The sequence below is a fragment of the Falco cherrug genome, unplaced genomic scaffold (genome assembly GCF_023634085.1).
Source record: "Falco cherrug isolate bFalChe1 unplaced genomic scaffold, bFalChe1.pri scaffold_41, whole genome shotgun sequence".
Classification (NCBI taxonomy): Eukaryota; Metazoa; Chordata; class Aves; order Falconiformes; family Falconidae; genus Falco; species Falco cherrug.
The window spans coordinates 852,693-1,132,163 of NW_026599482.1; the positions used below are offsets into that span (position 1 = coordinate 852,693).

General features: G+C 51.3%; 8 protein-coding genes, 1 long non-coding RNA gene and 1 pseudogene across 10 annotated transcripts in view; 3 read left to right on the forward strand and 7 right to left on the reverse strand.

Annotated features, from left to right (window-relative positions):
- Positions 1-12,898: 12,898 nt before the first annotated feature.
- On the forward strand, positions 12,899-27,404 carry LOC129735141 (heat shock factor protein 5-like). Its single transcript, XM_055700499.1, has 6 exons — positions 12,899-12,935; positions 14,580-14,733; positions 15,049-15,704; positions 18,548-18,922; positions 22,165-22,262; positions 27,237-27,404. Exons 1-6 carry the CDS (start codon positions 12,899-12,901, stop codon positions 27,402-27,404), a joined length of 1,488 nt encoding a protein of 495 aa, XP_055556474.1.
- Positions 27,405-34,007: 6,603 nt separating this feature from the next.
- Positions 34,008-42,214, forward strand: LOC129735158 (ribosome-binding protein 1-like). 2 transcript variants are annotated; one of them, XM_055700517.1, is made up of 9 exons: positions 34,008-34,096; positions 37,104-37,511; positions 38,057-38,205; positions 38,430-38,552; positions 39,565-39,717; positions 40,054-40,172; positions 40,967-41,120; positions 41,545-41,681; positions 41,965-42,214. In XM_055700517.1, exons 2-8 carry the CDS (start codon positions 37,124-37,126, stop codon positions 41,614-41,616), a joined length of 1,158 nt encoding a protein of 385 aa, XP_055556492.1. In that variant the 5' UTR covers positions 34,008-34,096; positions 37,104-37,123; the 3' UTR covers positions 41,617-41,681; positions 41,965-42,214. The 2 variants fall into 2 exon arrangements, with proteins under 2 accessions (XP_055556492.1, XP_055556493.1); XM_055700518.1 differs by lacking the exons at positions 41,545-41,681; positions 41,965-42,214 and having other exon boundaries at positions 40,967-41,509.
- An 11,752-nt stretch (positions 42,215-53,966) lies between these two features.
- On the reverse strand, positions 53,967-62,278 carry LOC129735161 (ribosome-binding protein 1-like). The gene is made up of 9 exons (XM_055700521.1): positions 62,192-62,278; positions 58,774-59,181; positions 58,080-58,228; positions 57,733-57,855; positions 56,570-56,722; positions 56,115-56,233; positions 55,166-55,319; positions 54,607-54,741; positions 53,967-54,323 (listed from the first exon to the last, which is right to left on the reverse strand). The coding sequence occupies exons 2-9, from the start codon at positions 59,159-59,161 to the stop codon at positions 54,285-54,287; spliced, it is 1,260 nt and encodes a 419-aa protein (XP_055556496.1). The 5' UTR covers positions 59,162-59,181; positions 62,192-62,278; the 3' UTR covers positions 53,967-54,284.
- A 6,624-nt stretch (positions 62,279-68,902) lies between these two features.
- Positions 68,903-90,447, reverse strand: LOC129735142 (heat shock factor protein 5-like). The gene is made up of 5 exons (XM_055700500.1): positions 90,359-90,447; positions 80,583-81,100; positions 77,372-77,746; positions 74,027-74,124; positions 68,903-69,049 (listed from the first exon to the last, which is right to left on the reverse strand). The coding sequence occupies exons 1-5, from the start codon at positions 90,445-90,447 to the stop codon at positions 68,903-68,905; spliced, it is 1,227 nt and encodes a 408-aa protein (XP_055556475.1).
- On the forward strand, positions 87,840-199,449 carry LOC106630800 (hydrocephalus-inducing protein homolog; annotated as a pseudogene).
- Positions 199,450-217,452: 18,003 nt separating this feature from the next.
- LOC129735143 (ankyrin repeat domain-containing protein 26-like) lies at positions 217,453-224,378 on the reverse strand. Its single transcript, XM_055700501.1, has 5 exons — positions 224,252-224,378; positions 222,092-222,305; positions 219,734-219,917; positions 217,892-217,981; positions 217,453-217,632 (listed from the first exon to the last, which is right to left on the reverse strand). The coding sequence occupies exons 1-5, from the start codon at positions 224,376-224,378 to the stop codon at positions 217,453-217,455; spliced, it is 795 nt and encodes a 264-aa protein (XP_055556476.1).
- Positions 224,379-244,446: 20,068 nt separating this feature from the next.
- On the reverse strand, positions 244,447-245,526 carry LOC129735156 (uncharacterized). The gene is made up of 4 exons (XR_008730601.1): positions 245,479-245,526; positions 245,098-245,200; positions 244,722-244,781; positions 244,447-244,634 (listed from the first exon to the last, which is right to left on the reverse strand). It is a non-coding gene; the product is annotated as an uncharacterized LOC129735156 (long non-coding RNA).
- A 186-nt stretch (positions 245,527-245,712) lies between these two features.
- LOC129735144 (maestro heat-like repeat family member 5) lies at positions 245,713-251,777 on the reverse strand. The gene is made up of 14 exons (XM_055700502.1): positions 251,544-251,777; positions 250,974-251,053; positions 250,672-250,797; positions 250,448-250,527; positions 250,211-250,331; positions 249,786-249,878; positions 249,307-249,411; positions 248,701-248,869; positions 248,036-248,133; positions 247,475-247,624; positions 247,124-247,278; positions 246,642-246,786; positions 246,389-246,526; positions 245,713-246,183 (listed from the first exon to the last, which is right to left on the reverse strand). The coding sequence occupies exons 1-14, from the start codon at positions 251,659-251,661 to the stop codon at positions 245,713-245,715; spliced, it is 2,049 nt and encodes a 682-aa protein (XP_055556477.1). The 5' UTR covers positions 251,662-251,777.
- Positions 251,778-266,202: 14,425 nt separating this feature from the next.
- On the reverse strand, positions 266,203-270,172 carry LOC129735145 (heat shock factor protein 5-like). The gene is made up of 3 exons (XM_055700504.1): positions 269,848-270,172; positions 266,599-266,973; positions 266,203-266,207 (listed from the first exon to the last, which is right to left on the reverse strand). The coding sequence occupies exons 1-3, from the start codon at positions 270,170-270,172 to the stop codon at positions 266,203-266,205; spliced, it is 705 nt and encodes a 234-aa protein (XP_055556479.1).
- Positions 270,173-278,353: 8,181 nt separating this feature from the next.
- The window catches only part of LOC129735164 (epoxide hydrolase 1-like), a 5,149-nt gene continuing 4,031 nt past the window's right edge, over positions 278,354-279,471 (reverse strand). The window contains exons 5-6 of the mRNA XM_055700524.1: positions 278,994-279,224; positions 278,354-278,617 (exon numbers count right to left, since the gene is read on the reverse strand). Coding sequence (XP_055556499.1) covers positions 278,484-278,617; positions 278,994-279,224 — 365 coding nt within the window. The 3' untranslated portion in view covers positions 278,354-278,483. The remainder of the gene's footprint in view (positions 278,618-278,993; positions 279,225-279,471) is intronic.

Below are 279,471 nucleotides of genomic sequence, written 5' to 3' on the forward strand. Positions count from 1 at the left end.
GGAGAAAAAGGGCAGTTTGACGGAAAGGCACAGCTCTGTCCATACAGATCCTGCAGCTGTCACCATGCCATGTGCCAGTGCTCCTGTTTCGAAGGACCCCACGTCACTCGTGCTGCAGCACCAGCACCAGCCTCTGAGCCGGTCTGACACCAGCCGATTGCTCTCCAGGCAGAGGCTGGGGATGGACCCGCACACTGCGCTGCAACACACTACACCCAGCTTTTCTGGTAGGAGCACAGACTGGTGGCTCAGTCTTGCTTTGGCATACACAATAAATCCTCTTCTTGCTTCCGCAAAGATAAACCATCTCTCTCTGGAGCAACTGCTTAATTTGCTTTTCTATTACACTTTGCTGGAAGAGCAAGACAAGGAGATCCGTTAAAAGTGAGAATCAGGATGCTATTGAACAATTTTGTTCAGTTAGACCATCTTGCCCTGTTCAGGCTTCAGTAGCATCATCACATCTCTTGCTTAGAAATCACCTGCTTACCTATAATTACCATATCAACAGCATCTCAAGGAAGCCAGGAAAGGAGAAGCAGATTTTCCAAGACTACTCTTTTGCCCCTCCAGCCCGCTGCTAAGTGGTTGAGTGCTTTCTAAATCAAGCCTTGCTACGCAGGAAGCCTCACCTGTCACCTTTATATTCCAGTCCACCTCTAATTTATCACTTTGATTCTGCCATCCTGCAATTTATTACAAAAGCTCTACCATAGCCGAGATAATTAATAGGAGCCTCATGTTATACCTTCCTGTTAATTTCTTTCAATAAACTTCAGCTGCCAGCTGACAGTGACAGCAACCAAGCTCACTTCCAAGGGTCTGCTTGGAGATTCCCTAGCCTCACGTACCATCATTTACAGTAACTCTGGTTCCTGCCTAAGTATTTACAGTACTATTGTCCCTTTCCAGGCTGCCTCACCCAGCATTTGATCTCGGCTACCCTAGCTTTGCAGATTTGCAACTCCCTCTTTATTTACTCTTTTCCTGGCACCTGGATCGCATTTCATAGAATCATTTAGGTTGGAAAAGACCCTTCGGATTGAGCCCAACTATAAACCTAACATTGCCAAGTCCACCACTAAACCATGTCCCTAAGCACCACGTCTATGTGCCTTTTCAATACTTCCAGGAACAGTGACTCAACCGCTTCCCTGGGCAGCATGAAAAAGCATAAGACCAGTAATCTCCATTCTGATGATCTGCAAGAATTTGTTAATCCACCCTTTAAGTGCACACCAAGATGGAACAAGGGACACTGCCAGCAGCCCTAAACACCACTCACTCCCCTTGTTTCTGCACCATCTCTTAGTTTCTGCACCATCAACTCGCAGCGCACAGCACAGGCTGCACGGTGTTCACGTACCCACCAGCTGCCTTCACCTGCCAGGACCCTGAGAGCTCGGGCATCAGCCCAGTTGTCCAAAATGCTCCTACGAGCCTTAATCCAACCCAAAGTGTTAGAACCTCAGTCTTCAAAACTTCCTCAGTGAAAAGTTACGTATATTCATGCCCAGTTGTCACACAGGAGTTTCTACCTCTGGCAGAGCATAAACATTAACTCAGTTTGAAGACACCAGAGTGGAGGCAGGGAAACAACCAAAAGCAGAAACACAACCCCCCAAGCCGGCCTGGGCTGGATCCAGCCTTCTGCCTGCTTCTCCAGCACACACACACACATTACTGGCTGCCAGAAGAGTAAATATTCTGCATTTTCTGGATTGCTGCTGTAATACTACAGCACTGGCTGCAACCCCAAGGTGTTACAGAGGAAGCTTTGGCTTCACCACCAAGTTACTGCTCATCCTTCAGTGAAGGGGTGAGGCTGGACAGCCTGTTAAGAATCATCTGCTCCCTCCTGGAGCACTCTAGCCTCTGCATTTTCTCTAGATGTATACACAAATTGCTTTTTCTCAGAAAGTCACCTATGGATTTAAAATGCAAGGAAAGCAGTGAGCTTTGCAGTCACTTCTACCTGGGCCATCTGTCCGATTTTTCATCGCGAGCCTTCACAGCATTTTGTAGACAGAGCAAGAACAACTCATCTCACCCCTCATTTACAGACGGGGCAACACAGGGAGAAAGCAAGATGAGGAGGGCGAGAGCAGCAGCAGCTAAGCAGGCAGCTTCCACCCCCTCCACGGTTAACCCAGTCCGGATGCAGGCACACCGACACCCCGTGGGAATGGGAAGCAAGGAAGAACCGAGTTTTCTTTCGGGGAGCAAAGCTCGCTCCCTGTCCGGCTCGGGAGGGGAGGAGAAGGGGCTCCAACTGCCGGTGCCTGACAAGGGATGTCTGCAGCCTCCAGGTGCCTCAGGAGCCCCCCCCTCCCTCCACAGGCAGCCACATCCCCCAAACCCTCCCCCCCACAAGCAGCTTCCTTGCAGGGACACAGACCCCGCCGGAAGATGGGCACAACGTCCTGCCGGGAGGCGTTTGGCAGGAGCCGTGTCACCCCGGCCCAGGCACAGCCCTGCCTCTGTGTCCCCGCTCCGAGCTGCCCCCAGCCCCGCTCCCAAGCCCTCCCACCCGCAGGTGGCCCCGGCACAGAAAGCCACCCGCCACCTCACCGGCGGGGCCGCAGGGACACCCGCGCACTCCGCGCACTCCCGGTCGGCGCTGACAGCCAGCCCCTTGTCCTGGCTGCCACTTCAACGGGGACAGTGGCTAATGCAGGGGCAGTGGCTGATGCCACCGTGGCAACGGCAGGGACAGTGGCCGATGCCACCTTGGCAACGGCAGGGACAGTGGCCGATGCCACCGTGGCAACGGCAGGGGCAGTGGCCGATGCCACCGTGGCAACGGCAGGGGCAGTGGCCGATGCCACCGTGGCAACGGCAGGGGCAGTGGCCGATGCCACCGTGGCAACGGCAGGGACGCGGAGAGGCACAGCAGAGGGCTGCAGGGATGCTCAGCACCCAGCCGGCTCCCACCCAGCCTCTGCCAGCCCAGGGGGACCCACAAACAGGAGCCCAGCTGTGCCCAGCTACCACACCAGCTCACGGCTTCAGCAGGGAGCTCCCACTTACCCCTGCCCCAGGGCAACTGGAACCAGCCGCGCTTCCCTGCGCTTGCTGGGCACAGGCACTGCAGGTGCCTGGCTAGCACAGCCTGCTCTCCAAGCACCAACAGCAGCTCAGGGAACGCGTGCAACGCCCACAGCAAGCATGCAGCCACACTGCCTCCAACACACCCTCCCAGCTTCAGCACAGCCACAGCCCTGCCCGTCTCAGCACAAAACACGGCCGCAGCCCTTAGAGAAATTCATGGCAGGACCCACAGGGTTTCCCCCGGGGCTAAGAAAGCAAGCCAGCACTCCAGACTCATCATCCAAGAGCCACACGCCATCTGGAAACACCCACTATGACAACAGATCCTAAAAATCAAGCCACACAACCCACAGAGGTGCCAGCACTGCCCTCAGAAGGGACCAGCTGCTCTTCTGGCCTGCTCACTTTGGGATAACTTGGAGCCCAGCTCAAGCAGCTCACCTGCTGCGCTGCCACCGCGCCCCTCGCAGCCTGCCTGCGGCGGGGCTCTCGGCGCAGGCTCACACCCGGGCACAAACCAGCACAACTGACCTGTCCTCGGGGAAGCACCGCAGCCAGCAAACCCTGCTAAGCACAGCATCACACACAGCTCTCAACTCTTGACAGAGCCCACAGGTGCCCTTACGCCCTCGCTGAGGAGCTCGGGCACCAGGCACACCGGTGGTCCATTCAGACAGATGCACTTCACCTGGGCGCCTCTGCCCTGCCCTTGTGCAGGGTCTGACACAGGGCTCGAGGGAGGTCACTGCTTGCTGAGTGTTGTTTGAATCCCTCACGTTCCTTTCAAGGACACAGAGGCTCCTCCAGCTAGGAGGACAGAACTGCTTCTTTGGCTGGTGAGACCACAGGGGAAACATGGAGCTGCGTAAGATGGCAAACGAGAGCACTTCCAAATCAGACAGCTGGAGACTTATTCCCACTTCAGAGTGAGCATCGCTGGTATTTCATCAAGAAGCCAAGCAGGACACCTCAAAGCCTGAGCCTTGGGCATATGCCATGGGATCGCAGAGTGTGAAATAATCATCCAAAAAGAATTTGTGTTGTATATTAGTCTTCCCCATACTTCCTTCTCAAAAAGGCTTCTGCCCAAGTAACTGGACCTCAGAAGGCCCACAGCCATTATCGCACTGCACCTGGGAACACGAGCATTGCAATCCTGGGTAACTGCAGCCCTTCAGGCAAGGCTCAGCCTGGTACAGGAAAGGGACACGGGGCCACGTCTGATCCTCAGCACAGTCTTTTCCAAGGACTGAGCAACAAAACACGAAGGCATGCAATAAAAAGGCACCCCGATGTGCAGCACATCACCCTCCGGTGCCTTGCACAGCCAGGGCTCACCCTCCTCCCTCCGGACTTTGATCTCAGAGTTACACGCTACCGGTGGGCCACTTCACTTTTAGCCTGTGCTCCCTGCACTGCCACCGAGATGAGCCAGTCATTACTTGGCAGAGGCAAACGCAGGGCAGGGAAGCAGGGAAGGCAGGACCCACCATTCTTCCCAGCCAGCGCCTTCCTTCGTCAGCCTCCGATCACAGGTCAGCTTGCTCACCCCCATTTTACCACGTGGACATTGCAATAGGGTTAGTTCACTCTGTTTTCTCGTATAGGTTAGGACCCATCGGGATCTTAGAGTTTCCTGCACAAAGTTTAGCCAGTTTATTTTTTTTTCTTAGACAGGTTCAACCTAAAGTAAAGCAGAGTTCACAGTACAAGAGAAGCCTGGGACAGGGGAGTTCAAGCGTGCTGGACAGAGAGAAACATGCTCAGTTTTGGGGGGCTTTTTTTTTGTTTGTTTGTTTTTTTAATGCATACACCTTGACTTCAAAGCCTTTTTCTCCTTTGCTCCTCTTCCCACATCCCAACTCTCACATGTAATGGAGGCAAATCTATCTGCTGTTGCCAGACCCTGGGCTGGACATACCCACGCCCATCAACTGGAGGGTAACTACACCAGCGCACCCACAGCAGCACAGCTTGTCGCTGTGGAAATCCCAGCTTACAGCACTGAAGAGGTCATCGCTCGGCAAGAGCACGCCAAGATGGTCTGCAGGAGCTACTTCCAGCCACCCAGGCTAGAGAAGCACAGCACCCAGAGGGCCCCAGCTCAGACAGGCTCTTCAGCCTCCCTGCAGTGCCTGTCACTGGAGGGAGAGCGTGGGTCCCCCTTGCACAACCCGCTCCCAGCCCCACGGGAGGCAAACTCCCTTTGCCAGGGCCTTTAAACACCCAGACAAAAACCCTGGCAGGCAGCAGGGAAGAGATGATGCAGCCCCGTGCAAGGGGAGCTGCAGAGACCCTGGTGATCCAGCAGAAGGGGACCCACGCTCTCTGCAAAAGGCAGCTTGATTTGATTCGCTCGTGTTTTGCACGCAAAGCCCTTGGGGTGCTCCAGCATTTTGCAAAACACGCACGTTCTGCCAAAGCTGCTTCATTTCTGAGGGCAGGGAAGGTGAACAGTGCAGACTATTCTTTTTTTCTAGCTCACGGGGACTTTGAGGGATAGGAATACACTGCATTCCCAGAGAGCAGGCTGGGGAGATGGCACGGCTGGTGTGTGCTGTCAGCCAGCCTGCTGGCAGACGACAAGAGGGAGGCCACAGCCAGCTGGTCTTGCAGCTTTTTCACCAGAGCCACGGCTCCTGATGGCTACAGACACCAGACAGCCCTGCCAAGCTGCCATTTTCGAGCAGCCACGGACCTGAAGTTACAGTCGGTATGGGTGCCCACACTTGGCAAGCCTACACACATGGTTCAGGATGCCCTGCAGGATGTAGAGGACTGCAGCCACCGCTTTCTGACCCAGTTCTGGGCTTCGCCATGCTTGGAGATGGAAATGTAAGGCAGACCACCCCTGTCACAGAGCTGGACGCCCAGACACACAGGCGGAGCTGAGACAGGGAAGGGGAAGGACAACCAAGTCTCTTCCAGGCTTCTTCCCCGGGACAGGGCTTAGCCACCTCCCCTGGGGGAGACGCACACTTTCAGAAAGAGCCCAGAGGCTGAAAATCACAGCACCATCCAAGCTCACGACCATGGACTTGGGGGTACAGGGTTTATATCACTGCCCCCTCTCCGTTCTGTTCCTGGGGTCCTACACAGCCAGCTCTGCTCCCGCAGGGACCAAGCCCCTCCTCCCCTGCCAACACCCCCCCTGCCCCAGCAGCTCACCTCTGCTCTCCTTCACAGCATCCAGCTGCCACCATCCAGTTCAGCTGGGAGCCATCCCTCCCGGTTCACACTTGGCTCCCAGCTGGCTGCCTGCGCTCCTGACAGACACATGCCCAGCAGCACAGGCTGCAGCTAGTCCCAAGGAAGCAGACAGGGGATCACACTCGTGCACAGCGCAGCGCACAAGCGAGCCACCCTGCTCCATCCTAGCGCGGTCTGACCAAACCAGGCTGGTGGCCCTGCTCTCTTTTAGAGGCACAGAGAACTTGGTTCATGCAGGGAGCTGCTCCACCCAGGCTGAAAATCCTTCCCCCCAGCCCCGGGGAAACACTGTTTACACAGCTCTTCTCCTCCTGCAGAAACAAAGGAGCCTACAGCCGCGGGCAAGAGCAGGCACCTTGCATTATTAACCTCTCCTTTGCTGCAGCGTTAGAAGGACACAGAGCACCGTCAGCCAGCGCCCCCCAGAAGCCCTGCTGCGGGCTCCGAGGTCAACCCTGACAGCACAGGCACTCTCCAGCTTCTGAACACCAAAACCCCTGCACAGGGTCTGAAACAGGCACATCAGAAGCACCTTTCCTGTCATCATTGCTGCACCCACGCCATCAAACCCACAGAATAACTGGACACGGCTGCTGTCTTGCAGAGGACACAGAGCTGCAGCAAAGGCAAAGAGCTGCAGTGAGGATCCAGGGAGGGGGGGGAAGTGCTGCCACAGGCAGCTTATACGAGGGGGTGCAGAAGGAGCCTTCACTACCCCCATTTTAACCCATGGAGGAAGAACTCCAGCGCTCGGTTCAAGAAAGGACTGACTGCAACACTCAATCATTTTAGATGCTACCAAAACATCCTCTAACAAATAACTGCAGTCAGATCACTTACCCACTGACACCTGATGAAGTCCCAAATAGGCAGCTCAGTCTTCTTGAGCCAGAACAGGCTTCGTATTTGTTTCCCGATGAGAAAGAAGGAAAATCAAGGTGGCTCCTTTTGTCTGTGTTTCCCCTGCCGCGTTCTGAGCAATGCAGTCCCACACTGTAGGGGAGAACAACGATTTCATTTTGGTTTTGGTAGCACAGACCTGAACGCACAACCCTGGCTTTGCTGTCCCCCTTTTTATACCCATGCTGGGAACCCATTTCGTTTTCTCACTTTGTTTAGTTTACATCTCACTTCCAAACTCTGAACTGCTTCTCTACTTCTTCTCTGAAGCAAGACAGCATTTCAAATGCCTGCATTTTTGAGACATTAACTGTGCAGTTACTTGCAGAGTAAGTTGTTCTCCTCCCATTGCTTTTTTAAAACAAAGCAAAATCTTTGGCCCTAACAAGTGTGATGCCTCCTAGCTTTTCTTTTTCCTTAATACTATGACACCCTTTAATTCAGACAGCTGTCTCTGTGTACATGCAGAAGAAAATTTACAAGCCTCAAGAAGTTAATCACAGTTCAAGGGGAATCTCTGACATGGAAGTCAACAAGGCAGTATCCAAGGCTGCGACTGCCAGAAGACAGTGCCACAGAAGGATGGATAGATTCCGGACAGAGGTTCAGACCTGACTCTGCAAGGTATCGGCACAACATCTCAACCTAGACAAGAAAGGGTACAGCTGTCAAGGACACCCATATCTATGCAGTTACAGGATCGGTCAAGTAGTTGTTCCTGGGGCTGACGCTGCCTTAACCCCAGCCCTCTTGGCCTCCTGTTTCCTCTGGCAGCTAAGAGCCATCTAAGCCCCCACGACACCGAGGACAGAACCATGCTGCAGTACCACCACGCTGTAGGAGCGGGGCTTAGTGGCCTGTCACAGATGCAGAGCAGGAGCAGTCCCTCCTCCCTCACACCCAGCTCTTCTCCTCAGCTAGCAGGGTCCTGCCAGGGCATCTCCCATCCCGCCCCATACTGCGGGGCACCACAGGCTGGGGACTACCAGCCCCTCCTCTCCTCCACCCGACATACCCGACCTCCCTCAGAGCCTAAGCACATGGCAGCTCTCTACTGCTTGGCATCACGTGCATTTAAAACCATGGCAGTACCCAAGCACCCACGGCCCAGCAAGATCCTCCCACGGTCGGCTCCAGAGACCACGTTAAACGCCACAGACGGTCCTTCCTCCAACTTCTCCAGGCCAAGAAAAAACCCACACGGCCTTAACCCAGTCCACAACAGCTGGGTTGGCATTTGCAGCTTCTGGCACTGCAGGAGCGGGCTGGAAACTAGGACCACGCGTGGCAATCAGTTAGCTGAGGGGAATGTGCTCGAGCTTGTCTAGACAACAATTAACATGATGAGGCATGTTTACAGAGCACAGGGGAGTGGGGGACAGATGGTGCCAAGGAAAGGCAACACCTTGCTGTTAAGTGCCGGTAGTTAACCACCAATCAGGGATTGCCTAGTATGCAATGCTTAGCTTCAAGAACCAATTAGTTTAAAACGCGCAGCTTCTGAAAGTGTATAAAAACGCGTGCTTCTGTACAATAAATTGACATTTGCTTGCATCAAGCTGCGTCCCGTCTCTTCATTCGCCGCAAATTGGTGACTCCGACGCGATGCGTTTAAGGATCTAACGTGAAGGGCTCTCGAATCACCTATCTGAGCGACATGCAGCGAATCCCACAGAACTCTGAATGATCTGCTGAAAGGAAGCAGGAGCCGGCCTGAAATCCCTCCGGAGCTGAGAGGTGAGCTGTGGGAAATCCGTAATGGGGAATCAGGCTTCGTCCCCAGAAGGAGACGTTTATGGACTCATAAAGGGTCTTCTAGTCAGATCAGGGAGTCCGTGCCTCAATCTCCTCAAATGGTGACCCCTATGGTGGTGTTCCGAAGCCTTGGAAGAATAAGGACGGAAAAAAGACAGCTCGTGGAAGAGGGCTGCGTTCCGGAGGAGACGGCTTGGCTGAACGATCGTCTTGCTGTCTGGACCAGGCGGACAACCTAAACCCCGAGGATAACGCCTGTATTTATCGAGACAGGTGAGCAGCCAAGAAACTTTAGAGACTTTGAAAGAATGAAAGTGTGTACATACAGCAGACAATTGTATGATGCTGCCGCGGAGGGGAACTCTGTGTCGGGAATGCATTTAGCATCTTGGTGGCAAATTCTGACTACTCTTTGCCAAGTGTGGACTAATTCTACTAACGGTGCTAAACCAGAGGAAGCTGTAAATTCCACCGACAGCGCGACTCTTCTCAAGACACCATCAGTGATGGCGATTCTGTCCACACCTCCTCTGCCCCCAAAGCTTCTGTCACTGGTTGCAGCGACCCTCACAACACAGGACCGAGCACGGGAACAGGACAACTCGGACAATGATTCCATTGACACTGATAAACCTTTTGATCCAGGTCCTATAGATCTGGAAAAGGAGCTAGACCTTTTCCCCACCCCCTCGTCTCTCCTGATGCATTGATTGTATTTTGGGGGAGGGTGAAAGGGGGTCTGAGGGATTGGTGGCAGGAATGCAAGTGGGAAACACTTAAGTGATGGGTTTTGGGAGTCGCTAGGGCATGTTCAGTATTTTGTCAGACAAATCAACCTGCAGAGTGGCAGCCTGTGCAATACAAGGCTGTTACAGAGTTAAGCAAAGCAGTGCGGGAAGGGAGGATTCATAATACATTTGCTATGTCCCTTCTTGAAGTGATGGCAGAGCCTTATAGGCTCACACTGCATGATTGGAAGTCATTGCTTTGTATGGTACTAACTGATACAGTATATGATGTGGTTATCTGATTTTTGTGAGCTATGTGTAGTGGCCTTGACTGAAAACCTTAATCGGGGAATTGCTGTTAACTATGAGCAGTTAGCTGGAGCAATTAACTGTGCCGATTCTGTGACTCAGGCAAGGTATCCCAGGGACAGCTGTTTGCAAATGAATGAGATGGCTATTAAGGCAGTCAGGATGCGGGAGTCTTGCCACAGTCTTGCAGGGTCCTAGAGAGTCACTAACTTTAATACTAACTTGATTGATTGGCTTCAGAATATTTTGCAACAAGTCGAACATCAGGAAGCTCAAGGGTTGCTTTTAAAACAACTGGCTGTGATAATGGCAATGAAAATTGTAAACGGGCAACTTTCACAATCGCAACCCCAACATGTGTCAAATGATTGTCACGCAGAACTCACAGCAGACTGTAATTCTCAGGCTGAGTTCTGGAATGCAGCATAACACATTTTTGCTTCTCTAATCTCTTCTGTAAGAATAGTACACGCTCTTAACTTGCTTAGTAAATTAGGCTGCTAGCTTGCTACACAAAGTAATACTACAAATACTGTTCTTTTTTTTCTGGCTCATTAACAGATGTTGATTCTGTCCATCATATGTTGCTACAGAACCGAGTTGCTATTGATTTTTATTATTAGCACAGGGACACAAGTGTGAAGACTTTGATAGGATGTGTTACGTGAATCTGAGTGACCACTGTGAATTAATTTACAAAAGTATATAAAACTCAAAAGCCTTAAAACAAAGATCTGCAACAGAGCCAGGGGCGGGATGCCTTTGGTCTCTTCTCACAGCTGGGAAACTTTGGGCCATGACTGAAAAGTATTACAGGATTTATTATAATTATCTTTAACCACCTTATTGATGTTTGCCTTATGTCTCCCATACCTTTTTTTCCTATATTCAGTGTTTAGTTGATTGTAACATAAATCAGGTCATGGTCACCCAGCTACACACAACCTTTGCCTCGTCGCAATTAACAAGCAAAAAAGAGGAGGACAGAGAATGTCTGAAGAGAGATATAGGAGAGGAAGCTGGAGAATATTTGACCTAACAAGAGATGAGAAAACAACTAGGTATTGTGAAGGAGACTAGGAAAGATAAACATGGTTATCTAGTGTTTAATAGGTGTCTGCACGCTTGTAGAGATATATAGCTATGTAACTGCATGAATGATTCCTGCCCTGAGCCTGGTGGCGCATACAGCTGCGGTTTGTGTCCTGGCTCAGAGATGTAAATAGGGGCTTCTCTGTTTTGGTGAAAGTGTTTCTCTTTGCATAAAAAAAGAGGGAATGAAGGGAGTGACCCCAGAGGTATGTTCAGAGAAGGCATGCTATGTTTCGAACTTTTTGACTGAACCAGTTCTTGTTTGGTGTGCCCTTCCACCTATGTATAATGTTAATCCAAAAGAAGATGATATTGTTTACACTTTGAATGTCGATCATTGTCTTTCTGTTGATGCTAATGTAGTAGGAGGCTATGATTGGGAACGTATTGCAGCGGTTCTTCTCTTATCCGGAGTAACAGCAGGGAAAGCATTAAAGAGTTAAATCACCTTGTTTGGTAGGCGGTTAAGCATGTGAGTCAAAATTGCCGCTGCTTTTTGTTGTTGGTTCAAGGACATGGCTGTGAGGATTTTGATGGTATGCGCTGCGTGGATTTTAGGCACCCCATTGCAGCAACATGTTATCAAAATCTGAGAAAATGTCAGCCTTTTTGGCATCCATTCACTCAATTGGGAGTATTGTTTGTTTGCTATTACCTTGGTTGCTGTCATGTTTGCAAGGGCCCTGCAGAACATGGCAAACCTGGTACTAGCTGTTCAAAAACAAAAAGGGGAAATCGTAAAATTGTACGGAACAGAGACAGTGGGTTATTTTGCCATTGATAATGTGTCTTAGTTGCTTTTTTATTTGTTCTATTACTTATACCTTGTTTTTACTCGTTCGGTTTCAAAGGTTCTTTTTGTGCAACAGGAAGGGGGAGATGCAGGAGCGGAGCGGGCTGGAAACTAGGACCATGCGTGGCAATCCGTTAGCTGAGGGGAATGTGCTCGAGCTTGTCTAGACAACGATTAACATGATGAGGCATGTTTACAGAGCACAGGGGAGTGGGGGACAGATGGCGCCAAGGATGGCGCCAAGGAAAGGTAACACCTTGTTGTTAATTGACGGCAGTTAACCACCAATCGGGGATTGCCTAGTATGCAAGGCTTAGCTTCAAGAACCAATCTGTTTCAAACGCGCAGCTTCTGAAAGTGTATAAAAACGCGTGCTTCTGTACAATAAATTGACATTTGCTTGCATCAAGCTGTGTCCCGTCTCTTCATTCGCCGCAGGGGCGTGTGGGCTAACAGCAATTTGAGTTCACATGGGTGAAAAAGAAGGAAAGCACTGAGTCCATAACACAAATTAGTAATAAGCTATTTCTTCTTGCAGCTCCCATCACCTTTGGCTAATAACAATCTTTGACAGCAAAGTAACGATTAAAGTCCTCAGGACCAAATTTAACCCACTGACCATGAAGTGGCAAATGAATCCGCTCTTGTGGCTGAAGTCAAGAATGGCCAGTGGTACCAAAGGGACCGCTGTTTCTGTGTGTTAGTTCTAGGGAATCATGCTCTGCATTTCAGTTATGGACTACGTATTGCTGGCTCTGCCCTGAGTTACGGATGATACACTAAAAACCTCACCTGTCCCACCATCAGGTAGTCATGGTCTTCTGGCACTCTCGCTGCACAGGGGGAGAGAAACCCAGATTCATTTCACTGAAGTAATGCAAAAGACAACCTCAGGAATGCCGAGAAGAATTTTTTGTGAAGTGGACATTTTTCTGGATTTTTCAGATTTGCATTCAGTATGCTTTACTTAAGTTTTAGCTGTTTACACTGAGCAACATAATTCTTAATAAATTATTACCGAGGGGAAAAAAAATGCAAAGCCTCTTGGGAAGACGACAGCATGAGGTTACTAGAATCGCAGGCCATTAATTCCTTGGGTAAAGCAACATCCTTCTGTGGTGCTGGATTTAGCTTTGATGACAACATTGACAAAATTTCTGCTTCTGGTTTAATTTGAAGTGTGAAACTCTGTTAGCCACCCCGCCCAAACACCATTTTCCTCACTTCAGCTATGCGGAAGAGCAGAGGGGTATTACTTTCAGTTTAAAAATAGGAACGGTTTCCCATCAGTTTATTCAATTTTGCCCCCTTTCTGGAACTTACTGCGCTTTTACTTGCCTTGGTGGTTAGGGGCTGTGCTGTAAACCAAAGCAATAAGGACGACTTTAGGTAAAGAAGAGGTTTGGTTTGGTACCTTCTTGCTAAGAAATTTTACGACAACTCCAAGATAATGTATTTGAGGTCACGAAACACACAGGTGCTCAGTCTTCTCGCTACTGTCTTGCTTTGAGGGCAGCCAAGAGAGAGGAATGTCATTTTCTTCCGCCACTGCTGGTGACCTGTGGGCAAGATGCAAGCAGAGAGAGAGATCACCGCACTCTTCCTTCCCCGGCTCCCTGCTCTTCTTTGCCTGTTGGTTCGTAGCAGATTCCTGTTCTGCAGCGGTAAGGATGGTTCTGCTGGTTCCTGCAGTCTGCCTGCAGTCACAGCTGGCAGCACAAGGCTGAGGAGAGGGCAGATCTGCACCAGTGCAGCTCAGGCACCGCCTCAGAGCTGTGCCAGCGCTCAGTGCAAGCACTCGCAGTGACAAAGGTGCCGCTTAAGAGTTCTGGCCTTTGTGAATATAGCTAATCTTGTTCTTTTTCTTTTTTCCTCTCTTTTTTCTTCACACACACGCACACCCCCACACCCTCCCTTAGCCAAGTAACATTGTGGTACCCAAAACATCCTGTGGCAATTAGTTCCCCGGTTTCCCTGTGATTAAGTACCTGATTTGATTTCTCCTATTTGAAAACCTCCAGTAGTCGTGCTTGCCTCCTTTACGCTAACTACAACTTTACTACCTATGTTTTTATACAATAACCGCCCCTCTGAAGATTCCTTCTTCAGTATTTCCTTCCGCTGAAGCTAGCTCTTACCCTCGCTGCTGATTTTCTCTGCCCCATTTTAACCCCACCTGATCTGTTCTGGCGTGGGGATCAGAGCTGCACAGGTCTGGGGGGGTTTAGGGCAAACGTGACACAATTCCCGATTTGTTCCGCGTTCCTCTGCGCTCCGCATAAATTTGCTTTTCCTTTTGTGAACTGCCAGTGGTTTTTAAGCCGACACTTTGCAACACCTGCTCTGCCGGCAGCATTCCTCCCGGCGGGGTAAGCACCAGCCCGGTGCACCCCCGGCACATGGAGCAGCTCCCCAGCCCCCCGCTGCCCGCGTCCCCCTCTGTCCCCCCCGTCCCCTCCGTCCCCGCCGCCCGCGCCCCCGTCCGTCCCCTCCGTCCCCGCCGCCCGCGCCCCCGTCCGTCCCCTCCGTCCCCGCCGCCCGCACCCCGCGACAGCGCAGCGGCCCGGGCAGGTCCGGCTGCTCAGCAGAACCCGCCCCCGCCCCGCCCCTCCCTGGGATGCGAGGTGTCACGTGGCCCTGCGGCCCCGCCCCCTTTCCCGCGCGCGGTCCCGGTGCGGCGGGCAGCCGTGGCGGGGCGCGGGGCTGCGGAACGCGTGCTCCCCGCTCTGCCCCGCCTGCAGCCGCTTTCCACGGCCCGGCGCCCGCCCGCGCCGTGGTTCGAGGACCTCCAGGCTGCCGCCGGGACGGCTCCGGGCTGGCGGCGGGGCCGCCCCGAGCGGCAACTTTCGGCCCCGGGCCTCAGCCGCCCGGTCGCTCACGGAAGCTACGGGAGATGCTGGTGGCAGCGGAGCTGAGGGGCCGGCGGGGTGAGGGGACCGGCGGGGCGGAGGGGGTGGCCGAGGGGACCGGCGGGGCGGAGGGGGATGGCTGAGGGACATGGCCCGGCTGAGGGGACTTGGGGAGCTGAATGGACGGCGGGAGCTGAGGGGGATGGCGGGGCTGAGGGGGGCGGCGGGGCTGAGGGCACCGGCGAGCTGAGGGGGGGCCGGGCTGCGGCCGTGCCGTGCCGAGGGACCGGGGCGCTGCGCGGACCAGCGCCGCGGCGGGGCTGAGGGCCGGGGGCCGCGCGCGGCGGGCGGCGCCTCGCAGGCGGGGCACGTGCCGTTCGGCGCGTGGCGGGGGAAGCGGAGGAGCGGGGCGGCGGTTGAGCGCGGCGTTGGCGCCACCTACCGACACGGACGCGTCGCAGCAGCCCGGCCCCGTCAGTGCCGACACCTTCCCCGCCAGGCTGCGGCGGCTGGTCAACAGCCCGCGCTGCCGCTCCGTTCGCTGGGGCGCCTCCGGCCGGGGGCTGGTCATCAACCGGCCGCGCTGTGAGTGCGAGCTGCTGGGCGCCGGGCCGGCCGTCGCCGCGCAGCCGGGTGGCCGTGGGGCAGCGGCAGCCGCCGGTTTCTTCAAGACCACGAACTTCAGCAGCTTCATGCGACAGCTCAGTCTCTATGGCTTCCGCAAGGTGGGGGTGTTGCCGGGGAGCGGTGTGCTGGGGCCGGGCCCAGAGGGTGGACAAGGCAACGGTGGCAACGGCACCGGGCCCCTGCATCGCTTCCGCAGCCCCCACTTTCGCCGCGACCGCCACGACCTCCTCGTCCACCTGAAGCGCCTGACGAAAGGCAACAAGGCGAAGATGGCAGCGGGCCTGGATGTGACCAGCCGCCCACCCAACCGCTTCCAGCGCTTGCTTGGCACGCCACTGGCCGGGCAACCGCTGCCTCCGCCCTCGACGCTCAGCAATGCCAACAGGCCTGGTGAGTCGGAGTGGGCCGTGTGGGGCCTTGGTGGGTTTTTGAGAAGCGCTGGGTGGCATGGGATTTGGAAATCAGCACTCCCCTGAGGGAGAAGGGTTACCTGTCCTTGCCGGTGGCATCTCAGTTCAGCTGGTGTAGGGAAGCTGTCGTTGTTTATGCAGGTAGATCTGCTGCCAGTAAGCATGAGTAGCATGGTTCACATGTATTTCAGGCTGCCTGTAGACTATAGTACAGTCTCCATTGCGTACTACACTAAGAACACCCTTGCCCGATCTCTGTGGAGCTGGCACAGCTCTACCAGATGAACGTTACCGCTTCTTGCCCGTCGGTAAGGATGCCCATCAGTAGGGGTGCTTAATAAGCTGTCATTAATTGTGTGCGAAACAGTGAGTCTTGTGAAGTGATAATTAGAGCATCGTGTTAGTTTTGTGCAAAGGAGGCAAGACCTGGTAGTAAGATTTTTGTCGGTTGTCTCCTGAAAAAGAATTCACAAGCTATGCAGTTTTTAAAACGGATTGCATGAGTAGGTGAGAGCTAATTAGAAAATAATACTGCTGAAAAGCCCTAGAACGTGTTTTCTTTCTTTCTAACGCTCTTTGAGAGGATCTGAGTTTTCCCAAGACAAGTCTGAGCCCTCAGGATTATTCCACACGTTTTGTATCGGCCCGAAAGCCTTGTAGCTGGCGCTGTGTAAGGCAGATGTGAATATCTTGCTTTGCAGTGCTCTTGGGCTGCTCTAACTGTGGGCTGCTGCCAGAAGAGCACTCCTGCTTCCCATTCCTTTGGTGGCGTGTTAACTGTCATCTTCCTTGCAGCTGATACAGCAACATGTTGGTTCAGCGCAACGATCGGAGAAGACTTCAACAGCCTTTTTGTGGCTGGCTCCTGGACCCGGGTGATGCACCCCGTGGGTGCAGAGCTGTAAGGCGCGGTGTAGGAGGAGCGGCAGGACTGTGCGACCAGGGGAAGGGGAGAAGCAGTTGACGGTACTGCTCTCTGCAGCACCGGCTGGCATTTAGAGCAGAGTAGGGTATCACCATGCTCGTGGTTACTGTGTCAGGGTAGGAACTGTCATCTAATTCAAGTGGTGTTTTCCGTGATGTGTGTGGAACTGCACGTGCAATACCAAGAAAACAAAATGAAGCATTGGAGAAGGGATGGAACTTATTTCAGTAGGGAGGCTAGGAAGCATTTAAATTAATGATTTGATGTGAACGTTGTTAAGGCTAAGATGAGTCATTGCAGACTTCAATGACATGTGGTTTGTCTGATGTAATGCAGACCACTGGTAAAGGAAATTATTAGAAAGAGATGACCTGTTCATTTTTTGTCCTCTGTTTTGATGGCTGCAGTTTCAGAGTTTTTGCTCTAGGAGTCTCATTTTCTAGAAAGACAGAACAAGGAAAACATTGGGGTTTCTATGCAGTCAAGTTCTGACAGGCTGACAATGCACTGTTGCGCTCTGTACTGACTATTCAGCGGCATGACTTTGCTGTAAATGTGAGGTAATTTGATAGATAAGAGATACTTGTGTTTGCAAAGCGTCAGTCTGTTCCCAGTGTCTTGCAGCGTGTAACGCTGTGTTAAACATTCAGGAACAATTCCTGGACAGCAACGGGAGGTGGGTAACTTGGCATCCTGTGGTGTCTTGTGTATGTGTTAGAACTAGATAATCTTCATGTCCCTATCCAAAGGTAAAATATAAACAAAAGGATTTTCATACCCCTGTTCCTTCTCTGTTTATAAATGGTGAAAGTACTGAACAGGAAATAAACGGTCCTATACGTTAAGTCTTAGCAAATCTTCAGGGTCAGCTGGTATTTATTTAGTGATTCTTAATGGTTAAATGTGAACTTGCAGAATAATGACTGTATGTTACTGATTTCTTGAATTAGCTTCCGTCAGAGGAGTGCCAGAGGTAAATGTGAGGCTATTTTTAAAAAAAAATCCTTTTGAGTGAGAATTGGAAACTACAGGTCTGAGAAAGCCTGGCTTCTAGATCAACCCTATTGATGTGAACCATCCTGAAACTTGTAATTCTCATGGCTAAATGCAATCCTGCAGGGGAGTCACAAATGCAGTAGTTCTTAGAGAAATCAATGAGCGCAGGCGTTCGGGGTGTTACTGTCAGTGTTTCAAGAAAGCCACCAAAACAGAAATTGGGCTGTCATGGTATAAAAGCAAATACCATTTCATGAAACAGTAACTGTCTGAGAGAGGAAACTATAAAATAATAAAGAAGAATAAAAGGACTGTCTAGGAAATAACAAAATGGCAAAGACTGGGATATTTTAGTCTGCACTGAACTAGTTGAGCTGACTGAGAAAAAATTGGCTTTGAAATTTTTTTCTTGACCAAATAAATGACTTGTCATAAAGTACTTGCAAAGTCCTTTTGGGGGATTTTGACATTGCCCTTCCCTTAGCTGTTTGTGAGCTGTCAGTAGTGGAGTTTGGTCAAATCTTGCTTTATGATGTCCCTTTTTTAAAATGTATTGTCTGATTTAACACACAGTACTTTCAAAATTGCTTTTGTTTGGTTTAGTAAGTTACTACACTTTCCGATGTATGGCCCATTTCTAAATATGGGTAACTCGTTACTGCCAGTTTAAGGAGGTTGAATGCTACGCAGACACCTGTGTTGGCGCTTCACTCGTGTGCCGCACAGCAGTTACTGCATGCTCGGGTCTAAGAGTACAGTCTCCTTTCTGGGTTAAGTATGCTGGAGCAAAGGCAGTCTTCCCAAATCATGTTGTAGAGCCTTGGCTCCTCATATTGCCTTTCTTTGCCTGTGAAAACTCCTTTCCTTAACACTTGTTTCGCTTTATTTTGTACCCACTGCAGGACTGCTGACTGTAGGACAGTTTCATCAACTTTACGGTCAAGGTGTTTTCCCTCCTTACTCCTACACGGCAACCTCGTGCCGAGCCCCCAGCACTTCACCAGCACAAAGATTAGGTCCGACTCCAGTCCCTTCCACTTGGATCCAGCAGGGACCACTTGGGTTGCTGCCAGGGCAAGGGGCTTCCCCAGCTTTTCCAGATAAAGGGGCTGCCTTTCCGGTACTCCAGACGCTTCCAACGGGAGCCACGTACACACTCCAGCCTGTGGCTTCTCTTCTGCCACTTCAGCAAGGGACTCAAAGCGTTGCCGCATCCATTGCAAATTGTAGCAGCTCTGCATCTTCAGTGCCGTACTCACAAACCTGCTATCCAACAGGTATGGAAAAAAATTTCTGCATTTGCTTTTCGAAAATAGATTTTAAAGTGAGACTTTCAAATATTTTTCTATAATACTCTGCCATGTGTATATCTCAAGTGAGAATTAGAAAGTGTCAAGTCTAAAAGGAAGATGGACCTTTAAAGCAAAAGGAGTTTCTGTTTGCTATTCGTGTCCTTCCTCCAGATTTTGCGTGTCCCCTGGTGATTTTCTGGATAGCCTTTCTGTTGAGGTGAAAGGGCGAGGAGAAAGACATTTGTCCAAAACTAGTCGGTGTGAGGCTAACTTTCATTTTTGTTTTTTCAATTAAGCAAAACTTGGACAATGATATTAAAGCACTGAGACCTTGTTAAGAAGTAGTATCCTAGGCCTTGGTCTCATGTTTTTCCAGGTTAAGGTTTTAAACCTTAAAGATCAGTCAAACGTATTGTGTAGAACAGGGGTCCTCAAACTTTCTAAACAGGGGGCCGGCGCGCGGATTAGGTGGCCGGAAGTCATCTGCGGCTGCTTGGTTTCCCCCTCCCACCCCCGGCAGGGTGGTGGTGGTGTGGGGGTTCTGTAAATACGGGGGGGCGGATTGAGGACCCTGGGGGGCCATATCTGGCCCACGGGTCGTAGTTTGAGGACTCCTGGTGTAGAATATTTCATTCTGCTCGTACTGTTTTTGTATCTAAATTTTTTTTTCTTGCTTAGCTTCTTTATGTTGTATTTTTTTATGCACTGAAGACTAGAAAGTACAAAAGTCTTGGCTCCTTTCTTTTTTCGAAATTATTTCTGCCACAATTGTCAGTCTCACTTAATCACTTGATTACAAAGTAAATCAGTCTCACTTCAGTGTTTTTATTCTTCAGAAGAGGAGTTGAAGCAAATTACTGTTCTTTTCCTTGCCCTTACCTTGAATTGGAAAAATCACATGATAGGTTATTTTCTGGGGAGTGGTGGTCTGTTTGTTGTTGTTTTGTGGTGTGTTTGTTTAATTTCCCTAAAACTTCTGAAATTCAGAACAGTGACCCTTTCCTTGAACAAACTAAAGCTCAGTTATTATTCTTTCCTTCTGCCTGCTCCTCCTTTGGCAGCCGCACCTTCACAAAGACAGCTATCTGTCCCTGTTTAGAAATCCTACACAGTGAAATCATTACATCTTTTGTGCATCTCTTCTGAGACCTCTGCTGAGAACATTTCAGGCAATAATCGCTAGTTTCCATAACGTCATTTTTGTCAAGGAAGGGTTCTGAGGAGCTGGGCATTTCTTGTAGACACACTTAAATGTTTAAGAGACAGGCAACTTCTGCCACGTGCTCCTTGCCTTGTGCCCCTTATGCAGAGATTACTGTGGTGGCCAGAGTGTGGAGCCTGCCTTACCAGCTGCTAACTATTAAGTCTTCTCCCAGGAGCAGGTGTCCTGAGAATCACAGAATGGTTTGGGTTGGAAGGGACCTTAAAGATCAGCAAGTTCCCACCCCCCTGCCGTGGGCAGGGACACCTTCTATTAGTTCAGGTTGCTCCAAGCCTCATCCAGAATACTTGCTTCATTAGGGTGGGAGGTGGTCCCCGCTTTGCGTTTCTATGGTTACAGAGCATAGGCTGAAACTCATCATGATGAATTGTAGTTGTCTCTGTCTCAGCTAAGGCCCCAGCCCTCTTCCGTAGTCAAGGGAAGGAAAGGGGCGTCTCGGGCGCGGTTCACGTTGCTCGGTTTAGAGTTTGTCTTGGGGTAGGATTACTGGTGTCCTGGAAGTGCCTGTTTTGAAGTACTGCCTGTAGGGGAGCTGAGGGAGACCAGCGTAGATTTAGACATGAATATGGAGATCTCTCTCGCTGGGTGACGCTCGTTGCTTTAAGTTTAAAGGATAACTTGGCTATGTTGCTCAGGTAGAATCTTCTGGGGTGGGAGGTGGGTGTGAGAATGCGGTGAAAACATACCAAATTTTGCAAGGTGTAATCAAAACTAAAATGCAGAAACTTAGGGAATCTGAGGCGTTTGAAACCCCCAGTGAATTAATTAGCGTTTCTGAGAGTGTAAGTGACATTTCACTGGAGTATGATAAATCTTTTAATTTTCACTGTCACTCTAGGACTGTCTCAGCGGTTTTACTTCTGTGCCTGTGTATCTCTTAATCTCTCCGCTATCCTTTCTTCTGTATATTATAACATACAGCATGCTGAAAGCGTGTTTCTTCATATGTCCACATGAAAAAGTCTGGTTTCCTTCATCATGAGAGCACAGCAGCAAGATTAGTTTGTTTGGAAAGTGATAGTTAACCTTAAGATACGTATTTAATAAGTGAGAGAACTGAAGAATGTATGTTCAATCTTATTCTTGACTCTCCATTTCACTTTTGAAGTCCCATTAAATGAAATCAAAGTAGAACTTTCTGAAAAGATTTCTTTTTATGTGTATTCAAACTTGTTTGTTAACTTCCGTGACAAAAAAATTCCTTGGTTTTTCATTATGATTCTTATTGAAAAGTCAGTAAAATAAAATATGCTCGTCTAAGTCTCTTTTTCCCCACTAGCCTTAGACCATAATTATTGTAAGGATTTAGTTCTGTTTACTTTCGGCTATCTGCAAAACCTTTGACAGTAGTAGAATCGGGTGAAAGAAATGCGTTGAAGCTTCATTATCTGAGAGTGTCTAATAATGAAAAATCAGTCATGGAGACCATGTGAGACATGTTAGTTATTGGTGCCACCTGACAGTGCAAGTCCAATCGCGCCTTTGGCATACATCTGTGCCTGTAGGGTTCATTTACATATGAAAACCTTTCTGGTGAGTGGTAGTTCAGGAGTAGTCATGATATTCTTCGGAATGACACACTCTGGGTTAAGATAATTCATTTTCTTTGTAAGTCTTAAAATTCACATGGTCACAAGTGTGTATGTGTGTATGAACACCTAGGCTCAGCTATGTGAATGCACTTTGTGGTGTATTGTGACAAGAAACTCAAGCAGCCAAATCAGGGAGGTGATATTAAGACAGAAAAGACTGATGATGAAGTTTCTGCATGTATGTGTGTGTTTTATCAATTTTACAATATATATTTTTAATATATCTATACATATCTTAAAATAAGTATTTTTAAGATTAAGAAATTGGTCTTAAAATGACTTGGGAGGTAACAATAAATTTCTGGAATTTCGCTTACTGTGTGATTATTGAAATGTTTAATCGAAGTAAGCAATAGAACTGCACACCAGACACAAGTTCCGGCAGTCTGATAGCTGTGTTTGAATTCTTGCAGCCACACCACAGAGCTGTTCAGCAGCAGCCCACACAGATCCTCTGGCTGGCTGTGCTGGTCCTACTGCTTCAGCGTGCACCCACGACAGCTTTCTCCAGGTGAGCGTAGCCTACTGAAAGGAGGTGAAAGCGAAGGAGACTGTATGAATGAGCTGCAGGTTTATACACTTGTGAAATTAAGGATATAAATTTGAAAATTGATCTGCTTGATAAAGTGAAAGTGATGTGGTTTACAAATACCTATTTCAAAGAACCACTGAATGTTAAACGGGTAGTTTTGTAATTCAGGTTAGGTTTCAGGGTAGCAGCATAGTGGGTGTCCTCATCAGCGGAGTGTTTTTTTGCTTGACTTCACCAGAATCACTTTTAGTTAATGAGCCTGCATTTGTATTGGAAGAATGTTCTTGCCTGGACAAAAAGAGATTCTTTAATATTATGAAAATACTGAGAAGCAGCTCCACTTCTTTGTCCCGGACAGCTTCCTGCAGTCCTGAGTTTCATTTGTTGAACGAGAAAAACTAAGGTGACTTTTTGGAATGGGCCCCGCCTCAGAGATCTCTTATTAAAGATAACTCCAGTACTTCCTGTAAATGCGTTATGTAATTCTACTGGAAACTGCACCTTATTTGGGGGCCTGGCTTATCAGATATCAGAAGATCTTTAGTAAGAATGCAAGGGCTTCCTTTTCTATTACAGCGTAACACATATACTTTTTTCCCCCCTCACAGAGGACAAGCGAAGCAAGTTATGCTTATGTGTGTTGAAAAAGGGTTGACCTACCCAAGCTTGATCATCCAGTTTCCTGTCTTGCAAATATCAACCTTTGTCTTTTATTCATGAGTTTTTTTAAAAAATAAGCTTATCCAAGATGGGCAGGTTATGGCCTGGATAACACGTTAGTGTAAGGCTATAAATAGCCAACAGCCAGTCATGCCGTCGATATTGTAGTATTTATTTTTCGCGCAGTGCATCTTTGTCCTCTCACTTTGATCGTGAGCTGCTTTTTTCATCCAGGACGCGAGGATCCGTCTGAGCGATGGGAAGTCACAATTAAATAGCTTATCTCAGAAGGCCGAGATCAATGGGATAGTAAATCATTCCAAAGGAGTTGTCAAAGGTGGTGTTGTGGCTAGATTGAAGGGTAATATACGGTGTCCAAAGGGTCTAGTAAAACTCAGTTGTTTGGAGAAGCAAGTCCGTGGGCAGTGTGTGGAGTCAGAAGAGCTTTAGGCCACTTGCTAGTGGTTGCTTTGTTTCCTGGAAACCCCCAGCAAAAAGCTGCCGAGCATCTGGGCAGAGACTGCGGGAAGGCGATCCTCTGCGTGAGAAGGCCAAAGGCGAGCAGTGCCCTGTATCAGTTCCACCAGGTCAGTAACCGGCTGTCTCTGAGCAGGGTAACACAGCTATCGTACCGCGTGGATCAACGGGACTTCTAGAGATTTCTGAGTCTTAGCATAGCCTAGGTCATTTCTCCTGGAACGTGGTGACAGGCTGTGCAGGTGGTACAGAAGACAGCAGTTTGCCTGCGGTTCTTGCTGAGCTGTGGGGAATAATCAGTTTGCCTTTTGTGTGTTCTGGGGCATATACTTCCCCAAACTTCTGCTGGGGGATGTGGCAAGCTGCAGTATTGAGCATCCTGCCCGGCTGGCGTATTGATCATCCATCAGTAACCACTTGCACAAATCCTCAAAAGCGGTAAAATTCATCAGCCCTGGCTGACTAAGCATTTTTATTGTTCCTCACAAAAAATAGAACTATTGCATGGTATATTTCCTATCGTTCCACTCAATACCTTCCACCAGTTGCAGGAATTCAGTGCGATGCTGTTGAAGCGTGGTTTGCGGGGCGTTTTAGGCTGTTTGGTCCCGCTGTGCGCTGCTAGATAGGAGTGGCAGAGCCTATACGAAACTGCCGGGCCAGTCCCGAAGACAGCGAACCGTATCGGCGCACTAGCAGTCAGCAAGCTGGTTACCAGCCCCGTTTCTGTTGGATCCAGACGGTGCTTTGTGGTCTCAGAAGGAAAAGCTGGCACTCTCGGACAAGGAAGCTTAAACCTTGTGCTGTTCCTTACTGGGTCTTGCAGAGAGCATCACTTTTTAAGTTTAGGAGAGATTAAGACAGGTGGAGTTTCTGGGTCTTGGAGGCCAGCTGCTGGGCTTGTACAGTACGCACCTGAGCTGCTGAAAGTGTTAGGTGACCCTGCCTGGAACACGGGCAGACCAGGCCGGTAACTAACTGGTTGGTTGGCTGCAGTTTGCTCTCCAGGAAAAGCTGCAGAGAATTACTGCGTGGAATGGCAAGGGGGCAGAGGTGGTTATACCCAGACATGGTGGCTGATGATGGTGTATCTCACCAGGTTTCTGAAATCGGGGTTTCAGAGGTTTGTATTACACTCTCATCACGGTTGGTTACAAAACAGGGAGCTCGGGTACAACTTCTTACCCATTTTCCATTAGGGTTCTCTTAAGCGGGGTTTGGATTAGTGTGATGAATCGGTATCCTTGGGTAGGAATGAGTCTTTTGAGAGACCTCCTGCTATCTTCTGCAGCAGCAGTGCTGGCAGCTCACAACCATTAGCTCAATACTTCCCCGCTGCTTTATCATAGATGTGAACTCAGGCTACATGTTGGATTTCAGCGATTATTTTTTTTTTCCTGCCCTCACCTCATTTTTATTTTTTTTTTTTTAATAGCAGCCCTGCTGTTTGATTATTGCTATTACCATGGTTATTAAGCTGTCAGTATTTCCTTGTGGAACTGAAGCAAGAGGTAACAGGAAATGGAAGAAATAAACGTGCAAGAAAAAAGAAGAAAAACTTTCTATTTGTAGTAAGGAATGATAATCAGCCATGTTATTTCAAAAAGAAATCAAGTCTGAATTCTGATTGCCCAAGCACTCAAGCCAGATTTGTGTAGTGCTAGCAGTCCCTGAAAAGGTGTGGTTGTGCTTTAATTCCTGCTCACGCTATGCTAATCTTATAAGTGAAATGCCCATCTTCTCTTTCACCACTTTTGCTAAGTCAGACCATTTTTCCTCTTGAGCTTGCATGACCAGCAAGCTATTAGTCTTTCAAGCCCTGACTTCTCAATCTTTTATTGGTTTTCCTTGTTTCATTGCTGCCCCCCCCCATCCTCGTCTGTCATATCTTTTCCAGGTGAACTAAAAGGATTTAAATTGTACCTTTGTGTGGCTCCTTTCTCCTGTTGGAAATACATACGAGATCCTGTAGTGCATCCAAGAGGACAATATGTGCTATAACAGCTTCAAGCTGAGGTCCCCTAAGAAGAGGCAGAAAAAGATTCAGTATGGGTGGGTTGGTTGGTCGGTTTTTGGCAGGGATGATCTTATTCCTGGACGGTTTGGTAACCCAGATCTTAATTAAAATCCTGACTACTTACGACAGTAAACAAGCAATGCAACAGAAATGAAACACCTTGTTAACATTTTAAAAAAATAGAACTGAAAAAAAAATCAAATGAGAGGAATAATGTTTGAACCTATCTCATAAAAACATAAAGGTGGCTTAGCCTTTAATGAAAAGATTTTGCTTAACTTAACCTAAATTTCTCAAATTCCAGGTTTTATTTCCCTCTCCGTTTCCCCCCACCCTCCACAGTTTGTGGCTATCTGCAAACTGGCACATCTACACGAATCCACACTAGGACTTGACTTCACACACCCAGGAGACGGGATCTCATCTCTTTGTGGTATCTCCTTCAGGGAGAGACCAAGTCCTTCACTGGCATTTGATCTGATACGGCTTTTCTAGTAGGTGATCCTGTAGCTTCCTGTTTCTAATTTACTCGTCTCTGGAAGTAGCTTTTCATTAACCATGACCTCAGCTAGAAGGTCTAAGGATAGTCAGGCACTAAGGACTAATCCTTCATGCTGGATCTCTTCCAAAAGAAGGCTGTATTTTAAATAGACCTGAGTTTCTGTTCAACATCGTTGTATGACTTGTATTTGTCAGAAGAAATGACCCTTCTAGTGTCCTTTGAGTCACCTCCAGAAGAAGTAGCAGTACAGACACTGGCTGTTAAAATGTCATCTATTATTTCACTTGGGTAGGACTTGATGCTTTGGAAAAACTCTGTCATTGTCTTCGTTCTGTTTTAAAGGTTATTCGATATATATGAATTCTACTAAAAAAATCATCACTGGATTGCTGATTGTGTCCTGTCGTCCTGTGATGTCATTACAGTGAAAAATTTTAGTAGTGTTCAGACCTGATCTGTGATGGCAAAGGCAGTCTCTGTAGGTTCTACAAGAAGGGTTTCTGACCTGAAATTCTGTCGGGTTTTTACGCAGATTGATGCAGACTTCGAGTTGTGCCTCTGTGGGACCCTGTCATGACAGGAGAGTCCAGATGTGAGGCTGTGACAGGCAGGGCAGTTTTACAGTATTTGCTGTCATCGGTATTTGAACTCCCACTCCTCCTGGGACTGGGGCATCCCTGGGGGGCACCCCTTGTGTAGATGTGCCTATGGACAGTCGCTTGAGGAGGAAAATGATATTATTGGTTAAGAAGCGGTGAGTTCCTCAAGTTGTGTTGTCCATATGCACATTTACAGCATATGGACCTTTTTCTTTTGCTTAAAAATGTTGTGGTTTATACTGGGTTTATACACAACAGGAATGCTTGAGTTTTAGAAGGAACTGAAGGCGGGTGGATTTTCTCTCTCATTTTCTATTACATATGTGGCACGTGAAGAGGGTGGTTCTAGTGTACCCCCACAGGTCCTACTAAGACCAGAAGTCTCTGATTTGAATGCTTGGGTATATTTAACACCTGCGGTGCAAAGGGTGTGCAGACAGTGCATCTGCAGGCATACACCAGCTCCTCTCCAGGATAGACCATGAATAGAAGAAAGGAAGTGTGCCAAGAGTAAGGTGGTTAATGAAAACCAAGACAAAGCAGTAGCTTTTTTTTTTTTCTTCTGGTTAAACTTGCTATTTTAACTGAGAATAACAGACAATCTTTCAAGCTTTTGGATAAATGGATAAACAGAATCAATACACATCCTGTCATGGTAATTTTTTATACAAAAGTTCACTGTATTTTGTTTTTTCCAGAATCCTCCAATGCAGTCATCTTATGAAGCTGAACTGATGCCATCTGACTGGCTATGTAATATATCTGAAGAAAACAAGAAGGCAGAAGTCGGTCTTGAAGCCATGTTTCAGGTTGCCGCTGAGGTGCATTCATCATGCAAAGCTGAAAAGTGGAAGTGGCACCTGTAGAGAGCCTGAGTTCAATCCTGGAGCTTAATGGAAATCAGGCACTGCCTGTTAATAGTTACACACCTTCTTCAACTGAGGAAAGCCAGCTGGAACGTCTCACTCCTGTAACTTCAGACACGTCATTTCTGGTGGCAGCAGATCGAACACTGAATTTGTCTCCATTACAGCCTTCTGACATTCTTTGTGCTGCCGATCCCACTCTGTCTATAGAAACTGCTGCTGCTGCTAAAATACTACAAGAACTTCTGACCACACAGGAAGCAGATGAAGAACGGAGCAAAGAACCAGATGACCGCCCAGCTGAGTTCTCCCTCATGATTTTTCAGGAAGAATTGTTCAGTCCAGAGCAGGTAAGGGGTAAAGGGAGGTAAACCAACATCTTTCTTGAGCTAACTATATTTGATAGTAATACTAGGGTCTGGACCGATAGCTTTTTCAATATTCTTGCCTGCTCAAGAACCGAAGGCTTCTTTAATTAAGCTGTTAATGGACAGTGAAGGGTTTGCTTGGTAAAGCAAGATATAAAAAGAAGACGGAATGAAAAAGTATCCCATGTTAATGAGTATGACATGTGTCAGCCTGTTGGCCAAGTTAGGGTGTTCATTTGCATGGGAAACATGTGTAGTGCAGGTGTATTCGTGGTGATGAAGTGGATGCTTTTTTAGGTTGTAACATACCGTCTTTTAATCTCCAACAAAGAAGAGTATTTTGAGAATTGCCACTGGAGGCAGATTTTTGCTTAAATTTAGATAAACGGTTAGATTGTTTCTGATAAATAGTTATTAAGTTCTGTTTTCAGTGGAAAGTATAGTCTTTTGACATTTGAATGGTATAAAGCATCTTCATTGGTTTAGACTTTGTGGTGTACAACAAGTTGTAATTGTACTTCAGTCTACCTGGAGCTGGTCTTCCCTGTATGTAAAATTGTAAGTCTCATGAGGGGTGAGGGGCATTCTAGATGTCACTCTGTTAAGGCAGCAAATGCATGCTCTGCGCTTTTTTTGGTTTGTTTTGAAAACAAAGTAAACTCAGGAGATTGACTGCATCTGTTTCTCCTGCATGAGACCTACCTTGCATGTAGGCACTCAAAATCTCATTTTTGTGTATGCATTGAAGCTACTGTTTTATTGTTCTGTCGGTAGCTTGACGCCTTCACTGAAGTTTCTAGATCGGAAATCATCAGCTGGTGCAAACCTCCCATTGTTGCTTTCAGCCAGCGTTATAAAGATTAGTCATCTTCCTCTTGGGTATCTTTCTAGAAAGGGCTGTGTATTCTGATCAAGCCTCTGCATAGCTCAAGCCTAGACTAGACTGTTCTGCTCCGTACTGTGTAGGGAAGAGCACATCCCTGTGCTAGTGCATAGAGTCGGCAGCACTCCTTAATTGGTGCCCACTCAATATATTAAGCGTTGACCGCACTTTAAATGTTGTCAGTTTCGAGAATTTTTGGACTGCGTTTTTAGAATGATAGGTTGTCCCTTGTTGAAGGCCTTTGGAGTCCATGACCTGAAATTCCTTGTCAAGAACTGGGGGAATTAAGCGCATGAACCACGTAGTTGTTTGGGAGGGAGGTTTTGTATATTTGTGAGAATCCTGATGTTGGTCCTGGACCGTAACTGGTTAAATAACTGGCCTCATTTTTTGAGCAATTGAAGAGCAATTCAGGGACTGTTGAGCGTTTTGTTTGACAGATTCCCTCTTTCTGTTAGAACTACTCTTTAACTAGTCTCCTCCTCCCAAACTCAGGAGAGGGAAGGTTAACTTAACACCCTGCTTGTCCAGAGCCTGCGGTCATGGCAGGTGCCGAACTCTCCAGAGGAGGCTTCTGTGCCTGTACTCCTCACATCAGGCTCCAGCACAGTTTTCTTCCTCATCCCTGAGTCTGGAAGCACTCAGGCTTTCAGCGGCTGTTGGCACCATGTGTTTTAGAGCAAGCTTGTGACAGAATAGTGGGCGTGCACAGAAGACCGCTCTGTTCCTCTCTATACGAGCAGAGGGGGAGCAAATTCCTCCACTGTTCGTACAAGAGCATCAGAACAGCTCTGCTGGGTCAGATCAAAGGTTTGTCTTGCCCAGTGTCAAGTCTCAAAACAACAGCTGTAATCTGATGTGTAGGGAAGAGCAAGAACAAGGCCCGCAAACAGAGCAGGGCATTCCTGCTTATACTTTCCAGCTACTTTCAGCCCGAGGACTTGCGATGATGCTGTGTACTTCATCTTGGGTTTCTGCTCTGTGGACTGAAGTCAGCCCTTGAAACTGTCGGTTTTAGCCTACGGGACCTTTTGACCAAGCTGGTACTTTGCTCACGGGCTATTCCTGCACGAAGAGCTTCCTTTTGTGCGTGGCTGTTAGTAGTTTCATGTGATGCTTCCCCATTTCCGTCTCAGAAGGGACATTCAGCTGTCATCCCTGGCTGCTTACTGCATGTCACTTGTGACTTTCCGCATCGCTTATCACAGCCGCCTCAGTAGTCGCCTTTCCTGACTGTACAGCCCTGCTGTAGCTTCCTCTGCGTGGCAGCTGCTCTGCACCTCTGGTTAGCATTGGAATTGTTCTCAACTTGTTCTAGTACATCCTCTTCTGAAATGAAGAGAACATTTTTACAGTGACACAAAGATGTTTGCTGTTTTGTTTTCTGTTTCGCTCAGGTATTTCCCAGCATTTAATTACTCTTGTGACCAGCACTGAGCCTTGAACTGTCTTCCTCATAGAAGTAACAGTTTAGTAGAAACCTGCTTTATTCTGCTTTCCCGATTTCCTAAAAGACAGCAAATTAAAGAGCAGTTCTTTACATGAAAAGAGTTAGTACATTCAACAGTTCAGATCCAGTGTTGCCCTCTCAGCCTCAGTGAATTTCTGTCCTAGACTTTTACAGGCTTTGGCCTTTAATGGGCATATTTTATTCCACTCCTACTCCTAAGAAATGTTTTGTTTGCTTCTTAAAGTGGAAATAGAACATGTCTGTAATGCTTGATCAAGAGGAATTTGCCTCTATTTTGTTCAGTCTCCTTGGCCGCATACCTATGTGAAGGCTGAAACGCTTGCTTTCTTTGGGGAAGGTGAATCCAGCAAACCCCGTTCATGCGAGTTGCTAGTTTTAGTACCTCAGCTTCCCATCATGGCTCCAGCTGGGTATAGGTATAGTCCAGTCAGTGTCTCGTAAGTCGTGTAAGTAGTGAGTGAGATGAAGCAGTTTTGGCGTTTTTCAGTAACTGAGGTGAAAAGGCAAAACTTTCACGTCTGTCAGCTTTGGTAGCTTTGATTCTCCGCCAAACAATGTTTCGGACTCTGAAGCTGCAGAAGTATCAGACCTGAGTGGAGGGCCTGTCCACAAGTGCGGTGAATCCATGGTCAGAAACATGTTCGCTTAAAAGACCAAACAATAAAAAAAAGGGATAGCTTGGGAACCAGACTTGTGTGGGCTAGGCTGATGCTGTTAGGATGAAAATGGTATTATTACCTATTATATTAGATTACTGAAGAGTTGGTGTGTAAGATTCTACGAACACAGTGATAAAAAGGAATCTGAAAGGGGTGCTGTGCAGTGTGACTGCTCTTCAGTTTCCACACACGCAGCTGTAAGGGTTAAAATTGGACACAGCATTGGAAGTACAGGTTCACCAGTGAGGGGGAATGAAATTTCCCCAGTTTGCTGGCCACGCTCGTCCTGGTGTAGCCCAAGGTGTCATTAGCCTTACTGGGCACTGCAGCACCCCCAGGTCCTTTGCAGAACTGCTAGTTAGAGTGTCAAGACTTCTTTCACCACGTCGGCTAGTAACAGTTTCTTGATAATGGTTATCCCAATATGCATGTTACTTGTTTTTTCTTTATCAAACACTGCAATTTGGTTTTTACATCCCCCGCCTGGTATTGCTCTTCATTATTCTCTTCTTTCTGCAAATCTCATTATTTAAAATTGTTTCTAGAGCAGTTGTTCGCTGGAATATCCAGTTTAGAACGCTTACTTGAGAAATCTTCCCTTCTCTCACTGCTTGATTAAGGCTGCTCACTAATTTTCCTGGAAATTTATTATTATGTAAATGTCACCAGGAATAAAGAGGTCATCATCACTCGTGAGACTTGGATTCTAGCTGGTGTAGGTAGTGACCTACAGCCTGCCTGCCGCCTTTGTTTTTGTGCCTGGGAAGGAGTTGTGGTTCAGACATCAGACAAAAGGCACTGCTAGCCACGTGTTTTTCACGTGGCCTTGTTAATAGTACTGAAGCAGTACATCCAGACAGCGCATTTCAAAGATGGAAAAAAGAGTCAAGTGGGTGTCCAGCAAGTGCAGGAGGTGTGTTGGAGGGAGCTAGTTCTCCCTGGAGTACTCCATTACTGTATTTGCACAGGTCTTTTTGAATGATATTATACAACTTTGTCAAGGAATGTACGTGTGTTTCTATTGATATGTATACACATAGCAGGTTATATACTCAGCACTGAGTAATGACAGACTCAAGGTGGCGAGCGTGATTTTTGGAAAGACTGTCTTATTACCAAGTGTGACCTCTTGTCTTCTGTAAACTCACACATAATGGTTTTCAAAAGCTTTTTTCCTCTTAACAGAAGGAAACATTGCAGACTCTGAGCAGTCATTCATCTTTAGGTCATTGATGGATAAGATATTTGCAGAGGAGATGAATATTCTAGAACAGGTGATACTGAGAAAATTTTTCTGTCTAAAGCTAAATTCCAGGTGCTTAACTTTGGGCCTGTACTGCCTCAGTGAAATAGAAACAGAACTTGGTTGTTTGGCCCTTTTCTCTCTCTCTCTTTTTTTTTTTTTTTTTTTTAAGCTACAGATTTTTGCCACATGATCATGGAAATGTACCAGTCTGCCCAATGGCTGCCTGCAAAACACATGCAGAGCAGCAGCAGAGGGCTCTAAAAAGCAAGCAACACATTATAACTTAAGGTCTTAATGACTGGATGGGGTGGGGTGAGATTCCCAACCAGAAACGTGTGGTTTCCATGTGGTTCTGCATCACACAGCTCTGCGAAGTTGTTTGAGCTAGATCTGTCGTCATTATTACACGTGCTGGTAACAAGGAGCGCGCCTGTATTTCTTCTAGCTTATTTCTTCTAGCTAGTTTAATAACTGAGGGCAAAGCTCAGACTGTGGGGACATGTACCCTAACTTTGTGTATTCTAGTTTTCTGATCTCATATTTTGCTTAATATGATATTTTGCAAGAGGTTGTTTCAATTTAGCAACCTTAATTCTGAGTTAAAAACGCTTACTATGTCAACTGTCTAGGCAGTGTTCAACACCTGTTGGATGCCCTTTTGGAGTGGAGAAGAATAGCTTTTATTTTGTTTTATTGGTTTTATATTAGTTTTATTACAAGATAACATTGAGTGATCTTTGGGTTTATTTCTTTTGTTGTTGTGTTGTGTTGTGTGTTTTTTTAAGGAGAATACTAGTGTTAAAAGTGAATCCAGGACAGCGGAGACAGAAGAGAGACAATTCACTTCAGGAGCTGAGCCTGTGAATGAATCTGTAGGACAGACAGATTCATCTGTAAAATCTTTCTCCAGGAAAAGACGCGGTTCAGACACAGGCAACTCTCTCGGTAAGAAAGATTCTATATTTTCTCAGAGATTACGGCGACAGCTACTCTGAAACTAACTATTACAGAAAGGGGAGAGTAGAAGAATTTAGTTGTTGTCTGCCGTGTAAGTACCTCATTGTTCCTTCAGTTAAAATATTAAACTTGTACAACCTCTAGCGAGAGCGGCTCCCACCAGGGCAGCGTGCCCCCTGGGCTTTGCCGGGGATGTGCAAGAAGAGTTCATTGCATGTGACAAAATGACAGGGGGCAGGAGGCGATGAAGAGGTCCACCAGGCAGCTCGCTTTCCAAATGCAGACGTTCATCTCCCCCCCGAGCTCTCCCCATGGCCAACCCCATGGATCCCACACAATTCAGCCACCCGCCCCATCTCCCTGAGGGGAGCAGGTTTGCAGGCGCTTGCCTGACCTGCAGCTGCTCCATCTGCCTCTCCAAGGCCGCCACTTTCATCTCCCAGCTCTTCCTCAGCTGCTCCTCTTGCCGCAGCACCTCTGACTTCTCAGACAGCTCGTTCATCAGCTTGCCGCACCACTCCTGTAACCTGGCCACCTCAGCGTTTTGCCTGCACCAACAGAAGCAGCGTTATTCCAGCCCGCAGGCCAGTCAAGCATCCCTGGCGTTACCCAGGGGGAACACATCCTCCTGGTGGGCCTGGTAACAGGGCTTGAAACATCTCAACGGTTGTGTTGGCCTGTTTCTCGGACACGCCTGGTCCTTCAGGGATGGGGTGGAAGGAGCTGACACATCAATTTCAAAAGCTCCGTTTCCATCCATACTAATGAAGGTATTCCAGCATGCTAGTAATCAATCAAATGTACTTGGTAGTAACATTAGAAGAGGCAATCGGGTCACCAAGCAGGTAAGCCCTGCCTTAGCTTAGGCATTTGGATGGTTTTCTCTGACGTGTGTCAGAGCAGACATCTGGCTACATGCCAAATAGCAATGCAGAAATACCGGGGAGAACGTTTTCACTCCATCCGTGCTCAGACTGTTCCCCTTTTCGCTGCAGGCTCTCTCAGGAGCGCACCTCTCCTTTCTAGGGCTACCCTGGGTATGGCGGGTGAGGAAGCTACACGCAGGCAGGCTCCAATGGCTGACTCGGCTCCCGCTGGCTCTGGAGAGGTGGGTGAAAGAATCAGAGTGAGCATCTGGGCTGTAGAGACCAGAAAGGCTTTGCTGCTCCAAGGAATCAACAATGGATTCTTTTTTTGGAGATCAGGGAGCCCAACCCAAGCCGTCTGATGTGGAGAAAAGCTGAATTTCTTCAGGATTTCTTTCTTTCTTTTTTTTTTTTTTTTAACTTCCACCTGTGCAGCACAGCCTCCCTGGCTAGTTGCAGTCCACTGGCCAGCTGTCGTGTGAAGGCTGGCACTGCTGCACAACGATCCTGTCTGTCTTGCAGGCTGCAAGATTTTGGCCCAGTGCAGCAGGAGGAACTGAAGGGGGTCGGCGCTCTCTGGCTACAAGCCAGGCCGACTGAGCATGAAATCTCTGAATGCTGCAGCAAGATGTTTACTCCTTGGTTAACGGTGTCTGACAGGCTGAACAGAACTTTGCTTCTCCACGTGGAGATGCAATGCCTTTTGAAATGAGTAATGACAACCACATCTCTAGATCAAGCGCATTGTTAATTCCTACTGTTGCACAGGGTGTTTGAGATCGTGTCTTTCAACAGACACAGGCTTGAACGTCCTCTGCCACAGCAGCAGCTCTAGAAGGAAGCTAATGGTTTCTAGCCTGTATGGTGCAGATGTGCTGCTCTGCATGGCACAGCTGTGGTGTCACAGACACTGCAAAACCTGCTCTTGTCCTGCGCACAGTTCTAGTGCCTCTAAAATTCAGTCAGACGGTGTAAGTTTTAGCCAGAGCTCACTTGAGCTGCATCACAGGGCATTTCACTTGTGAAGTTCTCATCTCTCACTAGTATCTCAAAAAACCCAGCCATCCACAACCAAAAACCAATCCAGCATCCAGCTGCTCTGGGAGGTGGCGGGAGCAGCTGACGGGGCTGGAGAGCATTTGCCAGCAGTCAGTGATGCCCTTGCCCTAAGCTGGAGTGGCGAATTTTGATCTAAGTCTGACGCGGTGGCACTGTGAGGTCAGCAGCTCTGTTGGTACCAGCGCATTGTTGGGGTTGCCAGGTGAGGAATGCAGGGCGCTCAGCTCCGCCCCGGTCAGCTCCGGGGCACATTGGTCTGGCCCTAAAGCCAGCAGAAGGACGTGGGTACATGTTCTCTGGACCCTCGTTTCTGTTTCCTGCCAGGAAGAGGAAATCCATCCCTTTTCACCCTGCAGGTTAGGAGTAATCCCTCTGTCCCGATGGGGACCATCCCAAAGTGATGCTGCGTTGTCAGGAGGGAGGGGGCTGGCACCAGCTGTGCTGGGATGGAGCCGGCTGAGGCCGCTGAAATCCCAGACGACTGGGACGGGCCGGGATAGCGATGCCTGTAGTATCAGCTGGGATCTCGCGCGGTGCCCTGGTGTAGAAAGTTGGTCCTGCCGGGGGGAGGCTGGTTCCAGCTGGCGTTGGCAGCCTGCCCGCCTGCCGGCTCTCTGCTGCTTTGTCTGGGATGCTTGGCGAGGCGGGCAGGGAGAGCTGGGCTGCTGGTTGAAACAGCCCTCAACAACCCCCCTGGGGGTTGGAGGCGACGTTTTCATTGCCCTGTCACCCCCTCGCTGCACCAGTGCGGATTCGGCTGGGAGTGAGTTCGCCGCTGTCGGCTGTGAGAAAGGCTCTGAGGTCTCTCCCTGTGAGCACTGAGGTTTTGAAAAGATGCTGATCTCCTTAGTTTTATTCTTATTTTTGCCTCCTCCCTTTCCAGCCACTCCCTCCGTCCCCAGCCCACAACCTCTTAAAGAGGAAATTCAATGATGTTGACAGTTAAGGGCGGGGATGGGAACTTCTGATAGCTGAGGGCTTGATGCGCTGATCACGAGAAAGCGCAGCCTGGCACCTCCTGGGGAGTGCCCCTGCGCAGATGAACTGCCTGGCTGCAGCATCGGGGGGGTTGTGAGCCACGTGGAGGTGGTGCCCATGGGGGAAACGCACGAGTGGGACAGCGGGGAAGAGCCTGGCTTCCAGACTCGGGACGGGGTTCGGTTAGCGATTAAGAAGAGTGGAGGCAGCAGCATCTTCCTCCGCGCGGGGCTGCACCCTGCCTGCCAGGTCTCAGACCAGGCAGTACAGTCTCCCTTGCGGCTCCGTGTGTTATGGGTGGAGAACCTGAGCGTGGAGAGGAGGGTGGGAACGGATGCCCGCCAGTTAACAGCAGAGGTGGAAAGAGAAGCACCACATCCAGTGCTCCCTTTGCAAGTTTCGTTTCTTCCTGTGGGCATCTGCTGGGGAGATGAGATGGTTAATGACCATGCTTTTGCTTTTTTTTGGCTTGAACTTGGGCCTTTTCCTGGTGTTTGCGTTGCAAGGAGATGGTAGCGTCTTGGTTCTCTGTGTGGCGTCTGTAGCATCATTGCTGGGGTGGTTCTCGTCACTGGAGGCTGGGAGCAGCGACCCAGTGGGATGTGGTCACTGCGTGTCCTCCCTGCCAGGCTGGGCAGAGGCCAGCAGTGCCGCAGGGTGCGGCTGGCAAAGGGAGGCGGCCAGGGCTGCTGCAAAGCTGGGGAAAGCTCTCCCGTGCATGCTTTCCCCTTCCAGGGGGGTGTTCTATTCCAGAGCTGAGACCCTGGATGCACTTCCACCTGCGCCTGGGCGCAGAGATAAGGCCAGGTGGCCCAGGGAGAGCCCAGGTCTTGGCCAAACTGCACCAGGCAGTCTGGAAACGGGCTCTCTTACTGCCGCAGGGCTGCAGGGATTGCCCAGGGTCGTGCAAAAGCGTCCCATTGGACAAGGCATGGGCACTTTGCTCGTGGCTGTCTCTGATTGCATCCCTGGTTTTTTCTTCCCCCTCTTTGGTTCTTCTGGAGCTTGCTGCAGCCAGCGCAAGCAGCCCCTGCGGTGTGGCTGGAGCACCGTGCGCAGGCAGCGCAGCGGAGGAGCGCAAACCTGGGAGGGGGCGGGGGGTGTCAGCAGGTTGCCCACACAACACAGATGGACATGGGAAACTCGCTGCTCACAGAGAGGCTGTTGCGCCTCTTTGTTTTCCCCACTAACTGTTGTTGTGGTGTCTTGCAGGCACAGAAGAATAAGGCAGGATGGATGTCTATGACCCTCAGATGCTGAATGTCGTGCTCTTTGGAGGTCTGATGGTGGTATCAGCCATCGGGATCTTCCTGGTGTTCACCTTCATGGAGAAGGTCCTCCGTCCTTCTGAGGAAGCCTTGGCCAAGCAAGGCAAAGGGCTTAAGAAGTCTCAGCAGAAGGAAAAAGAGAAAAAGAAGAAAGAGGAAGCTGTTGAGAAAAAAGGAAAAGGAAAGAAAAATCAAGAGAAACCTAATGGACAGGTCCCAGAGGCGCACCAAAGTGCTCCAGTGGTCAGCTCTGTCACCATAAAGAAAAGCAATGTTCTTCCAGCCCATGAGGAGCAGAAGCATAATGGACCTGTCAAGAAGGTGGCTGCATCCAAGAAGAAGAGCGAGCCAGGTAAGGCCAAGTTCCTCTGCATATATCCCCGTCGGGTAAGCCGGCAGAGGGATCGGAGAAGGGCTGGAGTCATCTCGTTCCCTTAGCAAAGAGCTGGAACGAACCTGCCTGGTGAAAGGCAGGAGACGACCTTGCTGCTCTGCATCACTGGCACCGCTGCGTGGAGCGACAGTCCCCCAGCGAGGCTGTGTCACAATGGAGTCCAGCTTCTGATGCCCACCACGTCTCTGCTCCCTGGCTTTAGCAAAGCGTGCCCAGCTCCGTCTGGAATCGATCAGTGTGATGGAGGGCGGTGGCAGGGCGGCAGGAGCAGTAGCAGAGCCAGGCAGAGGTGGCAGCTGGCTCAGGGAACGCTTGTCTGTGGTGAGCGCCGTCCCCAGCGCTCGTCACATTGCTTTCAGTTAGAGAGGTATCAAACTTGGCTGTGGACATCTGGGCGGTTGCTGGCGTGAAATGGCAGTTATGGGGTTGAAGTCAACTGAGGCGATGCTACTCAGCCCTGCCGTTGGCTCGAGCGCTCCCAACCCCTCCTCTCTCCTCCCCAGCACCTGCGGACTCGGATGGGCCCCTCTACCTGCCCTACAAGACGCTCGTGTCCACGGTCAGCAGCACGGTGTTCGGCGAGGGGGAGGCCCAGCGGCTCATCGAGATCCTGACGGAGAAAGCGGGCATCATCCAGGACTCCTGGCACGCGGTAGGGCTGCCAGCAGCGTCGCATCCACCAGGGCTGGGCCAAGCCTCCGGGGGTGCGGAGGGGTGAAGGCAGCCCGTTTTCGGGCAGGCTGTCCCCCGAGGGGCAGCCTTAGAGACAGGAGCTGAATTTTCCCTGGGGCAGAGGGCAGGACCCTGTGCGTGTGGGGTGGAGGGGTTGGATGCGGAGGTGGTGGTCCCCGCTGATGTGCCACCCTGCGCCGGCAGGCCAAGCAGAAGGGTGACCCTGTCACTGTCCTGAAACGCCAGCTGGAGGAGAAGGAGAAGCAGCTCGCCACCAAGCAGGAGGCTGCAGCCGCTGCCAGAAACAAGGTGGAGGAGCTGAGCCAGGTAAGTGCCGCGCAGCCCTCCCGGCACCCCTGGCACGGGCTCTGCGCCTCACGGCTCGCCGTGTGCCTCCCTCTCCCCGCGTCTTACCCGCCCTTGGAGGTGAAGCCCAGGGGTTCTCTGGGCCCTTCATCCATTTGCTGTTTTCTCCCCAAAAAGGGGAGGAGATGCCCACCTGAGCTCCTCTCCTGGGCCTGATCCAGCCCGGGGAGGCACGTGCCCTGTTGGGCAGCCGCAGCTGGAGGGGGCTAAAGCCGTGCCCGTAAGAGACTGCAGCTTTCTGCTGCTTTCCGGAGGACAGTAAAGCCCTTCTCATCTCTTGGCAGAGCCCCTGAGCTGAGAAGGTGTTGATCAGTCCCTTTTTAAGGAGCCTGGTGCTCTTTACAGCCCCCTTGCCTGGCTCAGCCCCTTGCCTCCACCTCTCGTTGGGTGTTGAAGTCAGAAGGGACCCCCGGCGCGTCGTGCTCAGCACCTCCTGCCCCGCAGCCGCCAGGACCCTGCTGCAGCAGGTCCATCTGCCTGCAGGCAGGAGAGGAGAGGGCGAAGCCACCCTGTGCACTGAGTGCTGTGCTAAGCCCCGGCCTGTGCAGGCAGCCCAGGGCAGCGGCACGGCATCACCCAGCCGGCCAAGAGAGCACCCCTGCCTTGGCAGGGGGCGGAGGGGGGGTGTGTTTGGTTTGTGGGGGTGTTTTCTTTTTTTTGTTTTCCTGCTTTGCCCCAAACTTGATGTGATGATATTGATCCTGGGGCCGGGGAGGGGAATAAAATTCCAGGCTGTCACTCCTGTCTCTTAGCTGGCCCAGTGTGGAACAACAGTGGCATCCAGTGGCCACTGAGCCCAAAGCTTAATGCAGGAGGAAATGTAAGTGCGGAAGGGTGTAGCTGGGCCTGGGGGCAGCGCCGAAAGGGTTACACTTCTTAAAGTCTTCTGAGCCAGGAGGCCACTTGTTTCGAGTCCCCTTAAAGCAGGGGAGTTCCTGCGCTGAAACTGACCGGGTGGCTTCTCTCCTCGAAGGAGCTGGCGGCCGAGCGGGCCAAGGCGACGGCCGTGGAGGGCAAGCTGAAGGAGCAGCTGCTGGCCCGCGAGCAGGAGATGGCAGCGGTGCAGGCACGCGTGCAGGCCAGCTACCAGGACCATGTCAGCGAAACGCAGCAGCTGCAGGGCAAGGTGAGCCCCACGCGGTGCTCTGCAGCTTCCTCCGCTGGCTGCCGGCTGGCCCTCGGTGGCAGCTGCCTGGTCTTTTGGAGAAGACCGAGGTGGGCGAGGGGGCCAGAGCCTCGGGGAGGGGCGAGAGCCCCGCAGTGCTCCTGAGCCGTGGTGCTCACGCTAGAAGAGGGATGTGGGAGCATCCTCACGGGATGCAGCAGCCGCAGGGGCTGTCAGCAGCAGCAGACACCTCGCTGTGGCTTCCTTGCCAGTCCCTCTTGCCCATGGAGTGGGCTCCTCAGGGGAGAGCCGAGGGGCTGGCAGCAGCGGCATCAACCCCTGTTGGTCTCTCCCTAGATCCGCACCCTGCAGGAGCAGCTGGAGAATGGCCCCGACACGCAGCTGGCTCGCCTGCAGCAGGAGAACTCCATCCTGAGCGATGCCTTCTGCCAGATCAGAAGTCAGATGGAGAGCAAGTAAGACTAGGGGTGGGGGTGGGGGCAGAGCCTGGGGCCGCCCTCTGGCAAGCCCTGGGGGGGGCTGTCCATCATGATTGGCCACCCCCTTTCTGGAGGGTGCTTCTACAGACGCCCCAGCTAGCTGGAGGTAGAGGAGGGAGTGAGGAAGAGATTGCCAAATGGCTTCTGTGGGCCTGGCAGGGGAAACAAGGATGCTTTTCCCAAGTGGAAGGGCAGGGGAAGCCCTCTCTGCTTTGGAGTCACCTGTGCTGATGCTAGCGGAGGGGGCAGAGGGGACCAGAAGGCACTGCAGCATTTCTCCACACTTCGGAGAGCTTGTGCTCACCAACTTCAGAAGAAATGTCGCTGGCTCTTTGATGGGAGCGGTGCTGCAGAGAAGCGAGACCTGCCTGGTGCATACAGAACAACCAGGAGCTAGGGAGAAGAATTTGGCGCTCCTTTTTGTAGAAAGTCTGAAATGGCTGGTGATTAACAGTGGTCAGTTAATTACAGAGCAGACGCCAGCTGCTTAGAGTGCTTTCTCCTGTGTCTGGGAACACAGATCCTTGCGTCTTCTACTTCATGAGAAAGAAATGTCTCCTGTGATGGAAACGGAGCTTTTGAAATTGATGTGTCAGCTCCTTCCACCCCATCCCTGAAGGACCAGGCGTGTCCGAGAAACAGGCCAACACAACCGTTGAGATGTTTCAAGCCCTGTTATCAGGCCCACAGGAGGATGTGTTCCCCCTGGGTAACGCCAGGGATGCTTGACTGGCCTGCGGGCTGGAATAACGCTGCTTCTGTTGGTGCAGGCAAAACGCTGAGGTGGCCAGGTTACAGGAGTGGTGCGGCAAGCTGATGAACGAGCTGTCTGAGAAGTCAGAGGTGCTGCGGCAAGAGGAGCAGCTGAGGAAGAGCTGGAAGATGAAAGTGGCGGCCTTGGAGAGGCAGATGGAGCAGCTGCAGGTCAGGCAAGCGCCTGCAAACCTGCTCCCGCCGGGTGTGAGGGTGGGGGGGGAAGCCTAGGTGGTGCACCGTGCTGGGTGGTAGCCTCAGGTGAGAGAGGAAACCCAGTGGCCCCTGCCAGCGGGTGCTCACGAGGACGTGGGTGCTCCCTCTCGACTCTGAAGCCCTTGGTGCAGGAGGTAGAGCTTGTGGCTTTGTTATTGTCACCGGGGTGTGGCTGGATTTGGGGGTTTAGGGGTGTTTAAAGGACACCTCCCAGGTAGAGCCTCTGAGCACGCCGCTGGAGCAGTGGCGCATCGCTGGCTTGTGGCCGCCGAGGCAGCTCAGTGGAGACCTGAGGTGACCCGAGATGTTTTGGAGGGGGGAGTGTCGCCAGACGGCCAAGGGAGACTCAGGCAGACGCCTTCTTTTGACTCCCATGTAGGAAAAACTAGGAAAAAAAAAAAAAAAAGAAAGAACCGGGGCCAGGCAGCAAGCGAACTACAGGAGCGACTGAAGGTTACCCAGGACCAACTGGCCAAAGGGAGACTGAAGAAGTGTAAAGAACAGCTTCAGGAAACGGTACTTGTGGTGGCCGCAGCCATCCCTCCCCTTGGTGCTGGTGGAGGGCAGGGGGAAGCGCGTGTCAGGCAGTGGTTGAAAACCGGAGACAAGGTGGCACTTGCTGCCAGAAACCATCTGGGTGGCTTTTGGGAAGCTCTGGGAGCACAGGAGATGGTGGCCATGGTTCTCCCTTCTCAAAAGGCAGGACCTGGCCCATCTGTGAAACGCTTTGATGCTTGAGCTGCCACGAGGATAAGGTTGAGAGCCAGTTGAGTAACCCACCTCTCTTTTCCTTCTCCAGGGGGAAGAGGACAGTTTGAAGGAAGGGACTTCAGTCTGACGAGTCTGTGACCTAGACCTTACCGTCACCTTACCAAAATGCCTTACACATTCCTAAAACGAAAACTAAAAATATATGCCTGATTTACTGTAGAAAAAAGTTGCAAGCCATTCGTGACCTAAAACCTAGTTTTGAAACTTAAAAAAAACCCCAAACACAAAAACCCAACCAGTAAACACTGCAGGCATATGTTTGTAAGAAAATCTTCATACTGCTTTGTACAACTACCGTTTGTTCCCAAGGGCACCGCACCGACCACATCGGGGCAGGCAGAACCCACAAATCTGTGAAAAGGGAAGACTCTGTTTGTACATCAACTGGTGATTTTTTTTTTCCTTTCTTTTTTACTTTTTTTGTTTTGGTTTGGGTTTTTTTGTTTGTTGGAGTGGAAGAAGTGTGAAAGTGAGACCCAGCATGGAAGGAAGCCTCTCTTTGATGGGTGGCTCTTGGCGCGTATCCTTTTGTGTATTTCTGGGTGTCGATGCATTTACAATGATGTAGTGAAAAGAGCTTATTCTTGCTTCATTTTCCGGGTTATTATTTACTAATTTTTTATTAAGTTTGCAAGCCAGCCAGGTGTTTGGGGTCACTGAAGAAGGACCCTGCTGTGGCCGGGAGCAGATCCTTTACTCCCCCGCCTTGCTTGCTGTGCTGCAAACAGCCATCCCCTCTGTTTTTTCTCCAAGATACGCAAAGGAGAGAAGCCTTCCCTTCCAGCCACGAGTGTTCTCACACTGGCGGTGCACCCCGAGGTCCCCTGCCACAGGGTCAGGCTGAGCGTGGGGACAGGGCAGAGCAGCGTGAGCGTGGGGACAGGGCGCAGCAGCACAGCCTCGCCAGCCCAGCGCAGGCTGCTCCTGCTCTCTTAAGCCTCAGCGCACCCCAGAAATTCCGTCCCTGCGGGTGCTGCGTGGTGGTGGTCCTTGGGCACTGCCAGGCTCTTCAGCCTTCTCTCTCCCCTTCTTGTGGCTTTCCTGTTGAAACTCCACACAAACCCACCCTTTTTCCCCCGAGTTTTCTTCTTTTTAAATAATTTTTCTTTTTTTATTTCAAGTTGGTTTATTGGGAAATGGCAGAGACCACGTCACAGCTTGGTGCCTGCCTCCTCACAATAAAGCTGCTGAGCCCGGCGCTGACATCAGTGGGATTTGAGGAGCTGGTGGGGGGAAAAGGCCCCCAGAGTACTTGGTACCTCTGGGGGGTGTGAAGAACCAAGGCCAGGAAGGGGGATGAAGGCCAGACCCGCCTCCCTTTTGTTCCCAGAGAAGTCTGCGTGTGCTCAGCCTCTATATTAGACACACCAGAGATTCCACGCAGGCAGGACTGGGTAGACACGTGTCCTGTCCCCCCAGCACTGCAGCTTTGGGGGTCACGATGGAGAAGGGATGTGCAAATCACACTTGGGCTCTGGGGTATGTGCGTGACCTGTCTCTGATCAGGCAAGAAAAAGGGGTCCTGCTGAATTCTGGCTGAGGGAACGGCAAGCTGAGAGCCCACCCCCCACCCCCACCCCCACTGCCTGGTGATTAACAGTGGTCAATTAATTACAGAGCAGACGCCAGCTGCTTAGAGTGCTTTCTCCTGTGTCTGGGAACACAGATCCTTGCGTCTTCTACTTCATGAGAAAGGAATGCCTCCTGTTGTTGTGTTGTGTGTTTTTTTTAAGGAGAATACTAGTGTTCTAATGAACTAATAAAGCACGAAGTCCAAGCAAATGGGCCAGAGGACCTGCCCCGAGCTTGCACTGCTGAGAAGCCAGGAGGCTCCCTGGTCGTAGCTCTTGAAGCAAGTCCCGTGTAGATGTCATGCAGTGCCACAACTCTACAGGCATTCCATGTTTTAATAGATCAGTTATGTAAAGCAACCATTCTAGGCAAGGGTTTCACTAACTGCAGGGAAGCTGTTGGTAGAATAAAGCACATTTTGGAGATGTAGCTCGTATGTACAAATGACCCTCAGCAAATCAAATCTAAGGATTTCTCTTGGTTTATTAATATTTGCATTGGTTGTCCAGCAGCCCAATACTGTCCCCAATGGATTAACGCTAAAGGTCTCCAAAAATGTTGGTCCAACGCTGCAAAGTGTCAATGTGTCATGGGATGAAAGGGGGGTGGGGGTGGGGTGGGGGTGTGAGAACAAACTGGTTCCTGTTCTTAATTTTCCGAGTTGTAAAAAGCAAAATTCAGTCAGTCTTTTTGAGGCTGCTGGTCAAATGGCCAAACTCAGAAACAGTTTCCCCTGTAACCACTTTATACAGAACTGAAAACCTGTAGTGAAAGTCAGGCTAAAACAACCTGTTGGCACAAAAACTGGGTTACATTCTTAGTGCTAGCAGTTGCAGAGCAGTACTAATAAAGGCCAATCCTGAAGTGAAACAGACATAAAATAGACACATTTTTCTGGAGAAATAGTCCTAATCCACTCTTGTAAACTCACGGTGCAGTAATAATATTTAAAGGTTCACTTGTTCTAGAGGTTCAGTGTTCTTGTTATGAAGTGCCTTGAGTTCTCCTTCAGCCTGAGGGATTCCATCAACTACTTTTCTGTTGACATAGTTTAATTTAGAACTACCTTCGTTTCTCTAATACACACTTACTAGCGGGTCAGATGCTTCTGAGGCGTCTACAAATGCCGATACTTCTATCAGAGTGCTCCAGTTCTATGGGTAGTACAGTGAAAAGAAACCACATCTCAAAAAGTGGTATTCTCAGCCCCAGTCTTTGGTCACTTGGTCCGTTTGTTCATAATCACTATTGATCTAACGTGGTAGAACCAATCAGCCTGACTAATATGGCTTGATCTGGGCTTTTTGTCTGTTAGCTTCTTTAATTCTGCAGAAATGCATGGAAATACCACCTAGACAGTCTGACCTGAAACTGAAATGCCTTTTGTATGGGGGGTAGAAAGCATTCCTGTGCCAGCTCCAGAGATCTTAAAAGGCTTCCACGTTTCACCGGTGGTTGCTTAAAGCTGTTTCCTTTGTGCAGTGTGTACATGGGAGTTGCACAGAGTTTTCCTGTATGTCTGTAGAGAAGAAGAAGAAAGAAAAAACCAAACCAAACCCCTTAGCCTCCCGTGCGTTACTGGGATATGTTCTGTGCGTGCCAAATTCAAACAGCCTAAATAAATGGGCTTTCCCTCCCCTGGGTCAGCGAGTGACTCCTCTGCAGCCTGCGGACTAGCCCTCCTGCAGCGGGGCCAGCGCTGCCGGCTGAGCGTGCCAGTGCCCCGCGTCAGCCGGGGGCTCGGGAGGCTGGTACGCGCCTGCTGCAGCTGCCGCACGGGGAGAAGGGATGGGGGTACGGGCCGGGGGGAGCAGGCTGGAAGTAAGAGCTGGCGGAGGTGGATGGAGTGGGGCGCGGGGAAGCAGGTTCACCTGCCTGCTGAGTGACGGCCAGCCTGCCGCGGGCTCCAGCTCCCTGGCAGCGCCTGCTCTCGGCCCGGGGGGCTTCAGACCCAAACGCCCACGCCTTGGGGAGCTTCCTGGGAAACTTGTTGCAGTCCGAGCAGGAGAAACCCTGCACATGTCAGTCACTTCCCCCGAGAGAACTGGGGGGGCTTTCTCTGGCCGGCCGCTGGAGCCCAGGCGCTTCCAGGCCGCCCCCTCCCCTGAGCTCTGGGCAGCTGTGTGGGGACAGAGCGGCACTGTCCCCACCGCTCCCGGCACAGCAGCGGGCTGCGCTGGCTCAGCCGCAGGGCCAGGGAAATGGTGGTCCGTGACCTCTCGCAGCATGTGCCCGCTCTGGCCACACTGCGCGGTTCAAACCTTGAATTCAAAGGCAGGCGGCGACGGACTGCTCTGACTTGGCACCCACACAGGTCACAGCGTTGGGAGCACAAGGGTTTCCGATGCAAAGAGACCCACCAGAGCGAAGCTTTGTGACTTCCAAGAAAAGCAAAGCGGCCTGGTTTGAGCTGGGGCTTTTCGCTTGTGCTTCAGTCAGCTCTGAGCTCACCCAAAAGCGGCTCGTCGTCGTCCTCATCAAGGGCTCCTCCTTGCCGAGGTGTCTGCAGGACTGGTCTCTGTCCCAAGTCCAAGTTGAGAAGGAAATGTGGTGACACAGCGGGACTGGTGCTGCCTGACAAACAACGGGAACTCTGAATAGCGAATGCTGTACCACTTATCTAAAGGATGACGCACCTACGTTTAGTTAAAAGTCGGGAGATGTCCGAGGACCCTTACTGCCACATGACGGATGCACAGACTGCTAAGGCCTTGGGTTGGTTATCTTCAGAAGGGACATTCTGTCTTAGATTCCTGTTGTACATGCAACGTGGCGAAGACAAAGACTTTAAACATGGCCCCTGAGGAATAGAGTCTGCGCAGAGACAACTCCTCAAGGACATTGTGCAGGCATGAGATATGTAAATGAATTCTCAGAATTGTAATGAATATGTAAACCATTTCTTGGAAAACTCATGAATAGGTCTGAGTAGCTTGTATAAAGGGGGGACTGAAAAGTCACCTCGGGGTGCATGACTTTGGTGGCGCGATCCCCCATGCACCCAGCGCTGCCGAATAAAGACAACCTCCGCTCGCCTGCATACTGCTGACTGATTCTTCAAATCACCCTCTCCTGACAAAGGGCATATTAACTTAATGAAAAGGAAAACACCAACTGCACGGAGATCACTAAAATCACCTAGAAAAGGGAGTAGTAGCAAACCCCAAGTTCCTACTTTTCTTTTCTAGGTGGCCATTTCCTACAAAAATAACTGCTTTTTCCAGTCTGCTTTTCTTTCTGGTTTCAAAGATGCATTTTGCCTCAGTATTGACAAGGAAATCACAGGAATTTGGATGGGGGTTTTTTTTCTTTTCTTTTTTCCTTTTCTTTTTTTTAGAGCAGGCCATAAATTTGAACCTCCATCATGAGCTTAGTGTTTTCTAAGAAGAAATTTTCTTCACTTTTTGAAAAGCAGTGGACTACTCACTATGGCTTTCACCACTGAGGAAACTACTTCAACTACCACAGTATCAGAAAACCTAAGACACTTACATAGTACTACAAATAAGAATTAGAGATTATTTCCTTAGCTTACCCTTTCACTGGCATTTTAATAATTTTGAGCTCTCCCCAGATGAAAAAATCTTTTTGTCTTTTTCTTCTATCGTGTTTTCATTCTCCATTTTCAAACAGTCATTCTTCCTTACAGTAATCTTTTGTTTCATTTGCCGATTAGTGATGTTATTTAATTTATCCACACATTCCTGTTTTGCCACCGCCTGCACTTTTGAACATCTTTCTTTGCTTTTTCCTTCTCAACCTATAAAAACAAAGTTAAGCTTCACGTATTTCTAGAAGACAGAAACACCACATCCAGGATTGATTAATTCAGGGTTTACCTCTGAAATAATAGAAAATGAAATCTTTTTTGTAATTCATAGAGAAGCATTTTCACAAAATTACACTACAAAGTGTATTATGCCATTGAAAGTACTTTGAATTCACTCATCATGAAGGACATAACAAAAATACAGCCCTTAGAAAGAAAACAATAGTGTCTCTTAAAACAGGAACAAGAAAAAAGTGAAAACATTACTGATGGACAAAGCGTTAGGAGGACTGCACAATGTCTGTTGTAACACCACCAGAAAAAAATCAAGTGGAACTGTGCTGGGCTACTGCTCCCTGAACAAGGGGAGGAAAGAAAAAAAAGATCCCAAACCCACAAACACAACTGGTTTCACAGGAAAGAGGAATTTTAGTGAAAGGCAATGAAGACATGTTATCGATTTGTTAATAAGTTAAGATTGATTGACTTTATTTGATTGATTAATTGATTTTATAAAATCATTTTATAAAATTGAAAAATAGAAGGATAAGAAATATTTTTAATGAAACTCTTAGTTGCACAGTAAAAGCTGCTATGAGATCTTCTGTACGTCTTGTACCAAGGCTAGAAGAAGGGGCTGGAACCATTGTTAAAACTTAGGTAATAACTTTAGGGTTGAAAGGTTTCTTTGTATTTAACCAGTCTTCTGTACGCAGAGGTGTACTGAAATGTCAGAATATGAGATGAATGGGAACTGGGGAGAGTCAACTGGAACAGCTTGTGGTTACCTGCCAAGAAACCGTGAACTTCAGTAAAAGGTAATTCCGGCAGGGGGAGATCGCGACCACCGACTCATACACCACCTACCCAAATTGCACCCCAGACCCATTTCTAGACCTTTCTAAGCTCTACTGCGCAGAATCGGATATAGGAGGAGAGTATGTTAATGATTTACGCGAAATGTTATGATTATGCATGAATATTTAATGAATATGTATGAATAAGTTCTATATATGGAATCTGATTTTGGGACCTGGCGTGCGTTGATCGTGAGAGGACTCGCTCACGTACCCGGCCGTCAATAAAGAAGTGTCTGCTTATCTACATCACATTGGTGTCGATAAGTTCTTCAGTCCGAGATTTCGGTAACAGGTTTGGCGACCCAGATGGGACCTCACTGAAGGAGACCGGCGGAGTCAGGGACCTGATCGGTTCCAGCCGGCACCGAGGATTTCTCGGGGACACCCATCGATCCCCGATCCGTAAGGCTCTTCGCGACGTTCCCTGGATATTTGGTAAGACACTTCTTTTTTTAATTGTAGTAAGTGGGTGGGAGTCCCGCTAAAGTAAGTAAGTAAGTAAGTAAGTAAGTAAGTGCACTGGAGAAAGTGGGGGGGAGTCCCACTATAATAATTGTATGGGAAAGAGTGGGATGGAGTCCCACCAGTGGGTTGGAGCCCCACTGAGTAAGTCTGCCTGTCAGACGCGGTGAAAGAGCTGCGCAGGGTAGGACTAGGAGTCTGCCCGTAAGACATAAGCGAAAGCTATTGCAGGGTTGGACTAAAAGGATCCTTGTGGAAGTGGAAGCCTAGGCGTCTGCCCGTAAGACATAAGCGAAAGCTATTGCAGGGTTGGACAAAAGTGGAGACAAGAGAAACTATACGCTATAGTGTTCTCTAAGGTAGTGCCTCTAACAAGAAGTTAGAAGGTTTTGGTGTTCTTTGTTGTTTTGTGAGTTTGTGTATTAAGAAGAAAATTAAGAGGTATAATATTGTGTTATATGTTTGTTTAAAGTAACTGTGGGAAAGTGTGAGTGTGGCTGTAAGGGTCAGACGTATAATTGAGAACGAAAGCGAGTGGGAGTGTGGATCCGCGGATCGGAGTGACAGAGTTGAATAATTGTGTATTGTACTGTGAGTAATTACACCATGGCAACTAAGTTAACTTGGTTGTTTAAAAGTAAAAGCATGGGTAATCTTGCTGTAAATGACAAAATCCCGAAAAATTCTTTGTTGGGATGTTTATTGGCACATTGGGGAAATTTACAGGATGATCTGCAAAAGAGCCAGATGATTGAGTTTGTAATAATTTGAGTATTGTAATAATTGGTGGCCTTTGTATATATTGGATGATCAGGAAAAGTGGCCCACGAATGGGACACTGAATTGTAACACTATTTTGCAGTTAATGCTGTATTGTAAAAGAGAAGGGAAATGGAATAAAATGCCAGATGTGGATTTGTTTTTTTTACTTAAGACAAAGAAAGGATTGGCAGGATGAATGTAAGCTAACTATTGGAGATAATTTGGTAATGGCTGTAACTTCTGATAATAAGAAAGTGGAAAAAAATGTTGTTTAAATTGTGAGGTTGGGAGTGGATACAGAAGCGACATTTTTTTATTAAATACCTGTAAAGGAAAAATTGGAACAACAACAGGCCATTCCTGCAACCCCTGGATTTGAAATTTGGAAATAAGATAATTACACATGAATTTTTGTATGTACCAGTATGTCCGGTACCCTTCTTAGGAAGAGATTTGTTATCCAAATTAAATGCACAGATTGTTTTTGACGAAGGAGAACTTTTCTTGAAAATACCTGAGTCAAAAACGGGAGAAATCCTGACGATACAAGAAAAGGTAAAGGAACAAGAAATTCCACCGGAGGTGGATTTGGCAGTGATCCCTACTGTATGGGAGACAGATATTCCTCGTAAATCGAAACTAGCAGAACCAGTTAAAATAGATTTGAAGGAAGGCGCAGAACAGTGAGAATTAAACAGTATCCAATCAAACCGGAAGTGAGACAGGAATTGAAGAAATGGATTGATAAATTTTTGGAGTATAAAATTTTGGAAGAATGTGAATCTGAGTATAATACTCCTATTTTACCAGTCAGAAAACCTTCGGGTGAATATAGACTGGTACAAGACTTGAGAGCAGTAAATCAAATAGTTGAGGATATTTATCCTGTAGTAGCAAACCCTTATACACTGTTAACAGCATTGAGGGAGAATTATCAGTGGTTTACAGTGCTTGATTTAAAAGATGCTTTCTTTTGTATACCTTTGGAAAAGAAAAGCAGAAAACTGTTTGCTTTCGAATGGGAAAATCCTCAAACCGGGCAAAAGATGCAGCTGACATGGACTAGATTACCCCAAGGATTTAAAAACAGTCCAACTATTTTTGGAAATCATTTAGCAAAGGAACTTGAAATCTGGAAACAGGACAAACCAAGACCTGGGCATTTACTCCTACAATATGTGGATGACATATTGATAGCTACAGAAGAAAGACCTACCTGCATACAGGTGACTATTGACCTCTTGAATTTCCTGGGACTAAATGGGTATAAGGTATCCAGGAAGAAAGCCCAGATAGCCTGCCAGACTGTGATATATCTGGGCTTTGAGATTTCAAAAGGACAACGACAATTAGGAAAAAATCGCAAAGAAGCTATTTGTGGTATACCTGAGCCGAGAAATATTCATGAACTCAGAGCATTTTGGGGAATGACTGGGTGGTGTCGCCTTTGGATCATGAACTATGGGCTAATAGCTAAACCGCTGTACGAGGCCCAAAAGAACCCTTCCTTTGTATGGGGCCCACAACAACAAAAGGCTTTTGTAGAGTTGAAGCGTGCCTTAATGTCTGCACCTGCCTTGGGACTGCCGGATCTAACCAAAGATTTCCAGCTGTTTGTACATGAAAGGCAACACCTTGCACCGGGCGTGTTAACCCAGAGGATAGGAAGCTGGAAACGACCAGTCGGATATTTCTCTAAACAACTGGACACAGTGAGTAAAGGGTGGCCAAACTGCCTGCGAGCAGTGGCCGCAACAGTGATGCTCATACAAGAAGCTCGGAAATTGACTTTGGGAAGAACAATAACAGTCTATGTGCCACACATGGTGATAACTGTCCTAGAACAGAAGGGGGGACATTGGCTGTCCCCCAGCCGAATGATGAAATACCAGGTGGTATTGACTGAACAGGATGATGTGATTCTAAAGACAACTAACCTGGTAAATCCTGCAGTGTTTTTAAGTTCCATACAGGAAGAAGGACGACTGGAACATGATTGCTTGGCTACCATCGAGTATGTTTATTCCAGTCGTGAAGATCTGAAGGATGTGCCATTGGAGAGACCAGACTGGGAACTGTATACTGATGGAAGCAGCTTTATGGAACAAGGAGTCCGATACGCCGGATATGCGGTAACAACAGAGACTACAGTCATAGAAGCAGGAGCATTGGCGGGTACCACATCAGCCCAAAAGGCAGAACTCATCGCTTTAATTCGAGCCTTAGAACTAAGCAACGACAAGAGAGTAAATATCTGGACTGATTCAAAATATGCCTTTGGGGTAGTGCATGTCCATGGAGCTTTGTGGAAAGAGAGGGGGTTATTGTCCTCTCAAGGATCAAACATTAAGCATCAAACAGAGATTTTACGATTATTACAAGCAGTTCAAAAGCCAGATCAAGTAGCAATCATGCACTGTACGGCACACCAGACTGGCAATACAAAAATAATAGCTGGGAATAATTTAGCTGATAAGACTGCAAAAGGGTAGCAAAGAAACAAGCATTGCAAATGGCAATAATTCCTTCTAAAACAGTAACCCTTCCCAGGGAGAAACCGAGATATTCAGAGGAAGATGACAAATCGGGTCAGTTATTAAATGCTAAGAAAAACTTAGCGGGATGGTGGATAACTCCTAATGGACAGGTAGTAATTCCACCTCCTGTGATGAGAGAGATAATTCAAACGAGACATCAAGAGTGTCACTGGGGAGCAGAAGCCTTAGTAACATCTTTGGGAAAGCAAGTAATATCAGTTAAGATGTTGGGAATAGCTAATACGGTAACTGCAAAGTGTGAAGTACGTTTGAAAACCAATCCAGTGATTAAGAAAAAGGTTCAAATGGGCAGACTGAAATCTGGTACAGAACCTGGAGATTATTGGCAAGTAGATTTTTCAGAGCTACCTAGACAAAATGGGTACCAGTATATCCTGGTAAGGGTTGATACTTTTACAGGATGGCCAGAAGCCCTTCCCTGTCGCACCACACAAGCAAAAAGAGGTTGTGAAGTGGTTATTACAAGAAATAATTCCGAGATTTGGAATTTCCTCTGACAGAGGTCCACACTTTGTGGCTGAAGTAGTCCAAAGTGTTAGCAAAGTATTGGGTATTAATTGGTATTTGCATGCGTCTTGGAGGCCACAATCTAGTGGGAAAGTGGAAAGGATGAATCAAACATTAAAACGACAAATAAGTAGAATTTGTCAAGAAACCAGTCTAAAGTGGCCTCAGGCACTTCCATTGGCATTATTATGAAACAGGGTACAGCCAAAGACACAGGAGGCATTCCTTTCTCATGAAGTAGAAGACGCAAGGATCTGTGTTCCCAGACACAGGAGAAAGCACTCTAAGCAGCTGGAGTCTGCTCTGTAATGAATTGACCACTGTTAATCACCAGGCAGTGGGGGTGGGGGTGGGGGGTGGGCTCTCAGCTTGCCATTCCCTCAGCCAGAATTCAGCAGGACCCCTTTTTCTTGCCTGATCAGAGACAGGTCACGCACATACCCCAGAGCCCAAGTGTGATTTGCACATCCCTTCTCCATCGTGACCCCCAAAGCTGCAGTGCTGGGGGGACAGGACACGTGTCTACCCAGTCCTGCCTGCGTGGAATCTCTGGTGTGTCTAATATAGAGGCTGAGCACACGCAGACTTCTCTGGGAACAAAAGGGAGGCGGGTCTGGCCTTCATCCCCCTTCCTGGCCTTGGTTCTTCACACCCCCCAGAGGTACCAAGTACTCTGGGGGCCTTTTCCCCCCACCAGCTCCTCAAATCCCACTGATGTCAGCGCCGGGCTCAGCAGCTTTATTGTGAGGAGGCAGGCACCAAGCTGTGACGTGGTCTCTGCCATTTCCCAATAAACCAACTTGAAATAAAAAAAGAAAAATTATTTAAAAAGAAGAAAACTCGGGGGAAAAAGGGTGGGTTTGTGTGGAGTTTCAACAGGAAAGCCACAAGAAGGGGAGAGAGAAGGCTGAAGAGCCTGGCAGTGCCCAAGGACCACCACCACGCAGCACCCGCAGGGACGGAATTTCTGGGGTGCGCTGAGGCTTAAGAGAGCAGGAGCAGCCTGCGCTGGGCTGGCGAGGCTGTGCTGCTGCGCCCTGTCCCCACGCTCACGCTGCTCTGCCCTGTCCCCACGCTCAGCCTGACCCTGTGGCAGGGGACCTCGGGGTGCACCGCCAGTGTGAGAACACTCGTGGCTGGAAGGGAAGGCTTCTCTCCTTTGCGTATCTTGGAGAAAAAACAGAGGGGATGGCTGTTTGCAGCACAGCAAGCAAGGCGGGGGAGTAAAGGATCTGCTCCCGGCCACAGCAGGGTCCTTCTTCAGTGACCCCAAACACCTGGCTGGCTTGCAAACTTAATAAAAAATTAGTAAATAATAACCCGGAAAATGAAGCAAGAATAAGCTCTTTTCACTACATCATTGTAAATGCATCGACACCCAGAAATACACAAAAGGATGACAAGAGTGCCAAGAGCCACCCATCAAAGAGAGGCTTCCTTCCATGCTGGGTCTCACTTTCACACTTCTTCCACTCCAACAAACAAAAAAACCCAAACCAAAACAAAAAAAGGAAAAAAAAAAGGAAAAAAAAAATCACCAGTTGATGTACAAACAGAGTCTTCCCTTTTCACAGATTTGTGGGTTCTGCCTGCCCCGATGTGGTCGGTGCGGTGCCCTTGGGAACAAACGGTAGTTGTACAAAACAGTATGAAGATTTTCTTACAAACATATGCCTGCAGTGTTTACTGGTTGGGTTTTTGTGTTTGGGGTTTTTTCTAAGTTTCAAAACTAGGTTTTAGGTCACGAATGGCTTGCAACTTTTTTCTACAGTAAATCAGGCATATATTTTTAGTTTTCGTTTTAGGAATGTGTAAGGCATTTTGGTAAGGTGACGGTAAGGTCTAGGTCACAGACTCGTCAGACTGAAGTCCCTTCCTTCAAACTGTCCTCTTCCCCCTGGAGAAGGAAAAGAGAGGTGGGTTACTCAACTGGCTCTCAACCTTATCCTCGTGGCAGCTCAAGCATCAAAGCGTTTCACAGATGGGCCAGGTCCTGCCTTTTGAGAAGGGAGAACCATGGCCACCATCTCCTGTGCTCCCAGAGCTTCCCAAAAGCCACCCAGATGGTTTCTGGCAGCAAGTGCCACCTTGTCTCCGGTTTTCAACCACTGCCTGACACGCGCTTCCCCCTGCCCTCCACCAGCACCAAGGGGAGGGATGGCTGCGGCCACCACAAGTACCGTTTCCTGAAGCTGTTCTTTACACTTCTTCAGTCTCCCTTTGGCCAGTTGGTCCTGGGTAACCTTCAGTCGCTCCTGTAGTTCGCTTGCTGCCTGGCCCCGGTTCTTTCTTTTTTTTTTTTTTCCTAGTTTTTCCTACATGGGAGTCAAAAGAAGGCGTCTGCCTGAGTCTCCCTTGGCCGTCTGGCGACACTCCCCCCTCCAAAACATCTCGGGTCACCTCAGGTCTCCACTGAGCTGCCTCGGCGGCCACAAGCCAGCGATACGCCACTGCTCCAGCGGCGTGCTCAGAGGCTCTACCTGGGAGGTGTCCTTTAAACACCCCTAAACCCCCAAATCCAGCCACACCCCGGTGACAATAACAAAGCCACAAGCTCTACCTCCTGCACCAAGGGCTTCAGAGTCGAGAGGGAGCACCCACGTCCTCGTGAGCACCCGCTGGCAGGGGCCACTGGGTTTCCTCTCTCACCTGAGGCTACCACCCAGCACGGTGCACCACCTAGGCTTCCCCCCCCACCCTCACACCCGGCGGGAGCAGGTTTGCAGGCGCTTGCCTGACCTGCAGCTGCTCCATCTGCCTCTCCAAGGCCGCCACTTTCATCTTCCAGCTCTTCCTCAGCTGCTCCTCTTGCCGCAGCACCTCTGACTTCTCAGACAGCTCGTTCATCAGCTTGCCGCACCACTCCTGTAACCTGGCCACCTCAGCGTTTTGCCTGCACCAACAGAAGCAGCGTTATTCCAGCCCGCAGGCCAGTCAAGCATCCCTGGCGTTACCCAGGGGGAACACATCCTCCTGGTGGGCCTGGTAACAGGGCTTGAAACATCTCAACGGTTGTGTTGGCCTGTTTCTCGGACACGCCTGGTCCTTCAGGGATGGGGTGGAAGGAGCTGACACATCAATTTCAAAAGCTCCGTTTCCATCACAGGAGACATTTCTTTCTCATGAAGTAGAAGACGCAAGGATCTGTGTTCCCAGACACAGGAGAAAGCACTCTAAGCAGCTGGCGTCTGCTCTGTAATTAACTGACCACTGTTAATCACCAGCCATTTCAGACTTTCTACAAAAAGGAGCGCCAAATTCTTCTCCCTAGCTCCTGGTTGTTCTGCATGCACCAGGCAGGTCTCGCTTCTCTGCAGCACCGCTCCCATCAAAGAGCCAGCGACATTTCTTCTGAAGTTGGTGAGCACAAGCTCTCCGAAGTGTGGAGAAATGCTGCAGTGCCTTCTGGTCCCCTCTGCCCCCTCCGCTAGCATCAGCACAGGTGACTCCAAAGCAGAGAGGGCTTCCCCTGCCCTTCCACTTGGGAAAAGCATCCTTGTTTCCCCTGCCAGGCCCACAGAAGCCATTTGGCAATCTCTTCCTCACTCCCTCCTCTACCTCCAGCTAGCTGGGGCGTCTGTAGAAGCACCCTCCAGAAAGGGGGTGGCCAATCATGATGGACAGCCCCCCCCAGGGCTTGCCAGAGGGCGGCCCCAGGCTCTGCCCCCACCCCCACCCCTAGTCTTACTTGCTCTCCATCTGACTTCTGATCTGGCAGAAGGCATCGCTCAGGATGGAGTTCTCCTGCTGCAGGTGAGCCAGCTGCGTGTCGGGGCCATTCTCCAGCTGCTCCTGCAGGGTGCGGATCTAGGGAGAGACCAACAGGGGTTGATGCCGCTGCTGCCAGCCCCTCGGCTCTCCCCTGAGGAGCCCACTCCATGGGCAAGAGGGACTGGCAAGGAAGCCACAGCGAGGTGTCTGCTGCTGCTGACAGCCCCTGCGGCTGCTGCATCCCGTGAGGATGCTCCCACATCCCTCTTCTAGCGTGAGCACCACGGCTCAGGAGCACTGCGGGGCTCTCGCCCCTCCCCGAGGCTCTGGCCCCCTCGCCCACCTCGGTCTTCTCCAAAAGACCAGGCAGCTGCCACCGAGGGCCAGCCGGCAGCCAGCGGAGGAAGCTGCAGAGCACCGCGTGGGGCTCACCTTGCCCTGCAGCTGCTGCGTTTCGCTGACATGGTCCTGGTAGCTGGCCTGCACGCGTGCCTGCACCGCTGCCATCTCCTGCTCGCGGGCCAGCAGCTGCTCCTTCAGCTTGCCCTCCACGGCCGTCGCCTTGGCCCGCTCGGCCGCCAGCTCCTTCGAGGAGAGAAGCCACCCGGTCAGTTTCAGCGCAGGAACTCCCCTGCTTTAAGGGGACTCGAAACAAGTGGCCTCCTGGCTCAGAAGACTTTAAGAAGTGTAACCCTTTCGGCGCTGCCCCCAGGCCCAGCTACACCCTTCCGCACTTACATTTCCTCCTGCATTAAGCTTTGGGCTCAGTGGCCACTGGATGCCACTGTTGTTCCACACTGGGCCAGCTAAGAGACAGGAGTGACAGCCTGGAATTTTATTCCCCTCCCCGGCCCCAGGATCAATATCATCACATCAAGTTTGGGGCAAAGCAGGAAAACAAAAAAAAGAAAACACCCCCACAAACCAAACACACCCCCCCTCCGCCCCCTGCCAAGGCAGGGGTGCTCTCTTGGCCGGCTGGGTGATGCCGTGCCGCTGCCCTGGGCTGCCTGCACAGGCCGGGGCTTAGCACAGCACTCAGTGCACAGGGTGGCTTCGCCCTCTCCTCTCCTGCCTGCAGGCAGATGGACCTGCTGCAGCAGGGTCCTGGCGGCTGCGGGGCAGGAGGTGCTGAGCACGACGCGCCGGGGGTCCCTTCTGACTTCAACACCCAACGAGAGGTGGAGGCAAGGGGCTGAGCCAGGCAAGGGGGCTGTAAAGAGCACCAGGCTCCTTAAAAAGGGACTGATCAACACCTTCTCAGCTCAGGGGCTCTGCCAAGAGATGAGAAGGGCTTTACTGTCCTCCGGAAAGCAGCAGAAAGCTGCAGTCTCTTACGGGCACGGCTTTAGCCCCTCCAGCTGCGGCTGCCAACAGGGCACGTGCCTCCCCGGGCTGGATCAGGCCCAGGAGAGGAGCTCAGGTGGGCATCTCCTCCCCTTTTGGGGGAGAAAACAGCAAATGGATGAAGGGCCCAGAGAACCCCTGGGCTTCACCTCCAAGGGCGGGTAAGACGCGGGGAGAGGGAGGCACACGGCGAGCCGTGAGGCGCAGAGCCCGTGCCAGGGGTGCCGGGAGGGCTGCGCGGCACTTACCTGGCTCAGCTCCTCCACCTTGTTTCTGGCAGCGGCTGCAGCCTCCTGCTTGGTGGCGAGCTGCTTCTCCTTCTCCTCCAGCTGGCGTTTCAGGACAGTGACAGGGTCACCCTTCTGCTTGGCCTGCCGGCGCAGGGTGGCACATCAGCGGGGACCACCACCTCCGCATCCAACCCCTCCACCCCACACGCACAGGGTCCTGCCCTCTGCCCCAGGGAAAATTCAGCTCCTGTCTCTAAGGCTGCCCCTCGGGGGACAGCCTGCCCGAAAACGGGCTGCCTTCACCCCTCCGCACCCCCGGAGGCTTGGCCCAGCCCTGGTGGACGCGACGCTGCTGGCAGCCCTACCGCGTGCCAGGTGTCCTGGACGATGCCCGCTTTCTCCGTCAGGATCTCGATGAGCCGCTGGGCCTCCCCCTCGCCGAACACCGTGCTGCTGACCGTGGACACGAGCGTCTTGTAGGGCAGGTAGAGGGGCCCATCCGAGTCCGCAGGTGCTGGGGAGGAGAGAGGAGGGGTTGGGAGCGCTCGAGCCAACGGCAGGGCTGAGTAGCATCGCCTCAGTTGACTTCAACCCCATAACTGCCATTTCACGCCAGCAACCGCCCAGATGTCCACAGCCAAGTTTGATACCTCTCTAACTGAAAGCAATGTGACGAGCGCTGGGGACGGCGCTCACCACAGACAAGCGTTCCCTGAGCCAGCTGCCACCTCTGCCTGGCTCTGCTACTGCTCCTGCCGCCCTGCCACCGCCCTCCATCACACTGATCGATTCCAGACGGAGCTGGGCACGCTTTGCTAAAGCCAGGGAGCAGAGACGTGGTGGGCATCAGAAGCTGGACTCCATTGTGACACAGCCTCGCTGGGGGACTGTCGCTCCACGCAGCGGTGCCAGTGATGCAGAGCAGCAAGGTCGTCTCCTGCCTTTCACCAGGCAGGTTCGTTCCAGCTCTTTGCTAAGGGAACGAGATGACTCCAGCCCTTCTCCGATCCCTCTGCCGGCTTACCCGACGGGGATATATGCAGAGGAACTTGGCCTTACCTGGCTCGCTCTTCTTCTTGGATGCAGCCACCTTCTTGACAGGTCCATTATGCTTCTGCTCCTCATGGGCTGGAAGAACATTGCTTTTCTTTATGGTGACAGAGCTGACCACTGGAGCACTTTGGTGCGCCTCTGGGACCTGTCCATTAGGTTTCTCTTGATGTTTCTTTCCTTTTCCTTTTTTCTCAACAGCTTCCTCTTTCTTCTTTTTCTCTTTTTCCTTCTGCTGAGTCTTCTTAAGCCCTTTGCCTTGCTTGGCCAAGGCTTCCTCAGAAGGACGGAGGACCTTCTCCATGAAGGTGAACACCAGGAAGATCCCGATGGCTGATACCACCATCAGACCTCCAAAGAGCACGACATTCGGCATCTGAGGGTCATAGACATCCATCCTGCCTTATTCTTCTGTGCCTGCAAGACACCACAACAACAGTTAGTGGGGAAAACAAAGAGGCGCAACAGCCTCTCTGTGAGCAGCGAGTTTCCCATGTCCATCTGTGTTGTGTGGGCAACCTGCTGACACCCCCCGCCCCCTCCCAGGTTTGCGCTCCTCCGCTGCGCTGCCTGCGCACGGTGCTCCAGCCACACCGCAGGGGCTGCTTGCGCTGGCTGCAGCAAGCTCCAGAAGAACCAAAGAGGGGGAAGAAAAAACCAGGGATGCAATCAGAGACAGCCACGAGCAAAGTGCCCATGCCATGTCCAATGGGACGCTTTTGCACGACCCTGGGCAATCCCTGCAGCCCTGCGGCAGTAAGAGAGCCCGTTTCCAGACTGCCTGGTGCAGTTTGGCCAAGACCTGGGCTCTCCCTGGGCCACCTGGCCTTATCTCTGCGCCCAGGCGCAGGTGGAAGTGCATCCAGGGTCTCAGCTCTGGAATAGAACACCCCCCTGGAAGGGGAAAGCATGCACGGGAGAGCTTTCCCCAGCTTTGCAGCAGCCCTGGCCGCCTCCCTTTGCCAGCCGCACCCTGCGGCACTGCTGGCCTCTGCCCAGCCTGGCAGGGAGGACACGCAGTGACCACATCCCACTGGGTCGCTGCTCCCAGCCTCCAGTGACGAGAACCACCCCAGCAATGATGCTACAGACGCCACACAGAGAACCAAGACGCTACCATCTCCTTGCAACGCAAACACCAGGAAAAGGCCCAAGTTCAAGCCAAAAAAAAGCAAAAGCATGGTCATTAACCATCTCATCTCCCCAGCAGATGCCCACAGGAAGAAACGAAACTTGCAAAGGGAGCACTGGATGTGGTGCTTCTCTTTCCACCTCTGCTGTTAACTGGCGGGCATCCGTTCCCACCCTCCTCTCCACGCTCAGGTTCTCCACCCATAACACACGGAGCCGCAAGGGAGACTGTACTGCCTGGTCTGAGACCTGGCAGGCAGGGTGCAGCCCCGCGCGGAGGAAGATGCTGCTGCCTCCACTCTTCTTAATCGCTAACCGAACCCCGTCCCGAGTCTGGAAGCCAGGCTCTTCCCCGCTGTCCCACTCGTGCGTTTCCCCCATGGGCACCACCTCCACGTGGCTCACAACCCCCCCGATGCTGCAGCCAGGCAGTTCATCTGCGCAGGGGCACTCCCCAGGAGGTGCCAGGCTGCGCTTTCTCGTGATCAGCGCATCAAGCCCTCAGCTATCAGAAGTTCCCATCCCCGCCCTTAACTGTCAACATCATTGAATTTCCTCTTTAAGAGGTTGTGGGCTGGGGACGGAGGGAGTGGCTGGAAAGGGAGGAGGCAAAAATAAGAATAAAACTAAGGAGATCAGCATCTTTTCAAAACCTCAGTGCTCACAGGGAGAGACCTCAGAGCCTTTCCCTTTCTCACAGCCGACAGCGGCGAACTCACTCCCAGCCGAATCCGCACTGGTGCAGCGAGGGGGTGACAGGGCAATGAAAACGTCGCCTCCAACCCCCAGGGGGGTTGTTGAGGGCTGTTTCAACCAGCAGCCCAGCTCTCCCTGCCCGCCTCGCCAAGCATCCCAGACAAAGCAGCAGAGAGCCGGCAGGCGGGCAGGCTGCCAACGCCAGCTGGAACCAGCCTTCCCCCCGGCAGGACCAACTTTCTACACCAGGGCACCGCGCGAGATCCCAGCTGATACTACAGGCATCGCTATCCCGGCCCGTCCCAGTCGTTTGGGATTTCAGCGGCCTCAGCCGGCTCCATCCCAGCACAGCTGGTGCCAGCCCCCTCCCTCCTGACAGCGCAGCATCACTTTGGGATGGTCCCCATCGGGACAGAGGGATTACTCCTAACCTGCAGGGTGAAAAGGGATGGATTTCCTCTTCCTGGCAGGAAACAGAAACGAGGGTCCAGAGAACATGTACCCACGTCCTTCTGCTGGCTTTAGGGCCAGACCAATGTGCCCCGGAGCTGACCGGGGCGGAGCTGAGCGCCCTGCATTCCTCACCTGGCAACCCCAACAATGCGCTGGTACCAACAGAGCTGCTGACCTCACAGTGCCACTGCATCAGACTTAGATCAAAATTCGCCACTCCAGCTTAGGGCAAGGGCATCACTGACTGCTGGCAAATGCTCTCCAGCCCCGTCAGCTGCTCCCGCCACCTCCCAGAGCAGCTGGATGCTGGATTGGTTTTTGGTTGTGGATGGCTGGGTTTTTTGAGATACTAGTGAGAGATGAGAACTTCACAAGTGAAATGCCCTGTGATGCAGCTCAAGTGAGCTCTGGCTAAAACTTACACCGTCTGACTGAATTTTAGAGGCACTAGAACTGTGCGCAGGACAAGAGCAGGTTTTGCAGTGTCTGTGACACCACAGCTGTGCCATGCAGAGCAGCACATCTGCACCATACAGGCTAGAAACCATTAGCTTCCTTCTAGAGCTGCTGCTGTGGCAGAGGACGTTCAAGCCTGTGTCTGTTGAAAGACACGATCTCAAACACCCTGTGCAACAGTAGGAATTAACAATGCGCTTGATCTAGAGATGTGGTTGTCATTACTCATTTCAAAAGGCATTGCATCTCCACGTGGAGAAGCAAAGCTCTGTTCAGCCTGTCAGACACCGTTAACCAAGGAGTAAACATCTTGCTGCAGCATTCAGAGATTTCATGCTCAGTCGGCCTGGCTTGTAGCCAGAGAGCGCCGACCCCCTTCAGTTCCTCCTGCTGCACTGGGCCAAAATCTTGCAGCCTGCAAGACAGACAGGATCGTTGTGCAGCAGTGCCAGCCTTCACACGACAGCTGGCCAGTGGACTGCAACTAGCCAGGGAGGCTGTGCTGCACAGGTGGAAGTTAAAAAAAAAAAAGAAAGAAAGAAATCCTGAAGAAATTCAGCTTTTCTCCACATCAGACGGCTTGGGTTGGGCTCCCTGATCTCCAAAAAAAGAATCCATTGTTGATTCCTTGGAGCAGCAAAGCCTTTCTGGTCTCTACAGCCCAGATGCTCACTCTGATTCTTTCACCCACCTCTCCAGAGCCAGCGGGAGCCGAGTCAGCCATTGGAGCCTGCCTGCGTGTAGCTTCCTCACCCGCCATACCCAGGGTAGCCCTAGAAAGGAGAGGTGCGCTCCTGAGAGAGCCTGCAGCGAAAAGGGGAACAGTCTGAGCACGGATGGAGTGAAAACGTTCTCCCCGGTATTTCTGCATTGCTATTTGGCATGTAGCCAGATGTCTGCTCTGACACACGTCAGAGAAAACCATCCAAATGCCTAAGCTAAGGCAGGGCTTACCTGCTTGGTGACCCGATTGCCTCTTCTAATGTTACTACCAAGTACATTTGATTGATTACTAGCATGCTGGAATACCTTCATTAGTATGGATGGAAACGGAGCTTTTGAAATTGATGTATCGGCTCCTTCCACCCCATCCCTGAAGGACCAGGCGTGTCCGAGAAACAGGCCAACACAACCGTTGAGATGTTTCAAGCCCTGTTACCAGGCCCACCAGGAGGATGTGTTCCCCCCGGGTAACGCCAGGGATGCTTGACTGGCCTGCGGGCTGGAATAACGCTGCTTCTGTTGGTGCAGGCAAAATGCTGAGGTGGCCAGGTTACAGGAGTGGTGCGGCAAGCTGATGAACGAGCTGTCTGAGAAGTCAGAGGTGCTGCGGCAAGAGGAGCAGCTGAGGAAGAGCTGGAAGATGAAAGTGGCGGCCTTGGAGAGGCAGATGGAGCAGCTGCAGGTCAGGCAAGCGCCTGCAAACCTGCTCCCCTCAGGGAGATGGGGCAGGTGGCTGAATTGTGTGGGATCCATGGGGTTGGCCATGGGGAGAGCTCGGGGGGGAGATGAACGTCTGCATTTGGAAAGCGAGCTCCCTGGTGGACCTCTTCATCGCCTCCTGCCCTCTGTCAGTTTGTCACATGCAATGAACTCTTCTTGCACATCCCCGGCAAAGCCCAGGGGGCACGCTGCCCTGGTGGGAGCCGTTCTCGCTAGAGGTTGTACAAGTTTAATATTTTAACTGAAGGAACAATGAGGTACTTACACGGCAGACAACAACTAAATTCTTCTACTCTCCCCTTTCTGTAATAGTTAGTTTCAGAGTAGCTGTCGCCGTAATCTCTGAGAAAATGTAGAATCTTTCTTACCGAGAGAGTTGCCTGTGTCTGAACCGCGTCTTTTCCTGGAGAAAGATTTTACAGATGAATCTGTCTGTCCTACAGATTCATTCACAGGCTCAGCTCCTGAAGTGAATTGTCTCTCTTCTGTCTCCGCTGTCCTGGATTCACTTTTAACACTAGTATTCTCCTTAAAAAAAACACACAACACAACAACAAAAGAAATAAAACCAAAGATCACTCAATGTTATCTTGTAATAAAACTAATATAAAACCAATAAAACAAAATAAAAGCTATTCTTCTCCACTCCTAAAGGGCATCCAACAGGTGTTGAACACTGCCTAGACAGTTGACATAGTAAGCGTTTTTAACTCAGAATTAAGGTTGCTAAATTGAAACAACCTCTTGCAAAATATCATATTAAGCAAAATATGAGATCAGAAAACTAGAATACACAAAGTTAGGGTACATGTCCCCACAGTCTGAGCTTTGCCCTCAGTTATTAAACTAGCTAGAAGAAATAAGCTAGAAGAAATACAGGCGCGCTCCTCGTTACCAGCACGTGTAATAATGACGACAGATCTAGCTCAAACAACTTCGCAGGGCTGTGTGATGCAGAACCACATGGAAACCACACGTTTCTGGTTGGGAATCTCACCCCACCCCATCCAGTCATTAAGACCTTAAGTTATAATGTGTTGCTTGCTTTTTAGAGCCCTCTGCTGCTGCTCTGCATGTATTTTGCAGGCAGCCATTGGGCAGACTGGTACATTTCCATGATCATGTGGCAAAAATCTGTAGCTTAAAAAAAAAAAAAAAAAAAAAAAAAGAGAGAGAGAAAAGGGCCAAACAACCAAGTTCTGTTTCTATTTCACTGAGGCAGTACAGGCCCAAAGTTAAGCACCTGGAATTTAGCTTTAGACAGAAAAATTTTCTCAGTATCACCTGTTCTAGAATATTCATCTCCTCTGCAAGTATCTTATCCATCAATGACCTAAAGATGAATGACTGCTCAGAGTCTGCAATGTTTCCTTCTGTTAAGAGGAAAAAAGCTTTTGAAAACCATTATGTGTGAGTTTACAGAAGACAAGAGGTCACACTTGGTAATAAGACAGTCTTTCCAAAAATCACGCTCGCCACCTTGAGTCTGTCATTACTCAGTGCTGAGTATATAACCTGCTATGTGTATACATATCAATAGAAACACACGTACATTCCTTGACAAAGTTGTATAATATCATTCAAAAAGACCTGTGCAAATACAGTAATGGAGTACTCCAGGGAGAACTAGTTCCCTCCAACACACCTCCTGCACTTGCTGGACACCCACTTGACTCTTTTTTCCATCTTTGAAATGCGCTGTCTGGATGTACTGCTTCAGTACTATTAACAAGGCCATGTGAAAAACACGTGGCTAGCAGTGCCTTTTGTCTGATGTCTGAACCACAACTCCTTCCCAGGCACAAAAACAAAGGCGGCAGGCAGGCTGTAGGTCACTACCTACACCAGCTAGAATCCAAGTCTCACGAGTGATGATGACCTCTTTATTCCTGGTGACATTTACATAATAATAAATTTCCAGGAAAATTAGTGAGCAGCCTTAATCAAGCAGTGAGAGAAGGGAAGATTTCTCAAGTAAGCATTCTAAACTGGATATTCCAGCGAACAACTGCTCTAGAAACAATTTTAAATAATGAAATTTGCAGAAAGAAGAGAATAATGAAGAGCAATACCAGGTGGGGGATGTAAAAACCAAATTGCAGTGTTTGATAAAGAAAAAACAAGTAACATGCATATTGGGATAACCATTATCAAGAAACTGTTACTAGCCGACGTGGTGAAAGAAGTCTAGACACTCTAACTAGCAGTTCTGCAAAGGACCTGGGGGTGCTGCAGTGCCCAGTAAGGCTAATGACACCTTGGGCTACACCAGGACGAGCGTGGCCAGCAAACTGGGGAAATTTCATTCCCCCTCACTGGTGAACCTGTACTTCCAATGCTGTGTCCAATTTTAACCCTTACAGCTGCGTGTGTGGAAACTGAAGAGCAGTCACACTGCACAGCACCCCTTTCAGATTCCTTTTTATCACTGTGTTCATAGAATCTTACACACCAACTCTTCAGTAATCTAATATAATAGGTAATAATATTTTCATCCAAACAGCATCAGCCTAGCCCACACAAGTCTGGTTCCCAAGCTATCCCTTTTTTTTATTGTTTGGTCTTTTAGAGCGAACATGTTTCTGACCATGGATTCACCGCACCTGTGGACAGGCCCTCCACTCAGGTCTGATACTTCTGCAGCTTCAGAGTCCGAAACATTGTTTGGCGGAGAATCAAAGCTACCAAAGCTGACAGACGTGAAAGTTTTGCCTTTTCACCTCAGTTACTGAAAAACGCCAAAACTGCTTCATCTCACTCACTACTTACACGACTTACGAGACACTGACTGGACTATACCTATACCCAGCTGGAACCATGATGGGAAGCTGAGGTACTAAAACTAGCAACTCGCATGAACGGGGTTTGCTGGATTCACCTTCCCCAAAGAAAGCAAGCGTTTCAGCCTTCACATAGGTATGCGGCCAAGGAGACTGAACAAAATAGAGGCAAATTCCTCTTGATCAAGCATTACAGACATGTTCTATTTCCACTTTAAGAAGCAAACAAAACATTTCTTAGGAGTAGGAGTGGAATAAAATATGCCCATTAAAGGCCAAAGCCTGTAAAAGTCTAGGACAGAAATTCACTGAGGCTGAGAGGGCAACACTGGATCTGAACTGTTGAATGTACTAACTCTTTTCACGTAAAGAACTGCTCTTTAATTTGCTGTCTTTTAGGAAATCGGGAAAGCAGAATAAAGCAGGTTTCTACTAAACTGTTACTTCTATGAGGAAGACAGTTCAAGGCTCAGTGCTGGTCACAAGAGTAATTAAATGCTGGGAAATACCTGAACGAAACAGAAAACAAAACAGCAAACATCTTTGTGTCACTGTAAAAATGTTCTCTTCATTTCAGAAGAGGATGTACTAGAACAAGTTGAGAACAATTCCAATGCTAACCAGAGGTGCAGAGCAGCTGCCACGCAGAGGAAGCTACAGCAGGGCTGTACAGTCAGGAAAGGCGACTACTGAGGCGGCTGTGATAAGCGATGCGGAAAGTCACAAGTGACATGCAGTAAGCAGCCAGGGATGACAGCTGAATGTCCCTTCTGAGACGGAAATGGGGAAGCATCACATGAAACTACTAACAGCCACGCACAAAAGGAAGCTCTTCGTGCAGGAATAGCCCGTGAGCAAAGTACCAGCTTGGTCAAAAGGTCCCGTATGCTAAAACCGACAGTTTCAAGGGCTGACTTCAGTCCACAGAGCAGAAACCCAAGATGAAGTACACAGCATCATCGCAAGTCCTCGGGCTGAAAGTAGCTGGAAAGTATAAGCAGGAATGCCCTGCTCTGTTTGCGGGCCTTGTTCTTGCTCTTCCCTACACATCAGATTACAGCTGTTGTTTTGAGACTTGACGCTGGGCAAGACAAACCTTTGATCTGACCCAGCAGAGCTGTTCTGATGCTCTTGTACGAACAGTGGAGGAATTTGCTCCCCCTCTGCTCGTATAGAGAGGAACAGAGCGGTCTTCTGTGCACGCCCACTATTCTGTCACAAGCTTGCTCTAAAACACATGGTGCCAACAGCCGCTGAAAGCCTGAGTGCTTCCAGACTCAGGGATGAGGAAGAAAACTGTGCTGGAGCCTGATGTGAGGAGTACAGGCACAGAAGCCTCCTCTGGAGAGTTCGGCACCTGCCATGACCGCAGGCTCTGGACAAGCAGGGTGTTAAGTTAACCTTCCCTCTCCTGAGTTTGGGAGGAGGAGACTAGTTAAAGAGTAGTTCTAACAGAAAGAGGGAATCTGTCAAACAAAACGCTGAACAGTCCCTGAATTGCTTTTCAATTGCTCAAAAAATGAGGCCAGTTATTTAACCAGTTACGGTCCAGGACCAACATCAGGATTCTCACAAATATACAAAACCTCCCTCCCAAACAACTACGTGGTTCATGCGCTTAATTCCCCCAGTTCTTGACAAGGAATTTCAGGTCATGGACTCCAAAGGCCTTCAACAAGGGACAACCTATCATTCTAAAAATGCAGTTCAAAAATTCTCGAAACTGACAACATTTAAAGTGCGGTCAACGCTTAATATATTGAGTGGGCACCAATTAAGGAGTGCTGCCGACTCTATGCACTAGCACAGGGATGTGCTCTTCCCTACACAGTACGGAGCAGAACAGTCTAGTCTAGGCTTGAGCTATGCAGAGGCTTGATCAGAATACACAGCCCTTTCTAGAAAGATACCCAAGAGGAAGATGACTAATCTTTATAACGCTGGCTGAAAGCAACAATGGGAGGTTTGCACCAGCTGATGATTTCCGATCTAGAAACTTCAGTGAAGGCGTCAAGCTACCGACAGAACAATAAAACAGTAGCTTCAATGCATACACAAAAATGAGATTTTGAGTGCCTACATGCAAGGTAGGTCTCATGCAGGAGAAACAGATGCAGTCAATCTCCTGAGTTTACTTTGTTTTCAAAACAAACCAAAAAAAGCGCAGAGCATGCATTTGCTGCCTTAACAGAGTGACATCTAGAATGCCCCTCACCCCTCATGAGACTTACAATTTTACATACAGGGAAGACCAGCTCCAGGTAGACTGAAGTACAATTACAACTTGTTGTACACCACAAAGTCTAAACCAATGAAGATGCTTTATACCATTCAAATGTCAAAAGACTATACTTTCCACTGAAAACAGAACTTAATAACTATTTATCAGAAACAATCTAACCGTTTATCTAAATTTAAGCAAAAATCTGCCTCCAGTGGCAATTCTCAAAATACTCTTCTTTGTTGGAGATTAAAAGACGGTATGTTACAACCTAAAAAAGCATCCACTTCATCACCACGAATACACCTGCACTACACATGTTTCCCATGCAAATGAACACCCTAACTTGGCCAACAGGCTGACACATGTCATGCTCATTAACATGGGATACTTTTTCATTCCGTCTTCTTTTTATATCTTGCTTTACCAAGCAAACCCTTCACTATCCATTAACAGCTTAATTAAAGAAGCCTTCGGTTCTTGAGCAGGCAAGAATATTGAAAAAGCTATCGGTCCAGACCCTAGTATTACTATCAAATATAGTTAGCTCAAGAAAGATGTTGGTTTACCTCCCTTTACCCCTTACCTGCTCTGGACTGAACAATTCTTCCTGAAAAATCATGAGGGAGAACTCAGCTGGGCGGTGATGTGGTTCTTTGCTCCGTTCTTCATCTGCTTCCTGTGTGGTCAGAAGTTCTTGTAGTATTTTAGCAGCAGCAGCAGTTTCTATAGACAGAGTGGGATCGGCAGCACAAAGAATGTCAGAAGGCTGTAATGGAGACAAATTCAGTGTTCGATCTGCTGCCACCAGAAATGACGTGTCTGAAGTTACAGGAGTGAGACGTTCCAGCTGGCTTTCCTCAGTTGAAGAAGGTGCGTAACTATTAACAGGCAGTGCCTGATTTCCATTAAGCTCCAGGATTGAACTCTGGCTCTCTACAGGTGCCACTTCCACTTTTCAGCTTTGCATGATTGAATGCACCTCATCGGCAACCTGAAACATGGCTTCAAGACCGACTTCTGCCTTCTTGTTTTCTTCAGATATATTACATAGCCAGTCAGATGGCATCAGTTCAGCTTCATAAGATGACTGCATTGGAGGATTCTGGAAAAAACAAAATACAGTGAACTTTTGTATAAAAAATTACCATGACAGGATGTGTATTGATTCTGTTTATCCATTTATCCAAAAGCTTGAAAGATTGTCTGTTATTCTCAGTTAAAATAGCAAGTTTAACCAGAAGAAGAAAAAAAAAAAGCTACTACTTTGTCTTGGTTTTCATTAACCACCTTACTCTTGGCACACTTCCTTTCTTCTATTCATGGTCTATCCTGGAGAGGAGCTGGTGTATGCCTGCAGATGCATTGTCTGCACACCCTTTGCACCGCAGGTGTTAAATATACCCAAGCATTCAAATCAGAGACTTCTGGTCTTAGTAGGACCTGTGGGGGTACACTAGAACCACCCTCTTCACGTGCCACATATGTAACAGAAAATGAGAGAGAAAATCCACCCGCCTTCAGTTCCTTCTGAAACTCAAGCATTCCTGTTGTGTATAAACCCAGTATAAACCACAACATTTTTAAGCAAAAGAAAAAGGTCCATATGCTGTAAATGTGCATATGGACAACACAACTTGAGGAACTCACCGCTTCTTAACCAATAACATCATTTTCCTCCTCAAGCGACTGTCCATAGGCACATCTACACAAGGGGTGCCCCCCAGGGATGCCCCAGTCCCAGGAGGAGTGGGAGTTCAAATACCGATGACAGCAAATACTGTAAAACTGCCCTGCCTGTCACAGCCTCACATCTGGACTCTCCTGTCATGACAGGGTCCCACAAAGGCACAACCCAAAGTCTGCATCAATCTGCGTAAAAACCCGACAGAATTTCAGGTCAGAAACCCTTCTTGTAGAACCTACAGAGACTGCCTTTGCCATCACAGATCAGGTCTGAACACTACTAAAATTTTTCACTGTAATGACATCACAGGACGACAGGACACAATCAGCAATCCAGTGATGATTTTTTTAGTAGAATTCATATATATCGAATAACCTTTAAAACAGAACGAAGACAATGACAGAGTTTTTCCAAAGCATCAAGTCCTACCCAAGTGAAATAATAGATGACATTTTAACAGCCAGTGTCTGTACTGCTACTTCTTCTGGAGGTGACTCAAAGGACACTAGAAGGGTCATTTCTTCTGACAAATACAAGTCATACAACGATGTTGAACAGAAACTCAGGTCTATTTAAAATACAGCCTTCTTTTGGAAGAGATCCAGCATGAAGGATTAGTCCTTAGTGCCTGACTATCCTTAGACCTTCTAGCTGAGGTCATGGTTAATGAAAAGCTACTTCCAGAGACGAGTAAATTAGAAACAGGAAGCTGCAGGATCACCTACTAGAAAAGCCGTATCAGATCAAATGCCAGTGAAGGACTTGGTCTCTCCCTGAAGGAGATACCACAAAGAGATGAGATCCCGTCTCCTGGGTGTGTGAAGTCAAGTCCTAGTGTGGATTTGTGTAGATGTGCCAGTTTGTAGATAGCCACAAACTGTGGAGGGTGGGGGGAAACAGAGGGGAAAATAAAACCTGGAATTTGAGAAATTTAGGTTAAGTTAAGCAAAATCTTTTCATTAAAGGCTAAGCCACCTTTATGTTTTTATGAGATAGGTTCAAACATTATGCCTCTCATTTGATTTTTTTTTCAGTTCTATTTTTTAAAAATGTTAACAAGGTGTTTCATTTCTGTTGCATTGCTTGTTTACTGTCGTAAGTAGTCAGGATTTTAATTAAGATCTGGGTTACCAAACCGTCCAGGAATAAGATCATCCCTGCCAAAAACCGACCAACCAACCCACCCATACTGAATCTTTTTCTGCCTCTTCTTAGGGGACCTCAGCTTGAAGCTGTTATAGCACATATTGTCCTCTTGGATGCACTACAGGATCTCGTATGTATTTCCAACAGGAGAAAGGAGCCACACAAAGGTACAATTTAAATCCTTTTAGTTCACCTGGAAAAGATATGACAGACGAGGATGGGGGGGGGGGCAGCAATGAAACAAGGAAAACCAATAAAAGATTGAGAAGTCAGGGCTTGAAAGACTAATAGCTTGCTGGTCATGCAAGCTCAAGAGGAAAAATGGTCTGACTTAGCAAAAGTGGTGAAAGAGAAGATGGGCATTTCACTTATAAGATTAGCATAGCGTGAGCAGGAATTAAAGCACAACCACACCTTTTCAGGGACTGCTAGCACTACACAAATCTGGCTTGAGTGCTTGGGCAATCGGAATTCAGACTTGATTTCTTTTTGAAATAACATGGCTGATTATCATTCCTTACTACAAATAGAAAGTTTTTCTTCTTTTTTCTTGCACGTTTATTTCTTCCATTTCCTGTTACCTCTTGCTTCAGTTCCACAAGGAAATACTGACAGCTTAATAACCATGGTAATAGCAATAATCAAACAGCAGGGCTGCTATTAAAAAAAAAAAAATAAAAATGAGGTGAGGGCAGGAAAAAAAAAATAATCGCTGAAATCCAACATGTAGCCTCAGTTCACATCTATGATAAAGCAGTGGGGAAGTATTGAGCTAATGGTTGTGAGCTGCCAGCACTGCTGCTGCAGAAGATAGCAGCAGGTCTCTCAAAAGACTCATTCCTACCCAAGGATACCGATTCATCACACTAATCCAAACCCCACTTAAGAGAATCCTAATGGAAAATGGGTAAGAAGTTGTACCCGAGCTCCCTGTTTTGTAACCAACCGTGATGAGAGTGTAATACAAACCTCTGAAACCCCGATTTCAGAAACCTGGTGAGATACACCATCATCAGCCACCATGTCTGGGTATAACCACCTCTGCCCCCTTGCCATTCCACGCAGTAATTCTCTGCAGCTTTTCCTGGAGAGCAAACTGCAGCCAACCAACCAGTTAGTTACCGGCCTGGTCTGCCCGTGTTCCAGGCAGGGTCACCTAACACTTTCAGCAGCTCAGGTGCGTACTGTACAAGCCCAGCAGCTGGCCTCCAAGACCCAGAAACTCCACCTGTCTTAATCTCTCCTAAACTTAAAAAGTGATGCTCTCTGCAAGACCCAGTAAGAACAGCACAAGGTTTAAGCTTCCTTGTCCGAGAGTGCCAGCTTTTCCTTCTGAGACCACAAAGCACCGTCTGGATCCAACAGAAACGGGGCTGGTAACCAGCTTGCTGACTGCTAGTGCGCCGATACGGTTCGCTGTCTTCGGGACTGGCCCGGCAGTTTCGTATAGGCTCTGCCACTCCTATCTAGCAGCGCACAGCGGGACCAAACAGCCTAAAACGCCCCGCAAACCACGCTTCAACAGCATTGCACTGAATTCCTGCAACTGGTGGAAGGTATTGAGTGGAACGATAGGAAATATACCATGCAATAGTTCTATTTTTTGTGAGGAACAATAAAAATGCTTAGTCAGCCAGGGCTGATGAATTTTACCGCTTTTGAGGATTTGTGCAAGTGGTTACTGATGGATGATCAATACGCCAGCCGGGCAGGATGCTCAATACTGCAGCTTGCCACATCCCCCAGCAGAAGTTTGGGGAAGTATATGCCCCAGAACACACAAAAGGCAAACTGATTATTCCCCACAGCTCAGCGAGAACCGCAGGCAAACTGCTGTCTTCTGTACCACCTGCACAGCCTGTCACCACGTTCCAGGAGAAATGACCTAGGCTATGCTAAGACTCGGAAATCTCTAGAAGTCCCGTTGATCCACGCGGTACGATAGCTGTGTTACCCTGCTCAGAGACAGCCGGTTACTGACCTGGTGGAACTGATACAGGGCACTGCTCGCCTTTGGCCTTCTCACGCAGAGGATCGCCTTCCCGCAGTCTCTGCCCAGATGCTCGGCAGCTTTTTGCTGGGGGTTTCCAGGAAACAAAGCAACCACTAGCAAGTGGCCTAAAGCTCTTCTGACTCCACACACTGCCCACGGACTTGCTTCTCCAAACAACTGAGTTTTACTAGACCCTTTGGACACCGTATATTACCCTTCAATCTAGCCACAACACCACCTTTGACAACTCCTTTGGAATGATTTACTATCCCATTGATCTCGGCCTTCTGAGATAAGCTATTTAATTGTGACTTCCCATCGCTCAGACGGATCCTCGCGTCCTGGATGAAAAAAGCAGCTCACGATCAAAGTGAGAGGACAAAGATGCACTGCGCGAAAAATAAATACTACAATATCGACGGCATGACTGGCTGTTGGCTATTTATAGCCTTACACTAACGTGTTATCCAGGCCATAACCTGCCCATCTTGGATAAGCTTATTTTTTAAAAAAACTCATGAATAAAAGACAAAGGTTGATATTTGCAAGACAGGAAACTGGATGATCAAGCTTGGGTAGGTCAACCCTTTTTCAACACACATAAGCATAACTTGCTTCGCTTGTCCTCTGTGAGGGGGGAAAAAAGTATATGTGTTACGCTGTAATAGAAAAGGAAGCCCTTGCATTCTTACTAAAGATCTTCTGATATCTGATAAGCCAGGCCCCCAAATAAGGTGCAGTTTCCAGTAGAATTACATAACGCATTTACAGGAAGTACTGGAGTTATCTTTAATAAGAGATCTCTGAGGCGGGGCCCATTCCAAAAAGTCACCTTAGTTTTTCTCGTTCAACAAATGAAACTCAGGACTGCAGGAAGCTGTCCGGGACAAAGAAGTGGAGCTGCTTCTCAGTATTTTCATAATATTAAAGAATCTCTTTTTGTCCAGGCAAGAACATTCTTCCAATACAAATGCAGGCTCATTAACTAAAAGTGATTCTGGTGAAGTCAAGCAAAAAAACACTCCGCTGATGAGGACACCCACTATGCTGCTACCCTGAAACCTAACCTGAATTACAAAACTACCCGTTTAACATTCAGTGGTTCTTTGAAATAGGTATTTGTAAACCACATCACTTTCACTTTATCAAGCAGATCAATTTTCAAATTTATATCCTTAATTTCACAAGTGTATAAACCTGCAGCTCATTCATACAGTCTCCTTCGCTTTCACCTCCTTTCAGTAGGCTACGCTCACCTGGAGAAAGCTGTCGTGGGTGCACGCTGAAGCAGTAGGACCAGCACAGCCAGCCAGAGGATCTGTGTGGGCTGCTGCTGAACAGCTCTGTGGTGTGGCTGCAAGAATTCAAACACAGCTATCAGACTGCCGGAACTTGTGTCTGGTGTGCAGTTCTATTGCTTACTTCGATTAAACATTTCAATAATCACACAGTAAGCGAAATTCCAGAAATTTATTGTTACCTCCCAAGTCATTTTAAGACCAATTTCTTAATCTTAAAAATACTTATTTTAAGATATGTATAGATATATTAAAAATATATATTGTAAAATTGATAAAACACACACATACATGCAGAAACTTCATCATCAGTCTTTTCTGTCTTAATATCACCTTTTTGACTTGGCTGCTTGAGTTTCTTGTCACAATACACCACAAAGTGCATTCACATAGCTGAGCCTAGGTGTTCATACACACATACACACTTGTGACCATGTGAATTTTAAGACTTACAAAGAAAATGAATTATCTTAACCCAGAGTGTGTCATTCCGAAGAATATCATGACTACTCCTGAACTACCACTCACCAGAAAGGTTTTCATATGTAAATGAACCCTACAGGCACAGATGTATGCCAAAGGCGCGATTGGACTTGCACTGTCAGGTGGCACCAATAACTAACATGTCTCACATGGTCTCCATGACTGATTTTTCATTATTAGACACTCTCGGATAATAAAGCTTCAACGCATTTCTTTCACCCGATTCTACTACTGTCAAAGGTTTTGCAGATAGCCGAAAGTAAACAGAACTAAATCCTTACAATAATTATGGTCTAAGGCTAGTGGGGAAAAAGAGACTTAGACGAGCATATTTTATTTTACTGACTTTTCAATAAGAATCATAATGAAAAACCAGGGAATTTTTTTGTCACGGAAGTTAACAAACAAGTTTGAATACACATAAAAAGAAATCTTTTCAGAAAGTTCTACTTTGATTTCATTTAATGGGACTTCAAAAGTGAAATGGAGAGTCAAGAATAAGATTGAACATACATTCTTCAGTTCTCTCACTTATTAAATACGTATCTTAAGGTTAACTATCACTTTCCAAACAAACTAATCTTGCTGCTGTGCTCTCATGATGAAGGAAACCAGACTTTTTCATGTGGACATCTGAAGAAACACGCTTTCAGCATTCTGTATGTTATAATATACAGAAGAAAGGATAGCGGAGAGATTAAGAGATACACAGGCACAGAAGTAAAACCGCTGAGACAGTCCTAGAGCGACAGTGAAAATTAAAAGATTTATCATACTCCAGTGAAATGTCACTTACACTCTCAGAAATGCTAATTAATTCACTGGAGGTTTCAAACGCCTCAGATTCCCTAAGTTTCTGCATTTTAGTTTTGATTACACCTTGCAAAATTTGGTATGTTTTCACCGCATTCTCACACCCACCTCCCACCCCAGAAGATTCTACCTGAGCAACATAGCCAAGTTATCCTTTAAACTTAAAGCAACGAGCGTCACCCAGTGAGAGAGCTCTCCATATTCATGTCTAAATCTACGCTGGTCTCCCTCAGCTCCCCTACAGGCAGTACTTCAAAACAGGCACTTCCAGGACACCAGGAATCTTACCCCAAGACAAACTCTAAACCGAGCAACGTGAATCGCACCCGAGACGCCCCTTTCCTTCCCTTGACTACGGAAGAGGGCTGGGGCCTTAGCTGAGATAGAGACAACTACAATTCATCATGATGAGTTTCAGCCTATGCTCTGTAACCATAGAAATGCAAAGCGGGGACCACCTCCCACCTCCCACCTTAATGAAGCAAGTATTCTGGATGAGGCTTGGAGCAACCTGAACTAATAGAAGGTGTCCCTGCCCACGGCAGGGGGGTGGGAACTTGCTGATCTTTAAGGTCCCTTCCAACCCAAACCATTCTGTGATTCTCAGGACACCTGCTCCTGGGAGAAGACTTAATAGTTAGCAGCTGGTAAGGCAGGCTCCACACTTTGGCCACCACAGTAATCTCTGCATAAGGGGCACAAGGCAAGGAGCACGTGGCAGAAGTTGCCTGTCTCTTAAACATTTAAGTGTGTCTACAAGAAATGCCCAGCTCCTCAGAACCCTTCCTTGACAAAAATGACGTTATGGAAACTAGCGATTATTGCCTGAAATGTTCTCAGCAGAGGTCTCAGAAGAGATGCACAAAAGATGTAATGATTTCACTGTGTAGGATTTCTAAACAGGGACAGATAGCTGTCTTTGTGAAGGTGCGGCTGCCAAAGGAGGAGCAGGCAGAAGGAAAGAATAATAACTGAGCTTTAGTTTGTTCAAGGAAAGGGTCACTGTTCTGAATTTCAGAAGTTTTAGGGAAATTAAACAAACACACCACAAAACAACAACAAACAGACCACCACTCCCCAGAAAATAACCTATCGTGATTTTTCCAATTCAAGGTAAGGGCAAGGAAAAGAACAGTAATTTGCTTCAACTCCTCTTCTGAAGAATAAAAACACTGAAGCGAGACTGATTTATTTTGTAATCAAGTGATTAAGTGAGACTGACAATTGTGGCAGAAATAATTTCGAAAAAAGAAAGGAGCCAAGACTTTTGTACTTTCTAGTCTTCAGTGCATAAAAAAATACAACAAAAAGAAGCTAAGCAAGAAAAAAAAATTTAGATACAAAAACAGTACGAGCAGAATGAAATATTCTACACCAGGAGTCCTCAAACTACGACCCGTGGGCCAGATATGGCCCCCCAGGGTCCTCAATCCGCCCCCCCGTATTTACAGAACCCCCACACCACCACCACCCTGCCGGGGGTGGGAGGGGGAAACCAAGCAGCCGCAGATGACTTCCGGCCACCTAATCCGCGCGCCGGCCCCCTGTTTAGAAAGTTTGAGGACCCCTGTTCTACACAATACGTTTGACTGATCTTTAAGGTTTAAAACCTTAACCTGGAAAAACATGAGACCAAGGCCTAGGATACTACTTCTTAACAAGGTCTCAGTGCTTTAATATCATTGTCCAAGTTTTGCTTAATTGAAAAAACAAAAATGAAAGTTAGCCTCACACCGACTAGTTTTGGACAAATGTCTTTCTCCTCGCCCTTTCACCTCAACAGAAAGGCTATCCAGAAAATCACCAGGGGACACGCAAAATCTGGAGGAAGGACACGAATAGCAAACAGAAACTCCTTTTGCTTTAAAGGTCCATCTTCCTTTTAGACTTGACACTTTCTAATTCTCACTTGAGATATACACATGGCAGAGTATTATAGAAAAATATTTGAAAGTCTCACTTTAAAATCTATTTTCGAAAAGCAAATGCAGAAATTTTTTTCCATACCTGTTGGATAGCAGGTTTGTGAGTACGGCACTGAAGATGCAGAGCTGCTACAATTTGCAATGGATGCGGCAACGCTTTGAGTCCCTTGCTGAAGCGGCAGAAGAGAAGCCACAGGCTGGAGTGTGTACGTGGCTCCCGTTGGAAGCGTCTGGAGTACCGGAAAGGCAGCCCCTTTATCTGGAAAAGCTGGGGAAGCCCCTTGCCCTGGCAGCAACCCAAGTGGTCCCTGCTGGATCCAAGTGGAAGGGACTGGAGTCGGACCTAATCTTTGTGCTGGTGAAGTGCTGGGGGCTCGGCACGAGGTTGCCGTGTAGGAGTAAGGAGGGAAAACACCTTGACCGTAAAGTTGATGAAACTGTCCTCCAGTCAGCAGTCCTGCAGTGGGTACAAAATAAAGCGAAACAAGTGTTAAGGAAAGGAGTTTTCACAGGCAAAGAAAGGCAATATGAGGAGCCAAGGCTCTACAACATGATTTGGGAAGACTGCCTTTGCTCCAGCATACTTAACCCAGAAAGGAGACTGTACTCTTAGACCCGAGCATGCAGGAACTGCTGTGCGGCACACGAGTGAAGCGCCAACACAGGTGTCTGCGTAGCATTCAACCTCCTTAAACTGGCAGTAACGAGTTACCCATATTTAGAAATGGGCCATACATCGGAAAGTGTAGTAACTTACTAAACCAAACAAAAGCAATTTTGAAAGTACTGTGTGTTAAATCAGACAATACATTTTAAAAAAGGGACATCATAAAGCAAGATTTGACCAAACTCCACTACTGACAGCTCACAAACAGCTAAGGGAAGGGCAATGTCAAAATCCTCCAAAGGACTTTGCAGGTACTTTATGACAAGTCATTTATTTGGTCAAGAAAAAAAATTCAAAGCCAGTTTTTCCTCAGTCAGCTCAACTAGTTCAGTGCAGACTAAAATATGCCAGACTTTGCCATTTTGTTATTTCCTAGATAGTCCTTTTATTCTTCTCTATTATTTTACAGTTTCCTCTCTCAGACAGTTACTGTTTCATGAAATGGTATTTGCTTTTATACCATGACAGCCCAATTTCTGTTTCGGGGCCTTTCTTGAAACACTGACAGTAACACCCCGAACGCCTGTGCTCATTGATTTCTCTAAGAACTACTGCATTTGTGACTCCCCTGCAGGATTGCATTTAGCCATGAGAATTACAAGTTTCAGGATGGTTCACATCAATAGGGTTGATCTAGAAGCTAGGCTTTCTCAGACCTGTAGTTTCCAATTCTCACTCAAAAGGTTTTTTAAAAAAAAATAGCCTCACATTTACCTCTGGCACTCCTCTGACGGACGCTAATTCAAGAAATCAGTAACATACAGTCATTATTCTGCAAGTTCACATTTAACCATTAAGAATCACTAAATAAATACCAGCTGACCCTGAAGATTTGCTAAGACTTAACGTATAGGACCGTTTATTTCCTGTTCAGTACTTTCACCATTTATAAACAGAGAAGGAACAGGGGTATGAAAATCCTTTTGTTTATATTTTACCTTTGGATAGGGACATGAAGATTATCTAGTTCTAACACATACACAAGACACCACAGGATGCCAAGTTACCCACCTCCCGTTGCTGTCCAGGAATTGTTCCTGAATGTTTAACACAGCGTTACATGCTGCAAGACATTGGGAACAGACTGACGCTTTGCAAACACAAGTATCTCTTATCTATCAAATTACCTCACATTTACAGCAAAGTCATGCCGCTGAATAGTCAGTACAGAGCGCAACAGTGCATTGTCAGCCTGTCAGAACTTGACTGCATAGAAACCCCAGTGTTTTCCTTGTTCGTCTTTCTAGAAAATGAGACTCCTAGAGCAAAAACTCTGAAACTGCAGCCATCAAAACAGAGGACAAAAAATGAACAGGTCATCTCTTTCTAATAATTTCCTTTACCAATGGTCTGCATTACATCAAACCACATGTCACTGAAGTCTGCAATGACTCACCTTAGCCTTAACAACGTTAACATCAAGTCATTACTTTAAATGCTTCCTAGCCTCCCTGCCGAAATAAGTTCCATCCCTTCTCCGATGCTTCATTTTGTTTTCTTGGTATTGCACGTGCAGTTCCACACACATCACGGAAAACACCACTTGAATTAGATGACAGTCCCTACCCTGACACAGTAACCACGAGCATGGTGATACCCTACTCTGCTCTAAATGCCAGCCGGTGCTGCAGAGAGCAGTACCGTCAACTGCTTCTCCCCTTCCCCTGGTCGCACAGTCCTGCCGCTCCTCCTACACCGCGCCTTACAGCTCTGCACCCACGGGGTGCATCACCCGGGTCCAGGAGCCAGCCACAAAAAGGCTGTTGAAGTCTTCTCCGATCGTTGCGCTGAACCAACATGTTGCTGTATCAGCTGCAAGGAAGATGACAGTTAACACGCCACCAAAGGAATGGGAAGCAGGAGTGCTCTTCTGGCAGCAGCCCACAGTTAGAGCAGCCCAAGAGCACTGCAAAGCAAGATATTCACATCTGCCTTACACAGCGCCAGCTACAAGGCTTTCGGGCCGATACAAAACGTGTGGAATAATCCTGAGGGCTCAGACTTGTCTTGGGAAAACTCAGATCCTCTCAAAGAGCATTAGAAAAAAGAAAACACGTTCTAGAGCTTTTCAGCAGTATTATTTTCTAATTAGCTCTCACCTACTCATGCAATCCGTTTTAAAAACTGCATAGCTTGTGAATTCTTTTTCAGGAGACAACCGACAAAAATCTTACTACCAGGTCTTGCCTCCTTTGCACAAAACTAACACGATGCTCTAATTATCACTTCACAAGACTCACTGTTTCGCACACAATTAATGACAGCTTATTAAGCACCCCTACTGATGGGCATCCTTACCGACGGGCAAGAAGCGGTAACGTTCATCTGGTAGAGCTGTGCCAGCTCCACAGAGATCGGGCAAGGGTGTTCTTAGTGTAGTACGCAATGGAGACTGTACTATAGTCTACAGGCAGCCTGAAATACATGTGAACCATGCTACTCATGCTTACTGGCAGCAGATCTACCTGCATAAACAACGACAGCTTCCCTACACCAGGTGAACTGAGATGCCACCGGCAAGGACAGGTAACCCTTCTCCCTCAGGGGAGTGCTGATTTCCAAATCCCATGCCACCCAGCGCTTCTCAAAAACCCACCAAGGCCCCACACGGCCCACTCCGACTCACCAGGCCTGTTGGCATTGCTGAGCGTCGAGGGCGGAAGCAGCGGTTGCCCGGCCAGTGGCGTGCCAAGCAAGCGCTGGAAGCGGTTGGGTGGGCGGCTGGTCACATCCAGGCCCGCTGCCATCTTCGCCTTGTTGCCTTTCGTCAGGCGCTTCAGGTGGACGAGGAGGTCGTGGCGGTCGCGGCGAAAGTGGGGGCTGCGGAAGCGATGCAGGGGCCCGGTGCCGTTGCCACCGTTGCCTTGTCCACCCTCTGGGCCCGGCCCCAGCACACCGCTCCCCGGCAACACCCCCACCTTGCGGAAGCCATAGAGACTGAGCTGTCGCATGAAGCTGCTGAAGTTCGTGGTCTTGAAGAAACCGGCGGCTGCCGCTGCCCCACGGCCACCCGGCTGCGCGGCGACGGCCGGCCCGGCGCCCAGCAGCTCGCACTCACAGCGCGGCCGGTTGATGACCAGCCCCCGGCCGGAGGCGCCCCAGCGAACGGAGCGGCAGCGCGGGCTGTTGACCAGCCGCCGCAGCCTGGCGGGGAAGGTGTCGGCACTGACGGGGACGGGCTGCTGCGACGCGTCCGTGTCGGTAGGTGGCGCCAACGCCGCGCTCAACCGCCGCCCCGCTCCTCCGCTCCCCCCGCCACGCGCCGAACGGCACGTGCCCCGCCTGCGAGGCGCCGCCCGCCGCGCGCGGCCCCCGGCCCTCAGCCCCGCCGCGGCGCTGGTCCGCGCAGCGCCCCGGTCCCTCGGCACGGCACGGCCGCAGCCCGGCCCCCCCTCAGCTCGCCGGTGCCCTCAGCCCCGCCGCCCCCCTCAGCCCCGCCATCCCCCTCAGCTCCCGCCGTCCATTCAGCTCCCCAAGTCCCCTCAGCCGGGCCATGTCCCTCAGCCATCCCCCTCCGCCCCGCCGGTCCCCTCGGCCACCCCCTCCGCCCCGCCGGTCCCCTCACCCCGCCGGCCCCTCAGCTCCGCTGCCACCAGCATCTCCCCTAGCTTCCGTGAGCGACCGGGCGGCTGAGGCCCGGGGCCGAAAGTTGCCGCTCGGGGCGGCCCCGCCGCCAGCCCGGAGCCGTCCCGGCGGCAGCCTGGAGGTCCTCGAACCACGGCGCGGGCGGGCGCCGGGCCGTGGAAAGCGGCTGCAGGCGGGGCAGAGCGGGGAGCACGCGTTCCGCAGCCCCGCGCCCCGCCACGGCTGCCCGCCGCACCGGGACCGCGCGCGGGAAAGGGGGCGGGGCCGCAGGGCCACGTGACACCTCGCATCCCAGGGAGGGGCGGGGCGGGGGCGGGTTCTGCTGAGCAGCCGGACCTGCCCGGGCCGCTGCGCTGTCGCGGGGTGCGGGCGGCGGGGACGGAGGGGACGGACGGGGGCGCGGGTGGCGGGGACGGAGGGGACGGGGGGGACAGAGGGGGACGCGGGCAGCGGGGGGCTGGGGAGCTGCTCCATGTGCCGGGGGTGCACCGGGCTGGTGCTTACCCCGCCGGGAGGAATGCTGCCGGCAGAGCAGGTGTTGCAAAGTGTCGGCTTAAAAACCACTGGCAGTTCACAAAAGGAAAAGCAAATTTATGAGGAGCGCAGAGGAACGCGGAACAAATCGGGAATTGTGTCACATTTGCCCTAAATCCCCCCAGACCTGTGCAGCTCTGATCCCCACGCCAGAACAGATCAGGTGGGGTTAAAATGGGGCAGAGAAAATCAGCAGCGAGGGTAAGAGCTAGCTTCAGCGGAAGGAAATACTGAAGAAGGAATCTTCAGAGGGGCGGTTATTGTATAAAAACATAGGGAGTAAAGTTGTAGTTAGCGTAAAGGAGGCAAGCACGACTACTGGAGGTTTTCAAATAGGAGAAATCAAATCAGGTACTTAATCACAGGGAAACCGGGGAACTAATTGCCACAGGATGTTTTGGGTACCACAATGTTACTTGGCTAAGGGAGGGTGTGGGGGTGTGCGTGTGTGTGAAGAAAAGAGAGAGGAAAAAAGAAAAAGAACAAGATTAGCTATATTCACAAAGGCCAGAACTCTTAAGCGGCACCTTTGTCACTGCGAGTGCTTGCACTGTGCGCTGGCACAGCTCTGAGGCGGTGCCTGAGCTGCACTGGTGCAGATCTGCCCTCTCCTCAGCCTTGTGCTGCCAGCTGTGACTGCAGGCAGACTGCAGGAACCAGCAGAACCATCCTTACCGCTGCAGAACAGGAATCTGCTACGAACCAACAGGCAAAGAAGAGCAGGGAGCCGGGGAAGGAAGAGTGCGGTGATCTCTCTCTCTGCTTGCATCTTGCCCACAGGTCACCAGCAGTGGCGGAAGAAAATGACATTCCTCTCTCTTGGCTGCCCTCAAAGCAAGACAGTAGCGAGAAGACTGAGCACCTGTGTGTTTCGTGACCTCAAGTACATTATCTTGGAGTTGTCGTAAAATTTCTTAGCAAGAAGGTACAAACCCAAACCTCTTCTTTAACTAAAGTCGTCCTTATTGCTTTGGTTTACAGCACAGCCCCTAACCACCAAGGCAAGTAAAAGCGCAGTAAGTTCCAGAAAGGGGGCAAAATTGAATAAACTGATGGGAAACCGTTCCTATTTTTAAACTGAAAGTAATATCCCTCTGCTCTTCCGCATAGCTGAAGTGAGGAAAATGGTGTTTGGGCGGGGTGGCTAACAGAGTTTCACACTTCAAATTAAACCAGAAGCAGAAATTTTGTCAATGTTGTCATCAAAGCTAAATCCAGCACCACAGAAGGATGTTGCTTTACCCAAGGAATTAACGGCCTGCGATTCTAGTAACCTCATGCTGTCGTCTTCCCAAGAGGCTTTGCATTTTTTTTCCCCTCGGTAATAATTTATTAAGAATTATGTTGCTCAGTGTAAACAGCTAAAACTTAAGTAAAGCATACTGAATGCAAATCTGAAAAATCCAGAAAAATGTCCACTTCACAAAAAATTCTTCTCGGCATTCCTGAGGTTGTCTTTTGCATTACTTCAGTGAAATGAATCTGGGTTTCTCTCCCCCTGTGCAGCGAGAGTGCCAGAAGACCATGACTACCTGATGGTGGGACAGGTGAGGTTTTTAGTGTATCATCCGTAACTCAGGGCAGAGCCAGCAATACGTAGTCCATAACTGAAATGCAGAGCATGATTCCCTAGAACTAACACACAGAAACATCGGTCCCTTTGGTACCACTGGCCATTCTTGACTTCAGCCACAAGAGCGGATTCATTTGCCACTTCATGGTCAGTGGGTTAAATTTGGTCCTGAGGACTTTAATCGTTACTTTGCTGTCAAAGATTGTTATTAGCCAAAGGTGATGGGAGCTGCAAGAAGAAATAGCTTATTACTAATTTGTGTTATGGACTCAGTGCTTTCCTTCTTTTTCACCCATGAAATTGCTGTTAGCCCACACGCCCCTGCGGCGAATGAAGAGACGGGACGCAGCTTGATGCAAGCAAATGTCAATTTATTGTACAGAAGCACGGGTTTCTATACACTTTCAGAAGCTGCGCGTTTGAAACAGATTGGTTCTTGAAGCTAAGCCTTGCATACTAGGCAATCCTTGATTGGTGGTTAACTGCCATCAATTAACAGAAAGGTGTTACCTTTCCTTGGCGCCATCCTTGGCGCCTTCTGTCCCCCACTCCCCTGTGCTCTGTAAACATGCCTCATCATGTTAATCGTTGTCTAGACAAGCTCGAGCACATTCCCCTCAGCTAACGGATTGCCACGCATGGTCCTAGTTTCCAGCCCGCTCCGCTCCTGCATCTCCCCCTTCCTGTTGCACAAAAAGAACCCCTGAAACCGAACGAGTAAAAACAAGGTATAAGTAATAGAACAAATAAAAAAGCAACTAAGACACATTATCAATGGCAAAATAACCCACTGTCTCTGTTCCGTACAATTTTACAATTTCCCCTTTTTGTTTTTGAACAGCTAGTACCAGGTTTGCCATGTTCTGCAGGGCCCTTGCAAACATGACAGCAACCAAGGTAATAGCAAACAAACAATACTGCCAATTGAGTGAATGGATGCCAAAAAGGCTGACATTTTCTCAGATTTTGATAACATGTTGCTGCAATGGGGCACCTAAAATCCACGCAGCACATACCATCAAAATCCTCACAGCCATGTCCTTGAACCAACAACAAAAAGCAGCGGCAATTTTGACTCACATGCTTAACCGCCTACCAAACAAGGTGATTTAACTCTTTAATGCTTTCCCTGCTGTTACTCCGGATAAGAGAAGAACCGCTGCAATACGTTCCCATCGTAGCCTCCTACTACATTAGCATCAACAGAAAGACAATGATCGACATTCAAAGTGTAAACAGTATCATCTTCTTTTGGATTAACATTATACATAGGTGGAAGGGCACACCAAACAAGAACTGGTTCAGTCAAAAAGTTTGAAACATAGCATGCCTTCTCTGAACATACCTCTGGGGTCATTCCCTTCATTCCCTCTTTTTTTATGCAAAGAGAAACACTTCCACCAAAACAGAGAAGCCCCTATTTACATCTCTGAGCCAGGACACAAACCGCAGCTGTATGCTCCACCAGGCTCAGGGCAGAAATCGTTCATGTAGTTACATAGCTATATATCACTACAAGTATGCAGACACCTATTAAACACTAGATAACCATGTTTATCTTTCCTAGTCTCCTTCACAATACCTAGTTGTTTTCTCATCTCTTGTTAGGTCAAATATTCTCCAGCTTCCTCTCCTATATCTCTCTTCAGACATTCTCTGTCCTCCTCTTTTTTGCTTGTTAATTGCGACGAGGCAAAGGTTGTGTGTAGCTGGGTGACCATGACCTGATTTATGTTACAATCAACTAAACACTGAATATAGGAAAAAAAGGTATGGGAGACATAAGGCAAACATCAATAAGGTGGTTAAAGATAATTATAATAAATCCTGTAATACTTTTCAGTCATGGCCCAAAGTTTCCCAGCTGTGAGAAGAGACCAAAGGCATCCCGCCCCTGGCTCTGTTGCAGATCTTTGTTTTAAGGCTTTTGAGTTTTATATACTTTTGTAAATTAATTCACAGTGGTCACTCAGATTCACGTAACACATCCTATCAAAGTCTTCACACTTGTGTCCCTGTGCTAATAATAAAAATCAATAGCAACTCGGTTCTGTAGCAACATATGATGGACAGAATCAACATCTGTTAATGAGCCAGAAAAAAAAGAACAGTATTTGTAGTATTACTTTGTGTAGCAAGCTAGCAGCCTAATTTACTAAGCAAGTTAAGAGCGTGTACTATTCTTACAGAAGAGATTAGAGAAGCAAAAATGTGTTATGCTGCATTCCAGAACTCAGCCTGAGAATTACAGTCTGCTGTGAGTTCTGCGTGACAATCATTTGACACATGTTGGGGTTGCGATTGTGAAAGTTGCCCGTTTACAATTTTCATTGCCATTATCACAGCCAGTTGTTTTAAAAGCAACCCTTGAGCTTCCTGATGTTCGACTTGTTGCAAAATATTCTGAAGCCAATCAATCAAGTTAGTATTAAAGTTAGTGACTCTCTAGGACCCTGCAAGACTGTGGCAAGACTCCCGCATCCTGACTGCCTTAATAGCCATCTCATTCATTTGCAAACAGCTGTCCCTGGGATACCTTGCCTGAGTCACAGAATCGGCACAGTTAATTGCTCCAGCTAACTGCTCATAGTTAACAGCAATTCCCCGATTAAGGTTTTCAGTCAAGGCCACTACACATAGCTCACAAAAATCAGATAACCACATCATATACTGTATCAGTTAGTACCATACAAAGCAATGACTTCCAATCATGCAGTGTGAGCCTATAAGGCTCTGCCATCACTTCAAGAAGGGACATAGCAAATGTATTATGAATCCTCCCTTCCCGCACTGCTTTGCTTAACTCTGTAACAGCCTTGTATTGCACAGGCTGCCACTCTGCAGGTTGATTTGTCTGACAAAATACTGAACATGCCCTAGCGACTCCCAAAACCCATCACTTAAGTGTTTCCCACTTGCATTCCTGCCACCAATCCCTCAGACCCCCTTTCACCCTCCCCCAAAATACAATCAATGCATCAGGAGAGACGAGGGGGTGGGGAAAAGGTCTAGCTCCTTTTCCAGATCTATAGGACCTGGATCAAAAGGTTTATCAGTGTCAATGGAATCATTGTCCGAGTTGTCCTGTTCCCGTGCTCGGTCCTGTGTTGTGAGGGTCGCTGCAACCAGTGACAGAAGCTTTGGGGGCAGAGGAGGTGTGGACAGAATCGCCATCACTGATGGTGTCTTGAGAAGAGTCGCGCTGTCGGTGGAATTTACAGCTTCCTCTGGTTTAGCACCGTTAGTAGAATTAGTCCACACTTGGCAAAGAGTAGTCAGAATTTGCCACCAAGATGCTAAATGCATTCCCGACACAGAGTTCCCCTCCGCGGCAGCATCATACAATTGTCTGCTGTATGTACACACTTTCATTCTTTCAAAGTCTCTAAAGTTTCTTGGCTGCTCACCTGTCTCGATAAATACAGGCGTTATCCTCGGGGTTTAGGTTGTCCGCCTGGTCCAGACAGCAAGACGATCGTTCAGCCAAGCCGTCTCCTCCGGAACGCAGCCCTCTTCCACGAGCTGTCTTTTTTCCGTCCTTATTCTTCCAAGGCTTCGGAACACCACCATAGGGGTCACCATTTGAGGAGATTGAGGCACGGACTCCCTGATCTGACTAGAAGACCCTTTATGAGTCCATAAACGTCTCCTTCTGGGGACGAAGCCTGATTCCCCATTACGGATTTCCCACAGCTCACCTCTCAACTCCGGAGGGATTTCAGGCCGGCTCCTGCTTCCTTTCAGCAGATCATTCAGAGTTCTGTGGGATTCGCTGCATGTCGCTCAGATAGGTGATTCGAGAGCCCTTCACGTTAGATCCTTAAACGCATCGCGTCGGAGTCACCAATTTGCGGCGAATGAAGAGACGGGACGCAGCTTGATGCAAGCAAATGTCAATTTATTGTACAGAAGCACGCGTTTTTATACACTTTCAGAAGCTGCGCGTTTTAAACTAATTGGTTCTTGAAGCTAAGCATTGCATACTAGGCAATCCCTGATTGGTGGTTAACTACCGGCACTTAACAGCAAGGTGTTGCCTTTCCTTGGCACCATCTGTCCCCTACTCCCCTGTGCTCTGTAAACATGCCTCATCATGTTAATTGTTGTCTAGACAAGCTCGAGCACATTCCCCTCAGCTAACTGATTGCCATGCGTGGTCCTAGTTTCCAGCCCGCTCCTGCAGTGCCAGAAGCTGCAAATGCCAACCCAGCTGTTGTGGACTGGGTTAAGGCCGTGTGGGTTTTTTCTTGGCCTGGAGAAGTTGGAGGAAGGACCGTCTGTGGCGTTTAACGTGGTCTCTGGAGCCGACCGTGGGAGGATCTTGCTGGGCCGTGGGTGCTTGGGTATTGCCATGGTTTTAAATGCACGTGATGCCAAGCAGTAGAGAGCTGCCATGTGCTTAGGCTCTGAGGGAGGTCGGGTATGTCGGGTGGAGGAGAGGAGGGGCTGGTAGTCCCCAGCCTGTGGTGCCCCGCAGTATGGGGCGGGATGGGAGATGCCCTGGCAGGACCCTGCTAGCTGAGGAGAATTGCTGGGTGTGAGGGAGGAGGGACTGCTCCTGCTCTGCATCTGTGACAGACCACTAAGCCCCGCTCCTACAGCGTGGTGGTACTGCAGCATGGTTCTGTCCTCGGTGTCGTGGGGGCTTAGATGGCTCTTAGCTGCCAGAGGAAACAGGAGGCCAAGAGGGCTGGGGTTAAGGCAGCGTCAGCCCCAGGAACAACTACTTGACCGATCCTGTAACTGCATAGATATGGGTGTCCTTGACAGCTGTACCCTTTCTTGTCTAGGTTGAGATGTTGTGCCGATACCTTGCAGAGTCAGGTCTGAACCTCTGTCCGGAATCTATCCATCCTTCTGTGGCACTGTCTTCTGGCAGTCGCAGCCTTGGATACTGCCTTGTTGACTTCCATGTCAGAGATTCCCCTTGAACTGTGATTAACTTCTTGAGGCTTGTAAATTTTCTTCTGCATGTACACAGAGACAGCTGTCTGCATTAAAGGGTATCATAGTATTAAGGAAAAAGAAAAGCTAGGAGGCATCACACTTGTTAGGGCCAAAGATTTTGCTTTGTTTTAAAAAAGCAATGGGAGGAGAACAACTTACTCTGCAAGTAACTGCACAGTTAATGTCTCAAAAATGCAGGCATTTGAAATGCTGTCTTGCTTCAGAGAAGAAGTAGAGAAGCAGTTCAGAGTTTGGAAGTGAGATGTAAACTAAACAAAGTGAGAAAACGAAATGGGTTCCCAGCATGGGTATAAAAAGGGGGACAGCAAAGCCAGGGTTGTGCGTTCAGGTCTGTGCTACCAAAACCAAAATGAAATCGTTGTTCTCCCCTACAGTGTGGGACTGCATTGCTCAGAACGCGGCAGGGGAAACACGGACAAAAGGAGCCACCTTGATTTTCCTTCTTTCTCATCGGGAAACAAATACGAAGCCTGTTCTGGCTCAAGAAGACTGAGCTGCCTATTTGGGACTTCATCAGGTGTCAGTGGGTAAGTGATCTGACTGCAGTTATTTGTTAGAGGATGTTTTGGTAGCATCTAAAATGATTGAGTGTTGCAGTCAGTCCTTTCTTGAACCGAGCGCTGGAGTTCTTCCTCCATGGGTTAAAATGGGGGTAGTGAAGGCTCCTTCTGCACCCCCTCGTATAAGCTGCCTGTGGCAGCACTTCCCCCCCCTCCCTGGATCCTCACTGCAGCTCTTTGCCTTTGCTGCAGCTCTGTGTCCTCTGCAAGACAGCAGCCGTGTCCAGTTATTCTGTGGGTTTGATGGCGTGGGTGCAGCAATGATGACAGGAAAGGTGCTTCTGATGTGCCTGTTTCAGACCCTGTGCAGGGGTTTTGGTGTTCAGAAGCTGGAGAGTGCCTGTGCTGTCAGGGTTGACCTCGGAGCCCGCAGCAGGGCTTCTGGGGGGCGCTGGCTGACGGTGCTCTGTGTCCTTCTAACGCTGCAGCAAAGGAGAGGTTAATAATGCAAGGTGCCTGCTCTTGCCCGCGGCTGTAGGCTCCTTTGTTTCTGCAGGAGGAGAAGAGCTGTGTAAACAGTGTTTCCCCGGGGCTGGGGGGAAGGATTTTCAGCCTGGGTGGAGCAGCTCCCTGCATGAACCAAGTTCTCTGTGCCTCTAAAAGAGAGCAGGGCCACCAGCCTGGTTTGGTCAGACCGCGCTAGGATGGAGCAGGGTGGCTCGCTTGTGCGCTGCGCTGTGCACGAGTGTGATCCCCTGTCTGCTTCCTTGGGACTAGCTGCAGCCTGTGCTGCTGGGCATGTGTCTGTCAGGAGCGCAGGCAGCCAGCTGGGAGCCAAGTGTGAACCGGGAGGGATGGCTCCCAGCTGAACTGGATGGTGGCAGCTGGATGCTGTGAAGGAGAGCAGAGGTGAGCTGCTGGGGCAGGGGGGGTGTTGGCAGGGGAGGAGGGGCTTGGTCCCTGCGGGAGCAGAGCTGGCTGTGTAGGACCCCAGGAACAGAACGGAGAGGGGGCAGTGATATAAACCCTGTACCCCCAAGTCCATGGTCGTGAGCTTGGATGGTGCTGTGATTTTCAGCCTCTGGGCTCTTTCTGAAAGTGTGCGTCTCCCCCAGGGGAGGTGGCTAAGCCCTGTCCCGGGGAAGAAGCCTGGAAGAGACTTGGTTGTCCTTCCCCTTCCCTGTCTCAGCTCCGCCTGTGTGTCTGGGCGTCCAGCTCTGTGACAGGGGTGGTCTGCCTTACATTTCCATCTCCAAGCATGGCGAAGCCCAGAACTGGGTCAGAAAGCGGTGGCTGCAGTCTTCTACATCCTGCAGGGCATCCTGAACCATGTGTGTAGGCTTGCCAAGTGTGGGCACCCATACCGACTGTAACTTCAGGTCCGTGGCTGCTCGAAAATGGCAGCTTGGCAGGGCTGTCTGGTGTCTGTAGCCATCAGGAGCCGTGGCTCTGGTGAAAAAGCTGCAAGACCAGCTGGCTGTGGCCTCCCTCTTGTCGTCTGCCAGCAGGCTGGCTGACAGCACACACCAGCCGTGCCATCTCCCCAGCCTGCTCTCTGGGAATGCAGTGTATTCCTATCCCTCAAAGTCCCCGTGAGCTAGAAAAAAAGAATAGTCTGCACTGTTCACCTTCCCTGCCCTCAGAAATGAAGCAGCTTTGGCAGAACGTGTGTGTTTTGCAAAATGCTGGAGCACCCCAAGGGCTTTGCGTGCAAAACACGAGCGAATCAAATCAAGCTGCCTTTAGCAGAGAGCGTGGGTCCCCTTCTGCTGGATCACCAGGGTCTCTGCAGCTCCCCTTGCACGGGGCTGCATCATCTCTTCCCTGCTGCCTGCCAGGGTTTTTGTCTGGGTGTTTAAAGGCCCTGGCAAAGGGAGTTTGCCTCCCGTGGGGCTGGGAGCGGGTTGTGCAAGGGGGACCCACGCTCTCCCTCCAGTGACAGGCACTGCAGGGAGGCTGAAGAGCCTGTCTGAGCTGGGGCCCTCTGGGTGCTGTGCTTCTCTAGCCTGGGTGGCTGGAAGTAGCTCCTGCAGACCATCTTGGCGTGCTCTTGCCGAGCGATGACCTCTTCAGTGCTGTAAGCTGGGATTTCCACAGCGACAAGCTGTGCTGCTGTGGGTGCGCTGGTGTAGTTGCCCTCCAGTTGATGGGCGTGGGTATGTCCAGCCCAGGGTCTGGCAACAGCAGATAGAGATTTGCCTCCATTACATGTGAGAGTTGGGATGTGGGAAGAGGAGCAAAGGAGAAAAAGGCTTTGAAGTCAAGGTGTATGCATTAAAAAAACAAACAAAAAAAAAAAAGCCCCCCAAAACTGAGCATGTTTCTCTCTGTCCAGCATGCTTGAACTCCCCTGTCCCAGGCTTCTCTTGTACTGTGAACTCTGCTTTACTTTAGGTTGAACCTGTCTAAGAAAAAAAAATAAACTGGCTAAACTTTGTGCAGAAAACTCTAAGATCCCGATGGGTCTTAACCTATACGAGAAAACAGAGTGAACTAACCCTATTGCAATGTCCACGTGGTAAAATGGGGGTGAGCAAGCTGACCTGTGATCGGAGGCTGACGAAGGAAGGCGCTGGCTGGGAAGAATGGTGGGTCCTGCCTTCCCTGCTTCCCTGCCCTGCGTTTGCCTCTGCCAAGTAATGACTGGCTCATCTCGGTGGCAGTGCAGGGAGCACAGGCTAAAAGTGAAGTGGCCCACGGGTAGCGTGTAACTCTGAGATCAAAGTCCGGAGGGAGGAGGGTGAGCCCTGGCTGTGCAAGGCACCGGAGGGTGATGTGCTGCGCATCGGGGTGCCTTTTTATTGCATGCCTTTGTGTTTTGTTGCTCAGTCCTTGGAAAAGACTGTGCTGAGGATCAGACGTGGCCCCGTGTCCCTTTCCTGTACCAGGCTGAGCCTTGCCTGAAGGGCTGCAGTTACCCAGGATTGCAATGCTCGTGTTCCCAGGTGCAGTGCGATAATGGCTGTGGGCCTTCTGAGGTCCAGTTACTTGGGCAGAAGCCTTTTTGAGAAGGAAGTATGGGGAAGACTAATATACAACACAAATTCTTTTTGGATGATTATTTCACACTCTGCGATCCCATGGCATATGCCCAAGGCTCAGGCTTTGAGGTGTCCTGCTTGGCTTCTTGATGAAATACCAGCGATGCTCACTCTGAAGTGGGAATAAGTCTCCAGCTGTCTGATTTGGAAGTGCTCTCGTTTGCCATCTTACGCAGCTCCATGTTTCCCCTGTGGTCTCACCAGCCAAAGAAGCAGTTCTGTCCTCCTAGCTGGAGGAGCCTCTGTGTCCTTGAAAGGAACGTGAGGGATTCAAACAACACTCAGCAAGCAGTGACCTCCCTCGAGCCCTGTGTCAGACCCTGCACAAGGGCAGGGCAGAGGCGCCCAGGTAAGTGCATCTGTCTGAATGGACCACCGGTGTGCCTGGTGCCCGAGCTCCTCAGCGAGGGCGTAAGGGCACCTGTGGGCTCTGTCAAGAGTTGAGAGCTGTGTGTGATGCTGTGCTTAGCAGGGTTTGCTGGCTGCGGTGCTTCCCCGAGGACAGGTCAGTTGTGCTGGTTTGTGCCCGGGTGTGAGCCTGCGCCGAGAGCCCCGCCGCAGGCAGGCTGCGAGGGGCGCGGTGGCAGCGCAGCAGGTGAGCTGCTTGAGCTGGGCTCCAAGTTATCCCAAAGTGAGCAGGCCAGAAGAGCAGCTGGTCCCTTCTGAGGGCAGTGCTGGCACCTCTGTGGGTTGTGTGGCTTGATTTTTAGGATCTGTTGTCATAGTGGGTGTTTCCAGATGGCGTGTGGCTCTTGGATGATGAGTCTGGAGTGCTGGCTTGCTTTCTTAGCCCCGGGGGAAACCCTGTGGGTCCTGCCATGAATTTCTCTAAGGGCTGCCGCCGTGTTTTGTGCTGAGACGGGCAGGGCTGTGGCTGTGCTGAAGCTGGGAGGCTGTGTTGGAGGCAGTGTGGCTGCATGCTTGCTGTGGGCGTTGCACGCGTTCCCTGAGCTGCTGTTGGTTGTGCCCAGCAAGTGCAGGGAAGCGCGGCTGGTTCCAGTTGCCCTGGGGCAGGGGTAAGTGGGAGCTCCCTGCTGAAGCCGTGAGCTGGTGTGGTAGCTGGGCACAGCTGGGCTCCTGTTTGTGGGTCCCCCTGGGCTGGCAGAGGCTGGGTGGGAGCCGGCTGGGTGCTGAGCATCCCTGCAGCCCTCTGCTGTGCCTCTCCGCGTCCCTGCCGTTGCCACGGTGGCATCGGCCACTGCCCCTGCCGTTGCCACGGTGGCATCGGCCACTGTCCCTGCCGTTGCCACGGTGGCATCAGCCACTGCCCCTGCATTAGCCACTGTCCCCGTTGAAGTGGCAGCCAGGACAAGGGGCTGGCTGTCAGCGCCGACCGGGAGTGCGCGGAGTGCGCGGGTGTCCCTGCGGCCCCACCGGTGAGGTGGCGGGTGGCTTTCGGTGCCGGGGCCACCTGCGGGTGGGAGGGCTTGGGAGCGGGGCTGGGGGCAGCTCGGAGCGGGGACACAGAGGCAGGGCTGTGCCTGGGCCGGGGTGACACGGCTCCTGCCAAACGCCTCCCGGCAGGACGTTGTGCCCATCTTCCGGCGGGGTCTGTGTCCCTGCAAGGAAGCTGCTTGTGGGGGGGAGGGTTTGGGGGATGTGGCTGCCTGTGGAGGGAGGGGGGGGCTCCTGAGGCACCTGGAGGCTGCAGACATCCCTTGTCAGGCACCGGCAGTTGGAGCCCCTTCTCCTCCCCTCCCGAGCCGGACAGGGAGCGAGCTTTGCTCCCCGAAAGAAAACTCGGTTCTTCCTTGCTTCCCATTCCCACGGGGTGTCGGTGTGCCTGCATCCGGACTGGGTTAACCGTGGAGGGGGTGGAAGCTGCCTGCTTAGCTGCTGCTGCTCTCGCCCTCCTCATCTTGCTTTCTCCCTGTGTTGCCCCGTCTGTAAATGAGGGGTGAGATGAGTTGTTCTTGCTCTGTCTACAAAATGCTGTGAAGGCTCGCGATGAAAAATTGGACAGATGGCCCAGGTAGAAGTGACTGCAAAGCTCACTGCTTTCCTTGCATTTTAAATCCATAGGTGACTTTCTGAGAAAAAGCAATTTGTGTATACATCTAGAGAAAATGCAGAGGCTAGAGTGCTCCAGGAGGGAGCAGATGATTCTTAACAGGCTGTCCAGCCTCACCCCTTCACTGAAGGATGAGCAGTAACTTGGTGGTGAAGCCAAAGCTTCCTCTGTAACACCTTGGGGTTGCAGCCAGTGCTGTAGTATTACAGCAGCAATCCAGAAAATGCAGAATATTTACTCTTCTGGCAGCCAGTAATGTGTGTGTGTGTGCTGGAGAAGCAGGCAGAAGGCTGGATCCAGCCCAGGCCGGCTTGGGGGGTTGTGTTTCTGCTTTTGGTTGTTTCCCTGCCTCCACTCTGGTGTCTTCAAACTGAGTTAATGTTTATGCTCTGCCAGAGGTAGAAACTCCTGTGTGACAACTGGGCATGAATATATGTAACTTTTCACTGAGGAAGTTTTGAAGACTGAGGTTCTAACACTTTGGGTTGGATTAAGGCTCGTAGGAGCATTTTGGACAACTGGGCTGATGCCCGAGCTCTCAGGGTCCTGGCAGGTGAAGGCAGCTGGTGGGTACGTGAACACCGTGCAGCCTGTGCTGTGCGCTGCGAGTTGATGGTGCAGAAACTAAGAGATGGTGCAGAAACAAGGGGAGTGAGTGGTGTTTAGGGCTGCTGGCAGTGTCCCTTGTTCCATCTTGGTGTGCACTTAAAGGGTGGATTAACAAATTCTTGCAGATCATCAGAATGGAGATTACTGGTCTTATGCTTTTTCATGCTGCCCAGGGAAGCGGTTGAGTCACTGTTCCTGGAAGTATTGAAAAGGCACATAGACGTGGTGCTTAGGGACATGGTTTAGTGGTGGACTTGGCAATGTTAGGTTTATAGTTGGGCTCAATCCGAAGGGTCTTTTCCAACCTAAATGATTCTATGAAATGCGATCCAGGTGCCAGGAAAAGAGTAAATAAAGAGGGAGTTGCAAATCTGCAAAGCTAGGGTAGCCGAGATCAAATGCTGGGTGAGGCAGCCTGGAAAGGGACAATAGTACTGTAAATACTTAGGCAGGAACCAGAGTTACTGTAAATGATGGTACGTGAGGCTAGGGAATCTCCAAGCAGACCCTTGGAAGTGAGCTTGGTTGCTGTCACTGTCAGCTGGCAGCTGAAGTTTATTGAAAGAAATTAACAGGAAGGTATAACATGAGGCTCCTATTAATTATCTCGGCTATGGTAGAGCTTTTGTAATAAATTGCAGGATGGCAGAATCAAAGTGATAAATTAGAGGTGGACTGGAATATAAAGGTGACAGGTGAGGCTTCCTGCGTAGCAAGGCTTGATTTAGAAAGCACTCAACCACTTAGCAGCGGGCTGGAGGGGCAAAAGAGTAGTCTTGGAAAATCTGCTTCTCCTTTCCTGGCTTCCTTGAGATGCTGTTGATATGGTAATTATAGGTAAGCAGGTGATTTCTAAGCAAGAGATGTGATGATGCTACTGAAGCCTGAACAGGGCAAGACGGTCTAACTGAACAAAATTGTTCAATAGCATCCTGATTCTCACTTTTAACGGATCTCCTTGTCTTGCTCTTCCAGCAAAGTGTAATAGAAAAGCAAATTAAGCAGTTGCTCCAGAGAGAGATGGTTTATCTTTGCGGAAGCAAGAAGAGGATTTATTGTGTATGCCAAAGCAAGACTGAGCCACCAGTCTGTGCTCCTACCAGAAAAGCTGGGTGTAGTGTGTTGCAGCGCAGTGTGCGGGTCCATCCCCAGCCTCTGCCTGGAGAGCAATCGGCTGGTGTCAGACCGGCTCAGAGGCTGGTGCTGGTGCTGCAGCACGAGTGACGTGGGGTCCTTCGAAACAGGAGCACTGGCACATGGCATGGTGACAGCTGCAGGATCTGTATGGACAGAGCTGTGCCTTTCCGTCAAACTGCCCTTTTTCTCCTAGTGGGCATTAAGGATTTTGCTGTTTGTTCTTAATTTCCTGTCTTGTTTGAGCACAGTATCATCAGAGAGCGGTTCAGTTTCATTTATAGAGGGAAGCTGTTGGACATGCACACAAAGGGATTTGGATGCTTTAGGGCCATATCTAAGTGCTCTCGTCAAAGTGTTCCTCAGCACAGCTTTTGCCAAGCTCACGGGTGCTGAAGGGCCACTCTGTGCCTGCGTTGGTTGAGCTTTCTGACTTTTCAAGACGTGAAGCCCTGCCTTGTGCCTGCAGATACTTTGGCTGTACGGCCCTAGCCCGTATCGTGAGCCAGGCAGTGTTCAGAGGTTAATACTGCTGCCCTAAGGAGAAGAGGTGCTTTTATTTATCCTTAATGTAGCTCACGGCCAAAACACTCGCCTGGGAGCAGGATGATCCTGTGCAGACCCTTCTTTTCTGCCTAACCTGACTCAAGGAATCTCTGTAGTAGCTGTGAGCCCACATCATGAAACGGATCCTTTTCTGTCACCTTGAAGATTGTCCTGATCTTTTTGATTTTTTTCTCCAGAGGCTCCTTATGTGCTGCACATGAGTCATTAGCTAAAAGACTTTGTAGCCCAGGGAGCAGAGCCCCCCCAGCCAAGGGTTTTCCTTAGCTCTCAAGCATCCTAGCTGCTAGCCTGCAGATCAAGCTTTTTCTCACTTGCTTTCTGGAGGCACCATTGCTAGGAGATCTGGAAGTGATCTTGTTACCGAAATCTCGGAATGAAGAACTTATCGACACCAATGTGATGTAGATAAGCAGACACTTCTTTATTAACGGCCGGGTGCGTGAGCGAGTCCTCTCACGATCAACGCACGCCAGGTCCCAAAATCAGATTCCATATATAGAACTTATTCATACATATTCATTAAATATTCATGCATAACCATAACATTTCGCGTAAATCATTAACATACTCTCCTCCCATATCCGATTCTGTGCAGTAGAGCTTAGAAAGGTCTAGAAATGGGTCTGGGGTGCAATTTGGGTAGGTGGTGTATGAGTCGGTGGTCGCGATCTCCCCCTGCCGGAATTACCTTTTACTGAAGTTCACAGTTTCTTGGCAGGTAACCACAAGCTGTTCCAGTCGACTCTCCCCAGTTCCCATTCATCTCATATTCTGACATTTCAGTACACCTCTGCATACAGAAGACTGGTTAAATACAAAGAAACCTTTCAACCCTAAAGTTATTACCTAAGTTTTAACAATGGTTCCAGCCCCTTCTTCTAGCCTTGGTACAGGACGTACGGAAGATCCCATAACAACTTTTACTGTGCAGCTATAAGTTTCTTATAAGATTTTTTTTCTTATCCTTCTATATTTTAATTTTATTAAATGATTTTATAAAATCAATTAATCAATCAAATAAAATCAATCAATCTTAACTTATTAACAAATCGATAACAATCTTGTCTGGGCTGACGAGCAGGGCTGAGGAATGGATTTGGCCCTCTCCATCTCCCTGGGAGGGCGGAAAGTTTTGGGCTGGAAAACCAGAGGAGTTCAATGGCAGGGACGCAGCTGAGTGTGGGAGCAGGGTGCTTGGGTTTGAGAGCAGGCTGAGATGCCAGCGTTGGATGCTGCGGTGCTTGCAGGCTTGGCACAGGTTCCATGTGGCTTCTGCCATGCAGCTCCATGAAGGCACTTTGCAGCTAGTGGTTTCCCTTGCTAAGCACCTGTGGCTGCTTTGTCAAGTCCTCTGAGTGTGAAGCCTGGCTCCAGCTGTGCTGCTTGCCTGCAGCAGGCAGGAGTCACTTCTGTGCCGAGCCAGGGAGGCTCTGGCATTGCTTCTGAGGTGGGGGAGCGGTGGGCAGGAGCACGTGGTGGCAGACCTGTGGGTGCATCTGAGGCCAAGCATGAGAGCCCTGATGGGTCTCACCTTGACGTCTGTCTTGGAGTTCTGCCTTCTGAGGCAGGAAGCATCACCCAGCGTCTGGTTCCCTTTCTTTAGAGCGCTTCTGTCTTGGAGCCTGGAGCGCACCGGGGTGTCATATCTGAGCTCTGCAGTTCCTGTTCAGATTTGTGGCTGGACACCATGTGGGAGACGTGTTGGAGTGAGTTGCCGCAAGCTAGCTGGCTGGAGAGCCAGCTTTTATCTTCCCTGACCGGACTGTAAAGCCCCAGATAATGTATGCTGGTTTTCCAGCGGAGGGTTCCTGGTTCCCTGCTGAGCAGATGTGCTGATTTGGTTTGCTTGTGGCCGTGAGTCTCATGGGAAGCGTTTGTTTATGCCGTATGCTGCGCTGAAAATGCGTGAAGCTCCCTGGCAGCCGAGATGGCCTTGTAAGTTGGATGTCCTCAGCTGGCGTGTGTGTAGATGTGTGCACGGTTAATTGGAACAAGCTCATTAGGTGGCTACTCACCAGGTGCAACAACAGAGGACACCCCAAAGGCATTGTTGGAGCTGTGGCAACACGGTGATTTGCCTGTTCTCTTTTGCGTTGATGTGCTTGGGGTCCTCCCCAGGCAAGCAAAATAGGAATTAAGTTCTTGCTTTGTAAGTCAGCATGGAGGTTTTTCTGTACTCCTTAAAGAAATGAGTAGCTTGTCTGCAGTGTCTGGATGAATTTACCTGAAGCTGGGATCTGTGAGTTTTTGCTTAATTTCGGGATGTCAAAAAGTGTTAGGGTAGAGCTGGGTCTTTCAAGTCCCATAAAATAAGAAGTGGGCAAATCCATCCGTCCCTTGGTCCAGTTAGCCAGAAAGGGAGGGGAAATGATTTCTAGTCCAAAGTAGTGCTTAGTAAGTGCTGTACATACCTCTCTTTGATTTTTGTCGATGCTTGAGACCTGCTTTCTGGGGGTGTTTTCTCCTCTTTCCCTTTCTTGCACCCGCACTTTTTGAGATGCAGATGGAGAGGTCGTCAGCAGGCTGGTGGTAGAAAAAGAATGGCCCATGGACCTGTTGACCCATGCGGCCTGCAGGATGAGGATGCTGGAGAAGAGCTGCCGTGAGGATAGCCTTAAGTGGCCCTGCTTTCACTAACGTTGCGTTTATATTTGAGCTAATTGCTCATGCAGCTTGAATGGTTTCATGCTTTTCTTTCTGCTGTTACAGCTTCGAACGCCTGTAGGGAGCCTTGAGTTTGGGTGTTAATAAGTGAAAAAAGGGGCCCTCGTTCTCCATGGAGAAAGGCTCTTGGTCACTGTGGCAATTTCATGCCTGGAAGGAGTCCTGTTTGCTGGATCATTTTTGCAAGTTAACCAAATTAGCTTTGAGAAACCATAGTTGATAATCAGAGTACTGAGCTCTGTGCTCCATTAGTTAAAACCATCACCAACCTCCTTGCACAAAGGGTGGGCATTTGGTTTGCAAAGTAGGAGAGCGGTCTGATTTTGATGCTCGGGGCAGCAGCGATCCCCGGCTTTAAGGTTGTTCCTAATACTCTGAGCACTTAGTAGGGTCAGGCGCAGAGTCGCATCGGGTCAGCTGCTTTTGCAAAATGAAGCAGTGAAGTGACATTTCTCTTTTGTTCCCACCGAAAAACTTTTGAAGAGTAATAAAGGACAGTTTGGGTATTAATCGAGATTTGGATAAAAATTCCAGTAAATAGTTCCAAAATAGATGGAAGTTGGAGGGAGAAGGTGAGAAATGCCAGCAGGCTCTGATGTGTGCGTGTGGCTTGTGAAAGGCTGTTTTGGCTCAGGGAATGTTTGTTGTGGGGTTTTACTTCTATCAATCTTCACTCTTCTGCTTCAACATGGTCTAATTATGAGACAGGGTGGGGAGGCCGCAGTTATGAAGGATGCCACAACCCGGAGACACAGCTGTCTCCTTTGGGTCTGCCATGTAGGGGATTCTGGATTTTCAAAGTCCTGTTGTTGTTCCTTGCAGGTCAACTGAGGCATGGCCACTGGAAAGCCCTGCTGGTTCACGGGGTCCTCCAGGATGGCTGGTGGATTCCCGAGCCAAGTGGTAGTGCCTCGTAATCCGAAGCTAGTCAGAGAGACAGAGAAGCCTGCAGCTGTAAGTACCTGCTGCGGCCAGGTAGGAGCTGTGTAAGGCTGGAAACTGCCCCCGTGTCCTTCCTCTACCTGCCCCTCCTGTTGTCTGGCCGCACTGTGAAGCTGGACACCACCTCCCCGTCTCTCTGCTGCCGTGCTTCTGTCGGAGGTGGCGATCATGGTGCAGTAGGGGATGGACTGTGTGCTGCTTCAGGGCAAGCCCAGAGTCTGTCTGGATGTGCCACCGGAGCCAATTTAAATGGACGTACCGGGCATTGCACCGGAATAGCTGAAGCATGAGCGTGTGCTTCGTTCTGTCCCCTTTGTGTGGGCAGCAATGTTTTGTCACGTCGGGATGCTTGCCAGCGCTGCTCTGACCATACCTGCCCTCCAGGCAGCTGGGCACGTGGTGGGCTGCTCAAACTCTGCCTGAAGGTTTCGAGAGGTATGGCTGGTCCCAGATGGAACAGGTTCCAAAACAGTTGTTCTGTCCCGTATCCCCTGTGGAGCACAGACCCAGCGCTGCAGACAGCAGCGGAGTCAGGGCAGTTCCTCCTTCACATCCTCAGACGTCCTTTGCTGACCAGAGCTCACCTGACTGAAGGCGACCTGGCGCTGAGGCTCTGTCGAGGAGATCTCTCTGCATACTTCTGTGGAGAGGTCTCGGAGGCCAGAACAGAGAAAACAAGTGCTAATTCAAAAGAGATAACTAAAACCTGGAGCCATTCCTCTCCACCTCAGTTTTGGCACAACACTGCTTCTCTGCTTTCCTCTGACTCACCCAGCAGTGACGTCTCCACACGTGTGGTGGTTGTAAGCGTTGTGCAAGGATGGAGTTAGGGGGTTGCTGGTAACTCCTCCCGACCTTCTTCAAAGGTCACTGGCTCAATCCAGCAAATCTGAAGAGGAAACAAATGCCTGAAGAGCCAAATCCCCCAACATGTCACATCAAATCACAAAGGAGAAGCTACTGGGACAGAGCCACTTGGTTGGAGCGTGTGTATTCCGCTCTCTGTCATTAATTTACTGATGTTAAATATTTCAGCGGGTAATTATGGGACTTCCAGGACTATCCTAGTGGCTGTGATCACAAATTATTCATCAGTGGCTCTTGCACAAGAAAAGCCTTTCTGAATGAAGGCATTTCTGTAGCTCTTGCTGGTGTTTTGCATTTCAGCTGACTCCCTCTGCCTTCCTGAAGGAGATGACTCTTAGCACCAAGCAGAGGCTGGCCAGCACTCGGGAGATGCGGCGGCCCCAGATTACCCAGCTTCTCGACGTGAGCGAAGCCTCCCGTCATAAGGTAGCCTTTTCTTGCCCTTTTCCTTGCTGTTTGACGTGACATTTGAAGTGGGCCTATGCTTGTGACAGGCTTGCCTCCAGCTTATCTAAATACTTTGGTGGCAGTTTGTCGTTTCAAACTGCTGCTGGTGGTGGTGGCGTTCCTTCTGCTGGGGGAAAGGTGAAATGTTTTCCCCCAGTGAGCTGTTGAAGTCCTGGCCTGCACTAAGCCCATATAAATCACCTCTGCTGAAGTTGGTGGCTTTTGCTGGAGACGAGCTACTGTGGCTAAAGCATGATCCTGGAGAAAGGCTGGGGGGGGACACAAGGATGCAAGTTTGCAATTTCCCACCCTCCTGCTGAAATAGGCAGCCCTTGGTCTGGTGTAGTCTCTGTCAAACGCTTGGGGTCATCGGATGGCCTCAATGGTGGCAGCGTTGGTCTTTGAGGGCTGAGGGCCTACGGTAACTCTTCAAGGTGTAGCTCAAGCAATTGCATGAATGCTTTGGGTTGGAACGACGAGTGGGACCCTTACAGGGTGTTAGATTTTGCAGGCTGCCAGGTACACAGGGGAATGGCGCTGGGCAGAGGGGAGCGGGTGTGCTTTATCTGGATCAGTGTTTGCTTACATGTATGTTGAAAGCTGCTCTTCTTACACATCTGCTTAGTAGAACGCACGTTCCAAGTGGGTAGATGACTGAGGTAGGCTGTTGAGTGGAAAAGTGCCAGCAAGAGACCTGTAACAAATTGGTTGGGGATTGCCTTAGACAGCACGTGAGGTTGGGAACGCCTCGGACGAGCGCACACAGAACTGGCCGTGTGCTGTGGCTGCTGGCTTCAGCACGACCCTGACTCCTGTGCAGAAGCAGGAGACGTGCCTGTGTCTTGTGAGTGCGAAGAGTTCAGCTGGAAGGGGGGAGACAAAGCAGGGAGGGATTTTCTCCAAGTAATGCCTCTGCGCCGTAAGCGTTTGCTGTTTCTGTGTGTCGTCAGGCGCGCTTCTGTAGTGGTATTAACTGACGTGGCAATAATGGACTGTAATGAAGCATCCGTTGAAAGCTCATGGGAAAAGGAGATGCCAAGTCCAGCCCTATTCAAGTTGCGCAGTAGTGCTGGGGAAGGAGCTGAACCTTATCACCTCATCTGTTGCTTTCTTAACGGCGGTGTTCCTTTTTGGCCTGTCTTCTCTTCCTCATGGTTTCTAGGCTGTGTATCAAAAAAGAGATTTGAGGATGGGTTGGACTTGGTGACTGTCTCAGGGTAAAGATAATCCCCAAACTGTTTCCCGTGGAGTCTCCTGTAAATGCTTGGCTTTCACTTGCTGCACGAGTGCTTACGGCTCTCGCAGTAAGTGCTCTGGAGCGGTGTGACCGTGTTAGCCCAGGGCTCTGCCGGAGGTAAGCGCTGCCTTGCCTTTTGGAGCAGGAAACCTGGAGAAACGGCCAGCAAAAGAGCTGCTCGCTTGAGCCTGCTCAGTGTGGCCCAGAAACATTTGATCTGCTCAGAGCACAGGTGGGTGAGCTGCCGTTCCCCTGGCGTGAGCTGGGCAGGCGTACTCACCGGGAGACTGTACTTCACTGGGGACCGATGTAGTATTCTCTGATTGATGAATCTTTCTCCCAGCGGCTGAAACTCTGTTTTGCATCTGCAGTTCTCGGCACCTTCCCCGAGACAGCGCTCGTTCCAGCCTTTCCCGTCAGAGGTGGTATTCCAGAGCTACGTCCCCTACGAGGTCTATGAAGTGCCACTGACTCTGAGGAACGAGGACAAGGTAAGTGCTGGGATGTGGAAGTTTAACCCTGTGCTGGAACTGGAGAGCAGTGTCATCCGCGCGGTGCACAGCACAGCCAGTCACCTGCTGCAGCACAGCACATCCGGAGTAAAATGTCTCGCCACCTTTATTTTGCAAGATGGTGGAAATCTTGCCATGCTGAGGTTTCTCGCCCTGGTTTTGGCTGTGTGTTGGTAGTCCCTAACCGAAAGGAGCTTTTCTAGTCAGCATCCTTCCCCCTGAAAGCCCTGGATGGCTGGGAATGTTGCGGGCTGTACAGTTCTTCCCTGCCCTCGTGCTTTCCCTCGAGTGTGCACCGTGTCCTGGTGGCTCCGTGGTTAATCTTGGTTTCCACAGGGCAGCTCTGCCTCTGGGTGAGCTGCACAGAGAGCTGAACGGGCTGTCAGAGCGCAGGGGTTGAGTCTTCTCCGCTTTATGCTGGAGTAAGTTATAATTAGTGGTAACAGCGCTTCAGGAAAGGTGGTTTGAAACAGCAGTGGAAACAGACTGATGTAGCAGAAGCAGTGGGAGGCCTTTAGGTGCCGCTTCAGGCTCCTGCTAAGCTTAATTGGGTTCTGCTCAGGTTTTTCTGAGGCAATGTGACGCTCTGCTTCCCCTTTGGAGAGCCACAGCACGTTCAGAGTCAAGTGCCCTCGGAGGTCTCCACCTTTGCTTGAAAAACCTGATCATTTTGAGATTTCCGAAGAAAGCTGCAAATGGAAAAGTTGGAAAATGTCAGCAGTTTTGTTCCACTGTAAAGAGGGAAATTGAGACCTTTTGAATTTCAGTTGGGGAAACATTTGCTCGAATGAGGCATGTGCCAAGAGCAAGCTGGTGGGAAAAGGCAGAGGGAGGAAAGGAGCTGAGCTCGGTGTTCTCTCACTGCGCACTTTCCTACACGCAAGGGTTTCTTTTGATCTGTAGCAGTAAGTGCACTGGCAGCAGAGAAAGGTCAGGAAGAGAGGTGTAATTAAGGATACTCTTTTGTAATGAGGAATAAGAGGTATGTGTGAGGGGAGGGTGGGATGGGAAGATGGAAGTGTGCGCAAGAGCCGGTGAATTCCGCCCAGATTTCCAGATTTACCTGCTGGGGGGGACAAACAGGTGGACAACAAAAAAAAGCTGCCAAGGCAGCGAGTGGAAGGACAGCGGGAGAAGTCCAAGTATTTCCTGAGAGAACAGGTTTTGACAGGGATGTGGGTGAAAAGGGAAGACCCTTTGGCTGGGAAGGATGCGTGTGTGGTCCCTCAGTTATTCCTGGAGAGTACTGCACCATTCCTGGTCTGGCATTTAACTTGGGAACGTGGATAAGGTGTGGCATGGGTGCCTGCACCCAGGGAATGCCACTGGTGTGGTCTACACTGGGGTTTGGGCACCCCTTGCTGTAGGTATCTTCTTCCCAATTAAAATGTGCCTCAGTTTCTCTCTTCCTACTCTCTGCTTCGTTCCCACTGAGTCTTTTGGCTTCAGCTGCTCCATTATCCATGCAGCACCTCAAAATGGTTATCTTTGCCAAGTACCAGCCAACAGGCAAACAGTTGATTTGCTCTGTTCATGCTTCCTCAGGTGGAAAAGAACATCTGCATAACATTTCTGCCCTTCCCAGTAAGGAATAATAAACTTGTCCAGCTGCACCTTGGGGTTTACGTGCCCTGTAAAGGGGGAGGCAGTGTGTGAATGTGGGATTTTTCCAAACCGAACTAGTTTTGAAGCCGGTAAGACCTCAGCCATTGGAGAGCGTGGGTGTAAAAGTAAGATTAGCTCTAAGGAAAATCCTTGGTATGTTCTAAATACAGAAAGGTAGAGATGATAATCCTGAGAGGGTGTTCTATTCTAATTTTGTTGGCTTTTGGCAATGTCCTGGAGAAGAGCAGTGTTGTGCTCTGTCTCAGAGTTTTCGCGCTGGTTTCCCAGATTCTTCTGAATCTTATACTGCATGGCAGCCTGAAGTTGTTTGCCCCCTAAAAATCCAGCTGACAGCAAAATGTATTCCAAATAGAGGCTCTGTAATCGTGCAACTACAGAAGTGCTTCGCTATATACTTACTGCTCTCACCTGTGTTGTACAATTGCTTTTCTGTCTTCAGGCTGTTCCTCAGCACCCTCAGGTGTTCTGGGTGGCTTTTGCTGAAGGTCTTAGCCACACGTGCTCCTCTCCTAAGGGACTTGGTGACCAAACTGCTTGTGTGCGCTGTGAAACTGGCTCCTGGAACCCGCTGCCCCAGGACATTGCTGGGTTCCAAGGGCGTTTGGAGAGTTCAGGACTGCCTGGGCCATGGGTTACCAGGCTCGGGTGGGTGGTGCAGAACAAGCCTCCATTTTTTCCAAGCCTCCTGTGGGGTTGTTGTTTGTCAGTGAAGCTGCCCGTGAGTCCAAATCACCTGCTTTAGACTTTGAGATTTGGTGCTCAGGGGTCGAGAAATGCCTGCGTGCTGTCTGTGTGCTGGTGGTGTCCCAGAGGGCAGAACCGTGCAGCAGGGTGCCTGCAGGGACTGCTGGGGGTGGGCAGGGATCCCCAGGGATCTGGCTTGCCTGCGCTGGCAGCTGCCTGGCTACGGTCACAGGCAGCAGGAGCCTCCGGAGAGCAGAGGTTGGCTTTTAAAACTGAGACTCCAGCGGCAGTCAGTGCCGGTCATGTATCTCGAGGCAGAAGATGCCTTTGGAGCCCATAGTTGATAGCCACAGCCTGGGGGGGGTCGCCTGGCTTTCCATCACTTTGCCAAGTTGCTGGCTCTCATCCTCTGCATCAGTCTTTCCTTGTAGCGTATTGTGCTTCTCCCTTGCTTCTTTACAGCTCCCTGTGAATTTTCCTAGCCATCCTCTGTTTGTGGGGTTGTCGCTTTGTCTTCCCATGTTCCTCCTTTTGCTCTTCAGGCTTGCTTTTATTACCAGTGAGGCCACAGTATGTGTGGTCTCCTCCTCTTGCTGGTCTGCATGCATGACTCTAGCACTGCAGCTTGAGTGCCCTGCTCAAACCCAGCACGTTAAAGTGCATTTCTTCCCCCAGGATTAACACGTACTGTTTGGCTTTCAGACAACACAGTCCCCTTCTAGGGGCATGACTGCCTGGGTGTGTACAGGCAGAAGCCGGCAGGTTCTTTGGGCCTGTTGAATACACGGGTGGCTTGATTCAGATATTATATCTCGGTGCTGCTGGTGTCTTCCCTGCTTGGCCCTTCCTTCATTGCCCTGCTGCCTCTGGCCTTGAGCTATTTTGCCCAGGCAGAAGGGATTAATGTTGACTCTTGTGTATTATGTGCACGTACCTCCAGAGCTAAAAGTGCTTTGGAAAGGTGGTTAAGGAAGGCTATTGGCAGGTCTCTTCTGCTCCTGTTTCCACAAGCTGCAAAATCATACTTTCTTACCTTTTCTGCAGGTTCCTCAGCTGCTGAAGGTCACCTTGGAGAGGTCACCTTATTTCAAGTTGATCAGCCACCATGCCGTGTGCCGCAAAGTACCGCCTGGCATGCTTGTGACTTTCCACATCGTTTTCACCCCCAATGAGAACAAGGTGAGACTGGAGGTCCCAAGAGACAGGTGCCTTCAGCGGGAGGCGAACCTGCGGGGCTGGGTTCAGAACAGGGCGTCTGCTGTGGGGTTTGCGGCACTGCTAATATCTGTCCGTTGCTGTATGGTTATGGGTTTGCTCTGATAATTATAAATACAAAAGCCTATTTAAAATTGACCTGTTGTTTGGAGGACGCGAAGTTGAGCCTGATCAGAGTGAGGACCACCACTTTTGAAAACTGGAGTCACTGGGATGTGTATCACGTTGGACACAGCAGTGAGACAGTGGAACGTTCTGTCTGAAGCCGGCACTTTCCTTGCGCACTGGTTATAGCCCGTGCCGTGCTGCAAGGTTTGCTCTAGGCTGTGGTCAGGCAGCCTGCGGCTGGTCACATCCTGGCTGGCAGCACCATGCGATGCCACCGCAGCAGGGACTGACGGGCTGTGCATTCCCTCCCCGTGCTTTCCTGGGCGTTTGCAGGGGAAGGTGCACGTGGGACAGTAGGAAGATGGCCGGGAGGAGTGTTGATGTTTAGCCATCCCACCTCTCTACTCAGTGTTAGGGGCTTAATTATGATAGAAAATACTAGAGGAGTGAATAGATGCAGAGAGCTTTCCTCTTTCCCATCTGGCAACCAGTTCCCTGCCTCACCCTGGGCTGGAGCGAAGGTGATGCTTTTTCATAGCCTCTGTGTTCCAGCCTTGCCGCTGTGCGGCCCCTGAGGATACTTGCCTGCCTGTGCTCCAGCTGTGATTCTAGGGGAGAAGATGTGCTCGTGGCGGGGAGCCAGCCTGGCACAGCTGCACTGAGCTCTAGATGTCTTTAATCACAGGGGGCCGGTGTGCTGCAGATGACAGAGACATCTGGAGCACACCCAGGCATTGAAGGGGCAGGTAGAATCTGCAGGCAGACACTTACCCCGGAGCCTTTGGGCAGTCACGCTGGTGTGGCTGTGGCTGTGTGCATGTGGCTGTGGCTGCTGTGTCAGCTGGCACCTATTCCCTGCCCCATGTGCCATGCTTTTGCTTGGAGGTTGGAACATCGGTGCTGTGGCTCTGGCAAGCCTGGCACGGTGCCGTGATGTGACGGGGTGACAGTGTTGTCTGGAGGCTTCTTAATGCAGAAGGGTTTAGCACATGGCATGGAAGGGAGGAAGCATCGCAGGGGCATACAGCCAGGCTGACTCTTTCCAGCAGCACTCTGCTGCCTCTTGGCAGGGTTCTTTGTGTGGCTGTGTGGGCGAGGCGAGGTTAGGGGATAGCTCTGAGCCAGCTGATGCTTCTGCGCCAGGCCAGAGGCGCAGGATCCCTTTGGGCACAGCTGTTCTCTCATCTTCTGTTTGCTGCTTAGATTTAGTTTAATGCCCTGTCCTATCCTCAAACAGCGTGGCTGTAGCAAACTAAAGAGGAAATGCCCTGCGGCCCCTGGCTCCCTGAGCTTGTGAAATGATCTGTTGCTTTGGGGAGGGACTGAGAAATGGTTTTACATCATTCGTATGGAAGGTTAAAATGACCTTGGCCTAGGGCAGTTCTCCATACTGCCCAAGTGACATAAGAGCTTAACCTCACCGAGGTAGGCTTTGCAGGGGACGCTGCTTCCTTTAAAATGTGATTTATTAGTATTCATGAGCATTCATTTTTGGGGTGGAAGTAAATCGGTTCCCATGAAGGGCAAATTGCTGCTCTTCAGCTAGAGAGAAGCAGCAGAGCAACAGATGAACATCACCCCAAATAGAAGTAGGGTGAGAGAACCCCCAGGAGCACTCATGTCCAGTACTTTGTCCCTTGTCTTGCCCTTGAACTGGTGAGTGTGTGGCATTAGGGAGCTGTGCCAGCGAGGTCCTCCGCACAGCTTCAGCGACACCACGGCAGTTTCTGCTGACCTGGGTTTTGTGCTCCTTGCAGGGCATTGGGGGAGGGATGTGGGCTGCTTGGTGAGGAGCACAAGGGGATTGTACAGCAGAACCAGAATGTTGTACAAACGGAATGTTTTGGCTCATACTTGATGGAGCGTGAGTCAGCGGAGTGCCAGAGTGCTGTAGCTGAGCTAGAAATGCATCCACAGCGTGGTCAGGAGGTGCAGAGCACCTTGCAAAGCCCTTAGCCAAGAGGCAGGCTTTGGGAAATGGTTCCGTAAAGCCACCTGTGCTGGGCTTGCAGTTGCTTGCCTGCAGAGTATCTGTGTGTTAATTGTGGAAGGCTCAGGAGTGCTGCCTTTGAACAACCTCTACATCCCTGATGCTGCACGATCCACAGGGACTGTGGGTAACCCAGTGAACTGGGATGCGGGTCTTCCTGATGGGGAGTTGGTTTGTATAATTCTCTTGCTTTGAATCTGTTCTTCCCTGGGGTAAGTCTGACTTCAGTGAAGTCACTCCTGAATCAAAGGAGTACAGTTGTGGCCAAGCCTTAAGTACTAGGGCCATGTGAGCTGTTGGTGGCTGAAATGCTGTGTGCCACGTAGCCCTTCCTTGGAAAATGAGCAGTTCCCTGCTGTCTGGCAGTCATTTGGGAATGTGCCACGTGATTGGACTGTCAGAAAATAAATAAACAGCTGGTGTGCCTCTTGGTTTATTGGCACTTGTGTTATAAATGAACTGCTAATTTTTCTGCTGGGCAACATTTCCAATTTGTTACTCTTGCTGCTTCTGATTTGCACGTTTCTGTTTTATGGCTCCAGTTGTACAGCGTGGGTGTTCTCGTGCCAGCCCCTGTTCCCACATGTTCTTGCGTTATGGTCTGACGGCCTCTGCTGAATTGGAAACCATTGTGGCACTGACTGGCAGATAAACAACAGACAGAAATACTTCCATTTGTGCGTCCTACAGGCTTATTAATAGTTTATTGTAAAGGAAGAAGGAAGTAAGAAGCACATAAAAACATAGCACAGCTTATTCCGTGTTGTCGTCTTGCTCTTTTCACTGTAGCAGTGCACTGTTTTCAGGCAATGCAAGTTCAGTCTGTGAGGTTTGTGAAATTCATTACTGATGCTCGGTGGAGACTGAATTAATGCACATTGATTACTATGAAATACGACAGGACAGCGAGTTACTGCATTACTGAAATGAAGTCCTTTACAATTCAGCGCAGCCCTGTTAGATGCTTTGTAGCGCCCAGAAGCTATTCCAAGTATACTTTCAAGATGGCTCGTGTGGGGAGGAAAGGGGCAGAAGACCAAGGCAAATGGCCCGGTGATAAATGAACCTGGAGCTAAGCGACTCATTTCAGAGTGCTGCGAACCGGCAGCTGAGGGGGGCAGGTGCAGGGGCACCCCCTTCTCCTGCGACTGTATCTTCATCCTCCGGTCCCTCCTCTCTGGTCATGGCCCTTATTTTCCAGCCTTTGATATCAGGGTTTCAGCGGGAGCTTTCCCTGCTTGGCTTGCCATGTGACCTCATGCTACAAGGATCTTTTCTGTGCAAGTCGTCTGCTGCAAGGAATTCAGTGCAGGATTTAGGATGGGTTATGCAGGAAATCTGACATCCGAGTGTGGTGTTGTGGGCAGCTAAGGTTGATATCACTGTGGCAGTATTACCGTTAGCCCCTGAGTTTGCAGAGAGCCTGAAACAGCATCAGAGATGAGCAGCTGCTTCAGTTCCAGCGGGTGCCAGTTCAGATGCCAGTGGCGATACCTGGAAGGCCAGAGCTTGTAATTTACTTCTTGTCAAAGGGGTGTGAGAGAAGGGGAACCATCGTACAACTGTCTGCCATCCTTGCAATGGAGAGGGGAGTTGTATGAAGGATGTAGTCATGTTTTCATGAAAATCTGTAGCCTGAAGCTGTGTCTAAACACAACAAACTTTAGAGCATAGATGGGATGCAACCCCTCTGTCATCCAGGCACGTTTATTTAGAAACATGGTCTTAAACAGTCTGCTAAGGGTTTGTAGTTGCGAAGCAGAACAAGATTTTGAACTGGTCTCAACAATTGCCCAGGCTGTAAGCAAGTGTGTAGCAGAGTTAGTGCCCTCGTAGCACGAGGCAGTGCTGCAGTGGAGACTGCAACCCGTTCCCCACCCAGGGGGGCAATTCAGCTTTCAAAAGCTTAAGGGACCGTGGGTCCACAGCGACACAAACAGCCAGCTTCTGCCTAGCACCCCTCCTGCCTTGGGTTTCGCCCTGTTTGGGCTGACGCTGCATTCAGCCTGGTGCAAGGTCCCGCTTTGGTGGGGTGGTAGAGCGTGGCTGAAGGGTCAGCCTGCTCTGAAGTGCTGAGTCAAGCCTTGCACGGGATGCCATGTTCCACGGTGTCCCTGGAGAGGGGGCTTGGGACATGATGTGCATCTGCATGAATGGTGAGAGGCAGCTTTCTCTCCCAAGGTCGTGGTTGTCTCTGTGAAACCAAATCCTTGTTGCTTTAGCCTTGCCCTCAGGTCCATGGAGAAAGAATTCCCTTTCCTTGTGCGTTGCTGTGCAGGTTGTCCCGGTGCCCCTCACCAGCAAAGGAGCTGGGAAGGTTGCCTGTGCTTGCTTTTGGGGGAGGGGGGGATTTATTTCTTGGGCTCTTAATTACCTTGCTGTCATCCATTTGCTCCTTAGCAATGACAACGACTTGACAATTACTTCCTTTTACTTCCCTCAAATACCTCCAGTTGTTTTAAGTTCCTTTTTTTTTATCTCCCTGCTGATCTGAACTTGCATCCTCCTCTGTCTACCTGGCATCTGGAAGAGAGAGATAAGTAAATATGGCATGCCAAGACTAAGGCAGGTAGCTTTCAATTGGATTTGCCTTTGTTACAGTAATGTGGCCGAAATAACAACAACAGCAAAAGCAAATGGCACTCTCCATTTGCTAATGCAGTTTCTGAGCATCTGAACAGTCTGGGAGGTGAAGTACCCAGGAGGTAATGGGTGCTTTAAAGTCATATGGGCTGCCCGTAGCTTTTATTTTAGAGGGCTTGGGCTGCAAGATTGAGTACAAACTTGCTAATTCAGAAAGACTTGCTGAAGATGAAACCCTTGCCTGGAATATGATATTAAATCCTGCAGGTTGCTTGCTGCAGTTCCCTTGCTAGTATTTTACCTTCCAAATAGGAAAAGCAAAAGCCCTTGTGCAGTTTGTAGGGTGACTGTTTGAGATGTCTAGAAGAAGAGATCCTTCTTTATTCTTTGTGCCTTGGATGGGGCAGCATCTGTTTTGTCAACCTTAGTGGTGGGTGAGGCGCTGGGTGGTGGGTGAGGCGCTGGGTGTCAGCTGTTGTGTTGGAGCACTGGGTACGTGTCTGTGCCACGGCTGGCTGCCTTAGGGCCCTTCCAGGAGGGGATGGGGATGGGAGCAGGAAATCCCAACCGCGGAGGAATCCGGATCAGTTCTGCTGAAGGGAGTTTGCTGCTGTGTGCGGTTCCTAAATCAAAGTGCTTGCTGCTTCAACAATTACAAGAATATCAAATGAGTTAAAAGCACCGGGGCAAAAATCAGGGCAGCGAGTGACTGATGAGAAGCAGAGCTTTGATCAGCTCATCAACAAGAGCGCTGCTGGGGGTAATGGCTCCTGGCCCTATGGCAGCAGCTTTACCACTGATTTCAGTGGGGGCAAGGTGATAGTTCCAGCGCAGCGACGCCATGCCATACATCTGGAGTCTGATCTGCTCATCCCTACAGTAAAATGCTTTTGGTAATTTGATTTGCCTTCCTGCTGCTAAACGCCAGGCAGCCGGGGCGCGGGGGGGATTGCCTGGCTCTGTTCTGAACGAGCCAGTGGCTGGGACTGCACAGCCGGCTTTGCTCTGGTGGGGTGTCTGAGTGTCCCCCGTGTGCAGCTCCCGATGCCGCCTGCCTGGGGTGGGTGTGCTAACCAGGCACGCCGTCACTTACTCCTCTAGAACAGACCTTACAGAGGGGTTCGATTAAGGCATCAGCCAGAGCTGTCTCTGTGTCCCCTGGGGCTGGGTGAGATGTAAAGGGAAACTGAGATGAGGCAGAGGAAGAACTCTCTTGAATTGCAGTGCAGAGCTGGCGTAGGCTGCTGAGGGCAGGGGTGGAACTGTTAGTGCTTTGAAGTACCTGTGAAACCTCTTGCAAAAACAGTTTGGGTCTGGAGCTGAGCCGGCTCTGGTGTGGGGAGATGGGTCAGGTGGCTTTTGAAGGGTGCGTGTCCCCAGCCTTGGCCCTGTAAGGCTGTGGGAGTGGGTGAGAAATACAGCTGTACCCTACACTCAGCTGGCATCGCAGCAATTACCGTGTCCAGCTTGTGAAGCATTTCCCCAGCGACTGACCGTTGATCACGTATGTGCTGAAGTCCTTTTGAAAACGTACCTGAGCATCCCCTGCCAAGCTTCAACGAGGTCGCCGCGTTGCTGGCTTTGAAGTTAGTGCTGTGGCACAGCTGGGTTCTCAGTGGTGCTTCCAACAGTCTGCGGTGGCGATTGAAGCAGGTTCCATTAGTGCTGTGATCCCTTGCGTGAAGCGACTCTGTTTTGGTGCCTCGGAATCAAAGCATCAGATAATTGTGGTGCTGCCAGCTTGCTGCGAAAGTGGGTGAATCAGTGGGCTTGTTTCTTCTTTGCAAGTTAACAACTGTGTGCAAGTCATGCTGGAATGAAAGGTCATGAAGGTAAAAGGTACTATTATTCCGTTATTGAACGCTACTGCAACAGTCCTAGAAAACAGCAGTTTTTCTTCTGCCGTGGGAATGGTGCTAAATGCATTGTGCTGAGATTGTTTCTTTCCCTGCAGGATTATTTCCACGAGCTCATCTGCATCACAGAAAGGGAGAAGTTTGTTGTGCCAATCCGAGCTATAGGTGCCCGAGCTATCCTGGACTTCCCCGACCAGGTGAACTTCTCAGCCTGTCCAGTCAAGTACAGCACGCAGAAAACGCTGCTGGTTCGCAACGTTGGTAACCGGGAGGCCCGCTACTGCATCAGCACGCAGAGGTAGGGAGCTCATCTTTTTTTGTGCAAAACACTGTGGCGTGATAATATAGTTGGAAAACAGCAACAAAAAGGAACCGGAGCACCTGAGCTGCCATGCTGCTGTCGTGGCTGGAGATGGGCAGGGCACGTGGGTTTTGCTGTTGATTATAGTGTTTGAAGCATGGCGCAACCTCTGCTAAAACCCTGCAAGCTGCAGAGTGGAGTTTTATAGTGCAACGGTGTCTTCAGAGCACAGTCGTGCAAGACTGATTCTGTTAGACTGAAGGAGCAATTGTAAGAAGGCAGCTGGACTGCCCTCGGGCTGTGGAAGATCCTGCGGGGCAGACAACAGCTCTAGGAGCTCAGTTCCTGCAGACCAAGGGCAGTGTTAAGAAATGGGCAAGCTCTGAGCTGGTGGAAGAGACATTTAAGAATTTATCAGCAGTTTGTCTAGAGTAGCAAGTGCAATTGGAGATTGCAGATCAAAGCAATTGGTATCGAGACCCTGAGAAAAACAGGGTGTGGTCCAGGCCCTGGTTTTCCAGTAGGTTTGATCTGGTCCCTGGGATCCAATATTCTTCAGCAGAATGAGCTTGTAAGTGGAGATGAGCTGGCAGTGGCTTCAAAGCTGCACTACAGCCCCAAAGAGGAATGCCTTACAGCGGGGCCACAGGCCAAAGATGCAGCAAATACCTGGTGCGTGGGTTGGGAGCCTTTTCTAGAGCTTTGTCTCTCTCGGATCTCCTGGAAAGTGCTCTAGCATGCTGTAGTAGCCACCACCAACCTCCTTGATCCTCAGTACCTTCTGAAATGGTTATGTGGCCCTGTTGGCCAAATATACGCATTCCTTGGGAGGCCACAAGCACGTGGTATTTGGGCAGTCTCCTGGTCAAGTGCCTGATGTGTGCTGTGTCGTGGACAGCCTGTACTGTTCCTGTTGGTCTGAGAAGACAGTCACTGTTTTTCCAGTTTGCTGAACTGCACCTGCAAGGAAACCAGTTCAGCTGGCTGGTAGTTAGCTCCGAGTTGCTTGGTCCCAGAGGTCTTGGTGCAGGAGCTGAGGTCCAGAACGCAGCAAAGACCTGCCATCTGCCTTAGTGCACCTGAGTTGCTTCAGTTTCTTCCCCAGGAAAACAGGGGTCAAGAGAAGGCTCTTTGCTCTTTCTCCTGGGAAGCGTGAAGGTCCAAGAGGCTCCTACCAAAGCCTGGCAAGGCTATGGAAGCTTCCAGGATGCTATTCAAGCAGGCTGCTGCTTTTCACTGTGGAAATACGTAGGCAGGACCTTGTAAATCCCTGTACAGCTTCCCTCTGGGATTTCCAGATCTAGTCGTCACCACCAAAACAGATACCCAGTCGTGTCTGGCATCTCTTGGCAATGTCCTTGCCAACTATTCTGTTGAGTGATCCAGCGTGTGTTGAATCCTGCTTGATACGGATTTTATGCTGAACTTCAGCAATTAAATTTTTCAGTCCTGATTTGCAACAGAGAGATGGGAAGTGTTGCAAAAGCTTTATTTCATACGACACACAAAAAAGTACAATTCTGAATAACTGGATTGTGTGTGTGCAGAGATCAAAAGCTGGTAAGATTTCCCATGTCAGCTGAAGGCATCAGTCATCTCTTCCATTTCATTACGAATTTTTGAAAGCCAGTTTGAAATTTCAAACTGATGATTTAAATCTTTGAGTATAAGCAGCGTTTTATTCTAATGAAGTCGCCTCCACTTTCATTCAGATTTCTTTTTAAATACTCTGAAGTTCCTGTGTTTCTGCTGTTTTTATTTTTTTTGCTTTAAGTGTTCAGCAAAATGTCATAATGGATTCTTCATTGGGAACTTTCTTAGAGGTTGAGTTCCTCCAATGCCTGTCTGTCTACCATCTGCTTGGTTATATGCACAAATGTATAGGAAATATGAGAAATTTGGGGGCTATATGTGAAATGGAATTGGGCTGATGGAGAAGAGAAACTCAGAATAACTTTGGAAGGGACCTCTGGAGATCATCTGACCAAACACGGCGCTCAAAGCAAGACCAGTGTCAAAGTTCAGTCGGGTGTGCACACAACATGAGAAGTAAGATCGGGTAATACCAGCCTTGCTCTGTCCTCCTCCAGGCTGTGCAAAGCCCTTTATCCCAGCATCTCCCTGTATGTCCTGTGCTGCAGCCTCTAAGCTCCCTTTCCGTAGAAAGGCTTTTGTGCCCTCCAGCCTGTACTGCCAGGGATTCTTCCACCCCAAATACAGGTGGCTGCATTTCCCATCCCTCGGCTGCATGCAGTTCTGCTGTGTCCCAGTGAATGGCAGCCCAGCCCTCCAGTATCTGGACCGTAGTGCCCCAAGCTTGTATCCCCCACTCAGAATCCAAGTGTTCCCCCCTCTTGACCAGGTCAGCACATCCCCTTGCAGCCCGAGAGCAGAACCCCCACGTTCTTTCTCCCTGTGCGATGAGGCCATGGTGTGCCAGGAGCGGTTCTTCCAGCCAGTGCTGGGGACTGCACTGTGTGACAGTGGGTTCCCTGCTGCTTGTGCTGTGAGAAGTTGCTCAGGTACCTGCCCCGAGGTCCCAGGTGAGCTCAGTGGCTCCAGCAACCCCAGCAGAAAAGAAGTGGCCTCCCAGCTGGCGTGACAAGTAGGCTGGAGAGTCAGAGCAGTACTAGTGTAAATATAGAAAGTCTCTTCCTGTCGTTCTCATTGTTAAGGCTGGATAACGAGTTTCTTCTCCATGGCATTCAGGGAGATAAATGTCATTCCAGTACGTTTCAGTTGAAAATGGCATCTGGAAGCAGATCTCAGCGCAGCACTGCCTTTTCCTGACGTTACAGACCTTGTGCTACGCTGTGCTATGGCGCCAGAGAGGATCCGTCTGAGAAGATACATTAAGGAATGGCCCATCAGGCTCTGAAAGCTCAGGAAATGATGCTACAAGGTGCAGTGCTAGGAGCCCCCTGTAGTACCCCTATACGACATCGAGGTGTGGGATTGGAGAGTTACCACAGGATGTACAAGGACAGGACAACAGATGCCAGAACATATCCGTATGAAATTGCTTACTAGTCTGGTGTTGCTCCCTTTCTGCAGGGCAGTAACGGGCAAGATCTCAGCAGGTTCTGGCGGGAAGGTCTCCCTCAGGCTGGTGTGGCTAGAGGAGTTTATACAAGCTGGGGATTGCAAGGCACCGCTGGGAGATCTGGACCTGTGACAGTTTAGATGTTGTACAACAAAGCAAACGTACAAATGGACATAGTTAAAAAGGATGTCAGAAAAGAAGCTGTTAAAAAACCTCCAAACCTTATGTTTCCTGTTTTTTCAGGAGCAGTAGTGATTCACTAACAGGGTAGATCTAACAGGACAAGAATTATCCTAAAGAACAGCTCACAATTAATGGAGAGAAGGCCAGAGTTTAGCCTGCCAGCTTCATCTCTTGGCAGTGGCTTTCATGTGGCTATTAGTGTGTCAGGGACGTTTCCTTAGCATCTCTTATCTGTAGGCTGCAGGGAACAGCTTAGTGATGTGGACTGAAATTCAGAGTTCAGGTTAAGCATGGACCTTGCATCCCTCTGGGTCTTGGAGAACCAGGTCTACGTGAGGGGTACCAAGCTCCCGCGACAGCAGTAACAAAGTTGTCCCGTGGGTACAGCGTGGGGTGGGAGGCAGGAGGTGCGGTGTCTGACTTGTGCTCTGTTTCTCAGTCCTGAGAATGAGTCCTGACCTTGGTGGGATCCTCTTCTTCTGATAATTTGAAGATGGGAAGATACCTTCTTTCTCGGGCATCCCCTGAAGTCATCCTCAGGAGTGTTATGCCCATCCCAGCTATCTGAGGGCAGGGGTATGCAGACAAGGGGATGGGATGGGAGGTGGTGCTGAAGTGTGGCCCTTAACCAGCAGCTTTTCTGTTCTGGCCATGTTTCGGGGGGGGGGGGGAGGAAAAAAAAAAAAAAAGTTGGGGGAATTTTTCTGTGCCTTTCCCCCAGCAGGCAGTGATGCTAGCCAAGCACCAGCAGAGCCCTGCCCAGTATAACCAAGCACAACCCCCAGTGCAGGTGCAGGGCCATGTAGAACAATCCAGTTCTGAGGCTGGCAGGGCCTTGGCTTTCCTCCTCCCTCCCAGGTGTCTCAGGTCCAGCACGTGAACATTGCAGGCCCAGTGCTTCCCCATTAGTCACTGCCAATGTTCTTGCTGTTGTCAGGGGAGCAGGTCAGGCCCCTAATTGCAGCAATATCTCCTTAATGAGCAGGAACTCCAGCAATGTCATCAGCTGTCACTACTTCCATGAATGAAGCTCAGCTCGTGCATGGCTCCAGATTTTCTCATTATTTTTGTGTGCTGCATTCCCTAATCACTGGGAAACTCTCTGGAAGGTGTTTTTGAGGTGACAAATTGACCACCAGCAAAGCACTAAAGCCAGTAACTTTTGCTTTCTAAGTGGGGCTGTACAGGAGCCACAAAGCCCAGCTGCTGTTGTGCAGGAGCATGTTGCACCTGACTTTTCCCTGAGCGTTAAAGAACTGAATTATGTGTCTGTCAGCCGAGAGCTGTTTACCTGGCCACAAATCATAATTGCTCGTGTTAAATCTAAAGTACACCAACACGTTTTCATAATTATTTCCAACACATTGCACAGAATTCCTCCAGCGGGCCAAGCAAAGTTACCAAGCTTGGATTACAACCCGGAGCCCCAGATTGCATTGCTTGTGAATACACCGAAAAGCTCCTGTTAAACTTGCCTCGATACGCTCCTGCTGATGGTGCTTCATTTAGCCAGAGATCTAATTGTTCAGGTTGTAAATGGGTACTCCTTTTGTGTCTTGTTCCCTTGTTATTGTATCACTCTAATGTGCCTTTGCACTCGTAGAGATTTTTCTTTGCTTAGAGCAGCTTTCACTGAAACACTGTTAAAACGTGCCCTTTCTTAGGCAAAACCAGGATGATTTCAAGGTAAAAAAAAAAAAAAAAAGAGTTGAATTCTGCAAATTAAACTCCAGTTATTCTCTGGTCTTCAAGAAGAAATTCTCTTCTCCCTGTCTGATTTCCAGGCTGCAATCTCACTGCCTTGACATTTGTATCTCTTGAGGTGTATAGGTGGCAGGAAAAGACGGATTCCTGAGGAAGTCTGTGTCAAGCTGTGCATGCAAATAACCCTCACCATCTCCGTGCTCTTCAAAAACCCTCCTCCGATTGTATTGCTAGCAGTCAGACTCTTGAGCCTTGCTGCAGAGAACTGGATGCAGGGTATGGGGGAGACGAGGTCGTTTTATAGCATAGGATGTTCTGAGGGCTGGAGCTCTTCAGGAGTCGAGTTGGTGGCTCAGTTTCTGATACTGTCTGTTCTCTTTTTCTTCTGCTGACTGTGGTTTGTTTGCTTCTTGCTTGCGCAGGTGAGCTGGAGTGAACGAGACAGCCACATAGTCCCCAAATGTCCCACAGTAATCCTGATGTGCCTCTCTGTGTTGCAGCCCTTTCTCTGTCGATCCCTCTGCTGGGACTCTTGGGATTGGTGATGCCGTGCAAGTAACAGTGGACTTCCACCCACAGAAGACTGGTGATTATTCCGGGTCCCTGACAGTACACTACGACACAGGTAAGTGCGGGACACTGCATGGTGCCCACGCTCTGCGTCCTTCAAAGCAGAAGACTGTTAAACTTGCTTTGCAGACTCCTCTAAACCCTTTTCTTTCTAAACCCTTTTCTTTCAAAACCTCTGCATGTTTTGGTGCTTCAAGTGAGCAGGTAAGGGGCAAAGGCTGAGTGTGCCCTTGTTCTGGGTGGCTGCGTGCTGGTCTCTCCCTGGGGGACGCTGGTGTCAGCCGGGAGCGTAAGTGTGTCTGTGTCCCCGGCTCCTCTCCAGGAGAGCAGCAGTAGGGGATGCTCAGCAAAGCGTGTAGAAGCAGGCAGTGCATGTGCTTTCTGCCTCGTGGGCCCTGGAGTTAGCATTTTTCTGTGCTAGAGGCTTTATTCTCATCTTTGTTTAATCACTTCTGATGGTTTTACCTTCCAAGCCTTTGTCCAGTTGCTTTGTGGGTTTGTAGCTATGAGCGTCTGTAGGCTCCCATGGCAGTACGTTCCAAAGGAAGGAATATTCCTTGGGAAAGTGCTGGTACTACACTTCTGTAATTTCTGACTAATACTATTTCAGGCCCTTGGGTTCCTGTTTTACGACAAATGGTGACAAATTTTTCCTCCTTCGGATTTTCCCAGGCCGTTTGTGCTCTTACAAACCTACCTATCTCTTGTGTGATTTCTAGGTTAAGGAATCCTGTTCAGTCTTCATATAGAAGCTGCTCTGTACTTTGGAGAAGGGCAGAAAGAATGATTACATTTCAAAGGCTTCAGCTTGGCTTTGAAGATCAAAACTATACCCATTATTTCGAGACCCACGTGGCCATGGGTTTAGACAGTGAGACCATGATAGTTTTCGTGGAGTTTATTTTGCAGTAGTTAGTTGTCTCGTAGAGCATGAGGTCATGTTTCCATGAACCGGAGTTGTGCATGCTCGAAGCACTGTGCATGTCTCCCAGTTCTTGGGTCCTGCTTCCTCTGCTTGCCAACGTATGCCGAGGATTCAGCGGAGGGGGAAGGCAAGCTTATAAAGCACGCCTGCCTCTGTAACGCTTCTGAACCTCGGTTATTTTTGTACGCTGAGTTGTCTGTTACAGAAAGCAGGCTGTCCAGTCACTGGAGACGTTGCTGTTTCTCGCAACATAACTCGTGTCTGGCCACGAATCCCTCCCACTCCTCCTCGGCTCCCTTAAGAGCAGAGAAGTCGAGGTTATACAGGCACGAAGGCTGAACTCTCCATGTGTGGAGATGAATGAATGGCTGCAGAGATCTGTTTGAAGGGTGAGTCGTTCTCCAACCTCCCTCCAAGAGAGGGGGGGCTCTTTTTGCCGGCACGACTGTGATACTGCCAGATTGTGTCTGGCTTAGGGTTTAAGGAGTCCATCCAGTGGGCAGCCAGCTCTCCCCTTGTGCTTTTGTGTGGCAGCCTTGGAAAGGCAGGTCCATCCCCTGGCTGCCTTGCTGTAACCCGTGCAGCGAGGGGAAGGCTCTGCCTCGGCAGAGGGATGCTCTCCAGGGATGGCCGGGTCGCTGCCCTTCTCAGCTGGGGCTGGCTCTGAGGCTTTAAACACGCTCCACAGAAGTGCCATTTCGATGGAGAATGTCTCGTGTTTGGGGTTTGCTTCTCACCTGGGAGGCCCTCACCTGCAACAGGCAGAGTAGGCTCGGTGCTCAAGTTTGTGCTTAGTTGACTCCTGGGAGTTGCTTGGTAGGAAGAATGAAGGTTTGGAAGCTCTGGCAGTGAGGGACGCTTTGGTGGGGGTCTCTTCTGGAGGGTGAAGTGCTGGCAGGTGCTCCAGCAAGACTCCAGGCGTTAATCGGCTGCTGTGCGCAACCAGGGACTCTCTCCTCTTCAGCTCGGTCTGAGGCGGAAAGCAAAGGTGTGCTCGCTCGGGTTGTGGGACAGCTTGGGAATACTCGGTGTAGACTTGCACGCTCAGGCATAGGCACCAGCAGGCTCCAGGCAGAAGAAATGGGCTTGCAGGGCTGTGATGGGCAGGTTGGTGTGGGCCGTGCCCCACCGGTCTCATTCTGACATATCTTCACAGACCCACAGCAAGTGAGGGCACTGCTGCTCCAACACGGTGAAGTTCTCATCTGCGTCCCATCCTGCCGTGGGCTGTCACTTTGCCTGTTTCTCTTCACCTCCCTCTTCTGCCTGCATGCCCCAGGCATCTTGTCATGTTGGCAACAAGGGATCAGGAGAGACACAACCCTGGTGGCGTGCTTGCAGGAGACTCTGGGCGAGCCGTGACCGAGGTGGGGCCTCCTCAGAGTCACCTGAATGACTTTGGATGCAGAATTCCCTGTGACCCAGGTGGGATGGCAACCCAAAGGCCACCTGGGCACACTGAAAACGTCTCCCTGTAGATAGTGTTGCCTTGGGGATAAATGTCTACAAGCCCACCCAGAAATAAGGTGCTTAAGGTGGTGCCCAGGACATCCTCATGCTGTACACCTGCAGCTCTTGGGGTGCAATAAATATATTGATCTGTGGAACTGCTCACACAGCTAAAAGCTGTGACACTTCTGTTCCCTGTGGTTTCCTCCGTTCCTTGTACTCCCATCAGCAAGGGCGATGAGCAATGTCTGCCTTTTGCTTTGTTCTAGGTGAAGATACGCACACAAGCCTTCATGGAGCCGCTGAAGATGTCAACATCAGGCTGGACAGAAACTCCTTGGCAGTTGGGAAGACCTACATCACGCTGTCAAATCACAGATGTGTGGTCATCCACAACCGGAGTAAAATCATAGCCCACTTCCAGTGGAAGGCTTTTCTTACTCAAGAGGAGGAGGATCAGGAGAAGCTGAGGTTCGTTGGAAAGATTCCTTTCAGTAAGACACACTGCCCAGGAGTGAAACTACCATACGGCCTCAGAGGGATGTTGGTGCTTTTTTGGATGGTGTAGGAGAAATAAAGCATCCACTGCATCCGGGTCTGTGTCCATGGGCTTCAGGGTAATGGAGCTCGGTGCTTCCCATTCTGGTTCCATCCATGTTCCAGCTGATGTTTTGGGGAGGAAAGGTTGATTGCAATGACTGCATTTCCTCGGAGAGCAAATTCCCGTCTATGGGAGCCCTAAATCAGTGAGGCCAGGTCCCTGGGCTCGCATGGGGTCTGTGAGGCTGAGGAAAGTGTCGGCACTCCTTACCTGGGACGGCGTTGAGCGGTAGCACCTAACAGCTGCAGGCAGCGTACCTGCTGTGATATTCACTGCAGTTTCTTCCCCTCCAGCTCTGGTAGGATGGCAACCTTCTTCAGCCTGCTTTTGCAGTAGTGCGCAGGGCAGGGTGCTTTGCTGGCCCCGAACGTTGAGGCCATCCGGCTGTAGGATGCTGAATTGCCTCGCGCTGTCCCGGCTTCCAGCACAGCGAGGTATCCCTGCCCCTTCTCCGGGGCTGGGGAGAGTTCGGAGGTGGAGGGTTCTGCGGGGAAGGCAGGGACAGGACTTGGAAGTGCCTTTGGGCGTCAGCACCTGTGTCTTCGTGGTGCTGAGAGGTGGGGCAGGCTCTCCAAAGGGTGTCTCTGAAGCTTTGAAATTCCGTTTGGGGCAGGAAGGAAACGCTTCTAGCCCAGGGGGAGGCACTGGAAGTGACACTTCAAAGCTGGGGTGATGTAGGGGGGTCCTTGTGTGACTTTTCAGACTTGGACGGCTGTAGGTGTATAGGAGTTAGTCTGAACCCAGAGCTGATCAGGAAACTGCCTTCAACTGGAGCACTTTTTAAGGGCTTCTGAGCAAATAAAGTTCAATGTAATTAGGTCAGAAAAGCCTTGAAGGCCAAAACTAGTTTTCCAGTGTTCTCTGTTTTTAATTACACAGTGTGTGACTTTGGTGCAAGCGCAGTGTGCTAAAGGAAAAAATCTCATGACCTTCTCTTGGTACTTCCCTGCACCATTCTTTTCGCATCTCTCCCCAGCTGCCCGTCACAGATGGGACCCTGAGCGATCCTCTCTCCCCTCAGAAGCGACCAGCTTTCGCCACAGTTACCGTGTTTCCCCAATTTTTTTGCAGTGACGCTTGATCTCGTGCCAGCCTGTGTTCTTTACTGTGACCAGGGCGCTTTGTTCTTCCTTACTTGCAGTCTTAGGGGTGGTCATGGCTCCGAGGCCACTGTGCTGCTGTCGGAGCAGCTTTTGAGATCTTTTGAGAGCAGAGAGGACTTTGACAATGGGAGGAGGCAGTGCAGCAGCCTGTGCTTGGCTGTCACCCAGAAAGACCTGGCTCTCACAAGGTCTACCCAGGGGTTTGCTCTGTCTCCCTCCTGCAGGACTTTCTGGGATGTAGCGGTGGGATTCTTGTCCGTTGCTGAAGGCTGAGTTGAGGGTTGCTCATGTCGGTGGCTGGAAGCCCTCCTCATGCACAGCGCTGTAGGTCAGCCATGGAGAAACATTTCCCACGACACTCCACTGGGAGCGAGCCAAAGAAAGTATTTTTGGCACCGGTGACAGCATCTGCCCGAGGCTCTGTCTATGTGCCGCTAGGAACGTCCGTGACTGTGTTTGCTTGCTGATTGTATTGGAATTCAGCTGGGTGGTGACTGCTGTCCTGTTTATAGCGTGTTGCCTCGATTTTCTGTGTACGGAGCCTTCCCCTCATCCTCCTCGAGTAGTCACCTGCTGGTTCTTGGTGGCCGGGGGACTGGAGCGTGAAGGGGGCACAGCAACGTGCCAGCTGGGAAGCAAGTGCTCTGCAGCAGTGCTCCCTTCTCACCTCTCGGTTGTGAGCTTTCAATGCTGCAATGATCGCTGCTACAACTACCAAGTAAGGGAGAGGTGACCTGTGTCAAAGCTCTGTGGAGAAGGCCCAAAAGAGGAAAAAGGTGAAGTGGTTCAAGGCTGGATGTAAGGGTTTGGATTCAGAGGTGCTGGTGCTGACTTCTTTATTGGCTAATGCTGATGCCAAAACGGCACAGAGTAACAGCTCAGAGACTAATTTTGTCTTTAAGCAGCAAAGGTATTTATTTCGTGCAACACTGGGGAGCTACCGATTTGCACCGGACAAACTAGCTCTGAAGTTTTCGGTGAAAAGTCGGGTAATTTATACAGTTTTTGTGAGAGGTTACAACATCTTTACATACATATTCATTTGATTTTGACATCTAATCATTCTATTCATAATAGGTGGGATCTAGGTGGAGTAAACCTTTCAACTTTCTTTGTTCAATGATCTTCTGACTCATGGTTTTCCTTTAACATCCTCAGTGGAACCTTTCCTAATTATTCAGAGTACACGCCTTTACCTTTTCTAATCATTCAGAGCACATTCCTCTACTTTAACGTGGTCAGTGGGAGGGAATAGGCCCTGCCATCTCTCTCTTACCTCAACACAAAGAGAGCATCACCCAGAGCACAGTACCAAACACATCCTGACTAATCTTTTTAAGACCTTGCTCTGTTTCAATGCCAGGCAAAGCTCTCAGGGCCTCTGTCTTCATGCACCTAAACCCATTAATTTCACTGAAGTGATGCGATGCCCGAATGCATTAGCTTGCTTTGCAAGTGCTCTGGGATCCTCTGCTGGATGGCAGTGTAGGCAACGGAGCAGCCAGTTTGCTTATCCCTGCCGGTGCAAAGGGGAAGATAAACAAGTGATGCTGGTAACCTGCAGCTGAAGCCCGGCTGCTTCTCCGCTTCCCAGCGAAGCACTGCAGTGGGTGCTCCTTCATCTCCATCCGTCTCCCCCGAGCACCTCTACGGGCAACAAAGCCATCTGAGGGTGTTGGTGGGGTTGTCCATTAGTTGTGGCTGTAGCCTTGAGCCAGGAGGCTCCCCTGAGGGCTGCTAGCTTTCAAACCCCTCTTCTTAGCTTGTGAGTGTGGCGTAAAAGTACCTGCCGTGCCAGTGCAGGAGTGATAACCTGATCTGCTTGGGACCCCGTGGCTTGGGGTCAGCCCCTTGCTGAGCTGCTGCTGCTCTTCCTCCCCCAGTGCATTGCTGCTCCTGCACTTACATGACAGTCTCTGCAAATATGTTGTTTGTTAAATGATCTGCTTGGTTTGTGTCTCCCCATGGCTGCAGGCGCTGTCGCAAGCTGCAGAAGCAGGAGGAGAATGAGAGGAATTCTTTTCTCAAGCAGCGCGCGGTGGACCCCACGCTCCAAGAACGCCTTGCCCTTCTCTCCCGTGCCTTCCAGAACCAGAGGGCAAAGGTGCAGGAAGACTCTATGCTTTTCTCTGATGATATTTTTGCCATTGAGCCAGTGGTAAGTGATAGCTGGGAACCTCCCTTCCTCCTCCTCCTCCTCCTCTTCCTCCTCCCTGAATGAGGTTGCTTGGCAGATCCCCACATCAGTGTCTTGATGTGCCGAGAGGGAAGACATGAGGTTTGTAGTGAGGCTGGGAGAGACTGTTGCAAAAAGCATTTCTAAACTGCGAGCTCCGGGCAGGCGCTGAGAGCCTGCCTAAAGCTGAGCTCTGCTGCAAGGGCTGTAAATTAAGGGCACTTCCTAAGTGTCCTGACAGTGTTCCGAGGTATCGATGATTATATATAAGGGCACTCCTTACACGTAGCGTATGGGGATTAACCATGAGTATTAGTTCACATACTGAAGAATGAAAAGGTCCTCTATGGAAAGGAGGGCAAGTTCAGCCCAAGTTTAATTGCGGCAAGACCAATCCCTTCATATAATCTGGACTTAGACCGTGCCTGAATCTCTCTCCCAGCATCGTCTGTGACCTGCACGCAAGGCTGGCGGGTTTAAACAGACTTTTTTGAGTTCTATTGCACGCTTAGAGAAAACTTTTTGCTTTTGTATTTATGCAAACAAAACCTCATGTCCTTCAATTAACTAGAGCCCTGATTCTGAGTATTTGTGTGGTCTGAGATGACGAGTGCCTGCTGTCTGAGCAGTGTAAAATCCCTTCTCATCTTGGAGCAAACCCTAGAACAATCTTAGCCTCTTCTTTCTTGTAAAATAGGTGAAACTATTGTTTTATTATTTATTTTTAAGGAAGGGGATCGTGTTCTCTTCTTGGTTGCTCCTATAGCCCGTACAAGGCTGAGAGCCCCCCATGTCAGCACAGCTGCAGTTTCACACCGCCGCAGCTGAGAGCAGCGTGATGTGACCAAGAGCCTGTGTCGGAGCAGCAGGGCTGTAGCAGGGAGTGGGAGCTGATCAGCTGAACATGAAGAGCATCCTGCAGTGTGTCAGCTGGTTTTGGAGCGTGTCCCAGGGCTCCTGCTGCGGTACAGCCGACTATACCTCCATAACGAGCTTAACCTGCTCTTGGGCTCCTGAAGTGCATTAGGGTGAGGTCCAGCAGCCTGGCTGCCCACTGAGTCCTGGTGCTCCCTGTAGCGCTGTACGGACCCAGAGTGTAGCCTGGCCTCACGCCTTGAGTGGAAACCTTTCCTAAATGGCTGTGTTGATGTTATAGTTTGCTCTAGGACTGAGCGTAAGTGGGCTGCTGCAGGAGCCTCTCCCCTTCTGTCCTGTCCAGCATTATCAATCTTGTGATTCCCATTAATTCCATGATCTATGGAACAATGAGTTTCACATTCAGAGTTTTGCTCGTGTCTGTCTTCCCCCCCGGCATATCGGTGTCTTCACATCAAATGTTAGTATTTTTTCCTCTTTATCAAGTGTAAAATCTAAGAATGCACTGCCGCCGACTTCCACAACCTTCTCCCCGGTGACAGCCCCGTAACTTTTAGCTTGGGCAGGCCCCTTCTGGCAGCGCCGTGTAAATCTGCTGGAGGGGCCCCGCCAGAGCCTGGACCTTGCTGCCTCGGACCTTCTGGCCAAAAGCGGCTGCTGCTCTTCCCACCTATCACCCTGGGAGCACCCTATAGAAAGAATCAAACCCTTGGAAGAAGCGGCTGGAGGTTCCCAGAGGTTAGGAGGCCGCTGGAGGGACGATAGCCTTGGAAAGGCTCTCTGGGCAGGGTGGCTTTGCAGGGTTTGTGCAGCAGCTTTGCTGTGTAAGCGGGCCGGTAGCTGCCAGGTGTTGCTCTCTGTGGAAGCTGCAGCGGGTTATTTCAGCCTGTATGGGGTTAACTTGTGGATGAAAATAATAACAAAAAAGGAGGCAGTGATTTTGGAATTAGCATGTGACCATGAACATTCCGAGCAGCCATCCAAGCCTGTGGGAGACAAGCTGTTGTGTAAGTCTGGCTTTCTGAGCGTGTCTCCGATTTGATTTATCGGAGATGTCGGCTGTATTTCTGTCACAGATGTGCTGGCCTTGGAGTTCATCGAATCCCAAAGTCAGCTAAACTCACTCAGCTGGAAAAGCGCGCTGTTGTTAGCAGATACATATTCACCAGGCCAACGGTTCTTTTTAATTTTCTTCCTTTCCCGCTTAGCTTCGTTTTTGCTTATGAATTGTGTTACACTTGCTTCCATTAACGGGAGATGTATTGCCTCTGTCAGCCTCTGAGTAATAACCAAACTGCCCCGAAGCGTCCACAGGGCCAATATATCTGATGGCGGCACATAAAATAGACCAGTGAGTACCACTGGCTTGTGATCCAGCAGAGACGAGCAGCAAAAGAGTACTTTGTTAGATAGTTGACCTGAAAGACTGATACTGCTGCCTTAGGCTGCCAGAAGCTTGTTTTCTGGCCTCAGTGGAAGGAGAGATTTGGTTTGAAGGCTCAGGATGCGCTCTCCTTCCCCGCTTGGTGCCCCTCTAAGATGAAGACCTCAAGCATCGTCACTACTCTCAGCATTTCATTAACGTCCTTCCTCAGCACAGCAGCAGCGATGGTTTGTGTGGCGGGTGGTGCTGGTAAGCCTGGCAAGGCACAGTTTTTCGCGCAGGAGCCGAGCGAGGGCTGTCAGCAGCTCTCTGGGCAGAGGGCCCCAGCAGCTGGAGGATCTAAGGGCACCACTGGGCAGCTCAGCCCACGCAGCGCCCTTTAAGGAGGAGCGCAGAACGCCGGTGAGCCGGGGTGTGTGTTCAGCCGCAGCTGTCAGGCTGGAAGCAAATGCAAGCAGCTGCCTAATGCACGCCCCCCCCCCCCCCACCCCCCCAGGGACTGCCTGCCCAGGGTGAGACCACTGAATTCAGTCTGTTAAACATACAGCGAGCAGCTGGGTGAGGAGCGCTGGTGAGTTATTAGACTCTAATTAGCCAAGCCAGGGAAATCCGTCATCTGAGTGTTTCTTCTCAGTGGCTCGGCTTAGGCAAGCTCCAGGTGTCGTAGCAGGGCTTATGTTGTTCGGAGCAGCACCCCAAAGGCTTTTATTCCTGTAAATTCAAGATTACTCTCTGGACGCTTTTGAGTCTGTGCAGCATCCCAGCAGGACCCGAGGGATCTGCTATCTCGTACGCTGACTGTGGGTTGCAGGCTGGTGTCCCCAGTTTGCTTCCTCAAGCGAGTGTGTTATCATCTAGTAATGCTTCATCTTCCTCCAGTTGCTTGCTGGGTAGAAACACAAAGTCCGTTTGATCTGGCAAAGTGTTTTCTCTAGGTTTTGAGAAAAATCCAGGTGACTTTATTGTTTCTTCTGTGTTCTTACGCTTGGTTTGTTGGAGTTGGAAACGGTTCTCTCTACCTGTTCTTCCCTCTGAGCAGGCTGTGCATTAGGGAATCATTGTAGCTGCAGCCCAGTAACTCAGCATGTCATAGCTCTTTAATTTTTGTGGGGGCTGGCCTCTGAGCTCTATGTGCTAAGTTGATGGGAAGTATTATAGTTGTTTAATATTTATGCTGTGGCAGTGCTGGAGGCTCCACTCAGTTCAAGATTCCCCTGGACAAAGCACGGAGAATACCCAGCAGCAAGCAGAATCAAGCTTTGTGCATAGAAAAATAACTGTTCTTTTTGTGGTCTTCCCAATTTTTTTCATTGCTTTAAAATATTATTACGGTTGTCAGAGATGCATATATTTATGCCAACAAATGGATGAAGAAGCATTTGTAGTGCTGGGGACTGAGGGGAATATCAGTGGTGCCTTTGTTGAAACCGGTCGCAAGAAGCAAGAGCCTTTAGAAGCCAGGGATGTCTCTGAAAACACATGACGAGGCTCCCTGGGACTGAGCACCAGTGCCAGGACTCTGAGAGAGGGGGAGAGAATGAAGACCCTGAGGAAGCAGCGGTTGCGCACACACTGGTACCATGGGCCGGAGTTAAATCCCGGAGCAAGAGCCTGGCAAGGAAAAGAGCTTGCTGGTTGCAGTAGGTGTGGAGCTGTAAGCAAATGCCATCTCTTCTTGTTTGAGCCTGTGTTCAGGGAAACAGGGATGTACGCACCTTGCAGAGAGAACCGGGCTGCATGTGACTCTCAGCTCCCTTCTCGGGTCATCCATCAGCTGGAAGAGCCTGCGAGCTGGCTCAGTGCTGGCGGCACAGGGCAGGAGGAGCCTGGTCTTCACTGCTCCCCAGGAGGGCTTGTTCTGCTTGGTGCCGAGTGCCCTGACTCACCAGAATCCATTAAAGAGTTACATGCACGTACAGGTTGAGGGTATAAGAGGCAGCACGTTTGTAACGAAGAGTGGAAAAATCCCTTTGACTTGCTGACTCTCTTCTGATCTGGGTAAAACATTCCCATGGCCATAGGGAGACAGGGATGCAAGGGAAGGGTTGGAGGAAAAGGTGCCTTGTGCTTAGATCAGCTGGTACTTCTGAAGAAATGCTTGATTTGCTGAAGCCAGCCAGTTGGGTTCCTTTATTAGAACCCTAATTAAGAAAAAAAAAAAAAGCCTTTACCAGGTGCTAGTAAAGGTAAGGGACTGACATTTTTTGCAGCTGCTTCCAAAGTCTTACAAACCTGGATAAGTGCTGTTTGCTTCTTGCTCTTCATTGGTGCTCTAAATAAAGGCTTACAGGGCTGTGGTTGAAAACAAGAAATGTAGTGTTTGAGGATAAATGGTTTGTTGTCTGCTTCTGTTTTAGGAGGGAGATGTCTGGCCAAATTCTTCAATTGAAATTAAGGTGATCTTCAAACCCCGAGAAGCCCGAGTCTATCAACAAACAGCCTACTGCGACATCTCAGGTACGGCTCCTTTCTCCTCCTCCTGCCACCCACCGCAAAGGCAGGGCACAAATACTCTTCCAGCCCCCTTGGTCCCCGTGGACTTGCTAGGAAGGGCCGGTGGTCAGCAGGGCAGCGCCGGCACCTTCCTGCTGTCCCTGTGGCTTCCAGCTGGTCTGTGCAGAGCCAGGGCTTAGGATGCCTGGCTCTGACCACTGATGGCTCTAGAGCAGCCAAAGCAGCGAGGGGATAAGCCTTCCTACCAGGCATTTGCTCTGCTGCAAGGTGTTTGTAAAGGCCAGAGAGCTACACCGCAGAAGAGCTTTGGTGGACGAGCACTGAGCCCCTGTAGACCTGCAAGATGAGCCTTGGATCCATGGATGCACTGTCAGGCTCCTGAGGCGGTAGGAGCTGAGTGAAACGTGCCCCCTGCCCCTGGGTCACCTCCCGCTCTCCAGGCGCTGCCAGACCGTAGGTGGCTGAGCCCCGCTGAGCGCAGGGTGTCTGTGAAAGTACCAGGCGTGTGCCGCTCTCCCTGCGTGGGACCAGTCACCTCGTGGCTCGAAGTCCGTGCTGCATCTGCGTAGTGTTGTACAGGGCTCGCTGCCCTCAGCAGGGTGAGCTCCCTGCCCAGGAAGCACAGTGCGAGCAGTCTGCTAGACAAGCTTTATGCTCCTCCTGGCTGACAGAAGTGCTGTCACGGCTTTTGCTGGGAGCGGTTATCACTGACCCACCGCGTTACGCTGCCTTTGCCCTTACAGAGGTGTGACGGCTTTGCTGTGCTGGCACGGGGCAGGGAATGCTTGCAGCAAGCTCCGTGGTTCAGGTTACCTTGTCCTTCCTCTCCGTCTGTGTGGTGCTGCTTGAGGTGGTTTTCAAGAGCGGGAGGTCCCTGTCAGATTTCCATCCAGGGAAATGATTTTCCCCATCTAAGAGGAAGGAGGTGCGAGGCCAGTGGTCCCCAGCAGCCAGGCTCCCGTTCTGGAGGGTGCTGAGATCACTAACCCAGCTGCTTTGATCCCGTCCTTACTGCTCCAAGCTGACGGATGCAAAGGCCATGAAACAGCTTTTTATTGATACGGTAACTGCGCAGGGTTCAGCAGGCTGCTGGGGTGCGGCTGTCAGCCGGCTGCTGGGCCTTGCTTGGGCTCTTCCTTCTCAGCTCCTGTGCGGTCATCTCTGATGGCAGCGATACAGACAGCAGGTTTTTATCTTTGGTTCTGTTTTGTGAGCTTTGTGCCTTCACTGAACGGATTTCAAAGCTTGTCTAAGTGCATGGGAAGGAATTCCGAAATCGTCTTTTATGCGCAGCATATCTTCTTCAGGGTGCAAAGTGATTGCTAAGTTATAAAGCAGCCCGAGGGCTCAGTTAGAAATGAGAAGCCAGCCCCGAAGTATATCTCCTGAGGGAAGAGAGGGGTCCTGTATCTTCTCGCGGAGCACCTAGTGCTGGTGCCACCCAGCCCGGAGTCAGGGACTGGCTCCGAGGCTGCCTGGAAAATCCAGGCGAACCGAAGGAATTCTGTACTGACATGGCAATCTCTCCCCAGGCCGTGAGACCAGGCTGCCCCTGCGCATCAAAGGGAGCGGCATAGGGCCCCAGCTGCGCTTCAGCTTTGACCAGCTGGACATCGGGAAGGTTTTTGTTGGATCAGCCCAGAGCTATGAGGTGAGCAGTGGGGTTTTCTGGGGTTGGGGTGGATCCTGATGGCTCCTGGGGCAGCGGTGAGCTTTGTGGGCCTGCGGGATTTCTGGCAACGCTGGCAGTTGTGAGCACGGAATATTTGACGTGAGTGAAATGTGGGAGTTTTTGCAGAATCTGGATAGTTTTGATGGGGTCTGAAGGGTGTGTCTGTTGTTCCCAAAGCCCCGATCCCTGCTTTTTGGCAACCTCCCTTTGAGACCAGCTGGGAGGCTTCATGCAGAAAAACCAGCCCTTGACACATGAAAGCAACACCGGGTCAAAAAGGTCAGGATCCAGAGGCTTTTGTTTCAGCCCTAGAATCACTGCACCCTGGTACCCTGGCGGTTAAAAAGCAGCTGGAACAAACGTGTTGTGTTCCAACTCGAGTCCGTTGCAAACACCTTTCAGTGAAGCGCATCCTCCTGGCTCCTGGCGCCGGAGGGAAGCCGGCCAGCCTCCCCGCACAGAGCTGCCCGCGCAGGCACCGGGAGCGCTTTCCCTGCTGACCAGCCTCCTGCCACCCTTCAGACCTGGTGCACCTCTGGCTCTGTGAACAGAGCAGAGCAGTTCTGGAAATGAAGCAGAGGAGCTTTCTACATGTTTCCCTCCCCCCACCCATGATGGCAAGTTTTCTGTCAAAAAAAACAAACCACCAAAACCCACACAAAGAAAAAAAACAACCCAAAAAACCCAAAAACCCCCCAAAAAACAAACCCCCAAAACCCCAAAAATCTAACCCCCCCAAAAAAATACAGCAACTGAAAGAGGTAGAAAATGAGGCAATACGTCGTGCCAGACGCTTTCAAAAGCTTGACTGTGGCAGGGAAGGACATGTTAAGGGGTTTTCTTACCAAAATCTTGTGCGCTCTATGCATTTTTAATGCTGATACTTTATGGAGTCTATTTATATAAATTATTTTTTTTCATTACTTGAGAAAATGTGAATAAGTAGATGATACTGTAGGTGCTGTATTGAGCAGCCAGACTGGAGGTGAACCTCAGCGCAGGATCCCTAAGTGCAATTTGTAACTAAGGTGTAAAACACATGAGTAGTTTTCCAGTTACCAGTGCAGAGTTGGAATAGGTGAATGTTTTCAACAGCAGCTGCAAAACTGGAAAATAAGGGCTGTATGTCTGCTTCTGTCTCAGTTTTTCTGACAGGTTTTGCGGGGACAGAAATTAGGGAAAAAACCTCCAGAGCCGGTAGTTGGGAGCGCAGAAATGGCAGGATGTCACCTGCAGCCATCGGAAACTGTAGGGCTTTGCTTTTGGGTAGGTCTGGTGACCAACAGCGTGCTGGTACTCACAGGCAGGTGTGGGCGCTCCTTGCTGAACGTGAAGAGAGCTGAATCTCACCAAGCGCCGCAGGATTGCGTCGCTTGTTGGAACAGTAAATAATGGTAAATTGGCAGATGATGGCTGTGAATATTTGTGAAAGAGAAATTCTTTAGACTAGGAGGAGCTGCTATGCACCTCACTCTCGCCCTTTCTTGACGTGTCTGGTTGAGCAAAGACAGAGAGACTCTCGGATGAAAGAAAAGAATAAAATGAGCCTCACTGACGTACCCTAGCAGAGTCGGGGAGTGCTGCTGAAGCTGGTTATAGGGCTGTCCCGAGGTATTTTCCACATCAGATGAGCTTGTTGGCGGCAATGGGAGCTGAATGTGTTTGCCCTTGGCGGGACTGGGCTCGTCTGGAGCAGAAGCAGTTAGGTGGCGATGCGCTAGTAATGCTGTGACCGCCCTTTGCTGCTCTTTGGGGCAGGTCTGCATCGCCTTGGTGATGCAAGTCCAAGCGGACTGCTCTGTGTCAGTGGAATAAGCCCAGGGTGACTCAGTTTCTGTGAAGTTATCGCTGTTCTGCATGCAAAAGCCCAAAGGCAGAACCTGTCCCGTTGTGTGTTCTTTAGCTTCAGCCAAGCAGCAACACGTGGCATCTTCTGCCTTTTATAGATGTCTAATTAGAGAAGAAATCAGCCTTCTGTAAGGAAGGAAGATTCCTCATGTATTTCCATTTTGATTTCTTGCTGCTGCAGGCGATCCTGTTTAACAAAGGAGTCATCGATGCCCCCTTCAGCTTGGTCCCTCCAGGGACGGCTCTGGGCTCCTGCTTCTCCTTCCACCCCCAGGAGGGCATCATTTCACCAGATGGCCTCCAAGTCCTCCGGATCTCCTTCAGTTCCACCATCCTGGGGCCATTCACAGAAGAATTCCGGTTCAGTGTGGGTGGGTCCCCTGAGCCTGTGACCTTGACTGTCAGGTGAGGAGGGTTCTAGGAGCCTGGTGGGCACATCTGTAGCCATCTCTGGGTAATCATCTCCCACCTACCTCATTTGGTGATGGAGCAGAGAAAAAAGGGTGTCGTCTAATGTCTTAGTCGAGCACGAGGGTGACGGGTTGGTTTGAAACCCACTGTGGTGCTGAGACCAGCTTTTCCCTGTACCGGTGGTAACAAAAGCTGAATGCTTTGCAGTTCTTTTTAACCAAGCCAGTTCCTCCTCTGCCTTTGTCCTTACAGGGGCTGTGTCATTGGACCAACTCTCCATTTCAATGTACCTTCCCTCCACTTCGGTGATGTCTCCTTTGGTGAGTGTGCCCTGGGCTTGGACCGCAGGTCGGGAGGTCTGTGCCTTACTGAAATGAAGCACTTGAAGAACATCTGTCGCTTGTGTTCCTCCACAGCAGCCTTCAGGGTGTTAAAAGCAGGGCTGCCGCTTGCTCAGGTGGTGTTTTACTGTCGTGAGAGCAAATAGGGCCAAAGGAATAGCAAGCCAGTATTTTTCTGGTGCCCTCAGAGCCTGCTCAGCCCCAGCCTCCCATACCTTGGCGACAGAATGATGGTGAAAGCCTTTGTCCCAGAAGGGCCCAGGGGTTGGGGCTGCAGGAGAAGGGCGTTGGAGCCACACGCTAGCCTGTGGCTGCTCAGGGCGAACGCTCCTGCTGCAAGGCGAGGACACCACTTACCCACTTGACCTTTAGTGTGAGATGTTGATTTGTGCCGTGAGGGCTCCTGGTTATCTAAGCCCAGGCAGTAGCTCTGTGTTGGGCACTGATGTCCCCAGAGATGTGGGCTCCTTCTCCTTCCCCAGCTGAAGCGCTGACGGAGCGGGTGGCTGAGCCCCAGTGTCTCCATTGAAATGCAGATTCTGATTCTCCATCTCGAGTCTCACAAAAGGCTTTTTGCTGAGATGATCTAAAGTTTAAATGTGAAATCAATTGCGGATTGATTGAAGGGCCGTTACCATTCTGCACCCTGGATGCCTCTGTGTTTTCATGATGTTTGTGGGCTTTTTAAAGTAAACTCATTACCTTCCCCGAGCCGCTTCCCCCTCTCCCTGCATCACCGCTCTGCCACTGCTGTGTTTCCTTTTGAATAAATAAACCCACAAGAAACGCACCAGGCAGGAATACGGTTGTGTAATAGGAGATTCATCCTACTTAATCTGATTTCGTTAACAAGGCCTTTTCAGCTGAAGGCAGCTATTGTATTTTTGCTTCTTGTAACTGTGCTGCTGACTGTTGTCTGCCTCTGGCGACTTCGGTCCCATTTGGGGCTGTGCAGTCTGTGTGTGTCCTTTCTGTGCCCCCCCCACCCCCCGGCCGGAGTAATTGCTGGCGGTGGGCAATGCTCACTGCTGATGGGCACGGAGAAACATCTGCTGTGCCTGCAGGTGGTTTTCCTCCCTGTCTGTATGCAAATAGCGCTTGGTAAGCAGGGCATGGGAGGTGTCTCCTTCTGGCAGAGCTGGTGTCCGCTCCAGAGCAAGCTGCGGGCTGGTGTCCTGCCTCTGCAGCACATCCCCTGCCACCCAGTGTGGTTGTATCACTGGTTTTCCATTAGGGAAAGCAAGTGTCAGAGCTAAAGTGATGTCAGGTGTTGCGGGCAGTAATCAAAGGCAGCGAGGATGTGATGTCCCCATTTGTTAGGTAAGGCGAGACACGTTCCTGCTCGTTTCTAAGGAAGCGTCAGGTTTCCTGCAGTGGGGTGGGCTGAGTTGTCCTGTGCTCAGTCGTCCTGTGCTCAGTCTGGTTGCCCCGAAACAGGAGCTGCCTTAGGGATCCTGCCTAGGGAAGCTGCATCAGAGTGCTGTGCATCATGTTGTAGTGCCCAGTTTCGTCCTTCCTTGTTATTGAAGAGAAGCTACAGCAAGGAAAATCTGCTACTTTCATATATTGAAAACCAGGGGAATGTTCATGGAGTTAATGGGGAATTTTACAGGCTGAATTTTCAGGATAAATGGTCTGTCTGGATGCACGCTCGTCAGTGAGAAAGAGTTGGGGCTGGTTTGGGGGCAGGTGAGAGGGCTCCTCACAGTTAGAGGGAGACTTCTGCTCTTCAGCACCAACACCGCTGCCCATTGCCAAGGAAGCAAGCTCGGCCGTCGAGAGAAAAGGCAACTTCAGTCACAACTCGCTCCTCCCTGAGCTTCTCAGTTAACCTGCCGTGCGCATTGACAAGAGCTCAACTCCAAGCAGGGTTTTATCCTAACAGGAGAGTCGCAGCAGGAATCGCAGCGTAACTGGGGACTTAACTGGTATTTGTCTCACCTTTCCAGGCTTTCCTCACACCCTGTCGTGTCGCCTCACTAACACCTCCTTGGTGCCTGTGACTTTCAACCTTCGCATTCCTGGCGATGGCTCAGGACAGCGCAGCATCACCAGTTTTATTCAGATTTCAGACAACACTTGCCTGTCCTGGAGGAAGGGAGCCCAACATCACGTCGAGCCAATGGAATTTACCATAATGCCTTGCAAAGGCACCATCCGCTCCCAAGGAGCCCTGGATATCCAGGTATGGGATGAGCCCGGCCATACGTGCTTCAACAGGTGGAGCTGCCGCGCTGCTGGCTTTGGGCATAACCGAGTAAGAGATGGGCTTTTGTTAGCTGGGGGACTCTGGGATGGAGCAGCGTTTTGTTTCCAGAGTCGTAAGCCAAGGATCACGTATCGTGTGGTCAAGCACAGAAGCCGTGCATGTGTTTCTGAGCTGCTTAGAGCGATTTGTTTGATTTGAAGGGGGCCGAGGAAGGGTGAGGACGGAAGGTGGCTGTTGAAAAGAGAGATGCCATTGCCTAAAGCAGTTTGCTTTTCTTCCCGGTCTTATTTTTCCTCTCCTGTTGAGCAGGATGAGTTGCATTCACTGCAGCGGGGGCTGAGAAAGCTCCAGCAGCCATGAACAAACTGCACAGCTTTTGCTGGGCCACGTTTTGCCCTCAGCTTCCCAGTGTAAAGCTGAACTCGTTCTGGGAAAGTCAACAGATCTCCCCTGGGTTCCCGCTATTGTAGTTGAGATGAAAAATTGGTCCCTTAATACAGTGGTGAGTAGACCATGAGTTGTGCTTTGATTTAGCTTACACGTGCCCTGGTGTGCAAGGTGTATTTCACAGGTGGGGTTTGTCAGCAGAGTTTTGTTACTGGGAAAGGCAGTGGTCCACACGTGGAGCAGCAGCAGAAGCAAGGCAAAACGCTCCCTTTCCTTAGCGTGGAAGGAGAAGGGCAGGACACCACACGTGCGTGGCTGATGGCTTCTGGGAGTGCTGAAGTATTTGACGCCGCTCTTCTCCTCTACCAGGTCACCCTGTGTTCCAACACGGTGAGGCAATACGAGCTGGCGCTGGTGCTGGACGTGGATGGTGTTGGCCAGGAGGTGTTGGCGCTGCCTCTCACAGCCAGGTACCGGCGCTTTCCTTGCAGCTGGCCACCTTTCCCCGCGTAGCCAGGCCCAGCACGCTGCCTGGCGTGTGGTGTGCTGGCTGCCGCCCCAAAGGAGAAATGGTGCTTCATGAGCTGGTTCTGCCCAGCTCGCTGTGAGCACAGCCGTGCTTTGCCAGTGGCCCTGTTGAGAAGCACCTGTGCTCCGTGCTCAGGGCCATGCCTTTCTTGCTCTGTTTTGAAGGCAACAGTGCTTATATTCCTTGTTGGCCTGTCGTCTGGGACTTGAGGAGTAACGAATCTGCAAAGGGCTGCCCCTGCTTCTCCCTGCAAGCGGTGGGCTTGTGTTGGGTTGGCCCAAAATGCAGCATTTGTTTGGAAGGCGGCGAGCAGCCTGCTGAAAGCTGGGGTCTGGCTCAGTTAATGAAGGCGTGTGCAAATGGGAAAGGGGCTTACGGCAGGACTGGTGGGGGGAAACTAAAGGGGAAACTCGTCCTTGGTGTGGCAGGTGAGCTCAGCTCTCTCTGGTTCTCTTGAGCATGAACGTTCCCAGACTTAAGCCAAAAGCTGCTCTTGCTGCAGCCACGCTCAATGGCGTTGCGCCGCAGCGGGTGCCAGTTTAATGACGAGAGGGACGCAGTTCGCTGGTGCTGTTCCCTCTCCCAGGCAGTCAGCCAGGCGGTGCCTGGGCTGCAATTTTGTAAAACGAGTGGGAATGGGAAAAGTCAGTGTGTGGGCTGGTGTGTGGAGGACCCAGGCAGCTGCAGGAGCTGGGAGAGGCTGGTCACCCACTGCGAGAGGCAGGCGGTGCTGGTGCCCTCCATCGTGGGGGCAAGCGGCTGAGGTTTCAGGCAGGGCGAAAGCGGTACGGGAGAGGAGGGAGTTGCTTTTACTGAGATGCTGGAGTCTTGTTTTTCTTGAGCTTTGGGGAGCGCTGGTCCTCAGCGGGAAGGCTCCCGCAGAGCTCGTGCCTTGGTGGGACTGTGGGAGGGTCCTTGCCGGCCTCCTGGGGCAAAGGAGGGGCAAAGCTTGATGAGAGAGCACTGGGGCAGGGCACTGGGCAGCCTCTGCCACGGGAGTCTGGGGCTGCCCCTCCTTTACAAGAGTCTGTTGATAAAAAAGAAGTTAGAGGTGAGTGATTGCTGTAGAGGTAGGAAACGTCTATCTGGCAGAGACAAATGCCTTGTGTCTATTTCATGCTGTTTGGGGAGTGAACAACTTCTACATTCTCTGTGTCTCTAATTCCTTTTGGTCATCTCTTCACCCAGATGTGTGGTTCCTCCGCTGCACGTGCTCAGCCCTGTTCTGAGATTCGGACGGTGCTTTCTGAAATTCCCTTACGAGCGGACACTGACCCTTGTGAATGACAGTGATCTTCCAGGCTGCTATGGAGTCCTTCCTCAGGTTTGGCATTGCGTTCGCCTCCTGCCCTCCAACGTCGTTATCGAGGGGTTTATTAGGAAAAAAGGGGGTTTGGGGAAGACCTTGCTGTTTAGTGTTCAAACCTAAAGTTTTGCAGAGAACGGGAAGCTACCTGAATATGAACTTCAGGAGCGGTTTGAACTCTTTAGGAAGCAGTTTTGGTTCTAGTCTTTGGGGTGCTTTCATGCAGGAGAACTTTGAGGGTTGTGAAAAGCAGCTGCAAGGAGGCCGCCAGCACTGGAGTGGGTGTTTGTGGGTGCAGCAGCTTTTGGACCCTGTGAGGATGCTACTTAGCCCCATATAAATCTTGCACCTTGTGTTGCGCTTTTCTGCTTTCTCCTAGGGATTTTTAAAAATGCGGGTGAATTGCTGTTGTGGTAGATGTTAAGGAGCTTGAAGTTTCCTCAGACTCTGAGGTTCTGTCAAATTCTGACAATTGTTGTCTTTGATTCTGTCCCTTATAGGAGCACAAGGAGGATGCTGCTGTGTGGTACTCCAGCCCTGTGCCGTGTGGGATTATCCAGCCTCACAGCTCGGTGGAGATCCCGTTTACGCTGGAAGCCCAGGCGATGGGAAGGCAGGACACTATTGCTAGTGTCTCAGTGTTTGGGAATGAAAGATCCCCGCTGGTGAGTGCTAGGCGAGATGCGTGCCTTTGTGTGACTCATCTTGGTGGGGCATAAAGTGTACTGGGGTTCTGCCAGGGAAAAGGAGAAGGTCATAATATGTGGCTGGTGTGGACAAGGAAAGAAGGGATTCGTGGCATAAGTAACAGCTAATGCCTAGAGAAGGGTGGTGTCCTCGTAGGCGTCTGAGATGGTGTTTAATTATGGGCGTGTGAAGCGGGATAACAAGCCCAGCCTGAAACCCAGAACAATTCCTGGGTCTCTCGCTCTCCTGCATCATTAGATGAGCAGCAACTGCTGCTTCATTAGAACTTTTGTTCAGGAGCACACAGGGACATTGCTGCATGCCGCTAAAGCAAGGGCGGTGTAGGAGGCCGTGCTGAAATGATGATTTCTGTAAAGCTGGATTTAAGCTTTCGTGAAAGTCAGGTCCATCCCGCCTGAGAAATACCCATCATATCTCTTTGCCAAAAGCCCCATCCAAAGATGCATGAGACTCCACGCTGCTTGCATCTGGAGCACAGACTGTTGTGTGTTTGGTTTTTTTTTTCCCTACCAAGCTTGGAAAGGGGTGAGGCAAAGCATTCCTTGACTAAAGCCTCCTACAAGACATTGGCATTCAGGCATGTACAGCAGCAACAACAAAGTGTAGGCAAGAGAATGTTGTATGTGGTGTCCTGGCTTCCACTGGCTGAAACAGAGAACAAATTTAGTTAATAATTTAATTTTAGAACCTTTTTAATTTAAAAGGAGATTAACTTTTGAAGCAGCTGTTTTAAAATGTCTTGTCCTCTCTCTGAGCACGGAAGGGGATATCAGAGGATTCCTGAGAACCTGAAGCTTTCTGTAACGGAAAGGAAGGCTGGCATTTTGAAAGCAAATGCAGGGCTATAAACTTTTTATAAAATGAATTGAAACGATGATGCCAAATCCCCTGGATGCCACTGATCATCTCAACCCCGGCTGCTGGGGATGTGCATGTAAACCAGTCAACAGCAAGGCCAGGCAATGCAGGCTTTGCAGGGAAGTCTCACGTTTGACAAAACAGTTGCTTGCAAACAGAAGGCGTGCTTCCCTGGAAGAGGAGGGTTTCTCCCCACTGGAATAGCCAGTTGTTTAAATGTCACCTGGTTTTTGAGCTGCAGGTCCCTTGAAAAGCTTTTACCCTTGGGCTAACAATTTATAAATTGAAAGTTGACCTTACCTTAATCTTTTCTATTTGGCCGTGAACGTGTCGATGTTTTGCCCAAAGGGCGAGCATTTCAGCTGGAGAATCGTAGCTGTCCCTAAAGAAAGGACTAGATGCATTGCGTTTTCTATAGGTCTGTCTTCTGGTTGCAGTGCAGTTCCAGTAGTTCCCTGGTAGCTGACGCACCCAAAGCTTTCTGGGCTGGCAGAAGAGCTGGCTGTCTTGTTACATGTCCTGCGCTGGTGGCAGATCCTACCCGTACGGCTGCAAGTCTGACCTTGGGAATCGCTGCAGCGTGTTCCAATAGAACTTCAAAGCTCGTTCTTGCCTTCGGCTGGGGTGCCCAGTGTCGATGCCTGGTCTTTACCGCCATTTCAGGCGGAACGTGGTACAGATCTTTCATCCAGGTTGTGCAGAGTCCCTCCACAGCTCTGTTGTCGGGTATTTTGTTTGCAGGTGACCGCGTGCCAGCTTCAGTCTGGTGTGTGTCATCTGCATGAAGGAGCTGGTAAATCCCAGCCCTGGCGTTACTGGTGGCAAGGCAGCCTCGTGTGCCGCGGGCAGGGGGTTTGGCAGCTGACCGCTGTCAGAATAAGCGGGCACTCGAGCACAGCTGTCCGCCAGGGTCAGATGCTCTTCGTTCCTAAGTGATCAAATGTGACATGACCTACCTGTTGACAAAGCCAGAGGTGCTGGGGGGTGGGGTGGGGTGGGGCGGTGGCTGGTGGCTGTTTCTGTAGCTGTGGCAATATTGCTGATGGCAGAGCTGCCATCTCTTCTTGCTGCCTTTCCCTGTGCCATGTTGCCTGTAACGCTGTTGCATGGCATTTTTCTTGTCCCTTTTAAGAACCCTGTAGACGAAGGGGTTGGGGTTTTTGAAGCCCTCTCCTTGGTGGTGAGGATGCGTCGTGTTAGTACACAGGCTGACAGAAGCCAGCTTGCCTGGGCATCCTCCAGATGTTGTTCTGCTCATTCCCAAAGAGCTCTGCCCTGCCTTTGCTGCTGCTGTCCTGCTGTCACCAGGAAGCTGAGCTGGCTGGCGAGGCGCAGCTCTTCCCTGCAGCTCCTCCTTCCTGGGAGCTTTGGGCAGCATCACCCAGACATGCATCGTCGTGCGTGGCTTCAGTTCCTTATTTTTGAGGCCCCAGCCTTGGTAGGTGATTTTTTTTGGTGCTTAGTTGCATGCATCAGTGGCCTGTCAAGGGATGAGCATTTCTGGATGCTGCTGCTTCTGGCTGAGTTGGGCTGGTGATTCTGACAGCTGTCAATGCCACTTCCTTGAGCCAGACATCATTTAAGGTTGTACACGGTGGAGGCTGGTTTCTTTTTCGGTTAAATCGTACTCTGTGCCCTCCAGTGAATCATACAGCATCTGGTCAGCATTGGGAGTTTTATGCATTCAGATCCTGTTGAAGTGTTGAGGTGTTTGGAACCAGTAAAATCCACAGCAAGACTGGACAAATTCTCCTTGTTTTTAATGATGTGGGAAGGTGGTTTAGCAAAGGGATCCGTGTTCCTCCTCCAGTAGTCTGTGCCAGTTCTGCAAGGAGAAAGCTTTTTGGGTCTGACTGTCAAGAGGAAAAACACCGCTTGAACGATGTAATGAATAATTAATGCCTGTTATTCATGTCATACCGGCAATGCACCTAGGCACACATCAGAGGCAAGTAACTTGCACGATCTCTGCTCTGAAGAGCCTGCTTCGCTTCTGGCTTGTGCTGGTTTTCAGAGGTGCATTTTTGGGAATGTCAAAGAAGTAACCGTCCAAGTGTCACTGTGCAGCAGCAGTGGTCAGGGAGGTTTGGGGCTCGGCTGAGCAGCAGAAGGAGCGGGAGCAGGCACAAGGCAGAGAAAGGAGAGCTAACTGTGGAGGAGGTCTGGAAAGGAGAGCGTGGGACCCAGGGTTTCTCTGTCCCCTGAGAACGGGAGCTTGTGGCTTTCAGATGGGATCGCTCCCGAGCCTGCACTTGCCCCAGGCCTTCTGTTTCAGCCTTGCAACACTGAAAACTTCCAACAGCCGTACTTATCGCCCCGTCGAGGAGGAACCTTAGAGCTGTCTCATATTTTTTAACTTCCCCTGCTTTTCTTTTTTCTTTCCTACCTGCTTCCTGGAGCAGAATGTGTCTTTAGTGAGCGTTGGAGAAGGACCGGTTGTCTACGTGCATCCGAGGGAGATAAATTTCGGCAGTATTCAAGTTCTACAAGATGCGTCCAAAAGTCTCCACCTCTCCAATCAGGCTGTCATCCCTGCATCCTTCTGTGTAGAGATGGTAAGTATCTGTGGGGCTGTTTCCCAATGAAAATTGACTGGTCTGTAGCAGCCTGTGGCTTGATTTTTACATGCACCGTTTCCATATTGCTGTCTCGGAGAGAAAGCAAGGCATTCCGTCCCAACGCAGCGAGAGAAGCCTGGCTCTTGGGGGCAGTTTTAGCTGGGGCACCCCTCAGTAAAGTAGACAGCTTGCATAGACGCTTGTGCAGAAAGGAGTCTGGATCATCTTTACAAGTTTTCCCTTTGTTTTCTGGAGGGTATTTAACGGAGAGTCGTGTCTTTGGAACTCTGAGATCAAGAGGCCCCTGTGGCCCTTTGCTCCTGGAAGGGCATGGATTTCCCGACACTTTCCCCATTAGGTCTGCGTTTGCTTTGTGTCAGACTGCTGTTTGTGACAGAGTCTGGGGTGTGAAGTTTGTCCTCAGCCTGCTTGTGGTGAGGTGAGTTTCACACCTGCTGGGGGCCCAACCAGCTGTGGTGTTGCACAAACATGTAACGGTAAGGGTTGTGTAGCTACAGGGTCTGTGGGCTCCGTCGCGTTGCAGAGCATCTCCGGGGGCCAGCCGCAGGGAAAGGCCGTTGAACTGATGGAGGCCGCAGCTGACAAGCTGCGTGGCAGGTGGCAGGAGGCGGTTGGGTTGCTGCCCTGGCGGGGGGGGCAGGGCTGGTGCAGCCAGGGAGGGCTCTGTGCGGAGGCTGGGTGGGATGTGCCGCTCACTGGAGGTGGGATCTGTGAGGGGCTTAAAAACAGGGTTGGGGGGAGGTTTGTTCTGCTCCATGCTAGGTGGGCTGGATTTGTGGAGCTGGTTCACCCAGGCCTGGCTCTGTGGGCTTGGTTGGGTCTGCGGGTAAAGCATCAGGCAGCGTGCGAGAGGCCAGGCTCAGCCTCCTGGGCCAAGGAGGAGGGGGACGAATTTCCTCCTTGCTGCTTTTCCAGCTGTTTGGGGGACAAAGGTAACCTCCAAGTGGGGGAGGGATTCCCAGGGCAGCTTTCTCTGAATCCACCATGAAAACCCACTTTCCATCTGTGGCGAGAGCAAGCCACCAGGGATGGCTGGTACTGGTGTTGAAATGATGGGTTTGCATGCCTGTCGCAGGCAGTGACCCGCAGAGCTGTTCGGGTCCTGCTGCCCCGGTGCAATGCCTCCCTCCTCCCCGGGCAGCTCGCGGTGTAGCCGGGGGGCTTGCAGGGTACATCTGCCCCTCCGTTGCCTCAGGGCCCTAACCCATGGGACTGGGCAATAAAGCCTGTCGTGCTTCACCGCCATCTCTGCCAGTCCTGGGGCTGATCAGTCACTAGAGCAGTAACACGAGGCGGCTCAGGGACGGTTTCTTTGCCTGCAATAAAGACGGGCTCTGCTTGAGCAGTGGCTTGGACCAGATGATCTCCAGAGGTCTCGCCAGCCCCAGCCGCTCTGTGACTCTGTGTGTGTGATGATCCCCCCTGCTGACTCCACGGGGCCGAGTTCCCCCATGGTGAGCATCTCTGCTTTTCAGGGCAGCTGCTGCTCTCATGGAGACGTGCCAGGAGGCAGGTCCTGGGAACCTGCTCCATCAGCCGCTTCACCAAGGGCTCTTCAGACAGACTCCGGGCACGGTGCTGCTGAGGCTGCCTGATGGGAGCAGCGCGGGCGTGGGCGAGATGTGCCCGAGCTGCGCCCTGGCCCTCAGCAGCTGCCTGCTCTGCTGCTCTTTTGCTGCCCCAGTTGAAGTTTTGCCCTTGGCTGCCTTACGCTGCCTGGCAGCTCCTTGACGGGAAGCAGAGGGGACTGAATAATTGTGGAGATAAAGCCTGGGATGCAGTCGGGCGTCAGGGTGACGCGCACGTGTCCACCTGAGAGCGGAGCAGGCTGGGCTGTGCCTTAGCCCAGCTGATGGGTGACACGGGCATCCTTCATTCCCCCGTGTCCCTGAACCCAAGCCTTGTGTCCTCTAAAGCGCCAAAGCCACTGCTTTGATTCCTGCTTGGAGGTTGCTGCAGGGGGGTGAGCCGTGATTTCCCTGTCTCCCATTTGTTGGCCAATCTGCAAACGGTGGCTGTGAGGCTCAGAGATCATGGTCTCCACTTGAAAGAGCAAGTTATTGACTGAAATTTTCGCAGGAGCGTTGCATCGGGAATGTTATGCGCACTGACCGGCAGCTTGACAAACTGAATGAGGTTAATTTGAGGGGCAGCAACAGGGCAAACGAAAGGCTGGTGTCTTGTTTGAAACAGAAAAGGAAGATGCTGTAATGCAGATGGCCGTGCTGCCACCCCGATGGTACTCTTAACCGTCGAGTGAAAATTGCTCTTCCTGTTAAGGCAAGCTTGCTGCTCGCTTTGGGGGAGACAAGATCATTACCTGAGCAAGCCAGGATGATTTGTGGTGAACTTCACTTTGGGACAGTGACTTCAGGAATTACTTGCAGTTCCCCTCAGGCACCAGCTTCCCTGTACCCCTCTCCTCTCTGCTGGGTGAGTTGTGTCTGTTCTGTTCTCAGTTGCAGGGAGCAGCAGGGAGCATCTCTGCCACCAGAAGAAAATAAATAAACCCCTGCCAAATCTGTGTGTTGAGATGGGGCTTTTTGGGTGGGAAGAGGGTTGTAGGGACTGCATACCTGCGTCCTCGGTTGGCTTATCCCTGCTTGCCAGGGTGTCTGCAGATCTGCGACCCTTGGGACCAGTGTGTCATCCTGTGCTCACCCAGTGAATCCTGTGTCTGTCGGGTGTGCTTTTCCCTGTCAGATTGCTTTCCCAGCTGCCAGGCAGCCCAGCCTGCTAGGGAATCCTCTGGATCCAGCGAGGGGGGGATTTGTGTCTGTCTTGGGTAAAAAAAGACTGGAGCAATGGATCAACATGAAGGAGCTGTTGCAGCTTAGCTGGGGGCTGATGTAACCTGCTGATAAAAGTGGCTGTTTCTCCTCCTTGCTCCGCTGTCATCTTCTTTTCCTGCCTCCCTAAGTGCCTGATTTTTGCCATATTGACAAGTGCCAAAGGCTTGTTATGGATTGATGGAAGTGTTTGCTCTCCCTGCAGAAAGGAAAAAGCATCGTTCTTAGATCATTTCCTACTTGTTCTTTGTCATGCTGTCTTCTCAGGGATCTTTTGTGTGACTGCTAAGGTTGACATCTCTTGGCATCACAGAAGGCAGCTGCGTATCGCGTCTCTGTGATCAGGAAAGAAAAGACAGGCCTAGGGTATAATTTTTCTTAATCAGTGGCAGCTTTCTTCTGCCTGCATAACCCCCGTGCTGGGTCTGTTATGTGCTACCGCAGGGTGGCAAATGGTTTCCCAGTGCCTTGTAACGAGGAGGAGACAGAAAAGCTTCCTTGGGGTTTCCTCTTCTCATGACAGTCGTAATGCGGGGTCCTGTCTCCTTCAGCCTGAGCCCTGAGCTCCCGGATCCAGAGCCCTGTGCTCCAGGTGAAGCTCGCTGCTGCCTGGTTTCCAGCAGTGCTTGTACAGCCAGCTGGGTTGTCTTCAGGAGGGTGCCTGGTGGCTCAGTGCAGATCCCCGTCTGCGTTCCCGGGGATGAGCTGCTGCCACATTCAACTGGAGCTGACCTTGCAGCATAGACCAAGATTTCGTTGGTTGGTTGTTTTTTTTTTTAAAAAAAAAAAAAAAAAAAAAAAAGCTGTACCTGGTTATCTTGTCACTGGGATTCGCTGTGGATAACTCCATGGATTTTTCAGGCAGCGTATAAAGGCTCTTGGTCAGGTGCGGTGTAAGCAAAGGCAGAACACGCAGTTCCCATACTCTCTGCTCCCCTGTAGTGCAGGATTTGTTTCATTTACTAATTTCATTGCTTATTCCCTCAAGCTTTTGATGACATTGCTTTTATTAATGAAATGGCCATATGGAAAGACCGCAAAACACGGAGATAAACTTCCAAACAGTGCTGATGCTGCTTTAGTGACTCTGTTTCTGGGTCTGGCTGATGGGTGATTCTGTTGCTCTCTGAGCAAACCGTGCAGGTTGCGGGCAGTGAAGGCTTTGAAGAGCACATCAGCATTGTCTGCAGTTCTCCCCAGCTACTCTCGCTGAAGTCGGAGCAGACTTCAATCAGCAAGAGGATGGTTTTCAAATCTACTGTAAATCACTCCCCCCGCCCCCAAAGCAGCTGAATAATTGGCCAGCCTGTCAGTGTTTGCTCATAGTGAGACAGAGGCAGACAGTGCTGCGCCCTTCTCATGATATCTGCAGTGCTGTTTAGAAATTAGGATTAAATTAACTTTCCAGGGTACGGGCAGCACTAGCCCTGCATATGTGGCCTCTTCCAAGGTGAGCAGAAGTTTTGAAGATGGATAGGCTTAACTCTTTCCTGAGCTGTCCCACCAGAGCCTCATGGTGCTCCAAAAGCTCACCTTTAGAGTGAAACCCTTGGTTTGGCTTTAAAGGCTGTGTTTTGCTTATACACAGCGGTACCAGTTTGTGCATTTCCACCCAGTTTGGTTTTGCCGGAGCCCTTTGTTGTAGCTGACAGGGCCTGGAAACACACAGCATCAGTCGTGAACAGGGCTCGTGGCCAGGAGCGTCCAGTCTCATGCTGGTGAGGGGTTGTACCAAAAGCTGAGGAAGGTAGAAGGCTGTTTCCCTCCCAGTGTCACTCAGGCTTAGGTCCGGGGCACGTGGGCCTTAAAAGGGGGAGCAAAGGTTTGGAGGAGACCTTGGAAAAGGGCCTGAAACCTGGCCTCAGGGAAGAGTTTGGATTTTATGGCATCCGCTATCTTCTATGGGTTCATGGTCTTTCAAAATTGCTGTGTTTCAGTAATGGAAGAAATTGTTACTCTGCTCATCTAGGAGAAGGGAACTTGTCGCATTGTGCTGCACCCGCTGGCCAACAGGGTTCAAGAAGGGTAGAAGTCTTCAAGGCAGTTACGCTGCTACAGGCCAGAGTGACTCAGCTGTGCTCTCTTCCCAAGGGAAAAGCCGGAGGATTTTGGTTGTTCAATCCTGTGCTTGGCAGCAGCTGGCCAAGCCGTGTCCGTGTCCTGGCTGGAGAGCCCCGATGTGCAGAGTGGTGGCACTGGTCTCCCCAGCCCAGCGGGGAGGGCAGATGGGACCTGGAGGGCTGAGCAATGGCCAGGGGACACAAATGGAGACAAGCTTTGCTGGCTCACTCAGCAGCTGCTGTTAGCTGAAGCAAGTGTGACAAATTGGGCTCCGTTGTCGGTGGCAGTGAGTGCCACACTTTAATTCTTTTTTCTTTTCTTTTTTTTTTTCCACTGGCTTTAGAAGCTCTGCCTCGATTTCACAAAACTTCTCCTTGCTGGTGCTCTGGGGCAGAGGCTCAACCAAAGCGGTCCCCCTGCTTTTGCCGAGGAGATGCTGGTGCCGAGGTGCCAGGAGGAGGCTGGTGGCTGGTGGGAGCATCCGGCCAGCCTTGTGCTCTGATCCCCACCCTGTGGGCCTTAGGGTGCTTCTGGGCTCTTTCTGCCACTGGCAGTTTGTGCGGGTGAGGAGTCACTCTGCTGTGAAGAGCACAGGCTCCCGCCCCTTAGGACAGCTAAAGCCCCTGGGACAAGGCTCCGTGCGCAGCTGATGTGGTGGGGGGTTATTTCCCCTTCGTGCGTGACCCCCACTGGGGGCGGTGGATCCGCCTGACGAGGTGTGAGCGCTCTCTCGCCAGAGCTATGGCTTGGTAAAGTACAGCTGCATTTTTCATGTTGAGTTCTGCTGCTTCTTCCACTCGTGCAAGGCCGGAATGACCAGATGGCTTCAATTAACGGGCTCAAAGTAACTTGCAGAGGGCAGCGTGGTGGGTCCTCGGCCATCCCTTGGGGCAGCCATCCAGCCGTCCATCTCTGATGCACGCTGATGCCCGCTAGAAGCAAACGTTGGCAGCTCTTATTCCCAATGAAATCTGTCCCAGGAGAAGCTAACGATCTCAGCGCTGAGCTTCTCGAAGCGGTTGATGCCAGCCCTTGCCTGGCGCTCTGGCTCTGGCGTCCAGTGGTGCAGGCTCCTGCAGGGACAGAAATAGCTGCTGTCTTTGTCTGCCCAGCACGTGCAGCTATTGCATCGTGTTCTGGAGCATTCACGCCTAAGCAAGGAGCAGGGATCTTGTCAGAAGTTAGATTTTGGCCTTCAGAGCAGGGGGATGGATGCTTTTAGCGTGTTCCCAAGGGATTTCTTGTCTCTGGGACACAACCTGGACCGGTGTAGGCAGAAGCTGACCTAAAAACCTGAGCGGAGCTGGTCCGGCAGAGCCTTTTGGTCCTGGCAGGTCTCCTGTTCAGCGGTGCACTGTGCTGCCCCTGGGACCCACACCAGATGCTAACGGAAAGGATGAGGATGCGATGCAAATCGTGCTCCTCCGGAGTGGGCTGTTGGCCTGGCAGGGCACGGTGGGTCTGCGCTGGGTCACCCTGGGACACTGCGAGTCTGGCTCCATCGAGACAGCCTGTCATTGATCCTCAGTAATAGTTCCTTGGGTACAACTTACTGCGCGGCTTGTTGCCAAGCTGTGATAAATGAGCTTTGTCAGATAGCAGACTTGCAGATTCACCTCTGGAGCAGAGCTATCGGGTCTCCTTTTCAAGCAAGCTGCTCGGTGTCAGCGTGAATCGGAGGAGAAGTTGTACATTAACGTCAGTGAAAACCTAACGCCCACTGGCTCGGTGTGAGTGAGCTGGCTGGGTAGCCCTTGGCTGGCGGCAGCGCAGCCGATGCCTCCGAGGCCAGCGACCAGCTGCAGGGACCACAGGGGAGGGTTGGTGGGAATCCTCCGTGGTCAGTGAGGTCCCAGTGTTTACCCCGTGGCAGCCACCTGCCTCCATCCCAGTCTCGTCTTGCTTTTTTAAAAATTTTTTTCAAGACTCTTTTTTTGAAGCCCTAGAGGACAAATTAAATGGAGCTGAGTGTATAAATGTTGCTGGTGCCTGGAATCGTTTTGATGCCTTTGGCACGCTCCGTTATGGGATGCAGGCATGCAGCCCTGACCTGCTCTACGTGGAGGGCACAGCCAGCCTAAGGAGTTAGCGTAGCGGGAGCACCTACGCTTGCTGCTGGGACCCTGAATGCTCAGCAAGTTATCGCTTCCCTGGCCTCCAGCTAGCCTTCACCTTGTCAGCAGAGGTCATTTTGGGGTGTTATTTTAAATGTTTCTGTGACTTCAAAGTGCTGCTTGGTTTTCTGCTGCTCTTCTCCCTTGGGCTGGCTGGTGTCCTGTTAGAGCTCAGAGCTGCCAGCCCGCCGGACAGAAACTCGAGCTAACTTCACCTGGATCGAGCACTTGCTTTTATCATGTCAGGCCTCTGAGCACACCGTTGTTTTCTATTTAAAGGAAAAAAAAAAAAAAAAAGAAAAGGAAAGTAACCCTCTCCTGGACAATACTGTAGAGTTTTGGATGAGTGGTGCCTGTCATCCCAAACACAGCGCTGAACTGTGATGCATGTAGCACTGATGCTGTGACGGACACTTGAAAGCCACGTGTCTGCATCCCAGTGCATTTCCTGCTGGCCCGGGAGCACTGCGTGCATTTCTCTTCTGCGAGCTTGCTCCTTGTGAATGTGGCTTTAGGTGGGCTGGAGGGGTCCAGCGCCTCTGTTGCCCCATCCGTAGAGGGAGGCCCGTGAGGACCCAGAGGAAAAGAGTGCTTGGGAAGCCCAGGCCATGCCCACAGGGCACATGTCTTGTGGTTTTCTTTCTGCTTCTTGTTTCGCTGCCCTGCTATAAACACTTAGAGCTGACTTTGCCAAAGCAGAGGGCCTTGGGGCACCTCACTGCAGGTGATGATCCGTGGGAACAGAGGGCTGCAGCCCTTGAGGGGCTGTTGAGAAGCCTGACTCTTGGGAAAGAAGACTTTGGGGTTTCATCAACCGCTTTTGCAAAGTTATTCTTTGGGGTCTCAGCAGTATCCCCCAGCCGTGTGGCTGCTGCGGGGGGACTGGAGCAGTCCTGGCTTCCTCTGGCCTGGAGCCTTTATGGCAGAGCTGGCCACCGTTGTCGGGAAGCCAGGAGATATCAAGTGGCTTCCCTGGGTGTGCCCTCCAAGAGGGAGGCTGGAGGGACAGTAGCATTCTCCTGAGGGTGAGCATCCCTTGGGTCAGACAAAGCTGGGTTAACAAAGTGAGTCTGTTAAGGGAGGGTAAAACAGAGGTTGTATGAGCTCCTGCACGGGTGCTGTTTCCAGGCACTGTAGCTCAGAGTTGGGGAAACGAAGCCTTCATGGTTTTTACCCTCATGTCTTTAATCCTTTTCTGCATCCCGCAGGAGACCAGGGTCCATGGTTTCCATCCTAAGTTACTGTTTGGCTCATCTTACAGGCTGGCAAACGCTCGCGCTGGAGGATTGAACCCAGTAAAGGAGTGATCCCCCCCGAGAGCGAGGTGTCTGTGGCCATCATAGCAAACTTGGACGACACCGAGAGATTTGAGGATGAGGTGAAGGTGTCCATAGAGAACAGCCACACCTACGTCATCCCCGTCCAGGCTGTCGGCACGGGCACAACGATTGTCACCGACAAACCCATTGCTCCGGAGCTCAACTTGGGCCTCCGCTTCAGGTAGGGATCTCTCGGCTCCCACTTCCCACATGGGCTCGGCAAGGAGTTTTGCTGTAGTCCTTCAGGCTAGTTGTTCTTCAGTGCTCGAGGTCCTGGCTCTGCTTCACTGAAGCCACAGGAACTCCTTTAGGAATGTTCTATGGCCATTTCAAAGTCGTTAGATACCCTCAGAAGCTACCAAAATGGAAACCAGTTGCTAGGTTGTCCCTGACTTGTCTTTAGTTGGAATATGTTTATTTCCATACTTTATCAAAGAATGAGCTGGAGGAAAACAGCAGGTCCCAGAAGCCTCCTGCTGGAAAATGCTACATTACAAGTATAAACATATTTCTGTTTGCAATAACGTTGCTTACCTTTCCAGTCGCTATGGTCTATTCTCTCGCAAGAGTGGAAAACCTTGGTGGTAGCTTGTTAGCAACTCCTCGACTGAATTAATGGTGCTGGTTTATTTCCCTTGTGCCTGGGAGTCCTGCAGGAGCTGCCGAGTTTCTTTGCCCTGTATCATCCATCAGTTTGCTCGTCTTCCCCGGTTCCCCGGCTGGGCCGCTCTTTAGAGGCGCTTGCTCTTCCCTCGTTTCCCCCGCCCGCTTTCCTTGCGGTCTGCCAGCACTGCGGCGGCGGCAGCCCGAGGCAGAAGCGAGCGAGGGTGCCTGCAGGAGCAGCTCTGAGCGGGAGAGGAGGAGAGGTTGGCTGAGGTTGGGTGGGATAAATTGCGTGTGCTACCTGAAAGAGCTTAGCTCGGGAGGGGGCATTCGCGGATCCTAGTGCGTGTGTCTGAAACTGGCTACATTCTTATAAATGGGAGAGAAAATAAGCCTTTTCAAAGCGCTGTTGCTGTCGGAGTCCTCTTGGGACGAGAATAATACTCTTCTCCAAGTGCCTGTTCCTTTTGCTGGCTGCAAAGAGGCTCCACAGTGCTCTGATACCTAAATTTTGGGCTAGAAAGAGGAGGTTGATGCTGCCTTAAGCATTTAGGCTAGATTAGTGGGGTGGGGTGGGGTGTTGGGGTGTGTTAAATGTGCACCCACAAGCCCCCCAGGTAAGCAGGGACATTACAGGGAGATTGGCACTTGGCCAGCGTGCCCTGTGCTCTGTGCAGCCACAGATGGGCTGCACAGCGGAGGGGAGAGTGTGGGTGGGATTGCTGTCGTCGTCCTCTGCCCCCCTTCGTGTCTTTGCCCGCAAGCTAGTTGGGAGCCGCCGTTGGCAGCGGGTGCAGAGCTGCCACCAGGTGAGCTGGGGGGACCCAGGTGACATCCCAGATGAGGTGGGCTTTCCCAGAGCCACAAATCAGGCATCTACCCAGAGCTTCCCCTAGCCTTCATCTGCCGCTGTCCACAACAGAAAACCGGTTCATACTAAGCCTTGTACACATCATTTGTAAAGTGTGTTTCAAAGACTCGTTTGTTCTAATCTGTCACTTCTGTGTTGGTGTTTAGCTGCTTGTGGCAGACGTGCATTTTGCAAGCCACGTGTTCTGTACCTTTCAAAAACCCAATAACTGTTGTAGGAACAATTCTGTTCCTGGTGGTGCTCAGATTTATAGAGGGTAGAATAATTATTCCACGCTGGCCTGCAGTTAGTGTTTCTTTACATAATGGAACCAATTTCCATGGAATATTCGTTTTGGTTTATATCTAGCTGTAGAGGTCAATCTCTTGTTGTCACTCCATTCCCTCAGCTGGTAGACCGGGTCTTGTTGCTGTGTTTGTCTTGGGCGAAGCTTATGCTGATCCTGCGTTCTCACAGTGCGTTTACCTTCCGAAGACACAAAACCATCTGCCCTGTTCAGCTGATGCGTTGGGGGCAGGGAGAGTTGGATGCTCCCTAAGAGATGGGGGAGTGAGGGGGGTAAGATGGGCCCCGACGGTGGGATAACTGGTGCCCAGATCTCCAGATGAGTCTCTGCACCCTGCCAGCTCCCCAGTAGCATCTTCAGAGGAAGCCACCTGAGGCAGCAGCTCCCCAGGGGCAGGTGAAATGGCAGCAGAGCTGTTCGTCCACCCACCTGCAGCCAGGGCAGACCAGCTTCGTGCCTGGTGCAGGGAGACCTGCAGGACGCACCTTGGGAAAACCCTCTGAGTGCTGAGCACCAAAGGGTGATGCTCTGCTCGCGAGTACCTGAGGTGATGGATCTTTGCGAAGCTTTTCCTTGCTGTACACAAACTGACCAGCTGCTGGATGCTGAACTTCGGGCCAGCCGAGGTCTGGCTTTGGCTGAAGCTTTGAGCTAGGTCAGCCTTTTCAGAGGTGGTTTTGTTGCTGGGCGTGTGGTCAGATAACGCCATCGGGGTGCTGAAGCTGGGTGACCGCTGGGAAATAGCAGCTCCCATAACGTTTTCCATCTCTGCTTGTCTTCTAGCTTTGATCGCTGCTGTTACCGTTTCAAGATGACAAACAGAGGACGACGCACCCACCAGCTGTATTGGTCAACAGAAGGCTTCCCCACGTTCAGCCATCGTGACCGTCTCCGTGCCATCAGTAACACCAAGGGCACAGATTCCTCCCAGAGCCCCAAACCTGCCTGCCCTGTGTTTAAGCTTCAACCGCTGAGGACAGAGCTGATGCCGGGCAAGACTGTGGAGATGGTGCTGGAAGGCTCCTCCAGCACTCCCCAGGTGAGGTGCCCCACGAGGGCTGCGCCCTCCCCACCAGGTCACCTCCGCTGGGGCTTCTTCCGACCCCTTGACATTTGCCTTGGGAAGAGGAGCAAGCGCTTTCCAGAAACTGTTTTAATGCCACAAGTTGCCATGGCAGCACCGGCTGCTTTCCTTGCTGGCCGCCATCAGTGTTTCCATAGCCACCATAAACCCAGCTCGCTGGTACCAAAATGCGGGCTGAAGGGAATGTTGCTGCTTCAGAAGCAGAGGGCAGGTTACAGGGTGTCGTGTGCTGAGGCAGAAAGGAAGGGCGGAGAAAATAAGTTACGCTTAGGCTAGGAGCAGAGGCTGTAAATAAATGAAAACATGTGAGGTCATAGATCTGGTGAAAAGAGTGAGTTAAAAAAACCCAAGCACCAAACCTGTGAAGAGAGGGAGAGTCTGAGAGCAGCATCATTTTTCCTCTGTAGACAAACATGGGCAGAGGCTTGTCTAGCGCTGAGTCCTGGAGGAGAAAAAACAGTGCGTGCCAGCCCTGATGGTCAGAGTGACGTTCATCCACGTGGGAAAGTGTTCCCAGGGACCGTTATAATTGACAGCTTGACTTGTTGTCGGTATTTCCATACCAGCTCACCCCAGACTCTCAGCCAGCCTTGGTGTCCCAAGGGCAGCCGGGTCTGGCAGCACCCTTGGGTGGCAGCTCAGCAGGGTCACGGGGTGTTCTCCCCCCCCGGGCCCTTCTTTCCAGGCCAGGGGAAATCCAACTCTGCAGAGGAGCTGCCAGCTAACCCTGGTGTACATTCCTTGGCTCTGGGACCGCTGGGCCCAGGTGTTTAAGCAAATGTGGAATGAATCTTCATGAAGCTCCTGCTGTTCCTAATGATCTGAAAGGTGCTTGCAAGGGTTGCCTCAGTGGCAGCTTGCAGAAGGCTTGATCGCTCGCCTAGCTGAGTGCCCTCATAAATAGGATGCAGCATAACAAGAGGAGGGGGCTATTGAGGAGAGCAGTGGCTGTAAGTTGCGGCAGGAATAGGGTCCGTGGTTGGGTGGCTAGCAACTGCAGCGTGTTTTGTGGATGCCCTGCCAGCACCTGCTTGGGTGACGCGTGACTCTTGCATGCAGGTGGTGAAGGAGCGGCTGCTGTGTCACGCCGTGGTGGGGAGCAAGGCGGGGAAGGCACAGATAATGCAGATGGACGTCACGTGTGAGTTCGTTGATCCCGTTCTGCAAGTGTCTACCAGAGAAATCGCATTCCGGGTGGAGAAGGTAAGTCTCAGGATTGCATCCTGGCATTGAAGAGCGTGGCTGATGGCCGAAAGCCTGCGGGGTGTGCGTGCCCGTTAAACACGGGGGGACGGGGATGGTTAAACCGCTTCCCCAAGTCCACGGGGCTTCGGCTATCGATTCGAGCCAGAGCAAGCTTTGGCCGTTACCACGAGATGGTTCTACCACAGAGATGGTGATTTTGCTGCCCTGGGGTCGGGGACAGTCACAGCTCTGCCCTTCTCGAGGTGGAGGCAGGATCGAGCTGCTGCGCCAAGGGCACAGGTGAGGCAGTGGGACCCGCGAGCGCAGCGTGGCCGTTGCACAGCTGCCTTGTGCGCTGGGGCTGCTGGGGGAAGAGCCGATCGCTGCAGCTGAGCGATGCTAAACCCCTCCTCACCCTTCCTGAGGTGCTTTGTGAAGTAAGTGAGGGTATTCTTAGTGATGAGATGGTTTTCTGACATCAGCAAAGTAAAGCTGAGATTGCAGCTGCTGCGCTGAGGGGGGATCGTAGCCACTTGTAGAGAGACACGCATTTGTGTAGTCAGGATGAAGGGAGGTTTTTGAGGCTCCTCCAAGGCATGGGGATGTCTGAACACCGATCCTGCAGGGAAGCTGAGAAAAATGGAGCTTCCTGCCAATTCCTCAGGCTGGTGAAGGAAAACTGTCATCTTTTGTCTCTCTCTGCCTTCCCTGCTCTTGGCATGGATGCTCTTTGCGTTTCCCTCAGCCTCACCTCCTTCAAAGGACCTGCAGTCATCCCTCAGCTGCAGTGATGACAACACCGATGCAAAACAGGAGCCCTTTAGTCTCTGGGTCCTGACTCCTCCATCATCTTTCCCTCTCCAATGCGGTGTCTGAAACAGAGAAGATTGTCCATTATTTAGTTTCTGTATTTTCAGGCCTCTCCTCTGGTTCCCAGGCTTCCAGAGAAGCACAAAATCCTGTGAGCGGGCGGTTCACACTTAATGAGAAGCTTTTCAGCTGTTCCTGATGTCTGCCTGTGTTCTGCTTGATGCCCCGTGCTCTGGTTTATCGAGTGCTATGACACTGCAGCTGTTGGATATCGATACATCCAGAACTAGTTTCCCAACCGCTGCCTAGTTGATGTGAACCCTGCAGGAAGGCCAGAGCGATGCATAAGCAGGAAGAAATAGCTTAGGCTGAGCTTGACTGTGAGGCTACAGACACTTTGTCACTGGAGCAGGGACAGCAGGACACACGTTGCAACCAGACCGTTGAGGTTTCTAGCTGGCTGTTTGTGCGTGTAAATGTTCCAAGCTAACCTTAGGCTACTGCAGGCTCTCTCCTCCAGGCCAAATCCTGCTTGCTTTTCTCTTCTGACTAGCCATCCCTGCTTTTATGAGGCTCCTGGAGCCACTAAGGCTGTACGAAATGACTGGGGGTGAAAATCGTCTTGTGCCATTCTGCCCAAGAGAGGGTAAACTGGAGACAAGCGCTCTGGGTTCACTTTCTGCTTTTGACCTTGGTCAAGCAGCTGCCTCCTCTCGAGGTGCTGTTCCCTCGTCTGTATGTGAGACTGTTTCCCGGCCCCCTGGGGGATGCTGTGGTTTCTAAACGTGAAAAGCACCTGACGTTCTGAAAGAAAAACCTTGTAGAAGGGTAGAAACTAATACAGACAGTGAATAAGAGATGTGTGCAATTTTGGGGTTGAAAACTCTGAAATGCGTCGGAAGGGAAGGGAGGTGCGTGGCCACTTCAGGTTGTTTTTTTCTTGTCTCCTCTTTCTGTAGCTACCCAGTGACGTCCTCAGCCTACAGCATAAGCCTCTTTCTTTAAAAAACATGTCCTCCCTGCCGCTGGGCGTCGTCCTGGCCTTAGACCAACCCTTCCGAGTCTGTGATGCGGCCCGGCAGCCCCTCCCTGCAGATGTCCAGGTGAGCAGGACCTTCCCGCGGTGGGCTTTGAGGAGGAGGGATGTGGCGGTGCGTTCCTGTTGGGAGGTCCTCTGGCAGGGTCTCCTGTAGAGTCAGCAGTAGCCTGGCCCCAACTCAATCAGATCTGAAGCGAGCTGCTGGAAGAAACAAAAATACCCGAGTTGGGAAGATACTTCGTGGCTCAAAGCCATGAGGAGAAGGGAGCAGGCACCTAGGGCTGGGCAAGCCATGGAGTAGAGGTATCTCCTGGGACTTGCAGCAGCCGTCCTCAGCCAACCTCAAGAGCAGCTTGCTCTCTGTGAGGGCAGCTCTGCCTTCGGGAAGGCTGAGGATGCTCCTCCCACTGTCGCCTGGCACCTGCCCTGTCGGTGGTGAAGGCGCTGGACATGGGCTCTGCTGGACACGCGCTGGTGGAGGTGCGGGCACCGTTCCTGTGCCGCGCCGGTGACTGGCCCCTGCGAGGCTGAGGCTGCCGTGCCGGTGCACTTGTGCTGTGAGGATAAAGGAGTTTCTCTGGAGTCAGGGCAGCAGCCCTGGCTTGCCGGAGTGCTGGTTCGGCTGTGTGTTTAGCACAGAGCCTCTGTGGGTCCAGAATTCAGTAGGACAATATTTATTTCCCCCTGGTATCGATGCAAAGCACAGAAACGTGAGCCTGCAATAGTCTGACGAGAGCGTGGTGCTTGCAGTCAGGCACTCGCTGTAAAGAACGTGCAGGGTGGGCTGAGAAGCCCACGCTGAGGTCATGCTTTAAGACATTGACGTGTTCCATGCTATCCAGCCTTGGACTTCATTACGCTGGTGTTTGATCTTTTTAATCTCCTTGCAGCCAACGAAGCTGGAGGTAGGGGAGGAACGTCATTTCTTCATCGGATTTAACCCTGCTCACGAGGAGCGTCTGAATAGCTGGGTGGCAGAGAAGGCTCTGAAGATACAGCTGCTCGAGCATCCTCACGAGGAGCAGGTCACTGTTCGGGGAGAAGTCTTCTTCCCAAATCTCCAGTTCCAGACCATGGCCGTGGACTTTGGGTGCATCTTGAATGACACTGAGGTGGAGCGTTACATTGAGATGACCAACTGCAGCCCGCTTCTCGTCCGGTACCACTGGTCATTCCTGACGGGCGGCCACGCGAGCCAGCTGAGGTATGTGCACCGTTGCCCTCTCCTTGAAGCTCCTCTTCCTAGTGTCCTGTCTGTACCTGGCAAAGACCCAGGCTGTTTGCCTGGGATCTGGCAAGCAGCTTTCAACTCTCCCTGGTGGGAATAACACCTGCCAGCCGTGGTCAGGCTAGATGCTCAGGGAAAAGGTGATCTCTGCCGGTTGGACGCTGCAGGGGAGAGCATGTTCTCCAGCCAAGCTGGGGCTGTATGACACTACTAACGCTTTTTGCTTAGCCCATACCCTGGAGTCCTGCTGTGCCTCTGGAGCTACAAAGCCACGCTTAGGCACGTGGACGGTAACATCACCGGTTTTCCATCCCTGCCAACCCTGTACGTTGTCATTTCATCCTAAGAGCCTACATAGGTGCTGCCACCAGAAGGACCTGCTGCTGCCCCGGTCCCTTGCTGCTGCTTTGCTGTAGCCCCCGTACTGGTTCCCCGGGAAGGAAAGCTGCTGTGGAGAGCTGTGCTCGCAGACCCTGGTGGCCTGAGGCAAACACCACCCTGGAGAAGGGAGTTTTTGTCTGTTAGCTGTTTTGTGAATGCGATGTGCAGTTGATTCAGCATTTTTCACCAAAACGGCAGGTTCTGCTGGGGCTGTAGGTCCAGCTTCAGGTGTCGGTGGGAGCGCTTGTCTGAGCATCCCTGGGAGGCAGGGCATCCAGCCCTGGTCAGTGGTTTCCAAGCCCAAGAGCACTCTTGCAGTGGTGCTGCAGCACGTCTATAAACACATTTCTAGCAGTTCCTCCCGCTGTGGCCTCTCTGCGTAGTACAGAAGTCTAGTCTGGGCGGTTTTAATGGCAGTAGCAACTGGTTTTTCCATAATGCCCTGGGAAACCAAGCAAAGTTAACCACTGCGCGTTGAAGTGCTGCTGTTGCAAATAACAGAGATCATAAATAAACAGTTTTGTTTAGGGAGTTGGAATTTGGCTTAGAGGAGACTGGGCACTGGCATTAGCTATGGCGGTGAGGAGGGCTTGGGGGAGAAGCTGTGGACACTGGGGTAGCCCGTTCACAGCGGGGTCTTACCAGGGAACGGCCGGTCTGGTGTGGCCCTTCATGCGCGGCACCTTCAAGAACAGACCCTAAAATGCAGGGGAAAGTCTGCAAAAGCAGGTGCAAGGAGGTGGACAGGGAAAGAGTAACAGGGCTGTAAGCTTTGCTCGGAAGCCCCTGTCATCTCCTGGTAAATTAGATTAGGGTTTAATTACAAGCTAAGGGAAAAATCTAATGTTGATGGTAGAACAATGCATATATTTTATGATAACAGAGAAACACACACATTGGAGCAAAGCCTGTGTGGAATTAATTTCCTCTGGGGCCACTTATTGGCCAGTTGCCTGTTTGGTTTGGTTTTTGGGTTTTTTTTTTTTTTTTTAGGGTTTTGGAAATGTGACTGCTGAATCAGTTTTCAGCTTTTAATTCCCCCATCTCCACTTAAACTAGCTTTGCTGGACCTGAGCCTGCAGGTTCTTCCGGCAGACGCTGAGTTACCCAGCTCTGAGTTGGTAGCAGCTGAGGGTCCTGAGCATCTGGCAGGATAGCTGAGCATCTGGCAGGATAGCAGCCCCTGCTCCAGAGGGTTTGGCATAGCCCCTTTGCTGGCTCGTTAGTGCTGTGGACGTTAGGACAGCTCCCTTTTCTGCTCTGCATGTTAATTCAGCAGTAATGTGCTCGCTCTGGGTCCCTCAGCAGACACCATGTGATTCTCCATGTCAGGGCTGGAAATGAAGATGGTCTCCAGGCTATTAACACCTCAGATGGCTCATTAAGAGCCCAGCAGAAGGGCAGCATGTCAGATATTATTTCTGGTCTACATTAAGCACTGTTGCTATTCTAAATTATCAGATCAAACTAACTTGGTCTGACATCGAGGGAATCAAACATCGGGTCTCGTGAAGGCGAGATCGATAGAATTGAAGCGTCCACACTTCTAACCTTGCTGGAGCTGATCGCCAGAGACTCCCAGCATCAATCAGACACACACATTTATTTTGGCCAGGAGAGAAAAATGTTGTTTCTCTGCCTGGACAAGACTATTTGTGCTTAAAGTGGGTTTGGTTTTTTTGTTTCTTCTAATTGTTCAACCCATTTTTGCCTCCTTACTCTTTAGTCACTGCTGCTACTTTGAGCAATCGTATCAGCAACACAGTCCAGCCATTGCTGTGCGGTTAGTCATTTCCAGGGCGCGCACAGTGACAGTTGGAGCTGTCGGATCTCACTGTAGTGATGTTGCTTCTCTGTCTCCGCGCTGCCTGGTCTATATGTCAACGGGTGGCTCAGTAAATGCACAAATCTTAGCTCAGCAGAGGAATTTATCCTAGCAAAGAAATAGTCATCAGGGCATTGGGACAAAATGCAGTTTCTAGTTTTTGCTCTTGGCGAGGGCAGACCATCACCACCACCTTCCCCAGCTGCTGGCCATGTGGCCCAGCTCAAGCCGCGTGTTCCCACAGGGTGCACTGGGCAGGTTTTGAGTTTACTTCTGTATCACATTGTTTTGTTTTCAGTTGCAAACACCCTTGAGCTGTCTTGCTTGTTCCAAAGTCCCTTTTTAATCTGCGTCTGTTGGCCTGCAGGACAAATCAAAGTGCATCGTCGGGGTCCGTAAGCCTGTTTAGATGCCTCAGGGGCGCGTGGTCTCTGGTGCTTTGCCCTGTGACAGAGCTCGGGCTTTGTTGGGGGGCTTGTTTTCCCCCGGTGCTTTGGCTGTGCCGAAGGGATGCACCAGCGTGTGGTCCCTGGGGGCCTGGGCAAGGATGCTGGGCGTGTGGGTGCCACGCACCAGGGCAGCAGCCTCAGCGCTGTTAAAACTCCTGCATTTAATGCAAAGGGGTGGTGGCTCCTGGCACGTGTCCTTGGTGCTGGCAGGACCTGCAGGGACCTCGGGTCTTCAGATCACCGTTCTGGGGTGTCTGTCCTGCTGGTGGTGGCTCTCACACAGCCTGAGCTGGCAAGGTCACGTCATCCTGCCTGAATCTTCACGCGCAGTTTGCAGAAGCGTTGTGATTTCTAGCTCCTCTATTTTGGGAGGTGGGTGTGGGAAGTGGTGTGAAGCTGTGTCCTTAGGAGGCTCAGAAACCAAGAGACAGGCTGAGATGATTTTTTTCCTAATGTCTCAGCGGTTCGGATGGTGGGTGGCACAAGGCTGTCCTGGCCCTAGCAGGAAGGACTCTTCTCTCCCTGCTGTCAGTGTGCCTGTGCTGCCATTGAATCCCCCCTGTTAATACCTGGATCCATTTTGTCTCATCTGACGGGTGGTCAGGTTGGGTGAGATGGACACAGGGGGGTTAACACCTTGCTGTCAGCCCCTCCAGCCCCAGGCTGACCTGCTTATGTCAGGAGGCTCCTCATCTCTGCTCCAGCGTGCTGGTGGAGGCACTTCCGCAGCCCTTTGGCCCCTCTGCTTTGGGGCTGGTCCCTTCTGCAGGTGGAGGAGCCGCTCTCTGCTCCTTGCCTTCATCCCTGCGTTCACAGCCTTGCTCTGAAAGTGCTGGAGGCTGCCCAGAAGGTCCTGATTCTGAGAAAGGGTTACCTCAAGCCTGGGCTGATGCCAAACATCTCATCATCTTGCCCTTCTTTCCCAGGACCAACCCCCTTTCCTTCAGTGCCAGGAAGATGTCGTGTCATAGAGATCAGCTTTCTGTTGACACCTCGGGTTCCTCACTCCCTTCCTTTTCATGTGATGCTCATTGTTGTTCGTTTTGACTTTCCCCCACTGGAAAGAGTCCCTGGCTGTGCTGCTTCACGCTTCGCCGCAGCAGGACTTGCTAATCGCATCATCTCCCAGCGCTGGGTCCCAGAGGGCTTCTACTTTAGAGGGAAAAATACTGTTGTTGTCTAGGCACCACGGTCTGGTGAAGTTGCCTCAAACCGTTCTGTAGAACTAGAGGTACCTTAATAAATGATTATGGATTTTCCATCTCGGGGGTTTCCCTCTCCTCGGGAGCTGTTACTCAGCCGCAGTATTTATCACGAGCCACTCTAAGAGCTGCGGTTTCATTTCCTCACCATGTGCATCGTAGCGAGCGGTTCTGGGACAGCTGCCGCGATGACGGCCGGACCCAGGCACCCAACGGGTGCGTGGGCTGGTGCGTGGCTGGAGGGTGTTGAGGTGCTCCTCTTGGTGGCCTGACACTGCGGGCATCTCCCCTGCCGCCAGGGAAAGGTAGCGTGCAGCTGCAGGCTGCCCAAAAGCACCACTGTCCCAGCTGAGCTGGATTTATCTCATCCTTACAGAGCTGCCCAAGTCAGCGGCCGCTGGAGGTGTCGGGCAGTTTGGTCGCCCATCAGGGCGCCCCAACATGCACCCGGGTGCCTGGGCTGAGAGGAGCAGAGGTTGCGTGGGTGGGACCGTAGGTGGGCGATGCGCTGCAGGGCTGAGCGAGCACCTTCATCCCCTCCAGCCCTGGTTTGTTCTTCCCCACGGACGGTGCCGAGCTGTTGCTCGGGGTCCCCATGGCGTCCCAGCAGCAGGCGGAGGGAGGGCTGTCAGGGGCTCACCTGGGCCAAGCCGTGTTCTTGCATGTCGCTGTAGGGAGGGCAAGTCAGGCGGGATCTCTTCCGGGTTATGAAGAGCAGAGCCTGTAATCCAGAAATGAAAACCAGCCTTAGATACGAAAGACAAATCTTTGTTTGGAGCCCGTGGTTCAAGGCACTGAATTCCCAGCTGTAAAAAATGTGCCGTGTTTGACGGCGGGGGGAACGCTTACGACTAGGCACAGCGGCAGGTAGGCATGGCCTGAGCGCGTCCCTCCACGTGGCGTTGGAAATCCAAGCAGAGCTACTGTGAGCACCTGCTGCAATTTCATACAGGGACCATAGTCAGAGTCACTTGGGAATTCTGAAAACGTTAACTCATATGCTTTTTACTGGCTGCTGTTGCTCAAAGGATAAACTCGGCTCTGTTTGCAAAACGAGCGGTTGAACTGCTTTGCTGAACCATTTGCCAAATTTGTCCTCCAACAGTTTGTGTTTAGAAACTGCTGGGGAGGTAATGATGGCATCAGGACGTGCCACACCGGTTATAAGCTCGTTTCAGCAGAGCTGCAGCCTTTGTGGCACGAGGTGCGGTTCGAGCTGCTGTTTTGCAGCCAAGGAGTACCTGTGGCACGGCAGGGAGCTGAATCTCGGTGTCGCGATTGGAATAGATTGATTAAAAATGACCAGCGTTTCCTTCCCCAAAGTACTAATCGCGGCTGCTTTGGTGCTCATCGGGGATCAATGGGCTGTTTAATTGCGAGTCTCTGCCTGGAGCCGCTTGACGTGTCTTCCCGTGTTCCTTGCGTGTGCGAAGGTGTCCCGTGCTGGGCTCGTGCCGGCTCTGTCGGGGTTCAGGCACAGCAGGCGGCGGGCTCCGTCCCTGCTCCTGCCATCGCCGCTGCTGGTCCTGACCCGCAGCTGTGCGTAACCGCCCAGGGGAGAATTCAGGGTAAATACCTAGAAGAGCTGAAAACCTCCTTGCGGCGCTGGGTCTGTGCTGGCGCATCGCCATCCAGATCTGCCCCTTTGTGTCTCAGTCCCACCTTTTTGTGCAGTTTGTCCTTTTGTCTCCCTGCAAGGTGTTCACCTCTGATATCTGCAGTTCCTCATGGCAAGCAGTTGCCACTGCTGGACCAGCGTTGTCCCTGGGCAGCCCCCAGCATTGACCTGCTGCATCCTGGTTCTGGAGCTGCCAGGTCGGATCCATTCCTGGGCTGGCGGCACCAGTGCCCACCCAGGGGCCACGTCCTGCCAAGGAGCTGCTTGTCCAGGTCTTCCTCCCTCCTACTGCAGCTTCATGATGGAAGTTACGGTTTCTTCCAGGTTCAGCCCTCCAGCACCTAAACTGTTCATCAAACCCCAGCCACCGAAGGAGGAGGGAGCCTGCTCGGAGCACTCAGCATCTGCAGAGAGCAGTGTCAGTGATGGATGCGTAGAGGAGCCAGCTGAAGCCCTGGGAGCAGTGGGGGATCCTGCCCAAGAGCCAGCAGATGCAGAGGACTCCCTGGAAGCAAAGGTAGATTTTCTTGTACGCTCACTGTTTTGCGTTGCCTCCCCCAGCTTGCCACCAAAAAGCCGTGCTGGTGCCAGCGTAGCGTCCCTTTTTTGCTGCCCTGCTGCCATGTGCCCTGAGAGTGGGCTGGGCAGCAGGGCCAGCAGCTGGACACGGGGCTTATGGGGAGGGACAAGTAGGGTAGTGTTGTTTGGAGAAGCCCATTCAGGTCCTCCTGACCTGTGGTGGGGTTGGGGTTTTTTGGCTGGGTTTTTTTTGCACTGTGAAAGGAGGGGTTTTACCTGCACCGTGATGTGGAGGCTTCCAGTTCCCTTCCTCTGTCAAGCCCTGCCCAGTACTGGTCTCCATGTACCACCTTCTCAGCCCCAGCTAGAGCCACCCGTTGTCACGTCTCTGCCTTCGCCCGAGCCCCGGTATTGCAGCGATGGCCACAGAGCTGCCTTTTTATAAATGGAGACTTGACAAAGTCGCTGTCTTTTCCTCTTAGTATGGGAAACAGCCTTTGGTCTGCTGACCTTCCTGGTGAGCCTCGGTGCTTTGGGGCTTGGCCTCGGTGCTAGTGGGAGCTGATGGCACCTTTTGCTTCGCGTGGGACAGAGGCTGCTCCTGGGGCAATAAAAAAGGATATAGGAGAGCACAGGAGGTTCTGAAAGTGCCGGAGTTGGTGTCAAGTTCAAGGAGGGGGGTCGCACCTGCTGACATCTAAATATCAGTGGTTTTAATGTTGTAGCTCTGCACGTGTTTTCTGAATCAGGAAAAAGGATACCTGGTAGGCATAAAGAATAGCGCGGCTGAATGTTTTCAGATAGAAGCATGAAATCATTTTTGTGCCCTGCTTTGTTGCCATGTATGCACAGATAAAGCAGGGAAATTCAAGGGGATATGGCTAGGTAGGATCCAAAATTGCTTCAAAGGATACATCTGGGTTGCAGTGTTGTCTTCTGCTTGTGTCACTGTATCAAGGCAATGTCCATGTAGCCTTCCTGGGGAGGTGGGAGACCATAAGCCTGGGAAAGATGTGGGTTAGCGTCTTTGGGCATATGCCCTTGGCAAAGCTTTGCAGGCTGGAAGATGTGGAGACAACAGAAAGAGCACTGAGATGTGAGAAGGCTCAGCCCTCCCCAGTGCTTTATCTCCTTGGAGAGATGTAGCCTCTGGTTAGGCCTGAGGATGTGCTGTACATACCCTGCCCATGTCAGAGCCCCAGCGCAAAGCCCTCCTTCATGTTACCGAAGCAGCAGGTATTCTTAAACTTCAAGAGCAATCACAAAGCCCTTGCTTATAAATAGGGGTCAGAAGCCCAGGGACGAGGTTCCATTTAAAGGATGGCACCTCTGAGGTTAAACACCAGCCCTCAGCTGCTGCAAGGCAGGAAAACATCTCAGCTGCCTTTTTCAGGATGGTGTTATTCAAGAGAAATGGCGATCCTCAGCCCTCCGGCACTGACGAGTGCACAAGGGGAAAGCTAAGCACCACCTGAAATGGGACAGCTGTGCCAAGGACTTCTGAAGTCCTTATTTCCCCTTTTTGACACTTCTCGCTTGCAGCTGCATTCCTATTGTTGTCATGGAGAGCCTGAGCTGTCCAGGGGTGGGGTGTTTGGTGCGTTTCTTGGGCAGGAGTGAGCAAAGCTGGGGTGGCATGAGGGTGCAACGTGCCCTCGAGGTCCCTGCCAGGACAGGGTGCTGGGAGCACCCCGCTTCCTCGTGCAAGCCGGTGGGTCCGAGCCCACCTGCCGGTGTGACACGGGCTCCACCTGCACCTCGTGTCTCATCCGCACGGGTCTTGGACCCACACTCGGCTAATGGCACAGGTGTCCCCGTACTTGGTGTGTGCCTGTGTCCCATCTTAGCTGCTCTTGGCTCGATGAGGCGGTGGAGCCTGCAGCACAGTGATCCCCCTCAGCCCAGCCAGCTGCCTCCTGTAGCCCATGGTGCTTGTTTTCCAGCTGCTGCCGTCCGCTGCTGTGGAGCTGGAAAGTCGGAGGCCGGTGAGGACCCAGGAAAGGATGCGGTTTGTGGAGGTGGAGCCCCTCCCCTCGGGAGCGGAGGAGGTAAGTGGGCATCTGTCTCACTTCCCCGTTCCCAGCATGGCAAACAGTTACGTAGCCCCTGCTGCCACTGGTGGCCCTCGGTGCTGCTCACGGAGTGGCCTCGCATCCCTCCCAGCACGTTGCGCAGCGCTGCTGAAGCAACCGGCCATGTAGGGCTGACCGAGGGTCCTGCCTGTGCAGCGCCTGTGGAGGGTGTATTCATCTTGTTGCTCATCAGGTGCTCGGTAGGAAATTTTTGCAGTAGCTTTTGCAGTAGCTTTTGCGAGAGCAGTGTGTGGGTCGGAGAGAGAGTGAAAAGTGTCAGGAATCAGACGAGCTGGGCTGAAGTCCACCCCCAGCTCCAAGGGCTCTCATCTCCAAGTCTCGTGTTTTTCTGAAGGCAGTAAAAAGTGTTTTTAAAGGCAAGTTCTTCAGCTGAGAGAATGTCTTGCTGCCAGGAGACATCCCAAATTAATTTAGTGTATTAATACATTAATTAGTATGGGAGAAGATTTTTCCCAGGGTCTCTCCCACCGGTAAGTGGAATGGATGCAGAATGAGAGTAGGGTGATCTCGCCTGTGATGAAGAGGCCCCTCCAGCCACATCTGTACTTTGCTCCAAGCCACGGCTGCTCTTCTGCATCAATTTCCACGCTCGACATCTCTGTCTCTCCTCCCCTGCCTCCAGGTTTTTGATGTCCTGCCACTGTACGGCGTGCTGCCGCCGGGCAAGAGCCAGGGTGTCACATTCACCTTCGTTGGCCGCACAAACATTGCTGCCCGTGTCACGGCGCTGTGCAGTGTGGAGGGAGGCCCGACCTACGAGATTGCGCTGAGTGGGGAGGCTTCGCTCATCAACTACTTCCTTGACGTGACGGAGATCGACTGCGGGCTGCAGGTACCGCACGCTTCTCTTGGCAGAGGTCCTTGTCTTGGAACTGTCGCCGGCGCGTTGCTGCCCACCGAGGTCTAGGGCGCTCTTCCCTTCCCAGCTACTCTGTTGGCTCTGTCGCTTGGAAGTACTGCCTTTGGGTGATACATTCTGCATCAGAGTTGTTTTTTAATGGCCATCTCTACCCCCCCATATTTGGGATTTCCTCCTCTTCAAGGTAACGAGCGCTGCCTCCCGGGACAGGCAGGGACCCCGTGGTGATCTCCAAAGGGACATGTCCCCAGGACCCTCATCCGCCCATCCGTTCCTGAAGCCTGAGGTCCAAGGAGATGCTTTCTTTTAATGCTCTTGATTAATCAACAAAATAAACCAGGGAGGAAGTTAACTTGGGCTTCCAGTCACTGCAGCTGGCGAGAATGTCCCAGAACAGTTGGCACTCCTTTTCAGTTAAAATCCCTACAGACCCTTCCAGCTGTTGGCCCTGTTTGGCTGTTGCCCTGTCTGTCTCTACTTTTGCTTCTGTTTTGCCTGCAAATACTTGTATGCAGGTGCCTCTTGTTCTGAAATGACTCGATGCCTCCTCTTTTGTTTCAGCTGGCTGTTAGGTGACACCTTAAAGAGCAGAGGGCTTGTATCCCCTGGTTTATTTATTACTGCACCTCTACGTGCTGCCGTCGATAGTGTTCCTGCGTAGGGCTAAGAGGTACCCTGTGGCTGGGGGTTGCCCAGGTTAACCCAGGACACCGCAGTGCCTGTACCTCCTCTGCGCTCCCTGCTTCTGCGCTGTGTTCATGTGCTTTCAAGCCAGGGAAAAGGGAAGGAGACTCCCAGCAGCAGACCTGCGTCTGTAACTTCCCGCTCCTCTGTCTTCTCTCCAGCTGTTTAACAAAGTCAGGGAAGCGGAGGTCACCCTGCAGAACAGAGGGAAGATGGGATTCACCTACGTGGTGCTCGGCTCCAGCGCAGCCGCTGCGGACAGCCCTCCGCTCGGCGTGCCCCTGGCCGTGCCCAGCACGGTGAGTAGCACGAGTGATTCACCCTGGCCAGGCTGCCCAGGAGAGGGTTATAGGGAAAAAAGGTGGTGGGGTGGGAGGAAAAAAAGAAAAGGAAGACAGAGCCACAAAACCAGCACGGAGAGCCAGGGCTGTAAGCAGCTGCTGCTGGGTGGCAGAGAAGGTCGAGCAAGCGCGGTCCTACTAGAGCCCCTTCATGGCCTTTGCTGGTGGGTGGCTCTGGCATCCTGCAGCAGCCGCCGGCGGGAGGCACGAGGGCTTCGGTAGCTCTTTGGACCCCGAGTGCTGAGCTCTGTGGTTGTGCCGACACTGGAGCCAGATGGTGCAGGCTCTTGTGAGGGTCACCTTCCCCAGGTTGTGTGGTCAAGCAGGGCGTACTCCCTGTCCCTGCCTGTAAGAAACCCCACCTGCCCCCTGCCAGCACTAAGCAGGACTGAAATACTGTCTTGCCTGGGCATGAAGCTGCTTTGCCAGAAATTTTAGCAGCCCCTGTATTGGTCCCTCCTCCAGCTTTGCTGCTTTGCAGCAGTTTTGTGGGGCAGCGAGGGGGTCAGGGAGGATCGGGGCTGGAACAGCCAGGAGAGGAGTTTGCAGCATCCCGGCGCCCCAGCTTCTTAGTCCCGCGTGGATGTCTTTGAGCTGAAGCAGCGTTCTTACCTTTGTCTCTTTTTGCAAGGGGAAGAGGAAGCCAAATGGCTTTCACATTGTTTTCGTGCCCGTCTCCTACAAGGGATGACACACTGATGCCCTCTTCCCGCGGGCTGCCGAAGACGCAGCTCTGCTTGGACCCGTGCAGCCAGCTGCTGCAGCAGCAGCGTGGGTGCTGGCAGCTTGGCAGGGCTCACCTTTGCTGCAGCTGTGCTGTGCGCTGGAGTACGGGCTCAGGGGACCAAGTGGCAGGAGCTGTCCCACTCAGCGGCTTCCCCTGCAGCGTGAAGGGGAGCCGAGGGTCCAGCCCAGCGTGCAGAGGGCGAGCCAAAGGCGTCTGCGTCTGTGCCCGGTCACCCAGAGCCATGCTGCTGTCTGCTTCCATTTGCTCTCGATGTGGCTGGCGTGAGCCCAGCCTGAGGCTTGGAGAGCCTTTCTGGAAGCCCAGAGAGGAGATGTCCTTCCCAGCAACACCTTCTTCCCTAGAATTTGTCCTAGTCTGCTCCTGCATTTCCAGAGATGTATGTTTGCAGGTCGCTGTGAGTCTGGATGGGCTCACGCACCCCTGGTGTAACCACGCAGGCAGGAGATGTTTGGTTGGGATGATGAATGAGTCAGGCCCTTCAGCAGCAGCCTGGGAACCACTGACGTGCAGTGTGAGGAGCTGCTGGCCCTGCTGAGGGCATGGGCTTTAGCTCGTCTTCCACAGCAGCTGGTAAAAGAGCTTTTCTTTATTCAGTCTGGCTCTTGCTAGCAGAGGGTAAGCGCTGTGAGCAGCAGAGCTGCGCTCCTGCTGAGCAAAGGGCGGTCTGTGCTGTGGGAATGCAGCCTTGCGAGCCCTCTGAAGGACGTACTGCACCCTGGTGTAGGAGACTCGAGCTTTTAGGATACGAGAAAGCCAGAAGGCCATGTTGTCTGACGTTTTCTTCCATAGGAGAAGCTGTTTTCTCTTCTCAGTGTGTCTGTCGCCTGAGCCGTCCCCCCACCAAACGCTCTTTGGTGCATTCCCTCTCTTGTCTCCCGTGCCCTGCAGGGTTACATTGGACCTGGCAAGGAGCAAGTGCTCAAAGTCTGTTACCTGCCAGGAGTGCCTGGAGTCTTCTGCAGGGCTTTGCAGATTCAAGTGGGTCACCTGGAACCAGCAAGCATCACCCTGAGAGGAGAAGGGACCCTTCCCAGGATCTGCTTGGACCTGCCCAGGAACATCAGCGGTGAGCACTGCCTCTCTGCTCCGCAGGAAGGTCCCCTGGCTTTTTCCCCATGTCATATGCCCACAGGGCAGCTCACCCCCACCCCCACTGAGCCTGGAGGTTTCAGGGCTGTCAGAGCAACACTCAACCCTCGGGTTGCTTCCTGAGTCTCTAGTAGGTGAGTCCATGTGGGCTTTGCCCCAGGAACCACCCTGCAGAGCTTGCCAGCATATCTGTCGGAGGCCTGGGAAGGTGGCGGCTGGGCAGAAAAGCTTGGGGAAGCTGTAACGCGGGCTGGCAGGGATGTTGGCAGGGTTGGATTTGCCATGGCGTTGCAGGGGATGGGATGCTCCTCTGTAGAGGGGAAGGTGGGTGGTAGTGAACGTCAGGATTCAGAGAGGAGCAGCAGCATCCACTTCCCATAGATTGCTCAAGGAGTTTGTTTCTGGGAGAGGCCAGCATCAGGGGAGTGGGGCTTCCCAGCTTAAGTGGGATTGGCACGGCGTCCACGCTTCTATTTGTGGATCTCTTCTTCCTCCAGGAAATGCAAAATATGAGAAGGTCCTCAAAGAGGCCAAAGAAAAGATGGCAAAGGACAGCCAGCGAGCTGAAGCAGTTGCTTTGGGGGAGGCGGCGGCCGCGGAGCCACCCAGGGACGATGCGGACACCGCGGTGAGAAGCCCCATTTGGCATGTGCCACCCTGCCCCTGTGTCACTCGAGCCCTGGGCACCCCGCAGCAGGCTTCCTGGGGCCCTGCTGGCACTTGGGACCTCCCTGCCCGCACCTGGCCACGACCATGTGTCAGCTCAGCGTTGCCCCAGGGGCTGCCCAGCTCTGGCTGTTGTCCCTCCAGCAGATGCACCAGCTCCCCGACTGCCTCAGGGAGAGCTCCTGAAGGCCGTGCTCAAGTGACTGAGTTCCTGGCACTTTGAAGGAGCTGCGGGTCGTGGCTGAGGGGTTTGTTGCTCACGACCCAGCTTACCAGCAGCAGCCTGACTGCGCCCTGGGGCTGTGCTGTCAGCGGTCATCTCCAAGAGGCGTCAGCTTTCTCGTGGTTCCCTTTCCAAGAGAGCTGCTGTCCAAGCTGCTCTGGCACTGGTTGGGGGCAGGCAAATACTCGGAGCTCTGGAAGGTTCCTGGCTTGTCTGGCTGTCTGTCTGGCCAGATCAGCTTTTGTGACAGTGACTGGGCAGGCGAAGGTGCTGGAGTTCGTTTCCCTTGAGATCAGGTCTTGCCTAAGGGAGCAGGAGGTGTCACAGACGCTGAGCAGCGAGGCAGAGGGACTCCATCGCCCCTCTCAACAAGATCAGGGTGGGATCCTCTCTCAGAGACAAGCCTGTGCCTTGGGCAGGACCTTTGCTAACCAGCCGCTCTCTTTCCTTTCCTCAGTGGGACACGCAGCTGCAGCTGCAGATGGAGCAGTTGCTGATAGAGGAACATGCCCTGGAGCAGCAGAAAGCTCTCAGCTCCGGTCCCCCAGAGGAAGTGGCCTTTGACCAGCGTGCTCGTCGGAGGCTTCTCAAGTTAGTAGAGACTCCAGGTGCCCCAAGGGTGACACCCAGCAGTGCACCCCTGCTCCCGAGAGCTCCTGGTGTCTGCAGAGCTGGCAGTAGCTGGGCACTGCAGAAAGGGTCTGACCCTGGTAGCTCTGACGTGCTCCCTGTGAGCAGCCGAGTGTCCTCACTTCATAGTGCCACCCTGGGGTGCTCAGCTCCCCACAGATGCTGGGTTCTGCTCTTAGTGCTGAGGGGGTGCAGTGCAGACCATCCAAGCCCCTCCAGACAGCACAGACACCGTCCCTGCTGACCAGCTCTGAAAGAGGCAGCTCAAAGCTGGCATCTTTGTTCCAACTGACAGGCCACGCTAAGCAAAGCCAGCAGGGAATCGCACGGGCTGAGAAACCCTAAAGCAGGGGGTGTAGATGCTGGTGGGACCGTAGGGCTTGCCTGGGTGCCTTGGTCCTTCCCTCTGCTCCTTCCTGATGAGGCAGGGGCACGGTAGGCTCCGGTTCAGGAAGAAAATGCTCTGCAAAACAGACCACTTATGCGCTTTCCCGAGTGGGATTGCTCTGGAGAAGGAGCTGCCCTTGAACGCTGTAGGTGTCGATTCCTGCCTTTCCCGGGGCTGCTCTGGGGACAGACCTGGCTGCAGAGCAGGGAAGATTGCCTGTGCAGGCAAATCTCATTGCAAGGTCCTGAAGCGATTTCAGGCTTGGGCTGTACACCAGGTTAGCAGTTCCACTGAGGCCAGTGGAGGTCTGGTGGACTTAGCCACAGTGGCTCTTTGTAGCCGAGGAGCTGCGACCAGTTAAACACAATTTTATGTTGAGGTCCCGTTGGTAGCTGATAAAACCTAGGACCTGCACCCTCCGTGACTTACCAAAGTGTTACTACCAGGTGGTCAGGCCTTGGCTTTCACAGGCTTGAGCTGGGTTTTTACAGCAGCAAATACCCACTTTATTTGTGTCTTCTGTCCACCTGGAAATGTAGCCGGGCTGTGGTTTAAGGAATGTCTCTATTCCTTTCAGAGTTCAGCTGCCTGAGTACATCCTGGACTTTGGCTGTGTCATTCCTGGTACCGTCCGCACACACCTTGTGAAGATCACCAACCCCGGGCGGTTGCCTGTGTCCTTCCTCGCCGATAGACGTGTCTTGTGTGGCACAGGTAACCAGTGCTGGAGGGACTTCCCGTGGGCTTGACAGATGAGCTTAAGTCACTGGGTGTGTGGGGGGGTTGAGTGCCTGTTTGTACAGCTTTTTTCTTCCTGACTGCCCCCTGCTCGGTGCTTTAGAGCCTGAATTCTCCTGGCCAGCAGTGCCCAGAGACCTGGTCTGCCTGGGACTGCCCTGACACCTCATTTCAGGGACTAGGTGGGCTGATCACCTTGGTCACCTCTCATCATCTTCTGCTCTTGGCTACCATGAGTGACAGCCGAGGTTTTGTGCTCTTTGTGGGCTCATGTTGCAAACGGACGGGACCCTTTGTGGTTTGGAAGTGCTTTGTTTAGACTTCATGATGTCATAGCCCTTCAGTTGAGCCTTTATTGAGAAAAGAGCCTGTGAGATCCTCTGGTGTATCAAAACAGGCTTCCACGACAGGCCCTGAGGCAAGGCTGTGTCCCATCAAACGGTGACTTGCTGTGTCTGGGGGGTGGTCAGGTGTCTTCTCTAAGTTGTTGTCCAGGGAACACCGCAGCATGGGGGAACCTTCGTTGGAAATTCTCCTTTGGGGAGGTCTGTGCCTCCTTCCCTGAGATGCCCAAGGAAGGAATTGCTGAAGCTCAGCTGATGGGTTTCATTTTTACCATGTGGACCTTGGATTCTGGCTGCAAAAACGCTTTCTCCTTGGGCGGTGACAAGGGAGAAAGAGCAGCAGGCTTCTCCGGGGATACAAGGGGGTCTTTCGCAGAGCTGCCAGCCAGGACACCCGCGTGGCCTTAACGTGCTTGTGACACACAAGCGGCATGAGATGTATCTCAGCTGCTTTATTTTCATCTGTTCAAGGTTTCAGCGTGGATCTGGACCATGTGAAGTGCCTGCCCTGCTGCAGGACTAAGACATTCAGAGTGCGCTTTGACCCACAAAGCGCCAACCTGCCACTGGGAGAGGTGGACGTGCTCCTGCCCATCAAGGTACCACCTTTTGGGGCAGGCAGCAGGCTGGACACAGCCGCAGATGTCACCTGGTCTCTCAGCTGGATGTTCTGTCCTTCACTAGGTAGCAGGTGGCCCCACGTTCCATGTCCGCCTCCGTGCCGACGTGACTGTGCCGTCCCTCTGCCTCTCCAGGGACAGGCTGGAGTTCTCCGCTGTCCAGTGTGGGCAGTGCCGGGAAGAAACTGTCCAGCTCCACAATCAGCTCCAGGTCCCCTGTCAATGGTTCGTCACCGTGCACGAGCCTGTTAAGGTAAAGCACAGACAACGTGTGACACGTAACTTCTTGGTTGGGTTTTCTTTGCCTCTCTTGCCCTTTCTGCCCCCGTGGCTGCCTGGGCGCTTGGGCTACAGCTGGGCTGAGGAAGCTTCTGAGGGTACGGAGCAAGGCTGCTTCGCCTGGACCTGTTCGTTAGCTGATGCTTCACTTCTCTGCCATCTTCACCCATTCCTCCTCCTCTGAGGACAGTGCCTCCCCATCTGCCTGCCCTGCCTACACATCTTTGCTCCCATTTATGGTGCCACCAGGTTATGGTGGCCACGTCTGGTTTGGACGTGGGTGCTCTCCGCACCGTAACAGTATCTCAGAGCACGGCAGGAACCAAGAGTCTGTCCCCACAAAGGCCACCTCACACGCCTGGTTTCTGTGCCCAGGTGGACAAATGCTTGTCAGCGAGCATGCGTCGGAAGCTGCTGCAGGAGTTGGAAGCCAAGCCCCGTGTCTTTGAGGCACTGCCCTCGGCCGGAACCCTCGCTCCCGGACAGCGATGCAACATGCGAGTCAGGTTTTCACCCGTGGAAGAGGTGAGATTGGCAGGTGTCACCCCGCGGAGGTCTGGCAGGGCAGTGTGGAAATGAGAGCCCAGCGCAGGGGATGAGGTCTGGCCTCCGCATGGAGCTTTCTGCCAGCCCCGTACCCACTGTGCCCCAGTTTCCCCTGTAGCGCGCACTTCTGAGAAGCGCTTTGGAATCCCCACGGGGAGTTGCACAGGGAGCATCCAGGCTCGGCGGTGTGGCTCCCTCTCGGCACGTGGAGGAGATCCACCTGTTTCCCCTCATCTTCCACCTGGTGTGGGCATATCTGCAGGCTGCAACGCCCCGGCGCAGAGCAGCTGGCATGCTCGCAGGGGACAACCCTGGAAGGGCCAACCTGGGCTAATCCTGCTGCCGGTACCGGCAGACAAAACAGCCGCCAGACACCTTCCTGGGCACGGCGGGACTGTCACCTGTAGCGGTACGCTGCCAGCAGTCCCTGTGGCTCTGGCCCAACCTGCCTGCGTGTTCCCACGCGGTCTGGGAGTCAGCTTAAGCGATGGAGCATTCCCAAAGGCAGTTTGCATGTGGCCACAGTGACTTGGAAGCTGGCAGTGTGTGACAGCATGGACACAAGTGCTTCCATGCCTGGGAACAGTCCCAGGGACGGTAGAATTGCTAGTAGGGATGCAACCAGCTTGTGTTGGGCTTTGGCCAGAGCCAAACGCTGAGCAGAGAAGATGACCCTTATTTCTAGCCAGCGGGAGCTCATCTGCCTCTTGCGTGGCTGGTGTTTGCCTGATGCAGCAGTGCCGCAGCTGTGTCTGGGCAGCGTAACCCCGAGGACCTTTCTCACGAGCACTGCGCTCCCTCGTGACTGGGTGAAAACGTGTGACAGACTGTTTCAGATCTGACACCAAACAGCCAGTTACACCTCACCCAGGATCCATCCCAGTTACCCGGAGCCAGCATGCAGGTGCTGCAGCCTCTGCTATAATTAAATACCTGTTTTCCATTCACCTTAGAGGTACTGAATGACACCGCTGACCTTGGGGCAAGGGTTGAATTCCAGGCCCTTGTCACCTGGGACTTAGTGCAGGACCTTTCTGTGCTTCTCTCTTTTCAGAAGTCCTACAGAAGGAGGCTGAAGATTAACATTTGCCAGAGCAGCCAGCACCTCCAGCTGCAGGTCTCGGGACAAGGTCTGGAGCCGCAGCTGGAGTTCAGCCCCCCAGTGCTTGAGCTGGGACCGGTGCTGCCATACAGCCGTGGGGCGGAGGGGACAGTGGTGGTGAAGAACCCGTGCGAGTTTCCCATCGAGTTTTACTCGCTGGAGTTTGACCAGCAGTACCTTGAGGAGGAGCAGGTGAGCGGGAAGGTCTGGTCCCCGTGTGCGTGCTGCCGTAGCTTCACAGCGCTGTGGTGGCATTCCCGGGCTTGCGCCAGGGAGATGGAGGCAGTCCCCAGGGCACAGCCTGGCGGCACTTGAGGGGCAGCCAGCTCTGCTGGCAGGCGGAGGGGGGTGCTTGGGTAGTCCGTGTTGGGAGGAAGGCATGAGGGAGAAGACTGGTTGGCTGGGCAGTGTGTTCGTGTGGTCAAGAAACCCCTCCTGTACGTGGTTTCTCTTCCCTCCGCGCACAGGTCCTGCGCATGCTGAAGGACTACGACAGCCGCAACACCTTGTTGCTGCCTCTGCGTGGCCCGGGTGAGAAGCTGCCCCCAGAGGTGCTGGAGTACTCTCAGGACCAGAAGAGGCTGCAGGATGATCAAGCAAAGCCCAAGACCGGGGACCCAGCGGACCAGGACAAGGGTGAGGGTTTGGCATGGTCTGTCCTGAGTGTGGACACAGCAGGGAGTCCAGGCTGCGTACCCTGAGTTCTCCATGACCTCATTCTCCACGGAAAGCCCGTGCTTTTAGCAGCCGCCTGTTCCCCAGCTTGGTGGAGGAATTGCCAGGTGAAAACCTGTGGCTTGTGAGACGCATCCTCTCGCAGCCCTGAGTGCAGCTAAAGCAAGCTCATATCTTACTGCCACACACTGGGGAAATCATCAGGGTGTCCCCTTGTGTCCCTCAGCCGCAAAGAGCAGGCTCAGATGAGTTCTTCAGCCTGTAGGACCAAGTCTAATCTAACGAGCTGGTTTAGATTTGTTCCTTCGCGGCAACACAAGCACAAGCTCAGAATACCCCTGGACAGGCTCCTCGGTGCCTTGGGAGTCTCCCTCCTTAGGAGATTTTTGCTTTTGCTTGTGGCCCTGCAAAGTGGGAATGGCCAAGAGCAGGTTGCCATTCCTTCCCCACGTCCTTCCTCCTCGGCCAGCTCTGAAGGTGCCTGGCACCTGTCAGATGGGGGCAGAAAGCACTCCGCTGGGGTTGTTTGCAGCACCTCACCCCGTAGCTCGGTCGTTCCCCCCTCCCTTTTCGATGAAAGCCAGTCCAACAGGGTGAATTCAGAATCCGAATGTGGGGAAGAGGAGGAGGAAGGTGTTAAGGAAAGACGCGGGACGGCTGGTAACCCGAAGCTCTTCACCTATTTTGTCCATTGTAGCAAAAGAGCCCCAGTGGTGGACTTCAGTGCCACCTCCATTGCTTCACTGCAGCCTGGTGCCATCTCCCTCGGGACTGTTCCCAATGCCCAGTTGCACCTGTCACCCCCCTTAGGCACCAGGACCCGGGACCAAACTCCCATGAGGACCGTGGGGAGGGTTCATGGAAGATGTGGCCCGGGCCTCTTGGGTGTTGCCAGATGCTCTTTCCTCCTCCTGCCACCCCACTTACTGTGCTCTGAACAGGCCCCTTCACCAGCAGCTGGATCTGCGTGAGCCTCGAGGACAGGCACGATGAGATCTGGGCTGTGACATTGGTTTCAGCAGTCTCCTCTCGCAGGATCTGAGGGGATGGGGAGGGCGATCAGGGTCACAGGGAGGCAGGAGGCTGACTTTTCTACCTGGTTCTACACAGCAGAGCACCAGCAGAGCACCAGCAGCAGCAAGGAGGCTGCGGGAGAGCTGGCCGACAGCCCTGTCCATAGGGCCATCGCCCGCCACCTGGGCATCGATATCCCTGCAGAAGGGCGCACAGGCGGAAACCGCAGAGGGATCGTCATCATCGTCCATGGGGCACCTCGGACAGGCACGTGAGCTGTTGGCTGCAAGGAGAGCGGGAAGCAGGAGAGACTTATCCTGGTGGGCCGTGGTGCTTGGTCGGCCAGTTGAAGCGAAGCAAGGCAAGCCACAGCTCTGCTGGTCCGTGAAGCAGTCCCAGGCCTTTGCCTAGCTGGTGCTAGTGGTGTGGCTCATCTTGTGTCCATATAGCTAGGCTCTTGTCCCCCCAGACGGGGTGGCCATGTCCCTCTTGCTGCATGGGACCACATTGCCTAGTGCCCGTGTTTCCTCATGGGAGCAGCCCCTAGCCCGTGCTGACCCCCAGACTGTGCCCAGCTGGCACCCACCAGCACAGGGTAGCGAACGGTGGTGGTGGGACAGGGCTCGAAACAATGTCCTGGCCCAGGGCTGAGGTCACACCACAAGGGACAGAGTCCTGGGCTGAACCGGAGGTGGAGGCGATCCACCTGCCTCTGGAGTTCAGCGCTTCTGACCGTGCTGAAGCTGCCTCCCTCGTGGTGTCCCCTAAAGGGACATGTGCTTTCTGACTGTCCTTGAAACCTGCAAAGCCTCTGGGGGGGCTTTCCAGAGCCTGTCCCTGAGAATGCTTCACCTGCAAATGTCACCAAGCCGCCTTCCTCTCTCTCTCAAGGAAAGACAGCGGCAGCGGTCGCCCTGTCCAAATATTACGGCGCTGCCTGCTTGTCCATCGACGCCGTGGTGACAGAAGCCATCTCTGACGGGAGCAGCGCGGCAGGGCTCCGTGCCCGGGAGCTGTGCGTCAGGGCTGCCGCTGAGCAGAGCCACAAGGAGACAGAGGATGAGGGTAAGGAGGAGCACTGGGCGCAGAGCGGCGCTTTGGAAACCCACCACGGCCACCTGCTTCTGCTTGCTCCAGAGGAGTTTGGCAGCCCTTGGGTCTCTTGGGGAGCACGGGTGCAAGCGTGTAGAAATGCAGAGCCATTTCATAACACAGCTCGGGTGATTAAGCAGCTCTGTTTTGAGGGGTCAGACAAAGGCATTTTTACTGCCTCTGGGCTTCTTGACACACGTCCCTTTTTCTGGGAGTGGTGAAGCACACCCGTACCTTTCTCAGAGCTTTATAAAAACATTTTCTCAGAGCTGAATCCAGCTTGCTCCCTGTGGCCATCAGGCAGAACTGCTGCCCACTTGAACAAGGAATAACCCTCTGAAGTGGCTCATTAAGCTCTAGGTGACTGACTGTGAGTGTAGCTTCACAGACATGAGAGGAAGGGAAGAATAACCTCCTGGAGGAATTTTGGATGAGACTCACTGCAGATGAGCTCTTTTTCTCTGGAAATGTATTTTTTTTCCCCCTATACTGACACTGCCAGGTTGCGGAGCTGGCGCGTGCTGTGCTGTGCTCCATGTGAGACTGGAGACTTTGGGGAAACTTTCTTGGGCAGTTGTTGCCCTGAGCTCTGCAGGGTGAGGCCAGACGCTGGCCTTGGCGGGGGACGTTTTACATTGCTCAGCTTTGAACCTGGGTGGTTGGGAGCTGGTGGAAGGGAAAAGGCTCTGGGTGCCGGGTGGGGTTATCCCAGGCAGAGGGTTTAGCTTCCGTGGAGATGGGTGATGCCGCTGGGGCAGGGCTGCCCGTTACAGTCTCCACGGGAGAAGGCAGGATGGGTGCAAGGTAGGAAAATGATGGTGCTGGGGGACGAATCTTTGGCTTGATCCATAGGGGAGCTGCTGTGCAAAGTGTCACCTGTGTGCATGTTTATTAAGGAGGGACACGGGGCTGTGCACGACAAACTCTCTGGCTTTTCCGTCCTCTCTCAGCTTTATCGTGCTAGTAAGGGAAGCAGGGCAGGAGCTGCTTCTGGAGAGCAGCGCTGCTAGTGCCCAGCAGGCTGGGGGACAAGTGCTGTGTCCCTGCCAGGGGTGGAAGGTGCCCGCTTGCTCCCCGCAGCACCCATCGCCAGCCCCGCTGAGCCATCTGTCCCCTCTGCAGGTCACAATGCAGATGTCTCTCTCAGCGTGCAGTGCCACGCCAAGGCCGGGCACAGCTCAGTGCTGCGCCAGTCCAGCTCTGGGGAGGACGGCAGCCTGCAGTCCCCGAGTTCCCAAAGGCCGGTGAGCACTGCAGCAAGCAAGAGGAAGGCGGATGGCCGTGCATCCCAATCCCGGGAACAGCATCGAAGGGATTCGACAAGCTGCCAGGTGAAGCGTGATCTGCGCTGGTTAATGCCTGGGTCCTTTCTGTTGCCTCTGAGAAGCGAAGGGGCTGCTTAGAGTGGGGGCTGGTGTGTGGGTGTGTGGTGCAGAGCGCCAGCTGGGCATGCTTGGGGTGGGAACAAACCCCTGTGCTCTGGCAGAAATCTCGACTGGGCCTCAACAGTTTGTTGGCAAAGTGCAGTCCTGGCTAATGTGGCCGCAGGCAGTGGGCAAAGCTGCGGGATGCTGCGCTGGGGGCTTGCAAGCCACGGGATGTGTCCTCCAGGGTTGTCCCCTGGAGCTGCTGGCCTGCAGGGTTGGTTCGAGCCTCCCGCTAGTGGAAAACCCTGGCTGCAAGCCCAGCAGTTGGAACTGTTCAGGGGTTACCCAAGTGGTTTACTTTTCTTGTGGCGTTCAACATTGCAGGGCTCCTCCATTTCTCATCTCCACCCTCCCCTTCCCTGCGTCCCTGCGCAGCGACGGCTGAGCATCGGTGGCAGCACAGAGGGAGGGCTGGGCTGTCTGAGCTGCGTGCTGCCCGAGGACTTGCTGGTGGCCATCCTCTCCGAAAGGCTCCAGGTACGTGGGTGGGGTGGGGGCAGATGCTGCGTTCCTGCTCCAGAGAGACAGGCAGCGAGGCAGTTTGGAGAGGAGGTCTGTATCTGCTCTCAGAGGAGCCCCGAGCTGCACGCAGGGATCCTTGGGGGAAGCTGCAGATGCCCCAAGGTGGCAGAACGTGGGGAAAGATCAGAGCTCGTCTGGGCTGATGCGCTGGACACAACGATGGCTGGTGTCCTTTGACATCTGCTGACAGTGGACATTTACTGACTGGCTGAGAGCCCCGTGTGTGCCACAGCTGACTAGAAAAGCTGTTCCTTTTCAACTTTATTCGCAGCTGAGTGACTGCTACCAGGGCGTGGTGTTTGATGGCCTGGAAACCCTCTTTGCGCACAACATGGCATCTGCTCTCCTCTGCCTGCTCAAAGCTGTTGGAAATCGGCCTCACATCTACGTCGTGAACCTGTTCCAGGATTATGTGTCCTTTAAAGCCAGGGAGACAGCTGCAAAAGAGCAGGAAGGTGAGACTTTTCATCTCCGCACCTCTCAAATCTTCCCTGTCAAGCACTCAGCCTTATCTGTGTGTATCTGGGTTACCAGCAGAGCTTGTAAGAAGTGGTCTTATTAATCCTTCCACCTTCTGCCTGGGTGTAGCCAGCGCTCAGCTCACAGTCGCTTAAAATGCAGCAGAGCAGAGCTGAGGCTGGGAAGACTTCCCTTGGTCTCTACCGTGAAAGCCTGGGCACAAGTGCCAGCTGTTGTGGCTCAGTACCGAAGCAGCAGCAGCAGCTGCCTGCCACGCTGGTGCGCAGGAGCCAGGCAAGGCGCGGGAACTCGCCGTGAACTGTTGACAGTTCAGGGGCTGATCTGAATTTTGGAGCAGGGCTGTGAGCTCCCCAGCATCTCCTGGCAGGATGATCGGCTGGCTCGGGACACAGCTGTGAATCCTGGCAGCTCACCCCCAACAGCAAGCTCTGCTAATGGTTTCTCCTCTGGCCTTGGCTGAAGGACGGGAGCAGGAAGAAGCTGCCCGCAGGGAGAGAGAACGTCTCTGGGAGATGGACGAGGATGAGTATGATGCCCTCAGTGCGGAGCAGAAAATTCAGCTTCATAACAAGATACGCCAAGTCCAGCGCGAGAGGAGGCAGAGGTCTGTGCGCCTGTAACTCCCCAGGAGGGTGCCCCTGCAGGGTTTTCCTGCTCCGGAGACCTCGGTTGAGCTCAGAGGGGTCACGGGGCGAAGGCCCGAAAGTGTCTGTTCCAAGCGGGCAGTTCCACCCCCCAGGTTCCCAGCAGAGGAAGGCCCTTCCTCCCGGGAGAGAACATCTTCTCTCCAGCTGAGCGGAGAGCCCGCGGGTTTAGACGGTGGCTGCCGGGACCTGGGCTCTGGGCTTGCCTGACCGCTGCTCTTAGAAGTGTCTCTAAGTTAATTACGTTGGTTCTCATCTTCACCCCCCTTCTTCCCCACACCAGAGGGGTTGTGGTGTGGCTTGGTGTGAGGCGCAGCTGTGCTGGCTTGGTTTAGATGCCAGTCCTGCCGTAGGGGAAGTCCTTGCTGATCTCCTAGGTTTTTCCTTCCTGAGCGACACTGGCCATAGAAGCCGGTGGCTCTTGGGCTCACCCTCAGCTGCAGCAGCAGGTCAGCCTGGGAGAAGCTCTGATCCAGCAAAGCAGCCCAGGAGGGGAGGCCGCAGGGGTTGAGGAGGATGCACAGGCTAAGTCTGAAACTGGGAGGGGGACCTGTTTAAAGCGAGCGTGTGTTTCCGCACTTCGTTCAGCCCAGGCTGACCTTACGAAGCAAGGCTGAGGTTTGGCTGGCCCTGGAGGTCCCCTCCCACCTCTCCTCACATGGGATATTCCCAGCCTCCCCAGGCTGAGGGAGGTCCACAGAGATGGCCTAACGGTTCTGCCTGGCCTCAGGGTCAGGGAACGAAGTGCAGGACCAGCTGGGATGGCGGCAAGCCCAGGCTTCTGGTGGTGACTCTCGGGCATGTTTTCTGTTTGGCTTGCTGAAGGGAGATGGAGCAGCTAGCTCGAGAGCTGGAGGAAAAGCGTCGGCAGGAGCTGGAACGCTTGAAGGAGGAAGAGCTGAAGAATTCTGAGCAGGGGAAGAGAAAGGCTGGAAAAGACCAAGAGAATTCTTTGAGGAGGAAAAGCCGGCCTGGTGGCAAGCAGGTGCGTGGTTGTTTACAGAGATGACTGAAAGCCCTGGGGACCTTCCTACAGAGCTGCGCCGTGCCCCAGGGAGCCCCACGCAGTGCTGGGGACGAGCACCTGGCAGGAGCAACATGTGGGGCTGTGCTGGGAAACAACCACCGGGGTCTGATCGTGCTGCTGCTGCACCGGGGTGTCTTCCCATGGGTTTGCTGCTAGAGCTGCTCTACTAAGATCATGCCGCCTTTGAGTCCTGGCTTCATGTAACTCCACATACTGACTACTGAAGCCCTAGGTAGTTTTAGTCCAGCGTTTCTTCCCACTCTGCCTGTGACTTACACCTGTGAGCCATGATCTGTCTGGGATGTGGGGTCTTTTCCTACATGTCTGGCAGGAGATGCCCCCAGGCCTTAGGTATTCATTAGCAGGCAGACTTTGCAAAGGATCAGCCAGCCACAGGGATGCTCAGCGCACCAGAAATGAACCCAGAGGACTGCACGGGAGTAAGGAGGTGTCTTAAGTTCTCTGCTTGGGTTGGGAACCTGTTCTGTTCCTCAGCTGGTTTGCAGGACTCCTCATCAGTCTGACACTGAAGAGTTTGGTTTGTTGAGCTAAACTGGGTACCAGCTATGTTCTGAACTGGGATTTGTAGGGTGCCTAGCACAGGTCTCGAGCGAGGTTTGGGGTGCTATTGTAAAGATCATTGCTGCCCTACAGCACCTGAGTCAGTGCTTTGAAATGCTCACTGCTTTTTTTGCTCTTCCTGCCCAGGGCATGAACAGTCCCACCAGCAACACCAACACATCCAACAGCCGGAGGTCGGAGGTCGCCAAGGGGGTGGTCAAGACACGATCTGTAAGGAAGCACCCGGGCTCTGTTGCACGTTGCACAAAGGAAGATGAGCAAAAGCAGAGCAAGGTCACCCTGATGGATGCCCACCTGGCAGCGGCTGCACACCCCACAGACCTGGAAGAGGGGGAAACCAAAAATGAGGCCCAGAGTGACAGCGAGAACTTAGCCCTGAGGTTTAATATCTACGAGACGTCGCAGAAGGATGTTGCGCATATTTTGTCATCCTGGGACAGGGTTCAGGGTATCCTGCTGTTCCCCCTGAACCACGAGGACGCACGGCACCCAGCAGAAGAGCAGCCCCAGCACACATCCAGCCCCAGGAGCCGGAGGGACAGAGAGAAGGAGCATCAGGGGAGGCTGGAGAAAGAGCATCTGGCAGAACTGAAGGCTCTTGAGGATGCCAGAATACCTCAGCTGGAAGGGGAAGGTGCAAAAGGGTCAGCCAGAGGCCAGGGTGTCGGGGTGCCCTGCTTGGACATCCAGGTGCTGGGCTCAGAAGATGTGACTAGGAAGATCCTGGAGAGCAGCGAGCTGCCAGCGGCAGAGCAGGTAAAGCCCTGTGAGGCTCGGAGGCTGAGCCTGCCGTGCTCCTGGGCCCCGGTGCATCGTGTCCCACCAGGTGACAATGGCACAGAGCCTTGTCCGGGCCACCGATGATGTTCTACAATGGCTCCGCAGCAGCCCCATGGCTGCGGGAGGTTCTCACCATCCCTCAGGTGGGTGGGAAGCAGGAGTGCTCTCTGTACAAGCATCCCGTCTGTTGAGAGAATTTCCCAGCCTGGAAATCATTGCAAATGGTCCCAGGGCAGGGCAGCTCAGGTTTCCTTCAGCTGAGTCACTGCAGGGAGAGGTTTCTCTCTAGGTCCCACTTGTAGGTCCTGGCACTGCTCTGGAGCCTGCCCACTCCACTGGGCATGAAGAAGCACGGTGCCCGATATAAATAAACCCCCACCACATTGCCGAAAGCTCCGTGCCTTTAAGGAGTGAGTGTGAGGATGAAGGTGACAGGAGTACAAACAGGGTTTTCTCTTACGCTTTAGGTCCTGGATAGCCTTGGACTGGGTCCCTCCGGGCTTCCCATCCCCCCTACTGCTTTCTACTCCGTGATCCACTACCCAGCAGAGCGGATGGCCCCTGCAGCAGAAGCCCTCAAGCACTTTGTCTTTGTTGTGCCAGAAGGCGCCACTGCAGAAGAAGACAAGAATGCTGCCGTAAGTCTCGTGGATGCCCCCGTTGTGCCCGAAGTGAAGGTGCCAGGGCAGGGGGGTGGGTGGGGAAGGATCACTGTGATGTCTGTAAGATGAGAATAACGGTTTAAAAAAACACCTCAAACCCTCGCCTTGCCTTGAGGTCCTGGGCAAGGAGAGTGTTGTAGGCAAAACTAGACCTGATGAGGAAGACCAAGTCCCTGGGCAGATGTGGTTGTTTATTTAGTGCTTCCCCTAATTGTTAACAAACCCACAGCTTGCTTTCCAGGAGGGGGATGTCTCGGGGCAGGTCTCACCTCTCTGTTTTCTCCCTCCCCTTGTGGCTCAGACCCCAGAGGAGCAGGTCGCCCCTGTGAGGAGCCAGTCGAGTGAGGAGAAAGCTGCGGGCAGCTGGGAGGCTGCGAGGGAGAAGCAGAGCTCCGGTCAGGGCAGGAGATGTCTCCAGGGGCTGGACAGGGAAGCACCCGTATCTTCTCCTGGGGCGCACCAAAGCGGCGAGGACATGGTCCCATCCCCGCCGAGACATGTCAGGTGAGCTGAGGGCTGAGGAGATCGCTCTGCTTCATGGCCACCCTGTCAAGTGAGGTCTGTCATCCCCAGCTCCTCAGGGCCCCTCTGTTGGTGCCTCCGTGGGATGGCGAGTCCACAGCCCTCCTCCTCGTCTTGTTTGCTCATTAGCCGTGTCTGAAGCCCTCTCTTTAACTGCCAGGCTGAGCAGCTGCCGGTGGATAGTGCCTGCCCGCGGTGAGGTGGAACTGAAGGTCCACTTCAGCTCCACGGTGCTGGGCCAGTTTGAGCAGACGCTGCGTTTCGAGATCCTGGGGACAAAGCGACTGTACCAGCTGCCCTGCAGGGGCACCTGCCTGTACCCCACCATCAGCCAAGACCCACGGTAAGGCTTGCCCCTGGGAGCCTCCCACGCTGCTCCCCCCTGGGCTCAGAGCCAGGGCTGCCCCTTGTACCCCGGTGACCTTCTGGCTCGGGCAGAGCGTGCTGCCTGAGCCGCCCAGCATCTTGTCCCATGCCTGGAGCTGGGAGTACTGGTACCGCAGCCACCAGTAAGGGTTACGGCTTTCTGACCAGGTTTTCTACTTGGAGCATCTCACAGCTCTTCATTCCCTGTTTTCTCTGCCCAGGCTGGTGTTTCCCCACCGAAGGAAGAGCAAGGCAGACGACGACATTGTCTTCAAGCAGTATGTCACGGAGACGGGTGTCTTCCACTTTGGACCGCTGCTGTGTGGGAAGTCAAGAGACTGGTACGTGCTCCCCGCCCTGAGCGAGCATCCTGATGCGCTGCCTGCGCAGCATGGGACGTTGGGATGGCACCTCCAGGGCCTCGTGCTGTCACGGACACGTCTGGGGACGAGCCGTCCCAGAGGCACAATTCAGGGCAGGCCCAGGTGGAGACCTGCCTGGGAGATGCAGGGGGCTGAAGGGCCACAGATGTGTGAACTTGAGCAGATGATGGGCAAGTGAGTCCTGGAGGAGCAGGGGAGAGACGGAGCTGATCTTCCTCCCCGGTGGGTGCCTTGGTGGCCAGAGCCATGTGCTGCTTCCAGCCTGAAGGTCACTTGGAGCAGCTTGTGTCTCCCCGCCACATCTCAGCTTCGCCACCTAAGAAATGAACTTTATGGTGTTTTTTAAAAGTGCTTTGAGCTCTACAGGTGGACTGAACAAGCAATTATTTTGCTGATGGTTTTATAAAACATTCATCCGTTTGTAATATTAGTAAGGCCTTATGATTCGACCTGCCGATATGGGGGCGTGGGGGATCTGCAGAGGAATGAAAATGGAAATTCTGTTTCCCCGTCCTCAATGCTGGACAAAGTCTGCCGGAAAAAGTTGCCATTGTAGCTGCTGGCGCATTTCTATTTTTAACATAGCTTTTTTTTAAAATATTAGAAATTAAGTTCTCCTCTTCATGGGAGCTCTGGAGAGCCAGTGGTATTTTGACAACCCAAGCAAATGAAATCAAAACAGTTCAAAACCCAAAAGAGGATCTTTAGCCAGGCTGCTGCATGGCCTTGGGTTTCTGTTTGTGCTTTTTAACCCTTTAACTCCCAAATCTGCTCCATACCCGAGGGAAGGGACGTTTTTTAAATTCAGCATTCCTCTTGGGAATGAATCCTCTCTATTTCCTTCCCTCAGACTTTGAGCTAACCTGTGAAATACAAGGCAATCTCGTGACTGTTTTGGAAGACAAAAGCTAAACTATTTTTAAAAGCTCTTTCCAAGAGCATTTCTTTGTACCCTGCAGGGAAGGAAACCCAACAAAGAAAGGGGGAGAACCCACGTGCCTGCAGTACCTCTGTTTTTCCAGGCATCTTTGAATTTCTAATTTGTAAAATGCTCTTTAAGTGGCCTGTGCATCATCACGCGTCTGGGCTGGAGGCACCAAGTACAGGGGTGGACATCAAAGTAACGCAAGGATGGACACACATAGCATCCAGTGTGCCCCTGAAAATGATCCTTTTTCTTGGCCTGCTTGTTGGTACATGGTCTTGCAGTGCAGCCTCCCGCTGCCAGGACATGGCGCTTTCCTTGGTGTGGGATGAAGGCGACGGTCTCCTCTGCAGCCTTTTCCCCTTTTGTGGACAGGTACAAGGCACTGGACTGTCCCAGCAACTGTGAGACGATAACCATCCTCAACGTCACCCCCGTGGAAGTAGAGGCGCGTTTCTCCTTTGAGCGCGATCTCAAGGCGGACACGTTCCTTGTAGAACCTCCCAGCATGAGGCTGAAACCGAACGAGAAGCAGGTAGGGGACAGCAGGTAGGGCAGGCACTGGTGTAAGTGCCCAGGAGCCATTCCTCCTGCTCACTGAGTGCTCTTCTGTATTTCTTGTTTCGGGGACGGGGCTAGAAGCTGAGCATTTGGGCGTACCCCACTTCAGCTGGTCTGGTGGAAGACAAGCTCGTCTGCCGCGTTAAGGAGAACCCAGAGCCGGTGGTCTTCCCCCTGTGCTGCCAGGGGGTGAAGGTGGAGCTGAGGGTCAGCCCCAAGCACGTGCATTTCAACAGGCTGCTTCTGCACAGGTCAGTCATCTCACGGCCCCTCTGCTGGGGACGGGTGCTGTCGGTGAGCTCCCCTTCAGCCTCTCTGGCTGGCTGCGTGGCCCTTCAGGCTGGATGTTGGGCTGGCGTCCCTCTTTCTGCCAGCAGTTCCCGGTCTCTTGCTCACCGTTCCTTGCTGGCTTGGTTCTCCCAGGACAGCCGCAAGCTCTGTAGCCCCCAGCAACGTGGTGCAATGGGCATCTTGATTCATTTGTATCTCGTCTGCTGGTTCGGAGAGCAGTGCAGTTGCTCCTCCTTATGTCCCTTCTGTTGGATACACCGTTAGCACCCAGCCCTTCCCCAGGACCTCACCTCTGAGACTTGTGACACAGAGAAAACATTTAACTAATGTTATGGATACTATAAATACTGGATGTGTATAGATAAAGATATATATATAAACTAATGCATAGGGCTGCTCCAAGATGCATTCAGTTGCAAGGCCTATCCTGACCATCGAGCAGCTGGTGCAGGGTGTCTTTCTGCCTCTGCAGGGAGGACAGCAAGACCCTGGTCCTGCAAAACAGCACCCTGCTGCCTGTGGCCTGGCAGCTCTGCGGGCTGGAAAACCTGGGCGAGGACTTCTCCGTGTCACAACGCGAGGGCATCGTGGCTCCGCGCACGGAGTTTGACGTGCATCTGTATTTCAAGCCCACAAAGGCTCTCAACATTGAGAAGAAGATCCGACTGGAGGTGAGGGGGGGACTGTGCCCTCCCTGGCAGGGCAACGAGATCTTCGGGGTGGAGGCTGTGCTTGAAGGGTTCCCTGCAAAGAGGGGGACAAAGGATGAGCCTTCCTGAGGTTCCTTTCTACCCGCATCGCCGGGGGGGCAGGCCCTTAGCAGCAAGGAACTTGCTCTTATAGCTGAGCTTCAGGGGGCATGTGTGCTGCTGGGCCAGGAAGAGCTGCACCTGAGGGACACAAGGCTGCTGTGACCCCAACTTCTGCTGCCTTAGCCTGGGTTCACCAGAGCACATGGTGCATCCCTGAGCATCTGCGTCAGCCCAGACAACCAGGCGCTGTGTCCTGAGCGCACGTTACAGCCACCTTGCCGCTGTGCGTGGTTGAATGCTGCTGTTTGGTTGTCCAGACCTCGGCGTGCTCCCTGCGCCCATGCTGGAGCCTGTCCGGGGCTCTTAACGGAGAGCAACAAGCTGTCACCCTGGGGTTTTGTTCCCCGTGGTTTGGGGGCTGCACTTCAGTGAGGATGCTGGGTGATTGAAGAGGAGAGGGTTGACGGTCAATGCCACCTGCTCTGGGACACCTCACAATTCTTGAGGTTGTTTTTCCATCGCTGTGTCTCCCCGGGTGCTTCCGCGGCAGCACTCCCTGCTGAAGGAGTGCCGAGCTGGGCTGGTAGGGCTTCTTACTGCAGCAGCATCTCGCTGGGTCAGCCCGTGAGATGAGCAGGTTGGGAGAGTTTGGGAATCCACAAGTGCTTGTCAAGCAGGGGAGGCCATGGTGGAAGCAGCCAGCAGAGACAAGGACTCGTACGTTGTCTACCAAAAGAATTTAAGAGAACGGTCTAAGCAGTGTTCGTTTCTCGCTGCCTCAGGTTTCAGATGCAGAAAACATCCTGGGGATTGTCCAGACTGAAAATATCCTCATTTCTGCAGAGGGCTATGATGTTGCTCCAATCATCAGCATTCCTAAAGGTCAGTGGATGCCCCAAAACAAAGCAGTCTGGGTGTGTTGCCTTGCCTTGGCAGGTGAGCAACCAAAGCGCTTGGGATGGGGTAGCATGCAAGCGTGGCCCAGTCACATAAAGCGCGTATCCTGCAAGTTGAGTGGAGTGAAGGGCTGTCAGGGCACAGCCAGCCTCGAGTCTCTCGCCCCTGAGCTTTGCAGTGTGCAGGTTGGTCTGGGGGCTTAGAAACAGCAGCGATGTGAGCGAGCAATTGGCAGCTCCTGAGGGCTCAGCAGGGCACACAAAGTTGTCGGATCAGTGCTTGGAAGCAAGAAGACAGAAACGCAGCTCCTCACCTGCTAAACCCTGCAGATACCCTCCGAGTAAGAAGAGCAAGGGCAGCAAAGTAGCTAAAGAAAATTTCCAAGAATGGAGACTTGCTGAGAAGGGTTTTGGGCTGCCTGAGAACTCCAGGTGTCATAGAACAGTTTGGGTTGGAAAGGACCTCAAAGATTGTCTTGTCCCAACCCCCCTGCCATGGGCAGGAACACCTTCCACTAGTCCAGGTTGCCCCAAGCCCCGTCCAACCTGGCCTTGAATGGGGCAGCCACAGCTGCTCGGGCAGCCTCTGCCAGTGCCTCGCCACCCTCACAGTGAAGAATTTCTTCCCAACAGCTAATGTAATTCTCCCCTCCAGTTCAAAGCCATTGCCCCCTGTCCTGTCACTACAGCCCCCCCGGAAACACCTGTCCCCACCTTTCTTATAAGCCCCATTTCAGTATTGAGAGGCCAATTGAAATTGGCCTGGAAGTGTTGAAATATCTGTCTTGTCACTTGGTGTGGTCTGTAGCAGCTCACTAATACTCCCCGTTTCTTGCCTGGCTCTGCGGGTTTTCTGCAGGTGCAGGTGGCACCGTGGATTTTGGAGTCCTGAAAGTCCTGGATGATGCAAAGCAAGTGCTGACTCTGAGGAACAAGGGGAAGTACGAGATTGCGTACAGGTGGGTCCAGCTGCCTGGTCTGTGAACGCGTGGTGCCACCATCTGCCCAGGCCTGCCTTCTCCTCCTGCCCATGGCTAGAACCGCTTCCCGTGCTGGCTGCCTCGTGGTCTGGTTAAATAAAAAGCCCGGGCTCCCTAATCTCAAAGACTTTAAGGGAGAATGCAGCCCCACACCAGCAGTCCTTCACAGCTGAGCAGGAACCAGAAGGAGAGACCCTGAAATTGAAGCCACTCACTGCTGAGATCCATTGCCTTCCTCTGAGGGGCAGCTCCTTTCTCTTTATGACTCTTTAAAGGAGGGGATGAGAAAATTGGGTGTCGAGGTTAGTTTGCAACACTCATGATGGTCTGCACTCTGTCAAGATCTGAGATTCCCCAAGCAGAGCTGGACTCATTCCCTTTTAATTTTTTTATGGTCTTATGTCAAGTCCTGGCTGTGCTGGTGGCACTTGTACTTTTAACTGCAGAGGTCTTTGTTCCTTCCCTTTCTCCCCAGTTTCCAGCTGAAAGCTGCAGGCACCACCATACCAGACCTGGCAAGCCACTTCACTATCCAGCCGCAGAAGGGCCTGCTGGCTGCCTCCGGGCGCCCTGTGCAGGTCCAGGTGTTCTTCCACCCCAAGACGGAAGTGAATATCGAGGACAAACCCATCCTGCACTACCAGGTGAGCTGCCCCAGCCAGGCAGTGGTGGCACAGCACGTCTTGGGAGCGTGAGCAGGACAGGTGCCTTCTGGAAGGAGGGCTTTAGCTGGGTAATTCTCGTAGGTGACAGCAATGTCTCAGAAAACATTTGTGATGCTTCCTAAGCGGAGCTGAAAGTCTGGCTCCGGAGGAGGCGTTGAAACAGGGAGGATGAGCTGGTGGGGACCTGGGGTGGGATCAGGGAACAGAGTCAGAGGCTGGCCTCTTTGCTGGTTTTACCAAGCCCTCCTCTGGCTGCAGGTGATGGAGCCCAGCATCTGTGGAGGAGGCGAGACCGTCGCCGTCATCCCAGTGAGGGTGTCGGCGAAAGCTGTGTTCAGCAAGTACAGCATTCACCCCGCCTCGCTCATCAGCTTCGGTGCCATGGTGAAGGGCAGCAGGAAAACCTGCACCTTCATGCTGGAGAACAAAGGCAGCCTTGACTTTAAATTCCTCATCTACCGAGCAGACCAGGACGCATCCCGATTGCAAGAGAAAAGGTGAGAGAAGACCTGCACCACCTGCCCTGCCTGAGGAGGCACGACAGCATGGCTGGTGTGTGACAGGCAGCCCAGACACCTGGGTTATTGTCCAGTTCACGTCACCTGCTTGTGAACAGGGAGTGGAAAAATGCCTCAGTGTCCCCGTGTGTCGGGCAAAGCTGGTGATACAGCTGAGCTGTCCGTAAGCTGCAGGAGGTGCCGCCGGGGGCTGCGAGGGGCAGGGAGGCTTTCCTTGGTGGGGAGGGGAAGGTCAGCTTTGGCTTCAGAGGAAGACGAGGTGGGGGCTCAGCATGATGGATGTTTCTGCTTTCTCCTCTTAGTGGATGTCAAATGAAATCTGCCCACTCTGGCAAGAGTGAGAACTTACACCAAAGGACTTCCTCAGCCAAGAAAAGCAAGCGCTCGCTGCAGAAGGTTGCCAGCCCCTTCATGCAGGTGGGTGGCTCCCGCTCCCCAAGACACACTGCTGTGGGTGCTGTGGGAGGACGCTGATGGGGACTCATCACCGTGGGATGGGACATGGTCTGCACGATGGAGGTCCGTCATCTCCCAGCCACAAGCAGAGGCAGGAGCTGCTCAGTTGCACTGACAGTCCCGTGCTCCGGCTCAGACTTGGAGTTGTGGGGTCAAGAGAGAGGAGCAGGTCCCGTGTTTGGTGGCTGCTAGCCAAAATAGGTCTGTGAATACCACAGATGTGGGCACGTTCCTGTTTGAAGTCCCACTCCATAGATACCAGCTGACCTTGTGTTTTCGTCTTCCCAGTCCCCTCTCTTCCCTCCCGTCACTTCTCACAGTTATTTCTGCTCTCCTGTTTTACCCCTGAGGCTGGAGGATCCCAGCTAGCACCTTCACCTTTTACACCCAAACTCCTTCCTGTGTGCCAGCCAGGACAGGCCTGCAGCTCCTCCTGGCTTGTCCCTCTCCTCCTGGCTTGTCCCTCTCCTCCTGGCTTGCTTGTTCCTCTCCTCCTGGCTTGTCCCTCTCGTCCTGGGGCTGCCTCTGGGCCGTGCAGTCATCCCTCCCTGCCCTGGGACTGGGGGCTCGGCCTGGCTGGAGGTTGAGGAGTGGCGTACTCCTTGCTGGGGATGCTCAAGGCTGGGCTGCTGGACATCAGCTTCTCCTGGGACTCTTTCTGCAGGCTCGCATCACTCTAGGCATGTTCACGGTGTACCCTGGCTTTGGTTCCATCCCTCCTGGGGGCCAGCAGATGATCACGGTGGATTGCTCTGCGGAATCACTGGGGACGTGCGAGGAGCACCTGCGCATCGATATCAGTGACAGAGACCCCCAGGACAATCCCCTCGGCATCCCCTATACCCTGCTGGCTGAGTCCTGCCTCCCAGGTACGCCCCGTCCACAGGTTCCCGCAGCCAGACCTGCTGCTGGTCAGCACCTGAACTTACTGCTTGGTTAGAGAGGCGCCCTGACCTTGAAGCTAAACCCTAAAATCCTCAGAGGTTCCAGTTCTTTTCAAGTCAGCCAGCGGGGAGAGGCTGGGAGGGATGCATGGAAGGATAAAAGGAAAGCAATACTCCTTGACTGGGACTGAGCTCCATCCTCGCAGCCGACTCCCTGCCCAAGGCTGGGTTTTGCAGTGACCTGGGCAAAAAGGGTTTATCAAGCCTTCCGAGAGGCCAGCAGGGTCCCGAGAAATTCATCAGGAATTCAGCATTCAGCCCTCCCTCTGCTCTGCTCGCAGCATTTGTGGTTGATGACATCGAGTCCATCTTTGAGGAGCACCGAATCTGCAGCAACGTCAACCTCTGCCAGACCCCGCAGACGGTGCGAGACAAGGGTGTGTATGTCAGAGATGAGAACAAGTTTATCTTCACCGATGTTCGGGTTGGGCACCGGGCCACAGCTCGCTTCAAGATCCACAATGTCAACAAAGTCCCCTGCAATGTGGTCCTTTCCATCAAACCCATCGCCGGTGAGGTAAGAACAAGAGGCCAGGGTGACCGTTGCTCTTTACAGGCTGCGCTGCCTTGTTCTCCAGACTCGCTGCTTCCTCTTGCCCGCACTAGTCCAGCTCCGTGCAGGTCAGGCTGCAGGGGGGAGCAGCAGTGCCAGGGTGGCAGTTCTGAATTTGGCACGTCTCGAGCAAGGCTTTGGCTCGCCGCTCTGGGTCTTTGGTGGGAGACCCAAACCCTTCTGCACATCTCTTGGAAGCCCGCTCGGAGGGGGCCTTTACTGGCCTGACGTGCCTGGGCTCAAAGCAGACCATTCCCTCAGGCTCCCTGGCCTTTTCCTTCTCTTTAAAGGCCAGTTTGAGGTTAGTCGCGGGGTTTCCGTGCAGTGCCCCCCTCCCTTGTGTGCTGGGGTGGCTGCCCAGTGCTCAAAGCCAGCTTTTGCGCTCCTGGGCTCCCTGTGCAAGGTCAGCACCGCTTTGGAGTCACCCCCTGCGATGGAAGGAGCCTGCCCAGGGCAAGCAGGAAGGGAGACACGCTGTCTGGGGCTGTTCCCGCTGACGCATATAAGAATAAGACTGCGTAAGAAACACCGAAGGATGTTTCCTCCTAACAGGGCTCTGTGGGTTCCCCCAAGTTTCACAGCCCCATCAGGGACATTTTCAAGGTGGATCCCGTTCGGATGTGCGTGCCCAGCTGCTCCCACGCCTTTGCTACGGTGACCTTCACTCCACAGATGATGCGGAGCTACCAGTGCACTTTTGAGGCTTCCCTCGATGTCCTGGCGAGGTAACTCCCCCTGTGAAATCTGGGCGGGGGGACCTGCCTGATGGCTGCCCCTCCTCTGGGAGGACCCCGACCTCTTGTTAACCCTGATGCTCTCAGTAGCCTTAGGCAGAGTGCTTAGCATTAGAGAATAGAGGAGGCGGTAACTACTAGACAGAGTAGAAGGAGAAGGGGTTATAGCTTAGCCTCGAGTGACTGTGAAGACAGTGCAGCATTTGGCAGCCAACTGGGAGTTAGTGAATCCGAAAGAAATGGAGATGTGCAACAGTTGAGCTGGGGCTTTCCAAGGACAAAGGTTTAGATGAAGCCGTTTCTGTGCCAGCCAGCCAGCGTGCGTTATTTCCTCCTTGTTTCTGTTAAAATGAGATGATTGTATGTGATTACCTGGGGTATGTTAAGCTATTCTCTGTCAAAGGAGCGACTGGAGCCCTTCTAAAAGAGGAGCCCAGTTCCCCTGTCCTGGGACGTGTGTACCAGGGCCCTGACCGGCTCTTCCCCAGCCGTTTAGTGGCTGAGTCAGGACAAGTCAGCTTTCTGCTCTAGTACGCAATTCCTTTTTTAGCGTCCTTGGAAATAATCATTACTGATGGTGCTATTTATTTTTCCCTTCTTGCTTTTATACTATTTCCATGCTGCGCTCGTGCTTTTTGCATGTGTCTCATATCATCGCAGCCAGTGAATTTGCCATGTCTCACCTGTCGCCTCATTATTTACCTGCTGTGCTGCACGATTCGATTCAGTGACATGTTCTTTAACTGCTACTCTGGAAGGCTCTGGCTCTTCAGAGCTCTTGTGAATGGCCCTGATCGGACTGGGAGGAGGGGGGTGGAGGAGACCTGTGTCGTGGGGTACAGGAGCACCAGCCAGGGGAAATGCAGTGGGTGGCCCCTGCTTTGTTGCTTGCCAGGTGGGAAATTGGTTAGTGCCAGCCGTCATGATTTCTCCTCTGCCTTTCCTGCAGCCCTGCAGCAATTAAAGCGCAAAGCCTGACCTTCCGTGTCAGTGGAGATGGGACTCTGCCTCGGGTGACAGTCCTGCGCCCGGTACTTCACAGTAAGAGAGGGAACCCTCTGCTGGTCTTTAAGAAGCTGTTGCTGGGTGATTCACAAAAACTCCCTCTGGTCCTTCGTAATGGTGGCACCCTACCTGTCCAGGTGAGGACCTGCTCAGGAAATGCTCTGGTCTGGGAACAAGTGCTTGTCTCGTGGAGAAGAGGTCCCAGGAAGCATGGCAGACCTGGAAACAGCTCTCAAATTCTTTTTAAGCAAATGAATGACTTGTAATTTCCAGGAAGAGAGTTCCTCTTGGAAATGTGATTTTTCTGACTAGCCTATCCTTTTCAGTTAAATGCAACGCAAGAAAGTTGGTGGGGTGTTTTCCCCCCATCTCTCTTCTCACGCTTTGATTCTCGGGTGGGCACGTGTGATGTCCTGGTTGCATTAGATTGTATTTGATCCCATTTTACTACACTTTAATGAAAAATTCTGTTCATTACTTTTGTATCCCAGCGCCTCTGAACACTTCTTTTTTCTGTCTAGTTTTACTTGAACTTTGTAAGTTTAGCTATGAGCTGTGTTTGAAGCGGAGAAGCATGCTGGATGCCCCGTGCTGGACCAGCACCAGTATGGTGCCAACCCACGTGTCACCCTGTACCCACACCAGTGTGGCTGTGCTCTGTGTTCCTTTTTCTCAGTTGACGATAGACCTGTTGGATGAAGCGGGAGTTTTCTTCTTGAAAGCCAGGCCCACCACACAGTGCGTCTACCAAGCTGGGGGCGTGAAGGAGGACTCTCCTGCAGGACGTAAATCCAGTAAGCGTGAAGCGCGGTCATCCACACAGGGGAGAAATGTGTGCCCTGCTCTTGGCTTGGCCAAGCAGCCGCCAAATGTTAGATGTTGTTTCTTTGCTGGGGCTCTCTGTACCCCCAGCTTCTCATGTGGACTCTGCGCAGGGCTTCCTCCTAGAAAGTGGTTGGAAGTTTTTTCTGTTCCTCTGGACATGGTGGGTTGAGTTGCGGGGGGCTATCACCACTTCAGCGGACCATCTGAGGTCTTTGCTGCATGTGAGAGTAACAGCCTGAATGGAGGCAGCCCCTGAGCCCACAGCCAGCCAACAGAAGCCAAACCCATTCTTTGGCTCAGCTTTACGTGTGGCAGGAGCTGACTGACTGCAGTTTGAGTGAGCGCTGGGTGTTAACCTGTGTTTAAGACACTTCAGCAGTGATACGCGTGGTGCTGTCGTAGCCTTGTGAACATAGGAGGAGGGTCTGGCACCATTGGTGGGAGAACCTGTGCTTGGAGGCAGCTGGGTTTCAGCCCCTTACGCCCCACGGAAATATTTCAGCGGTACAGCTGTATCACTTGTCGCTGATTCCATTGCTGTGCAGAGAGAAAGCCTCACACCGCTCTCCTGGTCCTGCTCCGTGGGGAATTAGCAGAGTTTGACGTGCTTTTCAAACCCACCCTGGCCCAACGTGTGGAAGGCAGGATCCACCTGTCAGTGGTGAACAACCCGTATGAGGAGACCGACATTCAGCTGGTGGGCGAAGGCTACGAGGATGACTTCACGCTAGATAACATCCACGGACTGGTGGCAGACAGTGAGGAGGAGGAGAATGCTGAGGGCAATCTAGAGGAAGACGTAATTGAGGGTAAGAGAGGAAAGGCTGCCCAGGTGGATCAAGGAACAGGAAAACAGACGTTTCTGCTCACCCTGTGCCGCGCACCTGCGGTCCAGCTTCAGCAGCCAGATCCTGCTGCCTTTTGTAGCCTGCAGAGGCTTAAGAGGCAGCTTGAGAGCAGAAGAGAAGATCTTCTGTCAAGGGAGAAGCTTGCAGGCTAGCAGGGAAGGGTCAGAGATACCCACGTTCAGCTGGGTATCTCCAAAAGGAGGGCTGCCAGCCCATGGTATGCTATGGAGATGAAGCCTGTGCCTAATGATTTGTGCCCTCGATATACGCAGCCTGTGCTGTCACCCCCTGACCTGGCGGTCTGGGAGCGTGCTGGCTCTGTGCAGAGGGGCAGTGCATGCTGTGCTGCGTGGCTCTGCACAGCCACAGCCACGGGTTTAGGCATGTGGCAGGGCGCTTCCATGGAAGCGGGAGGATGGGGAACTGCGTCTCCCCAGGGAGGAAGGCTTGGAGCAAGGAAGAGTTGGCCACGCCTGTCTCTGTGGATGTGAGGGGGGTGGATGGACCTCAGGCACACTGAGACCTCCTGCTCTCATTCCTAGCAGCTGCCAGAGTGAATCACATCCCGTTTGGGGACTGTCACATTGGGAAACCCTACAGCGTGACCTTCACCATCACCAACCGCAGCAGGACGGAGGCGATGCGGTTTGAGTGGCTGGCAGACACCCCATTTCACTTCTCCCCCAAGGTGAGTTTGGATGGCTCTGCCTTTTCCCATTGCTCCAGCCCTGCCCGGCGGGTTCCCAGGAGCTGGCAGGGAGTCACCACGTACCGGTGAGAGCCTGTTTCAGTGCCACAAAGGAGCTGCAATCCCTGGCTTAGCTGGCGCGGGGCTGTCAACCCCACAGAAAAGGCTCAGTGTTACGGGAGGTGGCATCTTTTGTATTTTCCTCTGTCAAACCTCAGATGAATACACGGTAAGAGGCAGATTCCTGGCACAGCTGCTCACCTCATCGATCTCTTTGCTGTCAGTCCTGCCCTTGCTAGTGATTCCAGTTAGGTCTTGGCTCTCTGGTTCTCCCTAGGTGGGACACCTCCATGCTGGCTGTGCTAAGGCCATCACAGTGACCTTGAAATCGGATGTCGCGGTCACCTTCAAAATGCACCCTGTGAAGTGCAAGGTGGCTAGGATCACCTTCGCGCTGCCGCCGGAGCAGATTAAAGACTGGGATGACTGCCTGCGCACCATCAAGTGGGTGGATACCACCATGAGGGGCCCAGGAGCCACGTGGCCTGTGAAGAAGAAGGTAAGAAACGCAAACAGGAAAAGCTAACGGAGCTGCTACAAAAAAACCCTGGCAGGCCACCATCTCTGCTGGCTGAGCAGCTCCTGCATCCTCCTGACGTTTAATCCATCCGTGAGGTTCACCCGCAGTGCGTTTTGGGGGAGAGGCAGATGCAGTGACCTGTGACACCAACACAAAATGGGGAGGTCTTTTGACAAGACACGTTTAGCCACATGCAAACTACCGGTCTCTGCCAAAAGCTGAAGGGTTGCAACCTGTTTGAACGGGAGGGCACATTTTACGATTTTATCACGTTTTGTGGTGTTAAAATTTCTTCATCAAATTCAGTGCCTTGTCACCAACAGGGAGTTTAAGACGCTGCACTCTGACTCTTGTTTTGGAGTGGAGAGCCACACTAGTGCTCTTGTGTGTGCGCTGGCCAGCCCACCGGCACATGGTGGGTGAGCTGTCAGCTCTGCCTACACCGATAGCAGAGATTTTGGTGGTGGTGCCCATGTTGTGTGGGATGTCTCATTGTGGAGCAGCCCGGGCGCTGCGTGGCAGTCGTGCAGCAGTCTGGAGAAGCATCGCTCCAGAAACTGCCACACACACGTACCTGGAGTGACGGTTCCTCCCTAGTTTCTGAGCCTTTTTAAGACCTGTAAACCACACTTCTTCCCCGTCAGCAGCAGCACTCGGAGGCTTTCCTAGTGAGTTCGTCCCCATTCCAAAATGCCCGTCCCCAGCCCTCACCAGCGTGGCTGTTGCCCCACACATGGTGTCTGGAAAGCACCTCCCGCTAAGACAAGAGGGAAAAGGTGCTTTCTGGTTTTGTTCAGTCTTGGGGTTCTCCATCCACAGACCTCCCACAGGGGAACTTAATCCTAATTTAGAGGCCTGCTGGATCTGTAGCGGGCCATGAAAAAGGTCTGACACTCTACAGGGTTGAAACACAGGGAGAGGTACCTATGACCCGGTCATTGTCCCCATGGGTGTACTCTCAGTCGTGGTGGTGATTATGGTGTTCAGTCGGTAGAAACAAACACTGTAATGGAAGGGTTAAATTTTATCACCTTCCCGGGGAAATAAATGGGAATGGTCCTTTCTAGCCCCTGTACGTGGCTGATCTTGGAGGCCAAAAGCCTCCTCTTGCTCAGCCGGGCTTTCTAGGCTCTGCTCAGTGATTCTTCCCTTTCCTGTTTGGAGGTGATCGAGACAGACCCAGAACCAGCTCACACTGTCCTGGAGGAGAGCAGCCGTGAGGTGGAGCTTTGCCTCAGTGCTGTTGTCGACTACGCTGAGCTCAAGCTGGATACGGACACGATTCAAGGAAGTTCAAGGAGACCTTGCTCTTCCAGATGAGGACATTCACGTGAGAGCCAGAGGCCAGGCAGGGACCCGTGCGTGGGAGCTGCCTTTGCCCAGGGCTGACCTGGTGCCTGCTTCGCCGGAGCCGTGCCGTGCTCTCTGGTGGCCTCTGCTTCTCCTTCTACTCGTGGTCTGGCGAAAATAAAGGCAATAAAGTGCCAATAAAGGCAAAAAAACCCCACTGACGTGTTTATTGCTTGGCCACTTAATAAACCTCTTCTAATTTCTAACTGGGTGATTAGGCCTGGCGGGGGGGTGGGGGCAGGGGTGTGTGTGCTGCTGCCTGCTGGTTCTGAGGTTTCAGCTTCCACACATCCTGGGCGCCTGGAGATGCCTCACATGTGGACTCGAGTCCCTTCTAGGGCTTTGTGTTCAGTCTCACCTGCTGTTCTTCTCTTTAAACAAGTCATGTATTGTTTCATCCTGTCCAAGTCCTGGCAGGGTGCTGGGGCCTGCGTATCTGCACGTAAAGCCAAGCAGGAGATGGTGGCCACCATCCTGCCAAGACGTGCCAGGAAAGGTTCGATTCTGCCATGCCTTTCTGCTGACAACAACCATGGGTTTGCTTCCATTGCATGTTGCCTGTCCTCATCTGCTCGAGGACAAGTTTGCAGTCAAAATAATGTCAAACTGAATAAGACCCTTGGATTAAGTCTCCTGGGCACCATGCCTGCCCTTTCCTCTTTAACCTCCAAACTTTGAAACACTTTGTCTCGGGGCAGCCCAGGGCAGTGGTCTAGAGGTGGCAGAGTTACCTGGGGACAAAGATACTCCTGAGCATCAAGGAAGGGGTACCAGAAGATCACCATACAGTGTTACTTTTCTACTTGCTTTGTATTTATTGGTCATTGTCTTTTCACTCCTCCTTCTTGCTTTTCAGTTCCATGCTGTCCAACACAGGGAATGTGGCCCTGGAATACAACCGGATGGCGGCTGTGGAGGACGAAAGGGCACTGAGCCACACTGGGGAGCTGCTTCCACCCAGTCTGGATGGTAAGGTGCTGCAGCAAATGAAGAGACGGGACACAGCTTGATGCAAGCAAGTTGTCCATTTATTAGTGATTTTCTTACAATTACATATGTTTCTACCTTCTACATATTACACACTGTTTGGTTAAATCTTAAGCGTAAAAAACACGGATTGGTTGATATTTAAGGCACACCGTTAGAACAATAGGAACTTACTAGTTTATCTTGACATAGCAATAATTTCTATTCCCAAATTAGGGGGTTTCTTTCTACGCGGCTTTCTTAATTACATATCGGCGCCATCCGTTCCCTTATCTGGCTACTTGTTTCTCTGTCCGTCTGGTTGCCTCCTCAACTGTGACGGCTCAGGGGTCTGCAGTTAGCTTGTTCCTTGGTTCCCAGGGCTTGTGCCCTACAAGTTCTAACAAGTCTCTATTCATCAGGCGATCAGTACTTGGACTCTTGTCCTTGAGGCCTTGTCCTACAGGGGAACACAGACAGACAGGCTGATTCTTTGCACCAGCACTCTGCTGCCTCTTGGCACAGTTCTTTGTGTGAATTTGTGGGTGATGCAAGGTGAGGGGGTCGCTCTGAGCCAGCTGGCGTTTCCGCACCAGGCCAGAGGTGCAGGCTCTCTCTTTGGGCACAGCTGTTCTCTCATCTTCTGTTTGCTGCTTAGATGTAGTTTAATGCCCTGTCCTATCCTCAAACAGCGTGGCTGTAGCAAACTAAAGAGGAAATGCCCTGCGGCCCCTGGCTCCCTGAGCTTGTGAAATGATCTGTTGCTTTGGGGAGGGACTGAGAAATGGTTTTACATCATTCGTATGGAAGGTTAAAATGACCTTGGCCTAGGGCAGTTCTCCATACTGCCCAAGTGACATAAGAGCTTAACCTCACCGAGGTAGGCTTTGCAGGGGACGCTGCTTCCTTTAAAATGTGATTTATTAGTATTCATGAGCATTCATTTTTGGGGTGGAAGTAAATCGGTTCCCATGAAGGGCAAATTGCTGCTCTTCAGCTAGAGAGAAGCAGCAGAGCAACACATGAACATCACCCCAAATAGAAGTAGGGTGAGAGAACCCCCAGGAGCACTCATGTCCAGTACTTTGTCCCTTGTCTTGCCCTTGAACTGGTGAGTGTGTGGCATTAGGGAGCTGTGCCAGCGAGGTCCTCTGCACAGCTTCAGCGACACCCTGGCGGTTTCTGCTGACCTGGGTTTTGTGCTCCTTGCAGGGCATTGGGGGAGGGATGTGGGCTGCTTGGTGAGGAGCACAAGGGGATTGTACAGCAGAACCAGAATGTTGTACAAATCGGACTTTTTGTCTCGTACTTGATGGAGTGTGAGTCAGCAAAGTCCCGCAGTGCTGTAGCTCAGCTAGAAATGCATCAGTAGCATGGTCAGGATGTGCAGAGCACCTTGCAAAGCCCTTAGCCAAGAGGCAGGCTTTGGGAAATGGTTCCGTAAAGCCTCCTGCGCTGGGCTTGCAGTTGCTTGCCTGCAGAGTATCTGTGTGTTAATTGTGGAAGGCTCAGGAGTGCTGCCTTTGAACAACCTCTACATCCCTGATGCTGCACGATCCACAGGGACTGTGGGTAACCCAGTGAACTGGGATGCGGGTCTTCCTGATGGGGAGTTGGTTTGTATAATTCTCTTGCTTTGAATCTGTTCTTCCCTGGGGTAAGTCTGACTTCAGCGAAGTCACTCCTGATTCAAAGGAGTAAAATTGTGGCTAAGCCCTAAGTAGTAGGGCCTTGTGAGTTGTTAGTGGCTGAAATGCCACGTAGCCCTTTCTTGGAAAATGAGCAGTTTCCTGCTGTCTCACAGTCATTTGGGAATGTGCCACGTGGTTGGACTGTCAGTAAATAAACAGCTGGTGTGCCTCTTGGTTTATTGGCACTTGTGTTATAAATGAACTGCTAATTTTTCTGCTGGGCAACATTTCCAATTTGTTACTCTTGCTGCTTCTGATTTGCACGTTTCTGTTTTATGGCTCCAGTTGTACAGCGTGGGTGTTCTCGTGCCAGCCCCTGTTCCCACGTGTTCTTGCATTACGGTCTGACGGCCTCTGCTGAATTGGAAACCATTGTGGCACTGACTGGCAGATAAACAACAGACAGAAATACTTCCATTTATACGTCCTACAGGCTTATTAATAGTTTATTGTAAAGGAAGAAGGAAGTAAGAAGCACATAAAAACATAGCACAGCTTATTCCGTGTTGTCGTCTTGCTCTTTTCACTGTAGCAGTGCACTGTTTTCAGGCAATGCAAGTTCAGTCTGTGAGGTTTGTGAAATTCATTACTGGTGCTCGGTGGAGACTGAATTAATGCACATTGATTACTATGAAATACGACAGGACAGCGAGTTACTGCATTACTGAAATGAAGTCCTTTACAATTCAGCGCAGCCCTGTTAGATGCTTTGTTGTGCACAGAAGCTATTCCAAGAATACTTTTAAGATGACTTGTGTGAGGAGGAAAGGGGCAGAAGACCAAGGCAAATGGCCCAGCACCACATGAACGTGAAGCCAAGTGACTCATTTCAAAGACTCCTGCGAACCGGCGGCTGAGGGGGGCAGGCGCAGGGGCACCCCCTCTGCTGCGAACGGATCTTCATCCTCCGGTCTCTCCTCTGTTGTCACGGCCCTTATTTTCCAGACTTTCTGGTATCAGGGTTTCAGCGGGAGCTTTCCCTGCTTGGCTTGCCATGTGACCTCATGCTACAAGGATCTTTTCTGTGCAAGTTGGCTGCTGCAAGGAATTCAGTGAAGCATTTGGTATAGGTTATGCAGGGAAATTGACATCTGAGTTTGGGGTTCTGGGCAGTTAGGGTTAATATTGCTGTGACAGTAATTACTGTTAGCCTGAGTTTACAAAGAGCCTGAAACAACACCCAAGACGAGCAGCTGCTTCAGTCTCAGTGGGTGCCAGTTCAGATGCCAGTGGTGAAACCTGGAAGGCCAGAGCTTGTAATTTACTGCTTGTCACAGGGGAGCATGAGAAGGGGAACCATCATACAACTGTCTGTATCTTCCTTGAAACTGAGAGGGGAGTTGTATGAAGGATGAAGTCATATTTGCATGAAAACCTATAGCCTGAAGCTGTGTCTAAACACAACAAACTTTAGAGCATAGATGGGATGCAACCCCTCTGTCATCCAGGCACGTTTATTTAGAAACCTGGTCTTAAACAGTCTGCTAAGGGTTTGCAGTTGCGAAGCAGAACAACATTTTGAACTGGTCTCAACAGTTGCCCAGGCTGTAAGCAAGTGTGTAGCAGAGTTAGTGTCCAGGTAGCACGAGGCAGTGCTGCAGTGGAGACTGCAACCCGTTCCCCACCCAGGGGGGCAATTCAGCTTTCAAAAGCTTAAGGGACCGTGGGTCCACAGCGACACAAACAGCCAGCTTCTGCCTAGCACCCCTCCTGCCTTGGGTTTCGCCCTGTTTGGGCTGACGCTGCATTCAGCCTGGTGCAAGGTCCCGCTTTGGTGGGGTGGTAGAGCGTGGCTGAAGGGTCAGCCTGCTCTGAAGTGCTGAGTCAAGCCTTGCACGGGATGCCATGACCCACGGTGTCCCTGGAGAGAGGGCTTGGGACATGATGTGCATCTGCATGAATGGTGAGAGGCAGCTTTCTCTCCCAAGGTCGTGGTTGTCTTTGTGAAACCAAATCCTTGTTGCTTTAGCCTTGCCCTCAGGTCCCTGGAGAAATCCCTTGTGCATTGCTGTGCAGGTGGTCCCAGTGCCCCTCACCAGCAACGGAGCTGGGAAGGTTGCCTGTGCTTGCTTTTGGGGGGGATTTATTTCTTGGGCTCTTAATTGCATTGCTGTTGATCCGTTTGCTCCTTAGCAATGACAACGACTTGACAATTACTTCCTTTTACTTCCTTCAAGTAGCTCCAGTTGTTGAAGTTCCTTTTTTCTTTATCCTCCTGCTGATCTGAACTTGCATCCTCCCCTGCCTACCTGGCACCTGAAAGAGGGAGATAAGTAAATATGGCATGCCAAGACTTAATAAGGCAGGTAGCTTTCAATTGGCTTTGCAATGCCTTTGTTACAGTAGTGTGGCCAAAAGAACAACAACAACAAAAGCAAATAACATTCTTCATTTGCTAATGAGTTTCTGAGGATCTAAACAGTGCAGGACGTGAAGTACCCAGATAACAGGTGCTTTAAATTCATATGGGCTGCCCATAGCTTTTATTTTAGAGGGCTTAGCTGCAAGATTGAGTACAAACTTGCTAATTCAGAACGACTTGCTGAAGATGAAACGCTTTCCTGAAATGTGGTATTAAATCATGCAGGTTGCTTGCTGCAGTTCCCTTCCTAGTATTTTACCTTCCAAATAGGAAAAGCAAAAGCCCTTCTGCAGTTTCTAGGGTGAATATTTGAGATGTCTAGAAAAAGAGATTATTCTTTTTGTCTTGGATGGGGCAGCATCTGTGTTGACAACCTTAAACCCCAGCTGAGCAGGTGGTAGGCGAGGTGCTGGGTGGTGGGTGAGGCGCTGGCTGTCAGCGCTTGCGTTAGAGCAATAGGTACGTGTCTGTGCCTGGGCTGGCTGCCTTAGGGCCCTTCCAGGAGGGGATGGGGATGGGAGCGGAAATCCCAGCCGTGGAGGAGTCTGGATCAGTTCTGCTGAAGGGAGTTTGCTGCTGTATGCAATTCCTAAATCAAAGCACCTGCTGCTTCAACAATGATGAAAATATCAAATTAATTAAAAGCACTGAGGAAAAAACCAGGGCAGCCAGTGAGTGATGAGAAGCAGAGCTTTGATCAGCTCATCAACAAGAGCGCTGCTGGGGGTAATGGCTCCTGGCCCTATGGCAGCAGCTTTACCACTGATTTCAGTGGGGGCAAGGTGATAGTTCCAGCGCAGCGACGCCATGCCATACATCTGGAGACTGCTCTGCTCATCCCTACAGTAAAATGCTTTTGGTAATTTGATTTGCCTTCCTGCTGCTAAACGCCAGGCAGCCGGGGCGCGGGGGGGATTGCCTGGCTCTGTTCTGAACGAGCCAGTGGCTGGGAATGCACAGCCGGCTTTGCTCTGGTGGGGTGTCTGAGTGTCCCCCGTGTGCAGCTCCCGATGCCGCCTGCCTGGGGTGGGTGTGCTAACCAGGCACCCCGTCACTTACTCCTCTAGGACAGACCTTACAGAGGGGTTCGATTACGGCATCAGCCAGAGCTGTCTCTGTGTCCCCTGGGGCTGGGTGAGATGTAAAGGGAAACTGAGATGAGGCAGAGGAAGAACTCTCTTGAATTGCAGTGCAGAGCTGGCGTAGGCTGCTGAGGGCAGGGGTGGAACTGTTAGTGCTTTGAAGTACCTGTGAAACCTCTTGCAAAAACAGTTTGGGTCTGGAGCTGAGCCGGCTCTGGTGTGGGGAGATGGGTCAGGTGGCTTTTGAAGGGTGCGTGTCCCCAGCCTTGGCCCTGTAAGGCTGTGGGAGCGGGTGAGAAATACAGCTGTACCCTACACTCAGCTGGCATCGCAGCAATTACCGTGTCCAGCTTGTGAAGCATTTCCCCAGCGACTGACCGTTGATCACGTATGTGCTGAAGTCCTTTTGAAAACGTACCTGAGCATCCCCTGCCAAGCTTCAACGAGGTCTCCGCGTTGCTGGCTTTGAAGTTAGTGCTGTGGCACAGCTGGGTTCTCAGTGGTGCTTCCAACAGTCTGCGGTGGCGATTGAAGCAGGTTCCATTAGTGCTGTGATCCCTTGCGTGAAGCGACTCTGTTTTGGTGCCTCGGAATCAAAGCATCAGATAATTGTGGTGCTGCCAGCTTGCTGCGAAAGCGGGTGAATCAGTGGGCTTGTTTCTTCTTTGCAAGTTAACAACTGTGTGCAAGTCATGCTACTGGAATGAAAGGTCATGAAGGTAAAAAGTACTGTTGCGTTACTGAATGATACTGCTATAGTCCTAGAAAACAGCAATTTTCCTTCTGCCATGGGGAAAGTACTAAAAGCATTGTGCTGAGATTGTTTCTTTCCCTGCAGGATTATTTCCACGAGCTCATCTGCATCACAGAAAGGGAGAAGTTTGTTGTGCCTCTCCGAGCTATAGGTGCCCGAGCTATCCTGGACTTCCCCGACCAGGTGAACTTCTCAGCCTGTCCAGTCAAGTACAGCACCCAGAAAACGCTGCTGGTTCGCAATGTTGGTAACTGGGAGGCCCGCTACTGCATCAGCACGCAGAGGTAGGGAGCTCATCTTTTTTTGTGCAAAACACTGTGGCGTGATAATATAGTTGGGAAACAGCGACAAAAAGGAACCGGAGCACCTGAGCTGCCGTGCTGCTGCCATGGCTGGAAATGGGCAGGGCACGTGGGTTTTGCTGTTGATTATAGTGTTTGAAGCATGGCGCAACCTCTGCTAAAACCCTGCAAGCTGCAGAGTGGAGTTTTATAGTGCAACGGTGTCTTCAGAGCACAGTCGTGCAAGACTGATTCTGTTAGACTGAAGGAGCAATTGTAAGAAGGCAGCTGGACTGCCCTCGGGCTGTGGAAGATCCTGCGGGGCAGACGACAGCTCTAGGAGCTCAGTTCCTGCAGACCAAGGGCAGTGTTAAGAAATGGGCAAGCTCTGAGCTGGTGGAAGAGACATTTAAGAATTTATCAGCAGCTTTATCAGCAGTTTGTCTAGAGTAGCAAGTGCAATCAGAGATTGTAGATCAAAGCAATTGGTATCGAGACCCTGAGAAAAACAGGGTGTGGTCCAGGACCTGGTTCTCCAGTAGGTTTGATCTGGTCCCTGGGATCAAATATTCTTCATTAGAATGAGCTCTTAAGTGGAGATGAGCTGGCAGCGGCTTCAAAACTACACTTTAGCCCCAAACCAGAATGCCAATGGGTGCACCGGCAAAAGATGTAGCAAATACCTGGTGCGTGAGTTGGGAGCCTTTTCTAGAGCTTTGTCTCTCTCAGATCTCCTGGAAAGTGCTCTAGCATGCTGTAGTAGCTACCAGCAACCTCCTTAATCCTCAGCACCTTCTGAAATGGTTATGTGGCCCTGTTGGCCAAATATACCCATTCCCTGGGAGGCCACAAGCACGTGGTATTTGGGCAGTCTCCTGGTCAAGCGCCCGATGTGTGCTGTGTCGTGGACAGCCTGTACTGTTCCTGTTGGTCTGAGAAGACAGTCACTGTTTTTCCAGTTTGCTGAACTGGAGAAGGTAATGCATTTTGGACACTGCACCTGCAAGGAAACCAGTTCAGCTGGCTGGTAGTTAGCTCCGAGTTGCTTGGTCCCAGAGGTCTTGGTGCAGCAGCTGAGGTCCAGAACGCAGCAAAGACCTGCCATCTGCCTTAGTGCACCTGAGTTGCTTCAGTTTCTTCCCCAGGAAAACAGGGGTCAAGAGAAGGCTCTTTGCTCTTTCTCCTGGGAAGCGTGAAGGTCCAAGAGGCTCCTACCAAAGCCTGGCAAGGCTATGGAAGCTTCCAGGATGCTATTCAAGCAGGCTGCTGCTTTTCACTGTGGAAATACGTAGGCAGGACCTTGTAAATCCCTGTACAGCTTCCCTCTGGGATTTCCAGATCTAGTCGTCACCACCAAAACAGATACCCAGTCGTGTCTGGCATCTCTTGGCAATGTCCTTGCCAACTCTTCTATTGAGTGATCCAGCGTGTGTTGAATCCTGCTTGATACGATTTTTATGCTGAACTTCAGCAATTGAATGTTCGGGCGCCATTTGTCGCGACGGAGGGAAGACACAGTCACTCAATATGAGTGATCAGCAGACTTCGTTTATTGTTTCTTAGTCACCTTTTATACCTTGTTATAATTAGCTCATACATATTACAAAAGTTAAGCTCATTATTGGTTAGTTGCCTAAATACCAAGCCCGCCCCTAGTTTCTCTTCTGTAGTTATCTCTTCCCACCTGCAACATTCTTTTCCCACCGCAATCTTCCTGTTATTGTGTAACAAGAACAGCCAAGGACAGTGTATTTTGCTTTACTTCAGATAAGCTGAGAGCCATGTGCATTTTTGTCCAGCCAGCTGGACTATGTCTATGTGACCCTTTTCAGCTAGCCAGTTATCCACATTCCAGCTGATGTTTTGGGGAGGAAAGGTTGATTGCAATGACTGCATTTCCTCGGAGAGCAAATTCCCGTCTGTGGGAGCCCTAAATCAGTGAGGCCAGGTCCCTGGGCTCGCAGGGGGTCTGTGAGGCTGAGGAAAGTGTCGGCACTCCTTACCTGGGACGGCGTTGAGCGGTAGCACCTAACAGCTGCAGGCAGCGTACCTGCTGTGATATTCACTGCAGTTTCTTCCCCTTCCAGCTCTGGTAGGATGGCAACCTTCTTCAGCCTGCTTTTGCAGTAGTGCGCAGGGCAGGGTGCTTTGCTGGCCCCGAACGTTGAGGCCATCCGGCTGTAGGATGCTGAATTGCCTCACGCTGTCCCGGCTTCCAGCACAGCGAGGTATCCCTGCCCCTTCTCCGGGGCTGGGGAGAGTTCGGAGGTGGAGGGTTCTGCGGGGAAGGCAGGGACAGGACTTGGAAGTGCCTTTGGGCGTCAGCACCTGTGTCTTCGTGGTGCTGAGAGGTGGGGCAGGCTCTCCAAAGGGTGTCTCTGAAGCTTTGAAATTCCGTTTGGGGCAGGAAGGAAATGCTTCTAGCCCAGAGGGAGGCACTGGAAGTGACACTTCAAAGCTGGGGTGATGTAGGGGGTCCTTGTGTGACTTTTCAGAGTTGGACGGCTGTAGGTGTATAGGAGTTAGTCTGAACCCAGAGCTGATCAGGAAACTGCCTTCAACTGGAGCAATTTTAAAGGGCTTCTGAGCAAATAAAGTTCAATGTAATTAGGTCAGAAATGCCTTGAAGGCCAAAACTAGTTTCGCACTGTTCTCTGTTTTTAATTGCACAGTGCATGACTTCTCTGCAAGATCAGTGTGTTAACAGAAAAAGTCTGTAGTTACAGAAAAAGTCTGTAGTCCCTGCATGCACAGGCTATCTGCCCTGGCTGAAACCTGACAGGATAACAAACGGTGATTGCTTCAGGCAGCTTCCCTATGCAGATGTCCCAGGAACCCCTTTGGAAGAGTAACCCAGAGAGGGTGCTTCAGGGAAACCGCAGGCATGTCCAAGGCGCGGAACCAATGTGCAGGACATGCACGGGAGAGTCTGTGTTCAGTAGCCACCTTATAGCTTGAAGTGAGCTTTCCAAATCCATTTTCCTCCTGCCTAACCCAATTGGAAGAGTGAGTTCCACCGCATTTTTTTGTGATGTACTGAATGTATTCTTTTTAAAATCAGGTGCCACCTTCTTGGCTCTGCTTCACGCTTTGTGCTGTCCCCTTTTTCTATGTACAAGAAACCCCCCTGAAGACAGAGCGTTGATGGTTCTACTCAGCTGCAGGGGAACTGCCATGGAGGCTGTAAGAGAGGGGCAGGGCCGGGCGCAGGCCGGGGGGTTTATCCGTTCTGAGCCCCTCGACCCCTGCTGTGCATATCTGACAGCCCTGCCTCGCTCACAGCCGCTGTCCCAGAGGGAACAGAGCCCAGGAGAGAAAGTTCTCTGTCGGCTCAGGGGAAGCACACATGCATGGGTGCAGCACGCTCGTGTTGCAGCCAAAGAGATAAACCAGCCTTGCTTAGCGCAGCTCTCCGTGCAACAACCTCCGTGGCTGCAAGGATCTCAAGCCTCGACTCTGAGCGCTCGATGGAGCTCCCTCCCAGCCAGCCGAGATTCCCGACCGTCCTGACGTGGCGCTTTCCCTCCCAGCAGCGCCCATGCCCATTGAGTGCCTTTCGCTTGCAGCCGGCTGTAATGCCGGCATCACCCCTGCACTCCAGTTTTTGGCCTCTCTGAGTGTTGCTCACTAGAATAGCCCCGAGAGTGACACCCCCCCCCCCGCCCCGTGCCGGCTGCCCCCATTGTGTCCGTAGGGATAGCGGTTTGCCTGCGGGCATGGTGGGATGGTGTTTCTTCCAGGAACCACATGGATGGCAGGGTGAGCCCTGGGGGGGCTTGCGCCGCCCGGGCTCAAAGCTGGGGAGGCGGATTCCCCGCTCGCAGGGACTGGGGGCGAGGGGAAGTGTTTTAGGGATGGATCGTGGGGGCCGGAGGGAGGGATTTGAGGGACGGACGCCGAGGAAGGCCTCATCCCTGCAGCGATGGCTCAGGCCCAGGGCAGGGCCCTTCTCTGGATGCCACGGGGTCGATTGCAAAGGACCAGGCTGCCCCACGCAGGGAGCAGGTGCGTGCCGGGGTGCCAGGGGCCCTGCCTGGCTGTTCCCAGCCCAGCCCCGGCTGGGGCCAGCCCTGCGCTGCAGCCCTGGGGCCGAGGCGCAAGGAGCCGGGCATTGCTGAGGGTGCTGCACCCTGACGGGCCCCGCCGCCGGCTGCCGGCTGCCCTGGGCTGCCCCTCGCTCCCCCAGCTCTGCCTGCTGCCAGCGCCGGGGGCACCGCCACGGGGCTTGCCCCCTGCCCACAGCTGCCCTGACCCACAGCTGCAGCTGCACGTGGTGCCCACATCGCACAGCTGGGGCGGGGGGTGGCAGGTCTCTCTGGTGGCAGCCTGGGACTGGGGGCAAAGCCAAGCCCGTCCCTCGCTTGTGATCTTTGTCCCCAGGGAGAGCCAGTGCAGACGTGTGCTGCGCTGGGGAGTGTCCCGCGGGGAGGTGACGGCCGACTGCAGAGCAGCACTGAGACCCGCGCGACAGCAACGGCAGCCGGTGGCCGCAGAGCAGCCCAGGGGAGCTGGTTCCCTCGACGGGCCCCAAAGCAGCCTTCCTCAGCCCCTGCTTTTGGTGACGTGTGGAGCAGCGCAGGGATGTCTCTCAGGCTTCCAGGCCTGAGGAGGCTTTCCTCCTCAGGGGCACTGTTACAAATCCTGCTCCCAGGATTAAAGCACCCCTCCCCCCATGGATCCGAGGCTGTGTGTCCAGCCCCCTGGAGCTGGGTACAGGTGCCCTGAGCGGTCTCTCTGGGAGGATGGGGCCACCTGCCTGGTGGCTCTGACACAGAAATGATGAGCTCAAGCCCTGTGACTGTGGCCAGCCGGTTCAAAGCCTCCGAGTGCCTCAGTCTTTCTGCCCAGGAGCGTTTATCCCAGGCACTGTTTCAGGGTGTGAAGATGGGTGCCGGTGATGTTCTGGTGCCTCCACATGGCTCCCACTTCAAGGTTGCGATGCCTGAGGTCAGGGTCCACCTGAAGGCCCTGACAGAGATCTCCAGGGACTTTGTGTTCCATTTTGTGTTGCCTTAGGGCTACAGCGTGCTGGGGTTTGGGGGCGACAAGGTTGTGGTATGCCAGAGGTTAAGCGAGTAAAGCGTTAAAGCGTGTTATTGTTATGGACAGAATCTGGGTTTGTTGGCTCTGAGTTCCTGGGGTTATGGTAGTGTGATCTTATTATGTGTTCTTTGTGTGGTTTTGGTTTGGTTTTTTTATGTGGAGAGTGCCTTTTTTCATGTTTTTGGCCTTTGCAGGGTTTGGATGGGGGCCTTTGGTTTGTATACAATGTTTCTTCTGGTTGTTTTTCTGCTGTCTGGTGGATGGTGGTGTTTTTTCTGTCTTGTCAACCAGTAACGATGGTTTCTATATCTCCTGCAGGTCAGGCAGTGTTACTTCTGATGTGGTCTGACTCATTTCTGGTGAGTTGGTAGGTAAGTATGGAGGACTTGTGGTCCCTCCATGGAGGATGACTGCTAGAGGACTGAGGCAGATCTGTGGAGGGGTGAGAGGACTGCTGGCCCATAAGTAGTGACTGTCAGAGGACTAAGTGTACTTGAATTTACGTGGGCTTCCAAATTCATGGTTGTTTCTCCTGCCTTGCGGAAGAGCCATGGGAAGTCACCAGCCACGCAGAAGAACAAGAGGATTCCCAAGCCTGTGTGGCTTTCTGGTTTTGCTTTCGAGTAAGAAAAGTCTTGTCTCTGCACGAGTACAACTAAACCGGTCAATTTCATTCACCACAGAAAGCAGGGAGCAGAATTTTTGTGCTGTGCCTCACATGGCTGCCAGGGCATGGTGAGAAGCAGCAAGAGAATTCCTCCCTGTCACCTTCTCCAGGGGAGCAGTGCTGCACTTTCACCGGGTGAGCTCTGGTTCTGCATGAGTGCAAAAGGTTCGAGTCAATTTTCTCACCACAGAAAGCAGGGAGAAGAACTTTTGTGCTTCTCCCCACATGGTTGCAAGGGCAGGGAGAGAAACAGCAAGAAGATTCCTTCCTGGCACCTTCTCCAGGGAGCACTGCTGCACTTTGTCAAGGTGAGTTTCTTTGGGCTGTGCATGATTGCCAATGAAAAGAGGCCAATTTTGCTCACCACAGAAATCAGGGAGCAGAATTTATGCTCTGTGCCTGACAGGGCTACCAGGGCAGGGTGAAAAGCAGCAAGAGAATTCCTTCCTGGCACCTTCTCCAGGGGAGCAGGGCTGCATGTTCCCAAGGTGGCTTCTTTTGGAATGTGAATGATTCCAGGTATGAGAGGTCAATTTTCTTTTTCTCAGAGCAGAAAGCAGGGAGCAGAACTTTTGTGCTGTTCCTTACATGGCTGCAAGGGGAGGGTGAGAAACAGCAAGAGAACTCCTTCCTTGCACCTTCTCCAGGGGAGCAGTGTTGCGCTTTTACTTTTCCAAGGTGACTTCTTGGGTCTGTGTATTATTGCAAATGTGCCGTGTCAATTTTGCTCACCACAGAAATCAGGGAGCAGAACTTTTGTGCTGTGCCTCACACATCTGCCAGGGCAGGTTGAGAAGCAGCAAGAGAATTCCTTCCTGGCACCTTCTCCAGGGGAGCTGTGCTGCACTTTCCCAAGATGATTTTTTGGGGCTCTTAATGATTGCAACTCTAAAGGGTCAATTTTGCTCACCACAGAAATCAGGGAGCAGAATTTTTGTGCTGTGCTGTTCCTCACATGGGTGCCAGGGCAGGTTGAGAAGCAGCAAGAGAATTCCTGCCTGCCACCTTCTCCAGGGGAGCAGTGCTGCGCTTTCCTAAAATGTATCTTTTTGGCTCTGCATGAGCGCAAAAGGTTTTGGTCAATTTTTCACCACAGAAAGCAGGGAGCAGAACTTTTTATGATGTGCGTCATATGTCTGCCAGGGCAGGTTGAGAAGCAGCAAGAGGATTCCTTTCTGGCACCTTCTCCAGGGGAATTTCCCAGGTCCCGAGAGACTGCTGGTGCCGGCTGCAAGGGCGCTCCCAGATAAAGGGTGGTCTTGTGTGATGTTGGGGTTGGAATTGGCGATGTCTCCTTTTCCTTAGTCTCGTTAAGGCTTTGCAGTGACAATTTGGTGCTTCGCTCCTATTGCTCTTTTGTCATATCGCTCACAATAGCTACTGCTGTTTCCTTTTATCATATTGCATGCTATTTTCCTGTATTATAATACAAGAAACTGCCTTGGATACGTTTCAATGATTGATATGTTTGATCGATTTGATGTGGAGTTCATCTTTGCTGGGTATCCAGTCAGTCAGCAAGACATAATTTGGTGTAGTGGGCAGCATATGAAGCAAAAATGTCTTTATTTAGGAAAAAAAAAAATGTTCCTCGACTGGCTATTGTCAGGTGGGAACCATTGCCTTACGGTGTTTGGGCCAGAGTGGTCTGGTGGTGCTGGGCAGTTGGGCCATGCCAGGGACAGAGGGACGGGAGTAGGGGAGGGGGCGGGGGAAGGGGTTTAGGGAGGGACGGGTGGGGATGGACCAGGGTGTGTGGGGGTGGGGGGTGGGGCAAGGATGTGTGTTTGTGGGAGTGGGTGTATGGGGGGGTGGGGGAGGTGGAGGCAGGTGGGGGGGTGTGTATTGATAAATCGGGGGTGGGGTAGGGTGGGGGGGTGTGTGTTATTTAGAGAACAGAGTGGGGAGTCTGGGGGAAGGGTTTTAGGGATGGTTTGATGGAGGCCTTTAGGGAAGGACCGGGGGGTTGGGGGAAGGACTTTAGGGCTGGACGGAGGTTGGGGGAGGGACTTTAGGGCTGGACCAGGGTCTGGGGGAAATGTTTTAGGGCCAGGGCGGGGAGGTGGAGGTGGGGGATGATTTCAGGAACAGCCTGGGGTGGAGGAGGGGGTCAAGGGAAGTCTTTCAGGGTTGTTTGGGGGGAAGGATTTTAGGGACGGATGTGGTGTCTGGCGGGACGTTTGATGCCACTGTATAGATTCCACCGTATATACATTTATGTCCAGGGATTCTGTTAAGGGAAGGCTGCTGGCTCGGCAAAGGGACAAGATGTCTGAGCTCCCCGGTTACCACGCTCTGATTTGCTGTGTAGCTCTACGTTAAACACACCTGCGCACAAAGGTTAGGCCAAGCTGACTCTCTAAAGCTGTTAAAAGTGACGAATTAAGGGACCTCTCATGCAGGGAGTCAGCCTTGGGAAGGATGGGGAACAAAGAATGGGTGGGGGAAAAAAGAGCCTCCGGGTGAGGACGTTGTGGTCGCAGGAGGAGACAAGCCGATAAGAGTGCTGCGATCCGCAGAATGTTGGTTGGAATTCGGACAAAGGTAATTGTTGGGGGGGGGAGATCGTGACCTCTGACTCAGATACCCCCCGAGAGAGGGCAAGGCCCCGCTTGGGGAGCACGGGGAGCTAGTAAAAAACCTCAGCAGTGCTGTCTGAGGGTGTGTGCTCGTTTGCATTAAAGCAAGCAACTTGTAACCCATCCCGTGCCTGACTGAAAATGCATGTGTAATGCGCTATGAGTGTGCAAGTGCTCTGCTGTCCATAGTGCGTACGCTCGAGGAACTGGGTGAGCACGCTCAGAGGAAACATTCCCCCGTGCTCCCAGCACTGCCATAAAGAATGCCGGCCTTCTGAAACTTGCAAGCAAGGCTTAGAGGGTTTTTCTCCCTGACCGACTTTATGGCATCATTCCCACCATACTGGAGAAAGCAAATCTTTTTTTGTTTGGTGGTGAAAGCAGCTTGGGGAGTGTCACTGAAATGGAGCACTTTTTTAACCTCAGGTCACTCGTTTGAGTGATCTTACCATGCCCCGGCAAGCAGAAGCTATCACTCCACTTTAGGCCTTGGTCTAATAGTCATGCAAAGCAATAAAGTCATTCTGAGATCTGGAACAGGCCCCAATATAAATTTTATAAAAGTGCTTCTTGGCTGCTGTTTATCTTTGTACGGGTGTTTTTCCCGTTTCTCCAGACTGTTGAAGCTCTGAAAGGCGCCAGTGAGCTGCTCTCCCTCAGTTTGCTCCTTTGCCTTTGGGGAGTGCGGTTCATGTTTTCTTCATGGCTCTGCAGAGGAGAAGATCCATGAATACACAACCTTGCTTGAATTGATCTTGCTGGAAAGTGGTTGAAAGCTTATGGCTGCCCCATCTTGCAAATGGCATACGTTCTGGTTCTCATTTGATGGGCAGCGTGTCGGCTTGTCGGATAACTGAAGAACAATTCAGTTGCTCAAAGCAGCAATGCTGATAGGCAGAGTTTACATACTTCCTTGCACAAAGCAGTTCTGGGCTTTTTTTTTTTAATCGAGGGCACTGCTCCTGCTGCAGTTGTCCAAACATGCCCTAACGAAACAGTTAAATTAGCATGAAGAAAGTTCTAAGAACATGAAATACGCCTTTAACTTATTTTGTTATACAATTAGACCTGTCTAGATTGAACCCAAAAGTATGAAATTTTGCCTGCCACCAGCAGGCATCTGCACAGATGATGACCTCTCATCATCTTTCTCAGCTGAGCACCTTTGACTATCAGCAGCTGTTCATGAGGATTTCTGTTTCCTAACACATAAAAAAGGCTCAGGTATTGTTCTTCCTTGAACAATACACAGGAACACACTGCAATCGGGTATTTTTTTCTAACAAAACCCAAAGAAATCTGTTGTGATCCAAGAGCCACAGTTTGACTGCAAATATTACTCCGGTGACTGAAGGCAGGACTTTGTGTTAGATCGTTCTTTGTTCTGTTTCTTCACTATACAAATACAATTAAATGAATACAAATATCTGAAAGCTCCTTTGAGATACACTTTAAGGGTATGTTGAATCACATCCTCTTGTAGTCTTCTTACTCAGCTCGTTTTAGAAATACTGATAGATTAGGTTTACAAAAATCTGGATAGCTCATATATATATATAGCTATATACATATACACACACACACTCTCTCACATGATCTTCAAAAGAAACCCATTATTTTGGTAGTAAGAATACAAAGCAAGTCACAGTTCACAATGATTGACAGTACTGCTGGAGTGTGGCTACACATCATAAAAGAGAAAGCTTAAGGTCACCGTCTGACATGAACTTTGAGGAACAGGCAGGCCCCTCAGAACCCTCAAAACACATACAGAAATCAACAGCTGGACATTACTAATACTCTTCAGTCTTGATAGCAGCTTACAGAGAACCTATTTTTTCCCCTCTATAGAAGCTTCATATAAATCTATCCCCAACCACTTCACTTCTCTGTATCTTCATTTCTCAGCCCTCGTGTATTGGATGGTTCCTCCTTTTATACCACTCTCATTCATGTCATCAGTGCAATACTTACATCAAAACCATCCAATACTTAAGACTATTCTATAGGGCATAACATGGACTAAGGAAAATAGATGGAAAAAAGTTCTAGAGAAGAATCACCTTTCTTGATCAAAGCTTAGACTTGGATACCTTTTTTCTGTTCTCTGCTTAGATCTGAGGACTAATATCCCCGCTGCCAAAACTTTCCGCAATTCCGAGGGAAACATAACAAACCAGAACAAATCAGTATTCTTTGGTCCCATGCATGTAACTTGCACCGGATACATTGTAGGAACAAACTGATTTCAAGAACGGACAAACTTTAAATTGTTCTTTCTACGCATATACTTTACCTGTCTTTCTACTACGTCAGTCTCATATTTAAAGACTTGTTCCCTTAAATCAGTACACTTGGCATTTAAATCCTTGTTTCACTCTTCTATTAGATAAACTTGCTTTTCTGTATCAGCTCTAAGTTTGTTGAAAATGTCATTAAAACGGTCCTGCCCATAATCCACTATTTTTTCTTTCATGATCCTCTTGTTCTGCATCTCTTCCCATTGCTGATGGAGTAAAAAGGTTTTCACTCTGGAGCTGGGCCAATCGCTCCTGCAAGGACTCCTGTTTTATTACAGGTTCGCTTACTGGATCTTTCTCAAGTTGTCGAGCATGATCACATTCCTGTGCCCGACACTGGCCTTGACTTAATTCTTTTTTGTCATTTCTAAAAGCAAAGCTTTTTCTCTGAGCATTTGCTTCAACTGGTGAAGCTCATTTTCTAGCCTGTTAGCTTTGCTTTTAGCTTTACACAGCTGCAGAGACAAGCTCTTGTTGGTTTCTTGCACGTCAGAGAGGTCACGATGGAGCTCGACTTGCAAGCAAAGGCATTCATCACGTTCTCTGGGAAATCTTCGTTCAGCATTGCTTTTTGATGACAAATGAAGTTCAAGTTCTTGAACTGCAGCGTTCAGGGAGGAACGAAATGATTCAATTTCTGTCTCTAGTCTGTCTTTGCTTTTGTTTGTCTGCTCAAGTTTGGAAGTCAGCACTGCAGATTCTGTCTTTACTAAGTCCAGCTCCGCGTTGAACTGAAAAAACATTTGTCTTAATGCTTCCTTGTTCAGTTTAAGTTCCTTTTTGAGAGCTTCATTTTTTTCTTTCAAGGTCTCATTTTCCTTTAAATATTTTCCTTGTTCCTCCTGGTGCCTAAGTCTTACTTGAGTGAGTTCTAGCCTTAGCACAGCAATCTCATCTTGTAGTAACTGATTCTTGTACAACAGATCCTGTTCTCTATCAGTGCTGGATTCCTGAATGACAGGGAAAATGAATAAAGAGCCAATTGGGAAATGAATCTACAAAAAACCTGCAGCAATAAACTGCATTTTAACATTTCTAGTACTGAAGCATGACTTCAAAGATGAAGTTTCAGGCAATAAGCTACTCTGTGAACCCATGCACATGTACAATGTACGTACACAACAGAAGTGCAACATATCCTTAAAACCTAAATGAACATCCCAAATACACAGTTTCGTTTTTTTCCCCCCTTAAACCAGCAACCAAAGCTTTTAAAATGACAGCGCTTTCTTGTATGTGCATGCCTTTATAATACTGCCTTTAAGGTTGAATTAGTTGTGCTACAGATCTGGTAAAAACAAGGCTAGAAAGGGTAATTTCCTTCTCAAATGTCTTCTGAACACTTATCCTTTTGTATTACTGAAAGTTAGCTATAAGACTCAATCACCCCCGGAATGCAATAGTCCTGTATATTTCCTCTTTATTGTATGTATAACTTTTTTCCACTTGAACACATTCACCCTACATTTATTGGGCAGCACAGCCAAGAACAAAAAGGCTTCAAGGCACTGCACATTCTTTAGGAAATTCAGTAAACTCTTTTCAAGATCTTTTTTAATACAGTGTTTATGATTGCTTTTTCTCCTCCAGTTACTCTGACTCTTACAGAGAGTTGAATTCATTGCTGATAGTCGATCATAAAATTTTAGTTATGTGGAGGTGGCAAAGAAAGGCATACTTGAAGTAAGTTCAATAAGGGAATAACTAATTTAAAAAAAAAAAGCAATGGAAACACAAACACTGTCAAACAACTTTCTTCCTGGTCAACCTTGCCATAGGTAGCTAGGTGTTTCACTGCTAGAAAGCCTAAAAAGCGATGACAAAATGTCTATGAAATGGAAAATAACAGATAGGTTAAGAAACGGGGTAAATAGTGTCTTCTATTAGTTTCCTACTTGCACAAGTAATTCAGGTACATACAGGAGTGATGCTGCTTTCCAGAACTTTTAGACATAAGAGAAAACAAGAAAGGTATTTACCCAGGTAAGTTACACGGGTAAACAGTAAATAAACCATCAAGAAACAGAAAAAGCTATGTAAGATTTATTATGACTTTAAAACAAACATGGTGAAATTTGATTTATTAGAAAAAAAATCTGCTTACCTCTGATTTTTTTCCTATAGATCTTCTTGTCTCTTCTTCTAGTTCCGTTTGTCTCCCAAGGTGGTTGTTCAAAATTCCTTCTTGAAGGGCTCTGGCCCTCTTTTCCTGAGAGAGCTGTCTCTGTGTTTCATCACGTTCCTCTTCAGCCTACAGTAATACAATAAAACTGCTTGCATCTTAAGAAAAAACAGAGCTAGCAATACATCTTCCCATTCTCCCTTGCATACTTGAAAACATTTTTGATTCCCCACCGTTATGATAATCCACCTATAAATAAATAAATTTAAATTTTCTTAGGAAAATTTAAGAAGGCAAAATACAGGATGTTTTGTAGTAATTCAAAAAAAGGTCAGGCTTTGCCTGAAATACAAATGAAACCTAAATTTTGAAAAAGGAAAAAAGGAATAATAAACTGCAAAGCAAAAAAAAAAAGAACAACCCAATTGTGAACCAACTGTACTCTACTGTTCTCAAAATTTGACAATTGTTATCCAGCGCCTCTTCCGTGAACAAAGCGCCTCCTTCTCTAGGCATACCGGAATACAATTGAAAAGAAGCAGAAAATAAGACAAAGAGTTTAATTCATTATTTAATATACCTGTTTCAAGAGCTTTCTCAGTGTTCTTAATTCCATTTCTAAATTCCTAGACTGTAACTCAAGTTTCTGTTTCTCCTCCATCTCTTTACAATATTGATCTTCTTTCCTTCGGAGGTCTTCTCTCCTTTTCTCACACAGCACTTCTACTCTGAGCCTCTTTTCTTCTTCTTGTTTCAAAGAACATCTGGGATTTAACGGAGTATTTGAGAAACAAAAGCACTGATATAAAAGTAGATATTCCACATGATGGAGTTGCAGAGACAACTCAAACCATAAAAAATGTTAAACGTTTTCAGAGTTCATATTTTTACTGTACTTTTCAACTTTTTAAAGAATTCTAACTTCATTCCATTGTGCATGGTATCAGTTGTACAAGATACAGAAAAAAAACTTTGAGTGATTTATCAGTTATTTGTAAGTTTGTATAGGGAAACACACACCAGTGTGCACACTTCTATAATAAAATTAAAAAAACCCATCTTCATATTACAGCCATTTTGTTGAAAAAGGAGTTTGTTGTCTCATCAGATCAAAGCATCGCAAACTTTTACTATGGTTAGTATACATTTTCTTAGTATACTGAGCATTGCCTACACATTACGGATTCAGTGACCAGAAGCAACACTGGTGAATCAGCACGCCACTTATCTGTGGCAGACCCAACAATTTTTCAGCAAGCCTTCTGTAAGTCTAAAACAACTGCTGACCACAGGCAGAACAAGCAGCTTCTGTTTACTCCAGAAGGATGTCAGTGTTCAAAACCAGATTCAGAAATGCATGGGGTTTAAGCTGAATACGATTAAAAACAGTTTTAAACCTCAGTTGGATCTACCTCTGGGAGAAACTACAGCAATTCCGTTTTGAAGCTGACTTACAAGGAAAGCCTTATGGAAGGTCAGCTGCTTTACCAACTGAAACAATCAGCAATAAGCACTGACATGGTAAAAAACGGTCCATGGTGTGCCCACGGTACCCAAACAAGCAAGCAGCTTTGTGTTTGATCATTATTTTGACTATTTTTTCCCATATACTCGCAACAGTGAACAAAAAAATAAATTAAAAAAAATCGTCAACGTAAGGGAAGAACTGCCAATTGAAAGCCTGCTTTAGAAATTCTGCAAAACAAGAATCAACCACCACTAAAATTACTTGAAAGACTGACAGAAGCATTTGTATTTGAATGGTGTATATTGCAAGGAAAAAGCTTTACATGTAATTTCTAGTGTAATTTCGCAAAAAGTTGCGAATTAAAAATAAATTTAACGCTGCTTGGAGAATTCACTTAGAATGAAAATACTACTTCTTTATACTTGACAGATGCTTGAGGATTTTGAACACCTGCTGAAGTCAAACCCAGGCCAAGCTGGGACCGGCCTCGTCTTCCTCGTACTCCCCTCCCCCGTGCTGGGAGGCCCAACTCCCCCAGGCCCAGCTCCCGCAGCCTCCCCTCACAGGGCTGGTGCTCCTGCCCCCGCGCCAGCCCGGCATCTCCCTGCCGACCTCACACGGGCTGGGCAAGATCTCCTGGGCTGGGCGGCCAAAAACCGGACCCCGGGCTCGAGCCACAGCTCAGCAAGCCCTGAGGAGGGGTGGGCACTCACTGCCCCCAGTGCCCTGGCACTGCTGCCCCCCAGACAGCCCAGGCCGCTGCGGGCCGCCCCAGCTGCCAGCTCACGGTGGCTCCTGCTGAGCTCGCTCTCTGCCTGGGCCGCCTGGCCCTGCTGGGCCAGCTCCCCAGCCACGCCATCCCACCGGGGATCACCACGAGGAGATCTCCCCTCCCAGGCCAGGGCTCTGCAGTTGTCCTTGCTCAACTGCCTACGGTGCCTGCTGGCCACCCCTGTCGGACGTGATGTCAACAGCGATGAGAAACCTCACGCCTCCGGGTCTAGCTCAGGAGTGTGGGGAAAGGGGCAATCCCAAACTTGACCCTTCCAACAAACAAACAGGTAAGCAAACAAATGCTCTAAGCTCTGGTTTGACTTGCACTGGGTGGAGTTACCAGAAATCCTAGTATTATAGGCCAACTGAAGCTGCAAGGACAAAATGAAAAAAAACCAAACACCCAACCATCTCTCAAATCTCTCTTATAAATCTGATTTCCCCGTACACACTCTCTTGCTCTTTTCTTGCTAGAAAACAAAGTTAGAACAACATCCAGAAGACTGTACATGGAGCTGGTATCCGGACGTTTTTCCCCTCTCACATTATGTACTTCATAGCATAACTGGCCCACGGGATTCAAAAAACCCAAACCCAAAAGCCTGGAAACTTCTCATCCTGTTGCCTGCACCATCAGTGTCTTTCGGAACAAAACCACTACCAAGATAATACATTATCAGACCACAATTTACATACTTAAGGCTTTGGATATCCCTTTTCCATTCTGCTTCTTGGTGAGCCAACACGGATTTCAAATCTTGAGTCTTCTCCGCTCTGAACTGTGACTCCTCCCTTTCGTCTTCCAATTTCCTTACTTCTCTTGAGAGCGCTTTATACTGATTTTTCTGACGTTCTATTCTCCGTTCATATTCAAGAAGTATGTTTTGCATTTTCAACAAAGTAGCAGAACCTGTTTTGAGACAGAAAAGACACAAAGCTGCACAAATACTGCCCAATGTATAAGCTGTTCAGTGCTTTGCTGTATTAGGTGCAGGTGGCAGGTTAGTGGGAAGGTCCCTGTGAGAAGAAGCCAGGGGTCGCCCCGTGCTGGACATGGACGGTTTCAATGGACCCACCGCAGGGCACAGCTGAGCCTCTCAGCCGTGCTGGCAGCTCCTCAGGAAAAACAAATGTAGGAAAGGGCGAAACCACCACACGGGCAGAGAAGGGGAAAAGCATGTGAAAACCAGCCCTGCAAACGAACACCCAGGTCAGCGAAGGAGGAGGGAGAGGTGCTGCTCCAGGTGCCAGAGCAGAGATTCCCCTGCAGCCCCGGAGAGAACCATGCTGGAGCAGATACCCACAGCGCAGTGCTGCGGAGGACCCCGTGCCAGAGCAGGCGGATCCTTCCCGAAGGACCTGCGACCCATGGAGGGCCCAGGCTGGAGGAGATTTTCCCCAAAGGACTGCAGCCTGGGGGAGGACTCACACTGGAGCAGGGAAAAGGGACGAGGAAGGAGCAGCAGAGAAACTGCTACGTCCCGACTGCCGACCGCAGCCTCCCCGCGCTGCCTGGGGAGGTGGCAGGGAAGGAGCGCGGCAGAGCTTGAGCAGGGGGGGTGCCGACGTGTCCTTCTCAGGTTTGGGGTCTTTGTTTCTCACTATCCAAATGTATTTTAATCGGTGGAGTCTGTTTTGCCAGTGACAGTCCCTGGGAAGTGACAGCCCTGCCTTCACACTGACCCACAAGCTTTTTCACCCCATTTTGTCAAGGACGGGCAGTGGCAGCACTGGGGGGGGAGTTTGGCCTTCGGCCAAGGTTAACACTTGCCTAATGAAATTTTAGCATAGTTTAAGAGCCCTAGTAAGTGATGCTTATGTTTATATAATGCCTTGTGCATATATGCAAGCATCTTATGACAGTTGAAATTTGTTATATATATGTACTTACTATTTTTAAGCAAAGCCATTATTTTGCTGTACTCTTTGTCATTAGCTGTTGAGGGGTGTGCTGGTTGTGGCTGGGATAGTGTTAATTTTCTTCGCAGTCGCTGGTACGGGGCCATGTTTTGCAGTTGTGCCGCAAACAGGGTTGGTAGCACGGGGATGTGTTCGTTACGGCCCAGCAGTGCTCACACAGAGCCAAGGCCTTTCCTGCTCCTCACCCCACCCCACCAGCGAGCAGGCTGGGGGTACGCAAGGAGCCGGGCCGGGACACGGCTGGGACAGCTGACCCCAGCTGACCCAAGGGATGTGCCATGCCATGCGGCATCATGCTCAGCATATAAAGCTGGGGGAGGACGAAGGAAGGGAGGGACATCCAGAGTGATGGCACTTTGTCTTCCCAAGTATTTGTTATGCGTGACGGAGCCCTGCTGTCCTGGAGGTGGCTGAACACCCGCCTGCCCATGGGACGTGCTGGATGAATTCCTTGCTTTGCTTTGCTTGCGTGCGTGGCTTTTGCTATTAACCTGTTTTCATGCCAACCCATGAGTTTTCTCACTTTTCCCTTTCCGATGCTCTCCCCCACCCCACTGGGGTGGAACAAGTGAGTGGCTGTGTGGTGCTTAGGTGTTTAGGTGTGGCTGGGCGTAAACCACATCAAGGGGATATAAAGAAGAAAAAGCTCTTGCTGACTTTTGATGACCGCATTAGAAGGAGCTGAACTGTACTTTGCAAGAAACTGCTTCTCCAGCTCTGACTAGACAGAGAACCAATGATAACGTAAGGCACATCGGCTGGTAATGCAGGCAACATCTCAGGTCAGGTGACAGTTTCACAGCTTTTGAGGGAGATCTCTAGTCACAAAGAGATACTATATCAAAATATGAAATTAAAATACTTAGGAGCGCATACAAAGAAATCATGTTTTAAGGGGAACTTGTAACAGCTGAAGACAGAGACTTGAAAACATACCCATATGAACCACACCAAGCTCTTCCAACAGCAGCATAGTCTCCTTGTAGGTTGAAGCTTCCAACCGGACATCCTCTGAAGTTGGGTCAGATGAGTGAGTTAAACCAGGGCCATCAGTTACTTCCATTGGTATGCTGACCTACAAAAAATACAGTACTTTCTGTAATTCCACTGTCTAGTATTACAGACCATTACAAATGCATGAATGATTCATTCTCTCCTTCACAGCCCACAGATTTGTCTCAAATACAACAAAGCTGCATACCAGCAGCAATTTGTACATCTGGTTGATCACTACATAAACACTGCTCCCATCTACGTGATTAAAAGCTGATAGAGACTGTTTACCAAGAAACTAGTTTTACAGTACCTCATTCCTTTCACTCCTGGGTGTTGCTGCAGGTCTAGAAAACAGAAATATATTTCAGTACTGAAATGCTTACTTTGCATTATGAATAATACCTACAGTAGCTTTGAAAACTTAATTGCAGAACTGAATTAAACTAAAATCTGGTATAGCAACTTTGCTAGATATAGTTCAAGACTGAAACAATTATTGTGTACTATTAATGTCTACTGGAAGGCTAATTTTTCCGCAAGATATTAAGCAAATAGTTGAAATAACTGTTCCCTAAACTTCACGCAAAGTGACAGAAATCTTACAGCTACAGACATGTAGCTGTACGGTTACGTGCATTCCCTGTTTAATACCAGGGGTTTAGCTCTCTTCAGTACCGAGAATCCTTCTCCTACAGGTCAAAGAACTGTAATTTTGGATTCTCTGGTGTCCTGGGTCTGGCTGGGATGCAGTTTATTTTCTTCACAGCAGCCCACACAGGGCTGTGTGTTAGACTTCTGACCAAAACAGTGTTGATAACACACCAGATTTTTAGCTAGGGCTGAACAGTGTCAACAACTTGCTCTTTCTCACTTTGCCACAACCCACACAAGTAAGTTCAGGGTGGGCAAGAAGTCAGGAGGGTACGCAGCTGCAAGAGAAAAGGTGGAGTGGGGAGCAGGGCAAAAAATCCTGAGATACCTGCCGTGAAAAAAACTGAGATACCTCACCCTTTTTAAACACATGAAATACTTCTATGCCTGTGCGCACACACTCATGTAATGAATCAGAATTTGTGCACGTGACCTTATTGTTAACTTGGCCAGCATGTTCAAAAGCACTCTAAACAAAAGTGAACTGTTTGTCAACACAAAGCGCATCAGGTAGTCACAGGAAAGAACAAGAAAGAACAAGAAAGAACATCAGGCGGTCACATGAAAGAACAAGAATCTTCATATGCATCAGGTTTACAAAAAACCTAAACACACAACAAAAACCCAAACTTGCCTCTAGCTCTCAGGCCAATTTTTATCATTAAGTAAGTTTTATTTTCAACATTCCTTACATGCATACCTTCCTTCATCCTCAGATGTTTCACTGGAAGTGCTCTCATCCGGTACTTGACCATGATTGCCACTGGAAGAGCTCATCTGCTGATGAGCCCTCTGCTTTGAAGGCTGTCTTTTACCTTTCTTTGCAACTTTGGCATTCAGGGCAATTTTACTGCATTACACAGAAAGAAAGAAAGAAATCACCAAGTTACTAGGTTTATAAAAAATATTTCTGTGAAACAGACATTAAGATGATGTCCAGAAACAACTGAGACAAAAAATATCTATGATAAAATCACAGACTTGACTGTAAAGATCATGGAATATGCCCAAGTATTTAAAACCCTTCCCCTAGGAGTGCGGGGGACACGTGGAATCTGAGCTAGATCCAGGTTAAGCTGGACTATACCCAATAGCCACGTTACAGAAAGCACCTAGAGCAGAGATTCCTTTGAAGGACAGACAGAAAAAGCTCCTGCTTAGGTCTGCATAAAAATATGTGTGCCTTCTTTAGACTTTTGAGATTGGTTTGGTAATATCATCTTTTCCCCTCTCCTGACAAAGGGCATATTAACTTAATGAAAAGGAAAACACCAACTGCACGGAGATCACTAAAATCACCTAGAAAAGGGAGTAGTAGCAAACCCCAAATTCCTACTTTTCTTTTCTAGGTGGCCATTTCCTACAAAAATAACTGCTTTTTCCAGTCTTCAGTTCTGGTTTTGAAGATGCATTTTACCTCAGTGTTAACATGGAAATCACAGGAATTTAGGTGGGGGTTTTCTTTTGGTTTCCCCTTTTCTTTTTTTAGAGCAGGCCATAAATTTGAACCTCCATCGTGCGCTTCATTTTGTCAAAAAAGGATTTTTCTTCATTTTTTGAGAAGCAGTGGACTGCTCACTATGGCTTTCACCACTGAGGAAACTACTTCAACTACCACAGTATCAGAAAACCTAAGACACTTACATAGTACTACAAATAAGAATTAGAGATTGCTGCGGGCATTTCGGGCGAGCGAGAGTCAGATTCAAATACTCACAGAGTTCAAGATCTGATCCGTTTATTGTACAAACCAGGCAGACTTTTATAAGGCATTCTATAAGCGTGCAATAATGTGGTTGGCTATTTTACAAGCGTATAATAATATGATTGGTTAACAATTGTTTACTGGGAAGATTTCTGTTTCTGCTTGTTCTGGCACGTAGGCTCCTTTCTGCGGTTTCCCAGCTCCTCTTATCACGTCCCGTTGGCCTTGGTTTTGAGCAAACATCTGCAATTTGCTCCTTTTTCTTCATCCCACTGTTCTGGCCGTAACCTTGTCTTATTTCTTCAGTATTTTTCCACTTGCTTCAGAGTTCAGTATAATCATTCAATACAGCAAGAGCCCCAACACCTCCCCCTTTCTTTTTAAATACAGCATTAATACTGCGTTCCACACAGCTCTGAAAACATTGTAAAAGGCAAGGCACTAAAAGTAACAAAAGAATAACAAACAACAATATAGACAGACCTTGTTTCAATAAATCCCTCAACCACCCTCAATTCTTGTTGAGGTAAATAAATTGATACATTTAAACGGTAAATCAACTGTACATATTTTTAACAAGTGTAGTATTCCACCAGGTACAGTTATCTCCAAGGCCATGATTCATGTCATTATACTTCTTACCTAACCAACCCCAATATGATTGATTTATAGCCGTATAGTTTACTCCCAAAGGCTCAAAAGCTAGTTCAAAGCAGAAACGCATTTCTTGTAGGTGACATCTGAAGCACTTTTTTTTTTTCTTTTTTTTTCCTTTTTTTTTTTCTTTTTTCTTTTTTTTTTCTTTCTTTTTTCTTTTTTTTTTTTCCTTTTTTTTTCTTTTTTCTTTTTTTTTTCCTTTTTTTTCTTTCTTTTTTTTTCTTTCTTTTTTTTTTCTTTTTTTTTTCCTTTTTTTCTTTCTTTTTTTTCTTTTTTCTTTTTTCCTTTTTTTTCTTTCTTTTTTTTTCTTTCTTTTTTTTTCTTTCTTTTTTTTTCTTTTTTTTTCATTTTTTTTTCTTTCTTTTTTTTTCTTTCTTTTTTTTTCTTTTTTTTTTCTCTTTTTTTTTTTCTTTTTTCTTTTTTTTTTTTTTCCTTCTTTTTTTTTTTTTTTTTTTTTTTTTGGGGGGGGGTGGGTTTGTAATCAAGTCCGTATTTTTCCTTGAGAAGCTTAAGCTGTTCCTCTTGTTTCAGGAGAGTTTCCAACTCTGATTTGTCGAATAGGTCCGTATTTCCCAAAAATATCATACATTTCCTCCGCTGTGATTTTATACGGCAGGTTCCGAATATAAAGGATCCGATTGACCTCTGGGGGCAGCCAGATGTTAGCTCGCTTGGCCGCTTGCATCGCCATGGCGCCGATCGGAGGGGGGGGGGGGTGGAGGGGGGGGTGCCGCCTTGGAGAGAAACCGCGGCCGGGACGGGGCCTGCCGGGCCGCACGCCGCCGCTCGCCGCTCGCCGCTTGTTCCTTTTCAGGACACCAGGGTGGTAATTGCGCGACCATACCCCGTACAGCTCGATACGTGCGAGCCAAAGTCTTTACCCCCTTAGTCCCAACTTGCACAGATTCCCATAAGTCCTCTCCTACTTTCTTCCATGTTTCATTATTATATACATCTTGCGTAGAAGCAAGGTAACCACGGCGGCGACTCCAACATAGCAGATCAACTACTGCCTGCTGTGAGACTGGCGTTTCAGTTTTTTCTGCCAGTTTCATCAAACTGTCTACGATTGCTTTTTCCACCACTGATGCAGTGATTCCCATCCTGCTTAAATTTCCTGACTCACCGGTCAGCCGTGCACGTTCCGCCTTTCTTCGGGCGCCCAGCTCTCTCTCGCTGGCAGCAGGATCCTCGCCGGCTCCGCAGCTCGTAACACGATCCTTAATGAATCCTCCTGACCTTTTAACCGATCCTGTCGACCCTCATCGGATCACGTCGGGGGTCACCAGATGCTGCGGGCATTTCGGGCGAGCGAGAGTCAGATTCAAATACTCACAGAGTTCAAGATCTGATCCGTTTATTGTACAAACCAGGTAGACTTTTATAAGGCATTCTATAAGCGTGCAATAATGTGGTTGGCTATTTTACAAGCGTATAATAATATGATTGGTTAACAATTGTTTACTGGGAAGATTTCTGTTTCTGCTTGTTCTGGCACGTAGGCTCCTTTCTGCGGTTTCCCAGCTCCTCTTATCACGTCCCGTTGGCCTTGGTTTTATGCCAACATCTGCAATTTGCTCCTTTTTCTTCATCCCACTGTTCTGGCCGTAACCTCGTCTTATCTCTTCAGTATTTTTCCACTTGCTTCAGAGTTCAGTATAATCATTCAATACAGCAAGAGCCCCAACACTTTACATGTTAGAGATGTATTCCTCGTGATTCTGCTCCACGCACAAGAAAAAGCCCAGTTTGCCTTTGCCTGGAGTAGGACTCAGTATGTTTTCAAACAGTTTTCTGCAAGGATACAAACACTGCCCCACTATCGCTCACAATGCTCTGGCCACAGCCTTAGCACAGATCACCATTCCACCTGGCCTCACAGTGTATCGATACATCGATGGCATCCTCAGCGGGGCAGAAGGGCCAGAAAGCATTACAGGTGCAATGAAAAACATTTGGGCAACACTAATCAAGTTGGGACTGGAAGTCCCAGAGTCAAAGTGCCAAGGGCCAGCACGAGAAGTTAAATTCCAAGGAGTCTACCAGAGGTTGCAGGAGCTGCCTCTCTTCCACCAGACACACTGGAAAAGAACGAATCTGGGCACAGTCCATCCAGTACGCTGGAACTACAACAAGTTCAAGGGACTGTGAAGTACTGGCGTAACCATATTCCTGCCTTTTCTGCCATTGCTTGTCCCTGGTAGAATTTGTTATAAAAGGGAAAATCATGGCAGTGGACATCTCATCAGCTCTGTGGTACCATCAAGTCCCCCTTCCTGCAGGAGCATAACAGAGCCTGGCCGCAGGGTCTCCACTCCGCTCCAGCCCCCGTTACTCCTGTCAGCACGTGCTGAGGTTGCAGGCTGCGCTGCTTAGGGAGCCGTGGCAGCACACATTTAGGATGGTGAATGCCGGCCATCCTGAAAGCAACAGCTGTCTCTTACCCTAAAAAGCTTCCTGTAATACTATGCTTCTCTGAGGTCCCAGTTTTCTCGAATTGCCCCCACCCCAAAGCAATTTCCCCACAGGGTCCCTAAGCAAGGCAGTGGAGGAGTGGCTCTCTCAAACTCCCTCCCAGCCCTGCCCTGGCTGAAAGAAGGCAGAAAGAAGCCTTCAAATGAGGGAAGTTCTGGCTGCAAGAGAATACAAGCTGACCAGGTCTTGGGATCCACTGACATCAACAGAAATTTAGGTGAAAACTCCCCTTTCACATGAAACTCGACTCCCCAAACAAAAAACAGTTGTGATGGGAAACTATGGTGGGGGTGGGAAATCAGTGCTGGGGGCAGGAAAGCATCAGCAGGATGGGAAACCATTGAAATGGGAAGTTGTTCTGTCATTAAAAGTCAAACTGTCACAACGCTGGCTGACCCAGGTGCTGGCGGAATGATCGCCGTGGAGATGGAACCCCAGAACACTGTTTGCCCCAACAAACGCCACGCTGGCCAACTGCCGCGGCATAGAGCAGCACGCTCCTCGGGGTGCTCCTGCCTTCCGGGTAACCCCCAACCAGCTGTGCCGGCCAGCATCGCACCCCATCACCCCCCTTCGCTTCTGCCAACAGAGAGGTTCCCCCTCCAGCTGCCGACAGGACCAGAGGTGCCCGGCACAAGCTTCACCACTCTGACCATGCCGCCACCGGTCACTGCTGGTGTGCTGCCCTCTGTCCCAGGGCTGCTGATCACCATTCGGCCTTCCCAGCTCCACACCATCACCCACCAGCCCGCCCAGGCAACCTGGCAGGGTGTGCAGGGGCCCCTGGGGGACTCGGGGCAGGTTGTGCAGCTGCCACACGTGCTGCAGCTCCCCAGCGGTGTGCAGCTGCCCCCTCTGCCTGCTCCTTGTCCCCCTGCCTATGGCCGGGGACAGCAAGTGGTGATGGGGACACTTGTGCCCCACCAGCCAGTGGGGCTGGGCCCATGGGACGTGGGCCAGGGGCAGCCCCTCTACCCTACGGGCTGCACTGTGCTGAACGTCCCTGCCCATGCTGGGCCCCTGCCACCCCAACACCCTGCGGCTCAGCACTGCGTGCAGGTCTCCCCTGTGCTCCACACCCATCCTGGCAGCGCCCAGAAGCTGTTGGAGGCCTTTAACAACGACGTGGTGGCCAGTGAGGATGGCATCCCTGCTGCCACCTCCTGCCAGCCCGCCCTGGATATGCTCTCTGGCAGAAGCAGGACCAAGCACCAAGGTGAGGTCTGCAGGGTGGCAGAGCCCATAGGGGGGTGACCTGCACCAAGGAAGGCTTGCATCACCCTGGGGGTGGCTTGGCTTCGTCTGCTTTTTCAGAAGTGGTGACCACCCTGGCAAGCCCAGAGAATCTCCTGGACCTGCCCGAGCTGGGGCCAGATGCCTTCAATGAGGCCTCTCCTGAGCTGGCAGAGGACAATCTGCAGTTTCAGGATGAGCATTCGGCCACCATGGACAGCAGTGACCTGCTCACCTGGCTCTACAGCATCCTGGAGCTCTCTGAAGTTCTCAGTGGCTCCTCCTTGACCACCATCCTCAACAAGCTCCCGGAGCTCTCACAGTACGTGGCAAAGGGTGGCTGCTCTAAGGAGCAATCACTGGCGGCAGGGCTGGGGGACAGCGAGGACACCAACCATGGTGTCCCTGATGTCCCTGTCTTGACCACCACCCTCAACAGGATCCCTGACCTCTTAAGAGTGCATGATGGAGGGCGACTGTCCCAAGGACCAAGTGGTGGCTGCAATGCAGGAGGACACCAACCCCTCCTGGCAGAGGGTGGCAACATCCCCCTTGCTGGACGCCAAAGGCAAGCAGGGTGGGCTGGCAGCGGTCTTCCCCACCCGGCTGCCAGAGAGTCCCATGGAGCCCTCTCAGGAGGGTCCTACGGACACTTCAGAGGAGAGCCCCTTGAAGGGATGCTCAGAGGGTCCCCACCAGGGTCTCCCAGAGAGTCCTCAGCAGATCCTGCTGAATAGTCCCCTGGCCAGCCCCCCGACTGCACCCCAGCATCATCCGCCCCGCATGGCCCAGCTGGTGGAGGAGGTGCTGCGGAGGCAGCCCCGGGTCATTCTGACCCACTTGCCACCACCACCGGGCATCTCCTCCTGCCGGGTGGTGCCCAGATCAGGCAAGGCTGCTGGCAAACAGGCCAAGTGCCCCACACTGGCTGACACCCTCAGGATGCCAGAGACGTCCCCACAGGGCAGCATGCCACCCAAGAAGAGGAAGAAGATGGTGGTGTGCCCAGTGGCAAAAAGCTCCAAAACCCTCTGGGAGGGGAAGCCGGACAGGGATGCCACGGCGGTGGGCTGTAGTGGGGAGCAGGGGGGCAGCAGCAAGCAGAGGGCATCCAATAGCGACTATGTGCCCACCAAGCGAGCCAGAACCCTGAGGAACACCAGGAGACAAGGTGCTCCACGCTGCCCCAGTCGCCGTTGATATATTGATAGAGAAGGTGTGGAGCACAGATCCCTCTGACGTGTGACCTGCACCCACCCACTGCAACCCCAGCCCTCTACCAGATCTGTCTGTCTTAATTCATTAAAGGCTTGATGTTCCTTGCACAGTGCCTCTGCCTGCGGTCATTCACGCAGCGGGAGATGAGGGTTAATGCAGCCCCTGCCACATGCAGAGATCTGACGCTCCACCTTCCCCTCTGTCGAGGTGACACCTCCACCGAGCTGACCCACTCTCTAGAGTATTTACAAATGAAGGGACTTCTCATCAAGGGAGGCAGCCTTGGCAGGGGTGAGAAAAAAAGACCAGGTAGCGAAAAGAGCACCGTTATCTAAGTTGCGCAGGAGGAAGACTTCCAATGAGGAAAGTTCTGGCTGCAAGAGAACACAAGCTGATCAGGTCTTGGGATCCACTGACATCAACAGAAAATGAGTTTAAAGTAGGACAAAGATAATTGTGGTAGTGGGAGATGGTGACCTCTAACTGAAATAGTTCTGCCCCAAAGAGGCCAAAATCCCGCTTGGGGAGCATGCGTAGTCCGTAAAACACTTCAGCAGTGCTACTGAGGATGCGTACGCGTTTGCATTAGAAGCCAGAAACCAGTCACCAAATCTGTGTATGACACATGACTATGCAACGTGCGGCGCTCTGAGAAAGGCCCTGAACCCCTTCTCAGTGTTCCAACTGGACCTAAAAACTTTGCATGTACTTTTTAATCGCTGCCCCCAAAGCGATTTCCCCGCAGGCTCAGTAAGCAAGGTGGTGGCGGAGTGGCTCTCTCAGACCCCCTGCCAGCCCTGCCCTGGGCGCCGGTGCCTCCGGCCCTGCCCCAGCAGACGTTGCTGTGCTGATGGAGGGGCTCCCTCCCTCTCCACTGCACTTGCAAAGGGAGTGGCTGGCTCACCCTTTGCTGCCCACGCAGCCAGCCCTCACCTTTAGCTGCTGTCATTCCCAGGGGCGCCGGCTCTCTCCCAGCACCCTCACACCTTCTCCCTGCAACACCGCGAGAGAAGCGCTCGCCAGGCACACGGGTGCCGTCACTGCCCTGCGCAGCTGGGCACCCCAGACTGGCCCTGCCTGACTGCCTCCCTCACCAAGCACCTCCACCTCCACAGTCTCAAGCCCCATCCCTTTAGACGGAAAGGGGGTCACTTTATTGAGAAGTAACTGTTCCTCATGAGGAACACAGTCTCTTCAGGAGGCAAAATACTTCAGTAGCGTTTAGAAACAAAGCTGGGGCATTTGGGAGGGCACCTCATCACTACTCCAAACAATGTGACCTTCGTGGAGAAAAGCTGAAGAGCTAGACAGTTTCCAGAGGACAGCAAAACCTGACCTGCTGAGAGCTTAGGACAGTGCACGTCATGTTCTTCTTCACACTTGGTGCACGTTTGACAAGCTGCGAGATGATGGTAAATTACTTCCTTCAGAGAGGACAGCAAGACACTGTTGCCAACTCAGCTTAGGTTTTTTTGGTTTTTTCTGGTTGGCCAAGCAAAGAAACGGAGGCAGTTTCAAAGTGCGCAGAAGCACAGCTGCAGACATAATTTCTGCTGTCACGCAGGCAGCAGGAGTGAACTTCATCCCTTTGGGTCCTTTTGAGAACACCAAGCACCCAGATGGTGCTGAAGGATGTTTTTTTACATAGGGGACCCTCGGAGAGAAGCAGACATGTCCAGTTTTATTCCCTGGGAAAATGCCCTGACACTGTCCTGCCCCTCAGGTGGCAGTAGGACAATTAAACGTATTAGTAAGCATGGGCTGATTCCTGGCCCACCATGATTCGAACAGCAGCCCACAAATCCCTCAACTAGTTTTGTTCTGCCTGTACTTACGACAGCTACATTGCTCTCTGTTGTGGGGGAAAGCAGATGACACAGCTTGCCCCTTTGATGCGCAGGGCTGTGTTTCAAAGGACTACGACAAGCCCAGAAATGCACAGCACAGTACGGCTTACGAATCAAGTCAGTATTGCATCACAAACCATAATGCATGTGTCTGTCTGAGAAAACGGGGTTTATGTAGGCACGTGGGAAGTGGGTCTCTTGCTCAAAACCCAGAAAATCCTGTTTAGAAAAATTCATATACTGAAACAATAAGGCAACATACTTCTGGATTTCTCTCTAAATCCCCACGGAGATGTAATTCCCTCACTGCCATGTGAGATCATACAGCTTGAGGCACTTTTCATGTAAAGCCAAGAAAGCTCAGCTCAGAAGGCAAAGATCCTTCTTAAGGGAATGGATCATCTGTAACTACAAGACACCTTCCCGCCCACTGAAACATAGCAGCAGAGTTAAAAGCAGTTTTTAAATTCCAAGTGGAGACATTCAAAGTTTGAAAACTACAGGACATTCTCTTCCTAGCACAAAATAATCAACTTTTTCCCACTTCTCTGCAAACCTTAACCCCAGTGCTTTGTATTTTTCACGCTACAGCACAGAAAGCCAGTACCCACAGTTGCACAAGGACTTCCACTGCCAGTGTGCAAAGCATTGAGGAGTCTGGGCTCAGTCTTGGCAGTACAGGAGTGATCCACCTCAAATGCACTGCACAGCCTGCATCTGGGAGTATCACAGGTCAAATAGTTAATCACTGCTTTTCCTCCCAGTAACAATAAAAATAGAAAAAAAAAAGAAAATCTCCCTACTTCCACGGCTCTTCCTTACAGGCTAGAGGTTTATGGAAGTGATGACCCATTTCACCCAACATACAAGACACCTTTTGAACAATTTTCAGAGCTGTCCAAAAACCCCCAGATCTTACACAACAATCAGTCCAAAGAAAGTACAGAGGTCTCTGCGCTACTGGACACATGCAGGAACACTTGTGTTTACTGGACACCATTGTAAAGGGAAAAGGCATTACACCAGCGTACCAGACCCTTGCCCAAAAGACTTTTCAAACCACCTGTTTGTTGACGCAGTCACTGCACTTCAACCCTTCCACCCACGACAACATCCTCTCAGGGGGCAGACTTGCCTGCTCTTGATCACAGAATCAGTCAGCAGAGATCATATTGAACCAAGCTAAAAACCAGGCCCAGTCTCTACGTTCACGGTTGGGATACACGGCTCCTATCACAGGGCACACACGGCGGTCCCACCTGAGTTACGTATCTGAAGTTGCATTTCCCATGGGTCAAATATTCCTCTTCAGATCTGCCTTGAAACTGAGGGCTCATGGTCAGTGAGAAGAAGAGAGTTCCTTGCCTCCTGTGCAGTCAGGTCATGTTCCCCTGCTAAAAGCAGCCTACTCATTTGTGTACAATCTGTTAAAAGAATAAAACCAAGTCTGAAGGTTATTCATTTGCTTCCTTAACATCCTACCATTTGCAGCATCCAGCCCGCAGAAGACGACTTCTGACAGAGCAACTTCTCCAAGCAACCTGCTATAAAAGGCAGGTCAACAGAATCACCAACAGCCAGGTCTGTACCCTCAGGGAGAGACTTTCAAAGCCCTTTGGAGGATTGCACTGGATCTGCGTGCTTTAGACCCCACTGCGTGGATTTACTGTTTTACTGGCAAAGGTTTTATGTACCACACATGAACATCTTCAAAACACCTACTGTAATGATCTCATGCATAAACAGACACAATGATTCTCTAATATCACACAGGAAGAACTCAATGGATGCTCCTACCAAGGCAGTGGCTCCCTTCTGTAGCCACTGAACAAGCAAAAGGATGGATCAGAACGACATTATGAAGCTCTGAAGCAAAATTTCTCTCTTCCTTTAGCTGTAATTTAGAGCTTCATTGAGTGCTGAAGAGTGTCAGCCTGACAGCTCTGAAGCGTGAAGCGCTTGATCCTCTGTGCCAGAACCACACCGGCACTGGCCACACAAGCTGCCTGCGTACTCACAGGGTCAGGGTCAGGGTCAGGGTCTTTACTGCCCTGCCACCGCAACACAGAAGTGAGGAAAGTAAAATGGAGATAGAAGTGTTCTTTCTCCACATAGTTGATGCTGGCAGCTTCTTGCCTCCAGCATTCCTGCACCTCAGGAGCTTGGGAAATGACAACAAATGTGAAACTTCCTGAAAATAATTTGCCTGACACACCACAGTGTAACACTTCCGTATGCCCACACCACACTTCTGGCTCCCAGCTGCTCTCCCGTGCTTCCCTCTAGCTACCTTTGAGGCACCTTTTCCATCTCCTCAGATCTGGCCAGCTGAAGAACACCCAACTCATGGCTCTAACATTCTTCCCCTTCCTCTCAACATCTTCCTGGTGGTCTCAGCTTTCTGCCCTCCAGATTAGGGGTTTATCATAACAGGACAAGGATAGCACTGGGTTGTTTTTTTTTTTTTTCTGTAAGGAAGCCAAATACTTAAAACTCTTTATTAAAATATAAAAATTAAGAGGAAGGGAAAAGCCAAAATGACAGCCAAGTGGAAGTTTCATTTGGTGCTCAAACCACCTGAATACTTGTGCTGCAGCTGCAGCCGAAAGCTGGCCCTTAGATGGCTGATCAGGATAAAGCCCCAAATCCTGCCACTAAGGTTTCAAATTATAAAATAATCCACCTAAGGGAGGGCAAAATGGATAAACACAAACATTGCCGTATGTTTACAGGGCCTTCACAGCACAATGGTTCTCTGATGGCACCGAGATCTTAGCAGTATGAAGAATTACAAAGGTCAAGTGCTATTTATAAGCAACGTACCCTTAAATCAACACTAGTGACAAAAGAGCCAAGCACTTGACTTGCAGAACGGCAGGTGATTCGTGACTTTCTCCACAGCTTCTACTACTGATGAAGCTTACAACCACCTCACCATTTGGGAACGACATCCGTTGCTAGTGTTGCTCTGGTTGGAAACTCAGCCAGAAGGAATTTGTCATTACAGGAATTCTCATGCCACTGAACTGGCAGCAAGGTACACAAGCCTCTTAATCCCTTTTTATACTTTTACACTTGTGCCATAAAACCATTCTCCACTCTCCATCTCACCACCTCTCCAAGCAGAAAAGTCCCATCTGCCACACACGTGTCACAAACTACACAGGATATGACACAGGTTTCAAATACATCAGAAAGTATCAAATCAGAAACTTTAAAACATAAAAGAAAATTTAAAAAAGGTGGCAGTGGGAAATTATTTTCTACCTTGATTGTTAGGTTCACAAGCTGCTAGTAGTTAACATTAATGGCTCACTATTTCAAGGTCATGATGGCAACAGTTCTGCAATGTGTGGATATCAGCGAGAGAATTGCTGCCTTGCACCAGTTCAGGTGCTCCACCTATACCTCGTCACAGATTTGAATTTTTTTTTTTTAAATGCTTATCAGGGTAGGATCTGCCTACCAAGACCAGATTTTAAGTGAAGTTACATTATGTTCCTCTTGATTTAAATACAGCAAGATAGCTCCACTGCTACATTCAGCCACAAGAACGTAAACACCTCCAGCTTCATAGACACCCATACATTATTTTTGTAAGGAACAAATGACTAAACATGGAACAATACTATGAAAAAGCAAAAGAATGCACACAATCAGCATTTTCCTATTTGGACCAAAAAAAGAAAATCTCTAACAGCAGATAAGTCTAAATTAAAAATCAGCCACATCCAGATCCCAAATGGGGTAGGGGTTATTGTGTGCCACAGACCTGGACTTGACTGTTGAAGGAAATCACGCACTAAGGAAAATTTGAGGTGGTTCTGCAGAAGTTTAACTAGAGCCTTGGCAACTTGGGACGTGAAAGGTACGTGCGCTATAGTATCACCCACAATAAAGGAAACTAGTCTCGCATTTTGAGTCCAACACCACATCCGCAAACAAAATGAGGCTGCTACATTTGAGGAACACTGATGGAAACCTCACCTGCCATCCCAAAGTTATGCTACGGCATTTCTTCCCTTTTTGCCACTTTCCTCAGCCTTGGTACATCTTTTGCAGAATCTGCAGCAAGGGCCCATAGCTTCTTCCTGTTTCTAACAGTGAATGTCTGGGTTTCACACGTTGGTTTCTTGTGCGGCACCAATAAGACCCAACACTTGCCTTCATAAATGCATCCGTACACTAGGGAAGAAAAGGAAAATTACCAGCCACAACATTGTACTGCCCACAGGGCAACAGTGTGCCTCACTTCCTAAGAGGATTTAAGACAGTAAATAACCCTCAAATATCTCCATAAACAAGCACAATTTAATCATGTGCTTTTAATCTGATTGCTGACACAATCTAACAAGAAGACACATTAAGGGAAGCAGAGCTGTAGTTAAAAAAGTGGGGCTTCTCTTTCCTCTCCTGAGGGTTTACCATCCAGAGCTGGTTGAAGTTCTGAACCTGTAAACCGCTCCCTCACACTTCTATGCTCGCTTTGGGAAACAAAGACGGCTGTTTGAATTCTTTTGCAGGTACAGTCTTTCTTTACTTTTGAGTTGGAATGAAATGAAAAGCTGCCATCAGTCCCACTTATGGCACAGGGACACAACCATGTTCCATGCACATGCCTGCACAGAAACACACGCAGAGGGAAACCATCCCTTGGGTATCAAACACAGAAACAGCACTGAAAACCTTGACTTGTGAGAGTCCCTGCAGCATTCTCCCAGGTCAATACACAGCATGCTTGTGGCAGGATCACCACTGCGTGTGCGTCACTTGCTTTCACTTCCATCTTCATCTCTAACCTGGCACTTGCCACCTCCAGACTGCAGCATGCATAAAAGAATTCTGTTTACTAGAAGCACGGCACCGTGTGAACCTTCTGCATGAAGACCGGTATTTAAAGAAATTGCTATAAAGAATAAAAATCTGCCGGCACCACTGACAGACATACACGCTGTGTTTTCTGAACAGGGCCGATACATTAAACCTGCAAACTAAGGACTGCGACACCTTGCTCCTTGCCCCTCTTCTTTTGCCCTCAGGCTGGTGCAGGAGCTCCTTTCACGAGAGCAGGCACACCACAGAAGCAGCTTTGCCGCCCACTGCCAAAGTCACAGCCTGCTCATCCTGGTCCCTCACCCTGTCTGTGCTGGTCTGTGCCTCTGTTCCCCTTCCTGCCCCTCCACTCCTCTCCCTGTCCCTCTCTCCTGCTGCTGATCCTGTATTCCCTGCGGCACCCCCCTGCCCCTCTGTCTCTGTCCCACTTCATCCCTCTGCCCGCTCCTCGCCAGTCCCTGTCCTTTCTCCATCCCTGCCCAGCCCCTCCCGCTCCCCCTGCCCCTCTGGCCCCCTCCTGTCCCTCTCCGGCCACCCCTCCGCCTTGACCCACGTCTCCCTGTCGCTCGGCGCCTCTCTTCCCCTCGTCCCTGCCCCATGGGGGCTCCGGGGCCAGGATCTGTGCTCGGGCAGCCCCGGGCAGTGGCCATGGGGCCTGCAGGGCCGGGGCTGGGGGCTGGTGTCCCCCAGGGCCCCACTGCAGGGCACCATGCCCCGGGGCATGCTGGGAGCTGTAGGCCGGGGCTGCCCCATGGCCAGGTTGTTCCCAGGGCATGCTGGGAGCTGTAGGCCCGGGGCTGCCCCATGGCCGGGTTGTTCCCAGCGCATGCTGGGAGCTGTCCCATGGCCGGGTTGTTCCCAGGGTGTGCTGGGCGCTGTAGGCCTGGGGCTGCTGGCAGCCATGTTGTTCCCAGGGCATGCTGGGAGCTGTAGGCCTGGAGCTGCCCCATGGCCAGGTTGTTCCCAGGGCATGCTGGGAGCTGTAGGCCCAGGGCTACTGGCAGCCAGGTTGTTCCCAGGGCATGCTGGGAGCTGTAGGCCCAGGGCTGCCCCATGGCCAGGTTGTTCCCAGGGCATGCTGGGAGCTGTAGGCCCAGGGCTGCCCCATAGCCAGGCTGTTCCCAGGGCATGCTGGGAGCTGTAGGCCCAGGGCTGCCCCATAGCCAGGTTGTTCCCAGGGCATGCTGGGAGCTGTAGGCCCAGGGCTGCCCCATGGCCGAGTTGTTCCCAGGGCATGCTGGGAGCTGTAGGCCCAGGGCTGCCCCATAGCCAGGTTGTTCCCAGGGCATGCTGGGAGCTGTAGGCCCCTGCTGGCAGCCTTGTTGTTCCCAGGGCATGCTGGGAGCTGTAGGCCCAGGGCTGCCCCATAGCCAGGTTGTTCCCAGGGCATGCTGGGAGCTGTAGGCCCGGGGCTGCTGGCAGCCATGTTGTTCCCAGGGCATGCTGGCAGCTGCCATTTCCCACCCTCACCCTCCTGGCAGCCATGTTGGGCTGGGCAGGCACAGCCTGTGCTGGGGCTGTGGCCGGGCTGAGGGGACCTGTGGCCGGCCGTGGGATGAGGGATGCTCTTGGGCTGGCACAGGGGTGTCTGCTGCCTGCTGGCTGCCCGGGGGTTCTGTGGGGAGGCTCCAACCCCCTGGAGTGCCAGGCCCCGGGGCAGCTGGAGTCAGGCCCGGCCGGGGCAGCCCTGGGGGTGAGCTGAGAGCTAAGGAGGGAAAGAGGCCCCAGAGCCACCCCGGCGTTTGTAGTTCCTGCAGGAATAGGGCTAGCGTGTTTTTCTGCTGACTCCGACAGGGCTCTGGCTACACCTGCCCTGCTGAGGGACTGGCAATATGCAGCTGCCTGGGAGAGTCACCAGACGGAGTATGAGTGCTCAAGCCTTGTTTCCCTTGCTGGAAAACACTCCATTCTTAAATACAGCCTGTCAGCGGCGAGATCCAGGCAGTCGGGATTGCTTCCTGTAGGGAGCAGCCTGGTGACTTGAGGCTGCTGCCTTCAGTGGCAGAGCTGGACACTTCTCGCTGACAGGATTAAGTTATAAAGAATCACTTGGAGAGGCTGCAGCTAAAGCAGTGATTAACTCCACCTATTGAATAAGCTCAGTAAGGGGTGGCAAGCTTTCTGAGGTACCTGGGCTATACCAATAGACGAGGGTAGTGCGGTAACGGTGTGTTGCCTTCAAGACCATACAGCACAGAGAATAAATGAAGTTCTATAACAACAAGTAGAGTGCAGGTGCCCCAGGAAAGTTCAGCTGAAGTTCACCAGGTTGTTGACCACCAACGATCTCTAAAGACCCCAAGAAAGGCCCCCAGGAACAAAGTGACATATGCAAGTGCCTTATGCATATGTAAATAATTTTGAGGAAGTAGGTAGTACAAAGTACATCTTCCCATCTGAACATGCTCAGAAAGGACCCTGAGGGGCTGGATATTGAACGGTGGAGCGTGTTGATGGGTCGTAGCTTGGTTTTTTTCCTTCTCACGCAAAATTTCATTTTGTTTTGTGGGTAAGCAAAACTGCATATTGCAATGTGTTTCCTTGATTGGTAGTTTTTGCATAACACGTGGGATCTGCAGACCTGCAAACCTGTTATGCAAACGTGTTATGCAGTTTAAACCCTGGTGCCTGGATACCCCAACAAGGACACATGCCTGGAATAAGGGTTCGCAAGTCTGGGGTATGCCATGGTTCTATTCCACGATTCACAACAAATCGCTCATGAACATTTCCTGAGTGGAGTGTTCTGATGGGGTGGGGGATTTATTCCCATGTTTCAACTCTGTTATCTAGTTTGGACTAAAATGTTTAAGGCACCAAGCCCATACCCCATTTATTATCCATTTGAATATGCCAACCTGGGGATAACATGCCTTTCTATTTGTGGTGTATGGATTCACCGTGGGGTCTCAATACATACTGGATCCCCCCTTTGCAAGGGGCACAGATCCCCTGCCCAGCAGGCAGCTCGTTGAGGGGCCCACCAGGACCTTCTCTGCCAAGCTGCTTTCCAGCAAGGTGGCCCCCGCCTGTGCCAGGGCCTGGGCTTGTTCATCCCCAGGGGCCAGAGTTGGCACTTGTTGGACCTGATGAGGTTCCTGCTGACCCCTTTCTCTAGCCCAGCTGGGTCCCCACCTCCCAGCACACCCACTGTGGTACCAGACACCCCCACCCCCCATTTTGTGGGTGCCAGCAGTGCTCAATGCCAGACCATCCCCACTGGGTTCAGGCACTGAGGGTGAAGCAGCCCCAGCTGCGGGATGGATGGATGAGCTCCACAGATAGATCCATGGATAGAGGAAAGATTTAACATTTCAGATGAGGGGGCAGGCCAGGGGGGTCCCAGCCCTGCACCCCACCAGCTGCTCACTGGCAGGGGAACCCACTGCTCTTGTGGGAGCAGCGCTGCCACCACGGGGCTTGCAGAAACGGACACAATGGAGCCGGCAGTGGCATCTCCACCAAGCCTTTGGGCAGCCCCACAGGTGGGAGCAGCCCTCCTGCAGGCACAGTCCTGCCCGGCACAGTCCTGAGGCTGCCTGCCCACGTGCCCTGCCCACGGGGACATGGTGCTGGGGCCTGGGCTCTGCTGGGGTGCTGCTGCCTGGCCCCACGTGGATGGTGCTGCCCAGGCCCATGGAGCTGATTCTGTCTGGTGTCATGGGGCTCCTCTTCCTCATCCCCATTGGGCTCCTTCTGCCCACCTGCACAGGGCTGCTTCTGCTTGGCCCCGTGTCCTCCCCTTGGCCTTTGTCCCCATCTGCCATCTTCTCCATGTGCGCATCTGCCCCCAGCAGCTCCACTCGAAGGACCTGGGGCCACCCTCTGGCCTCCAGCAGCCCTGGCTAGAGCTGCTCCTCTTTCCTGCTGCTCCTCTTTCCTGGCAGGGGGGAGGGAGACAGCTGTGGGGTGGCGGTGTGCGTGGTGTGTGTCCCACTACAGACCGCCTCTTGCCACTTGGCCATCATTACTTGCAGAAACTTTTGGTACTGCCTGGTCACTATACGGGTGTCCTGGACGATATGGATGAGCTCCCCAGTGAGGTTCTGTGTGACCATGGCCATGGCTGAGGGGCTGCCGGGGGTGGCTCCACATCGATGGGGCTCTACACACTGTCCCTGCCATCCAATGGGGAACTCCTCATGCTTTGGCATCCCTGCCACCCACAAGGAATTCCTCCTCTGGCAGCTCCAGGGAGAGGCCCTGGCCAAGGGCAATTCCCAGCTTCCCACTGGCACCCAGGTTGCCCTGATGGACCAGGAAGGTGCAGAGCCGGGTAGTGCCACTGGCTCTGCCATCACACCAGGCCAGTGGTGTGGGACACAGTAGAGGGAGCCCAGGTAGAACGGCCAGTGCATGACAGGGAGGGCAGCAGGGCCCGTGGGGACTGGTGCTCCCTTGGCAGAACATCTGCGCTCGCCCTGCAGTGGAGGACGGGGAAGAGAGAGAAGGCTGTTGCCCTGCAGTGCTCATGCACATGTGCAAGCCCACGTGTGCAGGTCCAACTTCTGTTAGTGAGGACTGGCAGGTTTCTTGGACAGGCACTGGGAAGGCAGTCAGGTGTCGGGTGGCCTGAGGGTCCTGACCTCTTCTTCCTCAGCCAAAGTGCCGCGAGTCCCAGAATCACACAATGGTCGTTGTTGGAGGGAACCTCTGGAGATTATCCAGTCCAACGCCCTGCAAAAGCAGGCTGTGCTAGAGCAGGTTGCACAAAATCCTGTGCAGGTGGTGCTGGAATGTTTCCAGAGGCCTCTCTGGGCAGCCGGTGCCAGTGATCTTAAGCTGGAGTGCTGTGCAAGGGTCCCTGTGCTGGTGGGGGGCAGTGCCTGGACTAGCTGCAACATCAAGGCACTGCAAAGGGGCAAGGAGATGATGAGCACAAGCCCATGCCACGCTCCCTGCCTCCCCGCATGACAGTGCCTGTTGCCAGGTCCCTGATGGCTGTGGAGGCCACCTGGCACTGGGCACCCTCTACCCTGCAGTGCGCTGGAGCTGTCTTTGCCCTGGAGCTGTCTTAGGCTCGTGCTAGTCCACCCAGGTCCTGAGACCTTCCTTGCACCCCAGACCCCTCTGCAGAGCCTCAAGCACTCAAAGGAAGCCCGCTGGACTGGGGGCCTGGTCCCTAGACTTGACCATTCCACTCGAGTCCCCGCGGCACTCCTCCATAGGTGTCTGTAATGCCCCAGAGCCTTCTGTTGCTCGACTAGCCAGACCTTGGGAGCCCTCCCGAGGCAGTCATGGTGACCCAGGCACTCTGTTTGTCCCCCCGTCCCTCAGGGAGCCCTGCAGGGTCCCTCTGGCCCCCTTAGCACCTCTGTACTCTGCATGGAAACCTTCCCGAGTGCATCATGGTGCAGGGACGTGGCAGTGCAGTAGAAGCAGATACTGTGGTGTCGCTGGGGTGCCCGGAGAACTACAAGGAGGTCAGAGCTGGGACCACCCATCCCATGCCCTCTCCTCGCTGCCCGTCAGTTCTACTTGGGAAAGACACCCTGGGTTCAGGCTTCTTGTTCCAGCTTTATTGAATTGCAGCCGTTCTCTGGAGAAAAGCTGCACCTCTGCCTGGCTTAGCAGCACCAGCAGCACAGTGATCGCAGGGTGCATCGTGACGTTTGCCGCACCCTTGGAGTGCTCAGGATGGAGGTGGTCTGAGCTGCCAGGGAACAGATGGAGGGTTCATTGTCTTCCTCCAAGGTCTGAAGGGCTGTGATGGAAAGAAACGGAGCAGAGATGAACTGCCGTGTCTGCGAAAACCACCGGGCATCCCCTCCAGCCCATGCTCCCTACTCACTGTGGCAGATCTCAGCCAGCTTCTCCTCCCTTTGGTCCTTCAGGAGCTGCCCAGCAAGCCCTAAGGACAGAGCTTCATCAGACCCGCCACTCCCCAGCATGCTCCCAGCAGCACAGCCCCCAGCGCAGCTGGCTGGGCTGCACGCCCTCCTCCCCCTCACCAGGCTGACCCCAGGGAAGAGCAGTAGCTGAGGCGGGTGGGACTGAGCAAGGCAGCCACCGAGCCCACCTGCATGGTCAAGGGTGGGAGAGAGAGGCCAAGGCCCTGCACGGGGCAGCCGAGGCTCTGGCAGACACCGGGCTGCTCCTTGCTGCCGGTGCAGTGGCGGGACTGGGGCTGGGCTGCCAAAAGTGGGACCCTGGGGGCTGTGGCTCACCGATGAACCTGACGGCCGTTGCTCGCAAGGTGGCCTGAGCATCCTCCAGGTACGGCAGGCTCTGATTCAAGTACTCTTCGGTCCTGCGCCTGTCCCGCTGTAGCTGGAGAGAGCACAAGGGTATGGGCATGTCACACAGCCTCCCCAGCTGGCCGGAGCAGTCCCGCCTGCCAGCACCCGCCGCTGCCCAGAGCCCTCCCTCCCGCTGGGTGCGGGGAGAGGGGTGTGGAGAAGAGCCCTTGGAGCTCTCTTCTCGAGGACAGGGAACAAGGATGCAGCTCCAGGCTGTGGGCTGCGGGCTGCAGCAGGGCAGGTGAGGCACAGCTGCAGAGCGCGCAGGGCAGACCCGTGGCGCAGCGCTCCTCCAGTGGTTGTCCTCACCAAGCACTCTGCAATCCTCCATGTCTGATGGCTCTGCAGCAGGTGTTTTGAGCTTTTTCCACTTGAGGAGCTCTGCTGCAGCGAGGAGGGCTTCCCTGGAGGCCTGCAGAACAGCAGAAACTGGGAGATGGCACCACGGCCTGGGGAAGGAGACCTGGCATCTCCCTGCCTTTTCCTTTCTTCCTGGGGTCATCCCGCCCTTAGGAAGCTGGGAGGTACCCTGGCCCAAACATCTCAGGTTTTCATCCCTACATCACTGCTTAGCTTTGGAATCTGTACCTTGGCCACGCTGTGGATTTGGTCACTCATGTGAAAGATGAGAGGGAGCAAGCCCATTTCCACTTTTGTCTTCATCTGCCTCTTGTTCTTCCTCACCACAGTCTTCATTAGGTCTCTGAAGAGGCTGATGGAGAGCTCTCTCACCTCGCCGAAGCCCTGGTAGAGAGAAGCAGAGTAGGACTTGCGTCCTTGTAGGTAGCTGTCCCCGACCAGCGCCTGGACACAAGGCTTGGGCTCCCCTATCAGCCTTACCGCAGCAAAGAGGGGCAGGAGCTTCTCCATCAGCTGGATAGCGATGGGGCTGGCCTTTGTCTTCAGGTGACCTATGACGTTTCGCGAGACCACCAGGGACTTCATCTTGATATTTGTGTTGCCGTCCTCCAGGACCTTCATCATGTCTGGCATGAAGACCTCCATTTTTCTTGCCTGCATGAAAGACAGAGCTTCTGTTTCCTGAAAAGGACTATGCCCAGCAAGCTCCCCAGGCAGCCACCAGGCCCCACCATGGCCAGGAGGGCCTTTGGAGCAGTCACCCAACCTCCTGACTCCCAGCCAAGGCCAATCCACCAGCTTATCCGCTGCCCCAGCCCCTGGCTGCCAATATGGCTCCCTTTGATGATGCCCTGCTCACCATCTCAGCTCTCTCTGACAGCGTCATGAGGCTCCTGAGCACCAATGAGAGCACTGCTGGGCTTGGATCCCTCAGAAACCTCAAGACTTTGTACATTGGAGAGAATTCCTCATCCTCCAAATCAGTGCAGGTCAGCAGCTGAAAGAAAGCCAGCGGTGAGTGACCAGAAGAGCCAGCATGACTCCCCACACCGCGCAGCTGTTCCCATCAGCAGCTGAGGACAAGAGCACTGGGGCTTCTTCTGGTAACTCACAGCCAAGCGAACGAAACAGGTGTCCTCCTGGTATGTGTAGAAGAGCCTGTTTTGCCGGTCCTGGAGTTTGATGAACAGCTCCTTCAGAACCTTCTCCAAGGTCTGGGCTGTGGAGAGCATCACCTCCCACAGTGCCAGGGCAGTGCTGCAAGCCAGAGCGTTCTGTCAGCAGGGTGACCCCATCCCCAGCAGTGTGGCCTGGGCCAGCCCTGCGTAACACAGACCCTCCTCCCTGGGCAGGCAGGAGAGGGCTGAGGTGCTGTGCTCCCCATGGGGTGGGACAGAGGGTGGTGGCGAGGCTCTGGGCTGGCTTTGGTGCTGGGGACGCGGCCAGCCCACCAGGGCTGGAATGGGTGCTGGGACGGGGGAAGGGCCCCGCTCCTCGGGGGTGTCCTGCGGTACTCCTTGGGTCTGGCAGCCAGAGAGTCTCCGGGTCCCTCTCACCACTAGGAGCAAGCCCTCCTGGCTGTCAGGACCGCTACCTGTCTCCTCGTGGAGCGATCTTCAGCAGCGTGGTGACAACGTCCCCAGGGCACTGGTTAGCCATCAGGAGCAGCAGTGACTCCATGCTACGCTGGCCTGACTCCATGGTCACGTATTCCCAGGATTCATAGATGCAGCTCATGATCTTTGGCACCTGGAGGGGACACAAGTGATGGTGGTGCTGCCACTGGAGGGCAGCCATTGCCCCAGCTGCCCTTGCCATCCCTCTCCCGCCTTAAGGTGGCTTCAGGTGCCTGAGACACCTGGCTTTGGGCGGGAGGCAGGGATGGAGGGAGGAACAAGGCGGGCCAGGGCTGAAGGACAGGGTAATCCAGCCACAGGCCACTTACATCTGTCAGCCAGACGTGAGGGTCTGCCATGACCACGTCCATCACACTGCTGCCCAGCGGCTTTTTCTTGGCATTTAATTCTCTCAGGCTATCAATGATTGTGAGGACGATGTCTGTCCTCTCAGATGGTTGAAGGTATTTTGCAAAGGCCTATGGCAGGAAGGAAGGGAGTGAAGAATGTCACGTTGAGCGCCCTGATGGTGCTGCTAAGCTGGACAGTGCGAGCAGCCCTGGTGAGAGATGCACAGCAGTGCTGGTAGCAGAGGCTGCAGTCACTGCATGGGGGAGGATGAGAAGAGAGGGCCCCCAGGGTGAGGGAGGAGGCTTGGGCTCTGGGGCACAGTGTGCTGGCCCTACAGAGAACCAGGGCCTGCTGTTGGCCAGGCGGAAAATGCTGCTTGGGCACTGGAGTGCAGCCCTCGCGTTGTCCCTGCTTGGGGACAGCAGAAACCCTGCTGAGAGCAGGGACAGGGAGGCCACGCCAGCCCCGCTCATTTTGGATGCCTTCTCACACAAGAGCCCTGCTGATGCCACAGGCAAGGCACGGGGGCAGCTCCTTACCATGGCAAAGTCTCTGGCAGTGGGTGAACAGCACAAGGAGGTGGTCTCAGCTTCCCAAGCCGCTGGCAGCTGTGCATTCTCCTCTGACAGTGTCGTGCCTAAAGAGCAGGGCAAACACAGGAGAGTGCGTGAGACCCAGCTGCTTTGCCAGCAAGCTTACCAGCTCCTGAGAAGAGCTTTGATCTAGGAATGGCTGAGAAGGGAGGTGATGACCCACAGTGAAAGGAGGAGGTGGTGGAGAGAGATGTAAATGAAAGGGTGACCTGCCTCCCGTGTATTTATGCCAATGCTCCTGGCCTGGTCAACTCCAAGGACCTAGAGCTCTGCATGCAGTCCCACAGTTAAACTGTGGTTGGAATAACAGTGACGTGGGGTACGGCTCGCATGGATGGAGTGCTGTGGGGCAGTGGTACAAGCTCTTCAAGGAAGAGGGGATGAGGAGTGGGGCTGCCTCCTGAGTGAAGGAGCAGCTCAGCTCCACGGGACGATCAGCTGTGTGGGACACAGCGTGGGTCAGGAGCAGGGGAGAGGCGGTGCTGGTGACATGGTGGTGCCTCCAGCAAGCACAGGAAGGGCCCGCCACAACGCGCAGGAAGACAAGCAGACGGCTCGATTGATGTCGTTGTGCAGGGGCGGGGGAGGCAGCCCACCACTGCTTCTCTTACGTTTTTGCTGGCGGGTGAATAGGAAAAGGGAGAAAAGGGCATCCAAAGCCACACGGCTGGTCTTTTCTTCCCCAGATGACACGAGCAGGAGGAGACGTCCAAGCAGCTGCCCGAGGACTGGGATGAGGATCTCTCTGCAGGAGGCATGTCTGTCCTCATTTTGAGCAGCCTGGGTGAGGGAGGCAGAAGAGCAGAAGGGCTGAGGGCAGGCGCCTGGGGCCAGAGCCCCGGCCCCAAGAGCGTGGCCAGGGCTGGACCCAGGTGTGCCAGAGCTTTGCAGGACCATGCTGGCCGCGGCTCCCAAAGCAGCTAGCTGGGTGGCAGCCCCGCACAGGGAGAGCTGCCAGGCCTGGGCTCCCACCATGTTCCTTGGGCAGTCCCATCCAACACAGGACTGGGGGCAAAGCTGGCTCCTGGCAAAGAGGGGGCTGGGGAGAGAAGCCCATGGGAAACAGAGGCACCAAGACCCCCACTTCAGCACAGAGGCTGGCAGAGCACCCAGACCTGTGCCCAGGCTTGCCCTGCAGGCGCCTCAAAGCTGCCAGCTGTGCTGGCGCACAGGGAATGGGAGGTGGCCTGGCTGGAGAGTACCTGGTCCTTCCATACCTCCAGCGAGGAATAGCTGGCCAGCAAATGGCTCAGCATCCTAATCCTGCCCACGGTCCTCTCAAGCACAGCTGGTCTCTCAGAGCTGGTGAAAGCCAACAGCACCTTGGAAGAGAAAAGCTGCTGGTGTGCCTTGCAGCTCCAGGGCTGGACTTGCACAGTCCATCAATGCTTCCTCTGATCTGGGGCAAAGCCTGTAGTGGCGTTCCTGCCCCTAGGGTCCTTCACAGGCTTTGGACAAATGCCCCGAGCCTGCCTTGTGGCCAGGCAGGAAGGCAGATGCCACCCACTGCAGCCGCTGTGCTACAGAAGAGCCTGGTGGGTAGCCCCCGGTTACCCAAGGCAGGTGCGCACCCTCCCTGCCATGCTGTCTCTCTGCATGGCGCTGGCGTGGGGACCACCCACTCAGGAGTGGGCACCCCCTTCCCTCCAGGGTGAGGAATGGCCCCTGTGAAGCCCACTCTTGGCCCATGCCAGACCTGAAAGATACTCTGCAAGTTCTCCTTGCTGACTCTGGAGGCAGGAGAGCTGAGCACCATTGTCTCCAGCATGGTGTCCATGGCATTCAGGGTCTGCAGAGAGGACAAAGAGTTGTGGCAGCGATTCTACTGTTCCTCCACCCCCAGGAGACTGATCTGAACTCCCAGAGCCACGGCAGGAGTCCCACACGGCCTCGCAGTTTCCAGGAGAGACCCAGGGGCAGACAGTGTGCTGCCGACAGAGCAACCTGTGGCATTGGATGGGGCCAGGCCCACGGGAAGGGCACAAAGGGACGAGGGTGGGAAAGCAAAGGCAAGAGCCTGCCCTGCCTCAGATCTCTGGTTGTATGGCAGCACAGGGTTATCAGGGAGCAGCCCAGAGGGACTGGGCGCTCCTGCAGGTCCCTGAAGTACCCAGCACGTACCCTGAAGTAGAGGGAAGTGTCCAGTCCCTCCATTTCCTCTGCTGGAGGAAGCCCCAAGACACTCAAGCAGCAGGCATGTAGACTGCTTTTCTCTTTGCCCTCCAGCACCGTCTGCACTGAGCTGCAAAGAGAGAGAGGGGCCAGTTGGACACCGATGCTGGGAGCAGTGCCTCGAGGCCTCGCGCGGGTGCACACAGGCCTCTGAGGAAGGGGTCCCCAGCAGGGATGGGTAGGTACCTCAATTCGGCGATGGCAAGCATGGCAAGTTGCCGCACTGCTGTGCGCAGCTGGTCCCTGGGCTCTTGTTCCACCAGCTCCTACAGAGCACAACCGAGATGGGACCTGGCAGCTGCCAGCACCCAGCACCACCAGCCCCTTGCCGTGGCCAAGCATTGTCCTCACAGGGTGCCAGTGCCGGGGGTCCTTGCCCCCTTCCCTAGAGCCACCGGGTGTCCCCTCACCTTGACCTTCTCTGCCAGCTCGTATCCGTGGCAGAAGATATCCAGGCCCTGTGACAAGCCATGGTGCTTGGCGGTTCTGCACAGGCTGCAGATGCTCTCAAGAAACTTCATCTCCTGGCCCTCCTCCTGGCAGCGGGGGGACAGAGAGACAAACGGGGAGTGTGAGAGGGGGGGACACAGGGGCAGCAGCACCACAGCACTGGGGGTGCAGGAGAGCTGGCAGAAGCAGCTCTGCCCAGCCCGGCAGCAGAGCCCCTGTCTGCCGAGGCTGGCACAGCCACATTCGGAAGGGCCGTGGTTACCTTTTCTGGGCTGCTGGCAAAGGCTTGGATGAAGTCCACGCTTTGCTTCTCCTGTGTGTACACAGGCAACCAGCTGGCATCTAATAAAGGGGGAGAGCAGGGAGGGCTGTAGAGAGGCTGCGGGTGGCAGGAGAGCAGAGGAAGATGTGCCCTGTGTCCAGCCCGTGCCCACTCCCCTGGCCCAGTCATCCCGTGTGTGTCAGGGCTGGAGGGTGCCTGGCAAATGGGCTGTGATGCTGGGGCACGGTGCGGTGGGGAAAGCCCCGGTGCCCAGGGCTGAGGAACTGGCTTGCAGACGGGCAGGAGAGGTCCCCATCCCACAGCACCGCTGCCTCTGGCTGCCTGTGCCCCAGGCCAGGAGCTGGGTCCCCCCCTCTGCTCTCTCCCTCCTTGGGACAGGCTGTGCTGGGGCCACTTCCAGCGCTGAGCAGCCCTGTCACCCAGGCAGCATCGTGTCCCCAAGCCATGGGACCCCTGCTGCCAGTGTGCCACGGAAAGATTATCATGGCATTGAGCATGGGGCGCTCGCTGGCCTCAGCCCTGCCCAGGCCGAGAGGGCCCCTCACTCACCAGTCACCAGTGGCTGGACCACGCACACCTCGTGGGGCTCCGGTGGAGACCTGCTCTCCTGGGGAGCCCCATCCTTCTCCCAGGCTACACTGGGGAATCTGGGGGATCTCCTCATCATCCTGCAGGACAGAAAGGGGTAGGTGTGGGGAAAAGGGAAGCTTTGGCGAGACGCCTGGGCGCCGTGGGGCTGCTGGGTGCAGCAGGGAGAGACGTGGGCTGTGCTCGGGGGCTCCTCGCCCGCTCCATGCTCCTGCCCTGTCCCGTTGCTGTCCTGATGGAAACCGTGGGCTGGGGCCACGGCCGTGGTGAGTACATGCACTGCAGTGTGGTGTCACCAGATGAGGTCACAAAGACCTCACTGTGACCCACTGGCCCAGGAGGGAGGGGCCCGGAGCCCCCGGGGGGGGGCATGGGGCTGGTTCAGCCGTGGGCACCTGGGTGCTCTCGGGGTGCCTCCAGGCCCCTCCTTGACCTCCAGTGTATCCCAGAGCCCCTTGCTCAGACGCCCCGGCATGCCCGCCAGGAAAAGGCCTTTGAGATCACCAAGTCTAACCATTAACTTGATGGTCTGCCAAGTCCATCACTCAAGCATGGCCCTAAGCACTACATCTAGGTGGGTTTTTAAACACCTCCAGGGATGGCGTTTCCACCACCTCCCTGTGCAGCCTGTTCCAATGCTTGACCAACCAGTCAGTGAAGACATTTTTCCTAACATCCAATCTAAACCTCCCCTGGCATACCTTGAGGCCATTTCCTCTTGTCCTATTGCTTGTTACCTGGGAGAAGAGACCAAACCAACCCCCACCGGCCTGCAGCCTCCTTTCAGGTAGCTGTAGAGAGTCTGAAGGTCCACCCTCAGCCTCCTCTTCTGCAGGCTAAACACCGCCAGCTCCCTCAGCCGCTCCCCATCAGACTTGTGCTTGATTCACCAGCTTCACTGCCCGTCTTCGGGCACGCTCCAGCACCTCAGCGCCTTCCCTGTAGTGAGTGGCTCAAAACGGAACACAGCGCTTGAGGTGCGGCCTTGGCAGTGCTGAGTACAGGAAGACAATCACTGCCCTGGCCCTGCTGGCCACACTTTTTCGACACACACTGGGATGCTGTTGGCCTTCTTGACCACCTGGGCTCACTGCTGGCTCACGGTCAGCCAGCTGTCCCCCAGCACCCCCAGGTCCTTTTTGTCCAGGCAGCTTTCCCAAGCCTGTATGTAACATTGTGGGAGGAGGTTGTTGTGACCCAAGGGCAGGACTCAGCATTCTCTGTGTTGAACGTCATACAATTGGCCTTGGCCCACGGATCTCCTGTCCAGGTCCCTCTGAAGAGCCTTCCTACCCTTAGGCAGATCAACATCCCCTGGCCCAGCTTGCCGAGGGTGCACTCGATCCCCTCGTCTACATTGTCGATAAAGATACCCATTGGCACTGCTGTTCCCCTGGCCTGGCAGCCTTTCCTCGGGCCGCCTGCTCTGCTTTGTGGGTGCCGAGTGCCTGTGCCTGGGGTGTGGGTGGCCTGTCCCGGGGTGTGGGGACCTCTCCCTCAGGACAGCAGCCTCCTCTTGTTACCCAGCCTCTCTGCCTGGGTCTGCAGCCTTTGAGTCGGTGCTGGCTTCACCCCAGTGTAACACCAGGTGCCTGCCAGCACATCTCTATCACTCTCCCCCCCAGCTGGACAGGGGAGAGGAAAGGCAACAAAAGACTTGCGGGCCAAGAGAAGGACAGGGAGAGATCGTGCACCCATTACCATCACAGGTAAAACAGACTTGGCACAGGGAAATTACCTGAATTGATAGCCAGCCCAATCCCAGTAGGGTCATGAGAAAAAACCCTAAATCTTAAAACACCTTCCCCCGACCCCTCCCTTCTTCCCAGGCTCCACTTCACTCCTCATTGTCGTCCACAACTCCTGGCGGCTCCCCAGCCCTGTCTGCTCCCTGAGTGGCACCTTGGGACCCTCCCTCCCTCCAAACAAAGCAGGGTTATACCACTCACTGCACATCTACAGCGCAGCCAGAGGCAGGTGCGAGGCAGCCATTCTCAACTCTGCCTGTGCCTCCGTCAGCCTCTCCAGGCTCCTGGCACTTCATGTCCTCCACTGGGCGGGAGAGAAGGAGGGGAAGAAGGTGAGCAGCCACGGGTCTGCTGCTCGGCTGCAGGAGCAGTGCTTGGGGACAGGGCCCAGAGCAGAGAGACACTCATGGCACAGTGGCAGCTCAGCTCCTTCTCCAGGAGCTTGACTGATGGGAGACAGGTCGCCCGGGCTCCCTTGGCTCCTTCTGGTGGCCTGTGCAGTGGGAAGGGAGAGGGAGAGAGCTGGGTGAGCCCCAAGTCACCTCTTCTCTCTTGTCAGGCAGCTCTGCCCGAGAGCTGCCTGCAGCCACAGGGGCAGCTGTGCCCAGCTGCGGGGCTGGGTTCCCCCTGCTGTGCCTGGAGCATCCCCCCAGTTACCCCAGCAGTGTGCCCACCCACAGCTCCTTCAGCACCCAGGAGCTGCAGGCAGAGGAGACACAGCATCAGGCCCCACTGACCCCCAGCCCTGGGCAGACGCAGGTGCCTGCACGGCCCTGCCCCATGGGGAAGGGCACAGGGGCAGGACAAAGCCCCATGGGGTGGGACAGAGACATTTCCCAAGGCCTGGCTTGCTCCGTCCTGCCTGAGCAGCTGCTTTAGCCCTTCCCTTCTGGAAACCGAAAGGGGACCAGTGGGTGCAAGACATGGAAACATCTGCCCCTCCCTCCCTCCCTGCTGGCGTGCATCCTGCCCCCTGCCCATGCTCTGCATGGGGGGCAGAGGCCATTCATGGGATGGTGTGGGCACGGCTGGGAACCTCTCCTGCCCGGCCGTGGGATGTGGCACCACGCTCACCCAAAAGTGGAAACGGAGGAGCCACTGGGCATGGCAAGGATGATGGAGGTCCTGTCATTGCCACTGCCTCCCTCCTCCTCTTCTCGTTCCTCCTGCGCTGCCTCCTTCCCACTGCTCAGCACCCACAGCTGGTCCAGGGCCACCCCCACTCTGTTGTTTAACTTCTCCAAGTGCATTCTATTCAGGTCCTTCTGCTTTCACAGAAGAGTGTGGAACATCAGCTTTACTTCAGCTGGCAGAGGAAATATTAAAATATCGGTGAGTAATTGCTGCAGGGCCAGTGGGGTGGAGATGCATGATGCTGATGGCTGAAGTCTGGAAGGAAGAAGAGTGCTACAGTTCTGATCACACTGTTGCTGTGAGAGAAACCAGATTTTTTCAAGCTTGACTGCTAGGGACTTGTCTGGATGTGGGTCTTGGGAGGAAGAGGAAAGCAAACCGAGGTGAAGGAACACACTGGCTCATCAGCTGTTCCCCATTTTCTTTCAAAAAAAAAAACTTTTTAAAAGCTGAGGTTTAAGATGATATTATTACACTAAGAAATACTGTAAAATATATTTATGAAAAAGTCTTTGTCTTTAACTAGGCACGGCTTCACTTGGGCAGTGAACTCGGGGAGCTCCAGGACAACTGTAAGGAGCAGGTGGTGTTTGTCCTGAGCCCCTGAACAAGCGAGATGTGAGCAGCGCCATCCGGACAATTGATACTGTGCGCAGCTGTGTCATGGTGGTCACTCCACCGCGCTCGGGCGTCTGGGCGATGCCCCGGCGTGTGTGAACCTTATGCAGCATGAGATAGTGCGCGCCTGCACTTAGCCTAAACTTAGAAATTGACATACATACGCCAGACATGTAAGGTATTTTTGGTTTTTGCTGAGTATAAAGGCGGGCAAGCTGCGGGCCCGGGCGAGAAGCCTCACGGATGTGTGGATGCACCATGTAGAAATTGTCCCAGTTCCCGAGAGACTTGTGGCACTGGCTGCAAGGGGGCTCCCAGCCGAAGGGCGGGCCTGGATGACGTTCAGGTGGTAATTGGTGATGTATCCTTCTCTTAGACTCTGTCATGCTTTGCAGTAACGTTTTGATGCTTCGCTCCTGTTGCTCTTCTATGATATTGTGCATCGGAACCAGTACCGTTTCCTTTTATCATACTGCATGCTATTTTCCTGTATTACACTGTAATCTAGTAAGTGGCTTTCATTCTTATAGTTGACTTGGAATTCATTTGTGCTTGGTATGCAGTCAATCAGCAAAACAGAGAGCTCGTGGCATGGGTGCTGTGACCAGTCAGAGGAGCGCCCAGCTCCGCTGCTCTGGCCTGTGTGGAGCCGCTGGGGCGGGAGGTGGGGGGAGACATGTGGGGGTGCACGGCAGGGGGTACCCATGGGGAGGCAGATGCAGGAAGGGCCACAGAAGACACAGGAGGAAGCCTGTGGAAGGGGACGCTGTTGGGGCCGCATTCTGGGCTGGAGGTGCTCGATGGCTCATGAGTCGAGGTAAGGATGGAGCGATCACGCAGCAGGTACTATCGTGGGCAAAACAGACTCAGCTTGGGGAAATTAGTTCAATTTATTACCACTCAAATCAGAGCAGGATAATGAGAAATAAACCCAAATCTGAAACACCTTCCTGCCAGCCCTCACTTCTCTCGGGCTTAACTTTACTCCTGATTTCCCTGTCTCCTCCCGCCGGGGGAGGGAGAAGGGCAGTTGTGGTCAGTTCATCACATGTTGTTTATGCTGCCGCTTCTTTCTCAGGGGGAGGACCCCTCACACCCTTCCCCAGCTCCAGTGGGGGTCCCTTGTGGGGTCACAAGTCCTGCCAGCAAACCTGCTCCAGCGTGGGCTCCCCTCTCCATGGGTATGCAGGTCTTGTCGGAAGCCGGCTCCAGCGTGGACTTCCCGTGGGGTCACAGCCTCCTTCAGGCATCCTGCTCTGGCGTGGGGTCCTCCCAGGATGCAGGTGTACAGAATGTGGTGTCATGACAACGTGATGATGCAACAATGTGCGCTTGTTCTATATAGCATCTCGCTGGGAGACCAGCCGTGGTGGCCACAGTTGGGTGCCTCTGGAGCAAGGGGTGCCAGCGCAGGATCAGAGCTCCAGGAGAGCTCTTGGAAGGAGCCATGGAGCACCGTCTCTCTGGTGGTGCGCGAAATGTAGATGCACAGCTGAGCGCACTGAGGAAGAGGGGAGAGGTGAGCAACCAGCCGATGGGGAGGGCTCAGCCTGGGAGCCTGGAACATGCAGGCCTGCCCCAGGGGCTCAGGAAGTGCCTGGGGAGCTGACAAGGATGGAAAGCTGGGTGGAAGCAGGGAGGGTCTGTAGGCAGCCTTGCCTCTCTGCCCAGCGTGGCTTACGGCTAAGCAGGCGGGAGGGGTTGCTGCAAAAGGACACAGACATGGGTTGCGGAAGGGATGGGAGTTGTGGGGAGGGGGGCAAGGAAGCAGAGAGCAGCTTTTGACTGGGCTGCTCTTGGCGCTCCCCGTGGTTGGAGTCTTCCAAGAACCTTGCGAGCGCTGTGCAGCAGGCTTACGGAGATAGTGCCTCAGTGCCCGCGTCTCCCTCTTTCTAGCTCGGCAACAGGAGACAGCCACTGGCAGAAGGAGCTACTAGGCTGCTGAACCTCCCACTTGGGGTCAAGATTCCCGTGTCACCTAGCTCCAGGCCTGTCTTCTACAGGACAAGGCTGGGGGAAAAGGTAAAGTAGAAAGGGGTAGAAAAGCTCTCCGCTTTGATGGTGTCCCCACCATTCCAAGAAGTCCTTGTGGCCACCCGCTTGACAGCGAGTGCTGTAGCCCTTCCATGTGGCAGCACTGGAGAGTAGAGGGAAGCTCCTGACTCCCTGGTGTGGTGATCAAGAGGAGGACTTGTGGGTTTTCTGGACCGGTTTCTGGCACTGTGAAAGTGTGTGGCCCGGGCCCTGTCTGCAGTGTGTCCAGGTCTTTCCCCCAGCCCAGCCCAGCCCAGCCCAGCCTGGCCCCCACAGTCTGGCTGTGGTGCTCTCCGTGCGTTCAGAAGGATGGAGCAGAGCGCTGGTCTTCAAGTGACCTTTACCTTTTCACAAGCACCACCTGGCACCTTTTAGCTGTGGTCTCCTGCCTCCTTTACACTCTGGAAAATCTCTCCTACAGCTTCACCAGCCCTCTGGTTATTTCAATCTGGGAGATCCGTACTGCCGCCTACTGAGCACAGAATACAAGAGCCTGCATGACCCGCACCTGCGGGCCTACCACCAGCGCCAGGACAACCTGCAGAGGCTGAAGAGAGAGGGTTACATCACCAGTGACAACAAAGTAGGTCTGGACATGGGGCTGATAAAAGCAGCCCTCCTCAAGCAGGCTTCCCAGAGCGCTTGCTGCAGCTGCCTGTTGCTGGTGGGGAGCACAGGGCTGTGGGGCTCGTTTCCCTGGGAGCAGAAGCAGCGCCAGCATCCCTCTGGCAAGTCCCACTCCGGCTCTTCTCAGGCCGCCTTGCACTGCCTGAGTGTTGAGGAGGCAGCCGGTGCGAGGCCTGGCGCTGCAGCTAGGAGCACCGCTCAGCCATGGCGTGGTGGAAGAGTCAGGGGCCCTGCCGCCGGGAAGGGGAGGGGAGGGTGAGCAGAGGAGCATCTCCCCTCCTGCTGGGTTTGGGCTGTTTTGGGGAAGGCAGTCTGCGTAGCTGGCTGGCAAATTCTTGAGGGATGTCTCCCCTCATCTCTCCATAGGTGGTTTGCACTCTGAAGGAGTTCAATGATTACAGGCAGTATCTGACCACACTCAAGCTGGAGGCAGAGAAGATGTTCATCCGAGAGGAGGTAGAGCAAAGCGGAGTGTTTGTGGATGCCGCTCAGCGGCACGGTGCCGAGGGCTGGGGCTTTACTTGTGGCACCTTGGGGAGGCGGTCAGTGCAGGAGAGGTGAGGGCTGTGCTGCTGGGCTGGGCTCTGCAGCGGCTGAGCTAGTGCAGGGCGCAGGCAGGAAAGTCACATGCAAGCATGCAGAGCCCCGAGGGCCGCGTTTCTCTTCTGCCCTCCTTGAGTGGCTGGAGCAGAGCGCTGCCCTGGGCCTGTGGGATGCCTCAGCACACGCGGGCAGGAGTGCTCATCCAGGCAACAGCAAGCCACAACTTGGTGTCACCTTTCAGAAAAAGCTTTGGGAAGACCTGGCCAAATTAGAGGGTACCTCCAAACTGCCAGGACGGACTGATGTTTCTTGCCTGCGAGAGTGGTTGCTGCAGGAGCAAAGGAGGAGTTTGCCAGCTGCAAAGAAGAGGCAGAGGTAAGAAAAGGCCAAGTAACGCTTGCTCTTGAAGGGGGCCCGTGATCCCCGATCAAAGTCCTGGAGCCTCACGTTCCAGTAAACACACGAAGCCCAGCGGTGGAAGGAGCCTGTGCTGGCTGCGAACCCATCGGTGGGGTCTGTGTTTGGAGCCTTGGACAGGCAGCTGTAAGCTGCTGCAGGGACTGCTGGAGCAGCGCAACACGTAGCAGGATGACAGGAGTGGCTGAGCAGAAAATGGCCTGTGCAAGACGGACAGAGCGGCTCCTTCTCAGATGCCTGCCTTTCTCTTGACAGGCATCTCACCGTGATCGAGAAGCGGATTGAAGGACTGGAGGCTCTTGAGAAAGAGCGACGCCGCCTCCAGCAGCTTGAGGGCCAAGAACAGCAGCAGCAGGGAAAGAGGAGACAACCAGGCAGCCAGAGCAGCTCCAAAAAGCCTGCCAGCAAAGGGAGGCCAGTGAGTAGGAGCCGGGTGGATGCCGGGGGCTGCCTCTGCTGTGCAGCAGTGCGTTGGTAGCCGGGCCTTGGGAGAAGGTGCTGCCATGCACACAGGTGCTCGGGGCTTGCGACAAGTGCTTGGCTGCTGAGGAGGTGGCAACTGGCTGGTGTGCCATGTGTCCTCACCTGAGGGTGGCTGTCAGATCCTGGGTCTGCTCTGCCAGCCCACTGGGTTGTAACCCGTTCCTTGCTTCGCCGGGGACTAGCTCGTCTCCCTCCTTCTATCATTTCTTTTCCCCTGTGCGTCTTGGACATGAGGCACTAGCCCTTTGTGATGCAAAAGCGTGCCTGGGCACTCTGAGTGGTCCCGTCTGTGCACAGACTCACATTTAGCATGAACCTGTGAGCTGCACTCAATGGGCTTAGCGTCCATGGTGCTGGTTTCACATGCGGGTGAAAACTCTGGTTTTCATCCAAAGACTTCTGCATCCAAAGGTGCAGCACCCCTGAACCTGACAGTGCCGGTGATGGGACATTTGTGAGTTGGTTTTCTCTTCAAGGAGGTCTTTGATCAGCTTAGTGGAGAGCCTGCTGTTGCCCGGTTCTCCTTAGCAGGGTGCCCGTTAAAAGCTGCCTGGCTCCATGCCCTGCAAGAGCCTCTCTGGAAGTGTTTCTGCATAGTGTGGGGTGGTATCTGTGCCAGGGTGAAGGCTTCGGCTCCTTCTGCCATGGCAGTCAAGCTGTCAAGCTGCAAAAGAGCATTTGATGGGAGAGGACAACTTTGGGCTGCTGCCAGGCTCTGTTCTTGACTCGTGACTTCTTCCCCACTTTGCGTGAGGCTGGCAGCCTGCGGTGGACTTTCAGAGCGCCTCCTGTCCCAAGAACACTTCCTGGCTTACAGCCAGGTCATGCAAGGAAAAGGATCGTTTCCTTCTGTGCTCTCAAAACCTGCGTGTGCCAGGTGGCGTACAGAGAAACCAGATTTTTTCAAGCTTGACTGCTAGGGACTTGTCTGGACGTGGGTCTTGGGAGGAAGAGGAAAGCAAATCGAGGTGAAGGAACACACTGACTCATCAGCTGTTCCCCATTTTAGCGTTCCAAGCCTGCCGGACAAAAAGCATCTAAGAGCACACCGCCTAGGCTGCTGAACTATGGTGGCAGGAGACCAGGAGCTTCAAGAGATGGCTGAGGCCATGGTCCAGGAAGTGCTGAAGCGGGTGAAGTGAAGCTGTGCAGGAATTGTTCCTGAATGTTTAACAGAGTTACATGGGACTTTGAGGGACTGCTAGCACTACACAAATCTGGCTTGAGTGCTTGGGCAATTGGAATTAGTTCAGACTTGATTTCTTTTTGAAATAACATGGCTGATTATCATTCCTTATTACAAATAAAAGCAGTCCTAAGTAGTTTGCTTTTAAGGTCAGAAAGTTTTTCTTCTTTTTTCTTGCACGTTTATTTCTTCCATTTCCTGTTACCTCTTGCTTCAGTTCCACAAGGAAATACTGACAGCTTAATAACCACGGTAATAGCAATAATCAAACAGCAGGGCTGCTATTAAAAAAGAAAAAAAAAATGAGGTGAGGGCAGGAAAAAAAAATAATCGCTGAAATACAACATGTACAACATGTAGCCTCAGTTCACATCTATGATAAAGCAGCGGGGAAGTATTGAGCTAATGGTTGTGAGCTGCCAGCACTGCTGCTGCAGAAGATAGCAGGAGGTCTCTCAAAAGACTCATTCCTACCCAAGGATACCGATTCATCACACTAATCCAAACCCCACTTAAGAGAACCCTAATGAAAAATGGGTAAGAAGTTGTACCCGAGCTCCCTGTTTTGTAACCAACTGTGATGAGAGTGTAATACAAACCTCTGAAACCCCGATTTCAGAAACCTGGTGAGATACACCATCATCAGCCACCATGTCTGGGTATAACCACCTCTGCCCCCTTGCCATTCCACGCAGTAATTCTCTGTAGCTTTTCCTGGAGAGCAAACTGCAGCCAACCAACCAGTTAGTTACCGGCCTGGTCTGCCCGTGTTCCAGGCAGGGTCACCTAACACTTTCAGCAGCTCAGGTGCGTACTGTACAAGCCCAGCAGCTGGCCTCCAAGACCCAGAAACTCCACCTGTCTTAATCTCTCCTAAACTTAAAAAGTGATGCTCTCTGCAAGACCCAGTAAGAACAGCACAAGGTTTAAGCTTCCTTGTCCGAGAGTGCCAGCTTTTCCTTCTGAGACCACAAAGCACCGTCTGGATCCAACAGAAACGGGGCTGGTAACCAGCTTGCTGACTGCTAGTGCGCCGATACGGTTCGCTGTCTTCGGGACTGGCCCGGCAGTTTCGTATAGGCTTTGCCACTCCTATCTAGCAGCGCACAGCGGGACCAAACAGCCTAAAACGCCCCGCAAACCACGCTTCAACAGCATTGCACTGAATTCCTGCAACTGGTGGAAGGTATTGAGTGGAACGATAGGAAATATACCATGCAATAGTTCTATTTTTTGTGAGGAACAATAAAAATGCTTAGTCAGCCAGGGCTGATGAATTTTACCGCTTTTGAGGATTTGTGCAAGTGGTTACTGATGGATGATCAATACGCCAGCCGGGCAGGATGCTCAATACTGCAGCTTGCCACATCCCCCAGCAGAAGTTTGGGGAAGTATATGCCCCAGAACACACAAAAGGCAAACTGATTATTCCCCACAGCTCAGCAAGAACCGCAGGCAAACTGCTGTCTTCTGTACCACCTGCACAGCCTGTCACCACGTTCCAGGAGAAATGACCTAGGCTATGCTAAGACTCAGAAATCTCTAGAAGTCCCGTTGATCCACACGGCACGATAGCTGTGTTACCCTGCTCAGAGACAGCCGGTTACTGACCTGGTGGAACTGATACAGGGCACTGCTCGCCTTTGGCCTTCTCACGCAGAGGATCGCCTTCCCGCAGTCTCTGCCCAGATGCTCGGCAGCTTTTTGCTGGGGGTTTCCAGGAAACAAAGCAACCACTAGCAAGTGGCCTAAAGCTCTTCTGACTCCACACACTGCCCACGGACTTGCTTCTCCAAACAACTGAGTTTTACTAGACCCTTTGGACACCGTATATTACCCTTCAATCTAGCCACAACACCACCTCTGACACCTCCTTTGGAATGATTTACTATCCCATTGATCTCGGCCTTCCGAGATAAGCTATTTAATTGTGACTTCCCATCGCTCAGACGGATCCTCACGTCCTGGATGAAAAAAGCAGCTCACGATCAAAGTGAGAGGACAAAGATGCACTGCGCGAAAAATAAATACTACAATATCGACGGCATGACTGGCTGTTGGCTATTTATAGCCTTACACTAACGTGTTATCCAGGCCATAACCTGCCCATCTTGGATAAGCTTATTTTTTAAAAAAACTCATGAATAAAAGACAAAGGTTGATATTTGCAAGATAGGAAACTGGATGATCAAGCTTGGGTAGGTCAACCCTTTTTCAACACACATAAGCATAACTTGCTTCGCTTGTCCTCTGTGAGGGGGGAAAAAAGTATATGTGTTACGCTGTAATAGAAAAGGAAGCCCTTGCATTCTTACTAAAGATCTTCTGATATCTGATAAGCCAGGCCCCCCAAATAAGGTGCAGTTTCCACTAGAATTACGTAACGCATTTACAGGAAGTACTGGAGTTATCTTTAATAAGAGATCTCTGAGGCGGGGCCCATTCCAAAAAGTCACCTTAGTTTTTCTCGTTCAACAAATGAAACTCAGGACTGCAGGAAGCTGTCCGGGACAAAGAAGCGGAGCTGCTTCTCAGTATTTTCATAATATTAAAGAATCTCTTTTTGTCCAGGCAAGAGCATTCTTCCAATACAAATGCAGGCTCATTAACTAAAAGTGATTCTGGTGAAGTCAAGCAAAAAAACACTCCGCTGATGAGGACACCCACTATGCTGCTACCCTGAAACCTAACCTGAATTACAAAACTACCCGTTTAACATTCAGTGGTTCTTTGAAATAGGTATTTGTAAACCACATCACTTTCACTTTATCAAGCAGATCAATTTTCAAATTTATATCCTTAATTTCACAAGTGTATAAACCTGCAGCTCATTCATACAGTCTCCTTCGCTTTCACCTCCTTTCAGTAGGCTACGCTCACCTGGACAAAGCTGTCGTGGGTGCACGCTGAAGCAGCAGGACCAGCACAGCCAGCCAGAGGATCTGTGTGGGCTGCTGCTGAACAGCTCTGGTGTGGCTGCAAGAATTCAAACACAGCTATCAGACTGCCGGAACTTGTGTCTGGTGTGCAGTTCTATTGCTTACTTCGATTAAACATTTCAATAATCACACAGTAAGCGAAATTCCAGAAATTTATTGTTACCTCCCAAGTCATTTTAAGACCAATTTCTTAATCTTAAAAATACTTATTTTAAGATATGTATAGATATATTAAAAATATATATTGTAAAATTGATAAAACACACACATACATGCAGAAACTTCATCATCAGTCTTTTCTGTCTTAATATCACCTTTTTGACTTGGCTGCTTGAGTTTCTTGTCACAATACACCACAAAGTGCATTCACATAGCTGAGCCTAGGTGTTCATACACACATACACACTTGTGACCATGTGAATTTTAAGACTTACAAAGAAAATGAATTATCTTAACCCAGAGTGTGTCATTCCGAAGAATATCATGACTACTCCTGAACTACCACTCACCAGAAAGGTTTTCATATGTAAATGAACCCTACAGGCACAGATGTATGCCAAAGGCGCGATTGGACTTGCACTGTCAGGTGGCACCAATAACTAACATGTCTCACATGGTCTCCATGACTGATTTTTCATTATTAGACACTCTCGGATAATGAAGCTTCAACGCATTTCTTTCACCCGATTCTACTACTGTCAAAGGTTTTGCAGATAGCCGAAAGTAAACAGAACTAAATCCTTACAATAATTATGGTCTAAGGCTAGTGGGGAAAAAGAGACTTAGACGAGCATATTTTATTTTACTGACTTTTCAATAAGAATCATAATGAAAAACCAGGGAATTTTTTTGTCACGGAAGTTAACAAACAAGTTTGAATACACATAAAAAGAAATCTTTTCAGAAAGTTCTACTTTGATTTCATTTAATGGGACTTCAAAAGTGAAATGGAGAGTCAAGAATAAGATTGAACATACATTCTTCAGTTCTCTCACTTATTAAATACGTATCTTAAGGTTAACTATCACTTTCCAAACAAACTAATCTTGCTGCTGTGCTCTCATGATGAAGGAAACCAGACTTTTTCATGTGGACATATGAAGAAACACGCTTTCAGCATTCTGTATGTTATAATATACAGAAGAAAGGATAGCGGAGAGATTAAGAGATACACAGGCACAGAAGTAAAACCGCTGAGACAGTCCTAGAGCGACAGTGAAAATTAAAAGATTTATCATACTCCAGTGAAATGTCACTTACACTCTCAGAAACGCTAATTAATTCACTGGAGGTTTCAAACGCCTCAGATTCCCTAAGTTTCTGCATTTTAGTTTTGATTACACCTTGCAAAATTTGGTATGTTTTCACCGCATTCTCACACCCACCTCCCACCCCAGAAGATTCTACCTGAGCAACATAGCCAAGTTATCCTTTAAACTTAAAGCAACGAGCGTCACCCAGCGAGAGAGATCTCCATATTCATGTCTAAATCTACGCTGGTCTCCCTCAGCTCCCCTACAGGCAGTACTTCAAAACAGGCACTTCCAGGACACCAGGAATCTTACCCCAAGACAAACTCTAAACCGAGCAACGTGAATCGCACCCGAGACGCCCCTTTCCTTCCCTTGACTACGGAAGAGGGCTGGGGCCTTAGCTGAGACAGAGACAACTACAATTCATCATGATGAGTTTCAGCCTATGCTCTGTAACCAATAGAAACGCAAAGCGGGGACCACCTCCCACCTCCCACCCTAATGAAGCAAGTATTCTGGATGAGGCTTGGAGCAACCTGAACTAATAGAAGGTGTCCCTGCCCACGGCAGGGGGGTGGGAACTTGCTGATCTTTAAGGTCCCTTCCAACCCAAACCATTCTGTGATTCTCAGGACACCTGCTCCTGGGAGAAGACTTAGTAGTTAGCAGCTGGTAAGGCAGGCTCCACACTTTGGCCACCACAGTAATCTCTGCATAAGGGGCACAAGGCAAGGAGCACGTGGCAGAAGTTGCCTGTCTCTTAAACATTTAAGTGTGTCTACAAGAAATGCCCAGCTCCTCAGAACCCTTCCTTGACAAAAATGACGTTATGGAAACTAGCGATTATTGCCTGAAATGTTCTCAGCAGAGGTCTCAGAAGAGATGCACAAAAGATGTAATGATTTCACTGTGTAGGATTTCTAAACAGGGACAGATAGCTGTCTTTGTGAAGGTGCGGCTGCCAAAGGAGGAGCAGGCAGAAGGAAAGAATAATAACTGAGCTTTAGTTTGTTCAAGGAAAGGGTCACTGTTCTGAATTTCAGAAGTTTTAGGGAAATTAAACAAACACACCACAAAACAACAACAAACAGACCACCACTCCCCAGAAAATAACCTATCATGTGATTTTTCCAATTCAAGGTAAGGGCAAGGAAAAGAACAGTAATTTGCTTCAACTCCTCTTCTGAAGAATAAAAACACTGAAGCGAGACTGATTTATTTTGTAATCAAGTGATTAAGTGAGACTGACAATTGTGGCAGAAATAATTTCGAAAAAAGAAAGGAGCCAAGACTTTTGTACTTTCTAGTCTTCAGTGCATAAAAAAATACAACATAAAGAAGCTAAGCAAGAAAAAAAAATTTAGATACAAAAACAGTACGAGCAGAATGAAATATTCTACACCAGGAGTCCTCAAACTACGACCCGTGGGCCAGATATGGCCCCCCAGGGTCCTCAGTCCGCCCCCCCGTATTTACAGAACCCCCACACCACCACCACCCCGCCGGGGGTGGGAGGGGGAAACCAAGCAGCCGCAGATGACTTCCGGCCACCTAATCCGCGCGCCGGCCCCCTGTTTAGAAAGTTTGAGGACCCCTGTTCTACACAATACGTTTGACTGATCTTTAAGGTTTAAAACCTTAACCTGGAAAAACATGAGACCAAGGCCTAGGATACTACTTCTTAACAAGGTCTCAGTGCTTTAATATCATTGTCCAAGTTTTGCTTAATTGAAAAAACAAAAATGAAAGTTAGCCTCACACCGACTAGTTTTGGACAAATGTTTTTCTCCTCGCCCTTTCACCTCAACAGAAAGGCTATCCAGAAAATCACCAGGGGACACGCAAAATCTGGAGGAAGGACACGAATAGCAAACAGAAACTCCTTTTGCTTTAAAGGTCCATCTTCCTTTTAGACTTGACACTTTCTAATTCTCACTTGAGATATACACATGGCAGAGTATTATAGAAAAATATTTGAAAGTCTCACTTTAAAATCTCTTTTCGAAAAGCAAATGCAGAAATTTTTTTCCATACCTGTTGGACAGCAGGTTTGTGAGTACGGCACTGAAGATGCAGAGCTGCTACAATTTGCAATGGATGCGGCAACGCTTTGAGTCCCTTGCTGAAGTGGCGGAAGAGAAGCCACAGGCTGGAGTGTGTACGTGGCTCCCGTTGGAAGCGTCTGGAGTACCGGAAAGGCAGCCCCTTTATCTGGAAAAGCTGGGGAAGCCCCTTGCCCTGGCAGCAACCCAAGTGGTCCCTGCTGGATCCAAGTGGAAGGGACTGGAGTCGGACCTAATCTTTGTGCTGGTGAAGTGCTGGGGGCTCGGCACGAGGTTGCCGTGTAGGAGTAAGGAGGGAAAACACCTTGACCGTAAAGTTGATGAAACTGTCCTACAGTCAGCAGTCCTGCAGTGGGTACAAAATAAAGCGAAACAAGTGTTAAGGAAAGGAGTTTTCACAGGCAAAGAAAGGCAATATGAGGAGCCAAGGCTCTACAACATGATTTGGGAAGACTGCCTTTGCTCCAGCATACTTAACCCAGAAAGGAGACTGTACTCTTAGACCCGAGCATGCAGTAACTGCTGTGCGGCACACGAGTGAAGCGCCAACACAGGTGTCTGCGTAGCATTCAACCTCCTTAAACTGGCAGTAACGAGTTACCCATATTTAGAAATGTGCTATAAATCAAAATGTGTAGTAACTTACTAAACCAAACAAAAGCAATTTTGAAAGTACTGTGTGTTAAATCAGACAATACGTTTTAAAAAAGGGACATCATAAAGCAAGATTTGACCAAACTCCACTACTGACAGCTCACAAACAGCTAAGGGAAGGGCAATGTCAAAATCCTCCAAAGGACTTTGCAAGTACTTTATGACAAGTCATTTATTTGGTCAAGAAAAAAAATTCAAAGCCAGTTTTTCCTCAGTCAGCTCAACTAGTTCAGTGCAGACTAAAATATCCCAGACTTTGCCATTTTGCTATTTCCTAGATAGTCCTTTTATTCTTCTCTATTATTTTACAGTTTCCTCTCTCAGACAGTTACTGTTTCATGAAATGGTATTTGCTTTTATACCATGACAGCCCAATTTCTGTTTCGGTGGCTTTCTTGAAACACTGACAGTAACACCCCGAACGCCTGCGCTCATTGATTTCTCTAAGAACTACTGCATTTGTGACTCCCCTGCAGGATTGCATTTAGCCATGAGAATTACAAGTTTCAGGATGGTTCACATCAATAGGGTTGATCTAGAAGCCAGGCTTTCTCAGACCTGTAGTTTCCAATTCTCACTCAAAAGGTGTTTTTTTTAAAAATAGCCTCACATTTACCTCTGGCACTCCTCTGACGGAAGCTAATTCAAGAAATCAGTAACATACAGTCATTATTCTGCAAGTTCACATTTAACCATTAAGAATCACTAAATAAATACCAGCTGACCCTGAAGATTTGCTAAGACTTAACGTATAGGACCGTTTATTTCCTGTTCAGTACTTTCACCATTTATAAACAGAGAAGGAACAGGGGTATGAAAATCCTTTTGTTTATATTTTACCTTTGGATAGGGACATGAAGATTATCTAGTTCTAACACATACACAAGACACCACAGGATGCCAAGTTACCCACCTCCCGTTGCTGTCCAGGAATTGTTCCTGAATGTTTAACACAGCGTTACACGCTGCAAGACACTGGGAACAGACTGACGCTTTGCAAACACAAGTATCTCTTATCTATCAAATTACCTCACATTTACAGCAAAGACGTGTCCCTAAATAGTCAGTACAGAGCGCAACAGTGCATTGTCAGCCTGTCAGAACTTGACTGCATAGAAACCCCAGTGTTTTCCTTGTTCAGTCTTTCTAGAAAATGAGACTCCTAGAGCAAAAACTCTGAAACTGCAGCCATCAAAACAGAGGACAAAAAATGAACAGGTCATCTCTTTCTAATAATTTCCTTTACCAGTGGTCTGCATTACATCAGACAAACCACATGTCATTGAAGTCTGCAATGACTCATCTTAGCGTTAACAACGTTCACATCAAATCATTAATTTAAATGCTTCCTAGCCTCCCTACTGAAATAAGTTCCATCCCTTCTCCGATGCTTCATTTTGTTTTCTTGGTATTGCACGTGCAGTTCCACACACATCACGGAAAACACCACTTGAATTAGATGACAGTTCCTACCCTGACACAGTAACCACGAGCATGGTGATACCCTACTCTGCTCTAAATGCCAGCCGGTGCTGCAGAGAGCAGTACCGTCAACTGCTTCTCCCCTTCCCGTGGTCGCACAGTCCTGCCGCTTCTCCTACACCGCGCCTTACAGTCCTGCCGCTCCTCCTACACCGCGCCTTACAGCTCTGCACCCACGGGGTGCATCACCCGGGTCCAGGAGCCAGCCACAAAAAGGCTGTTGAAGTCTTCTCCGATCGTTGCGCTGAACCAACATGTTGCTGTATCAGCTGCAAGGAAGATGACAGTTAACACGCCACCAAAGGAATGGGAAGCAGGAGTGCTCTTCTGGCAGCAGCCCACAGTTAGAGCAGCCCAAGAGCACTGCAAAGCAAGATATTCACATCTGCCTTACACAGCGCCAGCTACAAAGCTTTCGGGCCGATACAAAACGTGTGGAATAATCCTGAGGGCTCAGACTTGTCTTGGGAAAACTCAGATCCTCTCAAAGAGCGTTAGAAAGGAAGAAAACACGTTCTAGGGCTTTTCAGCAGTATTATTTTCTAATTAGCTCTCACCTACTCATGCAATCCGTTTTAAAAACTGCATAGCTTGTGAATTCTTTTTCAGGAGACAACCGACAAAAATCTTACTACCAGGTCTTGCCTCCTTTGCACAAAACTAACACGATGCTCTAATTATCACTTCACATGACTCACTGTCTCGCACACATTTAATGACAGCTTATTAAGCACCCCTACTGATGGGCATCCTTACCGATGGGCAAGAAGCGGTAACGTTCATCTGGTAGAGCTGTGCCAGCTCCACAGAGATCGGGCAAGGGTGTTCTTAGTGTAGTACGCAATGGAGACTGTACTATAGTCTACAGGCAGCCTGAAATACATGTGAACCATGCTACTCATGCTTACTGGCAGCAGATCTACCTGCATAAACAACGACAGCTTCCCTACGCCAGGTGAACTGAGATGCCACCGGCAAGGACAGGTAACCCTTCTCCCTCAGGGGAGTGCTGATTTCCAAATCCCATGCCACCCAGCGCTTCTCAAAAACCCACCAAGGCCCCACACGGCCCACTCCGACTCACCAGGCCTGTTGGCATTGCTGAGCGTCGAGGGCGGAAGCAGCGGTTGCCCGGCCAGTGGCGTGCCAAGCAAGCGCTGGAAGCGGTTGGGTGGGCGGCTGGTCACATCCAGGCCCGCTGCCATCTTCGCCCTGTTGCCTTTCGTCAGGCGCTTCAGGTGGACGAGGAGGTCGTGGCGGTCGCGGCGAAAGTGGGGGCTGCGGAAGCGATGCAGGGGCCCGGTGCCGTTGCCACCGTTGCCTTGTCCACCCTCTGGGCCCGGCCCCAGCACACCGCTCCCCGGCAACACCCCCACCTTGCGGAAGCCATAGAGACTGAGCTGTCGCATGAAGCTGCTGAAGTTCGTGGTCTTGAAGAAGCCGGCGGCTGCCGCTGCCCCACGGCCACCCGGCTGCGCGGCGACGGCCGGCCCGGCGCCCAGCAGCTCGCACTCACAGCGCGGCCGGTTGATGACCAGCCCCCGGCCGGAGGCGCCCCAGCGAACGGAGCGGCAGCGCGGGCTGTCGACCAGCCGCCGCAGCCTGGCGGGGAAGGTGTCGGCACTGACGGGGCCGGGCTGCTGCGACGCGTCCGTGTCGGTAGGTGGCGCCAACGCCGCGCTCAACCGCCGCCCCGCTCCTCCGCTCCCCCCGCCACGCGCCGAACGGCACGTGCCCCGCCTGCGAGGCGCCGCCCGCCGCGCGCGGCCCCCGGCCCTCAGCCCCGCCGCGGCGCTGGTCCGCGCAGCGCCCCGGTCCCTCGGCACGGCACGGCCGCAGCCCGGCCCCCCCTCAGCTCGCCGGTGCCCTCAGCCCCGCCGCCCCCCTCAGCCCCGCCATCCCCCTCAGCTCCCGCCGTCCATTCAGCTCCCCAAGTCCCCTCAGCCGGGCCACGTCCCTCAGCCATCCCCCTCCGCCCCGCCGGTCCCCTCGGCCACCCCCTCCGCCCCGCCGGTCCCCTCACCCCGCCGGCCCCTCAGCTCCGCTGCCACCGGCATCTCCCCTAGCTTCCGTGAGCGACCGGGCGGCTGAGGCCCGGGGCCGAAAGTTGCCGCTCGGGGCGGCCCCGCCGCCAGCCCGGAGCCGTCCCGGCGGCAGCCTGGAGGTCCTCGAACCACGGCGCGGGCGGGCGCCGGGCCGTGGAAAGCGGCTGCAGGCGGGGCAGAGCGGGGAGCACGCGTTCCGCAGCCCCGCGCCCCGCCATGGCTGCCCGCCGCACCGGGACCGCGCGCGGGAAAGGGGGCGGGGCCGCAGGGCCACGTGACACCTCGCATCCCAGGGAGGGGCGGGGCGGGGGCGGGTTCTGCTGAGCAGCCGGACCTGCCCGGGCCGCTGCGCTGTCGCGGGGTGCGGGCGGCGGGGACGGAGGGGACGGACGGGGGCGCGGGTGGCGGGGACGGGGGGGACGGGGGGGACAGAGGGGGACGCGGGCAGCGGGGGGCTGGGGAGCTGCTCCATGTGCCGGGGGTGCACCGGGCTGGTGCTTACCCCGCCGGGAGGAATGCTGCCGGCAGAGCAGGTGTTGCAAAGTGTCGGCTTAAAAACCACTGGCAGTTCACAAAAGGAAAAGCAAATTTATGAGGAGCGCGGAACAAATCGGGAATTGTGTCACATTTGCCCTAAACCCCCCCAGACCTGTGCAGCTCTGATCCCCACGCCAGAACAGATCAGGTGGGGTTAAAATGGGGCAGAGAAAATCAGCAGCGAGGGTAAGAGCTAGCTTCAGCGGAAGGAAATACTGAAGAAGGAATCTTCAGAGGGGCGGTTATTGTATAAAAACATAGGGAGTAAAGTTGTAGTTAGTGTAAAGGAGGCAAGCACGACTACTGGAGGTTTTCAAATAGGAGAAATCAAATCAGGTACTTAATCACAGGGAAACCGGGGAACTAATTGCCACAGGATGTTTTGGGTACCACAATGTTACTTGGCTAAGGGAGGGTGTGGGGGTGTGCGTGTGTGTGAAGAAAAGAGAGAGGAAAAAAGAAAAAGAACAAGATTAGCTATATTCACAAAGGCCAGAGCTCTTAAGCGGCACCTTTGTCACTGCGAGTGCTTGCACTGAGCGCTGGCACAGCTCTGAGGCGGTGCCTGAGCTGCACTGGTGCAGATCTGCCCTCTCCTCAGCCTTGTGCTGCCAGCTGTGACTGCAGGCAGACTGCAGGAACCAGCAGAACCATCCTTACCGCTGCAGAACAGGAATCTGCTACGAACCAACAGGCAAAGAAGAGCAGGGAGCCGGGGAAGGAAGAGTGCGGTGATCTCTCTCTCTGCTTGCATCTTGCCCACAGGTCACCAGCAGTGGCGGAAGAAAATGACATTCCTCTCTCTTGGCTGCCCTCAAAGCAAGACAGTAGCGAGAAGACTGAGCACCTGTGTGTTTCGTGACCTCAAATACATTATCTTGGAGTTGTCGTAAAATTTCTTAGCAAGAAGGTACAAACCCAAACCTCTTCTTTAACTAAAGTCGTCCTTATTGCTTTGGTTTACAGCACAGCCCCTAACCACCAAGGCAAGTAAAAGCGCAGTAAGTTCCAGAAAGGGGGCAAAATTGAATAAACTGATGGGAAACCGTTCCTATTTTTAAACTGAAAGTAATACCCCTCTGCTCTTCCGCATAGCTGAAGTGAGGAAAATGGTGTTTGGGCGGGGTGGCTAACAGAGTTTCACACTTCAAATTAAACCAGAAGCAGAAATTTTGTCAATGTTGTCATCAAAGCTAAATCCAGCACCACAGAAGGATGTTGCTTTACCCAAGGAATTAACGGCCTGCGATTCTAGTAACCTCATGCTGTCGTCTTCCCAAGAGGCTTTGCATTTTTTTTCCCCTCGGTAATAATTTATTAAGAATTACGTTGCTCAGTGTAAACAGCTAAAACTTAAGTAAAGCATACTGAATGCAAATCTGAAAAATCCAGAAAAATGTCCACTTCACAAAAAATTCTTCTCGGCATTCCTGAGGTTGTCTTTTGCATTACTTCAGTGAAATGAATCTGGGTTTCTCTCCCCCTGTGCAGCGAGAGTGCCAGAAGACCATGACTACCTGATGGTGGGACAGGTGAGGTTTTTAGTGTATCATCCGTAACTCAGGGCAGAGCCAGCAATACGTAGTCCATAACTGAAATGCAGAGCATGATTCCCTAGAACTAACACACAGAAACATCGGTCCCTTTGGTACCACTGGCCATTCTTGACTTCAGCCACAAGAGCGGATTCATTTGCCACTTCATGGTCAGTGGGTTAAATTTGGTCCTGAGGACTTTAATCGTTACTTTGCTGTCAAAGATTGTTATTAGCCAAAGGTGATGGGAGCTGCAAGAATAAATAGCTTATTACTAATTTGTGTTATGGACTCAGTGCTTTCCTTCTTTTTCACCCATGAAATTGCTGTTAGCCCACACGCCCCTGCGGCGAATGAAGAGACGGGACACAGCTTGATGCAAGCAAATGTCAATTTATTGTACAGAAGCACGCGTTTTTATACACTTTCAGAAGCTGCGCGTTTGAAACAGATTGGTTCTTGAAGCTAAGCCTTGCATACTAGGCAATCCCCGATTGGTGGTTAACTGCCATCAATTAACAGAAAGGTGTTACCTTTCCTTGGCGCCATCCTTGGCGCCATCTGTCCCCCACTCCCCTGTGCTCTGTAAACATGCCTCATCATGTTAATCGTTGTCTAGACAAGCTCGAGCACATTCCCCTCAGCTAACGGATTGCCACGCATGGTCCTAGTTTCCAGCCCGCTCCTGCATCTCCCCCTTCCTGTTGCACAAAAAGAACCTTTGAAACCGAACGAGTAAAAACAAGGTATAAGTAATAGAACAAATAAAAAAGCAACTAAGACACATTATCAATGGCAAAATAACCCACTGTCTCTGTTCCGTACAATTTTACAATTTCCCCTTTTTGTTTTTGAACAGCTAGTACCAGGTTTGCCATGTTCTGCAGGGCCCTTGCAAACATGACAGCAACCAAGGTAATAGCAAACAAACAATACTCCCAATTGAGTGAATGGATGCCAAAAAGGCTGACATTTTCTCAGATTTTGATAACATGTTGCTGCAATGGGGTGCCTAAAATCCACGCAGCGCATACCATCAAAATCCTCACAGCCATGTCCTTGAACCAACAACAAAAAGCAGCGGCAATTTTGACTCACATGCTTAACCGCCTACCAAACAAGGTGATTTAACTCTTTAATGCTTTCCCTGCTGTTACTCCGGATAAGAGAAGAACCGCTGCAATACGTTCCCAATCATAGCCTCCTACTACATTAGCATCAACAGAAAGTCAATGATCGACTTTCAAAGTGTAAACAATATCATCTTCTTTTGGATTAACATTATACATAGGTGGAAGGGCACACCAAACAAGAACTGGTTCAGTCAAAAAGTTCGAAACATAGCATGCCTTCTCTGAACATACCTCTGGGGTCACTCCCTTCATTCCCTCTTTTTTTATGCAAAGAGAAACACTTTCACCAAAACAGAGAAGCCCCTATTTACATCTCTGAGCCAGGACACAAACCGCAGCTGTATGCGCCACCAGGCTCAGGGCAGGAATCATTCATGCAGTTACATAGCTATATATCTCTACAAGCGTGCAGACACCTATTAAACACTAGATAACCATGTTTATCTTTCCTATTCTCCTTCACAATACCTAGTTGTTTCTCTCATTAGTTTCCAGCCCGCTCCTGCATAGGACTCCTGTCCCAATATGCTAGCTTGTTCTCACTTAAGACAACAACAATAAAAGTTAGTTTCTTGCTTGCTTTTACTTCTAAGTCTTAGACTCTTAAATGTTTATGAAATGTGAAGAGGCGGTGAGGCGAGTGTGATCAAGTTCAGCGCTATCTTTACTTGTCAAATTCCTGTTCAAAGTCAGAACGTATTACTTGGGAGCAGAACTCGAGCCCTTTCTTCTGGCCTGGTGTCTAGTGCAGAATGGGAGAAGGAGGGAGGGTGAGAAACACTTGAGAGCTTTGCACAGTGTGTCAAAGCTAGGTGTCTGCTGGACTTAACCTTCAGTCAGCTACTTAGACGTGTCTGTAATGTAGTGAGCTTAACAGCTCCAAACAGCTCTATCCCGTTTGAAGAGAAACTCGAGCCTACTGGTAGCAAGGTTGCTTGCAGCTTCTTGCTAGCAAAAATTGCACGATGGTGTGATAAGAATCATTTGAAATGAAGTAACCTGCTACGCTTGGTGCATATTTTAACTTTACCATTTGGAATGGAATGATAAAGAACTAAGAGAAAATTAAGTTGGTATTTTTGAGCTTGGAGCACACTAGGAATGCTGTCTCTGCCTTATTATCCATTAAACATCTGTTTACATAGCGTAGCAGCTGCTAAAGCTACCCATAGGGGGAAAAACTGTTAGAATGAAGAAAGCTGCCTTGTGTGCAGCTGCCCACTTGAATATGTAATTCCTGGTCTCTTGAATGAAATATAACTTGAACGTAGGAGTGTTTGTGCTCAGGAGAACAAAACCCTTTACACTTCCACCAAAGCTGCTTGTAATGCATATTTCAGACGCTAGCACTCAAGTGTTTAAAGAAGCTTTTAAACAGAAGCCTTAGTTCTAAAGGATCAAGGGGCCGGTTTCTTTCTACTCTCTTCCCCAGATGAGTGCAGTGTTACTGCAGTAAACTGTTTATGTATTCTGTGACACTTGAACTATGAGTGCAGCAATGATATGGTGCCGGGAGTGAAAGAAGGCAAGCTGCTTAATTTGGGGTTTTTTCTTTTATTCTTTAGAAAAGCTTTAGAGCGTCATTAACTATTTTAGTACTGTAATGATTATCAACATGAAATGTTGTTTTCTCTATGTGATTACATTGGATTTATTTGATCCCTCAAAGTAAAGGTTCTGCTGGTGGCAGAACAACTTGCTTCTGTTCTATATATGTATCTAAAGTGCATGTTCACAGCTGTTCCACCTTTCTGACAAAGTGCATGATGTCTTGTGCCAGAAGCTTTGGTTCCTCAAAGGCAGCAAAATGCCCTCCACGTGGCATGTAAGAGTAAGTGATGTTGCTCTTGAAGACCTCCTTTGCCCAGACCCGTGGTGTATGTACTAGCTCCTGAGGAAAAAGCTGCAGTCCCTATGGGAACATACACTGCAAACCTAGAGGACATTAATTAAGTGCCTTTTTGAAAAAAGTCCTGGGGAAATTCTATAAAAACCTCCTGACTCTAGTAATTGCCACAGTCAGCTGGCAGAGCTTCACCGCAGCGACACATTTTGTGGTTTGTACTCTGCTGAAAAGCTTTGCTTGTATTTGAATCTCCTTGAGTATGAGAATGTTATACCCAAAAACCTCAACAAAACTTTTTTTGGAAATAAATATGTTCCATTACTAGATCCACAGCTTCTTGATCCTGCCAGAGCTCTGATATTTGAAGCATGATTTCCCTGTGATATTATCACCTGTAAATCAATTCTCCTTTTAAAAACATTTCTGCTAGTTTTCTGGTCAGACACTAGACATACTGGTCTTTGTTTTTCTGGGGGCTGTCTTCATTGTTTGGCTTTTGAAAAGAAAACCCAAAAAACCCCAACCTGGTATCTGGTTTGTCTCCTTTTATTTCTCTGATACTGCAATCAGTTCAAGCAACAGACTAGGCATTAGCTGACGTTTCACTTTGAGTTTCCTCTTTTCCAGTTAAATGCCAGGATGGGGTGCTATTCCTTCTATGGTCTCCATACCTGATGCCAGTCTGAGAGAGCTCTGCTGTCTTTCCTGATGAGGGTTTATTTCAATAAAGGAATACCCCATCATCTTTGATAATATTATACAAATAAATCATTTAACTTTTCTGAGATGGCCATACCTTTCTTCAGACTCCTTATCTACTGGTCCCACTACATCCTGCTTCTGGCTTCAGGTATTATGGCTGTGTCTACCTTTCTGCAAGTTTCACATTGCACTTGCTTATCGTATTTTTCTTGTTTTCACCCACATTTATTTCTAGAAGCTTCAATTTCAGGGTCCTGTGCTTTACTTTAAGAGGCTTTTTGCAAAGGGGTTCTTTGCCATAGAGAAGTGGTATGCCATTTAAAAGACCTTGAAAAGTGATATTTGTAGTCTCCATCTTTTTTTAAGTGGTTCCTTTTCACTTCCTTTTACACAGCTCTTGTCCCCATGTCTTGCATTCAGTCACCAGAATTCATTGCTTCTCAAACATGGTTGGCTTTTGTTCAACTATGTTTTTATATGCCTTAAGCAGTCAGTATACAGAGTTCATAGTGATATAGAGAAGGTTCATTACCTGCAGTGTCTGGTTTGGTGGCTTGGATGTGTAAGTATCCAGACTCTCGCAATAGTTCATGTATATTCTTCTGGATGAAAGGATACATATGTCGAACATCTTCCCTAGTAAAGCCTATGAGCCATGGTATATAAGCCCCAAGCATCACGGTTATCATCCTTCTCAAACCTTCTCTGCCAGCGAAGATAAGATTCACAGATCTGAAATCAAGTTAATGAATAGAAGGTTAAATCAAGCAGTTTTCTGTTTCCAAATTTTCTAGAAAATAAGTCTGACGGGAGCTGTAATAGAAGCATTTCACTAAGCCAAATACATAAGCCCTTCACATTTATCGTGATTTCAAAAAAAATTTGGGAGAGTTAAAAATGGTACAGCTGGTGCCATCTCCATCCAGGAAAGTCCTATACTTCATGGTACTGATCAGCTGCTGAAAGGCTGAGCTCCTTCCTTTTCTCCCTGCCAATTTTAAATTTATCTCCTTCCTGATTTAGAATGATGATCCTTGAGGTCTCAAATCAAAATGCAGCAGAGCTTACTTCCATGCCTAGTGAAAGAGAAGCCAAACAGCACTCCATTTTTCTCTGTACAACTCTTCCCTAGATAAGGGAGGCCAACAGCATCCTGGCTTGTGTCAGAAATTGCGTGGCCAGCAGGACAAGGGCAGTGATGCTGTACCCAGCACTGGTGTGGCTGCACCTCGAATACTGTGTTCGGTTTTGGGCCTCTCACTACAAGAAAGATGTGTCCAAAGAAGAGCAACGGAGCTGGTGAAGGGTCTAGAGAACAAGTCCTATGAGAAACAGCTGAGGCAACTGGGATTGTTTAGTCTGGAGGAAAGGGGGCTTGGGGGAGACCTTCTTGCTCTCTAAAACTACAGGAAAGGAGGTTGTAACAAGGTGGGTGTTGGTCACTTTTTCCCAGGTAACAAGTGATAGGATGAGAGGAAACGGCCTCAAGTTGTGCCAGGGGAGGTTCAGATGGGATATTAGGAAAAATTTCTTCGCTAAAAGGGTTGTCAAGCGTTGGAACAGGCTGCCCAGGGAAGTGGTTGAGGTATTTAAAAGGTGTGTAGATGTGGCACTTAGGGACCTGGTTTAGCAGTGGACTTGGCAGTGTTAGGTTTATGGTTGGACTCAATGATCTGAAAGGTCTTTTCCAACCTAAATGCTTCTATGATTCTATGAAATTTAGAAAGCGTGAGAATGCAAATACCACTATCAATGCAAAGCGCATGAATATGACTGAATGCACAGGGGTGGGGATACCCCTGGAGAAAACAAAGCAGAAGGCGATGAGAGGCAGGGCAAACAGAAGGCAGGACCCGGACCGTGGAGCCAGAAGGTAGGGTAAGAACTGGAGAAACCTTCTCTGCACTGATTCCCTTTGCTACTCACTGTGGCAGCATCTGGGCCATGTTTGTGGTAATAAGAGATCCCCAGTCTTCTCCCTGTAGGTAGTATTCTTTGGAGCCCAATCTATTCATCAGCTTATGAAATTTCCGAGCAGTTGCTTTGCTGTCAAAGCCTGTAGGTAAAGAGAAAGAGAGGAAACCTGTTTGTCTTGGTGTATCATCCCCTGGCCAAAGATCATGGTCTGACAGAGGCACATGAGTATGCTGCTGTGTAAAGGCACAGTGTGCTATGCTGCTCTGCCTTGCTCCTTGGCAATACAGTGAACACAAGATGGAAATTCAGTGGAAAGTGGATAGAGTGGAAAGCAGACCTGGTTTCCAGCTACCATTACCTTCCAGATCTCCACAGGCAGCCCCAGAGCCTCAGCCACATGGGTGTTAGTGCAGAGCCAAGCATCTGCATTCACAAACTGCATTCCCTGGTGAGGGCCAGGGATGACTGAGGCTCCAAGAACCTGGCAATTCCAACAGCGCCTTTTCATCGCTCACCTTTCTGGTGTGGTGCCTCAGAGAAGCCATATCCTGGGATGGATGGGCAGATGACCTCAAACACCATGTCACCCTCATTCAGGCCATGCTCAGCTGGCTCTGTGAGTAGAGCGATAGTCTTGTAGAACTCGTAGAAGGAGCCAGGCCAGCCGTGGACCATCAGCAGAGGTTGAACAGCTCGACCGTGAGGGACATAGGAGGGCTTCACGTGGATAAAATGGATATCAATCCCTGCCACACATCCAGACAGATAAATTAAAGCCTTAGTTCCATCACAGTTTCTGTTCCGAACTCTGAAGAAGGAGGGTGGCAAAACTGTGATTAGCATTCACAGCAGAAGGTACACAATCCACCCATGGCAAGAAGATGCCTAGCTGAAAGGACATGCCTGGTATTTTACCTGTGTCTCATCTTTTACTTACAGACAGAGGTATTGATCCCAGTCCCAGTTACTGGGGTCACAGGAGACTGAGCATCC

Coding starts and splice junctions, on each gene's coding strand:
- LOC129735141 (XM_055700499.1), top strand. CDS start 12,899: ATGAGGTTACTAGAATCGCAGGCCATTAATTCCTTGG. Junction 18,923..22,164: donor ACAAACCTGCTATCCAACAG/GTATGGAAAAAA, acceptor GAATTCTTGCAG/CCACACCACAGAGCTGTTCA. Junction 22,263..27,236: donor CCCACGACAGCTTTCTCCAG/GTGAGCGTAGCC, acceptor TGTTTTTTCCAG/AATCCTCCAATGCAGTCATC.
- LOC129735158 (XM_055700517.1), top strand. CDS start 37,124: ATGGATGTCTATGACCCTCAGATGCTGAATGTCGTGCTCTTTGGAGGT. Junction 37,512..38,056: donor CAAGAAGAAGAGCGAGCCAG/GTAAGGCCAAGT, acceptor TCTCCTCCCCAG/CACCTGCGGACTCGGATGGG. Junction 38,553..39,564: donor AGGTGGAGGAGCTGAGCCAG/GTAAGTGCCGCG, acceptor CTCTCCTCGAAG/GAGCTGGCGGCCGAGCGGGC.
- LOC129735161 (XM_055700521.1), bottom strand. CDS start 59,161: ATGGATGTCTATGACCCTCAGATGCCGAATGTCGTGCTCTTTGGAGGT. Junction 58,229..58,773: donor CAAGAAGAAGAGCGAGCCAG/GTAAGGCCAAGT, acceptor TCTCCTCCCCAG/CACCTGCGGACTCGGATGGG. Junction 57,856..58,079: donor TCCAGGACACCTGGCACGCG/GTAGGGCTGCCA, acceptor CTGCGCCGGCAG/GCCAAGCAGAAGGGTGACCC.
- LOC129735142 (XM_055700500.1), bottom strand. CDS start 90,447: ATGGTTCAGGATGCCCTGCAGGATGTAGAAGACTGCAGCCACCGCTTT. Junction 77,747..80,582: donor CAGCAATGCCAACAGGCCTG/GTGAGTCGGAGT, acceptor TACCCACTGCAG/GACTGCTGACTGGAGGACAG. Junction 69,050..74,026: donor CCCACGACAGCTTTCTCCAG/GTGAGCGTAGCC, acceptor TGTTTTTTCCAG/AATCCTCCAATGCAGTCATC.
- LOC129735143 (XM_055700501.1), bottom strand. CDS start 224,378: ATGGAAGTAACTGATGGCCCTGGTTTAACTCACTCATCTGACCCAACT. Junction 222,306..224,251: donor GCTTGGTGTGGTTCATATGG/GTATGTTTTCAA, acceptor GTCTCAAAACAG/GTTCTGCTACTTTGTTGAAA. Junction 217,982..219,733: donor TGAGAAAGCTCTTGAAACAG/GTATATTAAATA, acceptor CCTGTCATTCAG/GAATCCAGCACTGATAGAGA.
- LOC129735144 (XM_055700502.1), bottom strand. CDS start 251,661: ATGATGAGGAGATCCCCCAGATTCCCCAGTGTAGCCTGGGAGAAGGAT. Junction 247,625..248,035: donor CTGCCAGAGACTTTGCCATG/GTAAGGAGCTGC, acceptor TTCCTGCCATAG/GCCTTTGCAAAATACCTTCA. Junction 246,184..246,388: donor TGTCAGAGAGAGCTGAGATG/GTGAGCAGGGCA, acceptor TCTTTCATGCAG/GCAAGAAAAATGGAGGTCTT.
- LOC129735145 (XM_055700504.1), bottom strand. CDS start 270,172: ATGCGACAGCTCAGTCTCTATGGCTTCCGCAAGGTGGGGGTGTTGCCG. Junction 266,974..269,847: donor CAGCAATGCCAACAGGCCTG/GTGAGTCGGAGT, acceptor TACCCACTGCAG/GACTGCTGACTGTAGGACAG.